We start from the raw sequence: 259,192 nt of genomic DNA on the forward strand, positions 1-259,192 counted from the left end.
GATAATTATATATGTTCTTGTTTATAATTCTCTTTATTAAATGTCCGCGCGATATTGTCTGTTAATCTTGTGCATTAATATACATGCAAAATAAAGTGTGAATAAACTAATTCAATTTAAATTTTCGTATTTCTGAAGCTTAAAGTTGTAGGACGTGCAATTTGTAGGATTTTAGTTAGCGTCCACTTCTCTTATATGATTATTATATTCTTCTGATAATTTAATTTGAGAAAATTTTAAACCATTTATTTTTACCGATATCGTCTGTAATTTTGCAAAATTTTAATTCTTAAAAAATTGCCAAATATCAAGAGAATGCAATCGGATGCAAAAGTAAATTGTTTTTAAAATTTGCAATTCTGAGAGCTTTTAGAATTTGAAATCCAAGGATTCTTGAGTCACGCACGCATAAAAAAATGTAAAAAAATCCTAAAAATTATTTCTAGTAATTGCGTCAAATATATTACTCGTTCTTTAATTAAATTTAATTTACAAAAAGAAAGACGAACATACATAGACACACTGCAAGTACGCCAAAGACTGATGCAGCTTTTTTATGCGTTAAAACTTAAAGTTAAACATTCACGCTGAATTGCATATATATATTTATTTATTTATTTATCCATATATAATATGTATGTATATTTTCTATATAATACGTATAGGCGCGAATCTCTCTTGCACATGTAACAACGACGTTACGCGCTGATCTTCCATTCAACTTGTCTTGTGCGGCCATTTCTAAAACGCTCGTGCGCGCTCGCGAGCTCGTATCCTTATTTATATATATATATATTATAGTTATATATTTATATACACAGGATCTCTCTTTCGTTTTTATATATATAATTCAATAACATGTGTCAACCAATAACTTATGATTCGCTTAAAAGCTACGTGTATGGCTGGTGCCATATCACTTGAGTAACATGCATGCACGCGCGCGTATATTATTCTTATAATAATTAATCACAATCACTTGAAATCGCTCTCGCGCACACAAACGCAAACGTAAAAAAAATTTTTAACGCATCCGAGAAAAGTCTGAAATGTTTTTTAGAACTCAACTCAGACGATACTCGAGAGGTTTCGAAGACGTCTTAGGAGGATGTTGGAAAAGCCGAGTAACTTTCTTCTCTCTCGAAACCCTCGAGGGAATTTCTTCCTCTCGCGTTAACATTCTTCAGACGTCCTGAAAACTTTGATGATATCCGGAGAGCAAAGTTTTAAATCATTTCAGACACACATTCCTTAAGTGTCTCTTAAATTATCGCATTCTCTCTCGCATCCATACGTACGCAAGCGTCATATACGTCGTTCGCGCATCGTTTCATATATATATAGCGTATAATAACACGAAAACGTAGTCTCACTCGATTAAACGGCTCTCGAAGACTAAAGACTCCCAAAGCGGATCACAGTCTATCTCTGCACACGTCGAGGTTCCGCCAAACTTCAAGCAAAGATTCGAATCAACAAAGTCATCATCTTTCTCGCATTCCCGATAAGACGAGATCGTGTTTCTCTACAAGACCCTAAACATGTGCGAAAAATTTCGAAGGGTGATTCCTTGAGTAATTTCTTGAAAAAAAAATTATACACCAATGTCCTAAATACATATAATTTTCGAGTTACAGAGTATTTAGTTAAGAAAATAAGATGTATAATTTTGAAAAATCTATATCTTGATAAAAACAAAATTAAACAAAGTTATAGGAATTGTTGGAAATAATCATCTTTATATAATACATGAATCTACATCTCTTCTGATCAATTAATAAATTCAAAAATACTGGATATATTATATAGATTGTTTCCCATGAAACATAAAAACATCCTGTATATCATCCTTTCGCACATGTCACCGTTCTTGAGAATATCCCACAATCGAATAAAACTCGATGGTTTTCTTTCAAAACTCTTTAGTTATATACATGAATTTATATACGTTAAAATTAAATCTCTTATAAAATCGATAATGATAAATTGAACTCTTTCAATCAATCTGAAATACATATGTTAAATTAGAAACATCGCTCACTCTTGTTTTCTTTCTCGGTTAATTCGCACTTTTTTTTTAAACGTATTCGTTTTTAAGTGCAAAGAAAGTACATATTTTTTCGGGAAAAATGTTATCGCAGCTAAGATATCAGAGTCGAAGAGATTACAGACTATTATATGAATAATTATTACATTCGGAAAAGAAGCTTTCCGAAATAATCATTAAACGTGAGATATTTTTATTATTGATTTATACACACGAATGAATTTCATCTCTCGATTAAAAAATAAAAAAATAAAAAAAAATAAAATCTCGATTGGACGCAATATCGTAGCATGCTTGTTGAACGAATGCGATCGTGTCGATCTACATAACTGGTACACGTTATGCCTTATTCCTTTGTCTTTTTTTTTCTAAATTCAGCGATAATGATTAACTTTATACGAGGAAAGCGACGATATCAGGAAGATTGTCTAGAGAACGAAGAACGGAGTAATTCGATTCGTTTTTACGTTTGTCGCGCACGCAAACATTTTTTTGCATATTGTGTACATTTGTAGTACAAACGACATTTTAAACGCTTTAGTTCGTTTTAGCGAACGAGAAATATCTTTTTCGGATTTCGAGATTTCGTACAGTTTACAAATACGAATTACATTTCATTTGGATTCACGCATTGTAATTTGTTCGACGATATACAGCATAATTTTCGTAAATCGATGCTATTAAATATGTCAGATATATATAGATTTTAATAAATTGGTTCGAAAAAGGCAATCTTTTCTTCGGCGATTACCCGACAATTTCAGGAAATATAACGGTGACTCTAAAGAGATGGGATACGTTATTCGATTTTTAAAATCGCACAAATGTTTTACAGCAAAACCCTTATCTCACAGCTGAATTATATATTTTTATTAAATAATCTATATAGATCCCCTCTCTCATATATCGCGAGAATTTATAATATCAATAAATATTATAAGGTTCTGGCCGCCACTGTATATATTATGTTTGAAATATAATTATGGCAATTAGCATTGATACAGCAGGCAATATTCAGTCAAACGTTACACTTATGTTCGAGAGATTACGTTTTTTTGGTCGCTTTATAAGTGCTTATATGGTTTTCTTAATAGCTCTTTTCTCTTTCTTCGATATTATATTACCCTTCAATCGATATGATATGCCGGTGGGATAATTATTGACTGCCGGAATGAATAATGTATCGAACAAACGTATCGCTGTATATTGAAAATTCTTCGCGTTGCGTTATATTTCGTGCTGCGGAAATCGTTATCAAAAACGTGGCGGCGATCGCTCAGGTAAAAAAGGCAACAATGATAACGGTCATAATAGAAATAGAAAAATCCTCGGCAACTTTCCTCGCGATCGATATTTCTTCTAATGGCAGTTGTTTATCACGCATCTCGCTATAAATCGGTTATATACGCGGAGACTAAATCTATAGCCTTTGACGAATCTTTTCGTGATTCTAAGCTAATCTAATAAATAGTGGAAGAAATAAGTATCCCTAGGCTATAGCGTTGTCGTTTTCACGACGGTACGTCGTCGTTTCTCGATAGGCCCGACCGAGAAAAGCATCATCAAAGCCCCGGATCAATATTTCTACCTACCGTCGTCAGCATCTAGCGCTAAATGCAGCTTTTCGAAACAAAAAATTTGCAGATGCTTTTCTGATATCCTTACGATACGTCTCTCAGACCCTGTCTGCTGTCAGATCTTGTCTGGGTCTGATGTGCGAGGGGATCGACCGCATTTAACATTAGAAGCACGACGTGTATTTAAATGTAATGTTTTCTTTTCGCCACAACCTGATACTAAACGTCAGTCTACATATTTTAATCTCTCAAGGAATACTGCTAATATATAATTACAGGGAGCGCTTTATCGCAATGAACAAGACGGAGCGGTGGGTGGTATGGGGATTAAAATTATACAATATAATATGTATATATGTATATATATATATATATATATGTATATGTATATTAGAATTATGCGTATTCTTTGATAAAATAGATAATACCGCTGTGTGCGTATCTCGAGTTTATGGCACTTTATAATTATGGAACGTGCGGCGCGCCCGACGAAGATTCGACTTAGGTACCAGGTTGAAGGGAAACTATCTTATAATTTCCGCGAGAGATTTATCTAACCATTCTAACTAGCTTGTGATTGTATCACCGGAGCACCTCTGTGTAACATCGAAGCGGGTCGGGACTTTCGTCCGCCGGTCGTAGATGACGGCAGTGTTGCGGGCGGTTGCTGATGCTGTTGCTGATGCTGTTGAGCAGCAAATTGTTGAACGGTCATCGTCGAGTCTCGTCTCGGTATTTCCGGAGGCGATTGAAGCACCTCCATGTATTCCCGAATCAGATTCGCTATCTGATGAGCCTGGAGAACGATCGAAGTTAAATGACAGTTAGATACAAATGTGTGATTTAAAATTTACAATAATGTTTGACAAACAATATTTAATTTTCGTACCTGCGACGTGGTGAGAATGACCTTGCTCTGCTTCTTATCCGTACCGGTAATAATCATCAGACAATTAACGGCGGGCGTATAACTTAGAATACTGCTATATTCATAGGTACATAGTGCGTTTCTGGAACGATGCTCCAGGAGATGAAGACCCTGCTGATCAACCGCCAGCCACAGCACGCGAGGCCAATTCGAAGTAAACGATTGCATCACGTCGAAGATCGTCGCTCGATGCAACGGCCACGATTGGATCAGATTCAGGAAAGCCTTCTTTGCCTCGGGTGGCGTCATTCCGCGCAAGGATTGATGGTGCTGGCGCACACCGTCCACGCACAAGCACGGCACCAATCTTGATGGTAGGCAGTGGCTCGATATCGTTCGGTAATCTTGCTCCGATATGGTATCTAGGCAATCGCCCAATTCCAGTTGTGCTTGCAAAGCCGTCAGCATCATCTGTGAGCGATATTAATTTCGTGATACAAGTAGAAACAGCATACTAACAACACTTTATTAAGCTTAAAATTAAATTTTTTTCCAATTAATAAAAGGACAAAAGAAAAAATATAAACAAGGTAATTAATATAATCATAAGATAATTATAAAAAATATTAACTAAACTAATTGAAATAAAGTAAAGTGAGAGAGAGAGAAGATAAATAACGTAAAAATGTAATAAAAAAGAAAAGAGAAAGAAATTATGAAAAGAATATAGAGATGTTGTATTCCTAAAGCGATGACTCACAGCTTCTTTCTCAGTGATGGGAAACCGATCGGCGCGCAAATCATGTAGCACTTGATGATATAATAGTTCTTTCTCCACCGGATCATCTAGATTCATGTATTGATCTAGGAATAAGTGTTTCTTGAATAGGAAGAAATGATGCACGTGCTTCCGTTGTGAATTCTGTTGATTTTGAGATGTCCTGTATCGTTCCCATTTGGACATTACGTCGGCTATCTTCTCCTCAGGGATCAGTGATCGCTCAGTAGGTCCCAACACCTCGTAAATCGCGTAACCTGATATAAAGAATAAATGTAATAAATATCAGTCGAATAAATTTAGCACAAAACTGTGAATTAAAAGAAATAAAATTGAAAAATGTTGCAATATTTCTAATATTTAAATATATTCCAGTATTGACAAAATATAAAACGATATACCCATAGCAGTTTCTTCGAGTCCTATCTTAATCTTGATGATTTCCATGACGTCTCTGGCAGTTGCAGATGGATGAAACTCGACGGCGTGATATTGGCCATCCATAAAGTGGAATCGCGCGTAAATCGGTCGGCGATTGATGGTGCACATGATCTCCTCGCGACTCGGCGGCCATTGCCGTCTTCGGGTGCCCTGAGTCTTATAAAGGCACTTTTCCGCGAATCTCGCGTACTTGCCCTCCTCGGTGACGTAATCGCTGGCGCATCGCTTCAAATGTGCGAGCAAATATTTACGTATAACCTTTTGAGGCGGAAGGATGACGGAACATGCAAGCGAGAGCAATGCCCAGTGTCGCAGATTAACGCGATTGTTCGGATCTGGATGATCGGTCGTTTGCTTGATCAATTGTAGATACAATTCGCCCAACAGATTTTCTTTTCGTATGCAACGTTCCATGACGGTCTGTATGAGATTTACATGCTCATCTTCGACTCTGCGGACTGTATCGCCGTTTTGGCCGAGTCCCGCGTAAGTCAAAATCAACTGGAAGATACTTAAAGAGATCTGCTCGTCGGGATCTGGCAGTTTCGACAGACTCTGTGGTATCTGCTGCCTACTAAACGCCCAATAAGCGTATGGGAAGCCTTTATAGGTCTCGCCGTGATCGGCGCTTCCATGCTCTTGTCTGAGTTTCTCTATTCGATGCTTAGATAATCTGCGAAGCGTGTTCCTGAGAAAACCGCCGCCGGAATCCTGCGGTTTCCTCAGGATTTCCGAATCAACTAGCGTTCGTCGGCAGTTAACCAAATTGTGATAAAGCCTGATACGATCTTCGTTGGTGATACATTTGAGCTTCTTCGTGGGCACCTCATTTTCCGTAATCCAACCCGCCAGCGCCGAACAATAGCTGACTATCAAACTGCCAATCTCGTTTTTCTGCGGGGTTTCGAATACGAAACATTTGTGCGAACTATCAGGATTATGTCGCAATAGTGAAATTGTGATAAATGAGTCGCTCGGGTCCAGCATGATGCTCTCGACATCTTGATAACGATATTCGGACAGAACGAACTTATCGTCTGGCTTGATTAGCATGAGACCGTCGCAATTGATACCAAGAATCAATTGGTTGCCGTAAGACCAATATCCTCGGTAAGTAACGTTGAACATTGTCGTGCCGTAAAGAGGATATTGCATCACGCAGGATAAATATAGAACTTTAGCCGCTAGTTCCTTGCGCCCGGCGCCGTATTGTCGGTGTGCTTGCGCTATAATCGGTACCCAAACGTCGTCGCCGCGAGCGCGGCTAATTCTATAAGGTAGAAAACTGTCCACCTCGCTGTAATAATCCAGCCTATCGTTGTCCTTCGGATCTCCGAGGGATACTTGCGCCTGCAATCCTGCCAATTGCAGTGCCACTTTTTCGGATACCGGAAAATCGTCGCACTGGAAGAAAGATAAACGATAAGAAAATATAAAAGCTTCTTAGCAGACATTATACAGGGTGTTTCAGACCACCCGTACCACCCATTTAAAAACTAGAGAAGTAGTTATTTCAAAAAAGTAAAAACATTTTCTTTATAAATTGGGTGCGCTCTATCGAATGGTGATATTTTCAACTTCTGGTTCCGGCCGGAAATAGGCGATTCAGACTGGAAGTGCATTTTTTTTAATGGAACCCCCTATTTTTCATTGCATATTCTTGTAGCTTACCTCGAGAGCTTTCCAAAACACTATAATAAATTATTTTTCCATGAAGTACTTTTCGAATTATGAGGCTTGAAATCATTTCTTAATTTTACATAAACTATAAAATATCTTGTAAAATATTCATTTTTCGATTATCTTATCTTAATATTTTTATGTATAAAATAATGAGAGGAATCAATTGGTGTAAAGAAAACATACAGTTGTTTTTAAGAAAAAATATGGAATTGTTAATTGCAAATCACATATTTTTTCTTAGAAACAATTATGTGTTTTCTTTACACCAATTGATTCCTCTCATTATTTTGTACATTAAAGTATTAAAGTAAGATAATCGAAAAATGAATATTTTACAAGATATTTTATAGTTTATGTAAAATTAAGAAATGATTTCAAGCTTCATAACTCGAAAAGTACTTCATGGATAAATAATTTATTATAGTGTTATGGAAAGCTTTCGAGGTAAGCTACAAGAATATGCAATGAAAAATAGGGGGTTCCATTTAAAAAAATGCACTTTCGGTCTGAATCGCCTATTTCCGGCTGGAACCAGAAGTTGAAAATATCACCATTCGATAGAGCGCACCCGATTTATAAAGAAAATGTTTTTACTTTTTTGAAATAACCACTTCTCTAGTTTTTAAATGGGTGATCTGAAACACCCTGTATATAGCTTAGAAACTTCATCTATACCTTTACGACGTTGTACACCGCTTGCGCGTACAGCATATTGACTTCCACGGGATCCTGTGAGATCTCTCTCGGATTACGGAACAATCTTCGTTTGAAAACGAAGCGATTGTCACCGCTGCCCAGAGTAGCGTTATTACCACGTCGCAACGTCGAGAACGTCGATTGTGCCGTATTTAACTTGCATTGTTTCCTAAACAAATGTTTATAATTTATATAAAAAGGTTTCATTTCGAATTACTATCCAAATCATCACACTCACATTTCCCATGCGGCGATCACGTCATACAGATAATCATGAGCCCGCACATGTTCCTCTCCATCTGGTCTGCTCTGATAAATGGCCCAACCTTCTAGTGATCGAAGACCCAATTTCTCTCCAAGCTTGGCGACAGCATCGGCGGCTGTGTCGGTTGGATGTACATCGATCGCTTTTGTTCTTCCGTCCAAAAAGAAGAATCGGCAGACTATGGTGCCCAATCGTCTCATAGCAGCAATCTCCACGGTGGACGGTGGATGTTGTCTGCAAGATACCTTGGTATTCTTACAATTATCCACACACCATTGTACATACTGTCTCAGTTTGCCCTCGAGGGCGAGATTCTTCTTCAGGAAGGAGACGAAATACTTGTAGAGTAGTTTGCTCGGTTGGAAGGCGACGATCGCCAAGCATAACAACAACCACACACGTTCCGCCCATTCAGTGTTGGGATTATTGGTCGCCTGACGCATGCTTTGCACGTAAATTTCGTCTCTCAATTCTTCCCGTTCGATCCCATAAGCGATGATACTTTGGATGGTGGCAATCTCTTGGTCCAGTTTCATTTCGCCGCGTATATACTTGCACAAATCCTGAAAGGAGACAATGAATATGTTATGTAAATATATTTTTTTAATTATATACATTATTTAAATTAATTAAATAATAGTAAATATATATTTACCCTGAATACAGAACATGCAACGTTTACGTTATCGGGATCATACATATGAATATGCGAATTCGGAATACTAGATCCTTTGTAGTACGTGACCATCTCGTATTTCGGGATGTACTCGATGCTCTTGCCACGCGACTTTCTGGTCAACGTGGCTATTATGGTGCCTTCCGGTGAACGTTCATGACTGTTGAAGTAGTTTTGCGCAAACTCGACGATATCGTGATAAGTAGTCTCGTTCTCCTGTTCCTTCTTATCCTCGAGTTCTTGCAATTTTCGTTCCACACGGCACTTGCGTCGCTGCTCACGCTCAACCGGCAACTGCTGTGACGTTTGTGATTGCGACTGCGACTGATCGTGACCGTTTTGTTGCGCCTGAGGTATCATTGTCTGATGATGATGATGATGATGATGATGCGGATGATGATGACCGACAGAACTCGTTGACTCTGGTCTGGATGGCGGGCTACCAGCCATTTCTTTAGTCATTTTGTTGCTCGAGGACAAAGAGCTGCAAGTTTCCCCGTTGACCATTTGACCAGGACTATGACTGCCGTTGTGGGAGATCGGACTGTTGAGATCATTCTCTTCGCGCGGCAGCACAGACTCATAAATCGGTTCGCCGTTGTCATCCGACGAGTCGCCGTTCATCGCTAAAGGTGGCGCCGGGGGAGGTGGCGGTGGGGGTGGTTCCGTGGGTTCCGGAAGACTCGGTTGACCGAGTTTGTTAGTGCTCAAGTTACTCGCAGGTAATCGTTGTTGCGGAGATGTCACTTCCTGTCCATTGACAGGAGAAGTGACTTTCGATGACTCGGCAGCCTTGGAATTTAATTCCATCTCTTGTTGGATGACAGTTTCTAATTCTACGTCCAGATCCTCGACCAGTTCGTCCATCTGCTCGCCAATTTCCTCGATAATCTGATTGCTCTTGGTCGATTGTACGTCGGATAGAAAGGAGAATAGATTGTCGAGGTCTACCGATTGCAAGTCTGACGCGGCAGCCATCTTCGAGTTCATTTGCTCGGCCATCTGCGACAGGGCGGCAATCTCTTCCTGCGCTTTCCTGTAAAATAAATTATATTGTACAATATGATCGATTAATATTCCCAGAGATGCAAGTGCTGCAAGTGTTACGAAAATCAAATAAATTTCGTGTAAGGGTTTATTCATAATTGTGATGCATTTGGTGCAATAATGCGTAAATAAGAAAATATGTAATCTTAAAATAACGAATTTAAAAACTTTAGAATACGATTCAACAATGATACAGATTGAGTAAATATAAAAAGAAAGAAATGAACTATAGATACAAATAATCTAACATAACAGCTATAAGATTTATGTGTAATGATTATTATAATTATGTGATGTTTTTTAAATATTAAAAAAAATTTTAAATATTAAAGTTTTGAACTTTACGCTGCTGTATCTTTCTCGTTCTTGCTTTCTCGATTAAAAATGCCTATTATTTGAATGTGTAACGTTTAATATCACAATCGATGTTTATATTGTTATGCTCCCTCGTCCATGTATTAAACTAGGAAGCGATAACGCTTGCGAACGTTGAACTACACGCAACGATACTTGGCATGCAACGAACGCGTGCCGTTATACGCGCACGTCACACGAGCTTCCGTCATTGACAACTTACCCAGATTCCATCCCGACAATACCATTGTACTGCGTGCTACAAAAGGTACACAAGCCATTAACGCACGCAATCGATCGCACATAATTAATCGATTGCATCGATTTTATACGAAGATTACTATTGTAAGCAAAGTGGGTTGAGAAAAGCGAACAGAATCCCTTTTTCTTTTCGTACCTCTGGCTTTCCTCCAACGCCTTTTTGTCCTCCATCAATCTTCGTTCTTTTTCTAGCCGCTCCCTCTTTCTCATTTCCTCGTCGACTCGTCTCATTTCACGCAGCGCAGCAGCCACCTCTCTTGCGAAGACGCCTCGCAAATGACTCTGAATCACTATAGCAGCTCTACGTTTCCTGATAAACATTATTCGCAGTTTCCAGCCGCGATAAGCGTGTTGAACTTTGAGTGCCGCCTCCCTTATACGCTTGTATTCTGTCAGAAAGAATGTACAACAATTATAATAATTTCCAAATAAATAAAGACAAATAATAATTTTATGTAAAAAAGCAATTCTATATTAAATTGTTTCTAAATAAAAATTAAAAAAGGTTATAATAAAATTATAGTAAAATAAAGATTTATGAAAAGGAAGTGTACCTCGTCGTTTGACATATCCTCGCCAAACTTTCTGTATTACGATGGCATTTCTGGTTACCATCTGATTTCTAGAATCCTCTAGAGGCTCGTGGACGTAACTTCTTAGAAATACTTTCGTCCGGCCAATCTGCCACTCGGTTTGCGGTATACCTTGTTTACTGATCAGATATTCGGCTGCCTCCTTTTCGTCGCAGGAGAGGGATGCTCGACCCTTGTCTAAACAACGATATCTCGCGACAAAGTCGTGGAAGGTCATGTGTATTGGAAAGCCCTCTTTACGTATGCGTATAATATCCAGCATGCCGAGATATTTGAGTTGGTCTAGGACAAGCTTCTCATCGTAGTGATTGGCTATCTTTTCCATGTTCGGTTTGATGCAACGCGCGTACCACGGTGTTGTTGCCTGTAATACGTCTACCAAGGCTTGCAACTGATGTCGAAAGGAGTCACAAAGAGTCGGTTTGCCTTTCGACGTTCCTCGTGACATTGTCGTGGTCGCGCCACCGGTTGCACGTGCAACGGTGTATCCCAACAGATCTTGATAGACGGAAATTTCCTGGACGAATTCGTTGGTGCTCCTAGACATGAAATCGAAGAACACGTCCTGTTGAACGTCTCGATTCTTATCGACGAAACCCTCGACGGTGTACGTCACGCAGCCCGCGTAGTGTTTGACTCCGAATTCCTTTTCCCACTTTCGTCGATCGTCTCCTTTCACGTAGCACGGATGGCTTTCGAATTCCGCATGCAAGTTTGTCAGATAGGCCAAATCCGAACCCTTCGGCATATGGCATTGTTCGGTCAACAATTTAAGAACACATCGTGGAGGCTTTTCGATCAATTCCAGGCACATTGTGTTGTCCGTGAACGTGATGTGAGAATATTGAATCTCCTCTTGGCGGTACTGAAAGCAAATTTATGAGAATAGGAACACTTCTTGTTGTACAATATACGAAATCTCTAAAGAATAGAATAATAGAAGAATAGAATAAACTTACAAGTTCCTGTTCCAACGCGAAGACATAATGATTGAAGAACTTGTGCAGTTTTTCATTCGTATAATTGATACAAAGTTGCTCGAAGCTGTTTATCGCAAAATTCTCAAAGCCAAAGATATCGAGTACTCCGAGAAATCGCGAACTATCCTGGCCTGGATTCGTGCAATTGTTGATGTGATTGATAAGCCATGCGAAAGTGCGCGAATAGAGCGCCTTTGCCATCGCGTGCCTGTTCTCTCGTGCTTCCTGCACCTTCAGCGGAATCTCGGTTATATTACCACGAACATTTATCTGCCGTATCAACACCACCCTGGTGAGATCCTCCACCTGAAGACCCAATAATGGCGCGACCGTCTCGATTATGTTCCTGTCCTCCGTCGACAATTCGCATCTTTCGCCGTCGATGTCTTCGAAGCTTAAATTTCCAAGCCACAAGATGGCCGATAGTACCCGGAAGATGCCTTCGCACATTTCCGGCGCGACCTACGTGATGCGAGAGGGAAGCAATTAATTATTTGATGATAATAATAGGAGTAAATTTCTCCCAACGCGAGAGCAATAGCCATACCTGAAGCACATTGAAAGCGAGCCTGAGAGCGTCGAGTTTCTTAGAGTCAGAAATTCCGTCGATCTTTACGCCTGACTGATTGAGATATTTGTAATGACTGGCCGGTCGTAGTTTATATTGCTCGGCGAATTCCTTGTCTCTCGTGCCAGCCTCAACCAGCTTATAAAATACGTGATAATTGCGCTCCTCCGGGCTCTGAAAAGTTATACGGCTCTGCTCCAGCAGATAATCCTGAATGATGCATCCCTTGATCATCCATTTGTTGTCGAAGCACACCTGCATGAACTTGCCAAAGCGCGAACTGTTGTCGTTTCGCACCGTCTTCGCGTTGCCTATTTTCAACAAATTAAATTTATTTTCTCGTTAATTGACATCAACTCCGTCTGTTTCTAAAATATCGGAGAATCTGAAATTCTCAGCAAGAGATTTTCCAGATTCGTTAATAAGTAAATATTATTCTTAAATATGGAATTCGAACGAAAACGAGGATAAACGCCAAAAATAAATCGGACTTGAAAAATACATCGTTATTCCTTGAAATGAATGAAAGATACCAGACAGACGTGTTTTATTCATAAAACCTCTTTGCCTCGTGACCCATTTCGTTCCCCTTGCTGTTGCATTTAACACCTGAGTTACTGCCACTCGTAGCTAGGACTGATGAATCACGACTTCATTTACTTCCGAATACGATTATAATGTATCCTATTGTGTATCTTTCTACGGATGAAACGCCAATTGTTGTTTAATCGTTTACCGTAAAATTATTTTGGCAAATAAATACTTGACTTATTTTTAGTCCATTCTCTCTTGATATTCTCACAGTTTTACATGTCATTATGTATAAAATGTTCCAAATTATTCTTAAGCGAATTTCTCTAAACAGAAATCTAAGTAGAGGCTAACTCGAAATTAATTTCTTATTAATAAAAATGAATGATTATAATTTATTACAGATATTTAATCTTAATAACACATCTGTATGATGTTAAATTTAAAATTATAATATATATAGAGGCTAACTCGAAATTAATTTCTTATTAATAAAAATGAATGAATATAATTTATTACAAATATTTAATCTTAATAACACATCTGTGTGATGTTAAATTTAAAATTATAATATGCGATGCTAAAAATAGCTTCCAACACATCCTATTTTTCTATTAGTATAAAGACTAATCTCTTAACAAACTTGCTGCAATAATATGCGATGCTAAAAATAGCTTCCAACACATGCTATTTGCCTATTAGTATAAAGACTAATCTCTTAACAAACTTGCAACGTCATATAATGGTCAATTAAGTCCATCATACGGGCCATATCATTCAAGTTTCATCACAATATAATCAAGAAACTGCTATCTCATTTACTTCAATTTTTAATTATTAATTTAATGAGTATTAAAAGACTTGATCGATTACATTTTGATAGTACACAGAAAAAAATAAATACTGTATTCAAGTAAATATTATTTATTTTAAGTATATCATAAGTTTGTATATCAAATAAATCATAAGTTCACCACAAGCATTAAATTTAATTGAATATATTCTGAATTTTAGTAAGTGCAGTATTTTAGTCAAGAATATTAAATTAAAACCAAAATTTGGTTTACTTATTACAAGTTGACGTAAAATAAGTTTGATTTTTCGTAAAATAAATTCTTCTTTTGTGTACATGATAATGAGATTTTCTAATACTTGTGATGAGTATATTTTACTATTATCAAGATTATATTCTTTGTTGAAGAAAACTATTACTTAAAAAAAAAAATGAATAAACTGCCTAATAAATAAATAATCGCTTTTCTTGACAGTAGAATGATATTTTTCTCTATGTATTACTCGAGGCAAAGGTTCTTGAAGCAAATGTTCCTTGGGATCGCGATAAATTCTTGCAGGATTAGAAGGCCCAGGAAGTTCGCGACCACAACTTTTCGCGTCTGAACGAGGATCGCGCGGATGTTATCAATGGATGTTACCGAATGCCTCGAGGATGGTATTGGCCTCCAGGATCTGCTGCTCCACCCACGTGTCGACGTTGCTGGTGACCGAACACAGGTACTGCAGGATGAATTTGGTGGTCTCGGTCTTGCCGGCTCCGCTCTCGCCCGATATCACGCAGGACTGGTTGCTCTGGGTGTCCTGCAGGGACTTGTACGCCGCCTCCGCCAGGGCGAACACATGCGGCTCCAAGGCGCCCATTTTCTGCTCGTGGTATCGATTCACGTACTCCTACGAAAAGACATGCCCTTTTCGTGAAACGAGTTCCGGCTGTTAACGAGGTGCCGTTGCTTTCCTCGACCTCGCAAGAATGGGTGGTTCTAAAAGCTTCGTCCGATTCGAGAATAGCGTTCCCGCTGAAAACGAGAAGCGGATGCAATCTATTCTCCTAAAGTGGAAAAAGCTTTATAGACAGTTTATAGTACGGCAAATGATGTTTAAAAAGGTAGACGTGTTTCATTATAATAATTATTTTTTATATTTTAAATTATAAGGATTTTATTTTATTATTTTATAATTCGATAAAAGTCTATAAAATTTCGCTGTATCAATGTAGGATGAATTTATATGCCAATCCTCTCTGCAGGATTGGCATATAAAATCCTTATAATTTAAAATATAAAAAATAATTATTATAATGAAATAATTATTATATCCTAAAATATAAAAAAAATCATTGTTTAATTTAATTATACAGGATGCTTCTCTCTAAACATGAAAAAGTTTCGATGGGTGATGCCTTGAAGATTTCTCGAAGAAAAGTTTACGCATCTTGATGCTTTAAACGACGTAATTTTCGAGATATAGATGTTAAAGTTTTAAAAATATCAGTGTATCTCCTAATCCTTAGATAGGTCGAACAGGATTTCAACCTTGGTCCCTCCGGCCTCCAGTATCGAATCCCCTGGATTTATTTTTCCGAAGTCATAAATTTTTTAGTTTATACCACTCCGATTGAAAATATCGATTTAAGAAATCGCATGCCATGCACACCATGTGAAAAAATTCACGATATATCTGATATTTTTATATCATTCATATTCGCCAATCATTAAGAAGGAGAATGCATTCGTAGGCGTTTTTAACAATCTTTAATTTTGTTTCATTTTATTTTTGTCAAAATATATTTTCTGAAGTGCCATTTCTAACTTTGAATACCTTTGTAGCTCGAAAAGTATACTTAAGATACTGGTGCATGGGAACTTTTCTTCAGGAAATTACCCTCCGAAATTTTTCACGCTTGTTTAGGAACACCCCCATATGATTCGATTGAGAAATAGAACGTTTCTAAAATTATTTTTCTCGCAAAGATGATAAAATTTCTTTATATACGATATTAACTTCGCATGATTTACGAGATAGCCCCATTTCCCGGCATCAAAATGTAAACGCACGCGGGTGGATTTTTTCGCCTTTCTTTGCTCTCATGTCAGCGAAAGCAGAGAGATTAAATAAATACATATTATCCTCCGTGTGCCGTAATCATCCGCGATAATCCGATAGGAGTCTGGAAATATGTGGCGAGTGTAGCCCATCAGCCCCGGTAACCCGATTAATCGCGACGACATTCGATAGGCGCATGCATCGACGACCGAGTTTCCCATCATGACCCCTGTTCGCCTTCTCCCCCGGGACACGGCGTGGTGCACGCGTACATAAACGAGCTCTCCGCAGTTGGTCTCGCGGTCCAAGTAGTAGTGCAACCCAGTTTCGCGTCGGACCTCCCTCCCCAGCCGGAACGCCAGCCGAATGCGCTCGCGAATGTTCGTTATTACAAGATGCACTCGCCTGGAATTTTCACGGTATGATAACGAGGAGGGTGCGACAAAACAAGCGTCCCTCGGCGGTGGGAAGATTAATCGGCGCGGACGACGCGAGCCTCGGCGAAATCGGAATTAATGAACGAAACGGGAATTAATGAACCGTTTCTCGAGGCAGCGTTTGCAAATGATGTCGCAATTTTCCTACGCCATGGTGTAAAGTCATGCTCACGCTCCATTTCCTTGCGAGAGTCTGACAGTCCGACAGCTCTGAAAATGTTGAATAGTCTGGTCCGAGTGAAATATCGTGCCTTCGATCGGCGCGATAATTCCTACTTTTCTAATATTACTATCTAATCTTATCTTTTATTACGTACTATCAATCTCGATTTATTATATAATATATGTAATAATATAATAAAAATATAATAAAAAATATAATAATAAATATAATATAATATAATATAATATAAGATAATAAAAAATATAATAATAAATATAATATTATAATATAATATAATATAATATAATATAATAAAATATATTTATTATTATATTTTGTATACATATTATTTTATATTATTATATGATTATACTATTTTTTCTATTGCTTATTTATTTTTTTCTAATATTTCTATGAATAAAAAATCAATCGAGTCTATCAAGTTACGTTAAAAAAAATTTTCTTGCTTCTCGAATCTACAATACATTATATCATTTTAATTTTTATTACAATTTTATTATTATAATTTTGTATACAATATATAATTTTAATTTTTAATAAATTTTAAATAATTTTTGCAATATTAGTTTTTGCATTGCTGATATCAGAGCGATATGAAAAGTCTCGAGCACATAGCGAGTCACTTTCAACAGAAATGATCTCGGCATATGATTTGTGGAGATGGCCTGCTCGAGATAAGCCGCGACGCGGTCTGGAGAACCCTTGAGAAAACAAGCGGGGATATAAAAATACGCGTGAAAGGACGCGTTCCAGGTGGCGGCGCTCCGGAAGTTTCGACGCTCCTTCTTGGAAGAGAAGTAAACTGTATATGCATTCGCACATAAATATTCGCCGTGTCATACAACGTTGTTTATAACATCGTATCTTCACGCTTTGCTTAATCTTTTAACGCTGGAAAGTCTAAACTTTGCACAATTTGCCACCAAAATTTCGTTGATCAATGTTTCATATTCAAATTTCATAATATACTCTTTCACGAATAACTCTTCGTATCATGTCATATGATGTTATCATTGTTAAATAAATTGATAAAATCAAATCGATTAGAACAGCATTGAAATGATATAAAAAGAGATATGAGTTTCTGGATGTGTATCGTTTAAACACGTTTGACATTTGACGTTTAAGGATGCGCGATGTTATTTAATCAGCATTGCTTTTTTCAGCCTTAAGTCTCTTGTTGATATATCTGGTGGAAGCGCAAAAAGGGATGTCGATTCCTCGTTCCATTTCGTTAGTGGGTCACGTCCATCGATCAGTATCGTTCGAACGAGGGAATTGAACGCGTGTCAACACGCTCTGATAGAAACTTGTATAAGATTTTTGTTCTCTTTTTTCCACGAAACACAGAACAAACGGCAAACATAGTAATCTGCCGAAATATTTAGGTCGATCGATTAAGGTCGATAACGAATTTGTTTGTCTTAGTAGGGTCGACAAACCCTGTTTCCCTTTACAAAGGAGGGTTCGCGATAGGCACTTTGAAATCGAGTCTGGAAATGAAACACGTCGACCCATTTTCGGTACGTCAACCTCTTTGATTATTGCAGGTGTTGACTATTCATTAAACTATCCAATGTGAGGTTCAATCGATTGACCTAAATCGAATTACACAACTTTAATCGTTCAATTGGTTCTTTAAAATCCGATTTGTTTCCACACGTTGTATTCCTATTCTATTTAATTTGACTTGGGATTTAATTTGCATTTACAAAGAATAAAATAATTGTTGATTTAAATAAAATAAAATGTTGATTTAAATAAAATAAAATGTTGATTTAAATAAAATTAAATAATAATTGTTGATTAAATAAAATAAAAGATAGATGCAGATTTGTATATACAATTTTTATCTGTATAATTTATATTAATAATAATAATTGTTCGTGTAATCAGCTATGCAATCGTTGTCCAATACAGTTAATAAAAGACTCTATAAGAGTCCTCTGAACATTCTGCCCATTAATATCGGTAAATATTTGCGCAACTTTGATTGTGGGTTTACTATGAATAGCAATCATTTACCTCGACAACAATCCAAAGATATTTGCTTACTTATCGATCAATAGAAAGCATCATAATATATATATACCGATATATTCAATACATAACGACATTTATAAAAAGAAAGAAGAAGAATAAAGCATCGAACTTAATTATCCTTAATTCGAAAATCGATAGTAGACTAATAAAAAATACATTTTTTTTCAAAATTAATCGAATTAATTAAGAGCGTCAGCCTTAAAATTTTTACTTTACAAAAAATATATTCGATAGTATAACCGTATAAAAGAGCATCATGAAATGAAAGATTAGTCAAAACAATCCAATCTAATGCATTATTAATATTTCAATTAGTTAATTAGTATTATTAACGTTATATGTATTAATTCGTAACATAGTTATTTAGCAGCGATGAATAATATGAAGAAAACAAATCTATGAAAAAATATATAACGTGAAAAAAATATAAAAAAATATACATTAATATGTGATTAATATATATGAGGAAAAGAAATCTAATCGTTTTCTGCTGTATAATTTTTTATTTTATCTATATTCTGGTGTAATTTTGCAAGTGTAATAAAGAAAAATTGAAAACTCAATTTTGTCAAAATGAAAAGGCTGGGCTTTGAAAGATTGAATTTTGCTGCCGCGAACGCGTTAGATGGAGCATATTTATCGTCATCAAGAGTGGCCTCGAGTCCTGTCAGAGCGTGGTTCGCGCCTAGATCATAGCGATCTCGATGGATCGAGGATTCAGCAAGGGTTCCTCGGGGAGAAATGTGCGAAACTAGCGGCTCCGAGGCGAGTCCACGGTGAGTCCCGAATCCGATCCGCGTGCTTCGGCGCGATCAATAACTCCGGGCGTGCACCACCACGGTGTGCCACCCTTTTCCTTCGAGCCCCGGCAGGGGTCCTCGGTTGGCGGTACCCCCGTTTTGACCTTCGCAATCACGCATGATGCCGTAATTTCCCCGCAAACTTCCACGAGCGCGCAAGACTAACGAGCCGCGTAATAAAATCTCTGCTTGGATACAATCGATTCCTTTCCTCCTCAAATGTTTTTTCACATTCATGTCCTACAATCGTGCATCGGTCACCGGCATTTAAAAATTTTCGAGATACAAAAACACGAAAAATATTGCGAGAGTATGAAAAATGTAATATAACGGAGAAAAAAAGAATACCAGGCTACTTTCCCTCTTTTAATGCGTAACCGAGTTTAAGGGACGTCCCTTTTTTTTAAAAATTCCACCCCCTCCCCCTCCCCCCTCCCCAAACGGACGCACGTTGCGGACAAAGCGCTATAAAATGTATAAGGCATCTCGAGCGAGCTCGTTCCCAAATGCGAGACAAAGTAAATTTTATCGCCGCACTCTGACGATTCCCACCGTCCAATCCAATTTACGCTCGCATGCATCGCTGCACGGTCGCTTCCCGCAACGCAAACGCGCGCGATTGCACAGAATAATATTTGAAGATTTTCCTGATAAAAAAATTGAGAGAGGCCTACCACGAATGTTGGTTTAATATAAAACTTTTTTACGTGGCGAATTATTGCAGTAGAGCTTCCTCCCCCTTATCTTTCATACTCCACCGAATTATAAGGATGTACAAATGTTAAAAATATTAAAAGTGTACAATTATATATTAAAAATACTAAAAATATATTATAATATAAATGGCAGTGATGCCTTCTACTCAAATATCTATAATATCCGATATAACAATTAATAATAATAATATTATATATGTATGTAAAATATAACAATAACAAATGAGTAAAGTTATATATTAAAAATACTAAAAATATATTATAATATAAATGGCAGTGATGCCTTCTCAAATATCTATAATATCCGATATAACAATTAATAATAATATTAAATACAGGGTGTCCCAAAACTCATAATCAATCTTTCAAAGACAGATTCCTGGGATCATTTGGAGACGATTTTTCCTCAGCGAAAATGTCGATGAAGGCCATCATTTTTTGCATGTTCTCCATTTTTGTCATCATATATCTTTGCAATTAAGCCTTAAATTAAAACTCAATTAAAGTAAACTCTATTTAAAATTAATCGAAGAATGTGGTTTTGTTAATATTTTATTTCTGCAAAGCTTAGATTACGAAAAACCCCTTATTTCCAATCACTTATAATTCGAAAATTATTAGTGCCTCGACATTTTCGTTAAGGAAAAATCGTCTTCAGATGATCCCAGGAATCTGTCTTTGAAAGATTGATTATGAGTTTCGGGACACCTTGTACGTATATAAAATAATAATAACAAATGATTTTCTGGTAACATTTTTAGCTGTTTCTTATTTTAAAAAAATATTGCAACTTGTTATATTTCAATCTTATTCGAATATTCTCTCAATTTAAATTCCCTTTGATTTATTTATAACCAGACGATCTCCTTTCCTTTGAACTTGTCTCTCGCGATAAAATATTTTCCCTCCTGCCTTTTGAGTTTTAATCAAAGTGCCTGCCATCAGTCGGCCTCCCAGAAATAATTCGCCCCTGATCGCGAGCGCTCCGAGACATAACTATCGACGATGAGTCTGCGGTATACGAGGGAGCGAAGCCGCAGCATCACGCGCACCCGAAAATAGATGCACCGGGGGAAGGCGGGGAGGGGGGAGGGAGAAGGGAGGTGAGTTGCTCGGTTATCGAAAGCATGCACTTAGCGTGTTCCGCCGGAATAAACGGGGAGAATTTATCGTCGATAACTCCCCGAGGACCCCTCCGAGCTTCGTCGGTTCTTCTCCTCTTCGCGATAAAAGTCGCGTTGCGATTCCGCGCGAGCGAATCGATGAATTCCGCACAAATGAGCGCTTCGATTCAACTAATTGTTAACGTTATCGTTATCGCCACGTGGAGGAACAAGTCGAGCGTGCTATCGCACGGGTTTTCGCTTCGTCAACGTGACCTAGAAAAAACCGCCGTCCAAGACCAGTCGTTCTCGTCGTTTTCGCGAGTTATCTCGGCTCTAAGCAACGTCGCTGCTTCCGTTTCCTGTTTTCAGGCCAATACGATAAAAGCATCCTGCCGCGGTATGCTTTATGCGGGATTCGAAAGTTGTCCATGGAAAAATTCTTTTTTTCTTTGTACCACGAGCATGATAATTTTGCACTGGTGTACGCAAATTGCACGTGATGAAGTACATTGGCAGACAGAATATCTCACGATATAATATAAGTATATATTTATACATATAGTTTTGAATTTTTTGTCATCTTCTTAACAGTCATCATTTTAACAGTCAAATAATAAAATTAAAAACATGAAAAAGAGAAGTATATTATTTTTAATACTTAATCTTTTTGTTTTTATTAATTTAGATTACTTGAAACTTTCTTGCTCTTGACAAAATTAATTTTAAGCGTTTTTACTTTTTTACTATAATTCTCCAAAATTTTCCGATGTATGAAAAATAATATAATTTAATTCAGAAAATTAATCTATAATTAATTTTTTCATAAATATATGTATAAAAAAAAATTAATTTTTCCAAAATATTTAAAGTATGTAATTTTCTATCGATTTTTAATTTTCCACTGAATTTTCCAACTTGATTAATTTGCAACTTGAACGAGCTGCATAATATCCATTTAAGCAGGAATGTTTCGCGAAAAAGTATAAAAGGACTTTGTTAAAAAAGTTAAAATGCTACATTAATGTCACATTATAAAAAATATTTGCAAGTTCACTAAACAGGTCGCAGCTGTCTCTGATTTTCGCAATGCATCGTTACGGTAAGAGCAATGCCGTATGCAATAAGTGCATTCTCGAACAAGAGCGAAAGATTCGAGGCAACAGTTTTAATCTTTCAACGTGATGGCAGGGACGACATCGGTTTATTTTCGCTGGAAGATTGACGCGTGCAGCTCTCTTTTTCAACTTCCATCAGCGGCGGCATCATGCATTGTCTGATATTTACTATTCTTCAGCGGTACTTCCGGTTTTTGTCAATCGCAGGAAGCATCGTACGCACGAACAATCTATCGGGCTCAGCCTATAGATCACATCGATATCATTGTATTGTGACTCTACACGCTTTCTTTCGTTCTGTTTTGTCCAAATCAATGAAGTCGCATCATAAATAAGCAAGTAATTTGTTAAGATGGAAGCAACGTTGATATTATGTCTCTATATCGTCACATCTTGCATAATATAATATAATCTAATAATTCTCATATTTATATTTCATTCTATTATAATTGTTCTATTATAATATTCTATTATAATTCTCGTGGTATTTTCTTGATATTCGATCGTAATAAATATTGTCGATTAATAAATATTATTAATTTTAATTAATATCCAATCTTGATATATATTTTAATTATTTTATATTATTTTTGTAATAATACAAGACGAGCTAGAAAAGAAAGAAAGTAAAAATATCACGTACAAACAAACATTTCGATGATAATGAAAATTTCTCTTCATTTCCACTGGCTCTAAAATTCATTTTGTAATATTATATGACCAACATGCGATTAAAAATAATGTAATCGAATAATTACTCACATTTGTGTAGTAGTCCACCTCCTTGTAAGGATTCACAGCCACCAGAATGGATCCCGTGTACGTCTGTATAAAGTGATAATGTTTGTGCTAAGGAATAAAGACTTAAATAACACTTTGCTAAATATATATCCATTTTACCACAGCCCCTCCATTAAATATTAAAACTATTATATCAATATTAGCACAGAAAGTGGGCGTCATCGATTGAAAATTGCCGTTGACATTTTTCCGCGTTCATGGACATGACATGCTGCCCTTTACGTACAATGCGATACACTTCAATGTAGATTCTCGATTGATGCATACAAAATAGACAACAAAAGCTGCACCAGAAAAACTCGAACCAGGATAAAAACACGTGACCTTTTTAGCTTACCCTAATTACGATCGCTCGTATTCCCTAATGATTCTGTTTTGTAAAGCGTGAACAGAAAGTTGTGCTAATTTATTTTTATTGCTTCGTCCTATATAAAAGGAAAAGAGACATTTTCTCTCTTTCTCTTTTTATTAAAATAAATTTTTATTTAATTTTTATTTAATTTAACAAATTTTATTTTATCTCTAATTTATTCGTTATTCTCACAAATATGATTTAATGAATAAATACTAAATTAGAATTCCAAAATAAAATAAAATAAGATTTGCTTTAAAAATTCGCGAGGAAATATATTTTGATTAAATTTCCTTTCGACTGCCAAATTTATTTTTACTTTCAAAACTGAAAATGTTTAGTGTTTTTATCTGGCAATCCAAAGGCTATAAAATTTAATTTGCAAAATTTAAATAATCAATTTTAATATCCCTTGTGTCGTGATATATAAAATATTGCTGTTAAAATTAGAAAAATAATAATGGATTAAAACGGGCTCCGAATTGTATCGCACGATCGTAAAAATATCATCACAGAAATATCGAAAAAGAGGAAGAGAAAAGACGGAACATTGCTCTATCCCTTGCATAATAATTTGAGGATGACATGTTTCCGTCGACCGGGAGAGAGGGTTCTATAATGACGTCACACTCCAGGGGTTATCCATGGGGGGATGACTCATAACTGGATGCTACACCGTAACAGAAAAAAGGGGAGAGTACACCTATAACCGAATACCCTTCTGTAATATTTGAGACGAGCGAAGAGTCATGATCTATGTTCGGAGATTCAAAATTCATATTTCGACCACCAACAGATTAATCGTTGAATTCTCTTTCGCCTAAATTAATATTAAAAAAATATAATATTAAAATAAATAATATCAAAATAAATATAATATAAAAATATTTAAAAAAATATCCAATATATTAAAATATAAATTAAAGAAATAAATTTATAATTTTCTGAAAATGGAATCTAAAAATAAAATATGGTAAAAAGTATATGTAATAATTTATAATAAAATGAGAATATATATGAAAGAATTAATATAAAAAAAAATTTTATATGATTTGAAAAAGTTATGCATTAGATATTATAATATTTAGTTATTATTACAATCTTATATATAAAAAGATAAATATATATAATGACAAGATAGCGAAAAAAAAGAATATAAACAGATATTTTTCTTCTTTCCATATTAAACTTTCCATATTAAGCTTTTATGAGACATCACACGGTGCGTTTATTTTATATTACATTTTATCCTTAATCTCGAAACAAATGTCTAAATGCATACGACGTTAATACATCGTATCGCATATAGAACCTAGTGACCCGTAAGTGGTTGCGGGGTTCCCAGTTAGAGTCTAGTTCAACCTCTGCAAAAGCCCCGTTATTACCGGCGAGAGAGAGCCCAACAATTTAATTAACTCCGCGGACACGCCTCGTGTAGCCTATTGGTAGCTTCCTGATTTACGTTCTCGGCACAGAGAGACTAAAACCTCAAGCTTAATTGCAAACAGTTTGTCTATTTGCCGAAGAGCCTATTCGAGAGATGAGCAAAGAGCGAAAGATGGACCTCGATCTCCTTTTCTGCAGGAAAGATATCGGTCGGTCGGAACTTTCAATTTCCTTCGCGAGATTGCTAGCACATCTCGAAACTACACTGGATCGTTATAATTAGCTTCGATCGTACTTTAACGAGATTTCAAATCGAAACTACCAATAAACAGAAGGAAGCGAAAGAGAAAGAGAGAAAGGGAGAGAACAATAGTCGATTGGATAATCGCTTTAAACACCAAAAAGCATTTTTACTTTCGGTTTCCTGAATGCTTCGTATGTAAAAAATACGGTATTATTGACTCGGTTATCTTTATCGATTATTCACTATTTTTATGTCCAAGGCTTGGGACTAATATAACTTGGGATGAAATACATTTTCAGTTTATGCTGACACAATTATTACGAAAATAAATGTACGAGTTAAAATACAACAAAAGCGGTTATTACGCTTTTATATTTAAATTACATATTATATATTAATTATTAATTACATATTATATAAATATATTATATATTATTATATATTATATATTATATATTATATATTATATAATATTAATATATTATATATTATTATTAATTACATATTATATATTAATTATTATACATACTTTAAGTATAAAGAAGTGAAAAAAAGACGAGAGAGAAACACGTACAAAAAGAAAGAGAGAAAAAAATAATATAATAAACTTACTAAATTTTCTCTAATTAATTAAGTCACTTGCGAAAAAGATCATTTCACCATTTCTCTCCTTTCAACAATCGCGTCCTAATGTCAGAGGTAATCTCTCTCGCACTACGATTAAAGGACAATAACAGCGATCGTCAACGAAGATGATTATACAGAATCACGATTACATTTTAATTTAGTCGAGCATGCAAAGATCGGAAAGTGGCTCGAGTGGAGCTTCGTCGATGAACCGAATGTCATTCGTCTCTTTACGCGTATTTTTTTTTTCGCATTCATCCCTATTCGTGCAGACACGGATACTCACGCAGGGGTAGCTCGCTCTCTCATTAAGCTCTCTCGCTGGAGGAGCGCTCTTGAGGCCAGCTTGAATTGCACTCGTAGGCGGAGGTGGACGCGAGGGAGGAGAAACGGAGGGAGGCGATCTCTCTATTACCGGGTGCAAGAGAGTAAAAAAAAAAGGCGATACGCGATGAAGAGCGAAAGGGTGAGCGTCTGGGAGGGTCACGCGAGAAAAATCCATCGATGCGAATAAATTAGGCCACTCGCTCTGAAAAGGGTTGCTGGAGACTGATGAGGCCAGACGGTAAGAAAAGCGCTTATTTGTCACGCGCGATGGATGACTGGATGACTTCGGTCTTGTCGGTTCCTTAACCCCTTATCCGAGAGACCTACTTTCGCTGGGTTACCCAGTCTTCCAATACTATCGCGACGGTTTTGAACGTAACAGATTTAAAATCGCGTGTTTCCCGTTTTGTTAAATAATTAATATAAATAAATATTAAATATTATGAATATTTAATATTTATTTATATTGATTATTTAAAAATAATTATAAATATAAATATTAAATAATTAATATATAGAATACAGATAGTTGTTGAATTTCACCCCATTTGCTTCAACGAGACTCACAGCATAAATTGCAGATGCAAGTGGCTCTCGAGATTCTTTTTTATATTTTAAAATAGATGGCCAATTTAGGCAAAAGACTCGCGTGATTTTAATTCACAAGCCGACCCGTAGCTTTTACATTTAACGTAGAGGCGTTTTCAACTTGGCCGGCAGCAAGAGCTGTCTTTACCAGCTGCGAATCCCATTCGCGTCCATGACGGCGGCAAGAAGTGGTCGACGACGGAGATTCGAAAGGGCCGTTTTACGAGCCGTTTAATTTTTCGATTACATCAGGCGACAAAAAAAACACGTGCGTTAGTATAATACTGATCAGGCAAAGAGTTTAACTTCTGAGAAACATCTCCCGTTTCTTGCAGCCTTTTCATTAGAATGAATCACTTTCTAATTAAGAACAGAGAGAATCTGACGAAAAAATTATAGTAAAATTAGAAATCATTTTACTCTTTGTTTATTTTAAATTTTTGTTTAATTTATAGTTATTTATTTATACTTTGTTTAATTTATATTACTTTGTCAAGTTTTGAATATTTTTTACTTGTATAAATAAAAACGTATAATTATATTTGCGAAATATTTCCTCCAACATTGTATAATTGATTTTGTGGATTCATTAAAAAACAGGCTCCGGAAAGATATAATCATGTAATTAATAAAATGCACACGTAATCCGCGGATTTACTGCGATATATCGCGACCTACTTTTACATTCGCTCTCTGGTTTATGCAAATAAGAAACGCTACTAACTATTAGCATAAAACAACAATTTTAATGTAATTTGATGCACAAATATTTCAACGGCATTGTTATTTCGTTCAAAAAATTATGCATTGCAATAAATTCTCAGCAATATAAGACAGTTATCTGCCGGCTTGTATCACTTCAATCTAACATGCAACAAAAGATTAGTCTAAGCACATCATCCCACACGCTACTCATCCGAACGATTATTGTCGCGTACACGAGGAAGCGTCCACTAACGAATGGATTGTCGACCTAAATCGCGTTGTCTTTACCGAATATTTTATTCCTCTTAAATTTTATTCCTCAATACATGCATAATACATTTTACTCCGAGATTCGATAATTATTTTATTCAAAAAATCATCGTTAACTTCATCGATGAGGGAAAAAGGCCTCGCGATTCATCTGCATATTGGCGAACTTGCTTTCGGGGGAATCAAGGGGGATCAAGGGGGACAAAGGGGGTTGACAGTGGGTCGTCGCGGTGTCGGTCGTTGGGTCGTTGGCAAATCCAAGCCTACGAAAGATGAATGGGTCTAGCCCCGGGGTGGTTCGCCAGCTGACTGGAGTTGTCATGGCAACGCGGCAACCCAGGAACGACCCTGCCCACCCCTGCAATATTTATACGCGTCCATTCTTGCTGTCTTTCTCGACCGATTCATTTTTCCCCCCCGACTCGCCGATCTCCTTTTCAGGGCAAGATCGGTTAGTCTCTTGTCGCCCACCTGTCTACCCCTCTGTCTATCCGTCCATTCGAACGAAGAGATAAACGGAATCGCGCAAATATTATGTCGCTATTAAGTGCGTTTTATCTCCATCGGAGCCATATTTGAAACTTATATTTCCTCATTTAGAAAATGCGCTCAATCTTTGAACTTTAGAAACAAAATCGAATTAATTATAATCGTGATAAAATCATTAATATTCCCCGTTATTAATTTTTTTTTTAAATTTTGTGACGTTTCTACTAGATAAAAATTATTGCTGAATAAATTTAGAAATTATTAATTGAGAAGAAAAGATAAGAGAAAGGATACATATATCTGGTCCCTGCTATACCGAACTTGAAGGTTCCGATTAATACCAGTCTCATCGATGTCGCTGATAACTGTCATATCCGGCACGCCGCATTCGGGGCTTGAGCCTGAAAAGTAAGAAAAAAAAGATGTTAAAAATGAATTATAAAAAAAGAATTGTAAAATTTCAAGTGTCATTGATAAAATAACATATTAAAAAGATCTTATCTAGCGCTCTTTCTTATATTTAACGATTATTACTCTCGTATATTATTCGTTTATAATACTTTTTCAGATTCGTCACTTGCTATTCCTTGATTTATATGATTTCTTAATATAATTGAATTTTTGTTGTTGTAATAATTGATATTTAATTTTTTTTTAAACATCATTTCTTTAAATTTTCTCTTAAACATTAAATTTGATATATTAATAGTAAGCACAAAAGATTATAATTGACAAAATCATGAAATTGAATCTATTAGTAATTAACGATAGGTATCGCATCTTTGCTGATTGCACGACACTTTGGGCTAATACTGGACTTTATCTAGATTACATTTCTAGAGCGAATTCTCTCTCACACATCAAAGGAAACCGTGTTTGACCACCTGTTGTTTGGCAAGTGCAAGTGACAATTATGCCACTTTGAGAGCAAACAGTTCGATAATTTCGTCCACTCTTTAACGTTCGAAAATTCTCTCTCATCCAGTTGTGCAAATTATAAAACGTCCTTCTCTCTTTTGTTCATCCTCGATTTTACTTGTACATTAACATATTCTAGATTTTTAAAAATAAATTATATTCTGCATGTATTAAAGTTGATGCGAGCAGTTTACGATATTCTACATTTTTTTCATTACATATATCCGTCAAATAAATATCGTAAACAAGACTGATTTACAGGGGAATGATTTTATTGTCGATCGTTATCCCGTCAGATTTTGTTCTTCCCTGCCTCGAAATCAATTTGCGACAGCGATGGTGTGACATGAAACGTCTCGAAGGAAATCAATCATGTGGTTCTCGTCTCATCTCGACGGTAGTCCACGTGCCGGCAGCGAGTTTCTCGATCCGCAAGGTGCGTCTCGATGTGCACATGCACCTGCGACCGCACCTGCACTGTCCAGCTGCCGCGGTATGAATTTCAAGGTCGTGATTAACGGGAATCTGTTATGGATCCGCCGCTAACTATCGGCAAATTTCGCGATTAACGATTCGAAATGCAGTTATGCAGCTGCGCCTTTTCTAGCATTCTATCGTGGGGTTTTATTTGGGAAAAGTCATAAAATGAAAGTCGAATCTGTTATTTCCGTTATTACCTTAATCTATGAGTAAAATCAAGCAATTAACGTGGCATAATTGGATAGTGACGGCATCGAGTTAAATAATGATAATTCGGAAATTTATCAGCTAGAAAGTGAAAGAAAGAGAAAGAGAAGGTGAGTAATCATTTAGTAACATAAGATTAAACGTATGAACTGCAACAAATATTTAGGAAGTCACATATATCGAATGTATTCAGATATATATTTATAAAAAATTTATTACGCTATTTTATTTATATGTATTTGTAAATTAAATTTCTAAAAAGTTAATTAAATAGTCTGTGCATGTATTAATATTATTTTTTTCTTTAAATTATACTTTTTATTATAATACCATTCATTCTCTTTCTTTTTATACGCTTATCCCTAACTCGCGATAAAACAACTATTTTGGAGAGATTTTTATTTATTCCTGACATCATTTAAATATATTTACCTTGAATATCTTTACATGAAAATTAACTTTATTCTTTCTATCGCATTTGTATACTATGCACTTTTTTAATTTTCCTACAATATATTGTAATTAATTATTAATTAATAAATTATTATTAATTATATTATAGAATATAATTAATTTTTCTATAATCTAATTAATTATATTCTATAATATAATTAATATAATCGTCTAATTTCCTTTCATTTAAATTATAATTGCCGTAATGCATTAGAATTAATTTTTCATTTTGGAAAGTGATGACAAGTTCAAGCTACTAATTTATGTTTCAAGAATTTATCTGATTAGCATAATATCGCAATTACTTGTTATGGCACGGCTCCCTATTGATATTAAAATTCCAAAAACTGCGTTAGTACACTTGAATCAATATGTTAATTTTATTAATTTCATTAATTTACTTTATTGCCAATATCTTCTCGAAGAATGTATCGATAAAACCTAACACTATAAATTATATAGTAGTCATGTTTACAAGTAGAAGACATAAAATATTCCATTAAAAGTCGTCCTTAAACATTTGCATTTTTTAACTAAATCTGAAAGTATCAACAATTACAATTAAAATTCAATTTGCACATCATTCTCAAAGTTGAACTTGACGCAAATAATTCTCCCAACTATTAATTAATCTTTATTAGATACATCTTTTCATTGTTCTCCTTCCGAAATTGCTTCTCGTAGAATTAATCCTTGATTCTCATCACGAAAGAATCATAAATCACGCGTATGAGATTGGAATATATCGCAAGGAAACATTGCGCGGAACAAAGCGTAATCACCAACAATTGCCAACCGAGAAAGGGAATTAAAATGCACAACTGGCATGGGTAACACATGACGCAAAGCCATGGGTAATTACATCGTGTACATGCGGCATAGTAGCTGCGATGGTGGTAGTTCCTGTAGAAAGGAGCACATAATTCTCACGGGAACTTAACCGGGCCAGAGGACACGCGCCCCTTTGGATTCGCGTGACGGAAAGGACGAGATGGCTATCCGTATGTTTGTCGTATCCCGAGGCGACGAAACATTCAGTCACACAGGGTATGTATCAAAAGTCGTTCGATTCAAGTATATTCAATTTTCTCTTTTTTCTTCAATGCAAATTTTCTCGACCAAATCGATTTTTTCGCAGCCAAAATTCAACGTTCTCGATCGAATTCCATTCTATCGGCGAACAAATTCTATCTATCTTCGGATAAACAAATTAATTTACAAATCGCGAATAATAATAGTACACCCAATCGATTCAGCATCCAATTTAATTATCTATTTTGATCGCGAACGTAACTTGATTTAATTTAATTCTTCATTTTAATTGAATGGACTGGCATGAATTGTAATAAATGCCGCTATAAAACGTGTTTGAAATTGATGGAAGAATAAGATTTTATCGTCCTTTTAAAAAGACTAATTTAAAATAATCAGTTTGCCGACTAATTTGAATAACTCTGCATTCTTCATTTTTATAATCGCTTTTTCACTTCTAATTGTAAAGTTCTAGGAATTCAAGATAATTTATAATTGGGTGAAAGTGCGACGTTAACGTCAGTTAGCGATAAAACTAGTTCCGCATGGTCATTTTTTCGAAATTAGAGCGTAGAATGCGATGATTCACTTGACGAGCATACCAGGAACCTGCTCTCTAGAATGTCACCGATGACTCATTGGTCCTGGAAAACGAGATCCTGACGATACGCGAATACATTTCTCCCGGGGAAAGTTTCTTACGTCGAATCAAATTTCCTGCAAAAATTACTACTCTGAGAAATAATATCAACGATCAATGTTCGGACTTTATGTAAATATTTTGTTCTCATCTAAAAAAAAAAGTCCGGCGAGTTATATTCCGTCAAAAAAGAGATAAATCAATTACAATGTATATTAATTAATTTACTTATCATGTGTATGTTACATTTATATTAAATAAAAAAAATTTTTGGGAGCTCGCGCGCGTAATTAAAATAATTGACGACATGATTTATTGAACTTTTCTCGTTTATTTTCTACTGATGACTCTAAATGGAAAGTATAACACGTAATAATAATTACATAATAAATAATGACATTTTATATAATTGTTGAATTTAAATTTAAATTTGAAATTAAAATTTTAATATAATAATAAAATAATAGAAGGGTAAAACCTAGTATAATTTGTTATGTCAAACTGTCGTATCTCGCATTTCACGTATCGATGCGGCGTCTTTTATAAAGTTTCATATTATATATGTATATCTCTGTGTGTATCCTAAGATATACATTGCAAGCACCTTTATCAGCAACAGTGATATGTTCGATAAAGATGTGAATGCCGTCTGTGTGCGTACAATACTCGACTAACATTTCGGCAAGAATTCTTTCGCGATTTTATATACGACTAACGTGGACTTTTCATGAATTCCTTTCTATTTTCTAAACAAGACTGACACTTAATATAATTTTATTTAATTCAAACCCCTGAGTAAGGTGTAAAATAAAATCTCACTGCGATATCTCGTCTTCAATATTAGTGAATATAATTAATATAAGATATATATTGACTGTAAATATTGCACATCAAATTGCAGCGATTGTCACGTAATTACGTTTCTTTTAACGTTAATAGTACACAAAAGCCAAGTATCGCGCTAACGCTGGTCGTTGATCTCGCGAACCTCGCTCGTGGGCTACTCGTGTTGGATTTTTTCCCACCGCTTTCTTACGTTCCCTTGACTTTTGCGTTTAATGGCCGTGTGTATGTACATACGAGCGTGTCAGAGCGAGGACACGCGAGAATTGCGCGAATCGATTGGGCGTCGAACCGGCGAAAGTCGCCCCGCGAACTTGACATCGCGCAGTCAATCAGCTGCCAGACGAAGCTCATACGCCGCCGCTATTATCCTCGTCTTCAATCGACGCGAACTGATCATCCCTCGAGATGATCCCTTGCGCGTAAACAGATATATGTATAAATTAAAAAAAAAGAAATTCCTGATTTTTCCTACATAATAGATACATTATTTTTATTTAAAAAAATAGAAAATAGAAATATATGAATAAAGAATTGCTTTTAATTTTATTATTTTAATATAATAATTATAAGGATTTTATTCACTTTTTTCTTTGATGTAACAAACTTATACCCAATTGTAATTTTTATATTATTAATTTAGAGTACAATAATTTTTGTGTAAAAATTTATTCTTAAAAATCAAATTATTCAATTATTACTCATTTTAATTATGATTGGAACACTAATAATTTTTCTTCATTTTTCTAGTAATTTCTAATAAACAAATAAGATTTAAATTTAATTGAATACTATCAACATCATTTTTAATAAATTTACTTATATTAATTTCAAGTAATAAATTAATTTGTTAAATTTAATTATAAAAAATATAATTTTCCTGAAATTAATTCAACTTCTAAAACTAATGAATAAATTTCCAAAATACTTAATTCACAAGAATATCTTTTAAATAATTTTGCAATTTTTAGAATCTCACTATTTAAATACCTTACTTCAATTAATCTTCATTTTTCTAGTAATTTCTAATAAATAAATAAGATTTAAATTTAATTGAATACTATCAACATCATTTTTAATAAATTTACTTATATTAATTTCAAGTAATAAATTAATTTATTAAATTTAATTATAAACAATATAATTCTCCTAAAATTAATTTAACTTCTAAAACTAATGAATAAATTTCCAAAATACTTAATTCACAAGAATATCTTCTAAATAATTTTGCAATTTTTAGAATCTCGCTATTTAAATAGCTTACTTCAATTAAAAGACGCCCGTTTCATTCACGGTCGCAGTAATTGTAGGAAAAAGACACGAGGAGGGATATGAAAAAGCTCGTGTGAAAATACTCGAGCTTTTTTCCTCTATTTAACGACGAAACCCAAATAATGAATAGCGCTTTTTACCTCGCGATTCTGGATATAGCATGGCCATAGATTCTCGGGACGCGTATTTCTTTCTCTCGCCCGATGAACATCGGAAAAACACTTGTGGTGAGACGAACGTTCGCGGTAAGAGATGTACGCCCATTCGATCAGTATGCCGAAAACGAACGAGAGGGAGGAGCGGAACTGAAGAGAAGTGTCGGTGGTCGTTGCGAGTCGCGACGCACGACAGGCAGAGCGAATCGAATCGATCCTGCATCATTATATTAGTACCTTCGGACTTCGCGCTCCCAAGTCAATTCAATCGGGCTCTTCCAAAAATAATGTACAGGCTCATTTATTTTTCACCCTCCAGAGAGTAATTATTTGAGAGAAATTCCAAATTAATAACACTAAATAATTCTAATTCATAAATATTAGTATCGATATCAAATCGCAACAGCTGACAATGTGAAGTTCGTTTGGAATTACTTCTCATTCCGGAGCGTCACCGATGCGTTTCCTCAAAATTCAGATTGTGCGTTATTTCCAGGAGGGAAGAGAGACGCGAGAAGGGTAGATGAGATAGCGAAGTACACGCAACGAATCTATTATTATGATCGAGCCGTGCACCACCTAACAACCACCTACCCGCCCCCGCGGCAGGGTTTCAACCACCGGGAGAGCGAGGGGAAATTATACGGAACAATTTCGGGGCGGGGGCGGCAGATGGTGGTACGCGCTCCGGGAAAAGTGTCACCAGGAATAAAAGAAGGAGACGACAATGAAAACTGAGAGGAGGACTCACCCTGCGAAGCGAAGTGCTTAGCGACCATGATGATGCGCGCGTGGCTCTCTCGTCACGAATTTCAGAACATTATATCCTCCTCCGCACGACGGGTAACAACCCCTCGGCGCGAGCGGGCGAGAGGGGGGGCAGCCGGAGGGGGCGACGACTCCACGGCGTATCCCGGCGTGTCCGGAGCGACGCGAACTCACCACCGCACGCACGCACACACGCACGCCACGGATGCAACGACAGATGCGCGCGAGGGAAACGTCACCGAGAGAGAGATTATCGCGAAGGGCTGTGTCTCTCTGTCTTTCTCGCTCCACCTGTCAAAATCACATGTTCGCGAGTCCGCTGCCTTCGGAGCGAGAGGAGCGCGCGAGCAGGAGCCAGGAGCGTCACCACCTTTCTCGGTGCACCGCCACCACTCCGTACGTGTACCACCACTGTACCGACACCAGCACAAACACCACCCGCGCACCCAGCCGACCGGACCCAGACGAGCGACACACGTGCCCGGACAGTTGCCACCCGACTGACGCGTCCACCGCGATCCCTCGCCCTCGTCGTCCGCTTCTTTCTTCCGCTCCCCTACCCGATCGTCGCTATCACCCCTACCGTTCTCGCCCGTTTCGGAGAACGAACTGCCTCGAATCGCCCCTTCCGCGGGCCGCGAGAAACGCGAGTCGCGCGCGCCATCTGCGGGGATGCGACGCCAGCATTTCGGTCGGTAAAGAAGAAAACTGTACGTTGGAAAAAAGTTCCCCGATGTCGGAACGACGAAACTCTCTGAAAGATGGCGGGTGATTGACAAATTACACATGCACTCTTTTTTTGTGTGATTTAAATGTTAGAATAATGTTATTGGGATTTTAATATTGATTTGTGTTAATTTTAATTTTCGCTTTTCCGATTTTAATTTTAACTTTACAAAATAAGTATACGATGTTTTATTAGTAATATTAAGACAAAATATTTATATTATTCTTAATTATTTATAGATTTATTTTCAACAATAGTGGTATTTTTAATAAGAGATTTGACTTTATTTGTTGTTCGATAGTTGGTTGAGTATCCTCCAATCTACATTTTTTATTTTATTTTAAATAAAAAATAAATAATACACTTATCTGAATGAATATCCTTCAGAACTGGCCTGAATTTTTTCTTTAAAATAAAAAAATACATAAATACAATTTAATTATTTAATAAAGTGTTTTACATATGTAAAAATTATCTCTGAAATTTTCTTTAAGAAAGAGAAACGAGATTTTTTGGTCGTTGAATAATTTAAAATAACGTCGCGTTCCTCTTATTCGGTAAATATAAATTCTCTTACAGTTTTTGTAGAATTACATCCGAAACTCATCAAGTTCGTGCGTTTTTATTAGGCGACCCGCCTTGTCAAGATTTATCATCCAATTTTTTGCTGCGCGTATCTGCGTTAATTAAACGCGTACGACATTACACGGTCAATGGCAGGATTTTTTTATCGATCATTCATCCTCCGTCACCGTATTTAGATTTCCGGAAGTGTGCTATGCTTATAAATGGATCCACGACGCAAGTGCGATTACGTCAATTCGTGATCGGTTATGAATCACTATGCGCCAACACGTATCGTGTAACTCCTCGGCTCTTCAAGGTTCTCGCAATCTATCATTCGTCTAAGGCGACAGTTCTTTTAAATTATTTAATTATTTTTAATTATTTTATATTATTTAACAAATAATATATTAATTAATATTATTAATTTATATTATTTAATAAATAATATATATTTTTAATTATTTAATAAATAATACTTGACAACATTTCACACTTTCATAATTAATTAATTAATTCGGGTATTATAGTTTTTCGTTCTTCGTTTTAATCTCGCTATTTAAAATAATATGTAATAATATACATGATAATAAAAGGTTTTTAGAAAATTTCATCTTTGCTCGCGCGAATTAAAATTAATTATATACAACAATTAATTTTAATTCGCGCGGAACAATTAATTTTAATTCGCGCGAGCAAAAATCAAATTTTCTAAAAACCTTTTATCATCATGTATATTATTATATTATTTTAAATAGATTAAAACGAAGAATGAAAAGCTATATAATACCCGACTAACGGAATCGACAACAAAACATATAATGACATTTCATAAAGAAAAAAGAATAGTATCTTATAATTCTTTTACTCTTCCAGACGATATTTTATGTACGTATACCTAAAAAGATGATAAAAAACGGTATTTTACAATACAATTAGCTCGAAATAGTCAAGTTTTTATAGCTCTTACAATTGTTATGGTAACCATAAGCAAGTTTCGTATACCTTTGTAGGATCCGCAATCTTTCTTTTCAAAAAAAAACTTTCGCCTCATCATTGGATCTTTTGTTACACGCGATAAACTATAACGAAACGACTTCGCGGAAGCGTGAAACATGCCGTTATGCGGAAGAAAAGGGTATCTTCATGCGTGCTCGGATTTTTTCATTAATCCCGTTCATACGCGCCTACTCGGCCATATTTAGAATTCGCGCGGGAAAACGCGTAGCGATTGGCCCGCTAGAAATCGCTGATAAAAATGCGCACGCATGCGAGATCGGACCAATCACGCGTTGGAATACATTTTCAAATTGCTCAATGACACCTGACACATCTAGTTTATTCATTTCACTCCAAGGCCATCGCCAAGTCGCTATCCTCTTTGCGAAAATGAAGACTTTAATGATCTCTAATGATCGCTCCGTGTAAAGATTTCGATCCTCGCAGCGATTCCTTTGGGATTCAACGACCTGTCAACTATTCTCAAGACGTAACGCGAGCGAAAACGCCAATGTCAAGAGGTTTGTCGATCCGCGATTCGGTCTCTCGTATTTTATTAATTCATTTACTTGGCCGTCCACGTCGTTTTACAGGCACGTGAACGTCTTAGCGGACAGGTGTACCCTGGATAGAGGTACCCAGTCAGGCGTGATCATCACCAGCTGGACAACAAGACGACGCGAATTCTCGCCGCGGCTGCCGTTACGCGTTGAGAAACCGCAAAGCGATTTGGTTTAGCGATCACCGTTCCCGCCTCCCCTTCCGCCTCCTTACCCCTCCTCCCCCCTCCCCGTGTTCCTGGACGCGTGGGCGGCGCGGCCTCCTGCGCTCGCGCGGGCGCGAGCGACCGCTATGACGTCACTGCGCGAAGGAAGCGTAAACCTGTTTGAGAGAAGCGTCCTGGTCCACGTCATGTGCCACTTCTCCGCCCTTATCCCGCTCGATGCCCTCCTTCGCACCGAGCTGCATCCGTCAATAATATCGATATCAAAATATTGACTCGATATCTATCGGGTATCACTTATATTTTGAGGTAATTGTATGTACGAGTTGCTACCGCCGAGGATATAGAAATGAAAAGTTACCGAGATCTTCCTCCTCGGTTTATCTATCTTATCAAATCTGTAACGTCATGTTTCCATAATCTGTACATTTGTATATTTCTGTAGATAATGCTATTTTTGGATTCTATGGTGTGCATGTCACTCTTTCGACGCGCATCCCAGGTAGAGCATGAAACTCGTAATGGCATCATTACGACGTCACGTAAAAGTCATTTTAGAAAAATCATAATGATCTTATTTGATATACTTTTGGCAATGTTTCGGTGACTTATTTTTGATATTAAACAATTCTAGCGAACTCTGTTGGGAAATATATATATATATATATATATATATATATATATATATATATATACACACTGAAAAAAAAGTAATGTTGAATTAACAACATCAGTGTAATTGGAATTTATTTTATTAATTCAATAACATTTTTAATCAAATCAATATACCATGTATTGATTTGATTAATGATATTATTGAATTAATCAAATAAATTCCAATTACACTGATGTTAATTTACATTAGGAAACATTAGGAAACCTTAAGAATCAATCATAATAATATAATTTTTTATATATATTACACAATTACTTGTTTATTTAATTATTCATGTATATTTTAATTATATTTAAGCAACGTAATCTTTTTAAAATTATATATTGCGATTATTGAACTTAAAAATTTATTATTCTTTCTGTCATCTTTATCTCATTTTTTTATCATTTTTGTTTAGGTAACTTTTAAGTGATAAACAAAATCATGATGACGTCAAAATGATGCCATTATGAGTTTTATGTTCTACCTGGGATCTTTCTTTCTCCGAGGTTAGACAGGGAATATTAATTCTGTGCATAATTCCAGGCGACGCAGTGCTTTTGAACGGCCTTCGAGCGGCTAGAATCCGCTCGCGATCGAGGTGCAAGGAAGTTACGCATGCGCGTTCGCCTGGCTCGACACGGCTCGGCTCTTCTCGAGTCGACGCAGCGAGCAGCCAAGAACACGAGCAGTCACTCGCGGTCGTCCGTGAATCACGAGCGTGTGTATGACACGCGGGGACGATGTCGCTGTTGCTGGACGCGCTCGAGCTCGAGGTTCGACGAGGACGCCAGCGTCTTCCGTAGACACGCGACGCCGTAGGGTCGAAGGCGTGCCTTCGTCGTGTCACGTCGCCGCAGAGGACGGTGACAGCGACCGCCTGTTCCGTTGGCCCCATGCGCTCCTCCTCGCGGAACCATGGCTTCTGTGAAGGTGGCCGTGAGAGTTCGACCCTTCAACAAGAGGTGCGTGCGTGACTCGAGGTGACGGAAGAGCTCGTCTCTTCCACCGACTTGTCTAGGTCCTCGTGTTCGCCAAGTGAAGAGATCGCTTGAGCAGTCGCTTAGACTACGTCATGCTCGTCATTGGCGTGCTCTCCGACAGCTCGGTGCTGGAATATCCAAATGATCGTGGCGACGACTCGCCTCGGGTCCGAATTCATCCGATTCGATCGCGAACTCGATTAGAGATGCATGAAATTAATGCAACGTAAATAAACGTCGATGATCAGAGATTTGTAGAATGAACTCTGTAAGCAATATGTTGTTTTACGCTGAATGTATGAGTACGAATATTAGTACGAATTTTTAACGTTAATTCGTGGAAATGAGGTGAATTTAGGATGCGTCAATGCGCTGCATCAGCCGAAATTCGTTGAAAGATATTTTCAATGATTTAGAAAAAAATATTCTAAAGGTTCTTGATTCTTTTAGATCTATTTATGTATTTCACATTGTTTGCATCGCTATAATTGATATCATTACGCAATTAATTTGCGGTCAATAACATCTCGCAGATGACGGCGTATCGATCATTGGATATTATCGATGACAGACTCATTGTCCGATATTACTGACAATAAATATGAAGAATGCACGCGCGCGGTCCAAGTCACCGACAATGGACTCATCATCATTCGAGTTCGACTTGTTTGTTGTTACTTTGCACGCTCAATTTTTTTACAAATAAAAATAAGGTAAAGATTGCAGAAAAAATTAAAGTCGTATATAAAAGACAAATAATTTATTTGCCTTCTGTCAAATTAGATTTTCACTTTTGTCATATTTGTTTTGATTTAAATTATAGTAGAATCACCTTTTCCTCTCCGCTAAGTTTGTTTTGTATACATTATTGTTTGTTATTTTCTAACTCTTTCAAGTATACAAAGCACAGAAAAACAAATTTTAACTGTTCTGCGCTTTAAATCAAGTTTTGATCGAAAGCTTTGAACTAAAAGAGTGTGATTGACAGATATTAAAATATTAATTGAAAATATTTAATTGATCGTTCACAAAGACTTTTATCGTGAAAATATTAAAAGTGTGCAATATTAAGTCTTCTTTCTTGCAAATTGTGAAAATAATATTCAATGTTCTGAAGAGAGGGAATATACACAAAGTGGCAATAAAATATCTGTACACGATAGTATTATTAATGAATGTCACTTGCATTTTCTGAGAAATATGAGTTTCGGAGTAACGTTCTGTTTAAAATCGACAGATTCGATTACTTCCTCACCTATACAAAAAGTTGGAGCGACAGCAACACTCAAAACCAGTCGCTACATCGAACAGATGTTATTGACAGCACATGACACAGTTATGTCATCGTGGTATCGACTGGAGTGCATTACAAACGTCGCGTGTGTCTCGGCGATTTTCGAATTCGTGACTTTTCCAGTTCCGAACAAGACAAAAACGGAATATTGTGTGCCGGATAATATGCGTGTCACAATGTTGTTATTGCTTTACAGGGAGGTGGCGATGAACGAAAAGCTGATTGTGCAGATGGACGGCAAGAGGACACGGATCTTCAATACCAAGGTAGACAATCTCACATGCACGCTATCGTCGCTTCCATCCCTCCTTCTTTCCTATCGAAGTATCAACATGTTTTTTTTTATTTTATTTATTTTATTTTCCAATATTTGCGTGCAACATTTTTTTCAATAATTGAGATATCGTAAATGTTTCATTCCTACGAAACTCGAAAGTTTGCATCGCCGCTTACGTATTCGAAGCGTGACAAAAGCGCAAAAATAAAAAATACAACAATCACTGGAGCCGGTTTCAATCTCGTTTCACGATCGCATGCAATCGTTACGTAGCAAAAGACGGTCGCCTTTAACTGTAAAATCGCAATTTCATAAGATGTATATATCGAATAAAAGAAAGAAGATGTATGAGCGGGAAAAAAGCTGGCAAATTACCAAATTAAATTCTTCTTTTATTCGTCTGAAATTCGGGAAGAATATTTGACCATTTTCCGTATATTTTAATATTTCTCTTGGCAATATTATTTGTCAGTTTCTTAGACATTTTTTAATGATACATTTCATTCGATTTAAAAACAAAATTTTAAATAATGTTTTATTTTAGAGAAAAATATAAAAAAATATATTTTCTTTATTTGATATCTTTTATCGGTATAGCATTTTTTAGATATTAATATTGCTCAGATTTTTTATGGAAAAATGATTCAATTATGCTTAATTTTCAAGTAGATGTTTTAATTTGAGTTATTAAAAAAATTATATGTTGGAATCTATTGTTTACTCTAGTTTCGAATATTAAATACAAAGGATTGATTACAAAGGAGAATTACAAAGGATTTATTAAATACAAAGGATACATGGCTTTGAGTAATAAAAATAGCCGTGTTAGATGTGTAATGCGTAGGCGAATATCAACCTGTTGTACACACCTTGGGCTAAAAATGGTTCTTGTCGCACGTTTTTGCGTTTTGGTTCTGTTTATAAACCGAAGATCCGTCCGCGTGTATGATATAAGCGTGATTACATCATAGAATCACTGTCACATCACTGTCTAAAGTGCTCATATCATAAATTTGCTATATCATATGTGTGATTTTATCGCGATATCAAATTTTATTTCCTATGACAGTATGGATTGCGATATTATAAGCTTGGATCCCACACGATCTAATCATTTATAGTATTTTCAATTTACAATTGTAATCTACCGATTTTTTAATTATCTGATTTAAAGATGCACTGCAAATTATGTCAAAATAGCCAAATTTAATTTCAATAAATACATATGTACGTTGTGTTATATTTGAAATATATAAAAATAGCTTGAAGTACAAAATTTATTATATTATTAGCAATATTGTTAGATGTATAATTTATGTGCAAATGTATGGACGAGCTTATTTCGCGCCGCGAGAACCGAGGAATAATGACCTTAAATGGACTTTCTAAAGGATTTCTAAGCGAATATTTATGACGGGACAATCTTTTATATTTCGCTATAGCCATCTAATGTGTCGCGAGTTCAGTGTCATAATTTCTGCTCGAATGAATTCAACGAATTGCCGAGTCTTAATTATTAAAATGCGCCTTTAATCGAGCCGATCTCTGATAAATATCATTGATCGAAAACGGAAATGGAAAGCTATTACCTAACAAAATTATTTACTAGGAAATATATATTATTTTCAAACAAACCATTCAAAGAAAATATATTACTTTAATTAAAAATATCCCGCAAATAATTGAAAAGAGGAGTGATGTTTTAAAAACAAAATCAGATGATGGTTCGAGTCTGGCTCTCTTTAAAATTGAGACTTTTACAAGGTAAACGATGGAAAAAGAGAGAGTTATGGTATACAATAATTACTTATATTGTTACCTTAGATTTATGGGGGCATAAATTTTCGCGGAGAGTTACTCATGAAAAAAAAAGATGTTTCGACCACATTCGATGCATCTGTCTCGTTACCGACCATCGGAATCCTCTGAAGGATAACGGTATGCGGTGAGGAGAAAGTGCGAAAATCGTTGCTGGACCGCAACAAGCAGCAATCGCATTGCAACGACGCATTGCAATTGCTGCGTCGTGTTCTATAATATTAATTCACGTTTTATCCGCATTCAATTAATCCTTATCCGCGGACAATCTCTCGTTCTAATAAAAAAAGAAGGCCAATCCCGCGTCGGGGAATAATCGCCGTCGACGAAAAAATCGCTAGCAAGTGCGAATTAAAGCGCAACCTTGGCATCAAACCGCATTTGATCGATTTCTGATAAAATTCGAGCTGATCGAATTGACACAATGCATATCGTATATTAAAATTAAAAATTATGATTTCGAGATCGGAATTATATATGTGTATATATATATATATCTATATATATATATATAATATATAAATATAATATAAATAATATATAAAATAATATATATATATATATATATATATCTTATCTTAAAAGATTTATATTATATTTTTAAATTTTCTCTCTCATAAGCGCTGATCAGTCGGGCTTATCGAAATTTATACATAAAATAACCAAATTTCAAGCTTTATTATATAATGAGATTTTGAAATTTGCATATGGAATTATGTAAATTAATAATAGATCGTTCCCCGGCCGTATGATACATGTAAACATAGGAAACACGCTGAATTATAAAAGTGAGATTGAGAGACGTGAGAAAATTTCTGTTACCTTTTAATTATTTTTCTAATACTTTCGCTTTCTTTATAAAATGCAATGCGAAATTCCCAGCAATGTTTCATCAATTATATAGACTGCAGTTGAGGAATGCACATGTTACATCATTGATACTGCAGTCAGGTCTCGCGAATATATATATGCTAGTCGAACGATTTGAATTTATTTTCGTGGAAAGCAGTAATATAATTAAACATAATGAATCTATAGAATGTTTCTCAAATAGTATATATAATCATATAATTTCATGTAAACATATATTCAGATTATATTGATCTATAATCGTTGCTCACCTCCTTGAAATAATTGCTAATATTCTGTTCCATTCGACTCAATGACAATTGAACTTTAACATTAATGTAGCGATAACAAAACACTGCACTACGATGCTACTGAAATAACGACTCATTGTTTACAGACACCGGATAGCTGCAGAGATATCGACCGGAGGAAGTATAAAGATTTCACGTTCGATCACTCCTACTGGTCCTTTGATCCGAACGATGAAAATTATTCATCCCAAGAAAAGGTTCGTGTCATGTTTTTCCCAGGTGAAACAAAAAATAAAAATAATTTATTTTAAAATAATTTATTATAAAAATAATTTTTTTTGAAATTTCGCGATTTAAGATAAAATTGAATCGTGAACATTCAAAATATTCGCGAAAATGTCATCGTATTGATTGGTGGAGATTTATGTTTACACTGTCAGTTTATATAATTATACCGATAATAAATCATACACAATATACGATTAGAAATAATGAAATAACTGCGAGATTAATAGCTGATAGATTATGTACAAAATGCAGCGATCATAGTAAGATCGATGATACATTCGAACAGCTGTTCATTATAATATCGCGAGCTATATTGATAAGTTGTATTTTTTTTAACAAATGTTCGTAACACGTGAATGAAAGAAAATTAAGTGTTCAAGCATAGTGCAAAGCGTAAATAGAATGATATCTCATTATTGTGAGACGACATAATATGCAATTGTTATAATAATCGTTCCAGCCTGTGTGCTGGTACAATCATGAGGGTAGGGTGTGATTTAATTAGATGTCATTATCCAAACGTTCATTATATAATTGTTATGATAATGCATTAATTGCGGTAGGTCGTTGAATGATAACTGATAAGAATCATTAAAGCGAGATTTCATTAAAGAATCGTTCTGATGTTCGTTGAATGATAACTGATAAGAATCATTAAAGTTTCATTAAAGAGAGCCTCTTTTGTATTTTATATCGAGAAGGAAAAGATTCAATTGCCTTCTCTCTATTTAGGTTTTCTACGATCTTGGTACGGATGTAATAGAAAGTGCCTTCGAAGGCTACAATGCCTGCGTTTTTGCCTATGGTCAGACAGGATCCGGGAAGACCTTCACAATGATGGGCACACCGGTAATGTAACCGTTTAATTGATCAAAAAACCATTTTTGTTACAGTCACTTTTAGTACAAATGGAAGAAGCATCAATGTTTTATCAAATAAAATTTTAAAAAAATAAAACAAGAAAGAAAATATAAATAAAATTAAAACAATCACACAAAAATACTACAAATCTGTAAATTTTACAAATAATATTCATATTATATTTTATAATTAACTTTTTCTCCATCTTTTTATGAAGCAAACGCAACGCATTGAGATTTTATCTTCTATGCAATTTTCCTTTAGTATCTTTTTGCAATTTATTATAAATTTATTATTATGTTTATATTATGCATAGGAATCTCAGGGGTTGATACCACGGATCTGCAAGACGCTATTCGCTAGAATGGCAGCCGGAAAGGAGAGCGGAGCGTCGTACAGAACGGAAGTATCGTTCCTAGAAATCTATAATGAGAGAGTGAGAGACTTGCTCAGACTGGACCAAAGCCAATCCCACTCGTTAAGGGTACGGGAACATCCCACGGGAGGGCCTTACGTCCAAGATCTATCGTGTCATCTCGTCTATGATTATTCAGATATTCAGGTAAATCGAATACCCGAATATATTATTATTATTAATGGGATGATTTATTTATTTGCCTCTCTTACTATTTATAAAAAAAATTGCAATATATTGCGAAAGTCATAATTTTGTAATTATTAATTTCTATTCTATGAATTTATAAAATAAATATCTATTAATTTATAAAATAAATGTATAATCATAATTACATATTTTATGTGAAATAATTTTTCAGTATTGCAATTTCAATAAACGAAAGAGAGAGAGAGAGAGAGAATATATAATTTGTAAAATACATTTTACACACTATAAACACACAAGTACATATCTTTGTATTGCAAGATCAATAAACGACAGACTACTCACGTTTCAGGAATGCATGGTGAGAGGTAATACGCACAGGACCACGGCCAGCACAAAGATGAACGACGTGAGTAGCAGGAGTCACGCGATTTTTACGATAACCTTCGTACAAGCCGGCCTCTCGGAAGGCAACATGCCATCGGAGACTGTTTCCAAGGTGCACCTTGTCGACTTGGCCGGAAGGTAGTCTCGAAAAAAAAGCATCAGCAAGTCGAATTATTTTTCAATTTTCGTCCGGGCAAAAATGAGGGAAAATTGAGAAAGAAAAACGAGGCAAAATAATATCGCGCGCTAAGTGCGTTTAAGCGACTGTATTTTAAACATCACTATTCTCTCTTTTTCTCTCTTCATTTAGTGAGCGTGCGAACGCGACCGGAGCGACAGGTCAGCGACTGAAGGAAGGCGCGCACATCAATAAGTCCTTGGTGACTTTAGGCACTGTGATATCCACGCTCTCGGAATTAAGTTCCGCGAGCGGTGACGCATCTGCCTCAAAGCGGAATGCGTTCATTCCTTATCGGGATAGCGTGCTCACATGGCTGCTAAAGGATTCCCTCGGCGGCAATTCTAAGACTATCATGATAGCGACTATCAGTCCAGCGGAATGTAATTACAACGATACTCTCAGCACACTTAGATACGCTAATCGTGCGAAAAATATTATCAACAAACCGACCATCAACGAAGACGCAAACGTAAAACTTATCAGGGAACTCAGGGCGGAGATAGAGAAATTAAAGTCTCTCATTGATAAGAATATGGCAAGTATTCTGAAATTGTGCCAGTGCATATTCCTTCCAAGTTTCGCTAATTTACTATTTAGCGATAAATGTATTTATCAATGCTTTTATTTTTTTTTATAGAGCGTAGAGAGACCGCCGCAAGTATTGTTGGCTCAAATCCAAGAGAAGCAAGAACAAGAGAAGGTATTAACCGAAGAATGGACTGAAAAGTGGCGAGAGACGCAACAAATTCTGCAAGAACAAAAAGCGCTGGGACTACGGAAAAGCGGAGTCGGTGTCGTTCTCGATTCGGAAATGCCGCATCTAGTTGGCATCGACGACGATTTACTCAGTACCGGCGTTACATTGTATCATCTGAAGGAAGGGAAAACGTTAGTTGGCACGGAGGAAGCGTCCGTTGTTCAGGTGACAATATAAATAATTAAATGGATATTTGATACACTTGATGCGTTGATAGTTTTATCAATAAGGCCCGGTTCCACAACTCGAGTTAATCCGAGTTTAATACGTTAAACTGGGTCCTGATTGATCCATTTGCTACTTAAACTCGGATTAACTGGATTGTGGATCCGGGCCTAAAAGTATTAAAGTTAAAGTATAGATGCCTTTTTTTTAATTGTGCTAATTGCTCTAATAATAATTCAAATGAAATCAAAATTTTCATTATCAAAGTCATTAATCGCTAATTGATAACGAAACAATTACAAGTATCGACTATACTGTATTATAATAAATAGGATATTGTGCTGACCGGTGCGGATGTGGAGTCGGAACATTGCATAGTCGAATTGGACAGCGGCGTTGCGACGCTGCATCCGCTCTCACCTCATTGCTGGATCAATACTGCTCAAGTGGACAAACCAACAAGACTGTCGCAAGGCTGCATCATCCTTCTTGGCAGGAATAACATGTTTCGATATAACGATCCGGCCGAGGCGGCGAAGCTCCGGAAGGAGGGCGGCTCGGGTAATGGCAATCTACAATCAACGGTCGTCAATCTATCGAGATTATCGCTCTTGAGCTGGAGTGTCTCCGATCTGCATGCTTCCTGCTCCAGCGATAATCTCGTCAACTCGAGCGAGGACCTCAGGGCTGTCGGGGAATTGGAACAGCAAAAGGCCGCGCTTCTGAAAGAGAAGGAAGATTTCAAGGTTCGTGAGTAAAGTACCTCGATTTTTCACGTCGAACTTTAAATAATTGTATTCCCTCTGCAGAGGGAACAAGAGGAGCGTGAGGAGAGGTGGGCTGCGAGGAGGGAAGCGTTGGAAGGTGCCCAGCGTGAATTGGAACGCGAATGGGGCGCGCAGTGGAAGGAATGGGCAGACGCGATCGCATCTCTGGAGTCGCGTCAGCATGAGCTGCGCGCGCGCCGGCATCTCCTGGAGCAAGAACGACGGGACGAAATGACGCAAGTAAGTGACTCGGACGCGCCTCCGGAGTTGAATGTAATGTCGATCAAGTATCAATTCTATCTCGTCTTTGTCGCTATCGTTGTCCTTATTTGTTTGTCTGGCAACATCATCATCTACTCGCACGTTTGTCCGTTAAACATGTGATATCTCGATAGGGTTCCGTTTTCGTCTCACACGTGTGAGATGCCACGATTCATCCGACAAACATCTGCGAGTGTCTCGACTATGCAATTAATCAATTTTGCGAAATGATATTTTCGATCCAGACCAAAATTCTTGTGATTAAGATACACGGTATTGTGTCTATCGATGTCTACCAGGCCTATCAATATGTTGTACATATCCTTTATAGAAGGCTCTATTTCTTATCGTCGTGTGCGATGAGAGTCGTTTGCGTTCGCCATCTATATGAGAGTGTCTATATGAAATTATTTTTCGATTCTCTCCAGGAATCCTCGGATATATTGCGCCTATTTACAATTAACGTATTATTTACAAACCGTTCATGTGTTAACGAATTGCTTGTGTTTACACGTTACATGTATAAGCCGCCGATTATACAAAAAAAAGTGCTAGTGCTGAAAAGATATTGCCGGACACAAAGATGGCATTCCTTGGAATGTTGTATACACTTAAGTAGAGAATGTGTCATAGAGTGAAACGTATGTACATATCTTTTGGGCTTGTTTGTATAGAAATATGGGTTGATATATGGGATAGTCTATGGGTTTGTTATGCGAGATATAAAGATATAGAGAACTAATTATTGTTATATACTGATATATTGTTGATTAATAAATTTTTCATACAAAAAGTGGCGTTTGATCCTCCACAAAACAACGATTCGCACGCATTCTCATTGTGTTTTCTCTCTCTGTTTCTCACATAACTTTTAAAAGATTTTTATGCACTCGATCGACTTGATATATTCCCGATTAACAAACCCAGTTTCTCATTAACTCGTTGTCGTCGCACCTCGGGAATCCGTCCGCATGTGCACAATTTCGAATACTAATTAATTAAGGTGAGGATAACTTTTATCATTTTCTCGAAATAACACGTATTGTAAAAACTGCACTTGCTATTTCTTTATTTGTTTCACATTTATTTTTTGTTATTTATTTTTTTAATTCATTTTACTCGAATAAGCTTTGTAAAAATATAAACAAGGACAAAATTAATATAAATAAATATAAATATATATATATACACACACTCCTGGACAAAATTAACGCATAATATAAATAATTTTTTTTCACTTTTTCTTTAAAATTTAAATATCAGCTTTTAAAGAAAAAGTGAAAAAAAAAATTATGCGTTAATTTTGCCCAGGAGTGTGTGTATATATATATATATATATATATATATATATATATATATATATATGTATTTTTTACATATTATGCTAAAAGTATCTTATATATCAATCATTCAATCTGATGGAGCAAAAGGTGGTATTTTTGCGCTCGACAAAAAAAAAAAAATAAACTGTGCGTTTTATTTTTATCAATCTTTAGCAGCTACTTCGTATAGCTATAAATGCTTCATTCTCCGCGTCATAGAATTTTAATTTAACTTTTCGTTCCGCTGTAAAGATATATGTTGAAGCGAATCTGTTCATCTTCAATTTTGAATTATCTTTGGTTACTTATCTCTTTTGTTAACGCATCGGTATGTGTTGTGTGTGGTACCAGGTAGAAAATATGTGTAGGGAAGTCGCCTATCTGCGCACATTATTGCAGTCCAAGCATCGACAGCTGCAAGAGCTCGTCAACAGTCATGAACGTGCGCAAACTTATCAGCATCAGTGGGAAAAGGTGAGAACATACATCGCAAAAGGAAAAACAGAGTAACTTCAAATTTGTAACGTGCACGCATATTGCAAATTACGCGATGCATATATGTATATTCGCATTATATATTTTTTCATATAATTTTCTTTTCTAATAATTCATCATCGCGCAAATGACATAACACATATATACATACATTTTTTTTTTCTTGATGGTACACCATTTCTCCTTTTTTATGAGTACGTAATAATAAATAAAATGATGGAAATATTCCGAGTGTGTATTAGATTAAGTAAAAATCCGACATTGTACCTCGACGATTCGTATATAAGTTTGTAGAATGTGAAGCGAAATGTATTTCAGACGGATAACGGTGGCGGTAGCGATGATAGTCTGCCCGAGTCGTGGTCCAGCCTCAATGATGAAAAGTGCATCGATACCGTCAGGGAATTGGTTAATCATCACGTGAGTAAAGATCTAAGCACGTTTCTTCGATTTAGAGTTTCACTTGTTGTTTCCTGAAACATAATTTTTTTGAATAGAAGAAAGAGTTAGCTGCCTTGGAGAATGAGCTGCAAAGCAAGGTCAAGTCTCTGAATGAGCACCAGAGTAAAGTGGACAAGATGGAAGAGGAGCTCATGGAGATCGCGAAGAGGCAAAAGCAGATATTTAAGGCAGAAGTATATGCACATAGAATACGAATTTATGTGCTGCGCAAAAACAATGTGCTTACATTATGGATTTTTATTAGATGGGCGACGAAGGAGTAACAGAGAAGAAATTGCAGCTGGCCAAACGGACTCAGGAACAGCTTCAGGAGATTGTCCGGCGGAAACAGAGCCTGTCGCTGGATCTCAAGTGTGCTCTACCCGCGTCCTCGGACGACGATCGTTCGTTAAACTGTTGCATCGGAACGGCTTCTAGCTGCGATTCGAATCTTTTCCAAGAAACGAACAATAGGAAAATCGTCTCAGGCTTATTGCCGCAGAGTATACCGAGTTCCGATACCGTCGAGACGTTCCATACGGCGGCTGCTGATTCTCCGGAACTTTGTATAGCCTTCGAAGATTCTAACACGTTGCAGATGAGCGATATCGTGAAGAACGAAACTGCAAATTTCGAGGAACGGGAAGAAAGTTGCGAACAAGACGATCACTTAACGCACGATGATACGAATTCATCCGAAGTGGAAAGTAAAAATATAATGAACGTCAGTAATAAAACCATGGAATCGACGAGCGACGAGGAGAAGAAGCCGCTTACGGTATCCGGTATTTCGGAGAACATGCTTCAGGATTCGCTAGAGTCCCCGATACAACAAAATCCAGCGATGAAGAGACTCAACCAAAGAATCGCGCGTCAGCGGATGATGGTGATGAGATGTTTGGACGCCGGCACCTCGTCGAAGGAGGATCTCAATCGGCAGATAATGATACTACAGGATTTGCAGAGGCGGCAGATCGAACTGGAAGTGTCGTTGTTGGAGAACGAACGGAAAAATCACTCCACCAGGCAACTCCAATGCGACGGTGACGATGGCGGCGGCAGCGATAATAGGCTCGTCATCAACGAGGACGATGTACAAAACGAATCAAGTGCTTACTGTAGTGTTGTAGAACCTACAAATAATAGCTCCGCCATTTTATTAACAGTAGCGCAAACCAGATCTCAACTTTTCAGGAATAACAGGCCTAATACTAATACTGATCAAGAGACTTTATCGGAATCGTTAGCCTCTAAAAGATCCTCGGGTCGAGGTTACTCAACCGTTTATTTGACAGTAAGTTATCGTCAGCTTTCTCTCTCTCTTTCTCTCCTTTTACATGATTTCATCTGATTGATCTGTTTCTTGTACAGAGCCAAAATCGCGGTGATCGCTTGAGTAGTCCGTATTCCCTGACAATCACGAGATCTTTGCCATCGTTGATAGCGAACGACGGCGACTGCGTAATTAACATGATTGTCAGTATACCGTCGTACGTGATACGCGGAGCTGGCGCATCCAGCCATTACGAATATGAGGTACGAGTCGTGGCGCAGGACGACAGTTGGACGTTGCTGCGCAGATACAGAAGATTCCGGGAATTATATACATCGATGCGACAAAAGTACGGTAGTAAGGTACGTTATCACTCAATTATATTATACAACGTAATTATAAAAGTGGCGTAAATCACAGAAGCATCGAGTCAATCAGATGAATTTGAGAATGTGGCCTTTGTATATTTATATTTTGAAAATTATTTTTAATTTCAAATAAACTTCGATCATTATACAAAGAGAGAGAAAGAAAGAAAAATTAATAAATGTGAGTAAATTTTGAAAAAAAAAAAGAAAAAAGAAAAAAAAAGGTATCTTAAAATAAGTTATATTCCTTAAAATAAAAGTTATAGTCCTTAAAATAAGTTACAGAGAAATCTAATTAATTCAAAAAAAGAAAGACAACTGTGATTTGGGCTATTTTTATAATATCGTGAGTTATACTCGCAGTATAATTGCTCTTACGAGGATTCTTTGATCATGTAGGTCGCAGCAATACGCTTTCCTCCACGTCAGGTCTTTCCAAAATATGAGGTCGTAGCGAGGCAACGTCGGAAACGCCTCGAAGAATACCTTCGCCGATTAATTCAAGTTTGCTCGGAATTGCCGCACTGCGAGCCCTTGTACAAATATAATGGCAATCTCAGCAACATAGATAAGCAATCCTTGTTAGAGTTCAGTCCGTTTTTCAGACGTGGTATGTTTGAGAGCGGCAAATATGGAACTAGCTAAAAACACTATTGTGAATGAGAACAAATACGACCTTTATAATTCATTGTATTTGTTTTCATTTCTTTTCTATTTATAAAAGTGCAGCCGCTACAGCAAACAAGATATTAGTGCAAAAGCAATTTATACAGAGCAAGTCCTTCATGACATTTGTATATCTGTAATTTGTATTTCTTAAATTACATATCAAGAAATTCACGCAATATTGTTAAGAATAAAAATATTGAAATCTTCTATATGATATTATAAGTTTAATAAGTATTACAGATTACTTATCGAGATAATTGAGATACAAATGTCAGATGACGCGTTCTGCATAATTTTTTAGTTGTTAGAAAAATATATGCTTCCAAAAGCTTAACTAGCTAATCGTAAGACTGGTTTTAGAAAAATGAGCGTTCTTTACCGATACTGTCTCGTGCGCGCGTTGCAAGCTTATCGTGGACAAGCACATAAAGATATTAACGGGAGAGTAACGTCATATATTCTTTGTGAGACAAAGAGAAAGAGAGAGAGAAACTCATCTATGAACGAGATGAAACATATCGCGTCATAGTATGACTTATTTTTTTCTTTACAGATATTTTCCTAATGTCTTTCTCCCAATAGAATTCACAAAGTGTACCTTCCTTCGATATAGTCAAAAATCTTGTAGCTATCTTATATCATTCTGGTTACGTTACAAAGCAGCACAAAGATGTAAATTACATAATAAATTTATCAACAACAGCGATCATAATCGCTTCGCAGTAATCTTTTTTTTGCATTATAAATCGAAAATTTACTTTGTGCATCGAATAACGTTTTATGTGCAAATTCAAAGTAACAAAAAAATCCACTAGCGAAATTGAAAGAGCTTTTCATTAGGATAATAATTTTCAGCTTGTAAAGTTAGCAATGTATTACAAGCATTAACAGAGATATCATATCGCTGTTAAAGTTCTTCCGGTTCCGCGAGGAGAGATATATATATATTATATATATAATATATGTTACATATATATATAAATGTGTATAGTGCAAGGAAATAACAAACTATCGTTAAAGTTGGAACCGTTATGCAGGCATCAGCATTTATTTCAATATTATTAAACCAAAGTTTTTGATAATTATCGATTTTAGGAAAATGTTGCCGCATTGCTGTGAATGACGATTGATTGATCAGATTTAAATTGGTCAAAGCGCGCGATTAAAGTATTAATAAATTTATATATATATATATATATATATATATATATATATATATATATATTTAAAAAAAACAACATGCAAGAAAAATAATGCATAGGACTGCTTCTTCGTTACATAGTCAGAACATTTCTCCTTGTATTCTTCTATATCAGATATATAAAGAAGAGTAACACTTTCAACATTGAAAAGATACTATTATTTAGTATATTAAAATAAAATCTATAAGCGCCACACAATAAATGCTTTTCTGTAGTATGATAAAAAAAAAGTATTTATTCCATGGCTGTGTGTATGTGTAACTGGACTCGTGAAGAAACCCAATGCGAAATCACCCTGGCTAATATAGTTTTAGTAATAGTAAAACTCGGCGCGCTATAGAGCACAAACACCATTGAAAGGTGCATATTGCATATTAATCAAGGCGTATATATAACGAGGCAGTTATTACTTATTCAAACGAAGACATTACCTCACATTCATGTACAATTTATATCGCAATCATCATCCGCTTTTCTCTTTTATTCTTTTTTATACTCGAGAGAGATACTTTACTTATATGTTCTGTAAATGTAACAAACGGAGTACAATAAATTGTTATAATGCAGCGCACATTCTCCCGCTTGTGTATCACATAACTCCCGTGACAAACGTGTGCCATTTAGTTCCACAACGACGCGCGTCTTGTCAACTCGCTTCGCATAGAAAAATACTAAGTAATTACATCCTCTCTATTATTTTCTTTATATTCTATCTTACTTCTATATATTACAAATTTAAATTATTTCTTTTTTTTCTGAGCATATTTTTTCCATATGTATATTTGATATATAGGATTCTTTGAGAAATATTCAATTATTAAAAAAAAAAAAAAAACGTAGATACGTTTTGGTTCAGAGGGGTCAGTCTCTAAAGAAGAGTTTGCATAAACAAGCCATAAAAAAAATTCAAATTAAAAAAATATTGGAATTAAACGTGATACCAAACGGGTGAGTAATGGGCATTGTCCCCTCGCGGAAAATAATTCTACAATAAATTATGCTAAATAATAAGACAATATTTATATCATACCTAAATTTTTAAATGAACACTTGTTCGCTCGCTAAACTATCCGCAAACGGCGCAACAATGACTCTCGTGGCAAAGTAAAATGTCAAACCAAAAGTTATAGAAATTGGCAATGCAGGTAGCGCTTTCTTGAATATGGCTAGCAACAGCAACGTCAAACACAGGCCCTATAGTATGAAGAAAAACATATTTATTGAAAAAATTCTATTAATAATGTAATTCTATCACATTTTGAAATACGTACAATAAGAATAGCAACAAAGCAAGCCAAGGTAGTGTTCCAATCTCCATAACTGGACGCCTTTCCGACAAGTACGCTGTAGAATATAAAGTCGCCAAGACCTAGTTTAACTCCGCGTTCTTCCTCGGTAACTGTCCCTTGCTCCTGCGAGAATCGTACGCGATTTTCCTGTTGTCGCGTTGTGCCTTCTCTCGAGGAATTTTCGCGCACTTCTTGAGCGCGCCTTGCGCTACGTTCACCTTACGTGTGGAAACAGAATTATCAATTTCGTTCTTTACAGATACGTTTCGTAAAAGGCTCGATTTCTCGAATTAAAACGTTGATGAATTAAATATAATTTAACATACAATTACTATGTTTGTAGTCTATATGAAGCTTTATAAATTACTTTGCTTTTATTAATTTTTTCTCGTGAAAATATTTTATTAATAATTAATTCGGCTTTACCGTGAGTCTCTACCCATTCGGGAGTGAAACCGCCTTCTTCCGTATCATTGGATGCGCGATTATTTTGATTATCCACTTGACTACGCGTAGGAGATGCCACGGTGTCCTCAGATGCCATCGTGGCCGCTTGTACATATCCAGCGTAAGTCACGGTAAACGAATATAAGATAGTGGAAGAATATATTAGAGCGGGGAAAATAGATTCATTTCGTTCTTGTGCTGTTTCGACAAGTATTCTTAATGGACCTTTCGGTGTTAAAACCGCGATCAAATCTAAATGCAAGTTAGAAAAATTCGATAAAATTTATGTATTTCTGGAAGAGTAAATTTTCAACGAGAGAAAATCTTACCCCAAATACTTATAACACCGAGTACGACCCATGCTGTCCATTCAGGTAAATACTTGATAAAAACGAGCGCCATTAAGGCAGAAATAAAGATCAAATACGCCTGTTGAAGTTGTAAAGGTCCTTGCCAATGAATACAAATCATTCCTACCACACCAAAATTCCATAAGCCTATGCCTAGTGTGAATAAATCCATCGGAATGTTATAAGCTTTCAATACCTGCCTGAAAATATAAAAATAATGAGTCTTTTTTAAATATCAAAGTTAAAAATAATATTTCATAATAAATTCGCAATAGTATATTGTGTATACACTTACTCGCAATACAGAATTGAAAACATTGAAAGCAACAGTAAAGAGCTTATAATCAGCCAGCCATGTATGACTTTATAAAATCTGTATTTATAAAGAATGATAAGTATCACAGTCATAAATACAATAACGCTCATGAGAATCAGTGAATTGGCAAATGCCTGCCAAACTTTGGTACTTGTATCAGAGCTGTCTTCATGAAACGGAGTGTATACTCTACATAAAAAAAAAGAATTGTGTGTGTTTACTCCGATAACTGTCCAATTATGTCAAGAACAAAATATATTATTACTAAACGGTGCTAAGGTAAAACTTACAAGTACATTCCTTTAGTTGTATAGAAATGTACCGAGCTAATAGTAGCTACTACAACCAGCATACACAGCGATACAGGGACAAAGAGTTTGATCACATGTGCCGCGCCATACTTCAATTCTTCCTCCTCCTCGTCTCTATTATAATGCCTCAGTCTGTTTTGATTATTGCTACCAGACGCACTCCGTCTATTCGACCTAGCGATAGTCGTGCCTGATGCTTCAATATGTACTTCAGGAACCCCATTTTCCACCTATAAAGTATTACTGTTAATAAATGCTATTTGGAAAGAGAGGAACAAAGAGCGAATGAAAAAAATACTTTTATCAACAATTTCAAAATTTGTTCCTTATTTATTGGTAATTATAAAATGAGAGAGAGAAATTCGTGAAAATTACTTCCTCATTGACGTTCCTAGAGCGGGCCTTTCTCAGACGATCATTGCCCAGGATCAGGTCGTCCGTGCGGGACTCCGCGACGTGACCGTCCATCAGACTTGTGTACTCGTTCGCGGAATCGTAATCACTCTCAGACATTCATCAAAGTCTGTATTTCCGGACGAGCGGTTGAAAAAAAGACTCGCTCTTGACAGTTTTCACTAGGTGCTACTTTGGCACTCTCGACACGCCTCGTTTATTCCTCGAGCGCGTCGCGTTTACATCAGAGAGAGAGAGAAAAAGGTATATTTTAAATCGCTTCGAGTCCCTTTTTCGAATCCTCTCTCGCTTATCTGTGAAATCTCGCTACGTGTTGACAACCACTTACAACCTCTCTCTTCGTCTGTCGCGCGAGTGATTCACTGGGCGAGAATCATCTTCGAAAAAAAAATATGAGAGAGTCTGTTCTTTTTATCGCCGTTTTATGCTTCTTGCAGACTAGACGCTACGCTTTATTGGCCACTTCAAATAATGGAGAATTCACATTGCAGCGATATTCATGTACATCGTCCACTAGTTCGCAAATTGACTTCACGCTCTGTCTAGATATTTGTATGTCTATGCCCTTCACAAATGATTTAAAAAGAGACGCGCAAAATCCTCATATTTCAAGAAGGCGTCTAATTCTAATATAAGAATTTGCGGCATCAGAAATAAATTTAATTAAAAATGATGCATTTTATTATTTCTCGAGAGCAATAATAAATCTGACATTCGCGAAAGATATAAATATATTTCGATAAATTAACATATTTCGGCAAAATATATAATATAATGTACGCACACATCAATTCTTTCGAATCCATTCACATTTATGATAAGTAAAATTCTTTACATCTATAATGTAACAAACAAAAATATTTTACAAATATTATTACGTTTATAAACTTCGTAAAATCGTTGTGTTTCGACGAGTTTCAATAATTTTAATTGCCTTATTTTATAAATGATTGTCTTATTTTACAATTGATTTTACTAAGTCTTTTAGCTAAATTAAATTTGACGAAGGAAATATTATTATAAATCATAAATCTCTTTCTCTCTCTCTCTCTCCCCGAAAAAATTATATATTAAAATTTATAAAATTATATAATTTTATATAATTTATATAATTATTAAATTATATATTAAAATATTGAATACTATATTATACGATATCAATTTTTTTATATTTAGCGATAAATTAATATTCGTCGATATTTTTAAGTAATTAGAAAATTAATTGATAATGCATAAAATTTGTTAAATTTATATATAGATCGAAAAATACAGATTTTGCAAAATTTTAAATAGCTCTTTCTTTATATAAAATATAAAAGATTTAAATATTCTAATATAGTAAATATTATTTTTACATTATTTTATTATAGTTTTAACAGCATAAATCGAGGAACAATTATTCTACCAAAAAGTCAATAGGAAAAGTTGATTATTTTTTTACAGATATAGTTTTAAACAATATTCAGCACAATTTCTGGTTTTATTCCGTGCTATGTACACGAAATGCCAGTAGCAACAATGTTAAATTTTTAATATAAACGAATTTTATGGTCCTCTCTCTTTCTCTCTCTCTCTCTGTCTACATATATATACATATATTTATATATATATGTATATATATAAATACATAAATGTTTTGTGTCACGATAAATCTTGTAAAATCATCGATCTTTAATAGTATTTTGTCAGTGAATATGCTTTCGAATGTTCCACTTTATGTAGCAAATTTTTTTATATTGTTTTATTATAATTTTCATAACAGCAAAATATTTAATGCTTGATGCTTTATGTATATATAATACAATGTGCTAAATTATAAAGTGTAACATAATTATAAAGTATTACTATTATTAGTCGACTTAATTGCAAGCTATTCTTAATTATTACGCATGTTTATCAGATGCATCTTCTTCTTCAAATCTTTGCAGTGTTGTGATCTGTCGCATTCCCATGACCATAGGGACTCGTGCTTGTTTTTTCTTATGGTTTTATCATTCTTTTACTCTCTTCCATCTTAAAATATGTAATAATTATTAACCATCTTAAAATATGTAATAATTATTAACTAAGCATTATAATATAATATATTATAATATAATTATTATATTAATAATTAATAATTATTAATATAATAATTATAATTACGGCGTATCTCTCTTAGTCTGACTCTTTCTCTTTGACCTGTCCGGCATGGGTGACCCTACCAGTAATGAAGGCCGGTGTTCACACAGTCTTATATTTAAAATCGTTTTAAGTAAAATTTAGAAAATGTTTATTATTTCATTGAGACTGAACAGAATTTTAAGATACGATTTAAGATTATATATAAGATGATTAAATACAATATAAAAACAAGTTGTAATACCGGCCTATGTTACTGCCGGCATAGCTCTCCGGATCATTAGAATACTCAAACCTCCTCACCCGGCAAATGCCTTCGTTAAGGTGGAGATACCATCGAAGAGGTAAAATTTTTATTATAATTATTTTATCATTACAAAATTATTTTACTTATAAAGTATTGAAAATATATACAATATACACTATTGTATGTATTTAATACAATTAATATATAATTCATATTCAATATAGAATATACAATAATTGATCTATAAAGTATAACATAAATAGTTTATAAAATATTATTACAATATATAATAATATTTACAACATATACAATATATTTATGATAAGAATTTATAATATTTATATAATACAATTACAATATATAATTTATAAATATAATTATAATATTTATAAATCAGTACAAAATATCTTATGATACAAAATTACACGAAAATGTCTGAAATACACAACATTCATTCAAAATTAAATCAAATGATTTTCAAACAGACGATTCAAATTATTCGTGATATTTATTAATTATCGACTTTTTATTACAAAACTTATTAAGGATTGCGTAATATGAATAAGTTGCGATGAAAAAATCGCCAATACATTTACATTATCTATTATATTTCTTCATTAATTATTATATCTTATCATCAATTATATCTTTTAATTACAAAAAGAAAAGTATTTATATTGATACGTTTTAATTTTTTAAGAAAGTTTGACACGTGAAAAAATAAGCGAAATTTTGTATAAGCCAATGATCAAGTAAAAAAATAATAATAGCAATTAAATATAAGATGAAAATATCTCGCGGATAATCTGATGATAACAATTCGAAAAATTAAAATAATTTCGCCCGATTGTCAGTTAATATCCGACAGGTAAAAAAAGAACAATATTAAATGTAGAGAGCGACTATTTTTTAACGTATGTTTTACGTAGAATTCTATCGAGATTGATCCGCAAAGGAAAATTAAACGACTCGTCAAATATCAAGAGTTCCGCTGCAAAATGGAACGACTCTCAGATCTTCCAGACCATTCCCAATAGCAATGATTTTAACATTTCAATGAATTAATGACAATTATCATCACCATCTTTCAGTCACAAGATCGAAATTTACGCGAAAAAATGTTCTTCTATTATTTAGAAATGTCTTTTTATTAATAAATAATGAAACTATTATAATATAACTATTTTTTATGGAACTGTGCATGGTTACAAACGAGTATGTTTAAGAATCATGAAACATTTGCGCATTTATCGCATCTTGTTAAATGTACGAGTACAATAATTTTCGGGTACCAACTGTTCGAGACGAGTCGAACCCAATAATAGCAAGATTTTGACAAACTTCGTATTTAATATTTCGCGACGTAAAATAAAAAATTATTAATTCTTTTATAATATATTTAATAATATTTTAATATGTCGATATCTTACTGATATCAGGGTACCCATTCGACTTGCCTCGAATTTTTTAGTACTTGTACATTTCGTATATTTGTGTGTATTTGTGTATATTATTGATATACTATAATATTAACAAAAGAAAAGTTTTATCAAATGTGTCACATTTTGCGCGTATATTTCCTGCATGTAAAATATCTAACAAATTTTCTATATAAAGTAACAAGCGAAAGTTATACTTAAAAATTAATATTAATGACTTAAAATGACAGGATGTCCAACACCTAGAAATGATCTCTTAAAAGAGATCAAAAGTAAAGTTAATTAAAAATCAATTAATAAAATATATTCGTTCGTAACCATATATTTTGTTAAAAAAAGTACAGAGATGAACAAATAAATTACAATTTAAATTTACCTATTTGGTAAATTAATATTTATCTCTATATAATAGCTATATCCATGTTCAATGCTTTACTACTAACAATAAGTCTTTTCCAAAGTGATAAAAAATTTTTAAACCGATATTAATATTAAGAATAATAATAACAGAAAAAGATTTAATAAAAGAAAAAAAATTCTTTATTCAAAGTATATTATTTAATTATAATTTTGTAATTCGACTTTTAAAAAATCTGTCGTTAACTCATTGTTAAAATTATTGCTTCCAGGAACTATCGAAAAAACCTGGGTTTAATTCCAGCTCTGCAACGAAAACCCCTTTTCAACGAAGAATTCGTTGTGGATTAATTGTTCAAAAACCGACGAGAAATTATATTTCAATAAAGACCATTTCTTCGATAGTACGAACCGCGTTAGTATTTACACGAAAGACAATAAGATAGCAATCGCGCCTCAAACCAAAAAGACGAAAAAAAACGCGATGTTTTTAATATTAATTATACATTTATTTAACAAATATTATTCATTTATTTAACAAATATTTAATTTCAATTCACAAATTCATGAATATATTTAATTGACAAAATCCCGAACTTCTAAATAATTTTGACAAATTGCGAATTTGCATTATCGAAAGAGCAAGTATTACATTTCGCGAGTGAGAAATTAATATTGTATCGTTGGCTTAATATCAAATCACATACATTTAATCATTTTTATGTTACGCATTATAATAATTAAAAAGATAATTGAAACTACGAAATTTAGAAATAAAAATTTTCCGTATTTATTAACTTTCGTATCAAAAACAGACTATTAAATTCTAGAATAATTTTAAAATAAAATGTCTAACAGACAACGAGTATTTATTGGATATATATTAATTTTGTAAACTTTGCGTTATGTATTATGTGCATTTTTCTCAATTTCGTGCAATTAATATAATTTACAATATGTAATTACATATATACATTATATATAAATTATTACAATATATAAATTACAATATATTGATTATATACATAGTATAGATGTAGAATATAGATTACAATGATGCTATCTCTATCAAATAAGTCGATATTAGTTGCAAATTTGCACAAAAATGTTCTAAAATAAGTACGTCTTTTATTGCTTAAATTGAGAAATGACAATATTTTATCAAATCGAATATATATATATATATATATATATATATATGTGTGTGTATATATAAACTGTAAGTTTAAAAAAAAAAAAGAAATTATTTATGTTCTAATATATAATTTAGCTTTATTTAATATCTTAATTATCGGCATTATTAGATAATGATAGCATTTACATTTGAACTTAACATTATAAAATGTTTATAATGACATACAATATTTACTATATTATATTTATTTTTATATATACAAATTATATTATTAATATAATTAATAATATAATTCGTATATAAATATAAAAACGTAATTTACAACACAATCAAATTATTAAACATCCACATTACATGTAACTCACATTATATATGCAATGTGAATATTTATTAAAAAATCAAGAATAATATCAAACATTATACATCAATCTTGATTGTAGAGCTTTTTCAGAGTACAATTAATGTACAATTTTACATAATATAATATAAAATTTTGCGCTCTTAAATTATATCTTATGTTTCAATAAGGAAAAGCTTTATAGTATATTATATAGTAATTATCTTACTATATAAAATACTATAGTCTAACAATTTACAGTCTAATAATCCTAACAATTCTTATCAATCCTAATAGCCCTATCAATCCTGACAGCCCTATCAGTCCTAGTAACCCTATCGATCCTAACAAGCCTATCGATCCTAACAGACCTATCGATCCTAACAGGCCTATCCATCCTAACAGCCCTATCCATCCTAACAGCCCTACATTGATCCTAACAATCCTACAAATCCTAACAACCCTACCGATCTTAACAGTTCTACCGATCCTAACAGCCCTATTTTTCCTAACAACCCTACCGATCTTAAAAACTGTAGTAGTTTTATTTACGATTAGCCAAGAATCCGCGATTACTTAAGATTCAGGAAATGTGCCCTAAACACGATTCGCGAACCAATTTCTTTTTTGTCACCATTTATTTTGCGCGTCTTGATTTATTTTTTAAATGTTAACGTGTATTTTATGTCGGACCCGTTTATTTTACGCGTTTATTTTATTGCATGCTATTGCACGTAGAAATACATATGTATTTTTCGTTTATTTATTTCTGACCAATATTTTGGTCATCCTCTTCATCTCATTTAAAATAATTCGTCGGATCAGTTAAACCTACCTTTCACTGATCACGACCGTATTTAATTTGGCTACTTTTAGCCAAAAAGTTCAGAGATCTCTCTAAGATCAAGGAGAACAAAGGAGAACAACTCCTTTCGTTGCAAGTTATTTATTTTCACATAAGCGTAATTTTACGCTCATTTATAGTCGTAATATGTAACGACCATTGTCATTTTAATATAACTTTGCTTTAACTAATACTACACTTAATACTAAGTCATTCATCAAAATTGATTGATTGAAATTTTTATGTAATACGTATATATATATAAAATATGTTATACGTATATATATATAAAATATTTGTAACAAAATTTATAATAAACTTATAATAAAATAAAATTAATTGAACGTACATTTTTATATTTTTCATTGTATTTTTTCTTTATATTTACTTACTTATTCACTAATTTTTTAAAATATTATATATGATTTACTTAATCAATAACTTAGATTTATAATAGTCAAAGCAAAGTTTCTGATATGCTACACTACATAAATAGATGGACTACGAAAAATTAAATCAAAATCATTCTTTATTGTTATAAAGAAATAAATTATTATATAAAATATTAATAAAATTAATAACATTCTTTATTAAACAAAATAAATAATTGACTGTAATAAAGAATTGATAAAAAATTAAAATTTTTTTTCTATATTTATTTAATTTTAAATTTGCATTCCTAAGATGCTGTGATTACTATATATTGAAAAGAATTATTCAAGTTAATATATATATATATATATATATATATATATATATTAAATGTAATTTATTTAATTTGTTGTACTCCATTTATTTTAAGGTAACGGACCTATAATCTACACCTATAATCTACATTTACAATCTACATCTACAATCTACATCTACAAACTCCACAAAATCCGTTACCTTAAAATTAAATAAAAGTTTTTGACTCACCGACATTGATGCGCAACAGCGGAGTCGATTTCGAAGCTACGTTGTCTGTAACATACAAATATAAAATTCAAATTAGCAGTGTTTAAAATGATTAATATTTTATTATACATATATATATATATATATATATATATATATATATATATTTTATATTCAATTATTATTATACGCAACAAATTTTATATTCGATAGGAGCAATAATAAACAATTATATAAATATGGAATAATTTTATAAATTGTAAAAAAACTATTTTTTAAATAGAAACTTTTTTTATAGGATTTATATAAAATCTTTTTCTTTTAATCTCTCTTGTTGAAATCATTTGAAATCGTTTAAATAAGTGAATCAAACTAATGCAATTCATAATAGGTAATATACAAATAATAATACCATCAGGTTGTTCCGCTGGTGCAGGATGCCTCTCCTAGGCCTCCTCCTCCTCTCAGATCAGTCAGACGCGCGATACTTTTAGCGGCACTCCCGCACTCGCGAGCGATATTTTTATATCGCTATTTTCGTTATTTTACGCGCGATACTGAATGGCACTCCCGCACTATTTCGATGCGATTAAAAATATTTATATTTGATTGCGCGATGTATATATCTTAATATGTATATACCTTTAACGGCACTCTTTAATAAGTATATATCTAACGCGACGCGTTGACGAAGCGCTTGCCGTCCGCGGCACGTTGACGGCACCGACGACGTGAAAGGGTACTTAGCTTCCCATTCAGACACTTTAAGATTTATCATAAATTGAAAAATTTAAGATAAACCTCAAGGCACCGTCCAGGTACTAAGCCTTCCCACCGCGACAAGGTGTACCCCGTGGGAAGGTTATATTATATTATATATAATTTTATATATAATATAATATATAATTAATTTTGTAATATACTATATAAATTTTAATTCGCAAATATAAACGATAAATAAAACTATAAAAGATAAGAGAAAATCTATTATATAAAGCAATGTTCAAAATAATTGTTATAGAAAGAAATTGATAATATATGGAACGTCTCACATCACTACCTCATTGTTCGAAGGCCACTGAGGGAATGATCGTAAGTCAGAAACATTACCGCGGTTATTGTTTATATCGCCAAGGTTGACTATGTAGAGAGAGAATTTGATAATATATGAAACGTCACTACTTTATTGTTCAAGGTTACTGTGCGAATGATCGTAAGTCATAAAATGTCGTTGAAATATTCTATGAATGATTATCGATTAAGAAAATTTAAAGCATTGGTTTAAATTTATTTAATTTGAATAAGTATCGTTAGAGAAATTATTATAATAAGCATCGAATGATCATAATAAAATTGATTTCTTTATCCCCTTTTATGTTCCCTTTTTCAATTTTTATTCTCAGTAATTAATGATTGCGATTCGATAAAGATTTATCGTTGCGATACATTTTCATGTCGTTTATCATAAATTAATTAATTTTTAATTATTAATAATTATATCAAATCATGTTTCGATACTAATCGTAATCGTGATTAGAAAAATATTCGACAATATGCGAAGCAAAATATGTATTATAATATAATTTATAAATTGATGATGCTATCAACATCAAATAAAATAATAATAATTTTAGGATACCAAATGTGCTCGAGACAAATCAAATCTGATAACAGCGAGATTTAAAAAAAAATTCAATTTGAATATTTAGCAACATCAAATGAAAAAGTATCAAGAAATTAATTTTTCTGTTGCATTTAACAGTTAACACATAGCAATAAAATGATAATTTATTTCACTGTAATTTTTATAAGAATAATTATTCCTTTAATTCCGATATTTAAAGATTAAGTGTATTTTATTCGATGTTTTATTGTTCAACTTTTTAACAATCTAAATACAATTCAAATTATTATTAATTTTAATTCTTGTCACACACTTCTATTTTTAAATCAATATGTCAGAAATGAAAATCAAATATAATCAATTAATATTCTTATAGATCTTTTCTTTATAAAAACGCAAATTAATATATTGTATAAAAGATAAAAAAGTACGATTCAATCTACAACAGTCCTAGCGAATTGTATTTCAATACTAATCGCGATCGCGTTGAGGAAAAGAATTCAATAATACGAAGCGTTTTGTATCACTACTTTGTCGTTGGAATGTCGTATGAATAATACAAGGTCGTCTATGTATTTATAATTTTTGCCTTATTTGTTTCAATTTTTATTTGGAATAATAAAGGATCGCGTTTCGATGGATGTATCATCGCCATATAGTTTCCTGTTATTTATTAAGAGTTAATTAATTGTTAATTGTAATAGTCGTAGCGAATTGTATTTCAATGTATTTATTCGATTTATTTATTTTATTAATCGCGATCGCACTGTTAGAAAAAGAATTCAATAATACGAAGTGTTCCGTATCACTACTTTACTACTGTAATGTCGCCGTGCGAATGGTACAAGATCTTCGCCTATGTAAACAATACAGCGCTACGTCATCAAGGCCGAACGTCGTGTTATCGATCTCGCTGCTGAAATATTTTACGCGTACTATGACGTACATATACGAAAATTGAATTTATATACAAGTATATTTTTAAAGTCACACACACACATGTACACACAGATTAATTATTTATTAAATAATTAATATACATCACAAGGCTTTCCATTACGTTAATTATTCGATTTTGCCGATCGTTTTACTGCGCGTTCTCGGACGAATTATATATATTTAAATCATCACATAATTATATGATAAAGCATCGGACGAAATATCCTTAATTATAAATATCAAAAGAAGAATAATTATTGTTCCTAAGGATTGCAACAAAATGATAATTTCTAATTTTGATTCCGGTTACACACATCGATTCTTAATTGCATTCGATTCTTTTTAATTGCTTAATTAAATGAACGCATCACGCAAAATACGTGTTCCGAAATTATATTCTAATTATATTCCAATCGTATAATCGAGTATTTCGAATAATGGAAAGAGCAATGGTCAAATCAACTATTTATTAATAATAAAACTTACGAATGTATTCCGTTTATTCCGTACGTTAACATCACGGCAACAATGAATAAACTTTTAAAATAAATAATCAGTATATCGAAACAGTTTTACCTATTTAATTACTGATATAAAAACCGATCAATTGACTAGTTGGTGAAACTGTTTCAATACTATATATATATATATATAAAAAAAAAATATATATATATATATATGTATATATATATATATAAAATCCCTTTTCTCTATTTGTCTTTCCGCTTCTTCCACCCTTTTTTTCTTTAACTTAATTTATTTTATATTTCTTCTTTCCTTAACGTAATAGTCAACCTGTCAAACTGTCAAACTATCAAACGACACCTGTCATACTGTCAAACTGTCACGACACGAATGAAGCAAGTTGCTCAGCAAATTACTATTGACGACCAATAACCAATCATCATCGCGGAAAAGAAGCAACAATGTCAATAATACGCCTTCTTAGAGAAGGATATTAAATTATATTATTTTAATAAATTATAAATGCATGCAACATATTGTAAATTATAATATAGAATTATACAATTTGAAAATTTAATTATACGATTACAATTTTCCTTAATGTCAATAATATATAGATACATATATTTAAAAAAATGGTTGAATTAAATTTGCATTATAAATATGTTTACCATTAGAATTTATTTTTGCCGACTTTTATAAATAGATGTGTAACAATTACATATCAAAAATGTATTACTACATTTCTAAGTGTAAAACCAGTTAGACTTCTTCAACTTGACCAAGTAACTGTATATTTATCATCAGTTAAAAATCAGTGATTTCTCGGCATTATTTGAGGTTCAAAGTAGTAAATAATTTTGCAATATGTACAAAAATTTTAGAAGAGGTATGTTTCTTCTGCGATTAGTATCATTTATAAAATAATATTGTTTAAAATGTTCCTATGAATAGAACACCCTTACTATGATATTATTATTATCATGAATTTACAATGACATTGTCTTTATATTGCAAACATTCCAAAATATTGTAAAATGTAAAGTAAATACATATCAAATCTAATTCTATTATAATTTACTCGTCTTGCACAGCGTAGCATAGTAGACACTTTCACGATTCTAATATTGATCGATTACTTTGACAGCTAAATAGTAAACTTGTCGCAAATTTTTTTATTTAAATCATTTTTAAAATACTTTTAATTTTTGCGTCCATCATTCATAAAATAAGAGAGAAAAAGATTGTGAGAAAGAGTATTTTATGAATATAATTTCCAGATATTAGATGGAATGTCAGCCGGACATTAAATTCTTTGGCTGCTTACATAGAACCCGAATTGGCAGCGATAGCACAAACTGGTACGTGGATAAACGAACGCATAATTGCTTTATATCAAGGACCAAGGATCACTTTATCAAATGGGAAGAAGGTGCTAAATTTTTGCGGGAGCAATTATCTGGGTCTTGCGGTAAGATAAAATTTTAAACAATAAATTAAAGTCAATGTTAAAGCACACAATGTGGCTTTATATTTTATAAACATTAAAATAAAGCTTAGTATGTGCGTAAGATGAGATCTCTGTAAAATTCCAATATAACAGGATAACAAGGATGTTATTAATGCGGCGAAAATTGCCTTGGATAAATACGGCGCCGGTTCAAGCTCTTCAAGATTATATGTGGAACGCAGGAAATACATGTTGAATTAGAAGAAAAGATTGCTAGATTCCATGGGAAGGAAGATGCGCTACTTTATACATCCTGTTTCGAAGCGAATGCCGGTGTTTTTGATACTCTATTAACTGCTGATGATGCTGTATTAAGTGATGAATTAAATCATGCCTCTATTATTGATGGAGTGCGAGTGTGCAAAGCGAAGAAATACAGGTGATCTGCTGTAAATTTTTTAACTTGTTGCACTCTCACACAAAAAATTATAAAATTTTTTTTTATTTGTTACGTAAAGATACAAGCACAGAGATATGATGGATTTGGAAAGTAAACTTCAAGAAAGCAAATCGGCACGCTTACGCCTTATAGCAACTGATGGAGTATTCTCCATGGATGCTACCGTTGCACCATTGCCGAAAATAATCGAGCTTGCCCAAAAATACAATGCTATTACGTTTGTAGATGATTGTCATGCTACTGGATTCTTTGGCAAAACTGGCAGGTATATTCTAGAAATACTTACATAGTCATTTATTTGTTATCTATAACATCAACTTCTCAATTTAATTTTATCTCAATTCAGAGGTACAGAAGACTATTTTGGCTGTCTGGGAAGTATCGATATCATCAATTCTACATTAGGAAAAGCTCTTGGAGGAGCAATAGGTGGTTATACAACTAGTAAAAAAGAAATTGTCAGTTTGTTAAGACAAAAAAGTAGACCATATATATATTCGGACTCATTATCTCCATTTGCAATTGCAACAGCAAGTAAGGTAAAGTATTATCTTATATGTTTGAATAATTAGTAATCTCATAAATAGTGTATGCTGTAACAAGGAAAAAAAACCTTAACAGAAATATATAATGATATTAAACTGTAGGCGATTTAAATGTTATTAACAGGCAATGGACCTTATAATAGATAGTACAAGATTTTTGGATTGTTTAATAATCAATACAGAACATTTTAGAAATGCAATGATCAAAGCAGGTTTTGTTATCAGCGGTGATAATCATCCTATTTGTCCTATTATATTAGGTGACGCAAAATTAGCAACAACATTTGCAGATAAAATGATAGGTATATATCTTCTTATAAATAACTGAGAATAACTGAGAAAATCTTAAAAAGAAACATATAGAATATATAATATACAACAGAGCTACCATATTCTTTTTAAAAATTTTATATCTTATTTTATCGCATTGAGCAAAAATGTTTCTTACAGAAAAAGGAATTTGGGTTATTAAAGTTAGCTATCCTTTAGTACCAAAAGGCAACGCGAGCATACGTGTTCAAATTAGCGCAACACATTCGATCGAAGATATAAACCATGCTGTGAACGCTTTCATAGAAATTGGAAAAGAACTTGCAGTGATTTAATAAATATGTTTTTGACGATATATAATAAAAATTAAATATAATAAAATAAAAAAAATAAATATAATAAAATATAATAAAAATTGTATGATTTAATATACATATATACTTCATTTCTTATATGAATTTTTTTTGTCATTTATATATATATATATATATATATATATATATATATATGCGCTAAACTAATTTGTATAAATTAAATATTGCAAATACATAGTACGTGCAAATGAATGCAGCATTGAATTTATTAACATATATAATAACAAACATCGAGCAATATAATTAAGATTCAACTTTCTTTATACAAATTTCCAACGCGCGAAATTGCAAGTGTATAAAAACTTCGAATTAAATGTAAAGTGTATATTGTATTATTAATTATTAATTACATAAATGCTAAGGCTTGCATGGTTTAACAAGATTTTCCGAAAATTCCCTGACCTGTTGAGCTCCGCGTACTTCTCTTGTCAATAAAGGAAGCCGTGTGATATGGAAGTCCTCATAAAGATCCAATATCTTAGGAAAAAGAAAATTAACTTATTTTGGGAATTTTATCTTTCTTATATACATATTTGCACATTTGAGTGAAATAAATATAAGATATTGTATTGAAATGTTAAAAAAAATACAAATTGCAATATCATATATATTGCAATTTATATCCTAAATATTTAATTACTCGATCTAGATATTTATCTTGAATTTTATGTCTTGCGAGACAAAGCCGACAAGGAGTATCTCCTTTTTTCAAGAATAACAGTTGGTTCACTATGATATTATGAGTGTCAATACCATATTTTGTTAATTCTTGTACAAGTCGTCCCGTTTCATATAATGACAGAAATTCTGCTATGCAGACACATATAAAAGTTATTGATCAGGATTTCTAGACTGTTCATTAACTTGTCGAATGACAGCATTTCCTCCATCTTATTGAAAAATGTATCTACATTGAACTCTGCCAAGCCCAACAATGAACTTATCTAGAATAAAAACTTTTTTTAATGTAAATCAGAGAATACAACATGAAAAATTCGTTCAGCACTCATGTCCAACAATTTCATATGTATACGATAAAAAAATTATTGATTATCACAAAATATTTCTAAATATCTAATTATAATTATATTTATTTCTAATTATGATTATACTTCTTGTTTCTCTTTTTGTCTTTAATCATTTTAATTTTAAAAAGAATAGATTTTTTTTATATATTTTTTAATATATTTTATATATATTTTTAATATATTTTATATATTTAAAACCATATTTTCGCGTAGTTTTTTCATTCATGAAAATTATTGCGTGATTAAACAAAGTTATATTTCTACCTTTTACATGAAGTAAACAAATTGGGTTCCACAAATATACCAACTTATCTATTTCCCAACCACTCGTTTAACGGTCGAAGAAACAAATAAGAATTTCGAACATTTACGTTTGCTTATGAAAAGAGAAAATAATTAGCATATATAAATTTTTTTCATATATAAATTTTTTATATAAATAATTTTATATAGTTATAATATATAAATCTACTATCGAGAAAATGAAAAAATGATAAGCAATATATCTATTTTGAAAATAATATATATAAATAATAAATAATTTTTATAAATTACTCACCACATATTTCTCTGGCTGCTTCAGGCTCTGTCACTGCTCTCCGGCTGTCCAATACTTTTCCAGATGTCCTTCTCCTTTCTTTTTCATTCTTTGCTGTTTCCTCGTAGCACTGATATTCACTCGCGAACAAACAATTAATTATATTTAACCATGTATAGAAACGATTGCGAGACACTTTGCATAGCACTCTCGATCGCGGAATAATTACGAGAACGGCACTTTAATATATCGTATAAGGGATGGAGAAGTATGATTCGCTTGACGTTTTTATGAAATCAAATTAAATACTAATTCATTACAAATATTGTTTTCATTATTGAAATATACAACGTGTCCCACCTAGAAATGGCCACCCCCTTTTATCTTTTAAACTAAAAGAGATAGACCATAATAAATATATATGAAATTAAATGACTTGAACTGAACTTTATTGTGAGTATAGTGATTGATTACAAAATTTATCTGTATTGAAAAATGGAGAGATATGCATAATTTTTTTATAATAATATAGAATAATATTTTGATATAATAAAAGTTGTAGCGCTGTTTGAAATGAATATATACGATGTATGATTTAATGTAAATATTTTACATATTATACGAGATTTTCCGGCTTGAAATATCGCGGGCGACGTCCATCTTTTCATTTTCGGCCGTGCGATATAGCTAACTTCTTATATTCGTTTCAAACAGCGCTACAACTTTTATTATATCAAAATATCTATATTATTATAAAAAAATTATGCATATCTCTCCGTTTTTCAATACAGATAATTTTGTAATCAATCACTATACTCAGAATAAAGTTCAGTTCAAGTCATTTAATTTCATATTTATTTGTTATGGTGTATCTCTTTTAATTTAAAAGATAAAAGGGGATGGCCACTTCTAGGTGAGACACGCTGTATATGCAGTACCTGTATATTAATACGAATTATAGAATCAAAAGTTTAATATAATTGAAAGTTATGATAAATAATCATTTAATTAATAATTAATTTAAGAATATACGATGTATTTCGCACTACGATTTTTACTGCTCGAGTGTCGCTGATGACAGGCGGACATGAAAATCGGTATTATTTTGGCTTAGTTTTTATCTTCATATCGAGTTTTTATGTTCATAACGAGTTACAATAGATAAGGCCAAGTCGAGGCTCGCTCGAGCTTGCCCTTTAAAAGCAATTAGAGAAAAGGATGCAACGAGGATGCAACAAGGATGCGAGAAGAAACGCGAATAAGACGTGAGATACGACGCGAGTGACAAAATCCGGGTTTTCTATTGGATTTAAGGATCGAGGAACTATGCTTATTGGCTATCGATTGAGTCCGCGCGGATTATTTAGGTCAGGAAAAATTCGGGATGCTACATATATGCAACATCTGACGCGAATATTAATCATTACGCAAACACAAATTAAATGCAAATACATTCAATTTTAATATTTTTATAAATCTATTTTCTAATAAAATTAAGTATCTAAATTAATTGATTGTAAAATTAATTATTACGCGCAATCAATTTTTTTGCCTTTCAAACAGATATTTAATATTGTAAATTATAATTATCAAGCATTATCTTGAATAAACTTTTAATAAAAATTCAGTCTATTTAAAAATATCCAATTCTTATATATAAAGTATATAATAATTACATTAATTGTGAAATATTTTATAAAATATTGAATATCTTGAAATATCAATTAACACGAAAAATATTTTATTATATTATTTGGAATATTTTAAAATAAAAATTGAAATATTTTTTATATATGCTAGATGATAATTAAAAATAAATTCGAAAAGGTGAAATAGGAACAGGCAATATGTCGAAAAGTAACATGAATGATAAATAATTTATAAATGACTTACATTTTATATTTCGTTGCTCCATATGTGTTGTTCGATGTTTTTCTCCCTTTTCTCCTTTTTTCGTTCTTTGCTATTTCTTGGTAGCACTCACATTCACTTCCGAAAATAGGAATAATAATAATTAATTATATATGGAACGATCGCGAGACACTTTGCACGACACTCCCGATCGCGGAATAATTACATGAGAAATGCACTTTTTAACATATCGTAAGAAACAGAAGATATGAGAGAAGTACTATTTTCGTTCGATATCTATATAAAGTTTCAAATTCATGCTCTACTCATTACAAATGCTCCGTTTTATTAATATTATATTAACATGAATTATAAAATCGATAGATTAATCTAATTGAAAATCATGATAATCGTCCAATTAATAATAAATTCGATAATATATGAAGAGTATCGTTTCGCACTATTATCTTGCTCGAGTGTCGCCGTATGAATGATACCAAGACCGCGGAATGTAAACATTATCGCGCTATTGTATACGCCATCAAGGCTAAACATTGTATTATTGTCTGTTCGAAATATTTTACATACTGTAAGCGCCAGCGTTATGTATATAGGTGTATATTATTATTTTATTATAACTTTGATATTTAGAAAGATTGTGACACCGTGTATATAAACACGAAATATACCAAAGAAGGTGACGTAGCACCACTTTTGAACACGAGCTATATAAAAATTTGAAATAAGCCGATAGAGCAGCAGTTAGCGAAGGACCGTCTAACGAGGTGAACGTGTGAGATACGAGTATTATTGTATTTAAATGAAAGACCGAGATCGCGTATAAGTTACCGAACTAGAGACAATTTAATGTACTGTTCTTGTATTAAAGTATAATTATAATTTAATTTGGTTGCATGGTGCATTATCATAATTTCTGCCATCCATTGACGTATATAGTCGGAGCATCATTCTATATTCCTACAGCCCAGCAACATTTTCAGAAGTGGGATTATTTACCGCGAAGTCTACTGTGGAGTGCACCGTGTGATTTTCTGTCTGATTATAAAATAAGGAGGAAGAGACATCAAAAGAAACGGAGGCCAAAGAAGAGTATTCTGGGACTAGTTGTTAATTATTGTAAGTGGAAAATTGCTCTAAATGTCCCGAATATCATTGTAACTGGTTTTTCTTCGACATTCGAGAATATTCGAGATCGCCACGTGTCAATTTCGGAACCGGAGTTAAGTTACAGAGAAGATTCTCGATTCTATCGTGGGGTACATGACTCGGCAATAACCGTTGCCAAAATTTTGAAGCGCTATTTGAATTATCGAAGGAACGGATCGATATCAACCTTCAATATTGTTTTCTTGTTGATTTCAAGAGCGAAGACGATAGATGACAAAGGATTCGTTGGTATACGTCTGTGATCTGTTGTCGGATTTGTTTTGATATCTGTGACCGAATCTTTTAACGAATCAATATGAATAGGGAGACGTTAGAGTCGTTATCGATAAAGGAATTGCGAGTGCATGCATCACGTTTAAGATTGGATTCTAAAGGAACACGAGGAGATATTCTTGACAATATTCTTAATTATTATGAGCGTGAAGGATGGCCTAATCCTATCCAGGGGCATTCCTCGACGGAAAGTACACAGGAACCTGGAAGTGATCCGTCCTCTAACAGTGAGATTCCTTTGGAAGGACGTGAACTGACTGCAGGCCATTTACAGCATGGATCTCAATCCGCATACTCTGTTGCTGGAGCAGGAATGACTAGGCATCTCGCGGGTACAACGCCTAATATTCAACAAATAATTGACGCCGTTGTGCAGGCATTGCAACAGGCGCCGGTACCTTCAGTGACAAACGTACCATCTCCACATATGCAGGATGCACATGTAGCTGACAGAAGTGGCAACCATTCCGCTAATATTTGGCAGCATGTAAAATGTGCTGAAAAACTAATTCCTACTTTTTCAGGAAAGGAAGAAGAGAATGTCGGAAAATGGCTCGAGAGAATTGCAGGTATTGCGAGAATGTATCATTTTACTTCTGATGTCTTGCTTCTTGCTGCCGTGAGTCGATTGAATGACCGTGCCTTAAATTGGTATAATCGCCAGCCGCTTGATACAGTATCTACCTGGGAGGAATTCCGATTGCAGCTGAATCGATATTTTCAAAGAAAAGAATCCTACTCCGCAATTATGGCGCGAATCAATGCTCGCTTTTGGAAGTCGCATACCGAAAAATTTATTGACTACGCCGAAGCAAAGTTAAATCTAATGCAATCGCTATCTCTTTCAGAGCAGGAGAAAATTGAACTTTTGGCGGACGGTGTGAGGGACTTTAACCTTCGAAGGCAGGTATTACATACTTGGCTCACAAACGTTCCTGATTTTATTGAGCATGTACGCAGAATCACGGAGGATAATGTGGTCATACGAAGAGGAGAATCAATTAAATATCCAGTGAGAAAAACTCCAAACGAAAGTAGCCTGGCTACCGGAGACGTCCTTTACAATTAAAAAACCTGGTCATTTATCGAAAAAACTGCCCGAATGCCAAGATGAACGGTTGTTCAGTGTGAGCAAACAGGACTCTTAGCTCCAATTGTCCGCATAAGAGAAGAGGTCACTCTTGCGACGAACCTAAATCACTCTTGAGAGCAGATAATACTCCCTTTTCTTTCGTCAAACGACTGTGGCCATCAATCTACGGGAAGATGTACATCAATTAGGCGCATAATAGCGATGCAAAATTATGTGTTTTCAATTACGTAGAGTAAATAACGATAAAATATCAATTCATGCTTTAATAGATACAGGTAGCAGTTAATCTAATTAAGAAATCGGTTTATGAAAACTTATTGTTTTCATAATGGAGAGCTATATTAAGAGTCAAGAGAGAATATGATCAAAGGAATAAGATAGCTTCTCCATTATAACAATGTACGGTATAAATTCACGATCAGTATATACTCTAAGAAAAATATAAAAGATCTTGGTTGATATTACGTTTTTAGTGGTCGATGNATCAAATATAATCAATTAATATTCTTATAGATCTTTTCTTTATAAAAACGCAAATTAATATATTGTATAAAAGATAAAAAAGTACGATTCAATCTACAACAGTCCTAGCGAATTGTATTTCAATACTAATCGCGATCGCGTTGAGGAAAAGAATTCAATAATACGAAGCGTTTTGTATCACTACTTTGTCGTTGGAATGTCGTATGAATAATACAAGGTCGTCTATGTATTTATAATTTTTGCCTTATTTGTTTCAATTTTTATTTGGAATAATAAAGGATCGCGTTTCGATGGATGTATCATCGCCATATAGTTTCCTGTTATTTATTAAGAGTTAATTAATTGTTAATTGTAATAGTCGTAGCGAATTGTATTTCAATGTATTTATTCGATTTATTTATTTATTAATCGCGATCGCACTGTTAGAAAAAGAATTCAATAATACGAAGTGTTCCGTATCACTACTTTACTACTGTAATGTCGCCGTGCGAATGGTACAAGATCTTCGCCTATGTAAACAATACAGCGCTACGTCATCAAGGCCGAACGTCGTGTTATCGATCTCGCTGCTGAAATATTTTACGCGTACTATGACGTACATATACGAAAATTGAATTTATATACAAGTATATTTTTAAAGTCACACACACACATGTACACACAGATTAATTATTTATTAAATAATTAATATACATCACAAGGCTTTCCATTACGTTAATTATTCGATTTGCCGATCGTTTTACTGCGCGTTCTCGGACGAATTATATATATTTAAATCATCACATAATTATATGATAAAGCATCGGACGAAATATCCTTAATTATAAATATCAAAAGAAGAATAATTATTGTTCCTAAGGATTGCAACAAAATGATAATTTCTAATTTTGATTCCGGTTACACACATCGATTCTTAATTGCATTCGATTCTTTTTAATTGCTTAATTAAATGAACGCATCACGCAAAATACGTGTTCCGAAATTATATTCTAATTATATTCCAATCGTATAATCGAGTATTTCGAATAATGGAAAGAGCAATGGTCAAATCAACTATTTATTAATAATAAAACTTACGAATGTATTCCGTTTATTCCGTACGTTAACATCACGGCAACAATGAATAAACTTTTAAAATAAATAATCAGTATATCGAAACAGTTTTACCTATTTAATTACTGATATAAAAACCGATCAATTGACTAGTTGGTGAAACTGTTTCAATACTATATATATATATATAAAAAAAAAATATATATAATATATGTATATATATATATATAAAATCCCTTTTCTCTATTTGTCTTTCCGCTTCTTCCACCCTTTTTTCTTTAACTTAATTTATTTTATATTTCTTCTTTCCTTAACGTAATAGTCAACCTGTCAAACTGTCAAACTATCAAACGACACCTGTCATACTGTCAAACTGTCACGACACGAATGAAGCAAGTTGCTCAGCAAATTACTATTGACGACCAATAACCAATCATCATCGCGGAAAAGAAGCAACAATGTCAATAATACGCCTTTCTTAGAGAAGGATATTAAATTATATTATTTTAATAAATTATAAATGCATGCAACATATTGTAAATTATAATATAGAATTATACAATTTGAAAATTTAATTATACGATTACAATTTTCCTTAATGTCAATAATATATAGATACATATATTTAAAAAAATGGTTGAATTAAATTTGCATTATAAATATGTTTACCATTAGAATTTATTTTTGCCGACTTTTATAAATAGATGTGTAACAATTACATATCAAAAATGTATTACTACATTTCTAAGTGTAAAACCAGTTAGACTTCTTCAACTTGACCAAGTAACTGTATATTTATCATCAGTTAAAAATCAGTGATTTCTCGGCATTATTTGAGGTTCAAAGTAGTAAATAATTTTGCAATATGTACAAAAATTTTAGAAGAGGTATGTTTCTTCTGCGATTAGTATCATTTATAAAATAATATTGTTTAAAATGTTCCTATGAATAGAACACCCTTACTATGATATTATTATTATCATGAATTTACAATGACATTGTCTTTATATTGCAAACATTCCAAAATATTGTAAAATGTAAAGTAAATACATATCAAATCTAATTCTATTATAATTTACTCGTCTTGCACAGCGTAGCATAGTAGACACTTTCACGATTCTAATATTGATCGATTACTTTGACAGCTAAATAGTAAACTTGTCGCAAATTTTTTTATTTAAATCATTTTTAAAATACTTTTAATTTTTGCGTCCATCATTCATAAAATAAGAGAGAAAAAGATTGTGAGAAAGAGTATTTTATGAATATAATTTCCAGATATTAGATGGAATGTCAGCCGGACATTAAATTCTTTGGCTGCTTACATAGAACCCGAATTGGCAGCGATAGCACAAACTGGTACGTGGATAAACGAACGCATAATTGCTTTATATCAAGGACCAAGGATCACTTTATCAAATGGGAAGAAGGTGCTAAATTTTTGCGGGAGCAATTATCTGGGTCTTGCGGTAAGATAAAATTTTAAACAATAAATTAAAGTCAATGTTAAAGCACACAATGTGGCTTTATATTTTATAAACATTAAAATAAAGCTTAGTATGTGCGTAAGATGAGATCTCTGTAAAATTCCAATATAACAGGATAACAAGGATGTTATTAATGCGGCGAAAATTGCCTTGGATAAATACGGCGCCGGTTCAAGCTCTTCAAGAGTTATATGTGGAACGCAGGAAATACATGTTGAATTAGAAGAAAAGATTGCTAGATTCCATGGGAAGGAAGATGCGCTACTTTATACATCCTGTTTCGAAGCGAATGCCGGTGTTTTTGATACTCTATTAACTGCTGATGATGCTGTATTAAGTGATGAATTAAATCATGCCTCTATTATTGATGGAGTGCGAGTGTGCAAAGCGAAGAAATACAGGTGATCTGCTGTAAATTTTTTAACTTGTTGCACTCTCACACAAAAAATTATAAAATTTTTTTTTATTTGTTACGTAAAGATACAAGCACAGAGATATGATGGATTTGGAAAGTAAACTTCAAGAAAGCAAATCGGCACGCTTACGCCTTATAGCAACTGATGGAGTATTCTCCATGGATGCTACCGTTGCACCATTGCCGAAAATAATCGAGCTTGCCCAAAAATACAATGCTATTACGTTTGTAGATGATTGTCATGCTACTGGATTCTTTGGCAAAACTGGCAGGTATATTCTAGAAATACTTACATAGTCATTTATTTGTTATCTATAACATCAACTTCTCAATTTAATTTTATCTCAATTCAGAGGTACAGAAGACTATTTTGGCTGTCTGGGAAGTATCGATATCATCAATTCTACATTAGGAAAAGCTCTTGGAGGAGCAATAGGTGGTTATACAACTAGTAAAAAAGAAATTGTCAGTTTGTTAAGACAAAAAAGTAGACCATATATATATTCGGACTCATTATCTCCATTTGCAATTGCAACAGCAAGTAAGGTAAAGTATTATCTTATATGTTTGAATAATTAGTAATCTCATAAATAGTGTATGCTGTAACAAGGAAAAAAAACCTTAACAGAAATATATAATGATATTAAACTGTAGGCGATTTAAATGTTATTAACAGGCAATGGACCTTATAATAGATAGTACAAGATTTTTGGATTGTTTAATAATCAATACAGAACATTTTAGAAATGCAATGATCAAAGCAGGTTTTGTTATCAGCGGTGATAATCATCCTATTTGTCCTATTATATTAGGTGACGCAAAATTAGCAACAACATTTGCAGATAAAATGATAGGTATATATCTTCTTATAAATAACTGAGAATAACTGAGAAAATCTTAAAAAGAAACATATAGAATATATAATATACAACAGAGCTACCATATTCTTTTTAAAAATTTTATATCTTATTTTATCGCATTGAGCAAAAATGTTTCTTACAGAAAAAGGAATTTGGGTTATTAAAGTTAGCTATCCTTTAGTACCAAAAGGCAACGCGAGCATACGTGTTCAAATTAGCGCAACACATTCGATCGAAGATATAAACCATGCTGTGAACGCTTTCATAGAAATTGGAAAAGAACTTGCAGTGATTTAATAAATATGTTTTTGACGATATATAATAAAAATTAAATATAATAAAATAAAAAAAAATAAATATAATAAAATATAATAAAAATTGTATGATTTAATATACATATATACTTCATTTCTTATATGAATTTTTTTTGTCATTTATATATATATATATATATATATATATATATATATATGCGCTAAACTAATTTGTATAAATTAAATATTGCAAATACATAGTACGTGCAAATGAATGCAGCGTTGAATTTATTAACATATATAATAACAAACATCGAGCAATATAATTAAGATTCAACTTTCTTTATACAAATTTCCAACGCGCGAAATTGCAAGTGTATAAAAACTTCGAATTAAATGTAAAGTGTATATTGTATTATTAATTATTAATTACATAAATGCTAAGGCTTGCATGGTTTAACAAGATTTTCCGAAAATTCCCTGACCTGTTGAGCTCCGCGTACTTCTCTTGTCAATAAAGGAAGCCGTGTGATATGGAAGTCCTCATAAAGATTCAATATCTTAGGAAAAAGAAATTTAACTTATTTTGGGAATTTTATCTTTCTTATATACATATTTGCACATTTGAGTGAAATAAATATAAGATATTGTATTGAAATGTTAAAAAAAATACAAATTGCAATATCATATATATTGCAATTTATATCCTAAATATTTAATTACTCGATCTAGATATTTATCTTGAATTTTATGTCTTGCGAGACAAAGCCGACAAGGAGTATCTCCTTTTTTCAAGAATAACAGTTGGTTCACTATGATATTATGAGTGTCAATACCATATTTTGTTAATTCTTGTACAAGTCGTTCCGTTTCATATAATGACAGAAATTCTGCTATGCAGACACATATAAAAGTTGTTTGATCAGGATTTCTAAACTTTTCATTAACTAACTTGTCGAATGACAGCAAGCATTTCCTCCATCTTATTGAAAAATGTATCTACATTGAACTCTGCCAAGCCCAACAATGAACTTATCTAGAATAAAAACTTTTTTTAATATAAATCAGAGAATACAACATAAAAAATTCGTTTAGCTTTCATGTCCAACAATTCATATGTATACGATAAAAAAATTATTGACTATCACAAAATATTTCTAAATATCTAATTATAATTATATTTATTTCTAATTATGATTATACTTCTTGTTTCTCTTTTTGTCTTTAATCACTTTAATTTTAAAAAGAACAGATTTTTGAAATATATTTTTTAATATATTTTTTATATATTTTTTATATATTTTTATATATATTTAATACCATATTTTTCGCGTAGTTTTTTCATTCACGAAAATTATTGCGTGATTAAACAAAGTTATATTTTTACCTTTTACATGAAGTAAACAAATTAGGTTCCACAAATATACCAACTTATCTATTTCCCAACCACTCGTTTAACGGTCGAAGAAACAAATAAGAATTTCGAACATTTACGTTTGCTTGTGAAAAGAGAAAATAATTAACATATATAAATTTTTTTCATATATAAATTTTTTATATAAATAATTTTATATAGTTATGATATATATAAACTTTTTCCATCATCTTTGAGAGAGTCTATCACATTTTTTTAAATTTTCTTTTAAATCGGAAATGAAAAATTAATATTCAAATCTATAAATTTAATTCGACTTTTGATGTCTCGGTTAATCTTTATTTATCTAGTTTGGATAATTGCCAATTATATAAATCTACTATCGAGAAAATGAAAAAATGATAAGCAATATATCTATTTTGAAAATAATATATATAAATAATAAATAATTTTTATAAATTACTCACCACATATCTCTCTGGCTGCTTCAGGCTCTGTCACTGCTCTCCGGCTGTCCAATATTTTTCCAGATGTCCTTCTCCTTTCTTTTTCATTCTTTGCTGTTTCCTCGTAGCACTGATATTCATTCGCGAACAAACAATTAATTATATTTAACCATGTATAGAAACGATTGCGAGACACTTTGCATAGCACTCTCGATCGCGGAATAATTACGAGAAGCACTTTAATATATCGCATAAGAGATAGAGAAGTACGATTCGCTTGACGTTTTTATGAGATCAAATTAAATACTAATTCATTACAAATATTGTTTTCATTATTAAAATATACAACGTGTCCCACCTAGAAATGGCCACCCCCTTTTATCTTTTAAACTAAAAGAGATAGACCATAATAAATATATATGAAATTAAATGACTTGAACTGAACTTTATTGTGAGTATAGTGATTGATTACAAAATTTATCTGTATTGAAAAATGGAAAGATATGCATAATTTTTTTATAATAATATAGAATAATATTTCGATATAATAAAAGTTGTAGCGCTGTTTGAAATGAATATATATGATGTATGATTTAATGTAAATATTTTACATATTATACGAGATTTTCTCACTTGAAATATCGCGGGCGACGTCCACCTTTTCATTTTCGGCCGTGCGATATAGCTAACAATATATTTCCGGCAGGGCCGGAATGAAATAGTAGACGTCGCCCGCGATATTTCAAGCCGAAAAATCTCATATAATATGTAAAATATTTACATTAAATCATACATCGTTATATTCGTTTCAAACAGCGCTACAACTTTTATTATATCAAAATATCTATATTATTATAAAAAAATTATGCATATCTCTCCGTTTTTCAATACAGATAAATTTTGTAATCAATCACTATACTCAGAATAAAGTTCAGTTCAAGTCATTTAATTTCATATTTATTTGTTATGGTGTATCTCTTTTAATTTAAAAGATAAAAGGGGATGGCCACTTCTAGGTGAGACACGCTGTATATGCAGTACCTGTATATTAATACGAATTATAGAATCAAAAGTTTAATATAATTGAAAGTTATGATAAATAATCATTTAATTAATAATTAATTTAAGAATATACGACGTATTTCGCACTACGATTTTTACTGCTCGAGTGTCGCCGTGTGAATGATACCAAGACCGTATGTCTAGCGCGCTATTGTTTACATCGTCAAGGCCGAACACCGTGTTATTGTTCGTTCGTCATATCGAAATATATTGTATTATATTATATTTTATAATATAATATAATATAATATAAATATGTTAAAGTACGTAAAATATTTCGATGACAAATAGGCAATAATACCGACCTTGGTGTAAACAATACATATTTATATTATATTATATCATATTATATTTTACATATTTTAATACAGCAAATAATTTTTCGATATTGATCGCGATCGCGTCTAGAAAAGGATTAAGATATGTAATATTAATCTATAATATTTGCGAGGATTTAACGGAGCGTCTTGTATCACTACTTTACTCTTTGAGCGTCGTCGCGCGAATAATAATAGAGCCGAATAAATTAGTCTGAAAGACCGTGTTATTATTATTTTTTTACAGAAACATTTTTCAAGACTATGGCATATAAACATATAAGAATATACGACATATTTTGCACTACGATCTTTATTGCTCGAGTGTCGCCTTGTGAATGATATCAAGACCGTATGGCTAGCGCGCTATTGTTTACATCGTCAAGGCACCGTGTTATTGTTCGTTCGTTATATCGAAATATATTGTATTATATTAAATTATATTTTATATTACAATATAATATAATATAAATATGTTAAAATACGTAAAATATTTCGATGACGAACAGACAATAATACCTTGCGTAAACAATACATATTCATATTATATCATATTATATTATATTATATTTTACATATTTTAATACAGCAAATAATTTTTCGATATTGATTGCGATCGCGTCTAGAAAAGATTAAGATATGTAATATTAATCTATAATATTTGCGAATTTATTTGCGATTAATACACTATTTTATATAAATATCGTGATTGAAAAAATACATATTGAAAATACATACATCTCGCGTATGATTAGTTAAATAAAAGAAAATGAATTTTAAGACTTTACAATTTTAAATATAATTAACATATAATAAAAAAAATCGCGTTGTTTGTCACGTTTAATAAAGAATAACAGAATAGAGAATAACGGAACGAATGATTTTATCAAAATCCCTCTGTAATAATTTAACTATCTAACTATATCTCTAACTATCGATATATTAGTAGAGTTTAATAAGATTTAAACATTATATATAATTTAAACAGTATATATATAATTTAAACAGTCGCGATTTTAATCATTAATGAAATTATCGTCTTTTTAAATAGTAGAAAAAAATATGTGCACTACTAGCGCAGACTATAAAAGAGACAATATTCAAAGACGTGAAAAGATACACAAAGTTTCGATGTAAGTAAGTGATTAAGTTAGATAAATCGTGATTTAAAATTCGCAAGAAAACGCGACGAATCAATAAATTGATAATACACGGAATATTCGATATGTATAATTTTTATAATATAATAATTGCAAAATCCTCAATAGATACGCGCGTAATATAATTATACTGTCACATATAAGTGCGAAGATATATTTCGACAGACATTCGAGGTCTGTAATATTTGCGAATATAAAATTTGCTATCCAATTTATTTGCGATTAACGTGCAATTTTATATGAACGCCGCGATTCAAATAAGATACATGTTTTATCTCGCGTATGATTAGCTAAATAAGATAAAATGGAACATTTTTATAATATGATAATCAAAATCATCAAGATGCGCGCGCGATATATTATTATCGCTTAAATTATCACTCAATTTGTAAATAATCGCGATTAAAACAATCATTAATAAAATTATCGGTCGTCTTTTAAATAGTAGAAAAAATATTCGCATTACTTGCGCGGACTATTAAAAACAATATTCAAAGACGTGGAAAGATAAACACTTCGATGTATAAGTCAGCGATTAAATTATAAGATAAATCACGATTTAAAATTCCCAAGAAAATGCGACAAATAAATAAATCGATAATATTCGGAATATCCGATTGTGCGATATCTATTTTAATTTTTATAATATAATAATCGAAGCGCCATCGATAGATATGCGCGCCAAATAATTATTATCACACAGAGATATACACACAGAGAGAAGACTGAGAGGTGTCATGACCCGCTGTTAAATGATCCCTGAAAGCGATATGCTTTCGATGAACATTAAAAACGTGGACATGAACTACAAAACCAATGTCCACGAATGTTCTTATATAACTTCTTATGTAAGTTCTTATATATTCACATATATGTCCTCTTTTTGATGTCTCCAAAGAGCGTATTATTTTTAAAGATTACCTAAAAGCGGGCCATGATACCTCTCAGTCTTCTCTTTGATAATATAAATAATATAAATATAATAATATAAATAAAAATATAAATACGCGGAATCGCTTATTAACAATTTTATGAGTTTCATTTGTTTACGTTTTATTATCGCTATCTACAATTATTTATTTTATTTATTCAATAATTTATTTCATTTACTTATTTATTTTTCTTACGTGATGGGCACTTTTTTTAATAATTATCAGCGGTTATTGAAATTTTATTTTTGCGTTTGAAAGTTTAATATTATGAATACATATCCATAGTTAAAGGATTAAGAAATGACTCACACATATGGCATATGACACATTATATAAATAATTTATGTAAATTACTTATTATATACATATGTGCGTGCGTGCGTGTCGTGCGTGTGTGTACGTGTGTGTGGATATGTGTGTAGGGAGAAAGAGAGAGAGAAACTTAAAATTAAAATTGATGAAAAAAATTAAAATTATTATTAATTGAAGAAAAATATAAAAATTAAAAATTTATTTATATTCATATACATATATAAGCTTGCTATTCAGCACTGGTGCTACCGGCATTTCGTGCACATAGTACAGAACAAAACCAGAAATTGTGCACATTATATATTATCCTCTGAGAACATTCATTGACTTTATTCCACGTTTTTAATGTCTACAGAGGGAGCATCGTTTTCAGGAATCATCTAAAAGCAGGCCACGCTTCTCACAATCAGTCTTCTCTCTGTTCTAAGGACATCCTCCTATTGGATATTACACTTTTAAGGCATAAATTCATGAGACGTTCGACTCATTTTCAGCGTCAAGACATCACGTGGCCAAAAAAATGACAAATTGCTAGCTTTATTTTTAGTCACGTGGTCTCTTAACGTTGAAAACGAGCGTCAACATGAAAAGGCGTCTTTATTTTTCATTTTCATGTCAACAAAAGTGTAACCTGGCGATAGTCATCGTTGTGTATGTACGTATCTTTCCCACCTCCAACTTTTGATACCGAGCCGCGACGCTTGTGAAACGGGTTTGGTTTCGACGCGGCAACTGTGATAGCTTCCTCGACGAGGGGGAAGATTTGTACGACTAAACCGAGAGATTGTTTGGTAGTAGAATATGCTAATACTGTAAATGTCAAACACGATGAGCTTCTCCAGCGATGAGGTCAATTTTTTGGTCTACCGATACTTGCAAGAATCCGGTATGATTGTGGACTTGAATCATAACCTTGTAATTTACGAATTCGATGAATACAGTTTTCTCTTTCTCGTACAGCAAGATAATTTTGAAGCGACCGGGATTTTTTCGTTATAAGAAAAATTTTTCTTAATTTTTATGCACATGTAGATAATTAGTCTTTCATTTTTTTGAGCGAGTCAGCTTTATCAAAAGCTTACTCTCTTATTCATGAAAAGTTTTTGTCTTGTATTTATTCTCATCTCAGTCTTACATTCTTTCAATAGTTAGTAAGATTTTACATTTCTGAACAAATTTGATTAGAAGAAAAAACGACTATATCTAATAAAATTAAATTTGCAAGCTTTATTTAATATGATTTAATATGATTTTTCATATTTGAAATAAGTCTCATGATAGACTCGCTTTAGCATAATGAATTTGTGTTTTCTCACTTCAATTTTATGTTTTTTAATCCTTCCTCTTGCAGGCTTCCAACATTCTGCATATACGTTTGGTATAGAGTCACATATATCGCAAAGCAATATTAATGGAGCTTTAGTACCACCAGCAGCTCTCTTATCCATACTTCAAAAAGGACTACAATATACAGAAGCAGAAATATCTATAGGTGAAGATGGTACTGAGCAGAGAATGGTGGAATCGTTATCTCTTATCGATGCTGTTATGCCCGATGTTGTTGCGACTCGACAGAATCAAATCAATCAACAAAAACAACAGGTGAAAGTTGAGACTCAAGATACAAATGGAGAAGAAGGTAATCTATTTGTTATATATTTTATAATAATCAGAATATATAATGCAGATTACATATAGTACTAAGCTAAAAATATAAAAATTGAGTTAATTATTGAAAAGATATTATAAAAATAGAATATGAATAAATAGAATATAATGCACACATTGCCTAAAAGCCTGATACACCCTGGTTTGAGAAAATGATAAATTTTTCAGACCTCCTTATAACTCAGGCAGATGAAAATAGGACGGCCATGAATTACGGTCATTTTGTGAGTTGTAATACATATCACTTTTGTCGGATGTGATGCTGAAAAGTATATTTCTTTATAAAGAAATGTATTTTTAATGCTAGAATTCAAGCAAAAGTGATATAATATAACTCAGTATCAATCTGTCCGTCAATTAGTGGCAAACAGCTTTTTAAATTGATTAATGAACACATTGAAATACATTAATGAATAAATTGAAGAGAAATAATATCAAAACAATAACTATAACAATTAAAAATAAATAATAATTATAGCTTGTGATCCATTAATAGCAATTGTCTCTTTATTATTATTTGTATTCTTGAAAAGAAATTAATTTCTCTCTTTTTTTTTTGTGAATACATTGGATAATAAGTGCTTCTTACATTTAGTTATATCATGTTAAGATAGTTTTATGTAAAATATTATAATTGAAAAAATGTTTACAGTTTAATATCATATAAAAACAAATACTCTCTTTCCCTAGTTGTCCCATCTACTGAAGGTGCAAGTAATAATGATCGAGGTGGCGATAGAGGAACGGAAATGGAAGTGGATGAACAAACGACTGGGGCGACGACAGGCTCCAATGCAAGTGCCGTTGAAATTCCTGCTAGTAAGGCCACAAAATTACGCGGCCATGAATCCGAAGTGTTTATTTGTGCTTGGAATCCCACTACTGATCTTTTGGCTTCTGGTTCGGGTGACAGTACTGCGCGCATCTGGGACATGTCGGATAATTCGCTAGCACCCAATCAATTGGTTTTACGTCACTGTATTCAAAAAGGAGGCACGGAAGTGCCGAGTAATAAAGACGTTACATCGTTAGATTGGAAGGTACGATCACAAATATATAGTTTTACTTATTTCTTATTAAATGCGATAATGCATGCATTTTAAATTTTTGCAGTGCGATGGCACATTACTCGCGACAGGAAGTTACGATGGATACGCGCGTATTTGGACGACCGATGGACGATTGGCATCCACATTGGGTCAGCATAAAGGTCCGATCTTCGCATTGAAATGGAACAAACGTGGCAATTATATTTTGAGTGCCGGTGTCGATAAAACGACTATCATTTGGGACGCTGAAAGCGGACAGTGTACGCAACAGTTTAGTTTTCATTGTGCACCTGCCTTGGACGTTGATTGGCAGACGAACACATCATTTGCCAGTTGTTCCACAGATCAGTGCATACATGTGTGTAAACTCAATGTGGATAAGCCTATCAAGAGCTTCCAAGGACATACAGTGCGTATACATATATATCGAAGAAAATTTTCGTTTGCTTTAATCAAGTGCAAGATATGTTATTCTCTTCATTTTCTCTCTTCATTTCCTCTTTTTCTTTGTTTTGCAGAACGAAGTCAATGCAATAAAGTGGGATCCACAAGGAAATTTATTGGCTAGTTGTTCGGACGATATGAGTTTAAAAATATGGTCTATGAAGCAAGATACGTGGGTACATGATTTACAGGCACATAGTAAGGAAATTTATACTATCAAATGGTCTCCGACTGGTCCAGGCACACACAATCCGAATATGAATTTGACCTTGGCTAGCGCATCTTTCGATTCCACCGTTAGATTGTGGGATGTGGAGAGAGGTGTATGTATACATACGCTTACTAAACACACTGAACCAGTCTATAGTGTAGCATTTAGTCCAGATGGGAAGTTTCTCGCTAGCGGTAGCTTCGATAAATGTGTTCATATATGGTCAACTCAAGTGAGTAGCTTGCGATTTTTTATCAATTTGCCACCAATTGGAAGTAGAATTGTTATATTGATATATATTTTTGTCATTTGAACAGAGCGGTCAATTGGTGCACAGTTACAAGGGTACAGGCGGTATTTTCGAAGTTTGCTGGAATAGTCGCGGCGATAAAGTCGGTGCATCGGCATCCGATGGCAGTGTATTTGTTCTTGATCTTCGTAAATTATAATTATGGTATTATAAAAGGAATATTTTTCATCGATTTCGTTAGAATTTGAGATTATATCAGCCGTTCAACTTTATTCTGTCATTTTTCTATTATATAGGGTAATCCAATATCACAAATGTGCAGTTCTCAGAAATTTTTTATGTAATAATGTTTTGTTAAAGATATAATGACAGAAATTTGTGCTATTGCACAAAATTTTTTGACAAAATCTATGGATGAATTTTGTAGCTTAGACATTTTTTAGTACTTTAGTCTATAATCTATATAATTAAGTAATAATTAAGTTTATTCATTCAAGTATTTAATATAGACAAATGCGATATAATAAAGCATGTATTTCGTGCTTTAATTATATTACAATAAAATTTATGGACTTCAGCTATGATAAAAAATAAGATTTAGACATCGTTTAGTACTTGAGTTATATTAAGTATCAAATTAAGTATTCAAATACTTATATAGATAAACGCGAAATATAATAAAGAATTGGTCTCCAAAATATTCGAGAGAATTTTGGATCACCCTATATAATTTATTTAAATTGCATCTTTAATATGCTCGTTTATGATTTATGTTATGTATTTATATATTACTTCAAGAATTTTATTATTAAACTTTATTATTAAAAAAATTATACAAAATAATAGCCGAGCTCGAGAAGCAATTCAAAAACTTCATAATTAAAAATTATATTATAATAAAATATATATATTATATATATATTATATTTTATTATAATATGATAAATATATATATATATTTTTTATTATAATATGATAAATATTTATATATATATATATATATATATATATTAATTTTATATAATAAAAAAATAATAGGCAAATTCGAGGAGCAAATAATGTATGTGCAATATATTGAATAATTAAATCAAAAAATTAAATAATGCACGAGAATTTCAATAAATCAAAGATAAAATTTTTTTTGTCTATGCAGCACTAAAAGAAAAATAAAATTCTTTTTTGTTTACACAGTTTTATAGTTTATACACCATGATTGATTAAATTTTTGATTTTATGCATGGATTCTTCATTGATAATTATTTGATTTCAATTTTATTTACTTATTCTAAATATTCTCTAAGATATATCTAAATTATTATTCTACATTTACTCCTCGAATGTCTATTAGTTTATTTTCATTGAAGTTTTTTTTGTTATTTTAAAGAATTATAAATAATACATGACATGATGTGTGCATGCGATTTTCAATGTAAAACATTTTTTTAAAGATTATTTTCTTAATATTTCTTTAAAAAAAAATACGTTAAGAGAAATATATGTACATTGATAACGTTTTTAATCGTAACATTCTGTACAGTGTAACAGTTCATCAGACGTAATATTCACAAAGAAAATGGATTACCATCTTCATTCCCTAAAAATGACTGGAATATGTTATTCCAAATGTATAACTGTGTAATAATATTATGTAAACATCTCGATAATGAATAAAAAATGAACTTTTTTAAGAAAAATTGTAAGATAAGATAATTATATATGATCGAAAATGATAATATTGTTATATATATACAGCGTGTGTCAAAAGTTCCGGGACGGCTGGATAATTTGAAAAATACGCATCACAGAGGAAAATGACCTAGACAAAAGTTGTAGGATTTTTCCCGGGCAATCCGACGGTGACCTTAGATTTGATCTTGGATAGTCATTTGAAGGTCACATAAAGATTACCTTCAATTTCTTAAATGGAACCCCCTATTTTTCATTGCATATTCTTGTAGCTTATCTCGAGAGCTTTCCAAAACACTATAATTAAGTACCTTTTTATTAAGTACTTTTTGAGTTATAAGGCTTGAAATAATTTCTTAATTTTACATAAACCATAAAATATCTAGTAAACCATTCATTTTTCGATTATCTTACCTTCATACTTTTATGTACAAAATAATGAGAGGAATCAATTGGTGTAAAGAAAACACATAGTTGTTTCTAAGAAAAAATATGTAATTTGCAATTAACAATTCCATATTTTTTCTTAAAAACAACTGTATGTTTTCTTTACACCAATTGATTCCTCTCATTATTTTGTACATAAAAGTATGAAGGTAAGATAATCGAAAAATGAATGGTTTACTAGATATTTTATGGTTTATGTAAAATTAAGAAATTATTTCAAGCCTTATAACTCAAAAAGTACTTAATAAAAAGGTACTTAATTATAGTGTTTTGGAAAGCTCTCGAGATAAGCTACAAGAATATGCAATGAAAAATAGGGGGTTCCATTTAAGAAATTGAAGGTAATCTTTATGTGACCTTCGAATGACTATCCAAGGTCAAATCTAAGGTCACCGTCGGATTGCCCGGGAAAAATCCTACAACTTTTGTCTAGGTCATTTTCCTCTGTGATGCGTATTTTTCAAATTATCCAGCCGTCCCGGAACTTTTGACACACGCTGTATATATGTCCATGTTATATATATATGTCCATTATCCATGATTCTTTTTATAATGTATAGGGACGTATGAAAGGGTATTCACTAGCGTTAAGCAAAATTTATTATTAGTTATGCATATCACACAACTCAATATTTTTATTAACTGTCACTGATTCGAAATTATAATAATAAATTAATAACTGATATTCTAAGAAAATTATATGTTTAATTATTTGATATAAATAAGTAATTATCTATCGCGCTACGAAATCTATGCGCAATATACATATTTCAACATATTTATAAATTATTTCTTGACAAATATATTTTTACATTATATATATTAGTTTTTTTAATGATGAAAAATGTTTTGAAGAAAGAGTATCTCGATGTATTCTAAGTTCTACATATGATATAACATTGAGAGATGGATTGAAAGAGACTTGATAACATTACATTTTTTTGAATATTCTAAGATCGCATTTTAATGAAACAGATTGAAACAATTATAAATTCTTTTTTTTTATATTTTTGTGTGGCACAATCGTATCGTGTCGAATATTAAATAATTATAATAATAATGCATATACACATTTTATTTGCTATATTTTCCGCAACACTTTCAATCCCGTGCATTACTTTAGACACTTTGTTCGATAATCGCTGCTTTTGTACTCTTGTTACGATAAATAACAACTGAATAAATATACAAGAAGAAACAATCGTACAGTTTTCAGTAATTAAAAAAAACAATCATACAATTATCAATAATTAAAATTAAATTAAATTAAGAAAGCAAAAATAAGATACATACTCGTATAAAACTGTTTCTAAATTAGTATGCAGAATACATTTGTTGTACTTTATTGATCTTATCATGTATTATAATAGTCTTCTCTCAACATTAAATAGTATATCTGATTTCTGGATCCTTTTATAAGATTTAGCTAATTCGATTTGTGGACAATTTCTTTGATTAACACACTATGCAGAAAATAGACGTTCAGAGTTGCAAACTGCAGATACATATATGCAGCCGAGTATCTCTTGCATCCAACGATCGACGCTGGTACATATGAGAGGCAATATCGCTCTATCGATATAACAAAGTATTTGTACATTCACATAGAGATTAGCAAAAGTAAAATAATAAGTTTAATCAACTCATGTCGCTCTCTTACATCGCGTTGTCTTCAAGTGCAAGTGCGAATAATAGAGAAATGCTGCGGATACAATTAAATACATACTAACGATAAGAGGAACGGGGGATGTTCTCTGCGAAATAGAAGAGCTTAGACAAGATCACAATGTATAATACTGCTTCGTTACACCTTTCTCCATGTCCGAAGAAGCTAAGATATAGAAAGGAACTAAGTAGCTCTTGGATAAAGTTCTCAGATCTTTGCACGTTTGTTTGAAGAATGTTACGCGCAATGGTCACAAATTTGTCATACATTATTGTACGCATCTTCGAACAATACATTTTTCGCGATTTTTTATTCTTGCCAAGCCAAATGCAGGGTTGTGCCTTAATATATTACGACTAACTCAATAAATAAACGCTAAAATTAATAGAATTACATAGTAGAGAATTATCGAAATTATTATACGCAGAATATTTCGATTTTTCAATCAGGTTTGCTCGCATCTGTTATACACGCTCATTCGTAAAATTTAAATATTTTTTACACTTTGTATCGCCTGTCTCAATTGCCATCATTCGTAATAAGATACTTGTCACGCGAGAAATATGGATAAATAAGAAAAAACAAGGATAAATCGATAAAATAACTTATTATAATGATGATCGATTAAAAGTCGCATATAGCAATAAAGCTAAGATATCGGATCTGGAGTTTTTCTTCGCTGGTCGAGGACGCGGTTACAACAGACGTAGTTCGTTAGCCTGCACCTGAAAGATTAACATTAATATCAATATATGCTCTTGTAATGTTCTAATCTTTCGAATTAATCTTTCTCTATAAAACCAATCATATCGACGATCTGATCTAAGAATTATAAATTGACAAAACAAAGGAGCTTTTTTTAATTATTTTTCAACGCCTCCTGAAATGAATCGAAAACAAGGAATAAATTTGAAGAAAGAGAAATAGGCGATTCGTACTCTAGTCATCTGATCGTCTTGCGATCCGCGAAACAACGGATCTTCCTCTTCGATCCACTCGATTCTGTTAAACTGCAATGGTTGGTTTCGATCGTTCCTCGATTTGTCGGATCTCACGATCTTGCCAGCATCTGATACCGGCACCGATCTCTTGCCAATATTCTCGAGGAAGCGGCGATTTTCTTCAATCTGCCGCTGGTCCCGTTCCTGCTTCCTGCGAGCCAGCTCCAGCATGACTCTGTTTCTCAACACATCCAAGTTGTTGACGATCGACAGGGATCCGATTCTCTTGGTGCGCGTCACGTCCGATCCGAGCTCGTTGCCCAGTATCTCGTTCTACGTGTGACAAATGTAATTACAATCCTTAAAATATTGATACATTAAGCAGAATACAAACACATTTATAATCTATTGTCCATTAAAACAAATAGTCTACTATTAAAATGAATTTTAATTAATCGTGCATAAGAGAGATATAATTTTGTTAATTTATAAATAAATAAGATTTCCTCCGATGTGATTAAAGATTTTTAAATACAGCTATTAATATTTATAATAGTATTAAATATTTGAAATAATAATTCTTTTCATTTTAAATTAAAGCTAATTATATTATATTGTAAATAAACAATTAATTTAATTCAGATTAACAGACTGTGTATTTTATCGAATGTTTTCGCAAAACGATTTTTCTTTAAAACTGGCTCTCTTTCTTTCTTTCTCTTTTTCACTTTTGATCGCACAAAATATTCAATTTACATACAATCTCGTCGTTGCGAGCAATTGCAAATTTTGCGCGATGCATAATGACATCCGAAAATGCGATTCTTCGAGACAAAGCTCGCAAGAGAGCTTTCAACTTACGTTGCATAATGCACTGAATCCGAAGATGCGCAGTTACAGACTTGGTAAAGAGCAAATAATGAATGTTACGTGAAGAATGGGACTCTATCATCATCGTGTCGTAAGTGTATATATATACTTTTACATAATATTGCTTGAAATGCGAATAAAAAATTGCAATTTGCAACTTCTTCAAATTGTTTTTAACAGTACTCGAAAATTTTTCATCTACTCTGTTTTGTCTAATCTCTTTAAATCACTCTTTTGATCAAAGAAAACTACGTGTATATCACATTTGTTCACAAAGAGCTGCTCTTAGACAATTTAATAATTCGATTTTGTGTTCACCACAACAAGAATTTAAGAAACGTAAGAAACGTAAAGGAGATTCGAGATAAAGAATAATATCAACGCGATATCATCATGTACGTAAATATATAATCTTTTATGCTAAAAAACTAATTTTCTTGAAAATCAGTTGCTTCCGGAGAGGAAATATAATAAATTTATTTTTATGCGATGTTGACAAAAGGATACATATTTTATACACGATGCGCATCTTTTCACATTCAATATTAAAATGATAAAGTGCGCTTGGAAGATGCAATAATATAAGTAATATTTCAATTTTTACTCCTTCAGCAAAGTATGTGCAACGAAAGTTACGAGTAAAAGAAGGTACTTTTGATCCTCGAAGCTTTCAAAAGTTATCCGCTCCGAAATAAAGCGAGGAAATCATACAGGATGTCGCAGAAAATAAGAAAGAGCGCAAATCCTACGTAATCCTACATGGCGTGAGGTCTCCCACGTATGTGCATCTTTAAACTAGAGAGAGGGAACATCTCCATTCATGAATCTTTTCCGATTTACTCTTGTTTACGTCATTTTACATCATGCGAATGCGAAATCAAAGCGCTTACTGTGTATCTCCTGCGTATCTTGTAAACGTGTGTGTTATCTATTTGTAGCGCGGATACTGCTAGTCCTGTACATAATTAACAATTCAAAACGTAAAGCGTGCCTATGTAAACTAACCGAACAATCCGATATGTGTCTCATGTCGATATAATAGTCCTTGCATTTGGAATGTTATTGTTGTTTCGCAACAAACGTGATTTCCGCGCGGACATGCTTTAACGCATTAAGGATTTATCAACGGATTATTGATGACATTTCCTCTTATCAGTTCAATTCTTTATCTCAAAATACCACTTGTTTTCTTTTGACTCTTTAAAGAATTCTCTTAAAAAGAATTAAAAATATTGTTTCAATTTTCCTAAAAGATAATTCTTTCAATTCTCTTAATTAAATAATTTTAGAAGATATAATAATACAGAAACAAATTTTGAAAGATAAAGCACAAGAAGTTTAAACGCATGAAATTGTTCCCGATAATTATTGGAGCAAAATGATAGAATTATTCAATACCTCATTCTTTTAAGAATTATTCTTTTTTACTCTGACCTCTGAAAAATCTAAGAGCATTTTTACGCACGCTTTAGACATATCCATCTTCGATTAAAGAGAAAAAACCACGATTTTTACGTCACAATAATGGAAATAAATGTAAGTGGAAATAAATGTCATGTATTATTTAGAAATGTCATGTATTATTTTGCCTGAAAAGAACATACCTCCAGTTCTGGTATCCTTTCATCCATCAACAGGAAAATTTTCGGACGATTATCCGACACATCTCTTCTCTCGTACGATGACAGAGGAGCGGAACTTGTGAGACCGATTATCGTCGTAGACGCCAGAATGCCGAGCAATATCATCGTGCAGGAAGAATGTAAATTAACAACGTTCATCTGAAAGATAAACGAGACATACGATAACCTATGGACAGAATACTTATTGCAGTAAGCCAGATTTTTTGAGTGGAAAATAATTTTATAGATATCGCTTTTTTCCTTATTTTCATAACATTCGTTCATATTAAATTGCATAACAACTTTATATTTGGGCGTATATTTCTTCACGCCGCGATACACTTTTATCTTCAACTTTTGCATCATATTTATGCATGGAGATAGGAGAAGTTCAAAGAAAAAACAATTGCAACAGATCTATAAATTAAGTCTAAATATAAGTGAATAATGATGAAATCAACAACAAATTTATGACGCCAGGTTATCGCGCGTAACTTTTTTTTCTCAAGGCTCTTCCTATCTTCCAAAACCTACACGATCTGAGAGCAAACATCCTTTTATCGGCTTTGTCCTCCGTCATCCATCACAAAATGATTCATGGAGAAGGTGAATTTCAATGCAAAAGAGCACGTGAAAAGAATTAGTTTGCGCGCGAGTTGTTGCCGTGCCAACATCCGATAGATTTAAGCTTTCTATATCCCATAATTCGCGTTAAAGCACGCATCTCTCGACTATGAGAGAGACAGAGAGAGAGAGATAGGGAGAACTTGTTAAATTATTTTAGAAATTTGACAATCGAGCAATAACGTTCTTTGCGAAATGCAGTTTCATAATAATTCGATACTCTGATTTCTTAAAATCTTTTTATTACTTGTAATTACATTATACATATATAAAAAATAATTTTTTATTATATATGTATGTAAAAGAGTTTTTAAAGTTTCAATTTTTATGCATATTTTTCAATTTTTTGCAATCTTTCCATCTCTCTTGTCGAAAAAGATTATTTCAATTTCGTTTCAATTAATTTTTTTTCATCTATACAAATAAGGCCTTTTAGAACTATCAAGTTTGACTTTAATAGTAGATTCTTATATACAAGTTTAAATAAATTTGTTCCAAGAATTCGAAACAATTTTTGAAAATTTATTATTCTTAGTCTACAAAATTCTATAATTATTTCAAATTTTCATCTATAACCATTATTATTATATAAATAAATCCAATAGCAAAAGGATTAATAATATAAATAATAATAATAAATCATCGTCGTCGTCGTGGGCGTCGTTGTTGTCGTCATCGTCCAGGTTCATTAACACCGAAGGTTTAATTTGCCGCTCGTAATTTAAGGTTGCCGTCCTGCTTTTCAATTACCATGTTGCGAGTCGGTCGGCGACTCGATTCCAACAGCTTGATTCCAGCCCTCTCTACCATAATTTTTCCTTTCTAATGTTGCAAAGATACGCGTCATTTTTAATTAACACCCAGGCAGAGATTGGTATCCCAGGGTGGATTAGATATCTTGTCATCAATGTAATTAGCCCTGACGTCCCTTTTTACTTGGACGATTAATAGACAACGCGGACGTATAAAAGAACCAATGGAATCAAATAAACGAAATGTATGGCACATTCTTTACATTTCTGTCACCTTGTTCAAAGTAAACCAAGTTCTCTTTCGAGAAAAAAAATCTTGTCGAGCATTCTTTTTTAAAGACTTGGAGACACACCATAATTTCTCACTTTAAGACGTTAATGCAAACATAAGATATACCATTACGTTGTAGCAACGAAGGTGAAAAAAAAATTGAAAAAATAAGAATTTTATAAAGAACAAACGTATAATTATTCCACGTTATATTACTAGTCTTCCTCTTTCTCGTAAGAAAAACATCATCAAGCATATTGTGACTACTAATGATTGACTGTATTCGTGAAAAAGGCAAATTCTCTTCGTGTTGTGTTTATATTTTAAAGAGAATAAATATTTTCCTCGTGTTATGTCTATATTTTAAAGAGAATAAATATCATCATTTAATCGTAATAATTGTTATTGAAAATTTTAAGGACCGATAATGAAACACACTTGTAATGTAGAACTAAGTGATAATTTAATCAATGTGCTAGCGACGATTGATCGAACCATCAGTCATCGCACGCACGCGAGCGAAATTCCGCATTAATAAATATTGATTGTAATAGTAAAATATTTATCGACTAAATTAAATTTCAATATAAATTTAACAATTATTAATATATATTGTGACACTCTATTAATATATTATTAAGATATTATGCAATATAATGAAGTCAATAATGTTAATTATAAAATTAATTAGAATTATAAAATTAATTAGAAAATAATCAAAAGTAATGACTATTTAATATAAATTATTTATTATTTGTTATTAATTAAAAAATTAATTGAAATTATTTATTATTGATTAATAATTTAATAGAAATTATAAATTTGATTAAGAAATAATAATTATCAATTCACCTTATCACAATTATCTCCCAATCCTTCAATCGTGATCGGTTTCAGTAGAAAAAGCCTTATCAAGTCAGACCAAAAGCCTTGGCAAAGTCTGTATAAAGCAAGATCTTTCGAATTGCCGAATTATTTAGAAAAGCGTCACTACATGATATTTTCCACTTCGTTTTCCGATATGCAAAATAAGGCTCGATGTAAATGCAAAGAAATTAATTTATTCGAACGAACTTAATAATGTTATCGCGATAAATTGATACGCGAATGTAGATTGAATTACCTTCTCGTTTTCTGAATGACGGTGCGTCAACGCGTTAGTTTATGTAAGTGTCCACTAATTGAGTGGCTCGAACGAAATGAATTACGCGTGCAATAGCGTGTCGTTAGGGATTGCCAATTGATGCGCAATCTTTTGGCCACTGATGCAATTCTTTTAGTAGCTTTTATTTATCGCTACTTTCCAACACGTTCGCTTTGAATCTGCGATGAGAGAAATATCCAACAGCCCTGAGCGATAAAAATCTTTGTATATTTTCGAGGAAAATTAAACGAGAATTCCTACAAGTATCTCATTTTTATGATAAATTTTATAGGCAACTAATACCTATGTATAGTTTATAAAACATACGTATAGCTTATTTTTACCCGCTTAAAAAAGATATGAACGAAACGCAATATTTTTGCACGTAAAGTCTAATTTTCATGATTTTTTATTCTTTCCTAGTTCGTTCAACTTCTTTAATTTGGCTACTATGTTTCTCATCATAAACTTACTTCCTACAACCCGCGTACAAAGATTGCGAAAATTTCTCTTCCTCTTTTATTAACTCTTAGTTCGCATCAGCAGGATATATTGGACGTGTGGTTTTGCTCTTATACATTGTGATTCTTAGATAAACAACAAAAACAAATCGATATCTTTTACGGCACATTTGAGAAAAAAATTTTTAACATAAAATTATTTTATAAGAATATTTTGAATTTTATATAAATGACGCAAAGAGAATTGATCTATTCGCATTTTGACGTTTCGAAAGTTCCAAAAAATTTAAATAAACAAATCGATATCTTTTACGGCACATTTGAGAAAAAAATTTTTAACATAAAATTATTTTATAAGAATTTTATATAAATGACGCAATATTTTATTTGAATTTTATATAAATGACGCAAAGAGAATTGATCTATTCGCATTTTGACGTTTCGAGAGTTTCAAAAAATTTATTTAAAGATATATGATTTTTTATAAACTAAAAAATTGACGCATTTCAAAAAATATTGCTACTACGTTAGATTTGCTAATATTTTTTAATTAATCGTTCGGGACATTCTTTATATACATACGTGCAACCGGTTACACCCAGTATCTTTACTAACACGTCTATGTAGACCGACAGTTGGAGTAGATACTAGCATCATCAATCGCAATGCGAATTTCATCATTAGATAAGCTCATCAATTTTGCCTCGTCAGAATTTACACGAGATAAAGATTTGCACGAAGATAAACGTATATATATTCATAGAGAGCGTGAACACCAAATGCATTTGTGTGTGACTCATATTAGATTTATGTCTTTAGAAAAAAATTTACGCAATATCAAACTTTGGAAATTATTGCCTTAATATTTATAGAATTTATTATTAACTAGAATTATTTATCATAAAATTATTAATCAAAATATTTTATTTCATACTGCTAATATTTAGCTGAATATAAATAGCCGCTATAACGTTAATATCGTCCGTTTAATTTAATCTGTTTGACGAAATTTACATCTCTCAAGCTTTCCATAAATATCGTACTAAACGTAGGTATATATCGAACCGCAACTGCTGTCATGCGCTTTTGTATGTAATGTTATCGACGGATTGTCGATAAATACGTTTCGAATAAACAACAGAAACGCACAGACACTATTAAACGTACATAATACAGCTTGTACGAGTCCTAGAAATCTGTACAAATAGTGCAAACGTCCATGCAAAGTCGGCCCGCATTTTGCTTCCATTTGGCTGGCATCGTATTCTGTATTCTCGATTCATTTTGTCAAAAAGTAAATAGCAAGCAAGAAAAAGGTACTCGAAAAAAGCAGCAAAGAAGGACGTCCTTTTTTACTGTGCGAATAAATTTATAATTTATGTATAGCGAGACATTTTCTTGGCAAAAAATACACCGGATAATTTATTATAAAAAAAATTATATATATATATGTGTTCCAATTTTATTTTAAAACCATTTTTTTTTTGAAAACTATTAACTGTAAAACTATTAATTGCGTATTAGTACGTCACATAGTTTGTTTCTCGATTACTCCATCGTTTCGCTGTGCAATGAATTGCAGCAAAACAATGAATTCCGTCCACGCTAGTTTTATACGCAATTGCGACGCAATGTCATATTTCAACTTATGCAATTAACAAACTCGTTTCTTTTTGAGAGATAGAATGTAGATTTAGATAGACGTGTAATTCACATGTTATTTGCTTCAGGTTTTCAATTATTCATTACGAGAAAAACGAATCCAAACATAGTAACAAGTAATTTAAAGTTATATAATAGCAGACAGTTGCAATGCGGAAAATATCCTATATTATATTATATTATTGTCGAACAAATGATTTTTTTTTCGATTTTTCAGAGTATTTTACAAAGGTTCTATATATAAAATTATTATGATATAACGATATTATTCTTCGCTTTTCAATGAACTCTTGCGTGTTAATACGTAGTGTTACGTTAATATTCGATAGAAATATCGCGTATTATGACGTACCATTAATCTATCGAATTTTTTATTTTTATCATTGCGTGTCTTTGTTGAAACGAGCGATATGGCGCGCCATTACCAATCGTAGTTACAAGTAGAACGAGTAAATTTGTAGTCGGACGTCTGAGTATATCTCGGGCTTTAAAATTGTTGCTTCTCTGTAATTATGGTTACGATTCTCCTCTACGCTTTTTCTCAACTAAGAATTTATAAATATAAATTGAAAGGAAGACTTTAAAACATATACAGAGGATCTTACAATCTTCGTACAATATTTTAATAGTGTATTCTACAGATAAAATAAAGTAAAAAATCTTGAGTCGTTTTTGAGCTGATAAAGGATCAAAATTTATCAATCGTAGAATTTTCAGATCTATAATTATACATATGCGCATACCGATCTGTCATCTGTTATTGATTTTTACAAATTAGGTAATATTTAGGATTTTTACTGCAGCTTATTGTTGATTTTATTGTTTGTTATGTCTATAAATATTACATACGATAATTAATATTAACGAATTAAATATTGTATGTAAAGTATTTGATTTTCTCTTCTTAAATAACAATTAAATGATTCATTAATCATATAATGATTAATTTATCATATTTAAATGGAATTATTAATTAATATTTTTACATATTTAAAAAACGTTTATTTTTCTTTTGATTGGAGAAGTATTTGTGGAAATCAATTAATTCATTAACTATCTTGTAAAAATCAATAACAAGTGACAAGTTATATAAGTAATTACGAGCCTAAGCATGAGAATTCTAATGTTGCAATCATTGATAAACTTTGAGCATTTATAAATAAAAAATTATTGTAACCTCGATATCTTCTTGATTTTTTCATTTAACCTCTAGAATACACTATTAAAATATTATACGGAGGTTGGAAGATTCTATATAATTTACTTATTTACTTATAATTTATCTATATTATTTTACTTTAATTATAATTTAATTGCGATATAAATTGTCTCTTAATAAGCAACGAATAGAGTAATTAATCATTTGAGCACGATAACTTTCATTTGTTTTGAATTACTCGAATGCATTTTTTTCGTTAATCTCCATAAACGCGTTATAATATTTACGAATCAATTATAAGTATCATCAACTTTGATAATCTATAATTTCGCGTTATACTCTGGTGCGGCAGCTTGTTTATCAAATGTAAAGAAGTAAAAATTTGCGTCATTTTTTTTTCTCTTTTCGCCGATTCTCGATCTTTCTTAGAGGCTGACATCAGTAAACAATATCGACGATGCGGAATGATTCGTTTACACTGATATTTACCTACACAAATCATCCGTGTTTGTTATATATATATTGAACTAACATAAGTTATAGCTTTTATATGCGACGAAGAAATATAACTACGAGCGCAACATCGTATTTGCTCGAGAAAATACAACAATCTTCAAAATTTATTTTTAACGAATGGATATGATTCATTGATTAATTAATTTTCTAATTATCATATGGATAATTGGAAAATTAATTACTCACATCGAGTATGTTAACAAACTGCAGCAGAATATACTTTTCATGAATATGATAAATTGAAAATTGAGTTGTGCCAAATTTAATCGTTATATCAACAATTGACACGTGTTTAAATATTTACAATTTTCGAGAATCCGAATTTTCATGAGATTGGATATATTATTTATAAAACAGTACTGTTTATCTATATATTTTATGAAATTAAATTTTTTTAAATTAAGATACAGAAAAGCAAGCGATTTTAAGTTGTCGAGATGAGATTTGCAGTAACAAATGTTTGACGGATAATCGGTCGTGTCATGAAATAACGCTCATACAAATAACGAGAAAAACCGATTGTCATGGCTGATTTATTTCGATCTATTTGAATAAAAAAATAAATTTTGATAGAGAAAATTCCGCGTCAAATGTCAAAAATTTCGCACGTGGATATATTTGAAAGGACAATTTAAAAACATCGAATGTATTTTTAAAAGAAATTTATAACAAATTTTTCAGCACGATTTAAAGAATAGCAAAACAATAGCAAATATTATGGTAAAATCAGAATTTTTAAGAGATATATTTTTGGAATAAACAGCAATTGTTTTTCGAATATGAAAGTTTGATCACAAATATATATATATATATATATATATATATATATACACACAATATATATATATATATATATATATATATAATATATATCACAAATATAGATATAGATGATCAAATAAAAACGATACTTTACTTAGAAACTGAATTAAAATTTATTTACAAAAGAGGGCGGATGTTTATTGGAATTTTACTCTTTGTGAACAGCTTTTACCTTTCACAAGGAATTTAGCAAAAATCTTTATATTAAATACATTAGTAAGTCTCTTATTTTACGCACTTAACTTTCTCTATCATTTCGAGAATATTCAAATTTTCAAGAATATTCACAAGAAAAAAAAATCGTTTACGCAATACAATTTTGCATTGTTATTAAAAATTCTTTGGCTTTAAATTTCATTGTTATTTTATAATCCAGTAATGTATACAAAACAAAGCTAAGGATATTTTATGCTATCTAATGTAGGTAAATACATTATCCTGAACGTGACGAAGATATTATACAGACAGAAAAGGTTAAACAATAAGATCATGTAATATTTTAAGAATTTCAGCACCGTGAAATCAGATAATCTTGCGAGATTCTAATGCTGCAACGTGTTACAGCACTTTTATTTGAGTTACATGTATTCTCGTAACTAAAATAAGCAAGAATATTTATGTAACTGTCATTTTAATGCGTAAAAATGTTACTGTAAAAATAAAAAATATTTAAAGTCAATTTTGACATGTATATGTGTTGCTTATTTCGTGAATATTAAAATTATCTTTAGAAAATATATAAGAAAAATATATTATTAGATTAACAAATGTATATTATATTACATTATAGATGAAAAATATATTTTTTTAGCTAAATATATCTCGAAATATTATAAAAAGTGTAACATCAATTATCTCACGATATAGTAAGGAGCATGTCTTTTTCCTTAATTGAAATAAAGGTAAATGGTGCGGACGTTAGTTTAGGCGAGCGAATTAAGATGTAAATCAAGGGAATAAAGATGAGGCGAATCGTTTAATGTGACGTTCAGCGTGATATTCTAAAAAATGGCAGACTTATTCAAATGTCGCCGGCTTGTTGAAGTGTCAACGGAGCATTATTTTAAATAATAGCACGATGACGTGTCATCATTTGCTACCTAATGTACTCGCGCGCAGATGACGTACTTATAAGTATCTGCTTCTTTCATAAAATATGCTTTGCAATATAAAACTTGCTTGTATGGTATCATGTCGTGATACAAAAGCCGTCGTTTTATAAAGATAATTGTAATTTTTTAAATAATTTGATACTTTCACTGAAAAATTTTGCCCTATAGAAATAAAATTTTGCATCTTTTTAATAGGAAAATTATATCTCTTAAGAAAAAAATAAAATTTCCTACAAATAAATAATAATTATATACAGTATCTTAAATATAACAATATTATTTAAAAGTTTATTATTAAAAGTTTAAAACTTGTTAAAGCCTATTATAATTTTACTTTTTAATAATTGTATCACTTTTAATCCTCTTAATAATTATATCATTTTTAATTTAATTCTTTTAATAATTATCTTTTAATAATTTTAATAATTTTTTATTATCATTTTTAATTTCTTTTCTAGAGAAGTAGATCTGTAGAGATTATATCAAAGTTACATGTGTATCAAATGATGCCGACTAAATAAGACTATTCTAAGCTCATCATCTATCACGATACGATTCGCGAATTAAAGATCTATTGAGCGAAGTAGCGCGCTCTTTTACAAAGGTACTTGGTTCATTCATCATTTAACTGGCGACACGCGCGATGCTGCCGCACTTTAATTCCGGAGCATTGTTTTAATGAGAGGCGATGCGGTCGCACGTGACCGAATTTAATTTAGCCAACACCTTCGAGATACCTTTGAGTAATTTTTCATCTACTATGTTCTCTCTTTTCTCGTCTCTTTCTTTTCTTGTCGTACGACGATAGGTACTATGTACCTCCTAGGTATGATTTACACGTACAAAACCCTGATTTGTCTCTCGCCACATCTTATAACTCACTCGTTAAAAAAAAGGTTTTAAACTCGCTCGTATTATCCTGATATTAACCTGTCTGTTTGCAAGATATATTCGTGAAGTACTAAAATTTCAATCGTGCATGATCGAAAAGCTATCAGCGTGTCACATTTATTCCAAAAAATTCTAAGGGATGACACTTCGTATCAGCTGCGAATAGAGCAGTTAATCCAGATTTAGATCGGTTACAAAAAGCGAGGAATCCGCTTAGCGATTATGCTTCAGCGAAGCGTATCATTGCGCGTATTACGTCTTCCCCTTTGCGTTTGATGTAAATGTCGACGGTGGAACTTAGGAAAATTCACTACGCGTGAGAAAGGAACCTTCCACGTCGCGGTTCGCCGAAGAATGAGTTAAGTCGGCCTGACAGATTTCAGCGGCAACTTTTCCCGACGTCTGAAATATCAGTTGAAGTTGGATTAATGAGTTTCTTCATTCCCTCGATTCACCGATCAGACGAGACGTAAAGTCATTGTTGCATCACGTCGCGTCATCATCTGTGTGTTCGAAGATAAATAACAAATGTCAGAAGCATAAAGTTTGCAATTAATTATTAAAAGAAGAAAATCGACTGTTTCGCGAAAGTTAGGCGAGTTTCTGGAGTATCTGTGAATGTTAACAGAGTTTGTTAACAGAACAAAGTGCTGATATATGCATGTCTGAATCAGGGATAAAATATTAGCCCGCATATTGCGTCCGCGGTCTAAAGTATATCCGCTTGGTACTTTGATGAAGCAAAATTCCGTGCGCGCTTGACCGCTCTCAGAAAGATAAACGTCACCGCTTTAACCAGTCGTGAGACAAAGGTACTCAAAGTCAGCTGTAGAGGTGAAACGGGACGGTAATGCGGAGCACGTCACCCCCACGTTTAGCGAAACACAAAAGCTTTATTTTTAGTCGCTGTAATAATGAATATTCTATGTAAATGCGAGAACAAAAAATTTTATTCAAAAATTCGTATTTTCCACAAATGCCATCAAATTCATATATATATATATATATATATATATATATATATATGAATTTATAAATAAATTTATATATAAAATATTTACATTAATATTATATAATTTTCTGTAAGTATTGATATGGTTAAATATTGATAAGATTAAAAATATTAAAAGTGTATTGAAATCAAATAAATAAGACTTAAATTTGTACGATTATAATTAATACAATATTAATATTAATATTAATATTAATATTAATGTCAACATAAACATACATTTTATTCACCATAGCATTGATCACGGATTGAAATGAATGTGTTTATGAGAAAACATATTGATTATTACACAAATTTATTATATATTTACACATATAAGTAGAATACTAAATTAAATTCTTCTTCCTTTTATACTTCAATAGCAGAAATTTAGAATAACACGTGGAGAAATGTTAAAGATTAAATAATAATTTATATTAAATAAAATATTTTACATTTAAATAATGCATATCTCGACTTGCTTGTATCCTATGAAATAATAAATTCAGCAAATTTCTCACAGGAAATGTTCGCTTTTATAATAATCGACATATTGGATTTCAATAAATAAAGTAATGAGAAATTAATCAATGACGTTTCTCTTTTTATTTTCTTTCCTTTGAATGTTAATACGTAAAAAGGATAGTTTCCTTCAGAAAAATGTTCTCAAAAGAGTCGTTTCTTTCTCTTTTTCCCCAAGTTTATTCAATGGTTTATATATATGTGTACATATACAATATCATCTTCATAAAGCTGTGCGATAAGCACGCATTGACGAAAAAGCATATGTTCATCTATGTAATTGAAATCAATTTCTCGTGTGAATATCACGTAATTCGATGCATTTGTTTGGCTGTTATCGAGAAAATTGTCGTTCTAAGAGAACGAATCAATCCACATGGACCATGTATCACGCACACGTGCAATCATATAATGTATTTTCCTACGACTTCGTATATAATAATTTTTCCTCTCTCGATATTTTCTCCTTGCACACGAGAACGAATCAATCAATCGCTCTCGCTCTGGTATTTCAACACAGATTTATCCGTGCTTTTCATCTCGTTCGCTCGTTGTATTCGCCTGCATGATGAAGGAAACCTTAAGAGGCAGTAATTCGATGCGTTCTCCTCTGTTTTGTGAAAAATACGCGAGCCTCCTTTTATAACGATGACGAGATACTCGAAGGGAAAATTGTGAGGCAGAAGGGTGGATTTTGTCGGTCAAAAATACAAGGCAATCAGGATGCAACCTTATGCCATAGGTCGACGATCGTGTAAATATAACCGGACACGACAAGGTAAACGAGCCATGTTTGAAATTATTTTCATCACGGTGTCTCGGATTTCCTAATCTATGGTCTATATCGAAGCATGTTAATTAACTTGTATTAAATAAAAACTACTAAAAATATTTAAGGACTGTCATTAAGGATCAAGTTTCAAGGGAATTGCAAATAAAAAAATTTCGCTCGAGATTTATAACGTTGAGTGGACTTCTTTACTTTAATAAATTTTAACTTTTGCTACTGATTCGTAAAAGTAATTGATGTTATATATTTTAGGAATCAAAGAAACAGGAAAATCCTGACATCCTGATTAAACTTCCTAAAGATTCAACTCTAAATTGGCAAAAAAGAGAGAGACGAAAAGAAAATTAATAGAGTGAAAAAAGAACTTAAAATGTTTTCAACGTTTTTGTCGTGTCTTCTCTACACGCTTTCTCGATTGCACAATCAAGTGAAAAGAGAACAAAAAAATTCTTGACTATTATAATGCAATATTAGAGGGAACATACGATTAATTCGTTAGCTGCACCAATTCAAGCAATCCTGATAAATTATGAAATACACGAATAAAAACCTCCATTTTTTTCTATAGTTTAGTTCTATAGGTTAAAGGAATGCAATATCGTTTTGTCCTTTATATTAAAGGGGATATTAAGTGCGAAATATTAAATATTGGTGTTGAAAAAAAAAGACTTATTTGCCGTAAATTTTGCCCTCGTGCACATCTCAATACGCTTACCTACAACTCAAGTATGGAAGTTGATGCAACGTAATAGCAATCGAGGCTTGCTATAAAATCCTCTCGCTGTGCCTTTAATTCGAAATACGCTCGTCATCATTTCCATATCGATTATCTGTTAACAGCGGCATTACATACAAACATTACATATGTACAGATGCACTTCATTCCCATGACGCCAAACGATTCGCCTCGTAAAATGATGAGTAAGGGCACGGATCATCGCTTTAGCATCGTATGTTCAACGTTACAATTTGATTTGCGATAATATGACAACAATTTTTTACACATTTCCTCGCAACGAGCGATAAATCTTTATCGTTCGCTTTAATACGAACGAAATCTCTTCCCGTGTAAGAGCGTACGCAAAAGAAGAGAAACAACTTTTACAATTTTACTTGTAAAAGATGTAAACACGTAAGCAAAGAAGAAGATAAATTCACGTAATGCATTATATGGTATGAGACAAAATCATATTTAAATAATATTGTGCAAAATATTTCGTTAATTAAATTTTCGTTAGTCAAATTTTTATTTCAAAATTGTTAATCTTGATATTTTTTATCGGCATTTTGCTCTAAATTGAATTACAATATAAAAAGGTTATCTATTAAATTAATAAAAGTAATTTAATAAAACCGTAAAAATATAAAAAAAATTAACATTGTTGAAAAATATTACGATCGTAAAGGATAACAATTTGCGAAAATTTCTCGGCAATAATTTTATCGAAATGTGAAATTAAGGAAGTAAAATTAAGGGTAACGTCGATACTAATTCATCCTCTTTAGTACGTACACTGTTATTAGACTGGTCATTAAGTAGTGTTCAGTGAACGATAAGGTGTTCTCAGATTATTATCCAATTGGAGTAACTAACTCAATCACCTCGCAATAATGATAATTCAATAGAAGAATAAGTGATAATTAGTGCACATTCTTAAAGATAGAAATCTAATTAAAATTGGTGCTGCTGTCTTTCTATTGCGCTGAATAGTAATATCATTAATTAGAAGATACGACATTTTCGAGTGTAATCGGGAAGTGATGGGTCATATAAAAAAATACGTAAAATTATATATATATATATATATATATATATATATATATAATTTTAAAAATTAAAATCTCTATTATTAAATTATTAAATCTCTAATTATTATCTCTAATTATTATATATATAATTTTAGTTCTAAGAAAAATAATTTCTCCCCAAAAACTTAATTTTTATATTTTATAAATTATTTCTTTCTCTCTCTTTCTCTCTTTGACTCCTCTCTTTTCATAATATTATCAAATCAAATTGTCATCTATGGATAACTTCCGGATATCTTTTCGAGAGATTCTTTCTTCAAGAAACGTAAGCATAAATTATTATCGAGAACGTGATGACAGTCGCAAATGATAATTTTAATCCTATACAATCATACCTTGCACGGTGGGGTTTCCTATGCGAGCTGCTATTGAACTTGTCATTATCGCTTGTCGTTCGTCGATGACACTGGGAAAGTTACTCACGGAGAGCGGCCATATCCCGAGCATAAACGTCAAGATAGCGCGATTTCAGCTCTTTGGCGCCGGTTAGGCAGATAAAGCTGCGCCAAGCGCCGGCTTTAGTGCCTAGCAGCAGCAGCCTTCGGTGTGTAATTGCTTCTAATTTTATACACTTTTATCGTTTATCGTCGCCGCCAATTCTTTTTCCGTCCTCGTCCGGAGCTACGCGTCGCCGTCGATCGCCCCCCGGTCCACACCGCGCGTGATTCGTATTCGCGATAAATCTGCGTAATAGTGGCACGTGGTACCCACTGTACACACGGGGTCAGTATTGTCTTAACACATGAATCCATACGCGTAGGAGATCTATTCGAGGCATGATTCGTCTCTAAATATTTGCATGTCATGATTATTAATTATTAATTATATAGAGAAATTTAATTACTAATTATTAGGGAAATTTAATTTTAGATTGATAATTTTGAATTAATAAATTTATATTAATATATTAATAATTTTATATTAATATTACTTTAATATATCGATAATTTTAAATGATAAAATATAATGAGATTTATTCCTATTAATAATTTTACTCTACGCTGGTAGCGTTAATGTTTCTCAAATATCATGACAAATATTTAGAAACGATATACACATGTCGAATATACGTCGATACGTTTAAATTCATATGCAGAGGCATTTCTGACCCGGTGTGTACCACGCTGTTCTAATTACATATCGGTGACGACGAAATCGTCAGTCTCTCGTGCAAAAATCATCCGACCAACGCGACATTCGTCGCGAGATAACAATTGCTAACTGCTAATGCGATACGAAAAGCTTTATTTTCATAAACTGGAACGTGTCCTTTTGCTCTCTTATTTACGCAAAGCATGCGCCTTAAAAAAAATCTCAATAGAAACGCGAGAGCACATGTTTAACATTCAAACAATGTGTTTGTATCTGTAAATAAAAAAAAAATGTCTAAAAAGTATAAAAATATAAACGCTCTGCAAGCAACGCTTTGTAGCGGAAGCAAAGGATTATTCGTACAAAATAGTAAAATGCATATCATTCTTTCACTTGTGAAAATAAAAGATTGTGCTTCTTTACTTTTAACTAGCAACAGCATTGGTTATTTTGTTGCTTCGTTACCAATACGTAACATAAAACCCGTTTGTGTATTGTATTCTACTCGTACAATAGATTACTCGGAAAAAATTCTACAATAAAATGTATCTTTAATAATGCGTTCTACAGTCGACACATTTTCAAAGTTCTACAAAAAAAAAAGTTACATTTCTGTGAAAATATATTAATCATTGTATATTAAAAATAATTTTTCTCCATTTTTTGGAGTTTTATTATATAACACAATGATGTGTGTTCGCCATAAAATTAAAATTCTTTAAAACTTTAGTTATGTTTACAGATGATATAGCTTCGTTAGTGAAAATTAGGTCAATTTGTCCAACAACATATATATATATATATATATATATATATATATATATAGTAATATGCAATTAAATTAAATTAATTAATTATTTAAATATTTTATAAATTATTTTATATCTTTTATGTCATCCAAGTTGTGTGTATGTATGATAATATTTATGTTACGTTATCATTGATAATTTTAATTACACTTGTATGCCTCGATTCGAATTACTTCAATCGAATTTACCATTGATTCATAGTAATGCATTTGGAAAATCAGTTAGCCGATCGCATCGCTGATGATCTGTGTGGTTATTAGGCTTAATAAGCTGCGGCAGTTCGATTATCTGCCCCTTCTGGACGCACGAATTCGGTAGATTCGAATTGTAAAGTGATTAATCCGTATAAATCTTAATGCAATTTTCTGCCTTGTAGCTCAATTTGATGGAGAAAAATTTTCAATATCTTTACATATTCTTCTTCATTCTTCTTGTTTTATTATTTTTTATAATATGTACATTATAATATCCTCTGTAGTAAATTACGTTTTTAAAAACGAAACATTTTGCGCAATTTCTTTTGTATTTTAATATTTTAGATTTAATTGTTAATTAAATTTCTTCAAATTTTTAATGCACTTGTAATTCTTTTCGCATAAAGCGATGGCTAGAAGAGAGAATCCACATTTGCTAGGTATTTTTTTATTATTATATTATTTTTACAATATGATAATAAAATGACATGTAACGTTAGCAATGTCGCCCGACTTTTAAAGATGTACTACGAAGTGGATTTACAATTTCAAAGAAATGTTCCAGGAAAAACTGAAAGTGCGACAACGGGAGAAGAAATCTAAAAGAAAGCTATCGAAATTATAAAATGAATCATCGTACACGTATGTATCGATCAAAAGATATCAAACTAATCTTCGCATTCATGAGATACTCTTGCGGATGATATCGGACCATGAGAGCATTGCACCAACATCCAATCAAACAGAAACTCAAAGCTCGTCTTGAGTTTCGTTACGCGATATACTATCTCTAGTTCAATGTAATATCCGCGAGAACGATGAGAATACAAATTAAAGTTTTATATCCCGACCTGGACGTTAGACAGCCGTCTGTTAGATAATAGAACGATGTGTAATTCTAGCGGCATAATGTTTCATCGCCCATTGAGTTTTACAAGTGTATTGCGAATTGAAGCGGATTTACGTAGTGAATTTAATGTAACGTTCTAAAGAAATGTTCCAGGAAAATATCAACAGAGGTGTATTATTTAGATAACATTGTCGTAATAAGCAAGAATAGACAATCTGATTCGCATAGAAAGTTAATGGACTGATACATTTAACATCAATTCTCGGAGTAACCCCAACAATTCGCAATTATAAATTCGCATTTTTAAAAATATTTTATAATTTATAATTTTTTTATATTTTTTATCACAACATTACGAAAATTTCAAATTTTCTCTATGGTTTCTGTAAATCTATCTGAAAATTTGCAAATATTAAAGAGGATATAATTTCATAAGAGAATCGTTTAATACGACATGGAGAGAGATAAGAGGTTTATTTAAATCTATTAGCTCTTTAACATGTAATTCAACAGTTTTGGATGAATGAAAGATTTACATCAATTTGTATAATTTACGTTAGAAAACTGCTGGAAGTTAAGACAAGAGCGAGAATAATTTTGTTATGTCCGAGCTGTCAGAACCGGGCACATTGTCGACGCGGAACAATCGCCATGTTCCACGCACGATTACTCGAGAGGTTCGCACGGTAGTTATCTACTCGTACATGTCGAATGGGAAATCGATCGTTTAACGTGCTCGAAACTTTCAACGAGAAAGAGAGTTCTGCTGTGGATTGTCGTCCACGTCCATAGGTAGCGGGCAGCCGAAAGAAATTCGATTAACACCGCGATACAGAAACGTTCGTTTCAAAATGTCACTCGCGCCAATGATTACACGAATTGCAGGCAATATTGAAAGTACCACGAGCTGCTGAAGCGACGTGCTAAAATTTCAATGAAAGCTCGATAATCATATCATTTAACTCGATTAATCAACTAGAAAATTCAGAGACTCCCTTTAGAAACTTGACAACTTTTCGTATAAGCGTATAATAATATTATATGTGTCTGTCATCTTCAAAATTATTACAAGTTTGAATAAGAAACATCATAAAAGTCAAGCAATTAATTTAAATAAAAGCATAATGTTGCAAAATGTTGCTTTTATTTTTCACTTTCCGTTGTATTTTTATATAAAAAAATATAAATAAAGATATATTAATACATAATAAATATAACTGATTAATAATTGATATAATTCAATGTAAAATATAATTATGTAAATTTTACAGAAGAAATAATACATAATTAAATATATATTTTATATACACAAAAAATAAATTAAATATATATTTTATATTCACAAAAAATTATTTATCAATTATTATTAATTATAACCAAAAAGTTACAAGTATGAGAATTATTCTGCGAAAATTATCTAATGAACAAGAGAACTCTCTTCATTTAATAAACAAACTAAATCGCTGTATTTTCGTTGTATTAAGAAAAGTTTCTAAACTCATAACATCTAAAAATTTTACGGGAATAAACTTTCTTAATTTATCATTAAACTCAATATCATTAAACTGTCGCAAAGTTATGATCAATAAGATAGATATGATTTTTGTAAATCTTAAATTTTTTTCTTCACGTGGTATTATTGCGGCAAAACTGTATTTTTGTTTTCGTGCAACAAGTGTAATGTTTACACTTTGTAATTAAATTAAATTTATTTACACGTAATTTCATTGTAACACAATATTTCGCGCTTCAACCTACTTGCAAAATATTAATCAACGAACTAAATAGATTGTTATGAAACTTGCGTGTCTCTCGGCATTAGCATATTAATTAAATTCTATGTATCCCTTGTGTCAATTGTGTCGAAAACATCGGTCAAGTGTATTCAATGATCAATGGCCCGTGTGAGATAAACGAAATCGCATAGTGTAAATATATTGAATGCGCGCTGCGATTTATCGCTCACCGAATCACGATTATACGGCGCCGGTTTTGATAGAAAAAAAGTGAACCTTTAGACAAACGAAATTTGTGTAAACGCCTGGGCAGACGTGAAGAGAGTGCCGAACCGTACCGTAAAAGTGGGATCGAAAAGTACGAGCGGGAAATAGCTAATAACGAGGTAGAAGCCGTGAAGCGATGGTGGAACGAAGCGAGACGTATAAATCCCGAAACCCGGGATAAATCGCGACGCAATATCGAAGGATCCAATATACTCGATATATACCCGTCGAAGCCATATAGCCGCAGGTTTGTTTTCCGTTGGCTCTATTCGTTCAAAAAAAAAAGTTTGATGTCGAATGCTTGTTTTATTATCGTGACGTTTATCGTTCCGCGGAATTGTACTGATCCGCGCATTTAATCTCGCTTATCAAACAATTATGGCACGCCCGTAAGAGCGTGATAATGATTCACCCATCAGCTGTTGACCTCCGAATATAATACCCTAATCGTAATTTTATCATATTAACTGGTTGAATTAATTATGATATTAATTCAACCAGTATATATATATATATATATATATATATATATATATATATATGTGTGTGTGTGTGTGTGTGTGTGTGTGTGTACGCATAATGTTAGGTATATATATATATAATTAGATGTGAAATTAAATAATATTTGTAGTTAATAATAATTATTAATAATTGTGTGAAAGAGAAATATATTAATTTCTAATCTATACCACGCGATCACTATATCCCGTGATATATATTATTATTATATCAGATTTAGAAAATTCATTTTTCAAAAATCATTCCATGCAATCGAATAAGCAATGAGATATTTAATAATATCTTATAGCAATTTTACCGTACAAACATCATAATGTTACGCGAGTTTGTTCATTTGTTCAATGTGTTGACGTAATAAAATAATGAAATATTGAAGAAACATTTCTCTTGCCGATATGTACATAAGAAAGTTTTTTCTATAAATAGAAATATAAACATACTCGGAAAATGAATGCAGATCCAGCCTTATTTATACAGGGTTAAATTTGGCAAATAAATGGCGACATTAATTCTCGAGTAAGAAACGTCATCGTAAGTGAATAGATACATATGTAAAAGAATTATAAAGAGGCATAGAAAAATAAACATGGAAATGGCAAATAGGATGAGTAAAACGGAAAGACGAGGAAGACAAGGGATATGGAAGAATTGTGAAAGAGAAAAAGAGAGAAGATGAAAAAAAGTACAAAGAAGGAGGATGTTTTTATGAGATGTAAAAGAATCATATATAAAACGAATTATTTATATTTCTGAAATTAAGTAAGAGGTAAGTTACATACACGTTCCATTTCCTACTAATTCGATATTTAATTCTATTTCATGGATCACTGCGTACAAAGCCCTGCTGCGCTCTTATATAATTGCAATTAAATATGGTATCAATTGATAATACTGTAATATTGATCCACAATATTAATTGGTTGATATTACAGATTCACATGAGCGCACCCTTTGTGTTTGCATATAATATTTATATATAATATATATAATATATTTATATATAATATTCGCTGTGCTTCGTAAAACTATGTGCACAGAAAATTTAATCAAAGTGAATCTGCCCGCGACAGAGCGGAATCTGACGATGCGCGAGACACACAATGATAAATAATAGACCTGTTCTCCGCGGGCAGCGTTTTCAATTTTCGCATAAATCAGAATTAGCGCGCGCATGACGCTAAATTAATATCCATATACTTTTGACTCGCGGCGTTAATATCGATAAAGTGTAAAGGTTGAGTTCGCAATAGACGCTGACGCGGTTTATCGGATTATCACAATCGATCGGTGTAAATAAATTTTATTATTTATGCTACATTCGTGATAACAAAACCGTGCAAATTGGCTGATCGTAAAACAGCATATGTAAACGACATACACAATGTATATGTATGCACAGATTTGTTTTGGCACTATTATTGAATCATAGATCGTTAGCAAAATTCTCAGATAAAGGAGCAATCGCGAATATCCAAACTACTTTCGGAGTCAATTTACATCAATTCTTTAAAGTCATCGTGACTTTTTGATTGTGACACGGTACACTTATCGATAAGAGTTGTAAACGATAAGAGAGCTGTATTGAAATTGACAAGTATGGAAAACAAATTTGTTTTCATACGAATAACTTTTATCCCGCGCGAGATCACTCCTCTTAAATGTATACAATTGTACACAATATTAAATTAAATATTAAATGTAAAATTTATATTAAATATAAAATTGATCAATGCCAAAGAAAAATAATGTGAAATAAGTTTAGCCAATTATTTCCCGAGAAGACGCAATCTTGGATCCTCCTTGAACGCGGTCGGAAGTTCGAAACGCGAAGGGAAGTCACTTACTTGTTGAATTTGCGGAGAATCCGTGGAAGAACCGGCCCGTGGGAGAATCCTGGATTAATACTCTCTCTCTCTCTGCGATTCTTTGCCAAAAATAAAGGAGCGAGTGCAACGCGCGAGGACGAAACTCCTCTTCTCAAGACAAACGTGAAGGTACGCGAAGGGCGACTTTGCCGATGACTTCCGGCCTCGATCGAGTCCTCGATATTGAAATCGTCCGAACTGAGGAGATGAGAGGAATGAAATCGGCGAAGAATAGCGATGGATACCGATGGATAGCGATGAGGGCCGTGAGGGTGACCTGGACAGGCGTCTTTAACAGGTGGCACGGCGGAGTTCCTCACTGTCCAGAGTGCTAACGACGTGTGACGTCGACGCCTCGGTGCGAGAGGGCTTTTATAGCCGGTCGGTGCCGCCGACTCGACTCGACCTCCACTCGGCAGTCTCTGCTCGACTCGGCGCGACCTTCCTGCCTGCTTGGAGACTTTCTTGGCCCTATCAACTGATTTGTCATTACACCCTCCACTCCCGAGTCCGCCACCCTCCTCTTTCTCTCTCGCGGTACCCCTCGCAACCACCATTTGTCGTAGGAGGGAAAGGATCCATAAAGAGAGACGTGCGATTTCGTTTAACGATGCGCGCTCACCCCTAAATACTTTCCGTTCTCACCCCCTCTCCTCGCGATTCTCTCGCAAAAATAATAAAGGATTGAATATCTTCCTTGTTTATGTCTTTTTTAACTCTACCTTGCGCCTCGTCGCGCTTTTATTTTAATATATCTTTTTATGATTTCTTTAAAGCTTATATTGCTGTTGTTTAATAAATGACAGGCAATTGGAACTTTTTTAAATTATTTTATACATATATATAATGTATATACAGCATTTAAAATATTTAATTATTATTACTAAATATTTAATTATTACTAATTATTTATACACTATATATTATTTAAATATTATTACATAGCAGTTTGTGAATTTTCCTTCTCATTCATCTTTTTTATAATAAATAAAATATTAAAAAACGAGTATCAACGTCAACGCGCGAGAAATGATGTAATTATGTAATTCAGGAAACTGGTCTCTGCTCTCGAAAAAAAATAAATTTCTTTCATTCATTTCGACATTATACAAATGAGGTAATTTATAGAGCTCATTAGGGAGAGATTGTTCTTTAAAATATAAATTTTCCATCAAGTTATTTTACGTCTATTCATGAAGATCTGTATTATTTATAATTACAAAATGAGAAACTTCAAGTGTATACAGTTCATTGTATACAGTTCTCAATTAATTTATTCATCATATTAATTAAACAATTAACTTGATTATACCCAAGATATTTTCTTTGTAGATTTTAATTCTTTGTAGGTTTATAAATAAATGAACATCATTTGAAATGGAAACGAAATATTTAATTATTTAATCAATCATGATATTAATTTAATCAACCTATTAATTTTGCTCTTATCGAACCCACATGAAAATATGGAAAATGTATATTGGCGTGGGACGAAATTACCGAACAAATCGTAAGGAATGATACATCTTTCTCCCTCTTCCTTTGATTATTTTTATTTGTCGTTCAGTAACAATACCCGTAAGAAAATAGCTGCGGTATACAATAGCCTATTGTAAGAATATTTCTACTTCAAAGTAAGCAATCACGGGATAAAAGAACGGATTGAAACGTAAATTATCAACAAGAATGAGTAAATGGTGATGTGCGCGAATAAATACGCTGTAAAGTGTTTAATTTTATAGGAGTAATTTTTAGGAGCGCTTTCCCTATAAAAAAAATTGCTAAATACTTATTGCATACGATCCCAATAGATAGATAATATTAGATATAAAAAATATATAATGCAAAAATATGTAATAATATTTACATTAATAATGCTGTTTACACATGCTGTCGAAGTTTATCTATATATGAAGAGCTAGCGGCGCTGATTATGAAAATGCAACATCTGCACAAGCACGATAATCAAGTTAACTGGATTTACGCCAGAATTCGTTCTAGTTACCATTCAATTTCGAATACGGTAATGGAACATTCTACTTGTTGCCGGAGATTTTATTATTTAATATTTTCCACTACATGTATGTAAATATATTCATAAAGAACGTCGAGATGATATTTATAAATAATATAATGGTATTTTCGTGAAATTTTAATGACACACTCTATTATATAATAACGACATTTAAAAAATATTATATACATTGTCACATATTTCCGTAAATCTTTCTTTTACACATAAATCAAAAAAGATAAGTTAAAAAATATTTTAATAATATTTTTACGGCAATAGATAAAAATATGTGAAAAATATTTTCCCCTTTTTTTGAGTACAAAAAAACCGTACAACATCCGTTGATTTTAGTTCATGAGACACAGTGATAACAAATCGTGCAAATATCCAGGTTAGTAAATAATAAAATATGGAAAAAATCGAATCACGTGTGCGCACAGTCTCACAAAGAAATGTGTGTTCAAATCTAGAAACAAGATATTATGTCGTTGTAAAAGTTTATCACGAAAAAAATTTGAACATTGTAAAGTACAGTCAGCGAGGATTAACATTAAGATTAATATTAAGACTCGAATAACAGGAATAACGGATGATTCTTCGTCTAAATGACGCGATTTATATATAAACGCCATGTCATTCATTAATCCAACGGTCGATGATAAGGTCCACTTAATGGTATGGCAACGAATATATCGTCGAAACCGCCACTCGCTGCATCGTGAAATTCCACCCTAAAGTAATTAAGCAGCGCGTCATCGAAGTGCAACTTTATGATTGCGCCCAACGTCGTCTGGCCATCTCTGCTATTAGCACTCTCGTCCGGACTCTGTCCTAGAGCTCTCGATGTCGATATCAGAAATTGATATCAGCAACGATATGGACGAGCACATCGATAGATATAATGTTGCACATTTTTTTTCTAATTATCGATTGTACATATTTGCTCACATTCCTCAGAAGCACTACAATTTTGTTTTGTTTATATTCTGATTATTATACACATATAAATTCAATTTTAAGGGAATTAATCTATCAAAAGAATCAGAAGAATCTCTCTCTCTCTCTATCAATTAAAATATTGTTAACATTATTTGTTGATTGATTTACGTAAATGGTGATCTAAATGATCTATCACTAATTAAGAACCTATATAAGACAATCAATTATTTGAAAAGATGAATAATTGTCCTATTGCAGTGCCTTGAAAATCAACTGGGTTTCGCAGTGGAATAACTAATCGTCTGAACCGGCGTTTGATCGAATCCTATCAAATCCAGAATTATGAAAACAAAATAGGCGCCAGATCTCGTATTCGAAAAAGAGTAACGCAATACAATCTCAATAACTATCTTCAATCAATTTATATAAAGATTTTCAGAATATTTATTAAAGAAATTACTGCATATTTCTTGAAATTAATTATCTATTGAATTAACACACGCAAACATATCACGATACTTTTGAAATCAGCATGAGAATTTCTTTTAGAATCTACAATATTCCAAGACTACGAAATAAATGTTTCGTTTTAGCCAGTATATTGTAAAAAGAAATACAGGATACGCAAAGAGCATAAAAGGAAATAATTTATTAATTTAATTACAATAATCGACAGAAACATATCATACGTGAGATTGCTTTACAAGAGGTGAATATCATACATGACAAAGCATCTAACTAAAATAAAGAAAAAAGCATACTTCCTCGTTCTTCTATAGTGAAAAAATAAAAGATTGTTATAACACTTTAACATAACAGAGAGCTTTGTTTTTAATTAATTATTATCTTACATTCGATAATATAATATAACATAATATAGTATATAATCGATATGATATATAATCGATATGATACTGGCAAAATGACAGACACAATCAAGAATTAATTAAAAATTTACAATATATTGTTTAAGAACAAAATGTAAAAAAACAAAAAAGAATTCACAAAGAAGTTTTTTTTTCGAAATTTTAATGATTCTGCTTTAATCCCTTTCAATCCAAGATTACATGAAATTAGACGGCAAATTCCGATCGGATGCTACATGCACTTAAATACCACGACGTATGTATATGTATAAGTGTGTATGTGTATGTGAGACGAACAAAAGCGTAGAACGCTGCACTCGACTTTTAGCGATCTACGAGGCAGATGTCGGATTAAAAGCAGAATTAATTAACTCACGTGCATATACTTCACCTGCTCGTATGTGTTTGAGTTCGCGTGAGCTATCGATATTTTATTCGCACGTCTATTTTATTGAATCGTAATGAACAAAGGAGATCGATCATCCATTTCATTCGATTTCGCTGCGAGATTATGCACGACTCTTTTTTGTCAGATGAAAAAAGCTTGCCCGTGCGTTAACGAGACGCAACCTACGCGCGGCCAACGATGTCTGTAAAGGCTTTGTAACGCGATGTGTCGCAAACGGATAAAAGATAAATTTCAAGAGATTTTCGATGTTTTATATTCGACTTTGAATTTGGGATTGATTCTACCCTAGTAAATATTTCATTATGAAACAAACTTTTTTATATCTCATAAATTCAAGAGAATAAAATATCATAACTTATTAATTAATTTAATTTATTAATTAAAGAAGAAATTCTGTACAATAATAGAAATTTTATTCAAAGGTTAATTGTTCAAATATTTAATGTTTGGAAAAAGGAAGTTTAATTTCAGTTAAAAAAATATCTACTTGGAATCACTATCTAAAAAAATATACATGTAGAAATAAGTTGGGAAAAATTGAAAAGTAAAATTAACATTCTTTATTTTCCAAAATATATTATTCTAAAAAAATTTTATTCATAAATAAATATAAATCTGAATTTCTTTTAGTTTTGGAAAAGCTTAATATTATTACACATATAGCTTAATATTTATTACACACTTTTCGTAATTTTGAGATACATCTTGACATTGAAAATAATAGGAGAAGAATATAAACTTTGCTTTTATACGTGTAAATTCTTTTGCAAACATAGATTTTGCGTCAGAGAAATAATAGCCTAACGTTAGCATAAATATTATAGCAAATATTGCTATAACATTTACGTGCGAAAGCACTTAACATTTCGAGAGCCACGCACTCGGATATCCGTGGCATTCGACTCGAAGCATCGGGCGAGCCCAGTGAACGCATAATGGAAACGAAGCACAAGTGGATCGATAAACGCAATCAGACCGTCAATGAGAACTACATCGTCCGTGTGTCCGAATTAATTGTTTCGACTACTCTTGTTCCGATGCGACTAGCCTTTTGTCGATTTCTTTGTTAAATATATTGCCATTTCGAAACCGTCACAATGGTAATGTCTGTTATTGTCCGGAGACGAGCAGGGAAATAGCAAGACAAATATATCGTAAGTAAGATCGTGCCTCAAATTTAGGGAGATGTTGAGTTAAATCACATATGCGATTAAATGATGGCATTAGATTTTCGTCAATGACTGTTTTCTCAAGCGTGAAAACTAAATGTTCGCACGCGTCACCGAGATAAAGATAGAAACGCGGCGTGTTTGACGATGTTATATGTGTAATATACATATATTTGACAGAGAAATTGCAAATACCCGGTCGGCGCCCTACAAAAGTATATAAATGCGAATATACATATATACAATATGTACATATGTAGAATACAATGAGAGGGTGTTCTCTGTCTATATAATTACGAATTACGAGCATGTTAATGTTGAAATCTCGTAGGACGAAATGTACTCTTGCAGCGACACCATAAGTCGTAATAATATATATCTCATCCAGCAAAAAAAACTATTATCTCTTTTAACTAATATGAATCTCAAATAAAGAAGAAAAAAAAAGATATATTATTTAATATATATGTATATATGTATAATAATTATTCGATAAAAATTCGACCAAAGAAAAATGTTAAAGGCACAAAAATATTTTAGTTTCTTTTATTTTAATTTTGATAATTATTTCATTGACAGAAATAGAGAGAGAGCTTTATTTAAGTAGATTATCATAAACAAATAATTAATTAATCATTTTAATATATGTTTTAAACGCTCATTTGCATAATTTTCAAATTTTTATTAAAGGTTCAGGTTAAAAATGTTTTATACTTTTCTGGTTTCAAGGTTCTACATCTGATAATTTGTTTAAAGAATAAACATAACTAATTTTACGCAAAACATTCACTGATAATTTCGCATTTTTTTCCTCTTTTCTCTTTTGACATTCTAAAAAATTATAGTTATAAATTAGAATTGCAAATTATATATACAGCCTACTACATTTTATTTAATTGCGATAAGAGACCGAGAGTTGTGTTCACACAAATAATTGGACAAATCTTAAAGTTCTATACGAGATATACGCGTAGTCTGTAATTCACAAGTCAGAAAACTGTATAAGAGAGTCAATGTCAAAGATAAAGATAAAAAAATGTGATTCACGCTGTTATTACGCTGCATAGTAAATGGCGACGTTAATTGCTCGGAGTAAAAGAGCTCGCAATCGGAATTATGAAATGTCTACTTTCTTAGATATTGCAGTTATTCATTTCAGAGGAGTTGGAAAGGAAGCGTGCGACATTTTTCCTATGAAGAAATATCAAATTGAAAGGCCAATCTTAAAAATATATACGTGAACGTATAAATCGTACAATCGATTGATTAGAGCCAATCAATTCTTATTCGCAGTGATGAGTTATACAATAAATTGTATCGATACTAAATATAGAAAAAGTTTCTTTCTCTTTCTCTTCTCCTTTTTCTTCTCATATTCTAAAGTGAAATCATGCTACAATTCTTTTTACTATTGTAAAATAATTTTTTATTCATCCTTACATTTTTTATATATCTCAAGGAGCTTCTCTTCACTAAATAAAATTTATTTATTTATTCTCTCCTTTCGTCAAATAATTATGTGAAAGATTAAATTTAATAGTAGCAGAGTAAATAATAAACTAAGGTAATAAACTAAATTTAAGGAAATTTTACATTGAAAGAGGGGAAGAATGGTGCTCGTGTGCGTACGATAACGGTTTTATCTAAAATATATGTATATATAAGGGTTCTCTGCTCAGTCGACATAACTGTTGTATTACTTGCGATAATCTAATTAAACTTATACCGTAACTTTCTCAATTAGTGCGACTATTGACTTACTCGCTTCGTCAAAATCGCGTTCGATCCACCTTCAGTATCATCGTCTGCCATTCGTTCACATGTAACATCCATAGATCTGCTCTATTCACTTTGTACTTTAATCATAAAAACAAAATCTGCGTTCTTTTTAATTGCATTTCTTTTATATATCTTAATTATGATAACAAACTATATTTTTTCAGTATTTATAACATATTGCATATAATAAACATTAAATAATGTACATTAATATATGTATTTAACGAATTATTAAAAATTCTAATAATTCCAAAATTATTTAGTTATTAGAATATATAATATATAATATATATAATCACAAAATCATTTAGAAACAGATCGTGATTGTATATTTCTAGTATTAACAACTTGTGATAATAACATGCTAATTCCAATTAATTTCAACAAATGACTATATCTTAATCTGTCACAATTTCAATATATAACGTAAGTTACTAGAAAAGAAGCATTTATATATCTATTAAAATGCAAAAAAACTATAGTTTAAAATAAAAAATATAATTTAAAATAGTATAAAAGAAAAAAAATATTTGATAAGCGCTATTTTATTTTCTAAAAGTTATCTTTCTCAAAATTAATAAGATCAATAATGTAATATGGATAATAACGAGAATATTTTCAATTAATGACGTGACATTTTCAATTAATTTTGCATTTAAATAATTAAAATTCAATTAAAAAAGTTTGTTTAAAGATTGAAATTATAGTATATTGCATATATGTTAAAAATATTAGAATGTAATTTGCAAAATACTGTTGAAATATCACATGTTGTGTATTGAGTACTACTTGTTGAAAGATAATTTAAAATTCATTTATGAATATGTGTGTTATTAAGTATTTATAGTTGTTTATATATTTATAATATATATTATTAAGTATTTATTTGTCAGTATATATTTATGTAAAAGCACAATATGTACAGAAGTATAATATTGTGACAATTAATATAATTAAATTTAATTCAATTAGTAAAGTTTACAATTACACATAGTAGGAAAACGTGAACTTTGATTTTATTGTAATAATTTTTATTAAAATTGAAAATCATTTAATAAAATCTCTCACTTACTAAAACCGCTAAAAGAAAAAAACAATGTTTTTTCTACAACGATATCTGCAACGAGAGAATCAGTAGTGATATTCCTCAAATTGTTATTAAACAGTGTATTAATATTCATAGGTGCAATAGCATTTTTTTGCCGAGAAAAGTTTCAAGAATGACGCGTAGCAATTCGTTTACCGGATTATTTAATACCGTATCATTATATCATAAATATTATACTGCCGTAGAATAAACTAGAAATAATACACTTCTTTGGCAGATGTTCTGTTAATATCAAAATTGATCGTCTAATGCACCACATTAATTTGCACGCACAAAAACTGTAAATAAAAATTAATTAAGCAGTTTTAAATAAAAATGATTTATCGAGGGAAGAAAAAATACATTATTTCCCAAAAAATATTATACATATAACAACGAAGTTACATTCTTGTCTCTCATTTTGCCGAAGAAATATCAAATGAAGATTACTTCTTCATTACGAAATTCGATGGTAGTATAAATGAAGGCATCCTTTTCAAAGAATTCGCATACAAATAAGGAAAAAAATAAAATGTAAGTAAGTAAAAATATTCTAAATTATATTTTAAAATACTCATGGAATTTTTTTGTTTATTTGATATTTTAGAATGTATAATAACGGATATAGATTTGCGTTAGTTACATATCTGCTGCCATTTGAACAGAAAACACATCTCTCGACGCATATTTTGCAAAAATAATTTTCTGTTTTTTTTCTTCCACGTGATATTAAAATGGTAAAAAAACAAATTATCTGAAGAGAAGAGAGACATAATTGTCGGACTTCATAAGGCTGGAAAGAGTAATAGTCATTTAAACACAATTTACCTAGGTGGCCAAATACTTTTGAGCGGTAGTATATAATATATAATTTTATGTTAATTTTATGTGAATTATGTATATATTTACTTTGAGTTAAATGTTTATTACTAAATAATTAATGTTTTACTCTATTTTTATATTTGAATATGTCTATATTTGTATTTATTATTTTATTGTAAAAGTCTAAACGTTTCTTAAATATTAAACAAACATAATTACATGTAAAAGAGATATTATAAAGATTATAAAATAAAATTTTACAAAGTTATAATATATGCACATCATTCAAAGAACTTTGCATAATGAGAAAAATGGAAAATTTTTAATATTTTAATTTAGAAAATGAAAAGTTTTTTATACATATTCTAATATTATATAATACAAAATTTAATTGTGCGATTGATTTTGCTCTCTTATAAATTATAAATTATAAATAAAAAGTACACATATATGTACTTTTTATTTAAAATGTAGAAAAGCTTTTTGTTATTATTATATTTTTATTTAAAAAAAGAGAGAGGGATAAATGTCTGCTTTTAAATATCTTTTAAATTAATTGTGAGATTAATAATATGCCAGGATAAATATTAACTCAATTTTTCTATATGTTTAAACTACAAATCAATTTATTTTGTGTTACTTATTAAGAGATATTTTAAATTGTTGACTTATTTTAAGTTTTTTATTAATAGACATTTTTTTATTAGTGCACATATATATCACTTCTTTATAAATGAATAATTATTTTATGAAAAGTGTTTATAATATCTTATTTTGTTACATATGTGTATAAAATTAAATGTTTCTAAACTCTACGTACGGTTATGCAAAAATAGACTGTGGTAGAGAAGTCTTGATTATATTCTCAAAGTAGAAGTAATGAGATCTAGAAATATATATTATATATGACAAAAATTCTATATATTATTTAATCATAAATTATTGAACGAAAATTATATATTACTTGTTATATTTTTCTATATTCTTACAAAATTTGCGGAATATTTATCGCAATGAGAGATTATATGTCATGGTTCTCGAAAACTTATCAAAAAGCTTTTCGTTTCCAGATTCCAAAACTTTAATATTATTAAGATATAATATATCTTTGTTAAAATGTAATATATCTTTATAATAATCTTTATAATAATATATCTTTGTAAAAATGTTACATATTATATATGTAACCTATACATATATGTACATATATATATGTGTATATGCATATATGTGAACATGTAAGTGTAGGAAATTAAATGATTTGATAGAGAGAGAGGGGGGAAGGAGGGGGGGGAGAGAGAGAGAGAGCTGTTTTATGAATATATCTACCTACATTATATTATTGTAAATACATCAATGATATTATGATATGTGCATCTTTTTAAACTCTTTGCTTCATTTTATTTGTTCAATCCTCGCATTCACAATTTTTAATGGTCGATTATTTCGCAATAAATTTTTCATTTCGTAATGACTAAAATCAAAAGGAGATGAAAGATAATAATTAAAAATCAAGAGGTATGAATATTTCTATCTCTTAGATTTGCTGAAAAATAAGTCCAAATAAAAAAAATCAAAATATGCAAATTTATTACATATATTGATACCTAATAATAATCATGAAAAAGTTTATTAAAGTCAATCTGCATTTTTATATTAGTATAGAAGTACTAGCGTAATTTAATATGATTTTATCATTGACATCTAAATATTTAGATGTTAATAACGTATCGAATAGTATCGAAATACAATTTCACAAACATTTTTCGAATAATAATTTGAAATAATCGCAAAGTAAAAAAAAGAATTCTTGTGTATGTGGCACCCTCGGACGAAAATTTTATTTATCATTTGACCAAACATCGATAACTGAAGAAATTAATTTATCGACAATCGGGGCCAAGAATCGAATGTAGATATGTATCAAATTAAAAAATACATATAAAAAAGTAGAAATTTTTAACGTTCATTATATCGATAAGAATAATCGTGAAATATCACTCGACAGGAGCAACAAAAAAAAATAAATGCGACGAATTTACGTCCGATTTTCTGTCGCATCTTATTCGCCATGTTAGTCATGAATCCACAGTTTCATCTCGTGATATCTCGACACGATAAACAAGATCGTTCATTCATAAATAATACCGGAATCGCTTTTATTAGACGATGTTTCATTATTGTGAATAATTGACATTATTTCGAGTTATCGAAACATGGCAGAGCACAACGTCGACAATAGCAACATCGACAGATCAGAATTCGAGATGAGGCAGAGAACAATTGACAGGGCACCTTTTCGAAACTTGAAGATTGATGACTCCAGGATATTAAATACGCTCGAGGGTAGAAGAAAGTGCGAACTCTGTTGTAAGTCGCGCAAGTTCTTCTGTTACACCTGTTGCGTGCCTGTCATCGACAATTCGTATTTTCCACGTGTAAAGGTAGGTCGATATGCACGACTAACTTTGCTTAATTCACAACAAAGTTTGACATGTGGTTTGTGCCTTTTAGCTGCCAATTAAAATCGACATTATTAAGCATGCTCATGAGATAGATGGCAAGAGTACTGCTATTCATGCTGCGATACTTGCGCCAGAGGACGTGAAAATCTACATATATCCTGATTTTCCAGATATATCGAGTAAAGAGGAAGTAAGAGGAAGAGTAACAATCTATTCTCAAGTCTTGCGATTCTTACGAGTAATTATTAACTTGAGGAGCTGTCATCTCTTAGACCGTTTTAATTTTTCCTAGCAAAAGTGCGCAGACTGTAAGTGTGGAGGCTCTCTTTACAAACAGAAAAAGTAGTAGTTTGGCAAATAGAACCGAGGTATTTCCTATAAAGAGAGCAATTTTCATCGACAGCACGTGGCAGCAAACCAAAGCAATATATAAAGACCAAAGATTGAGAGGTATACATTCAAAGGAAAAGAGAATCCATTTTCTATATAATTGAACAAAGAGAGAATTGTTTAAGTTACTGTAAAAATTATAACTTTTACAGAATTACGCTGTGTTATTTTGAAATCAAGGATCTCGCAATTCTGGCGTTACCAGAAGAAGAGTCCAAGATGGTACCTGGCGACAATTGAGGCAATTCATCAATTTTTAGTGGAGCTACACACGTGTGCTTACACGGAAGGCTATCCTGATATACATAGTTCTGTATTGAATGGAAAACAGAGCTCTGTAGTTAACAGCAAGAAAACGGAAGAGTGTGCCGAGATTACTCAAAAGTATCACGGAGAATACGACAACCTTTTATACTTTTTCAAATATATGTACGACAAAATTCACTCTATATACGATCACGATCAATTGCAGGCCTACAAAAGGCCACTCGCGTGAAGCTATTTTCTCTTAAAAACTTTCTTAATAAATTCCCTTGCATAGAAAAAGAATTACAGTCGAACAATGTTTTTATCATCTCTACAGATTACATTTATCCAAACTCAAGATACATCGAGAATATCTCTTATAATTCAATACATCGCGAAACGTCAAGGGTCAAAGAACACAGATTAGACATAATATTGTTATTCTATCTCGAGATACTCGAGGATATTTTTTTTCCAAGTATATACATATGAGCGATAAATTATATTTTTTAGAAAGAAAGAGAGATATCTTCGCGTTTTACTCGCGTGGGATACAAGTCATTTCTACGCGTTCGTATTCCACGCAATGCGTCGTGCGATAAGGTAAACAAAGACATCCTCGCGCCGGCAATCGATGTTTACCTTCGTGCCGGGAGAGGGAAAGAGGAGGGAGGGGGGGACGCGGCTCGGCGCGCGGAATGGCTCCAAACACGAGGGTGGGGGGAGGCGGCACGGCGCGAGCGGCGCCATCTGACGTCAGCTGGCGCGCTCCCCCCCTCCGCCGCCCCACGCGCCCCGACGTCGTCGCGCGCGGCCGTGGCGCTCTCGCGGCCGCCTGCGATGAGTTTAGTTTTGAAAACAAGGGGCCGATCGCCGCTCGCCGCGCTACGTCGTCGCCGTCGTCGTCGTCGTCGCGCGTAGACGATCGCAAGAGACGCGGTCGCGGGTCGTAAACGTTGCCGTCGGGAGTCTCGCGTGCGGTTCTTCTCATCCGGCCCTTCGCGTCCAGCCAGTTTTATTCACCAGACATATATCCGTCCGTCCCGTACCTCTGTCTCTCTCTCTCTCTCTCTTTATCCTCTCCCTCTCCCTCGGCCATCCTTAAACGACTCCTACGCTTCTGGCGTCTCTTTCGTGCCCGTCGTCGGTCGAAACGTAACGTGGTGAAAGAATGGACGCCCTTCGGGAGCAGGTGATGATCAATCAGTTCGTACTGGCCGCGGGCTGCGCCAGGGAACAGGCCAAGCAGTTGCTACAAGCGGCACATTGGCAATTCGAGGTAAGGAAACGGGAGGTGGCGAGGGCAAGGGGGGTTGCGAGAAGATGAAAAACAAAGAGAGAGAAGCAGGGAGTCTCGATGCGAGTGTCTTGTGGGAGCCCTTTCTGATGTAGATGTATGTTAATGTCGCAAAGGCGCGGGGGACGTGAAGAGTATGTTCCCTGTATGTTTCCTGTCTGTGTGTACTACACCGCTACGTAAACAAAGCGACGAAAATGGCCGATGCTCCTCGCGCGACGACGTTTCGGCCGAGGACGATTCGGCGGAGATTCGCCAACCTGGAGATCGATCGGCCTCCTCGAGCACGCGATCGTGTTGTCACATCAATATCTTGGTCATCCTCGCGAGGCGTCAATGAACGCGCGACCTGCTCGCTTCATTCATAAAAATGTTGCGCGATTAACGCCACGCGACCGAATGCGTAAATTTGGAGAAGGAAAAGGTGAAACGAACACGACTTCTCGTCGAAGCCGTCGTAAGATTCGTGTAATTTTTTGCCCCGTGTTTTCCGCGTCCTTATCAGATAACGGCGCTACAGTCGTCGTAAACGTAATATATTATCGAATAACGAATGTAAATAATGCGTCGCGTTTTCATCATCGGTTTAAATACCGGTTTCTCTCCTGCTTCGACGAGTCTCTCGTTCTTCAAAAATATCCGAACCAGAACGGTTAAAATTCACCAGGATGTATACTTCAAAAACCTTGAACACTTGGTATTCTCAGCGACTTTTTATTGTTTTATTTTGAAGGAAATTCTCGTGGAATTTTACTGGGATTCAGGAAACTTTTCTTTTGAATTGATAATTTTGTTTTTATGTTGTTTGATATTTATGTTAATCTATAAACAGCTTTAATTTTATAATTCTGAAAAGATTGTGTATTTATAGTAGCTTATCTAATCTTGTGCAATATTTAAATGTGGAAATCTTATGTGATTTTATTTTTTTCCTTATCTTTTGTATTATTTTAAAAATGTTATATAACTATATATATGTAAATATAACTATTTTAAAAATATTTGTTTTATGTATTTAAATAACATATTGTATATATACAACATTTCTTAGTAGTCTATGTTTTTAAAGTTTAGACAATATTTTGCTGTATGTTGTCCAAATTACTATGTTTCAATATTAAATATTAGAGTTACTTTGTAGAATAAAAAATGTAAATTCTTTATAGAATAATTATTTTAAATTTAATTATTGATAAAAAGTATCCAATCTTTTCAATTTAAAATATATTAAAATATATATTTCATTTATGTTAAAAAATCATAATAAATAAACTTATTTTAAAATTATTTTATCTAAAAATACATCAATTCTACCTGGAATTTTAAAGAAAAATACCTGAAAAATCGAATAAATCATAGAATTTATTATAAATTTGAGTATACATCCTGTTTACTTTCCCTATGTATGTATCTACGAAAATTGATCTCCGCTAATTATATCATTTTCTTTGCGGTAGGACAGTTTGTTTTCTTTCGCTTAGTTACTACGTAATCTCTTGCGTAGCTATAATATCTCGATTTGCGATCGGTCTCGACATTGCGCAATAGGATTATATATCATCTCTCTCTCGTTGCTGATTCATCAGCGATATACTGATACTTCCCTTGTATTTCCTCGATATACGGTATCGCATCCAGTATCGGCCTATGGGTATTGTGCGTCAAACATCGGACAATTTATGACCGCGATTTACAATCTTTCTTTTAAGATAACGCACAAATTTTTTTCCATTCTTTAGGGCTTGTCATTCTCGTGCAAAATAATACACAATCGTGTCCTAATCGCCGGACGAAAGGGATCGATAATTACTATTTACGTTACGAGTCACGCGGTACATTGTGTTTTTTAAGCGGTCGTCGTCGTCGTCTTGTTATAAAATATGTATGTACATTATATGTTTACAATCAGGAGAAAGAGAGAGAAAGAGAGAATTTTGTGGGCGTTAAAAAACCGGAATTGGTGTAATTTTGGCAAATTATTCGAATCTCCAGCGAGCATGACTCATATTTATTCGTGACAGATCACATATATTGAGATAAATGTCAATGTTTCCATATTTACGTTAAAGAATTAAACTCATTTAATTTTTAAATCTGATTAAAAATCAAAACAAGTTTTATTTTCGTAAACTTCTAATTTGATCGACGAATTAACTGCTTATTAGCTTTATTAGTCTATCAAAAAATAACTGTCGTTCTGTCGAAATTATTTTTTTAAAAATCTAAATAATCTTTTTTTTTTTTTGTTTAACACATGGAAAGAGAAAGATGTAAGATTAAGAATATTCAATATATAATTTGAAATTTTGCTATAGCCGTGTTTACTTTAGTTAAATTAATCATAATTCAATTAATCAGTTAATTCAATCGAAATTTTAAATTAGAACGAGGAAAAATCGTTACGTTCTAGTTACTTTGAACGTAATGATTTTTCATTTATTCTGAGAATACGATGATACGAAAGATGAGGAAAAAGCAAGATTAATATGTAATAACAAGCAAATACATAATATTCTTTTTTTCAGCAATAAATCTGGCAAAATGTATGAGATTGATTGTTATTAAAATATTATAACGAAAATATAATTATTACAATTGTTTTACAATATTTACGATTGTTTATTTTCAAGATTATTGAGCCGAACATCACGTGTAAGATTATCGACTCCTTATCTTATGATCTGGTTTCTTTGTAATCTTATTTTTTTAAATTTTAGGTCACATTATGATGTAATCAGAGAGATAACGAGAGCGTGACTTTGCGCTCCGACTTATGCTATACTAATTGCATTATTATTGTTATTATGAATTTTATGAAAGAATAAGAAGAATAGAGACAGAGAAAGAGATAGACGCAGAGAGAAAGATAACATTGCGATACACTAATACATGCTAATGCATCATTGTGATTAAAGTTTAACACGAGGAATCTTTCTGTGTGCTTTGTGACCACAATGTAAACAATGCGGCAACGTATATTTATACACACCGCAAGGAACGCGTCTCCTCTCCTCCTCTCCTCTCCTCTCCTCTCCTCTCCTCTCCTCTCCTCTCCTCTCCTCTCCTCTTCTCTTCTCTCTTCGCCTCGTGTCAACTCAATGTAACGCGACATACAGGGTGTCCACGTTTTATATCTCAAGTACAACATGATAAGAATGTGTAAGATTACTGCTACCGTTTCTCTCAGATATCGATAAATATTTATATTTATATCTCTTGCAATCATAATTTTAAACTTCTTTATTATAATTATAATTTGAGATTCCTTTCTAATGAATGACACGTCGTATATATATCAAATTTATATGCCGTTAAAATTATACCGATTTTAATCCACGGACGGCTGTAAGATATGTAGATAACATGTTACAGCAAATTTTCTCCATTCGAAAACTTTCTCCGCTCGAGCGGAGTGCTGCATTAAAGCGGAACCACACTATATATTTGAACTTGAGGCTATTTTATTCACTTGTTTCTTACTCAGCCGATTAAAGTCCATCATCAGTCAAATAATTCAATCGTAGGAGTAAAAATACAAGTACCTCTGAACTTTGTAATTGCGATGTTTCTGGAAAAACAAAAACTGCTAGCGATTTTAAGAGAGAGTTTGATATATTGAGTATTATATTATACAATTGCGTAATTGCATCGATAATTATTATTCTTTTTGTTTTTACATCGATTAAATTATGCGATAATTTTTTAAAATTTTAATTTGTGATTTGTTTGGACGCATGAATGTTTACTGAAGGAAAATTAAAATCGCTAGTTTTATTCATTCAATTATCTTGTTCTAAATCATTCAACTATTTCCATTTTATTAAATATAAATTATATAATATATCCATTATATTACATGTCAACTATTTGTTGTATATCTTGCACTGCAATTTTTTTCTTTTAATTTCCTCTTTTTATTGTTAGGATCTGAAAGAAGTTACTTTTGTTTCATTTTTTTTGCATACTTTTAAAAATGTCAATAAACACACAGCTGAAAATAACAGATACAATGAACACCCACCTCTATACAGCTTTTACGTATCCCTTTCGCTGCAACAACGTTCTGATCGAAATATGAAACGCGTTTCTTAGCAGACCAGCCTATTACATTCTTATGCTAATGTCTTTAATATATCCGACTATCGAGTATCACCGGTGTTTTAATTAAACACCGGTTGGTTGAATGTCATGGTGTATTGTGTAATGCATTCTGCTTATAACAGGCAACAAACTAGTTAATTCTGGCTTAGTTCATCAACGATATTACTCTGATAAAATTTTATTTTATTTCATTGTTAAAATTATTATGTAACATTGTGTATATGTGTGTATAATTGTCAGACGCATAGAAAACAACAGAACAGTCTGTTTATGGATAATTATCGTTATATTAATAATAATTGATAATTGACGTAGTGCTCTGAGACCATCATGTTACAATATTGTTATCAGCAATTATCGGATGGCTCTTGGACAGAGTGCGATGGTATGGATATCCGATATCGGCTTCGAGCGCAAGGATCGGATATCGATACAATAAAGCATCGGATGATACTGACGAAGCAGCTTACGATTACGAGATATTGCAACTGGCAGTTTAAGTAATGACAGAGGATCACAGATTGTACATATAACAAAGATTTCTCACTCGACCCGATTACATCGTCTCTCTATCTCGCTGTTCCTAATCATAGAGATGACTGCACGATCTCTTGCCTTCGATCAAGAACAACACGCTAAAATTAGAAACGCAAAGATATTCTGTAATCTTTGTGTCAATATTTTTTACTACTCGAGTGTAACGATAGAGAAGTCTAATAATAGAGAGCAGAAGATCGAAGAGATAGAATACTACAAAGAATTCTTTTTTTATAAATCGAGTTTCTAGATATTAGAAATAAATTTTATTTCAAGTCGAATATTATTTTAATAGACGTAATTTAAGTTATTTAAAATTTTCATTCAAATTATTTAAAATCTTCATTCAAAATGAATAAATTTATCATTAATTAAATCTATAAATAGAGAAAAACAAGTTTCGGTTTTTTTTTCCAATTTTTTTTCTCCACATATTTAATATCTTTATATTTTGATTGTTACAAATTGATTCTTTTTATTATTTTTTACTCTTTAGATGATAGATTTAAATTAACCAGTATTATTTTAAATGTAGCTCGCATTCCAGTTGACTATATGTATAGTTATGTAATTACTATTTTTAATTATGTAAATTCTTTAAAGAGAAATTGAAATTAAATTTGAATAAATTATTTTCGAAAATTTAAAATATAAGAAATTTAATTTAAAAAAATATTATATTTAAAAAGACAATGAGAAAAACGTTTTTCTTCCAACTTTTTTTTTATTTAGAAAAAAATGGCTTTTGTACATCTGTATTACACACACGAAGTAGTTACCAATTTCAAGTTCATCATTCAAGGATCAAATTCCGATTAACTTGATCGATAATATCTTCAGTATTTTGTGTCAATATAAATATAATTGAATTGAATATTTCGTCATTCAATGCAAGGAAAGAAAGATTATATAGCTGGAAACTGCTACAGGCAATTCTGTCCGTTAAATTAATTGCCGATTAAATTGATCGGAATTTGATTGATGGCTTTCTAAATCGTACCAGTACTAGTAAAAATGCCTGTTTATTTTAAGACACTACCTTTATCATATGTTATAAATCGATCGTGTCTTTTTTTGTTGCAGACCGCCCTCAGTATTTTTTTCCAAGAGGCGGCGATACCTTCCTGCGCGCAGGGAGCCGGCACCCACTTCGGCCAAGTAAGTCCCCCCGCATCGTTCACTTGTGGCGTGACTGACGAAAAGCATGTAAGACGGTAACCATGTTCTATATCCGTGCACTCTGTGCAATCAATGAGTTCTATTTCCGCGTCGGCGAGTCGCGTCGTCTTCGGTGCCTCGCCTCGCCTCGCTTCCTTTAGAACTGTACATGTATATGTGTATATTCCTCGTACAAGCACAAAACTTGAAATAAGGGGGGCCCTGAGAGAACGGTCTTTTGTACGAAGATTATATTCTTGTAACACGCGAAATTACGCTTTGACGTGATACAAGTCAAAAATATCATTGCATTTTATCCACATGTGGGTCATGAAAGAAGTGTAAACGGATATTTTTATACGCTTTTGTTTTTATCAGCTAGGATTCCTTATCATCGATTCAGATTGCGCGTTAATATTTTGAGTTGATACATATATAAAACGTGATGTAATCTCTGTCAAAATCAATATTATCTATAACAATATTGATTTCGGCAGAGATTACATCACTTTGTCGAGGAAGACCCGTTCTAAATTATCCAAAGGTTTCACCTGCAAAGTTCAGCCATTTATTTTCAGAATCACACTCCATATATATTATTCGTACACATGGAAATATTTATGCTTTTATTTGTCTTTTTGCTTACCAATTTCCTGACGAGATCCAATTGCAACGAATTTGATACATCGCTCTCTCTTTGAGCGTTTTTTTTTCTTTTCCTTCTTTTCGGTAGTTTCACATTAAAAAAAAAAATGTTGCTGATGCAGACAGGTAAATTTTTCGACGTCACAATAAAAATATATCGCTACTTTTTGTTTCTGTTATAACGTTGTTTGCGACAGAATTTATTTGGGTAGAATTTATATCAGCAAACTCTAATAATACTTTCTAATAAATTTAAATTCCATTGGCAAATATTAAACACTACATTGGATAAATACGAGTTTCAAGATGACTAGCTAGAATGATAAATATTTTTTCCTGCGTGTCACAGATAAACTTTACAACAAGTACAATTAGTGTTAATATGGACAGACGTCAGAGTTTGTTTTTTTTTTTTTCTAAATTTCATTACTAATTCAGCTATAAATGTTTCCTCACATTTAGATTAATCAAGTGCAAAACACACATGTCATGCGTCGTATAATATTTGTTAATTATTCACTTACGTCAGTTAATTTTTCACAATTTAAAATTATTGCTGCGAGACGATTTTTTTTTTCGAGTAGCACGTAATCTGACGTAACGTGGTTACGCGTTAAAAAAATATTCGTGGCAGAGCGAGTCGCGTGGGCCGGCTGGGTACGTTCCCATCTTATTGATTATTCAAAAGTAGGTTCACATACAACGAGCGGCGAGAGATCAGGATCGGGGAAAGGGGGGAGAGGGGGAGGCGGGTTCCAAAGTGATAAATACATCGGGTGCGGGCCGATTCACGAAACGTGTTCTTCCTCCTCTCGTCGCGTCATTCTAATGTGCATAAACACAGGAGGAAAATCGATTGTAGCGCGTGTCTGACCTTCACGGGGTGACTGCCGCCCCTTCCGCCAACTATTTATGTCGCTCTCTGATTAATTACCCGTTCTGCCTCTCTCTCTCTCTCTCTCTCGTGAGTATCTTTATTCCGTATAATTTTATACATAGGTATACAAGGTCGCGTCTATAACAGATGATGATGACAGATTGAGATGTACGAGAGGGAAAAGGAAAGAGACTTTGATTATATATTACGTTTTATCTTCGGCCTGTCATCTGCAGCCAAAACAGCAATGGCACAGAGTCTTCTGGGTAGATTCCTACCGCGTGCTCTCTCTGGCTTGCGCGAATGCACGATTTGATATATATTGTAGTTTATTCTGGTAACCTGGCTCTCGAGATTCGCGTGATCTGCCATTTATTCTTGCCTCGTGATCTCTTTTCTTTATAAGGTTCATTGCTCCATACAAAGTGTTCATTAATAAATACGAGTGGAGAAAATTCCTGTAAGAAATTGAAATATCTTCTTGAAATTGAACGTAAATAATAACGTGTATAATTTTCGAGATGCGACTGATCAAAATAAAAATTTCGCGCTTTAAAGAAATATGTAAATCGATAAAATAATAAAAATCGAAGCGACTTGGGAACTGCGTAAGATCATTTGATTGAATTGAAAAAGAATCGTGTTAGCTTCCGAAGAAAATAAATTTTCTGTTCACCAAATGTATCTGTTATCTAACATACTGTATATGTTACTACGGCAAAGTTACTGCATTCTGATATATTTTCTTTCTTTAGCGTTCGAGTAAAGAAATTTATATTCAGACGAAAAGAGCAAAAAGGTGAATCAATAATTTTCGATAATGATAATATACTTCGCTCGTATTTTATATCTTCAAAATATTAATATAGAATAATGTAATAAATTGAATTGGGAAAGTTTTTTAGCTTCTGAATTTTCTAAAAATTATCAACGAGAAAATTATTAAAATGCCGAATAAAAAGAATACCAAGATTAATGATATTAATGAGAAAAGCATATTAATATAATAATATAATATAATATATAATAATGTAATATAATAATAAAAATAATTATCTTCTTCATGAAATTTAATTAATCGTTAATAAAGAAATCAAAGATCTGATAGTCAGGCTGGGAAAACCAAATCTAAAGATAACACACACAGAGATATGAAGATCATTGACTCCTACTTTTAGCTCGTGATAGCAAAACTAAACCGATGATGGTGATACAATCTCGAGACAAGACACAAAGGAGAACCGCTGTCGACGAACGTTAGTGGTAGGTGTAGTTACTATTCTCGGTCGGCACATTCCGATAAGTGTGTGCCAAATCTCGATTCGCAAGACTGGACGGACATACACTGCTTCCAGATGACAATTCTTTTATTTTTTATTAACGCATCTGCCTTCCAATCGGTTCCACATTTTTATCGCAAGCTACTTTTATTCTCAAGTTATTTTAAAATAACAAGAGTATTAGTCATGTAAAAATATATGACTGCATATATGACTTTAAATTGTAACATTTGATTTTGCATTTTTTTCTGCTTCATATATTATTTATAATTTGATAGATGTATCAATCTGAAATTTAGATTTGAAAATATTAAGGAAAAAATCTATATATGTTTATAGAAAACTTTTAAATTTACCTGACAAATAAAAACAACCTACTCTTTGCACAAGTATGATAAAAATATATAATTTAAAAAAGCGAAAGTCACAAATTGCAAGATCTGAGAGATTTTCCATGAATTGAACGAGCGAAGGAACGTATGCATGTATTTAGTCCTTTCACTTTTTATTTTTTTACAATGACAATTGAATTGCACAATAGTAGAAATGCAACAATTATTTTTATTGTTCACAAAAAAGAGGAAAAAAAAGAAAATGTTTTCATAGTGAAATATACATAGAGCACAAAAACGTATCCTATATACATTTCGCATAAATATACAATCTTTCGCAATATTTTATTATCAATTTAAATGTAATCAATGTGAGATTTATCGAAATATACTCGATAAATCGCCTCGTCTAATGAGAGGAACCGCGTTCGATTGATTCTAATTCATTCAATAAAATGTTAAAAATACGAAAGCAACATGATCGACTATGAAAGAGCATGAATAGCATTGCAGCGAGCGTTATTTAATAGCCGCTTATCGGTCATGGGTTATCATCGCGACTGGTGGCCGTTGCCTACATGTGTTGCCCTTGTATTCTTTGATCACCCGTCTACCTGTCTGCCTGACGTCACATGCAGGAGTCGAAAGTTCAACGAACTCATTGTAGCTAATGGTCTTTCAAAGACCCGATAGTTTTTCCTCACTTTGAATCTAATCTCTTCGGTCCAAAGTACACGCAAGATTATTTTGTTTTTATATTGATTTATATATTTTTCTTTTTTCAAGAAATGTTTTTGCACAGCTTGATATATTATTTAATTAAAAAAAAAAACTGTGCGTCACTTATAAGACTTGGGAATAAAGTTTCTTGCTTTTTGAGAAAACTTGTATATATCTTTGTCTATATAAAATAATAAAATAATATAACAAGAGGAAGGAGAGCTTATCTAATTATAAAAGTTTAATGTGGATTTTTTCTCTTTTATTTTTTTTTTATTTTTTTAAATATTAATCGAAAAATTTATTTTTTAAAATCAAAGTGTAGCAAATTTGTCATTTTACATTATAAATTGACTTATATTATTACACTCTAAAAAAATTAAAAATTACTTGTTTAATTCTCAATATATTTCTCTTATAATTAGCAAAAAAATTAGTTCAATTCTGAAGATTGGAAGTTAGTGGCAATTTAGAATAAATTCCTGTAAATTTATTTTAATTCAACTACTTTCGCGAGATTGTAAAGAAGGATCTTACATTTACAGATAACACCATGCAATACGCCAGCCACTCCACCGAATTTCCCGGATGCGCTGCTGGCGTTCTCCAAAATGTCAGCCGGTGAAAAAACTCCGTCAGGTAAGAGTTGATTTTGGCAACTTTATACGTATAGCTTTAATAATTTATAAAAAAAAACAAATAATCTCCCAATTCTGTCACTTTCTTCATTTGCGTATATTTCTAATACCTTGCTTTTTTTAAATATATTTTTTGAATAAAATGTCAAGATAGATTACAGCGTATCATACGATTGAAAAAAGACAAAGCATATAATATAAATTAATTTAATCCGTATCTGTGATATATTGGTTTATTATTTACATATACTTATACCGATATCTGTTACAGGCATGTCTCCGAATCAGAACGGATTGCAGGTGAACTCGGCATCGAGTGTCATGCAGCATCATGCCGTTAGCGGTCGGTGTAGCACATCGGGCAATGCGGCGCAGCAACAGACGCAGCCGCAACAGACGCAATTTGGCCTGGGCGAGCCGCAGAGATAAGAGTGACTGTGCTAGTCGCGAGCGCGAAACGTCACGAAGATGACGCGCGATAAAGTTTCCGGAGCGCGAATGGTGCTCCGAGTATGGGACGAGAGAGATTCGAGAATGATTAGACACAGAGGAAAGAGAAAAATTCATTTTTTTTCGAGAAGAAACGCGTCCTTCCTGGAAGAGGGGGGAAAAAAAGAATGAAACTACAGGGAAAAATATCTTTATTGGATTGGAATCGGATTATATATATGTGCTATTGAATTGCTATGTTATCCGCGTATAATAGCAATGTGTGATGCGGTGATTATGTGTGTATGTATGTGTGTGTATGTATTATACTTGTGTAATGTGAGAGTGAGTTTGCGTCGATTTTCTCAACGACACCCATTCGTGTATCACGGAATGATTGCATCGCGATTGCTTTCCTTTCTGGTTTCTCCGAGAAATTATTTAATTTCAAAGAATGGTGCGTTGAAGAATCTGACACACACATACACATATTTATACATATGCACGAAAAGACGAAGGAGAAGAGGTGAGAATTACATCATAGGATTTTCTCCCCTTTTCTCTATCATACCCAGACTATACCGTAGGTCCGAGACGATCAAAAAGACATTGATAATAATTCTGAAGGATCATATTGTGAAGAATGGCTCTCCCGCTCCGAAACCCAACTTCCTTGTCCCCATATAACTATAGACAGTGGCTGTTTCTTTAGGATTCACCGTATACCACCGTTAGACTAGGCAACGAATTTTTCGCTATCACTTCCACGTCACAGTACAAAAGAACTGCAAGAGTTTCTTCGGTTCTCGTCTTGGAAAATCTTTGCGCACTTTTTCGCGAAAGATGATGAGAAAATCGCGTATTTTCAACCTAGATGAAAGACAACGCTGCACCCGAAGATATTCATTTTTGAATCGTGGAACTCGACTGGTTTATGATCCTTTTACTGTTGTCCTAAAATAGAATAATGCTTGCAATTATTCATGCGAACGGCGCGTATTCCGTTTCCGTAAGCACGCCGATACTTCGGTGGTATAAATAAATATATCAGGCTAAGTATAATAAACGAAGATTTATCGTGTAAAAATTTGTAAAAAGGATGTCTCGAATTGTGTAATTCGTTGATTTTACATATAGTAATTAATTACAAGTAAAAAGTAACTAAAATAAAATCCGAGTGATAGAGTATAATAGCTCGAAAAAATTAACGCGTCAAAAGTAATATATCTAGTAATGTTTCCTTTTTTCAGGCCGTTTTTTGCTGTCATGATAAGTGGTAAAGAATTCTCGAGTCGATTATTGTGCCGACTATACGTGTGAATACATAACTAGAAAATATTTGATTTTTTTTTTATCCAACACTAGACTTCTCACGATGTTTATAAATGCTCTTATATGGCAGCTCTGGCAATACGATTTTACCTGATATCATAGTTGTATATCTATATTCCCCCGGAAAATATCGAATTCTATATCTTTTATTACATTTCTCGTCACATAAATGGACAAGCATCTATATGATAAATATATATTTGTTTTCAGACTCTATTTATTCTTTATAATAGCGAATTTATATAGTTATCTCTCTTTTTATAGCTTTTTAGACATCTCTTTCTAATTAAAATAATAATGGAGAATTCTTTATTCTTTATAGTCGATTTTTATATATATCTGACGGCAAAGTGTCTTTACTAAAGCACAATATAATATCCAATTTTCTTATTTTTAATCGTAATAGTGATGGTGATAAAAATAATGATAAAATCAGAATCTAAACTTAACTAATTTAATAATTTAATTTCCAATAAATGCGGTCGAAATTTGAGTATTCGAGGTGTCGAGAATACAGCTTTATCTCTGTGAATGCGCGTTTATGTAAATAATAGATATTAGTTATAAGAAAAAAGAGAACTTTGTGAGTATGGCGAGATATTTTTTTCAATAAGGTACACGCTTTAATACTTTCCTTATATGTGTAGGCTGTATTTAAGATAAAACACTATTGACAAAAACAAAAATGTTTTATTATGTTAAAATTATAATTATTGTTTATTTGACTATTACAAAGAAATAATGGTCGTGTACATAATTTTGAAAAATTAAATAAAATATTAATATTGGTGCTTTCTTAGCCTCGTGGTCTAGTTTTACTAATACCTTTGTACTTTAAAGTTTGAGAGGGAAAGCAGCCGCTTCTAAAATATATTACAAAAGAATTATTATACAATAAACTAAATTATTATATAATTTAACAATAATACGTAACAATAATGTATATAAATATGAATATGATTGGAAGTTTACTTCTTTACGCGCGATAAATTAGACTTTATGTTACATAGCAATAAGATATATTTAAAACTGGTAACTCTATATCGGTATCACTTATGCTGTCAATACTTCTCGAATATTTTATCACTGTATAAAATGTTACATTAATAGTGAGCGTGTTACATTTTCGCGATATAAATAAAAAGTATATATGTACATCGATTACGTAATTATTGCGTACAAAATTGCGTATCTTATAAATTTCAAATTACATTTATTTCGGTGGTATTACATTTATTCCGGTGGTATTTCGACACTTCTACCTAAACCCGACCATCTGTCCGGTACCGGCAGAAAGTAACGATGCATCGCGGCGATGAACCTAGCACGATATTCCTCTGGTGATATTATCGTTGGTAATTTACCCTGGCCTCCCAGAATACCAGATTTCTTCACCATAGTCTCCAGCTTTTTGTCCCAAGTAAACGTTCTTATGTAATCTATCGATTGGAAGAGATAATAATATATAAGACGGACATGAGAAAAAAAGAGATGACGACAATATAGAGTCGCACTTACCTATTATACCTAACACGAGCTCGTCAGAGCTTGGTTCTAAGCCTACTAATAACGAATAATCCATTACAGAGTTGTCCGCTAAAAACTTGGTGTCCTGTTCAATGGCTCGATTTAATACCGCTTTGGAATGTGATCTGATGTATAAAGGAGAGTCGCAGCTCACTAAAATGCGAAACGTTCATTTAATATTTTGCTTGAAAATTCATCTATTTATAAATAGTCGGGGGGGGGGGGGAGAGGGAGACACGTACTATTCAATAGATTCTCGTCCAGCAAGACCAGTTCACCTTCGCACGTGTCGTCTGGATTCACTAGCCGATTCCGTACAGATCCTTTCAAATCGAATTTATCGGTGATGATTCGATTGTAAAACAGATTCTCCATCACCAACACGCTGGTACGAAGTGCCGCGTTAGTTGTATTGTTCTTAAACGACACCCTGTAGACGCCGACAATCTTGCCCAACAAAGTCGGTTGTTTGGTTTGCTGACACTTTTCCATGTAGGCGAAATAGTTGGGCGCGAAATCGAGAAAGATTTGCATTTCGAGTCGAGACATTTCCTTTATAATAAATCTATCGTCTGCAAAAAGAAGAAATATAAATAAAAGATAATTAAATGTATAATTCAATGGAAAGATATTCTTTCGAAGATGCATATTTATATCATGTAAAAAATGTACGTATATGTGCGAAGATCTAATCAAATACTCGACAAGGTATTAAAGTAGTTAAAGTGATAATCAATCGCACCTCTGCTCTTACAAAAGGCACTGCCACTCTTTCCGCCTCTTGCAGCCCACTGTATACTTCGACTGAGACTCCTTGTAAAGCCATCTTCGCCGCAGGGGAGAACGTTGTCTCTTAAAGCGGCGAATTGCGCGGCAAAGTATATCCTGCAGAAGAAATTGGTCGTAGCGTCGTTGAATTGCAGCTCAATGTAATTCTGTTGCTTTATTGTCTTCTTGTCGTCGTCGACGTCGGTGGGACCGACAACGCTGCCGGAAGATTCCACGTTCAACACGTTCTTGTCAGATTCGACCGGGCTACTGGCCGGATTAGGACTGTTGCCGCGGAAGAAGGACAGCACGGATGGCCGCTTGAATTCAATTCCGCCCGATTGCGCCAGATCGAGCGAGCTCTCCCTACCCTCTGGAAATTTACGTTTGCTCAACGGACTGGGATTGAAGTCTGAGCCTTTTGCCGTGCGCAGTAATTCTTGCAACGCATGCTTGTAATCGTGCGAGTCCAGAGCATACGCAATTATGGATGAAAGCTCGGACTCGTAGACGACTATAGGTACCACCGATCTGCAATACACAGGTACGAATTATTTTAAAGATATAGATTAACTATTGCGACGCAATAAAGATAATAGCGAGATTTAATTAAATTACCCGAGCGGCAATAGATAGTGCTCCAAAGGTCCTAATGGATTTGGTATTGTGTGGTTCACAGAAACAGACGGTAACAACTGGGACAAGATGGTCTTCTTCTTCTTCTTCTTATCGGTCATATCATCAGAAGACAGCGGAAAAACATCGGAATGCGATCTTTGATGCATCTTCGGCGATGCATCTTGAACGGTGATAACTTCGTCAGGATTATTGGTGGATTCCAACATCTCGTTGTCGGAATTTTCAATCAATTCGGCTTGAAAGTCACTTTGCACTGCTGTGATCGCATCGATGGCGTTATAATCGGCCGACATGGGACTCGAATCTTCGATCTGCGACTCTGATGCGGTATCCTCAGTTATGTATCCATCGGTATCGACTATATTATTGCTGCCAGTCGTCATCGATCGTTCGGTAAACCGACGCGGTCGTTCGTCTTTCTTTTTGGCTGACATCTCTGACAATTTATTATTCCAGGTAAACACAGCCTCTGAGATGAGTCGTTTGAGGATCACAATGCCATCCTCGATCCTAAACATCAATGCTTGTACTTGCTTCTCGGATACTTTACCCTCGAGCTTCTTATTCTCCAGGGTTGGCGACGTTAACTTGAGCTGAATCTCCTCGATTTTGTTTTTAAAATACTGTTGATCCTTGATTAATTGTTGTTTGGCGAGATTCAGACTCTCCAAGTCTGTCTGCAAGCCCATTAGTTTTTCTCTGATCGCCGAGAACACCTCATCGCCTTTTAACGCCACACTCTTCATCTCCTCAATCACGTTTGCGTGCTGCTTCGGATCATAGATGATGTTGATCAGCGGCGGTGGCAGAGAGATCTCCCATTGCGAGATCTTGGTAAACTTAAATACGGCCAACATATTTTTGCGGGTAAAATACTGATAATGATCGTAATGTAGGGAATGTTGACACGTATCTGTGCCATCACGTTTCGTATAAACGCCACCATAGAAACGTAACTCGAGATACTTGGCGAATGACAAGCACCACGTGTCGCCCGACATCGGTACTACCGGCGATACGCTCTTACATTTGACACATTTGCTCCACATAAGGATCTGATCGACATTCTCTTGTATAAATGGCTCGGAACTTATCTCGCTGAGACTGATGTGCAAGCAGCCGCCGTCGTGCGCGAATCGTCTGACGTGTTGAGCGATTTGCGCGCGACAAGCCTGCGCCGGGCATTTGTATTCCGTCGTCAAACAATAACGCTCCAAAAAGCGACCAAGCGCGATATCATTCTGGCCGTACATCATCATGTTTACCACCCAGGGATTCACGCAGAACGCCGGAGTATCGTTACCCGTGTGCGAAAAGCTGCAAAACAATACGGAAAGACGCTGATGGCTGCTGGGATCCAGACAATCCGGCCACGAGAGGGTCTGTTGCTCATTATTCTCGGTCGATACCGTTGATGGCTGGTGTCTATCCAACACGTTATACGTCGGATTAAGTCTGCTGCCGCATGCTCGGAAATTCGCCAAGAGACTCTGCACTTCACGGCTATCGACATCCGTAGTCAAGCGCATCTGAACGAACGGATGATACAATTTTAACTTGAGACTGTTCGCCCGTTCGCGATTCTCGGACGCGAGCTGTTCGTTCATGCTGTTTGTTCGGATCTCTTTAACTTTGTCGAGAAATTGCGTCGAGTAGTAGATCTCCCGTGGGAAAAAACTTCTCAGTACGCAATTTCTACCAAGCTCGGTCTCTAGATAAGGTATGGAAAACTTTAGATACGGCGATACGCTCAACACGGTGTCCTCGAGCGCTTTCTTAAATTTATTGAATAACGGAAAATCGGCGACACTCAGACGTTGACCATTCGGACTATTACGATTGAATACGTCTTCGTCATCCTCATTTAAATATTGATGCAACGGATCGCTTCGGTCGCTTATGGATTCTCCGTAAATGCGTTTCTCTTCAGAGGATATTTTATCCTTTGACTTCGCTTTGTCAACAAGTTCTTCCGTCTTTTGTTCGGTGCATTTTGTCTCCTTGTTTGCAGCCATAGAATTGTTATGTTCTTCCGTGTCATCGGAAACAAAGTTTAAAGTATTGTTCTTCGACTTGTCATTGTTACATAAATTTACCATATCATTCTTACGAGGTGCTGGTATCTTCGAATCGGATAAAGATGGTTTTAATTTTGCCTTAAATAATTTTAACGTATCATAAGGATCGGAATCTTCCGACAGCATCGAAGATACTTCCTTCAGAGAATCTGCACTTAAAATATTATCGGAGAAATGGAGATTTTCATGCTTCACAGGTATATTTGAATTGTGCGATTTAATATTTCGAGCACTTTGCTCATCGTTAACTGTGTCTTCATAATCTTGATTCATTTTCGATTTCTTTGTCTCGATTGCATGCGCATATTCATCGACAATATGTTTTTCGAGCTTCTCAGGCTTTTCGTCATTCGAGGGATCTTTTTGCAATGTTTCATCCAGAAACGAATTATTCTTGGGCGATGGCGGTTTAGCAAACTCGTCCATGAGAAATGACTTTTCGAGACGCCACGAGTAAGCAGCAAAAATCATCATCGATGTAACATTTTTCACTTTCTTTAATTCGGTCTGCGAGCCGCCTCGCAATAAAATCGTCGCGCCCAAATGCGGATTTGCGCAGCTTTCAAAATACATCAACGTCTTGACGCCTCCTAAAAGTTAACATTACAAAATTAATAAATGTCTTTCATTCTAGATCTATCAAGTTGATAAAATTTTAAAAACATGTCACATAACGTTTTATAACTTTTAAACTTTTCTTTATATAATGTTTTAAATTTGTCAGCAACCTGATATATCCAGAAAGAATTTTATATCAATTTCATATACATATTTCTTTTACTTACTTTGTTCATCTGGAAAATTTCTTAAATAAAACTTCTTACATGTGCCAAGCATATATCTCGCACTTATGTGCGCGTCTATAGTGTTTACAATACTAGCACCTGTACATCGTGCTACTCTTTTCAGTACGCTAAGTTTTACGTTTAGAACCAATGTCACGCCGCATTCTCTCAGCTTGTCCTGAGCTAATCTAGCTACAGAACGATGCACGAGTACCACGTCTGGACCTAGAGCAGTAATTCTCGCCACCGTGTGTCCCAAATACTCGCTCTCCTAACAAATTTTATGTACAAGAAATTAAAATATCGTAGAAATATCGATATTTTTAAGTAAATAAATATAAATATAAATATATATCCCAATTGAAAAAATATAAAAAATAATAATATAAAATATAATAATATAAATATAATAATATAAAAAATATAAATATATATCCCAATTGATTAATTAAAGATAACAAAAATTTGATTAATTGAAAATAATTAAAAATAATGATGAAAATATGATGAAAATTTATCATTTATCATACCTGCATCATTACAGGCTCCAAACTTATCAATTTGCCCTCCACACGTTGATACATTAAACCACATTGCAATAATAAAATTTTAGGATGCGCAATCATGGCATTCATGCAACGATGAGCGACATTCTTACTGCAAATCACACCAGATACGATATTACAGTCATCTCTGCTACCACCGGGGCATTTTTTGAACTGTATGTATTGTCGAATATCTAAATTATCAGCGTCATGATTCAAATCTGGTCGGACGTGGTCAACTATTTGATGTGCAATGGACAGAATCGTATTTGACCATGTTTGCGACAAGCCTTCTTTACTAAGGAGTTGCTTAATAAGAGAATCTTCGTGCGCTTTATACGCAGCCCTGCGAACAATAAATATTGTTTTTTCTCTTACTTTCCTTTTGTTTTACTTGTATTATACTATTAGAGTATTAATTATTAAAAATTCTAAAAAACTTACGTTAAACACTCATACGCGCTTAATTCGCCAAAGGCTGTTCTCAAATTAGTCGCTCTGTGCCATCCGTTTTTCTCCTTGAATTCGTGCACTTGAAGCGTATCACTCAACAGATCGTCACATATCTTGTGATTACAATCGTGTGATTTAAGATTAATCTCTTTTTGTTCGACTATTCCGTCACTACTGTCCACAGAAATTGCAGTTAAATCTTCCGAAGTTGGTCTTTTTAACGTGACGGTTGATGCTTCGAGATTTAAATCCAAGTAAAAACTTGAACTGGATGACGGTAAACGATAGGTTTGTGACTGCGAGCAGTTTGTAGGTTTCGTCTCACTTTCGGAATCTGTAAGGAGTCAATCGTTAAACAATTGTTTATCTCATCGTAAAAAAATCTCAATTTGTTGCATTACCAGTAGTTGAATCATGCTGAGGAATAGTTTTTACCCATGCTGGTTCTTGCGCATCGCATGCTGTCCGTTTTTCCGTTAATAAGTCTATACTTTGTAAGGAGGACAACTCTACTGGCCTGAATATGCTTGCTGAATCGTTAAATACGTTATCGCCGACAACTGATTCGATGAAACCCGCTTCCAACAATGCTTGGCCTATTGCAGTCGCTTGCACGCTATATAAAAGAAGGCCATATTTATGATGGAAATTTTGTAGCATTTTAGCAGTTTAATATTGTCGAATAGACACGTACCGAGTGGCTGTTTTATTCTGTGCTATCATCCAATTGACCAATTCGCTTGCTAGGAAACAATTGTAATAACTTTTCAATCGAATTCTATGCGTTTGCAATTGAATAGCCTGACTAGATCGAAACAATTCTTCCCAAATCATCCTTAAAGAGGCCGAATTTTGCAACACGAGTGAACGTTCGTGCGATGTTAGATAATTATTACCTGATCTGTAATAAATGAGCAAAACAGAATGAACTCAATGATAAAAAATTAATAATATATTATAATAATATTATAATAATATTTAGTATTCTGGTTAGTTTTTACCGTTTAGTCGCGTAATTTTCCTCCATGTATCCTATGCTTGGTTTCCGACATGTCGATGTTTCATCACCCATTGATTCGCTAGTGTGCTTTCGAGTTAACAGTGGTGAATCGTTTCCATACTTCACTTGAAGATCTTCTTGCAATGCTTTTAAATCCGCCGATAAATCGCTCCTCATGTCCGATGATTGAAGATAAGAAAGAACGACTTTGCAACAATATGTACAAACTCTGAGATCCCCTAGTATGAAAAAAACATAGACATAACAATAAATATATAAATATAAGTATGTAGTATATTGATGTATACATATATTTATATGGATATACTAAAGATATTTGTGTTTTATACCAGTGCATCCCATAATTTTCCCTGGTATTTGATCAGAGCAACACTTGGAGCAGAAAATTTGCCCGCACACGCGACAATGGTGCTTTCTTCGAAACGTGGTGAATCTTTCACCACATTCATAGCACTGCTTACTCACGCTATCTGGCATCCAGTAACTCCTCAACTGAGAATCTTTATATGAACGTAGATTCTATAAAGTAAACAAAATTGTATTGCAAGAAGCTTTACATTATATAATGTAAAAATAAATTGAAAGTATAATAACACTCACGTTACTTTTCAGTGCAACAATATTACTAATACGTTTCAAAATATTTGGTAAACTGCGGCCCTCACTGGCTAATGAAAAATTTATCATACTAGTGCTATCGTCATCAGGGGTTTGTTCCGTACTCTCAGATTGCTTCCACGAATCCGAATCAGAAGAATTATGTTCGTCATTGTTAGGAGATACAACGGAATCATTTGTACTCGGTGAATCTAAACATAAAATATAATATGCAATACATTATATAATAATCAAGGTAGTAATATTAAGTAATATTAATGCAAATTGTTGGACACAATTTTTAGCTCATTTCTTGATTTCTCTAAAAGAACTTAAAATACTACATTTTGTATTATATCTTCATTTGACAATCAATAATTATATCTCCTTATTAAAATGATTAAACATTCAAAATGTAATTAATTATAAGTATAAATATAAAAATGTAAACATTCAAAATGTAATTAATTATAAATATAATTAATATAATTAATAAATATAATTAATTATAAATATAAATATGATCTAATAATTATGTAAGAACGAAGGATTATGATAATATAATATATAATTAGATTCTAACTGGATCTCACTTCTGGTAAAGTTAAAGAATTTGGAGAAGAGCGACGCTACGACAGGTTGGCTCTCTTCGGGACTCAACGGAGCAAACTCCGTGAGTTTTGATGGAGAATTCATGTTCTTATTCATTTTGAGCGATACTATCTTCTTGTATGCATTCTGAAATTCAATGAAGCTCTCTCCCCGACATCTAAGATCACTTAATTACTATTCTCGTTGATTTTACTCTTACTGTTCAATTCCGACATTGATGCAACGTATGTGTACGTCAACGCATGGCAGTTTGACACATTGATAGATGTATAGATGATCCGATCAGATGATCGCGATCGTTGCGGCCTCTGTGATTCGTCCTGGAAATTTTTAGATGCTTTGAAATCTTGATAGATGGCGCCACCGATATTGAAAAAGATTTGCTCATCTCAGTCATCCATTTTGTTTTCTCTCTCCTTCTCTCCTGTTCTCTCCTTCTATGGTTTGAACGTGTTCAAAGAAGAAAAGAGCAAAGTGTGCAATTAAAAATATTATAATATTAGAATTAATTACACACTGAGTTTGAAACTGAAATTTCTTCAAGTGTCAGGTAAAATTCATTTATATTTTTAATTTATATTACAAATATCTCTAATTTATATATCCTAATAATTTATATTAGTTATTTTAACCTGCAATCTTGACGGAATTTTAATATATATTTGGAAACAAGTAGATGTATTATAAGAATGAGATATCAATTCTTATATTCATACATGATATGACACTACAGAATACAAAAAAAAAACAACACTTTGCTAAAGAATATACAAAATATCACCTAGTATAACTTCAAAGGTATGTATCTCTCGATAATCATTGATAAAAATCGACGACACATTTTTATCAGCTAAAAATTGCTTATAAATTTTTAATTTCTGAATAATTATATAATATTATATAATAATATTATATTTATATAATATAATATATAATATAATTATATAATATTATATAATAATATTATATAATATTATATAATAATATTATATAATAATATTATATAATATTATATAATATTATTTAATAATATATAATTATATAATATTATATAATAAGAGTGAAACAATTTAAAAAGCGAATAAATTTAACTGACGAAATAATTGTAATTCGAAGAGACACTATATAAGTCAATGAAAAAAAAAATTATCTCAATACAATATTTATTTGTGAATATAAATGTTCGATTAAAATGATTCCTCATTTGTGACGAATGAAACTTTACTGCTTTTGTTGTTATTAACGCCTGTTATTTACGACTTTGTTGTTATTAATTAATCGCAGGTTCGTCCAACCCGGTATTCATTTCGACACTATCCTCCTTATACCACCCTGCCACCCTTGGGTGCACCAATCCTCGCAGCTGCGCAGGTGTATCGCCCCTAGCACCTTCTTATCAACATCTCCGAAGAGCCAGTCGCGCCAGAAAGAAGGCTTGGCTCCTTCGTACCTCTCCTTGCTTTTCGTTCCACGCGGACGTCGTCTTCAGGGACGAGTTCCCCTGACCGTGTCATCACTTCGCATCCTCCCGAAGGGCGATCGCTGGACAAGACGATGCGATGGGCGAGGGAAAAAGCGACCGTTCCGGTAAAAGGTAACGTGTTTCGCGCTTCTCCGGGCCAGCCGATCGAAGAATACACACGCCGTACTATTTAATTAAATCTGTTTAATATAAATTCACGATAAGAGTCGCTTGCCACTGTTCGCTCATTATTCTTTTTTCCCGCAAAGATTTAAAAGTTCCAAGATGAAGACAACTGTTATGTAGAAAATAGTGTGCATGCACAACTATTTGTCAATATTATTTTTTTATGCAACTGTTCGTTTCTTTTTCCTTTCGTAAATGTTCATTGCGTAAATTGTTTATGCGAGAAACAACTCATAATTGAAATGAATCGTTTTTAAAAATCATATTTTTATGCGAGAAACAACTCATAATTGAAATGAATCGTTTTTAAAAATCATATTTTTATTATTATTTTTTTAAATCTTTCAATTATTTTCCACATAAGAAGAAAACATCAACTGTAAAAAATTGATTTCTTTTTTATTATACTTGCTTATATATTCTTTTCCAATTCAATTTTTTTATATTTTTGATATTTTTTTATTATAAAGATACGGATTATTCAGTTGCTGTAGCTTATTATTTCAATTAGTATAGCAATTTACAATATGTATGATTGCAGATATGTATAATTTTTATTATACAAGATGAAATTTATGTGTTGCTTTATATATATGATATTTTGAAATATAAATTCAAAAGATCAGGCATCTTTTATGTATTCTATATATCATGGAATACCTATTTACGTGATTGCTGCTAAATCGATATTGAATTGAGGGAAATTATTTACGAGTATCGATATTAATTTAATTTCCCATTTAACGCGTGATACTTTCAATAATAATCTTTAATTTGAGATAAGTGGCAAGCGCATTTCTTGCGATCGTGCTTTCAACTAAATGATCATCTCGCCTGAAAAGTCGTTTAATCCCATTTACCCCGATCGTTAGTCACGCCTACCCAATAATGTAACAGCTCTCAAATACGTCGATACCGTTCACCGCATTAATTTGCCAAAGTAATCAGAGATGGTAATCAAATGCAAAAACTGTACATTTAAGTCTTTTCATACCTCATCACGCCACGTGATGATACATATCTTTCACACAGGATAATTCTAATAATTTATAATTAGTAATTGTAGGATTATTCTGATCTCTGTAATATCTAACTTTATCCTTTTTATATGCATACTTTACATACTGTACAAATGTATGTAATTTTCTAAATATTTCTCAGAATGGCCTACGATAAAATAATATAATTATCTCATATGCTATTAAAACAGTATCAAAATACTTTTTATACATGTCATGTTACATTTTTCTATCAATCAAGATCAGAAATAATATATGAAAATATTTTATGAAAAAAGCTATATAATAAGATTTCTGTATCTCTTTTAATAATGAAATAATGTTGTTAAAAAAATAAGAAACTATTAAAAGGCCAATTAAAAAAAAATTAAAATATGCATATGAAGTGGGATATATTATTTTTGAATATTAAGAGATAGATGAGAGAGAAGCATATTAAAATATTTAATTTTCTCTCGATTCACATGTGATTGCGTTTCTAATTAAAGCTCAAGTTGATTCAAAAAATCTCGGACTTTTGATGGCCACGGCCTGGATTCCTTCTGTTAAGGAAGCTCGCGTGCAAGCACCGGCGGCGGCTCTGTAAAATGCGTTTAGATTGAATCACGCACTGAGACCGCAGAACAACTGACCGGTTGGCGATATGTCGTATCACGAGTTCGTCGGTGCGTGCGAATCATGTGGTGCGGACATTAATTTAGCCGCGCATACAAATTTGTCGTGCGGAGAGTGAGAATAATAGGGGTCGCGGTTAAAATCGGGGTCATTGGGTCGAACAAACCTCGACATTATGAATCGACCGAGAATAAATCGGCGGACAAAAGAGATTGGTGCGATTTGTACGAAGAAAGCGCCGAATGAAACGTTATCAAAATTTCTTATATAGCAATAGAGAATAAAATAATAAAATGGAGGAAAAAAAATTGGCAGCGATGGGATTCGAACCCACGCCTCCGAAGAGACTGGTGCCTTAAACCAGCGCCTTAGACCGCTCGGCCACGCTACCATACGTGAGTCTACCCCTCTCACCCTGACATACAAGAGAAATTTTGCTAATTATTCTGATTATTCTGATTACTATAACACTCAACTTTATCTTCTTTTACATGTACACTTTACATAAATATTTTTCAGAATAGCTTGCGATAAAATAATATCATAGTTAATGCTGTTAAATTAAAATTAAAATACTTTCCACATTATATTTTTCTATCAATCAAATACATTTTACATAATAATCTTATCTTTTCTTTTCTCTATTTAATCAATCGATTTTTTTCATTTATTAAGAAATTTATTTTTCTATCATTTTGATCACAATTAAAATAACATTTTTTTGGAGACATCTTATGGATGTCATATTCATTCCCGACGTAATTTCGCGAGGTCTGACGTGCGCACGAGCCATTATGCCAGGATGAGATTTATTTTTCAAGCTGCGCGTTTTGCAGATCGATTCGTCGCATTTGGGAGAGCCATTGTAATGGCATGTACGGCACTTTCGTACCACTCTCTTCCTGTTCCTCGTCCTATCACCGTACCTCCTCGCCGCTTCAGCCGGCCCGCCCTTTTATATCCCTAATTCGCGTCCCTGATACTTCGGCTCTTCGTCATCTTCAGTAAGCTCGAGCCATCCATCCGTATCACATCGCAAACTATCTCATATATTCTGTATGATCGTGGATATATGATAGTTTAAATTAACAAAGTTTAACATGAATAAAAAACTGTTTTTAAATACTTAGCGAAAATATATAATTATTTCCTTCAAAGAGTGGAATAAAATATGGAATAAATATGCAATGAATTAAAAATAAAAAAATAAGACCTAAAAATAAAATAAATTAAATTAAGAAAATGTATGATATGATTTTATAATTAAGATTACGATTAGGCAAAGATCCTCCTCTCGCGGTGTCGGCAAGTCATCCCCGGATTTCGAGATAACGCATGGTAAAGGCAAGGAGAAAAAGGGACGTAAGGGCAAGACTAAGGAGAGATGGCCGTTTCTCGAGGGATTGACGGTCGACGAATTGGCTCGTTATCGGAGAAGACGCGTGCAGGATCGACCGAAGGACAATCTTCAGTCATATCCAGAGTCAGGGGTCCAGCAGGATTCTGCATCTGAATATCGCCGCGCCTTCGGTGTAAATGTTGAGGAACTTTCCAAGGTATTTATACGATATTTATATCAACTAAATGTATATCGAAATAATTTATACATATTAAAAACATATACATGTGTAATAGGAAAATGTCTGGCCAATAGAAGGAGGAAAGTCCGAGGATTATTCGGAGGAAACTCTCGAGGATGCGCAATCTTTGCATCATATGGATTTTCGAGAGCGCAAAACAATCGAGGATCCATCCGCAAAAGAAGAGAATGCCTTTGTTCAATTGGGTCAAGGAAACGGGACGATGGAAACACGAGTGGAAGCTCCGCACTTCGAGATGTCGTTCAGACGACCGTCGCTTATCAGAAGGTAGGTAAGCTATTAATTATCATTGTTATAAATGATAATATAATTAAAATTAATACATATTTAATGCCATTAATATATGTAACCAGCATGTATTTTAATAATATGCGCAATGATATAAATAATAATAATATATAACATTATTATTATTTATATTATTGTTTATATATTTTTTATATATATTATTAAATGTTTGCGTAGAATATTTATCAAATGTTTTATATAAAAAATCTTTTATTCTTTCCACATTTCTTGCTTCTTATTTATACAATTATTACATATAATACGTATTTAATGGCATTTAATGTATATTGTTTTCAATTGTATTTTAATTCATAATATAAAATATCTCATATAAGAAGACATTTTATAATAAAATCATAATTTAAAATTTACAAATTAATAATTATAATAAATTATAATTAAAAATTTACAAATTAAAAGTTAAATATTAATTAAAATAAAAATGTTTTATATAAATATTATAATAATATAATGTTACATATACATATTTTCAGTAAAAAATTTATCAAAAAAGATTAAGAAAATTATATGCACATGCGTGTGTGTGTATGTGCAATAAAATATCATATGTAGCACGTATAGATTGATATCTAATTTTAATTCGGTCATTCGCTTAGCTAGCTTCGCGAAGATTATCAATTCTTTTCTGTCGTGAATCTTTTAGGACATTATATCAAAACTGTCCCGAGACACGCAAATTCGTGTAAATATCGAAGAAACATAAATTTGATTGTCATGCAACTAAATTGGCAATTTAATAGTAGCAACCGACTTTCTATTTTCTTTTTTATTGGATTTCTGTAACATCTAATAAGTCACGAACATATATTTTAAACTGTCGCAGTTTTCAGTAAGTGGTTACTCAATAATGTTCTTATTGATATATCAAACCAAGCAAATTGAATTGTATATAATAATGCAACAAACTTTCTTTTAAAATATCAAAATTCTATAACACATACACATACATATATAATTTTTATATTAAATAATTTTTAATTTTGTGAAGTTTATTAGTGATACATCTAAAAGATATTAAAAAATAAACATAAATAATAGAAGAAGTTGAGCAATATGAAAGATGAAGATCAGTTGAAATGTTATGATTGATGCATTTATCAATTATCTAGTTCCTATTAACTTAAAACTGGCGATTCGTCCATTATCACGAAAAGGGGTACTAGCTTAAAATGCGGCGGGGATTTCTATACTGATACGGAAACGTATTCGGCGTACGTGCCTTATGAGGGGCAGCATCGTGCCGAGCTTGCGCGTCGACCTACGTCCTTGAAGATGGAGGGTGACCTGGACACCATGACAGAGAAATGCGAGAAATTTATCGAATGGCTGAATGTTAGTCGACCGGAACTTATGCGTATACCCACTCACCTGAAGATGGAGGGCGAGTTGGAGACATCGACCGAAAATCAGGACAAGTACGTTCCCTTTGTGGGAGCGCGGAGACCGGAATTGTTGAGACGAGGCACAAATTTGAAGCTCGAAGGAGATACCTACTTTGTACCGGAATACACTGATGTGTTCAGAGATTATCATGTCACAGGTAGTAATATTAAACTTTGAAAAAAATGCGGCAAATAAATGGATGAAAAAATATTTTTAAAACGTTGTAGTAGAAAGTATTTTCACATGACTATGAATTAAAATAATGAAAGTTATAAAACTTTTGTTAATTTAAAATATGCTTAGCGAGATATATAACAGTCTTTTTTATACTTTATACTTTTTATACATGTAGATAGACTGCAGCCGAAAAAGCCGCAAACGCATTTAAAAGTTGAAGGTGATTTTTTCCAAAACACAGAGAGCACTGAAAATTTCGTTCATCCTCGTATCAAGCAGACGCAAGAAATAGACACTAAACAGATCAAAGATGATGATGATGAAGAAGATAAATGGATAGATGATCAAGAAGAGAAGCAAAGAAAAGACGAAGAGATGAGGATATTGGTGTCAAAGTTAGAAGATCTGAATGGTCGGCCGCTCGAAATTCCGGAATATCGAGATGCCTATAAGGTATTTATTCTGTGCTTTTTTTATTAGTTGCATTTAAAACAAATTTTTTAAAGAAAATTACATTTTATATTTATCTTCACTTAAATATTGTAATGTATAGTAACATCTTTTATGTATTAACTATTAACTTATTATTAAATTATTATTGATATCATCAGTAGTTGTATTATTTAATTACATCTGTTTCTAAAAGATTTAAATTTAAGATCTAGATGCAAAAATCCAGAATCTGTTAAAAACAAAATAGGGAAGAAATGTAAGAAATTAGAGAAAGAATATGTCAAAAATCAATATTAAATAAAGATGCATGAAAATATTGAAAAGATAAAACAGACGCTTGTTCTTTTGATTATTTATATGCAAGCTGGAGATGTATGATTACTAATAATTATTATAGGATTTTCCACGCGAACGGCCCAAGTTCGCAAAGCCGGATGACGAAATAGGTCGCGCTGATGGCTCAAAGGTATCTTCGCCATCGCGCTCTAAGTTTTCCATGAAAATCGATCAAGACCCAGAGTACCAGTCTAAGTATATGGATTATCCGCGAGATCGTCCTATCTATCGTAAGCCACCACCGATATTGCGACCGACAAACATCTCTTCCGGTCGCAGTAGCGCGTGTTTCGGCAGACCAGTTCGTCAGGAGTATCGTGCATTCGAGTATGAACCTACAAGTGAAGTGAGATCTCAGTATGTTCCTTACGGATACATACCAAGAGTCGAAACACTGAAAATGCCGGCGAATTTACGTTTGGAAGGTACCTTTGATCTTCAACCTGAGTATAGAAATGCTTATTGCGCGAAATATAATCGTCAGGAATGCACGGAACCTAAAACGATCTATGGTAGAGGCGATCATAGCCCAAACGTTACAAAAAGAAGAGAACATTATTGGTTGAGAGACGACAATAGTGGTCAGTGCGATAAAACGATCGCTGGTCAAGAACAAAATGCTTTTTGTGTATTGGACACGCGAATGCATGAAGATAATGTCACTGGAAAACCACCGCCCGCCAGCAGAAGGTACGTTCAACTCTATCATTTTCTAAGAAAATGATAGGAAAAATTTTCAAGCTGTGTCGTGAGATTATTATCTATCATTAAAAAAATATTTATCTTAGATTGAAGCTTTAAAAAATAAAAATTTTGGAAAACGATATTGAACTTAAAAACCTTTCTATTTTTATAAAAATAAATTTTTTTTTAATTTTAAAATAATCTCAATTTTTTCAGGAGCTCCAGATTGTCTCAAACGATGGTGCCAAGACCGACGCAGCTAGACCTGACGGATCGCGCAGTTACCACAAGAATCTCGCGATCTCCTAGTCCAACATATCGATTACACGTTTGTGACGTTGACAATGAGCCGCGAGGTTTCGGTCGTAGACAATCTCCCGGAAGGGGTGTTCGTAGTCCTTCGGTCGATCGTACGATTCAGGACGACATCAGATCTTATTCGCCTAGCTTTGGCAGGAGCAGACAGGATCGTCGCATCAATGATCAACCATTCGTAGTTTTAAATAACGCATCAAAAAACATGTCGGGTAGAAGCGAAGTTCGCAGAAAGAATCGCATAGACAGAAATGTCGATGTTACGGTACCGATTTCTCGAGGAAGACCCAGAACTCCGACCAGATGGATGCCACCATGGTACGACAATACAAATACGATCTAGAACTCTCGATCAAGCAGAGTATGTTGAAAATATGTGCTACCATTACTGGTAATTTGCTGCCTGAAATTTCTATGTTATACGAAGAATGTAAACCAGCGACAAATGTATGGATACACTGCCTATAACTTTGTATGCAGAATAACTGAAATCAATTGATAAAATCAATCTTTGAATATTTATATATTTAGAAACTATTAATCTTCCTTGCAGAGATTCTTGAAGCAAATGTTACAAAAGTCACATTTTCTGCAATGTATTCGTATATGAACTGATTTACTGTACTTATATCGTGTTTGTTAACGCTAAATGAGATTGTTTTATTCTCAGCACGAGATAAAATGCAATTTCTTTGTATATAAGAGAAATAAAACTCAGAATTAATTACATTCAGGACTAAATGTAGAATATATGAATAGAGAAAAGAAAAGAGAGAGAGAGAGTATTATATTCATGTTATAAATTATTTGTTGATTGTATACGTGTTATATATTCTATATATATTCTACATTTACCTTAACGCACAACAGGAATTTATTTAAATCGTTAATAACGACATACATAAATATTTCTCTCATTGGTTCCAAGAATGTAAAATAATTACAATGGAGGGAATTTTTATCCAAATTTGGGAACTTTGAAAAAATTTTATTTTATACGATTATAAAATTTAATTTTTTAATTGAGATGCTCTCGTTCGATATATGCTGATCATGTAACGTTATTATTATAACTATAGAATTATATAATAGATATAATGAGAAGATATACTCGTATTATATATACTGCCAATATTTGTTAATTAATACGATCAAATATATACGAACAATGTAGCTTTACTTGATCTTTTTTTGATGTCATATCGTAGATTATCATCATATATTGTGTTATTATTTTGTTGCTATATCGTGATAGAATACTGATAATAGAATACTGATAGAACTGATAATATTCGTAATAAATGAATCTGTTTATGATATCAATTAAATAATATTTCATAATTATATAGTTATATAATTATCAATGTTATAATAATATAATTGAAGTATTTACTATAAAATACAATATGTAAGAGTATTAATTGATAATTATATAATTCTTATATAACTTTATATCTTTAATTATAATTACCGATTTTTATTTTATTTATTCAAAATTATTTAATTGATATCATTAATTTTGTCTTAACTTATCGTAACTTTTTGAATAATAATTTTAAATTTGTTTCTAATCTCTCTTCATGATTTTCATACAAATTTCCGCGATAAAAGATGTTAAGCACATTAATTTTCTAATTAAAAACAAAAATGTTGTAAATTAGAATTCTATTTATTTAACACTATGAAAATTTCATATCTTTTGATTAACTAATTTTGCAACGAAAGAGGTAAAGATTTCTTTACTCTGATTCTTTGATCAATTATACGCTTCGAAACTTTTTAGGAATGGAATGTGCTATTAAAACATTTTTTTTTTTTAAACCAAACAAGGTCACGCATTTTAATGTTCGCTTTTAATCTATCTCTTATAATAAATCCTTCTCCCTTGACCCCTTTTTACCGAATCAGCAGCTAATGTTCCGACTATGTATTTTATATATTTATAATGTCATTGAAATTGCGTGGATATCAATACGAAAAGATATTTTAAGAATTCTTCATTTATTTTCTATCAGATTTGTACACATCGAATTGTCAGATACGGTGTGAATATTAGATAATAATAATAGATATATTATATTAATAATAATAGATATATTATATTAATAATAATAAATATATTATATATTTTTTTTCGACAGTGCCATAAAATTCGGGTGCGGGTATTAATGTCAGTCAAACTTTCTTCTTTTGCGCATGCGCAACGTAACGATGACGATTATAGCCACGTGTACGCAGGGATTCTCTGTTTTGGCGGGACGTCACAGAGGACAGCTATAAAATAAATAAATTAATTAATTAATTGGTGCATATCATTTTTTAACTTCATATTAATTCATTTAACTTCAATTAATTCATTTTAATTAATTTTTCAAAAATTTCTAAATTACTTTTAAAGACAATCAAACTAAAATCATACAGGACCTTACTTTTTCCGCAAGATTTAACTACTTCTACCATATTCAATGCGCATGCGCGAAAAAAGGACTCTAACCACTAGCCTGTCCACGTCAGTCATGTCCAAGCCTGTTTAAGTTTATGCGTTCGTGTTCATGGGAACTCGTGTCATAACCTAAGTCTTGGTTTTTACTCGAAATCCGATGATAGTCGATAAATGAAACATTTACGCAGATGACAAGTTATTTGGATATTTCCTAGTGTAAATAAGGTACTTGATAATATCACGTACATGCAAATCGATCAAGATTGTGCAACGCGAAGTGTAATAATATCTTAAATATGGACGAGTAATGTATATTGTTTTTTTTTTCTTTTTGTTGGATAGTGCAGCAAAATGTATTGGACGCTGTGCATATTGATAATCGGATCGTTCGGCTGCAAATACATCCATGCTCAGGCGCAAAGAGTCGCACCGGGTGTACCACCTCAGCATTATCAGCAGGTAAGCCACGCTTTCGAATGTTGGCAAACATATGGTTCAATGTAAAACAATACTCGGTAGCATTGACATTGAAGTTAATCCGAATTATTTTGATACGACTTAATTTCTGATGTATATGCATTGCGTTTTAATATATTATTCGCTTTCTCTGTTTTTTAGCCTGGTCAAGTACCGCAGCAACATATGCACCAAGTTCCACAACAGCAACAAGTAAATTTCTTCAGTTATAACTTAATTATATATCACTCATTTGTATCATTGTCTCTCTCTTTTTTTAGTAGTTTTTTTTAACTTTCAATTTCAATAAATCATTAATTTATCAAAATTTTGTTCAAGTATCAACAAGTACCAATGCAACAACAAGCTCCTGTTCAACATATTCCGATACAACAACAGGCCCCTGTTCAGCAAGTACCAATTCAACAGCAAGCTCAACAAGGACATAGACATGTACATGATCAATCTCATGGACAACCTCAGCTACTTAATACCGCCAATATAATTCATGAAAAAGAGTAAGTATCGAGTAGAGGAATTCATTAAAAAAGAAAAATGATAATTTTGTTTGCTTGTATTAATTATTCACTAAAATATATGCTGATTATTAATTATCTTTAAAACCTAATTTAATAAACTCAAATATCTAAGAATTTTATATACTTTCAAATTTTTTAGAAATTTTTTTAACAATTTTAATTGTTGAGGCATATGTTATAAGAATTCTTATTCTTTCTTTCTTTCTATTAGACATATTGCAGAGCATGCTGATGTTCCAATAGATACCAACAAGATGACAGAGCAGGAGTTGCAGTTTCATTATTTTAAAATGCATGATGCAGATAATAACAATAAATTAGATGGTTGCGAGCTCATCAAATCTCTTATACATTGGCATGGTATACAGCACTTTATCTATCTTTCCTTTTCTTATTACATTCTCTCTAATATAACTTGAATTAATAAAAAAATTTGCGTTATATATATTCATTATATATCTATTGCAGAACAGGGTAATGTGGAAGGTAAACAAAACAAGTTGTTCAAGGATGAGGAATTGGTGCAATTGATAGATCCAATACTTAGCATGGATGATACTAACAACGATGGCTACATTGATTATCCTGAATTTATACAAGCCCAACAGAACGCTGCTGCAGCTGCTACAAATCCATAATTGTGAATCTCTTACAGCTTGGTGTAAACTTTAATTTAAAATAAGGTTTATAAAAGTTGTCTATAGAGAAAAACTTTATTATGAATATTTCTTTAATAACACAATATTTACATTGCGCTGTTTATATGATAAGCTGAGATTTATTACTTGTATGACTAGTTTTTCACAGATCTAATCAGTATATACTAGTATATACAATTTAAGGGAAGAGGAAAGTAGCTTTCTGTATATTGTCGATATTATATACAAAAATGTAATTAAAAAATAATTTGGGAATATGGAGCTTTTTCTTTAATTATTTTTTAATTATGTTTTGAGATTAATTTTATAAAAAATAAAAGTATCTATTACACACATTACTCTTGTAAATGGTTATAATATTCTAATATTATTAAATTGAATTTTTGATACACCAAGACTGTTTCTAAACGAGAATATTTTATAGAAAATCTCGTATTTTGTTAATAAATAAAATGGTCATTTATTAATTTTTATTGTTATTGAATTAAAATACATATAAATTAATAGCGTAAGTTTACAACAATGTTCAATGTAACAATATTATGTTAAAAACATGGATGTTCCATTCCATAGTAAATATCTCTGTATAGCGACACAAGTCCAAAAGTTTTATATGCAATGTATTATATATACATATATTTATATAATAATATGCAACAATTAGAGTTTTTACAATTCTATTGTATTACATTTTAAGAGATTCTAATTTTTACCACAAAAGTTATGTGAATAATAAAATCAACAACTAATTCATATTATAACTTTATTATTATATTTTTATATATATATCAAAATGCTTAGCAGTAATTGGAAACATAAAATGCTAGCAACTTTGTACAATGCAAATGTCATAACAAAATTTCACTTATGTTTAGGATAAGTGATTATTATTTGAAGAAATTTTGTCTAGCAATTTCTTTTGGAGAAATACAATGTGGTATGAAAATATGATAGATATATTTAAGCGACTAGATTGTGACTAGAATTAAGAACAATTCTCCTCTTTGTATATCTGTTTATAAATACATTCCGTTAACCAAATAATCGGCATCATGCGCGTAAGGTCCATGTCCGCATCTGCCACGTCGTTTCACCACTCGTAACCGGCAAACAATTAAAGCAGCCGTGATCGCAGTTGCTATGAGTCCTAGTGATAATGATACCACTGCTCCTTTGGGGCTTAAAACATCGTCCTCGATTATTTGAAGATGTTCCGCAATAATGTCGGTTTTCTCATGTGCTCTCATATGATGATCCTCGATTACAATTATACTTTTATGATCTGCAATAATAATTAAATATTAACCTCACACATTACAATGTCACAATAAGAAGTTAAATTAAATGCACATATTGCAAGTTTAATGTTTTTACCTTTTGATTCTTTTGCATGATTATGTTTGGTAATGTCATTTGCTAATACAGTTGATTTTTCAGTAACTTGTTTGCTCACTTTTGTATGTATTAGATGCGTGTCAGCTTTTTCTTCCTTTTTAACAAATTCTTTATTCTGTGTCAATTCATTTCTATGTTCTTCTGAAGTCTACAATAATGGAATTATTATTATTATTATTATTATTATTCAAATATATTTTTCAGAAATGTATTTTAAGAATATATAAATACAATAATTAAGTTGCTAAGAAATGTGCTTACATCACAGACAGGGGTTGTTGTAATTTTAGCAGAATCTTCTACATCACCAGTTTGCTTATGTTGAGAATTTGGTGCAATGGATGGTAACAATTGTATTGGATTATTTTGCCAAGGTATCTTATTTGGTGATGGAAAATGTGAAGTATATGGATGCTTAGAATCTATGTACACTCCTCTAAACATAAAATATAAACATAAAAGTTAATAATCTAGTATAATCTTCTACATTTTAATACAATGATTATATATATAAACCAATCTTAATATTTTAAATTACCTGTCTGCTTCATTATTTTCTATAACGCTCGAACCTTTGTGATTAAATATATGTGGCTGTTCTAAAAATATACATTTGTTACAACATGTATTCATAAGAGTTCTATAATATATGTATGAGAAAAAAAATTATATTTTACATACGTTCATAAGAATTTATATTTTGTTCACGGAAATTATTTACAGGAACATATGGCTCCTTATTTTGTTCATATAGAGGCTGATAATCCCACTGATACCCTGGGGAACCATAATTCTTATGCATTTGCGGTAACTCCATTGGTTGACCAGGATACAGAATATTTTGTGGCTGTGATATTTGATGGGCTAAATTTGATATCTCCCAAGTTTTAGGATTAATCTCTGGCGCAGCAGGATAAAATGGAGGGAGAAGCTTGCGCTGCTCGACCATTTGCGGATATCGTAGAATATCGGCGGGCGAATGCGGCACTTGTATATTTGGAGAAACAGTCGGTTTTTCCGTGGGACAGACAAGATCAGCCGCTTCGTCAGAACCGTCTGTACATTGTGGAATGCCATCGCAAACGTTGTATATAGCTATACAGTCTCTAGATGAACGACACTCGTATTGATTTCTACTGCAAGCTATTACACCAACCAAGAAATATATATATTAATATCCATATACATATCTCTTCAATGATATAACTAAGAAATTCTTAACATTTGAAACAATACCTGGTTTAACCGACGTGGGTGTAGTTAGTATTACTTTTGGTATTTGGGTGACTATAGATTTGCTAGCAGTCTCTGTAAATCCATAATCCAATGTATTCTCGCTACTTTTCCTAAGATGCAAGAAAATTTTGTTAACCAGAAAATTAGAGGAAGGAGAAATATATTAAAGGAGTAATTAAATACCTAAGTGATTTTAACTCGTGCTCCTGTTGAGATATCCTGACCTCTTCTTCTACTTGTACATTCTGTATTGGATAACTAGTGCGTACAGCACTGGTATAATTAGCATGTCTTGTAAATTTGCACTTGAAATCATGCAGTGGACCACATTGAAAAAGATAGCAACTACCTGGTTTCTACAAACATATTATTTATATATTAATTTACATACATATATAGGGAATAATTTAGAAACACTTGTATAAATTTTGTGTGTGAGTTCTTTATATCTAAATAAAAAAAATATCATATATACATATATATTTAGAAATGTTTGTTTTATAAGTTATAATAAAAAGATTACATTCAATGCTTGGGTTTCAAAATATAATCCATCCATTTTGACAATCAATTGTCCTATTATGATTATCATGGAATGAAAAATTATATTTCAATTAAAAATAAAAATACAAATGTTATATCTCAAACTGACAGAATGCATTTACAATGATACATGATCAATAAATCTTCAGTTGTTTATCTATTCACAATTTACAGCAAATATCCCCCACTTATTTTAAAATATGTATGGATACATCAAATCATAGACTGCTGTATCTTTTTAAAAATCTTAGAAAGATTGTGAAACTCTAACAATGAATGAAATTTTTTGATTATAACTTATAAATCATTTTCAGACATATATGTATGACATTTTTTTTCTTGTTTAGATATGAAGAACTCGCTTCCAAAGTTTGTACAAATTTTTTTAAATTATCTTATACGTATAGCTGCACATATTCCTTATCTCCTTGTATATCCCATATCATTAAATATACCTTCCCATATCATTAAATATACCTTCTCCTCGAAGATAAACACATCGCATCGCTCGGTTTCGCAGCAATACTTCAAACAATCCAATCTAGAGTCCACGTCCAACACACTCAGGTACTTAGCACCCATGTCACGAGAGTCTTGAGTCTTGATAATCTTATCTCTATGAATGTCAAAGCTATCGAGGCACATTTGATAGTTATTCGTACCACCGTGTCTCTTCTCATTTGCTCTGTTCGCCCCGTCATTGCCGAGTGCACAGTGAAAACTCGCGAGGAGAATTAATAGAACGATTCGCCGCTTTTCGCGAAACATCGTTTCCCTTTGTGCATCACACAGGTGTCCGAGATGCGCACATCCGTGTTGCGATCGATAGCTGAATATTTTTCGATGAATATTTATCGTGTCTCGCCTTTCATGTATAATTAAACGACGCAAAACTCATTTCTCTTCCAATATATATGTACGTATATAATAATTATGCATCCTTTTCTCCTTGACACGTAAGGTTTCTTCCGATAATCTGCTTTACGATGTTGATATCGTGGGTGTGTGTGAGTGACATGTGTTTGATGAGCGGGTGGCACCCGATTGACCACGTCGCCAATTGGCCAATTCAAAATAGGACTCTCTGATTGGTTAATCGTTGCTGGTTACCCTAGGCACAGGTCGATATAATTGGCTGTGGTCAATCGCAACGTGGTCAAATGGAACGCTCCCGATGAGACAGTGCACGCACTTTTAGTAACTTACCAAAAAAATTTAGTAACTTATTAACAAATCCTAGTAACTTACTAAAATGCTACTAGTGCTGCTCACTGTCCATGAAATGTCGTATTTACGAATTTACTTCGATGAGATCGATGCGCGTGTGTAGGAAAAAATATTTATATGTGTACATAAAAGTGTAAGGTTAAGAGTATAATATAAAATATAATTTATAAGCATTAAATAACCAACTGACATAAAATATTTAATTCGACATGTCAAGGATTCAAAGACATTAAAGGATTAAAGATTAAAATTGTGCCTGAATTATTGTCTGTCAAATATTGAAACAAGGTTTCACCATGTCTTTGTACGATGATTTTGACAAGCATCGGACCTCGGAAAAGGTTGCTGGATGGTCCTCCGGTATAAAATTGTTGCAATCGCAATTGCAGTTGAAGAAGGCTGCTACAACACAGGTAAATTCCTCATATACAATACATATCAAGCAATTAATTAATTATAATAATTATAATCTTATAATTATAATAATCTAATTGAAAAATACTGTAATAATCTCTGTTTCATAAAAGATTGAAGATTTATTTAAGATGGATTGATTAATGAATTCTTAACTATTTCTCTTATTTCTGGATTTGTAGCCAAAACGTGAGCAATACAGAAAGGCTAGTGCGGTACTAGCGCCAGTGATAGATTTGAAGTCAAAGACTAATCGCGATGTCGACAGAGAGGAACATGATAGCACACACAACAATCCATTATCTGCTGGTAGTGTGAGCAGTATAGGAATAGGTGATGAATTTGACTGGAATGTAGTAAATGAATATGATCCCATGTGGCCCAATGAATACGAGAAAGTTGTGAAGGAATTGCGTGATATCAGAGATAGAGAGCATGAGACAGAGATGCGCAAACGTAGGAGGGATAGTACTCGCTTTGAAGATACTCAGGTAAACATTAAATAAATCTTTGAGTATCTCTGATATATAGTAAATGAAAAGCATATGGAACTGATGTTATATTATTACAATGAATGAATGTAATAATAATATTGAAATACTTTTTTGTATGAGTACAGGCTGCTGGTAGTGGTAATAGCACAATGATACCTCCCGAGAGAGATGAGGAGAGAACGCCGTCTTCAAGAGGTGTTGTTGGAGGTGCTGCAATAGCACCACCACCATCTTTGCAAGAATCTTCAGAATTACCACCTCCACCACCACGACAGACGCCTAATCTAGGCTATGCGACATCATCTGTGGCTGCTAAAATAATGGCAAAGTATGGTTTCAAGGAAGGACAGGGTCTTGGTAAGAAGGAGCAGGGCATGTCAGTGGCATTACAAGTAGAGAAAACGAGTAAACGTGGCGGTAGAATAGTTGGCGAACGGGAACAGTTGATGCCTCCACCACCACCTCTTACTGCTTCTCCACCGCAGAATCAATTATCGCAGCAACCGCCCGCAGAAGAACCTAGCATTACCGAAATAATGAAATGTCCCAGCAAGGTCATTTATAACACATATAATCCTTTTTTTATAATAAAATGTGTTTAATACTTTTATAATAACATTACTTGTAGTACATGCATATGATTATTATCTGTTTAATTTGTATATTTGTTAATAGGTTGTGCTTTTGCGCAACATGGTTGGCCCTGGAGAGGTGGACGATGATCTCGAACCAGAAGTAAAAGATGAATGTAACACCAAATATGGCGATGTTGCGCGTGTAATTATTCATGAAGTGATCGAAGCTGCTCCAGAAGAAGCAGTACGAATTTTTGTCGAATTTAAGAGGATAGAAAGCGCTATCAAAGCTGTAGTGGATTTGAATGGACGTTTCTTTGGTGGCAGACAAGTTAAAGCGGGATTTTATTCGAGTGAAAAACTTGACAACTTACAATTGATGGATTAGTTGTACACATTGTAAAAATTTCAAACATTAATTTAGAATATGCTCACTTCTTCGCAAATTGTATAAATATTTTATATTTCTATATAAGATCTTATTTACATCTTATGCTTAATAAATCTAAATATTTATCTGACTCAATTGTAAAAAAATAAATTTTTTATTACAATATCTTATATCTATTTTTGCAATTTATTGTATTTAATATAATTATATAATTTCTACTTATTTTAACAATTACTATTTCAATAATATATGTAAAATTTGAATGAATTAATTCTTTTAATTATGTGAAATGTAAAATTTCAGTATTGCAGTTTTAAGTACTCCAGTAGGAAGTTGATCAAATATGAATTTAAAAATACTGATAAACAGATAATTTCCAGATTTATATATTCAGATACTTTATGATAAATTAAAGATTTGAATTAGAATAGAAGAAGAGAAAGAAGAAAGTATAATTAAAACACTAGATGACAAAAATTAAATAATAATCATAAACATTTAACAAATATTCATAGATATAATATATATTCATAGTATATAAACATTCTTAATATATCTTTAGTAAAAGTTTATATAATTTACATAGAGCCATATAACAAGTTGTGTTCCCATAGGATTAAACAAATTAAACGTAAAAACTTAAGCTATAATCCATTATAAAATGTAATTCTTAAACGTTATTCAGACAATTAATATAGAACATGACATAAATATGTTCCAAGGAACTGAAAAACAATGTGCTTTCAGTTCTTCTTAATATTTCAATTAAATATCATTTTTATTGAATAATCAATCCAAATATATTTAATACCATGCAAAAGAATTGAGAAGAATCACTTTTTTCTGTATAATATTATTTTGTTTTTTTGGTAATTAAATCATCTATCGCTTTATTCAATTGAACACTAAATGCAACAAAACTGAATGTTTTTAGAAATCTATCTTTACCGGATCTGCCAAAGTCCTCGATACGATCCGGATTTGTGATAAGAAAAGATATTTTTGAAGCAAAGGCCTCGGCAGATAAATCAACCAGAAAACCAGTTTCTCCAGAAACTATCGATTCCATTGGACCACCAGATTTATGAGCAATTACTGGCTTACCTACATACATCGCTTCTAGAGGTACTATCCCAAAGTGCTCGTTTGGCGGGGTGTATATTACAATTTTACAATGATGGAGTATTGAAACTTTGTCAATGTCAGAAGGTGAACGTAAGAATATCACTTTATCTGTTACATATAATTCGTCCGCGAGTCCTATTAATTCCAAGTGGTACTCTACATTCTCCTCAATTCTCTTGTCATACCCGCCAGCTATAATTAAATATACTCTTTTATATATTTCTTTCGTCAACAGTTTTTCTAATTCTGCAAGAGCCTCTATCGCGAGTGACAGCATTTTCTTACGCTCATATCTATTGATTGATAATAATACAATACTGTCATTCGGTAATTTCTTATCAAGTACTCTATCCATAGATACTATTCTTGTCTTATCGAAGAAATCTGTATTTATAGAAGGATATAAAACCTCTGGTTCAATATGCAATCTCTTGAATGTGCTCCGAAACACACTACCTGTATAAATGCTATTTACAAACACCTTATGCGCCATGCCAGTTGTAATTTCTTCCAGATAATTCAATGGCATGCGATACAGCTGTTTGCTATAGCCACCAGGCTGCGAGAGCAGCTGATCCGGATGATGACAGTAAAATACTACATATGGAATGCGTAGTCGAAGAACAGGTATACAGACGGACACCAAGTCGCAGAAGACAACTTCAGGCCGTCGATCGCAAAATATTATATAGCTAGCTGCATATATCTGTAAATAAAAAATAGATATGACAATTTTGTTTCTTTTAATATAATAAAATTATAATATAAAATTATAATATAATATAATAAATTAATATAATAAATTTATTATAATAAATTAATATAATATAATATAATAAAATTGCCAAACATATGTAAGATATTTCTAAATGAAATTTTTTTTAAATCTCGAAACATCTTTCTAATTATTTCTTTTATCATAGATGTAACAGCTGGTTCTCCGCCAACTTCTTTCCCATTTACCATGCGTAAATAGGCACAGAAAGCGTAGAATCTGCCCAGGATGTGTCTAGGTAACCAGGTGCCCACGACGGTGACGGGGATTGTGCCGTCTCTGGTCTCCGAGAAGCAGTGATCCGGATCGTGGTGGGTAGTCACGAAATTCACGTCGTGGCCGTTCTTCTTCAGGGCCAGAGCGGCGTCGACGACCAGCCTCTCGGCGCCGCCGATGCCGAGGTCAGGATGCAGAAACGTAATGCGCGTCATCGTGCTCGCGAGTGACGTTCCGTTAAACGGCCGCCGTCACAGTACATTTATCGGAAAGCGTGAAATTATCGCGAGGCAAATAACTGTATTCGCATTTTACCGGTCACTGCCGGTGGTAGATTTTTTTATCCGGCTGCACGCCGGATGTAGCGCTACCTGTCATTCCTGTTATTATTGCATCCGCGCAAGCAACGTCAAGTAAAATTTATATATAATTTATTTACAAATCGTTCTTAGATTTTTTTCGTGGACATGTAAGTTTCGTTACGTCTGCGATGTGGAAAAAGTATGGACTTATGTTTACTTGTTTCATTAAAACACTTTGTTGATGAGAAAGATTTAGGATCTGTAAATATTTTATTTAATAACTTTTCTATTGCATTTTGCGAGATTAATTCACACGATGCGTTTTTTTCTTCGTATTATGGCGTATTTACATTGTATGTGACGTCTACAGTCTAATATCCAATAGAAAATGTCGATTCCAATAATATTTTGTCTCCATAAAATGACTTCTCCTATTGGAGAATTACTTTTGACGTCATCCAATGTAAAATTCTTTAGTCGTCTAATATAGTGAAAATCCTTAAATACCGATCTGCATTATATGTAATCTATGGTTTGTTGTTTTCTTGTCACTGCCTGTCATTTATGAAAAGAGAGACATACTAATATTTTTATATAATAAATTATTATTAATTAAATTATTTATATTTTTATTTATATTATTTATATTATCAGAGGGACATATATGTTACCCTCTGAGAACATTCGTGGACATTTGTTTTGTAGTTCATATCCTCGTTTTTAATGTCCATAGAGGGAGTATCGCTTTCAGGAATCACCTAAAAGCAGGCTATGACATCTCTCAGTCTTCTCTCTGTAGTAGTTATGTCGAACCTCTCTAGCAGAACGGATGAATTTGTTAAGAAAATAATTCATAGCCGTTTAATCTTTTATTATTAATAAATAATCAAAGACATGGATAATTTATTGGAAGGAAATAACAGTTGCCACTTTTAGAGACAGGTGATTCTGTTTTTCTTTTTAATTTCTATTAAAAAATATATTTATCATTTATTCTATATTAATCATATTAACTATGTAATCTCTTTGATTTTAGGCAACAAGGATATGTAAAGTTTATAATAAAACTTGTAACGACCTTTAATTGGTTTTGCTATCCGAATAATATAACAATAATGAATTTTGGTGTGGATTGGGAAGCTGAGCAGCGACGTGTTTTGCTGGACAGCAACGCAACGTTGCAACGTTCGGCACAGTCTGTTGCGAGATCGCAGGTCATCGCAGCAGAAAACGAGCAAATTGGGACAGAAGTAATTTCTGAATTGGGTGAACAAAGAGAACGTCTTCTGCGAGCAAAGCGTAGATTGTCGCAGACAGATGAAGAATTGAATAAAGCGAGGAAAATTCTAGTTGTTATGCGAGTGAAAGTTTTGACAAATAAAATTGTCCTTATTCTGATCATATTACTAGAATTGGTTATTCTTGGTATAACAATATATTTAAAATTCTTTCATAAATAAATTGTCTACTTTAGTGTTAAATTTGATAAAGATAAAAATATAAAAGTATATATATAATATAATATAATGTATACATATTATCAATTAATGGGGAGAATTATTTTATAATTTTTCTATAATATATTATGTAGAATAAATTGTGCAAAAACAAGATATACATGCCTATAAATATTTAAATGAAATTTTAACAAGAGAATTTTTGCCTGTATGCATTTATTTTTAATTGTCTTATAATCTGTTGTGTGCCACAGCTTTCTATATATATCAAACAATTTCTCAAAATATGCTAATTGTAATACACTATATTGTAATACATTATAATTGAATGTATATATATATATATATATATATATATATATATATATATATATATATATATTAACTTTATTAAAGAGTTGAAAATATCAAAACAATACTTTACATTCATATATTTACTTATTACTTCATATATGTAGGGATATAGATTTCATTTTTTTTTATTAACCTGTTTTCATATAAAGAAAGAAATAATTCTTTGAAATGGCTATTCTTCACGATGAGGAATATTATCGGAGTAGAATACCTGAACCGGATTTAGGAGCATTTCAAAATTTTATACAATTTGTTTGGAATCCAGAGAGAAAACAGATACTCGGCAGAAGTGGAAAAGAATGGGGTAATTCTGTTTAAGTTCAATATTTTTCAACGTATCATAAATTGTTGATAAAATTTTAAATTATTCTCTTGTAAATTAGCCTTACTGGGATTCTTCTACTCGTGCTTCTTCAGCGTATTAGGTTCTCTCTTTGCGTTACAAATGTGGATCAGTATTGATTATGCTTCGAAATTGGATAAGCCATTTTTTCTTTATGCCGGTTTGATACCTAAATCTTATTTTGGCAATAATTTTCCGCTTTTTCGCCAATTAGATTTTGGTAGCCCAGGTATTCCTTTAATCAATTTTTATGTGATACTTTTTTCAATCCTTATTCAATACAATACATTTATGATATACATTATATTCTGTTCTGCACAGGAATTAGTTTTAAACCGAATGTTTTGTTGCCCACGACATCTCCTATTATCTGGGTGAATAATTCGAGTTCAAACGCGCGACCAAAAAGATATATTCAGGCTTTGAGTGATTTTTTAGAAGGTATTGCCGATGAAAAAATTATGCATAATACATATTATAATTAGTATTTATCAACATATATGTAATAATAATTATACAAATTATACAACTATTAAATTGTGTCAATGTATTTTAAATAGCGAAAAAGTATGTGTCATTGTGTATGTATATATATATATATTGCTTATAAAATAAATATTTACTTTTTTTAGTTTCAAATATGATGAAAAATTTGCTAGCAAACTATAGATAAAAAATTTTAAATTAACTGATGAAGCTTTTATTATAAAGGAGATTTATTTCCTCTAATAAAAATAAAGAAAGATCTTTTTTAAGAAATAAGCGTCCTTATTTCAGAATATAATAAAAGCACAGAAAGTTACAAAACGGCTGTAGAATGTAATGATACAGCATCGAATACGTCCGATATAAGACCTTGTTTTTTCAATATTGAGGATCTTGGCGTTTGCGGAAAACCTCCATATGGATATACAAATCCCCTTCAACCGTGTATTCTTATCAAGTTTAATAAGGTGAATAAGAATCTTGTTTTTGCGTATTTATTGAGCAACATATTTTGTGTTTTATTCACGCTCATTATATTTTTATATTTGTAATTAAAATAAAAGTATTTTTAAATTAATTATGTTATAGAGATTCGATTGGATACCAATTTACTATAATAAATCCTCTCATTTGCCGGAAAACATGCCAAGTGTTTTACAAGATGTTGTGCGATCTTCAAACAAGGTTTAATTCAAATTTATATCTCATTTTATATTTCAATATAAATAATTATTATATTATAATAATTATTTATATTGAAATATAAATTTTAATTAATTATTAATTATTATATTATAATAATTATTTATATTGAAATATAAATTTGAATTAATTATTGATTATTATATTATAATAATTATTTATAATTATTGGATAATTTATATTTCAATTTGTGATTGATTATAGCGAATATATAATTAAGTGCAGTGTATAAATGCCTTGACCAATAAAATATATTCGACTTTCTTCGCTACAATCTCATCATGTTATTGTATTATTATATAATGATTTATTTAACAGAATCAAATCTGGTTATGGTGCGATGGAGCCAATAACGTTGATAAAGAGCATGTCGGAAAAATTGATTATTTACCGAGTCCTGGCTTTCCTGTGCAATATTTTCCTTTTATGGGACAACCGGATTATTTGGCTCCAATGGTTGCGCTACAATTTAAAAATATTACACGTAAGCCTATATAATTACTACGATATTTACTTACAATATAAATAACAAATATTACACTTTATTGATACATGTTTTATTTGTTAGCATTCAGACTGGTGACGGTGGAATGCAATTTGTGGGCGCTCAACATAAAGAAAGAAGCGCATAGTGCATTGGATTTCCAGATATTTCTGGGGGAACCGTAGAAGATGGTGAGTCTATGAATATTCGCGTATTACATATATATTTATTAACAAATTTGCAAACGTAATAAGAAGGAAAATAGGTCGTTAATTTATGTAGAGTAAAAAATAAATTTTCTTTGTTCAAAGTTTCTTACAATTAATATGTATATTCGTTTAAAATTACAAATATTCTCTCGCTACCAATGATTCCTTTATTATATACCGTGTTACATTAATAATACATTCAATGTATTTTTCTGATATCATTTCGTATGTAGAACGTAACATTTGAGGTATATCTATAAAAAAATGCGGAGCAGCGATTATATATGACAATGTATTTCTATATTTAAGTGAATCAACACGAGATTTTATGTTTGTCTTACGAATTGTCTCCGAGAGTCTCTAAACCAATTCTGTCGACAGAATAGCAGATCGAAATTAGAGAGAGCTTCGTAGAACTTTATTTATATATGTATTTTTATTATGTGAACGATAAAATGGCATGATGAAGCTTCGTTTATCGACAGACATATTTTACATGTAGAAGAATTGTGTCAAAATTGACTACATTTCTCGGATTGTTTCCTTTACAATTAACAGCATTCACCAGATCAAGGAGGGAGAGATGAAAAAAAGAGGAAAGAGGGAAGGAAAAGAAAAGATTGAAAGAAGACTAAAAAGATGAAAAAGAAGGCGACAAAGAGAAGCAGTAAGATCCAGACAGATAATCGAAGAGACAGAGAGAGAAAGAAAGAGAGGAAAATGGAATTTAAGAGATAGAAAGAAGAGAAAAAGTTAGAGAGAGCGAGAAGAAAAGTACGAAGAGAAACGAAAAGAAAAGGACGAAGTGATTTAGACAGAGATACTGAAGGGACTGTCTTTGGTCCATTTAGATCGAACAATTCGGCAATTATTTCGTCCTCGTCATACTTTTGTCATTGATTAAATTAAATACCAAAAGAGAAAGAGAGATGAGGAATTTTCAAACATAAAGTATTTGTTCTCTTTTGCGGAGAATTGTACGGATCTGACGTTAATACGAGGCTTCATAAATCGAGGAACGTTTCCATCTTGCGACGATAACTTCTTATTCTTCCTCTTCCTCGCCTGTACCGGTCAACATGGCGATTAAACTCGCGGTATCGATGAAACCTTTGTCGTCGATGAACATCTGATCGAATGCGTCATCCACCTCTTTGGACGTAAATTTATCGCCCCACGTCATTAAAGCGTGCCTTAACCTGCGCACACAATAATAAATTTAAAAGTCATATTTTGTTCTATTATAATATTAGATATCGTGTATTTTGCACATACATGGTATGCTCTGACGAGTATTAAAGTGCGGATTTTAAAAGCCAATTCCATTCACATTTGTGAACCAAAATATTTTTGGAGACTTGTCGATCAGACATATTTTTAGCAATTAATATTTAAAATTGAAATGTACAAATACGAGAATTATACATCAAATTACGATATACTTGATACTAAAACTTCAATCATTCAAAGTAGCGCTTCAGTTATCGATATCAGCATGTCGGGTCAGACTTAGACCGTTCACAATAATACATCATAGGCACTAGAGAATAGATTGTACAAATATTTTATATAATATGTGCATAATTGTGACAGTTTGGATGCGAATGGAAAAAACGGCAACATTTATCGTTGTATTACCTTTCGCCATCGATTTTGCCGTCAACGTCGAACGTCTTGAAGGCATTGATCACAACGTCATCGTCATCGGTACCTGGCGGAGAAATTATTAATTTTTTTCAAGAGATCATTCAAAATTCTCAAGATTTTCAATGATAATCGTACGTACCTCCTGATCCTGACATACGGACAGCGAACAAGTTCAACAATTGAGTGAAGTTGATGGGCGCGGAAGCTTCGTTGAGCATCTCATCGAGCTCCTTATCGGATGCAAGTCGGCCGACAGAGTCGAAAGCCGCGCGAAGATCATTTTTGCCGATGATACCATCCTTATCCGCGTCCATTAGCTGGAATGCCTAGAAATAAATACCGCGATCACATTAATGCGCTTTCTATTCTCACAGCAATCTTCTACAATTGTCAATTTCTGATCATCCATTTCGAGATGTGTACACCAAGTTAATATAAAAGTACAATACAACTGCAAGTCTTTAATATTAAAATTAAAATCATCTACTAGGAGATTATCTTCTCCTCGAATTCGCTCCTCGTACCTCCTTAAACTCGGCCACCTGTTTCTGAGAGAACATAGAGAAGACGCTGGAGCCGCTACGCTTAGCCTTGCGGCTGCCACGGCTGCTCGCTCTAGTCGAGCCGGAATCCTTTGGTGTTGCCGGCTTCTCCTCGGCTGGCGCCGGCTCGGGCTCGGGTGCAGGAGCTGCCTCCTCCTTCTTCTTGGTCTTCTTCTTCTTCTCTTTATCCGCCTAAGATGAAGAAAATTTATAATCAGAGATTTATATGTCTTCCATTAAAAAAAAAAATATATAAAATAATCTAATTTTTCATAAAGTATGTGAGAAGCCATGATGACTTCTTGCTTTATCTCTATAGATCTTCTTCAGGAAATACACCGCATTTCTTATGAATAAATTTTTTTTTAATTCAATAATTAATCGGCTTAATTTATTAAATATTTATAATAGATGATCAAAAGAATAAATGATCAAAATAAATGGAGAAAAAGCAATACAAATGATACAATTATGTGTATTTTGAATATAAATAGAATTATTCTGCGATAGGTCATTATAAGCATTTGCTCTATTTTTTTTTTATTTTATGTAAACATTTTTATGAGATTTTATTGTATAGATAGGGGATGAATACATGAACAGAGCATTTCTCAGATATTTAATGTAAAATAACACATGGATATAAATGTTATTTTATATTAAAGATTTGAAAAATGAATTAAATTAAAATATAAAAATTATTTTGCCAATATATAATTATGCCGATTAATTTAAATGATATATTATAAATGAAATCGGAAAGCTAATTATCGAATGAGAAAATTTGCGAGGCGCTGTTGGTCGATGCTAAGAATAGAATCGTTCCCTAAGTTGCGCGAAAAAGCTGCCAGGACGTATATAGAGCGATCATCCAGTTACCGTACTGCCTCTCGAATTACCATTGTTACGTAATTGTTATATTTATATCATTATAATCACAGAAGTAAATGCAGCGTTAAGTCGAACAGTTTATTTTGCCGGTTAAACAAATTTGCATATGACATAAAAAAATTGAATTTTTTTTACTTCTTCTTTTATTGTTTTTAATATAAATCAAATTATTGTAATTTATTATAGAAACATTTATAGAATATCCTCAAGATTGATCTATATAACTTCCTTAATGAAGTGAATTAGAAAAATTGACTATCTTTTTACTATTCTATAATAATTTGAGATACCATGTTAAGGTTTTTAATTTTTAATTTTTCTCAACTTTCAACATTTAATTGCTGTCCGAAATAATTAAAAATAAAATAGTTCAATAATAATATTTGTGATAAAATATAATATTTTGCTAATATACAAAATTTTTTTTATAAATTGATTTGTATTAACCACAAATGATAGCTTATGATAGAACCTATGAGTTCAAACCTATGAGCAAGCCATCAATCGAGGGATTTTGAGCGGCTCACGAGCAAAAAATCTGACAAGGATCACTGCCGCACTCTTTCCATCATTATCACATCCGCAATTGAACATAATATCCTTGTCATCAACTCATCATCACACTTGGCATATATCTCGATGCACTTCATGTATAATCCATCTTCGTGAAATCATCATATTCGCACCATCATATTCGCGATTTGGCAGTGTTCCTGTTTAATAATATCTCACATAGACATGATTTCTCGCGTTTCTTCGTAGATCTATTATGGCAAACTTTGGCGCGAATCCTCGAACGAACGCGGAAAGGCTTCCTCGACGTACAATACTTACCATATCTACGCTTGATTTCTAAGAGATGGATGATACGAGATGGTTACGACGAACCAACTGTCCGAATCATAGAGCTGAACTTGTCTAAGTAACTTTTGTGGATCTCCCCCACCCAGACGGGCCGGAGGTTGTCCGAGCAGGAGTGCCCCGGGTACCCGGGTACAACGCCTATCTGACCATATTTAGTTCGAGTCGCCTCAAAATAGCGACCCTTTCGACGTTTCGACTAAAACAGTTTGCCTGGGAGTTGTAGAATTCAGATGACGACTACGGTGCACCGCGCTCTGTCGAGACCACGGTGTCTTCTCACTAAGATTTCCGATTTCCTGAGTTGTCCGATCGTGAGTTAATGGGGGATGCCCGGAGACAGATTACATTTGGAACGACCTTAATCATCTTTGCTTTGTATCGCATATAGATGTAGAGATGGATAGGAAGAAATAGAGGGTTGTCTCGCGTTCTCATCTTAATCCTCATCTAATTTCTCTCCTTTTTTTCTCTTCTTTGAGACTATAAATTGTGTTAATAAATTATCATTTTATATATAACTTTACTTAAATCGATAAAATAAAATATTATTTTAAAATATTTCTTGTAAATATAATATCAAATATATAAGTCAGTTTCTCTTATTCTGGCTGAGCTTATTAATAATAATTTGTGCCACACAATAATTGAGAAAATAATACTCATTCGTACATAAAATGTAATTGCTGACCAAGGTTTTAGTTTGTAGCACGATATCCGAAGCACGTGGATACTAAAAATAACTGTCCGATATATTCAAGAATGCACACATGTGTGTATTCTTACATATATACAATATCCCATAAGTCTCTATTTTTTAAGAGAAGATTAAGATAATTTTTTTGTCATATATCTAATTATTTATTATCTTTAAAACTGTCTATCAATTTTAATACTATGAATTTTAAAATTATTTTAAAAGTTTTATTATTATACGCTATAAATATCACGATGATTGCATTCGAACAATGTAGTGCGAAATGATGTAATAACTACGCTCAAATATAATGATATCTGTATTATATTACATGCTTGATTAGATGTAATGTGTGCTGGTAACAGCGCAACAGTTCTCTCTCCCTATTATATATCTATTACATATCTACATAAATAATTTTCATAGATATTTTACATCTATAATTATATTATATAATACCTTACTTTTTATGATTTATATTAAATTACAGTATCTTATATTTGTTATTATTAAAGATATTATCATCACAAATATTTCTGGCAATAACGAGACGGACGCGCCACGATAGATGTTGTTGTCTGTAATAAATATTAATGATACACATTATTTCTGTTAGAAAATTATTGTTTTTTAACTTTTCTAATATGTTATTCATTTACTTCATAATAAGAGTCAAATGAATTTACTTTTTTCATTTGGATCGCGTACGCCACATTGCCGGTGTCCTAATGTGCTTTTTCTTTTTGTCGGTATGTAACCAGGAATGTCTAAACTAGGAGCTTCGAGTTTACCAATGGATATAAGCCTGCTAAAGTCTTGCTCCAATTTATTGACAATTGGACCTGAAAAAATAAAATAAAAATCACAAATATATAATTCATTAAATGCCATAGGATGTTCAAACTAAATATCTCTCAATTTTACCTTTAAAATGCAAGAGAAATTGAATACATGCACCGTTATGTAATATCTTGGTTTTTCTACTGTCGATGGATAACATCCATTCAGGAATGCCCATCACTTTTCTTACATCTTCTAGAAATTGTGCTCTATAAAAGACGAAAGGAATTATAAATTAATGAATATATTTATTTTCTAAATCTATGATAAATTTTAGATTTAATTATATAAACTTTAATATTTAATAACATCTTGTAAATATACAGATAGAGCTCTCACGCTACAAATCGCGGTGGTTTCCTAATATTCGCGTATTTGACAATGTTATTATCCGGTACGATATTTGCACAAGCAAATCTATTACTGGCAAAATCCTTGTCATAAATAACAATAGATCTGCCTATTGCGGATACCGAGCCACCCAGGGGAAAATTTTGATCCGTAAATACTTGTCGTTTTTCTCCAATATTAATGGGTCCTAGACGAGCCGATATATCACCGACATAACATCTAAGTGGCAAATCTGGACCGCATTCCTGTCTATAAAGATCATCCTAGGAAGAGATTATTTGATAGAACAATCATTTTAGTGAACAATATATTTTATTCCTACATATATATATCACAAATAATTTTTTAATTTATCAAAATATAATTTTATTATATATAATGTGTCTAATTTTATTATGTATATTATGAATATCAATAATATTTACATTCAGTGGATCGGCTAATTGAGTGAAATAGGGATTCCACATGTATCCACCCGCCACGCATCGAGTATCTTTCACCTTTACTGTAGCATCTACACCTACAGGATTTACGTATATCGCCCAATTATGATTTTTAGTCTAAAATTAAATGTATGAGATTAGCATATGTTCGTTAAATATATACGTCATGAAAATCTCGGATTTATTTTCTTACAATATTGCGATCGTGTTTCCCGGGATGTCGTAAATTCACTTCGATCACCGTCTCACTTTGACTACCGTCTTTATACACAAGCTGTGTCTGCAAACGTCAACTAATATTCCTAAATAATCTTGTATATTTTTTAGTAAAAGTTAAAAAAGATATTTACCATTTTTATGTAACCGTATACGAAGCCTTGTGGATGATGAAACGATGCAATAGCACGTAATTCACTGGCTTCAGTCGGAGAATATCCTCTCTCTATGGTAGAGCATGCCCACCTAAATACAGACACGAAATATGAGAAAGGATAAAGTAAAAATACATACATCGATTTTACCTTAAATTCTTTTCTTTCTTATGAATCACTATGCTACGTCCTAGTATACTTCTTGGGCCAAACAATGGTAACATAGTATCATTATATGTTATTGCATATCTCTTTTTATTGTCCAAGCTGCCATATTTCCCGCTCAAATCACCCATCTCGTATTGATCCAACGTACCTTCCTCCGTTGCTGGTACCTTATTCGTATCGACACCCAATGGATTCCAATGTCCGTAGAGCGATGTTCCCTCGCATGGAAATTCTAAATCGTTTTCTACAGGTGTCTGTAATTATATATAATAATAGTTAATAGTCAATATGAAGAACACTTTAAATTAACAAAGATTGAATTTGCATCGATTATTATGATATAAAAAAAATTATATAAAATTTTCGCTGAGAAATGTACAGTAAATTTCTATGCTCCTTTTTTATAATTGAATTTAAATCATCTAAAATGTATGATGTTAAATTTTTATAATTAATATTTATATAATTTATATATATATAATTAATATTGTACCATGTGTACGTGATATCCGCTCATCTTTCCATTGAGACCTTCAAGAGATACTTCTACGTTAGTCGCATCATATTCGGTCTGCTGCAATAATTCTAATTTTCCCTTCAGAGATATCTGTTCACCATTACCGAACCAATCTTTGACGACTGCTTTACGCCGATAAACTCCACCAATACTAAAAATGTAATTATACATCTATTGCAAAAGATTATATTAATTATATGTTTATTGCACATTTATTACGCATTTACATGGAACAAGCCAAACGCTCTCCTCTTGCGACTGGACCATGATCGTCATAGATGACTAAACTCTTGCCAAACAATGCGTGAGATCCTGATAAAGGTAACATCGTGTCGGTAAAAAGTTTTCGAGTCAATTCTGAAGCATTGGCTTTTCTTCCAGCAATTTCAAGTGTTTCGTGTCTCGTTAAATCACCTAAGCGACATAATAAGGGTTCTGCAATGGAGCAAGAACTATCTGATTTCCATTCCACCTGAAATATCATGGTCCTTAATAAATATATAAAATTATATTCGAGAAGTACCAAAGAAAAGCGCAAAAAGAAATAGTTAAATTTGTTATTTTTCAAAATGTTATATTTTTTATAGCTGTAATTTTTAAGAAAATTATTCTATATAATTTTCCTGTGCTTTGGACGTTTTTAAAGCATAAGCAATTTTTCACAGAGCGAGAGAGAAGAGAGTATTTCATCAATTTATTTTGCAAATTTGTTTCTCAATTTATTTTATAAATTTCGTTTTCATTTTATTTTAAAAAGTTTAATTAATTATGATACCTTGTATGGATTGTAAGGCGAGCCAGCGCTCAAGCATCGAGCTGTCCAATTGTAAAAATCTTTTCCGGGTGGATTGTCATGTATCATCCATCTGATGAAATGGTAGCTGATTATCTGATGATAGTTATTTTTATAGTTCTATTATGCAATATCACTACCTATGGTCCGCAGTATTATTTGCATTGCCGTCCGCATAAACAAGATGTTCTATTATTATAGTAGTGTCCATTTCGGGATCATCTTTGGGTTGTCGAAAGAGTATCCGTCCAACAATTGGATACCTGAATACTACTTCCGCTGTGTACATCGACATTTGCCAATTGGTATGATGCGTGTAAAGCGCAAACGTGCCACACACCCATGGAATTACACCTTTATTATCAGTTTCATTATATCTGATAAGAAAATATACGTGTTTTTAATATGAAAAAACTCTTATATAATATATATGTATTTTACATATATATATATATATATATATATATATATATATATATATTAACCATTATATATTTATATGATCAATTACTTGTAAAGAACTAAAGATCTATGAACGATACTGTGGATCCCGGAAAGTGGTAAATATGTGTCCCAATAAATTCCACTAAGTTTAGCGCTCCCGGGCAAAATGTCATTATGATAATATCCTTCTTTACGACCTTGAAGTTTTCCAGAAAGATCACCGATAGCATATTGATCTTGGGTTCCGAAACCTATTTCGTTTAATCACAAGAAAATTAGAATATTTACACGTTTTCTTAAACTCATTGGTTTAATTTTTTTTAATTAATTGCACTATATATGTAATATATTATAATTATATTATATTTACAATATATGCATATGTAGCTCATTCTTATAGTAATTATCATTACCTGCCGGAGGAGTAGTCTTTTCAACGATATTCAAAGGATTGAATAAGTTTTTAGTAGTTAAACATGTGTCAATAGTAATTCCCACACTTTTCGCCGGTTCCGGGGGCAACTCATGGATTCTATAAGACGCCAATTTAGTAGCGTATCGTAATCTAGTTTCTAAATCATTTATAGTTGTTAAAGAGATATTGATCCATGTTGGATCGAACGGCGTTTCTTGAATCGCTGTAACTTCTCCTTTAATTCCATGTGAATTGATTACAGCCCTATAAATATTTTTTTTACAGAACTTTACTTTTAAGAAATTTTTTTTAAAGACTATATTTTATTACAATTTTGTTTTAGTTTTATATATTAAATAGATATTTTTTAGAGAAAAAGAAATTAATATTATAGGCAATTGGTGCGAAATTAACATTATAATTTAATTTATCAAAGTAAAGTTTTTTTGTTTAATTATACAAATATGATAAGATTGAAGTGCTCTTACTTTGTATGTATCGGTTTACGATGATTAATTTTGGCACAGGCTAAGAACGAATCCTCATGCGTGGGATGAAAAATGACTAGATATAAATGACGATGTGGACCAAGCAGATCCGCTGGTAATAAAGACAATTCTGGATCTCTATAGAATGCTTTATACTGTTCCTGTGTATTGATAGCAATTTTTATTTTGCCTAAACGTACATCGACGTCTCCGATAGATTTTCCAACACCAGATGTATGAGGATCAAATACATTTTGAAGTATGTTACAGTTGTCTTTATCTGTAAAAAATGTGTGCAAGAGAGAGTATTTTAAATATAATGATAGATATTATTAAATGATCAATATTATTATTAATATTATTAATAATATGATTAATAAAATATTATTAATAAAATAGCAATTGAAAAAGAAATTAGTAATTTAATATATTTTTATATATTTTTATATATTTAATATATTTAATATATTTAATATATTTAATATATTTTTAAATTATACAGACATGTGGATACTGACCTTTGCCAGCTTCAAAAATATCCGTAACATATATCTTCCAATTATGTTCAGTGTAATTAAGTGACTGTAATTTTTGTCCACGAATATGATGCAAATTTGCATTGATAATTGTATCGGTAGGCTCATCAACGCCCAACTGACCACCCAACCATCGAAACAAAACTATTCCAGCTACTGGACCGTAAAAACGTGCCTGAGCAAATTTTTCGATATTCTTTTCAAGAACCTGAAGAGAGACAGAAAAAAATATGAAACAATGTTGCATCATATGTTATAATAAAAATAATTATAATTAAAAAAATATTAATTATAATTTAAAAAATAATTATAATTAAAAATTGACAATATTAAGAGTAATTCGTTATTATAATTCGAAAGATCGATAATTTTTAGATTAATTATTTGATTATTCGATTATAATTGTAATTTATAGTTACTTGTAATTATCCCTTATCTTTTGCTTAGGAAGCGAATATTTTCTCTTCGTTCTTTCATTTTTAAATAGATTACAGTTTTAGATTATTTATATTTTAGATCAATTACCGTGATCGAAGCACATATTGTTCTCGACGAATAATTATCTTTCAGCACTAAACCCTTTCCCCATAAACCCATTTCTCCAGTTAAAAACAAATCCGCAACTTCTATCGAACCTGTTTGATTTGTTGGCAATTCGAGAGGTCCGACTTTTTCTGTCAAATCGATGATACTGCATATAAAGTAAAACAAAATAGCAATCGTAAAGAAAAATAAAATATATTCATCTATCTTAAATAAAGATACTTAAACTTGTAATTCTTGAAATATTATAAATTTGTATTCTTGGAAATATAAAATGTAAAATATAAAAAAAATATAAATATAAAATATCAAAAATAAATAAAAAATAAATATGAAATATAATATAATTTATAATATATACATTGTACCTCTCGCCAATATATCGTTTGTCGCATCTGTCGTTGATGATCGTGTAATCGACCGGAAACTGAGTGACCGACCACAGCCATTGCTGATCCGGATATTGCAAGGTCGCTTTCAGGGAATATCGTATTCGTACCGAGGATTCTGTGGCCCTTTCGAAACGAATTTCTCCGTGAAGGCCACCGGAAGATATATATGCAGCGAGTTTAAGAGAACTCGCGATAGTCGCTGAACAAGATATATTTCTTAATTTAATCTCCTCGAATATAACATTTCGTCATTTTCTTTCTTTCTTTAGGATCTTTTAAACTTAAATTAAAAGCCTCGCGAAAGAATCATCTGTGTCAAGAATCAAAAGTGTTTAATTGTTCCGTTTAATGTATGTCATAATCTAAAAAATTTGAAGATTACATCTAAAGCGTAAAGATTATGTTTAAGGCCAAGAAAAAAATTGATACAAAATTTATAAGATTTTCGGGAAAAAATACGCTCTCTCTCTTTTACAAATGATAAAACTGTTATTTTTCACGTTCGTTAAAGTCACGTTAAAATCTTTCGCAATGCAAGATAATTAAGTGATATTTCTTTATTTAAAAAAAAAACGATATCTAACTTTCTCAATCGTAAATAGTGTTGAGATCGAATATTATTTCATAAAATGTAAACGGAAAGCGCGCTTTCACTCACCGTAACAAAGTAATAAAAACCACTGCATCGCAATTGGCGAACATGGAGAAATGTCTTCTTAGGTTCTTTTCTTTTAAAATTCACACAAACTTTGTCAATATGGATAAAGTTGAGAATTGTTACAATTGTACATGCGTCATACGATAAGAAATCATGGTCGAACGACGAAACAACCGACCAAACTGGCTGAAGTAACGGCTTGTACTTTCTTATTTCTTGTGATAGACTTGGTGGGAGTGAAAGAGAACGATGACCTCTGTAAAAATGAAAGTTGCATAGCACAGTTATATCTGATAATTTTAAACAAATTTTTTTGTCAACAAAGAAAATGAAATAAATAAAACATTTGTATTTGTAATTATGCAGATTTTTATAAAAATGATTTTGAACGTAATTTGTAACGTAATTAGGAATTGTAATCACTTGTCAAAGAAATAAACATTTAAATATAATTATCAATAATGTGCATTCAAATTTAATAATTCCATTTATACAGTACATTTTTATTTTAATTGTTATTTTTAATGCATTTGTAATATAAGAGAAAAATTATTATTTTGATATCTATCTGCTCAATAAAAGCAATATTTGTTTGTGTACAAAAAATATATTATACATCATTTGTAAATGCTTTAGAATTTGTTAAATATCTTTTGAAATATTATTATTCTTTACGCATCAAAGAAGATTGCAAAAATAATAATATTTTTAGTCTAATATATTGGAAAAAGTAATAATAATTTTCACGTATCTGATAAAACAATTTCCCAGAGAATCTTTGTGGAAGTCTGAATGGAAATTTTCCAAATCATTCTAAAAGTTTCGATAAATTTCCCTATAAAAAATCCAGTCGAAGAGAACACTGATATTTAAAATTATATCTGTCGCGCTGCTTGCACTCCTTAAAAATTTAAAATGAGATAAATATATATTGAGCATTAAAGAAAGAGAGAAAGAAAACGTTGAGTGTAGAAAGTCGGGAGCGTCTCGTTTGACTACAGCCAATTATATCGATCTGTGTCTAGGGTACCCAGCAACGATTGACCAATCAGAGAGTCCTATTTTGAACTGGCCAATTGACGACGTGGACAATCGGGTGCCACCTAGAAAGTGCAAGTAACGGGTGGCACCCGATTGACCACGTCGCCAATTGGCCAATTCAAAATAGGACTCTCTGATTGGTTAATCGTTGCTGGTTACCCTAGGCACAGGTCGATATAATTGGCTGTAGTCAATCGCAACGTGGTCAAACGGGACGCTCCCACACGAACAGATCTAATAGTAGAACATCTTGTACGTTTCTTGCTATGGTTTCTTGCTAGTAAGCTCTCTTGGTTACATAGTTAATGATCGATTAATGATAATTTATCGAAATAAACGAAATAACCATGGCGGATGCTGCGGCTCGTCAATTACAATACGAATATAAAGCGGTTTGTATCTCTTACATTTGTCATTTACTTGTCATTTTAGTAACGTAATAATTGCCTCTAAAATTTTCTGAATATATACCTATTATTTTACCTGTAAACGTAATTTATAAATTTATACAGTGTGTTGTTTTTAATGTCGCGTTTATGGCATGTGATATTACTTTATATTGCATAATATAATAATTGTTGCTTGCAGAACTCTAATCTTGTTTTACAAGCTGACGTCCGGTTAATAGAGAGACGTAGTCGAGATGAAGCTACTGGTGAAGTTATGTCCCTTGTGGGAAAACTGGATGGTACACGCATGGGTGACAGAGCCCAGCGCACCAAGCCAGGAAAAGCAGAGGAAAGAAAAGTCAAGTATGTTTATCATCAAAATAATATTCAATTCTTGCAATAGAATATTCTGTCAATAGAATAATCTCTATGTACTTTTATAATGTTAGAAAAATTTTTACTACAATTCTCAATAATGTTGAGTTTATAGTTGAAAACTAATATTTAAACTAATATTTAAACTAATATTAAAACTAATTTTTTTATTATATTTTTTTAGACGTCAAAAACGTGATGAAGCACAGTATGACTTTGCACGTATGAAAGGAGCAACATTACTGTCCGAAGGTGTGGATGAAATGGTTGGTATTGTATATCGTCCAAAAACACAAGAGACACGTCAAACTTATGAGGTATTACTCAGTTTTATACAAGAAGCTTTAGGTGATCAACCACGCGATATCCTTTGTGGCGCAGCCGATGAAGTACTGGCTGTGTTAAAGAATGATAGGCTCAAAGAGAAAGAGAAGAAAAAAGAGACAGAACTTTTACTTGGTTTATTAGCAGAAGAAAGATTTGCTCTGCTTGTCAACCTTGGAAAAAAAATCACAGATTTTGGCAATGATGAAAAAAGTACAACAAACGATGAAAATATTGATGAAACATATGGAATTAATGTACAGTTTGAAGAGAGTAGCGAAGAGGATGATGAGGATGTGTATGGAGAAGTCAGAGAAAATGACGACGAAGGAGACGAAGGTGAAGAAGCTAATGACGACAGGGCTATTCATGCAGAAAATGTAAGTATTTGTTTGATTATTACTAATAGTAATTAGCTCGAAATTAAATGTTTGTTTCTAATATAGCTATACTTTTTCAGTTGGGTGGTACAGAAGAAATGAAGAAAGAAAAACCATTACATCCATTAGATATAGATGCATATTGGTTACAAAGAAGATTAAGTAGAATATATGATGATGCTATGGTTTCGCAAGCGAGAGCTGCTGAAGTATTAGCCGTTTTGAAGGATGCTGCAGATGATCGCGAATGCGAAAATCAGCTTGTGTTACTGTTGGGCTATGATTGCTTCGACTTTATCAAACAACTTAAAAAGTATAGGCATACAGGTAAGAATTGCATTATAAAAGTCTATATGATAAGAAGTTTGTATTTGTACAATTCTTAATTTTTTTAATGATTTTAAAAAGAATAAATAAAAATAATTTTATTTGTAAAATTAACAGTTGCATACTGTACAATGTTGGCCTCATCGCAGTCTGAATCAGAAAGACAAAAAATTCGTAACAAGATGAATGATGAGCCAGTGCTGGCGAAAATCTTACGACAATTAGACACAGGTAAAGGTGAAGATGATGCCGACGAGACAATGGAAGCGAGATCGCAGCGCAAGAGACGAGAAGAGAACGAAGACACAGGAGGTCCTGGAGGACAGGTTCAAGGTACAAGAAATTTGATAGATTTGGACGATCTAATATTCGCTCAGGGAAGCCACTTTATGGCGAATAAACGTTGCCAGCTACCTGATGGCAGTTTTCGAAAACAGCGAAAAGGGTAATTATATAAATACTTTCAAGTTCTTATCAAAACATTCATCACCTTTGTTACCTGCATTAATATTCGATTACTCATAAAATATTTGCAGATACGAAGAAGTTCACGTTCCTGCCTTAAAGCCGAAACCGTTTGCGGAAAATGAGAAGTTACATCCGATCGAACAATTGCCTAAATATGTGCAACCTGCTTTCGAAGGTTTCAAGACATTGAATCGCATACAGAGTCGTTTGTATCAAACGGCTTTGGAAAGTGACGAAAATTTGTTATTGTGCGCTCCAACAGGAGCGGGTAAAACTAACGTAGCTCTATTATGCATGATGCGAGAAATCGGAAAGCATATAAATGCCGATGGTACGATTAATGCGGATGAATTCAAAGTCATTTACGTCGCTCCGATGCGTTCATTAGTACAGGAAATGGTTGGCAATTTTCGTAAACGATTGTCAACGTATAATCTGACAGTCTCCGAGTTGACAGGCGATCATCAGTTAACGCGAGAGCAAATCGCTGCCACTCAAGTAATAGTATGTACCCCGGAAAAGTGGGACATCATAACGAGAAAAGGTGGTGAAAAAACTTTTACATCGCTAGTACGGTTGATTATTATCGACGAGATTCACCTGTTGCATGATGAGAGAGGTCCTGTTCTAGAAGCATTAGTTGCGAGAACAATACGAAATATTGAGACTACCCAAGAGGATGTGCGATTAGTTGGTTTATCAGCCACGTTACCCAATTATCAAGACGTAGCGGCATTCTTGCGAATCAAACCGGAATCAGGACTATTCTATTTCGACAACAGCTTCCGGCCTGTGGCTCTGGAACAGCAGTATATCGGCGTCACCGAAAAGAAAGCGCTAAAACGCTTTCAAGTGATGAATGAGATCGTCTATGAAAAAACAATGGAACACGCCGGCAGAAATCAGGTTTTGATATTCGTGCACTCGCGCAAGGAAACCGGAAAAACGGCACGCGCTATTAGAGACATGTGCCTGGAAAAAGACACTCTAGGTCAATTTCTTAGAGAGGGTTCCGCGTCGATGGAAGTTTTGAGAACGGAAGCGGAGCAAGTGAAAAATCAAGAACTCAAGGATTTGTTGCCGTACGGATTCGCGATTCATCACGCTGGTATGACCCGTGTGGATCGCACATTGGTGGAGGATCTCTTCGCCGACAGACATATTCAAGTTCTCGTATCTACTGCGACTTTAGCTTGGGGTGTTAATTTGCCGGCTCATACGGTCATCATTAAGGGAACTCAAGTTTATAATCCGGAAAAAGGCAGATGGGTAGAGCTGGGCGCTCTTGATGTACTGCAAATGTTAGGAAGAGCTGGTCGACCTCAATATGATACCAAGGGCGAAGGTATTCTTATCACAAATCACAGCGAGTTACAGTATTATCTATCGCTTCTAAATCAACAACTACCCATTGAATCGCAATTAATCAGCAAGATGTCTGATATGTTAAATGCGGAGGTAGTGCTAGGTACAATCCAGAATATCAGAGATGCGGTTACCTGGCTCGGTTATACTTATCTTTACATCAGAATGCTTCGTTGCCCAAATCTATATGGGATAAGTCACGACAAATTGAAGCAGGATAGTTTATTAGAGCTGCATAGAGCTGATCTGATTCATTCGGCTGCAGTCGGATTAGATCGCAGCGGTTTAATCAAATACGATCGCAAGTCCGGTAATTTTCAGGCAACCGAATTGGGCAGAATAGCGTCTCATTATTATTGCACTCACGACACGATGTCTACGTACAATCAGTTGCTAAAACGCACATTGAGCGAGATAGAGTTGTTCCGCGTATTTTCGCTGTCGAGCGAATTCAAGAATATAAATGTCAGGGAGGAAGAAAAATTAGAGCTACAGAAATTAATGGAGAGAGTGCCAATACCTGTGAAAGAGAGCATCGAAGAACCAAGCGCGAAGGTAAATGTACTTTTACAGGCATATATCTCACAACTGAAGCTCGAAGGATTCGCTCTCATGTCCGATATGGTATTTGTGACGCAATCCGCCTCACGTCTGATGCGAGCCATTTTTGAAATAGTTCTGTTTCGCGGTTGGGCGCAGTTGGCAGATAAATGTCTCTCTTTATGCAAGATGATCGATCGTAGGATGTGGCAATCGATGTCACCGCTCAGGCAATTCCGCAAGATGCCGGAAGAGATTGTGAAGAAGATCGAGAAGAAGAATTTCCCGTGGGAGAGACTGTACGATCTGGGTCCCAACGAGATCGGAGAATTGATTCGTGTACCGAAATTAGGCAAGACCATTCACAAATACGTTCACCAATTTCCGAAGCTCGGCTTGTCGACACATATCCAGCCTATCACGCGTTCCACCTTGCGAGTCGTGCTAACTATTACACCAGACTTCCAATGGGATGAGAAAATTCACGGTATGTCGGAAGCGTTTTGGATCCTGGTCGAAGATGTCGATTCAGAGGTGATACTGCATCACGAGTACTTTTTATTAAAAGCCAAATACGCGGCTGACGAGCATATCATCAAGTTTTTCGTCCCGGTTTTCGAGCCTCTACCGCCGCAATATTTCTTACGTATGGTATCTGACCGGTGGATCGGCGCAGAGACGCAATTGCCTGTAAGTTTTCGACATTTGATACTACCTGAGAAGAATCTACCACCCACGGAATTATTGGATCTGCAAGCGCTACCAATCACGGCACTGCGAAATACGAAGTTTGAAAACATCTACTCCGAATTCCCGCAATTTAATCCGATTCAAACACAGGTGTTCAACGCGGTTTACAATTCCGATGATAATGTATTTGTCGGAGCGCCCACAGGTTCTGGAAAGACAACCATCGCGGAATTTGCAGTATTGAGATTGCTGACGCAAAACTCAGAAGGCAGATGCGTATATATGGTGAGTAAAGAAGCATTGGCCGAATTGGTCTACGACGACTGGGCGAAGAAATTCGGCCAACAATTAGGAAGGAAAGTCGTCCTTCTGACGGGCGAAACGGGAACAGATCTGAAGCTATTGGCCAAGGGACAGATTATTATCACCACGGCGGATAAATGGGACGTGCTGTCACGCAGATGGAAACAACGGAAGAACGTGCAGAACATCCAGTTATTCATCGTAGATGAGCTACAGTTGATTGGTGGCGAAGAAGGTCCCGTGCTGGAGGTCGCGTGCTCGCGAGCACGTTACATCTCTTCGCAGCTCGACAAACCCACCAGAATAATAGCGTTGTCGGCTTCGTTGGGTGACGCTAAAGACGCCGCGCAGTGGCTGGGTGCACCAGCAGCGGCTACTTTCAATTTTCATCCTTCTGTGCGACCGGTGCCGCTGGAGTTGCATGTCCAAGGTATAAACGTCACTCACAATGCATCAAGATTGGCCGCTATGGCGAAACCAGTATATAATGCAATCCTCCGGCATGCGGCACATAAACCGGTAATCATATTCGTGCCCACTCGTCGACAAGCGAGATTAACGGCTATCGACTTGCTAACGTTCACGGCAGCTGAAGGTCAACCGTCGAAATTCTTCCATGCGGAAGAAGCCGACATCAAACCGTTCCTCGATCGGATGGTGGATAAAACATTGAAGGAGACTCTATCGCAAGGTGTGGCTTATCTTCACGAGGGCTTATCGGCCGATGATCGTCGTTTGGTCGAACGATTGTTCGACAGCGGCGCTATTCAAGTGGCAGTAGCTACGAGGGATCTCTGCTGGGGTTTATCCATCAATTCTCACTTGGTTGTAGTCATGGATACACAGTGTTACAACGGTAAAACACATGCCTATGAAGATTATCCGATCACAGACGTTTTGCAGATGGTGGCGCGAGCTAATCGTCCGCTGGAGGATGAGGATGCCAAGTGCGTGCTCCTGTGTCAGAGCTCGAAGAAAGATTTCTTCAAGAAGTTTCTCAACGAACCATTACCGGTGGAGAGTCATCTGGATCGGCGATTACACGATCACTTCAACGCGGAGATTGTGACAAAGACTATCGAAAACAAACAGGATGCAGTCGATTATCTCACGTGGACCTTCCTATATCGACGACTTACCCAGAATCCCAATTATTACGGCCTGCAGGGCGTTACACATCGGCATCTCTCAGATCATCTATCCGAGCTAGTCGAGAGTACATTGACCGATCTTGAACAAGCTAAATGTGTCGCCGTGGAGGATGAAATGGACACCCTGCCGCTCAATTTAGGAATGATCGCCGCCTACTACTACATCAATTACGCCACTATCGAATTGTTCAGTCTGTCTCTCAACAACAAGACGAAGATTAGAGGCTTGCTAGAGATTATTTCGGCAGCCGCCGAGTACGAGAGCGTTCCAGTGCGACAGAGGGAAGAAAATTTATTGAGAAGTCTAGCCGCGCGTTTACCTCATGCACCACAAGCTACCAGAATGGCTGATCCTCACGTAAAAGCACAATTATTGTTACAGGCTCATTTGTCGAGGATACAATTGGGTCCAGAGTTGCAAAAGGACACCGAGCTGGTGCTGGGCAAAGCCGTAAGGCTGATACAAGCTTGCGTCGACGTGTTGAGCTCCTCCGGATGGTTAGCACCCGCCGTTGCTGCTATGGAATTGGCGCAGATGGTGACGCAGGCAATGTGGTCCAAAGATTCCTACCTGAAGCAGTTGCCGCACTTTACAGCTGAGACCATAAAACGCTGCACCGACAAGGGCGTGGAAACTGTATTCGACGTAATGGAGCTCGAGGATGATGACCGAAATCGGCTGTTGCAGCTGACGGACGCGCAAATGGCGGATGTCGCCAAGTTCTGTAATCGTTATCCCAACATCGAGATGTCGTACGAGGTACAAGACAAGGATAAGCTACGCAGTGGCGGCACGGTAAATGTGATCGTGCAATTGGAACGAGAGGACGAGGTCACCGGGCCAGTGGTGGCGCCATTTTTCCCGCAGAAACGCGAAGAGGGCTGGTGGGTGGTGATCGGCGACCCGAAGAGCAACTCCCTACTATCTATCAAACGGCTAACGTTGCAGCAGAAGGCAAAGATCAAACTGGATTTTGTCGCCCCGGCTCCTGGCCAGCATTCCTACACTTTGTACTTTATGAGTGACGCTTATCTCGGCTGCGATCAAGAATATAAATTTACCATCAGTGTCGGAGAGTATGAATCGGATGCCAGTTCCGGTTCCGATTCCGATTGAATCGTTTCAATCTTTAATATGTACCATAGTATATATTTATCATTTTCTCACATACAGAGTATATTTCTCAAATATTTCAATATCACCATCCAATCAATCCGATTATTATTTTTTTTTTTTTACACAATTTCAATTGGAATAATTATGAAAAAAATACACACGTGCGTAGAATCCGGTAAGAATCTAAAAGTAACAATCATTTAGTATAAACACACTCAGTGTTACGATAATTATTGTTAGATAATTAAGAATAAAGTTTATATTTAAATGGAGGAGTGCTATTGTCCATTACTTTTTAACTATATATTCTTATTTTATAATGAATCAATGATTTTTACATATAAAAAATATATAAGATATTAATCTTAATATTATCAGTATTTATCATCTATATAAATTTTATCATTTTTAGATAATAGTTTAAATGATATAAGGGAGAAATTAATGTATTAAAAAAATAAAATATAGCATATTAAATTAAATATAAGATATTAAAAAATAAAATATTAAATTAATACATAAATTTATGCATAAATATATTTTTAATGTTCAGAATTTCACTAGTATTACTATTGTCATTATCGTAAAGCCTGTATCAGACTATGTGCATCAAGGATTAAAATTAAAGATGAATATTAAAATTTAATCAATGAGGACGAGAAAATTCGAGTTCATTCATCGAAGTTCAATGACATTACCGATGCCTAGGTTAACCAATACGGTTGACCAATGAAAATCCTAATGGAGCGTTCGCATTGCGTTCGATTTTCGACAGGCAGCATCCAATAGGAAAGCTTGTTTTATATAAAACAAGCTCTCGTATTGGATATCGGACAGCGTCGAAAGACGTCGAAAATTGTACGCAATGTGAATAAAGTTCAACTGGCCAATTGGCGACGTAGGCTATCTTGGATCATCGGGTCCCGTCGAAAATTCGCCAGCTGCTTTCCCGTCTACAGTTCGCCGACCGTTGGCTTCTCCTCTATCCGATCCTCTTCGGTTACGCTGACCTCAAGAGTTCTCTTTAAAACGTCCCACGTCGGTCACACCAGGTTCGCGGTAGAAGTTGTTCTACGGTTTATACGTGATTCTAAGTAAGTAACGCGGGGCCCAGGCGTCGGGGATCATCGACGCGGCGAAATTGGCGAGATTCGCGCGCGTTTCGCCGGGTTTTTTCGCGGATATCTTAATGGCTTCGGCCATCATCGTGGTCACGCATCGCGCGCGATCTTAACCTCTGAATCAGCCGTTGGCATTATGTGCGTAATCCGCCGGCCTTGCATGTACGTCATATGGAGCGCGCCCGATGAGAACGGCGCGATTCCTGCCGCCATTTGTCAAAAATCACGCTTAACGGCTTCGAGTATCTGAACGCAACGTGAGCATCTTGCGCGCGCGCTTCCCTTGATTCTTTCACATTTTTCGCAAAATTCCACTCTCAAAGATTGTCAAATATAGCAAATCGTCGTGACAATCGCACGAGATGGAATTCTTGAGCGTTCGTTTGCACCGTCTTTTCTTCGCGAATTTTCTAGCGTTTCGCAATTTTTCGTAATTTACTTTTCCCGGAAAGATATAAATTGGAGTTTAATATAAATAGAAAAAAATGATGGTGTAATTTTATATAATTATATTGATTTTTTTTTTCTTATATATTTTTCAGAAAGGTATTGTATGAGTCAAAAAATAGAAAAACCGATATTATCAGGTCAACGCATAAAGACCAGAAAAAGAGGTATGGATAAATTGTGCTTTTATTATGCGAGATTTTATATTCGCAAGGTATTGAGTAGAAACAAAATTCTCAAATTTGCAGATGAAAGAGAAAAATATGATCCAACTGGGTTTCGGGATGCGGTGTTACTTGGCTTGGAAAAAGCTGGTAACGACTTAGAAGCAATTTCTAAATATCTGGACGCGGCTGGTTCCAAGTTAGACTATCGTCGATATGGGGAAGCACTGTTTGATATCATGATAGCTGGAGGCCTTTTAGTTCCTGGTGGTTCTATTGCTCTAGATGGTGACAAACCGGTCAAGACCAGTGCATGTGTTTTCGAGCAATCAGAGGACATGGAATCCATGCGAAATTTCGAACAGGTAAGAGCTATAAAAATTAAGCATTTAGAAACTATTTTAAAATTCTTATAATCATTATAAGTCGAATAATGAATTTGTTTGAATAAATAGGTCTTTATCAAGCTCATGCGACGTTATAAATATTTGGAAAAAATGTTTGAAGAGGAGATGAAGAAAGTATTGGTCTTTATGAAAGGATTTTCACCTAAAGAAAGGATTAAGCTAGCTAGAATGACAGCACTATGGATCTCAAATGGTTCTGTGCCACCCACAGTTCTCTCGGTTCTGATCAATGAGCATCTTGTTAAAGACAACCTGGCATTAGATTTTCTATTGGAAGTCTTTGTTACTTGGAAACAGGAGAAGGGTTTATCTAGTTTAATGACAGCTCTGAAAAAAGGAGGCATTGAGGGAAAGTAAGATTAAAATATATGTATTATAAAATTTATTATGAAATACACACACACACACACACACATATTGTAAAATTCATTATGAAATATAATTGTATAAATGACCAAGACTTTCATTATTCATGAATTATAATTTTACTTGCTAATACAATTCTTTTACTGATATATTTTAGGTTGATGGAATTTGTACCACCAAATAAACGAACAGAAGAGCATTTCCGATCTGTATTTGAAGCAGTAGGACTGGCAGATATTGTGAAATTACACAAGGCTCAAGCCAGTCAGGAAGCCAAACGAGATTTGCAACAACTTCTTTTGGATGACTTAGCAGAGAATAGGCCAATGAAAGATATAACATTAGATCTCAAAGAAATGGCACAAAGAAGTTGCATTCCCGAACACGAAGTGATTGGATTGGTAATGTCTCTTTCTTTTTTAAATTTGATTAAAATTTTTTGAGAGAGAAAAAAGAAAAATCTTTTAGAAATAATAATCTCTATCTACAGATTTGGGTTGTTGTAATGGGCCAAGCTGAATGGAACAAAAAAGAAGAATTAGTTGCTGAACAAGCACTGAAACATCTAAAAACTTATACTCCATTATTCGGTGCTTTTACCACCACTGCCAGATCTGAACTCGCACTTATTCTCAAGGTCCAGGAGTTCTGTTATGAGAATATGAACTTTATGAAAGTCTTCCAGAAGATTGTTTTACTCTTTTATAAAAGTATGTTAATATACATATTTTATATACAAAATAACCAAAAAATAAACATTCTCTGGGGAATAGTGTATTATACATATATTACATTTAAATATTTTTCTGCATTTATATATATATAAATATATGTGTGTGTGTGTGTGCATTTAATTTATATATATATATATATATATATATATATATATATATATGTGCATTTAATTTAGTATTTTATATATAATTTAATTGATTATTTTTGAATTTCAGCCAATGTTGTATCAGAAGATGTAATATTAAAATGGTATAAAGAGGGTCATTCGGTTAAAGGAAAAATGCTCTTTTTAGACCAAATGAAAAAATTTGTTGAGTGGCTACAGAGTGCTGAAGAGGAATCGGGATCAGGAGAAGAAGAAGATTAAAAATATTGAAGTAAATTGTTTATATAAAACTATGCAAAATATATGCATTTTATGTGACACTGTTTTAAATTATCATCCTTCACAGAAGAACGCATCATTGCCAGTGATGAAAAATGACATAGTCCCAAAATTTCAAAGCAAATCAAGAACAACTCAATATCACGATCGGGAAAGACATGAAATCATGAACTCTATTGAAAATATACAAAATAAAAATAAAACTTAAGTCAATGTTAGGTACACCATGACAGATCAGGTATTCGAAAGAATAGGAAATTTTTAAATTGTCAATAAAAATTCTAATATTAACACATCCAATCAGTGTTAAGGAACTGTAAATTTGCAATGTCTTTGAATTGTATTACTTTAAGAAAAAAATATTTTGTGTTACATTTTTATAAGCTCCACTACAAAATATATACAGAATAACAAAGAAATTATAAGAAAAGAAAAAAAATCTTTATCCCTGTGTACGTACAATTTTCGGATCCCTATCTTTCTTTGTATATAATAATATTGTACTAGTTTATAGAAAATATATACTGACAGGTGGTGTTTAATATTCGATCTCTCTCTCTTTCTCTCTTTTAGTGATTCCTAACTTCCTTTCATTATAGCATAAACAAGTTCTTTAAGAAAATTTTTCTTTATAGAGTTTATTATATGTATATGTGTGTACATATATATCTACGCGTGACTTTATGTAGCTCGACTCCTAATTGGCAGATCCCAAATTTAATCACGAATGTTTTATTTATTTAGAATAAGATTTTGGATATTAAAAATCACTTAAGATTTATTGTCTAGATTTATTATATTTAAGTTTTACTTAGATTTAATTTTTGTTTGTACTTATAAATTCTCATGTCTGCTATAGGTTGCTTCTTAATAAGTGTTTTGCCCTTCATTAGAGGCACCAACTTTTCTGGGACAGTAATGCGATGATGTTTCGTCTGATAAGTCTCGCATAACGCAATTAGCATGCGAGGTATCGCACACGCAGTGCCATTCAATGTATGCATATAAACTGTGTTTCCTTCTTTCGTTTTGTACTTGATGTTGAGACGTCTAGATTGATAATCTGTACAATTACTACAACTAGACAATTCACCATATTGTTTTCTTCCAGGCATCCAGCCTTCTATATCGTATTTTCTAAAAAGAGAAAGAAAAACAACAAAAGTATTGCATTTGTATATGTAAGGCAAAGTAGACTATGCATAATTCAAATATGATTATAGTACCTATAAGCTGATGAACCTAGATCACTTGGAGGCATATCCATTACTTGAAAATGTAAACCTAACGAAGAGAACAATTCTCCTTGTATGTTTTGAAGATCTTGAAACACTTTCTCAGATTGGCATGGTTCGGAACAGACAAACATTTCCACTTTGGTGAATTGATGAACTCTGTTAAAGCGTGGTAAATTAAAAAATATATTTCATAATTTTTGAAAATATATCTATACACATACACACACTTTAATAATAATATGCATTACCTATATATTCCTCTTTCATCTAGTGCACTTGAAGCTTCCGCGCGATAACATCGACTAACAGCGGCTAATTTCAGTGGTAATTTATCATAAGGGAATGTAGTATTTATTAACTTTCTCGCTAGTGACATTTCTGCAGTCCCAGATAGACTATAATCATCTCCACAACAAGGATCTAAATTATATACAAGAGTTCGATCATCTGTTATTAAACCACATCTCTCGATAACTTCAGTTTGAATAATATCAGGAACCGATATTAACTTAAAACCATGCTTCATCAATTCCCTAATAGTGTATTGAATCAATGCCTCTTCCAATTCTGCCAAATCGCCCAAAAATATATAACTTCTCTGTCCAGCAATAGGGCCCAGATTTTGTATTCTCATGGCTTTGAGATCAGTGACAAGTTCAGCAAATTCTTTAGGTTCAAAATCAAATTTTACTTTCTCGCCGCATTGCTTTAAAAGCTTTGGCACATTGCCATAATCGATTACAGCAGGATGCGTAAAATTTGGTAATTTACTCAATTCTTCCAAGAACAATTTTTGCTTCTCAGGCTTGTCTGAAAGTTCGAGGATTTTATCGATATCGCCAATGTTCTTCCTTCTTTTGATATTATTAAATATAGCATCGCGATTTTTAGGATTGCACAAAAATTCTGTATCATAGTCTGGTTCAGACAGACATAATTTCTGACTGGTCACATTTTTTTCTGATGTTTCCGCAGGCTGTTAGAAGCATAATAATTAAAACAGATTATATATAAGAAAGGAAAGCAATTATACAAATAACGATATATAAAGTATTACATACCAATGTTTGTAACCAAGAAGATCGTAACCTACAAAATTGCTTGAGATATCTTTCGAATCTGAATTTCATTTTATATAAAGAAGAATGTATCCATTTATATCACGCTATAAGATATGTTCAATAATAGAAATGTTATTCGATACTTAATATTTTATTGCTTTATAAGTTTATCCGATACTTAATATTTTGTCGCTTTACGTAAACAGCTGTTTACATTTCAGGTCAGGTTAGCTTAGGTTAGGTTAGATTTGCTGTATCTCTGTCCGATTGGCTCGTCATAAAGTCGCAATTAGAATAGGAATTCAGCCGTAATAATAATAATATGATCTGTACATAATATAAAATTGATTATTTTCTCAACATTTTTAATACTACATCTACGAGCAATATTTATTTTTAATTTAAAATAACTTAATATTATATAAGTTAAAATAACTTAAAATTATATAAAATTAATTGTGATGAGAGAAAGATGATTTTTATGATCGTATTGTAATAATATAATTGTGAAATAATTGTGAGATGTATAATATAAGATAATTATAAAGTATTCATCGATTAATTAATAATTAATTCATCACTTTCAATAATACAAATTGCATAAGATACGCGTATAACAAATAAAGTCTACGTCAAACTACGTATTTTGAAGCTTAAAAGATTAAAAATTGAAATTTTAAAACAAAAGGAGCTAAAATAATTTCTTTCTTTTAATTTTCTATTTTCAATCTCAATTTTTAACGCATAGGTTGATGCGAGCTTACGAATTATACAAAATTTGATCTAATTCGATAATAATATCACTTAATTTTTCGCCTCAAGTACTTAAAATATATATGAATTTCAATAAAAATATTTGAGATTTCCTATGTTGAAGATTTATTAAAAGAATATTAAAAATATTTTAAAAATGTTAAAAAAGTTGATAGATTTGAAAACCTGTTTACGATTGGCTTTGCTATAGTTTGACATAAATAGTATTGAAATTTTGTAAATTAAAAAGACAGTAAAGTATTAAATTTAACTCTTATATGTATTATGATTTTTTAAAAGAAATAAAAAAAAGAGCAAGGAGATAATTTCTCAACGCTACGTATAATTTATAAATAAATATAAAGTATATTATGTGTTTATTTGTGCAATAGATTTAATGAGCATTAAATAAAAAATGATAATCATTGAAGAAAGACATAGTTTAGAGATCATTCAGCTTATATTTATTCGACACAACATATCTTCTCATATACACATAAACACACATTAGACACATAGACGTCAGAATAAACATTAAATAGTTTACAACGAGTTTGTTACTGTGTTCTATCGTGAATACTTTCACTATTATTAATTCGTACGATCCACAAATAATATATCTCGGGACCAATTTTATTCTGTTACCATCTTAACACTTATATAGAAGTCGTTTGGTTGTAATAGCGTCACAAGCATCAACAATTCAAATACAACCTTACAGGGAAATTCGATTGGCGATTTTTGGGGCCGGCGTCGGTGTTATTTTAATATGTAAAAATATATAAACAATTATGCGGTCCCCCCCTCTCTTTCCATCCCCCTTTTATTTATTAATCAGCCTTCTTTATTCAAGAAGAAGAGTAGTCATACACAAGTTTCTTTCCTGATTTCAACCGCACAATCATAATACCACTTAAACGTAAGAAATACTCTCTATAAGATGAGACTCATCGTTAAATCTCCTCTTTTTTTTTATCTTGATTATTACACAGGCATGAGAAAATCGGACCCATACACCAGCTTGTTAGATATCTACGATATAACGATACGACGTTAAATATAATAGGTACTTACAGGTACCTTATAGACTGTGACTTTACGATAAACGCGAGAGGCTGCTGCCGAAACTTATAATATAACGATAATACATAGACAAGCGTCGTCCAATACCTTCCTACCAAAGAAATTCGTCGTTATATAATCGAGATTCAAACTGGCGCGAACCTATCGATTTCGTTATTTAACAATGTATCATCATCGTCGATCGATATTCGCCAAATATTCGTCGTTTGCCATTCGACAGAAACAACGATCGATCGGTCCTTCGTATCGAATGCGGGGAAGGTTTTGCACTTTTTCATTGCTTATTGTCTGTTCACAATAGCAGCCGCCAACGAATAGTTCGCTAATTCGCTTTTTTTTTCTTTTAACACACCCAATACGGAAGCATCGTTGTGGACGATGGCAATCGAATAACGCACGACGATACTTGCAGCTTGATTTGACGCACGTGTCCTTACACAATTTTATCCTCTTACATGGCCATTCGTTACGCGCATACTTTGGAAAAAATATGTGAATTAAAAGAAATTGATGAGAATTTATTATATTGAATTCAAACGCTGCAAAATTTTGCATTTTCAAGATTAAAATCAACTTTAAGATGATTAAAATTAAGAATAGAATTTTCCCTTCTCGTTCTTTTCAATACATTAATTATTGTTTCGTACCTCTTTATGCTTCACAAATAGTCAAATATAATTTTTAATTTCTTCTTTCGTAAAATAAATTATTATTATTAAATGTGACGTCAATATTATAAAGTAAAAAAAGTTTATTATAATATATATATATATATGTGTGTGTGTGTGTTTACTTATTATTATACATATAATTATTTAATTAAGAGAAATGTGTAAAGGAAAAATGGTCTATATTCATTCAGTAGAATTGGAAGTTTAAATTGAAGAATACGAAAAATAAATCCAATCAATATTTTTTAATTCGACTATTTTTCGCAAAAACTATTCGCATGGCAGAATTGACACCCATGACTACGAATTTTACCGTACCTTCCGCGATGGCAAAGTAGCGGTCAATTATGGTCACGAGTTATTTGTCAGGTAACAGTTATGTGTGCGACTGGTATCGTATACGTTATTTTGCATTTGCCGGAAACACGTGTTGCGCTACCGACATCGCAGTCGATCCGAGCGACACGTGCTTTACAGATTTCTTTCCTTACGATTTGCTTCGATTAACACAGTCACGTTGATTGCATCTGCAATTCGTACAATAGACCTCGGCCGCCGCCGGCCGAGTCGATATGGACTGAATAGTTACACGAGATTTACATTTAAATAATCGCGGTGTCGCGTATACTTCCTCCAATAAGAAACAACTCCTATACAAAGTCTGCTTTTTCGACGTATAATTCACTCAAGAATGCTGTTTCTTTCTGAATCGGAGGTTCTTTGTGTTATTGAGAGAATAATTTCCTGTTAATCTCTTCCGTTCGAATTAGAAATCTGTTGCAACCAATAATATAACAGCGATAGTATTTTCAACAACAATTCGCCAACTGAAATTATTATCGATAAAATTATTAAACGATTAAATTAAAAGATTCGTCACGTACACGTTTTTTTATTTATTTAGTTATTCTTTAAATTTATAAAATTATTGATTAGTAAAAAATTTATCTTTTTTTGCACTAAATTATTTCTTTGTCGAAAATTATGTCATTTACATAATATTCAATTATTCTATCTTAGATTGGACTCTGGTAAGGTGTATAATTATCTATCAATTCCAACGCAAGAGATTAAAACTAGTACAACCATATAACTGTAATATAAATATAGATATTCTTCCTATGCTCAAGTGAGTGCTTCAAGAGAAATAAAAAGAATTTCCAGTAAAATTCGAGATATTCCGTTTTTAACATTAATTTAAAGTAGAAAACGTTTTAACAATACATGTGAGTACAAATAATTCCTTCCATATCTATAAATTTGATTTAAATATAACGGAAGTATATCTCTCCATACAAATATATAGCTTCATATATACATATATGTGTAGATATTACGTAGGAGAGTAAATCCAAAATGAGGATAAATCCACCGAAGTTATAGGGAATCGGTGTTACAACATCCTTTTTAAGGTATCTCAGCGGCGACAACATTACTTTTACTATATTTACAGTATTTAGAGAAAGATTGAAATATATTGCGATATATATTGTGTTATGCAATATAGTACAATAGTTTAAAATCACGCAAATAACATTGAATCATTGAATAAACGATAGTAAAGTATTATCGATCCTACTGTTATTACTGAAGCAAGAATAATAATAATAGTAATATATGGCGCACAAGGAAATATTTATAATTAAAACGAGAGAATGCAATTAATTAAGAAAAAATTAGATTTAATATTGACACGCGTGCACGGCTCGAAAAATCGTCAGAATTTCGAGATTCGCATACTCTTTTTATCTCTATTTTTCTCAATTTTCTTGCACTCGTCTCCTGCGTTTTGCGCCTTCTCTTTATATAGAATCACATAGACATTTTTAAATATGTATGTATATCGCGACGAAGCGAGCGTTGGCAAAGAATTCGCGAATCGAATTGACTCGCGTTTCGTACCGGGAGTAGGTGGGCAAAAAATTTCTCTTACGCACCTTGTGTAATCGGAATCCGCGGTGGAAAGCTGTAGTGAATTGCCATTAATCACCTATTATCGCTCTTTCCTCTATCGTGCCTTTAGGACCCTGTCGTCTAGTTATACGAGTAAGAATTTTTGACAAGATATATCAACAAAATGCCGGAACATGTCACGACATTTTAATGGAGACTCTATAATTCTCTTCATTACGTCTACATCTTTCTACATTTTTCTATATAATTCTATAATAAAATTTCTGCTCTCGCAGCGTTTTAACACCGTTACAACGCTTTTTAGCATTACGCTCACAATTAGAAATGATTGAATGAATCCAGGTAATAAGCAAACGCGCTATGGTCTAATCACAAATTTATTTACGTGCGACTATCAACAATCGCTGTCTTGAGAGCGCATCTCACGAGTTTAGTAGCTTAGGATCTCAACAAGTATTATATATACTCTATGCTCACCGCCATATATAAGATACTTGATCGTATACACGAATAATGTAGTAATGAGATGCCGATAGGTAATAAATACACGACAATTTTTCAATAACATTTACATGAAGATACACAGATATAGACACGTAGAGATTTTGCATATGTATGGTAGATATAGTACGTTTAATACGGAGATAATACGTTGCTACGCTAGTCTCTATATTGCTTCTACGAACGTTCTATTTTCTCACGGGGTCCAGTCGGCGGGTCTTACCGTCTTTCCAATTGTTAAACAAATAAATCGTCACAACTAGAGTTTCCCGCGGCGAATCCTCATAGAGTTTATCATATAATTCGCAAATTCCGCCAACGCTTCATACTCGGTCTCTATTCTATTCTATTCTACTCCATTCTTTTTCTCTCTCGCTCTCTCGCTCTCTCTCTCTTTCTCTCTCTCTGTCTCTCTTTCTCTCTCTCTCTGCATTCTTTATTTAATTTAAGTACTATTTTCTATCGCGACAAATCCCGCAGAATTCTCTATATATTCTTTCTAGCATGCATTGAAATTCATGGGAGAAACAGAAATTAATCTCGAAGAATTTATCGAGAAGCTCCAGGATTTGCGACAAGCTCTCTCACGGCTTGACCTCCTTTATCTCGGTTATGACGATAGGATCAACGAGTTTCGGTAAATCGTATGCACCAGGGTACACGCTTTGCGCGAAATGTCACATGCTCTTTTTTCCGCGACAAGAATATATTCGATTTCGAAACGTAGCCGCATTGTACGAAGAACACTTTAAAACACCCGACCGTCCTTTTCCGTTGGTTTCCCTGCAGCCATTCAGGGAAACCCAATCGGGCAGTTCTTCTTTGACAAGAGTAAATTTTAATTTTGCAGTGATTCTTGTTACATCTCGAAAAAACGCGCTGGGCAATCGAGATACCGATCACGCGATACCAGTTATCATACCTTTTCTCGTTTCGTTTACATCAATTCGATCAATCGTATTATAACTATTTTACATATCTCTTGATTCTGTAACTTCGCGCATATCATACTTCCAATGTATCTTCTCATGCACTTATTTTTACGACGAGTCTTATGTTGTACGCATATTGAATCTAAGCTTTTACATTTAAGAGTAACTTTTTCATCATGTGTCTGTTCTTTTTTTTATTTTATATATTTTATTTTTTTATTTTATACATACATATATATATATATGTGTGTATAAAATAAAAAAATATATATATTTTGAAACACACATGTTTACTGAACATATCTTTTGCTATCGCACACTACGGCATAACGAATTTTTTAGCTTTTTCGTAATTTTTGCATTATCTTAGGCTTTAGCTCTATCATTATTTGTCTGTTACATATGATATACAATATACTTTTTGTATACTTGACTAGATATCGAGATATCGATGATGCAGAATACACAGAAGTACATTTCACAACAAATTCACTCTTATTACGCCTAATCTCGAATTATGAGAACGCGAAATCTCCCGTGGATTCTCGGACGTTTATAGCGCGATCTGTTTATAGATTGTATATATATATATATATATATATATATATATATATTATTTTTATAAATACCAAGTGTGGTGTTGTGCGACTTTCTCAAATCTATCTTTAAGCGAGATCATTAATCTTTTTCTCCGAAAATGTTGTCCGTCTATTAGGAAAACTTTATCCGATTATAAATAATTTTACAGTATATTTGCCAAATATTATCGAGTGCATGTCAACAATTGCGTTTATTGTCGATGTTTGTAGCTTATTATCATTTATTGGAATAAGTTTAAATATTTCGAACAAGAAATACGATAATAAAAAAGAAGAATAATTATCTCTCAATCATCAATAGTTTTTGGGGAAATATTTAAAAAAAAAATATATATATATAAATTAATAATATATTTAAATATAGATAATACGAAAACAATTTTTCTTTCTTACCATATGTTTGGAAAAGAAGAAGAGAAAACTTACTCATTCCGAAAATAAAATAACTGATCATGTTGAAAACATTTAGAATCACTGTTTTATTGGTCCTCTTCCTCGTTCTGATAGGTGACATATCGCACAGACGATTTTTCGCCAATTATCAACGACTATAATTTGATAGAATTCAAAATTAACGACAAGTTCGATGAAATAATATTTTCTTTATAAAAGCACGTAATATAATATTACCTCTTTTTCTTCTTTGTTTGGCGGCGCCCTTAGGAAATACATAAGGGGCGCGTACATGAAATTTAACATGGCTATACCAAAAAGCATCCACTCGAAACCAATAGTGTTGACCAAAGTTCCACTCAATGCGGGACCTGCAACAAAATAATATTTAATTATTTAGTGACAAATTTTTTTCTTACAAGTCTTTTATGTCTTGTTATCACCATTTTGGAGGACACTATTGATCCTGTTAATCAAATAAGATCTCAAGGATTTACAGAAGCATCGGTGGTTCAGTGGTAGAATGCTCGCCTGCCACGCGGGCGGCCCGGGTTCGATTCCCGGCCGATGCAGTTGTATTTTTGTCAATTTTTGTATAATTAAAGGTATACAAACACATATTTTTTGTAGCATTAATGCTACGCAAGATACAGTTTATATTATATCAATAAAATATCTTATTAGCGTTTGTTTTGCAAATAAATAGAAATGAAATGAAAACGGAAATGGAGTATATATGTACACACCTATAGCAAAGCCTAAACAAAATGCCACGTCTCCAATAGCGTAAACGCTTCCATAAACAGCGGTGTGCCTTATGTCCACCAGATATCCCAGCTGAGGCATCATTGAGCTATCCACCATGCCAATTGCGAATCCCAGACCCGCATTCGGTACGATCAGATGATTGATACTCCTCGCCAACGGAATCTGAAAACAGAAATTAAGTAATCTATGGCAAGAGACCAGGTAACTTTCGATTCAATAAATCATGATTAAAACATAGCTATTATTCGTTATCGAAACTCTGTGATTTATTATTGATTGATATATAATTAATATATGTTTGCAATATTAGCTAATTTGTGATATAATATATATATTATATATTATATAATTTATAATATATATTGTATAATTAATAATTTTGCGATAAATTCTTCATAGTTCCTTAATAAAAAAATAAATAATAAATCACAGCAGTGATACAAGTGAAGGACATTTCATATTTTTTCGGTAAAATAAGTATAGTTTACTTACACACATCAAACAAATACCAATAACAACTAGTCCTATCAGAGAGGCTAACCACCTGTAATAAGCGCATAATGTAAACACTTTAAGTCATCTTACAAAAAGATATCTCGCCCGAACAGGGACTCGAACCCTGGACCCTCAGATTAAAAGTCTGATGCTCTACCGACTGAGCTATCCGGGCGATATATCAACCATATTTAACGATTATTATTATTATTATATATTTTTCGCATTTGAGGAAACAAAAGCTTCTCGTTGATTTTCGCGATTTTTATCAATTCCAACAAACTGACCTGCCCATTTTATGCCCAAGCGGGCCGAAAAGATTCGTTCCGATCAAGTAACTAATGCTCGCTGGTAAAAACGTGGCTCCCTGTTTCCAACGACTCGCGCCCATCGTGTCCATCATCCAGATTGGTAGACTCGGTTCCAACATAGCGATGCCCATATTTGCGAATGTTATTGCGCCTACAACATCGACAATTGTATACTTCTTTGTTCAAGATATCAGTCACTTATATGTATTTTGTATTTGCTGAGAGATTTTTTTTCCTACCAGCTGCCAAAATAATATAAGGATCAGTGACGAGAGACTTTAACGATGGTGGTTTCGTTTCTGTGTACACGACAGATGGTTGAAGCATCAAAAGCTGTAACACTGAAAAGTTGTACAAAAAATTATACAATTTATGAACAATTACACTGTGTTATACAAGCTTTAAATTACTTTTTTAAGTAAACTTTTTAAGTAATGTTCTATCTTGTTGAAAAAATGTTGAATTAGAAAATCTAGTTAAAGTTTAAAAAATAATTTAAATTAATGCAATATACATAATAAGTATTGCAAGCGCAATTAATTATTTACTCACGTCCATCACCAAGGGCTAACGCGGAAAGTACTAAGAATGGGGCAGATTTGCCAACAAATTCGTACATTACTCCGCCAAAGGGGGGGCCGATAAGGACGCCGAGAGCAAGTCCACCCAATGCGATACCCATTGCGTTACCACGTTCTTTATCGTCCTGATACCTCTCCGCTAACATACCCATACCTAAGAGAAAGTTGAGTAGTGTAAAGTGTTACAAGCGTATTACATGTATTCACGTAAATATTACACCGGGTTGTAACAGCATCGGTGGTTCAGTGGTAGAATGCTCGCCTGCCACGCGGGCGGCCCGGGTTCGATTCCCGGCCGATGCAATCTTTTTACAAATTTCATTTCTTTTTGGTAATCAACGTAATATAATTATTGGATATATTCACAGATCTCTATCTCAGGTATCAAAATTTTGCTGAATCTCTTCAAGTATAATGAAGTTTATGTGTTTATTTCGAAAAGATCGAAATAAAAGGATTGTAATGAAAATTTTGGAAAATGATTGGAGACAAAAAAATATATCTCTGCATCGGCCGGGAATCGAACCCGGGCCGCCCGCGTGGCAGGCGAGCATTCTACCACTGAACCACCGATGCTTATACGAAGTTATATGAAATAATTTTAACACACAGAACAAAAGGACATTCTTGTTTTGAAAATATTTTTAGTTTTGACATGGAAATCTTGAAATGAGATTATATTGCGTTAATTAAAGAAAAATATAATTGCTCGAATAATTGCTTACTTGAATGAGCCATTTTATATAGTTCAATCAAGAAAAATATATTTTTATGATTTAAGATTTAATTTTCTTGAATGGAAAAGAAATAATGTTGGATAGAAAATAACATTTTTAAATCAAAGATTATAATTTTCTTAAAGTAGAATTAAATAATTATATATTCTTGAGGTGACAATTACAATATTAAAATAAGACTATAATATTGTTGAAATTTAAAATTATTAAATTCTCCTAAGAAGATTATAAATTGTTGCGTATATACGAAACAATGAACGCGTTAGTTTAAGTATATAAGTTTTGATTTGATACTTATTTTTTTCTGTGCACACACAGCAGTTTTCAACATTATTTAAGGATGTTTTGTACCTATTTTCAAAATATGGAGAATTTAATGAAAATTGTACAGAATGTCTTTACATGTATTTAGAATCTTCAGTATAATTTTTAAATCGATTCACTAAAGCGTTTACAAGGTATAAGGATTTTAATTTGCACCGAATTAACATGTGTTCTTATGGGAAACGTATAACCACGTCGATTCAAATGACAAAAATACATGGAAATAATATTTAGAATTTGTTTAAAATTTGCATAAGTTTAGATACAGAGGAAATATTTGGTCAAATAATATTATACAAGTACTAACTGGTTAAAAAGATATTAAATATAATTTAATGAAGTTAGCCATGTATCTATCACAAGGCGAAATTCTCTGCCAAAAGTTAATCATTTCGATTAACAAAATTTTGAATATTTCAGTAAAAACGCTATAAATATTAAAAAATACATCTCTGCACTGTAGCTAAGATCAAATTGTAATATTCACGCAATTTCTCATACTCAAAATACACCAAAAGTGGATATATTCGTCAATATTGATTTTCAGCTTTTTGCTGCGATTGTATATACAAAACATCCTTAATAATATTGTTATTTCGTAACATTGAGTTTATATGAACGAATAGGAAAATTAATCTTTACCGGAAACGCTGGAACATGACGAACCGATACCCTGAAGAGCTCGCGCTAGAAAAAGTATGCCATAGCTCCGTCCGAAAGCAAAAATCAACGTGGATAGGAACATGATAATAAATCCGGTAAACATAGGTATGCTGTATCCGATTCTGAAAAATAATGAGATTATTAAATATACTTGTAATATATTTTATTTACATTTAATGTAAAGCCCTTTTAATTATGTTAGATTAAAACGAGAGATTTGTCAAATTTTATTTTAAATAAAATTATTAATTTAAATTTATTTATAAAGAGAGAAAAATTAAAAGTTTTGGAAAATTTTTTATTGTGTAGAGAAAATGCTTCAGATGATAATTATTTTAATTTATAAAAATTATTCTTCAAAAAAATTCTTCTAAAAATTATTCTACATACGAATAATTTTATTTCGAAACTTTATTTATAACTTTATTTTTAAATTATTTTTTACCAATCTAAAATATTCCGAGTAAAAATATCACGTAAAGATGCAATGCTTACTTGTGAGTTAATGGCCCGACTATGGGATTAGCTAACAATTGAACAAAAGCTTTAGAAGCGAACATCATTCCCACTGCCACGGTCTCTTCTAGTAATTCTCGATGTCTTTGTTCCTTTTCCTTCATTTCCGGCGATGTAAGATTGGCTACAGCAACTTCTAAGATGAAACAGATTAGTAAAGTATTCATTTTGTGGAGCGCGTCGAAAGATTTTAGGTGAATGGAAATGTCTTCATCTTCCATTATTCCTTTCTCTTTCCTTCTAAAAATGCGATATCATTTTCTATATTTTTCTATTGCATTGAATCAATATATGTAGTCTTAATATAATCAATATGATTCACTTAAAGCATCTGCGATGGAGCAGATTAAAAACAAATTCACAAGAAGTTTATTATTTTGATATAAATATTTTTCTTGATAAAATAAATTTTTTTATTTGAATAATTGAGTCAATAATGCGACTAAGCATATTTTACCCGATATATCCATAGAAGGGGTAGCAACGTGTAGAAATTCCAATTGAGGGAAAGCCGATATATTTGGAGCACAAGGACATTTTGGCGTTGTTGTTTTTATCGTTGTTGTTGTTGTTGTCGGTGACACGGTGGTAGAAGTAGTTTGACGAGAACCGCTTCCTTCCAGATGTTCGCTTAATGTTGCATTGGGATGTTTGATGTCATAGAGAAATTCCGGTATTATTGGAACTGTAAAAATTTATACAGACAAATTAAAATTCGTATAAAGTATCTTTCAATATTATTTATAAAATAAATTATTATTTAGAAAATGAAAAAGTTATAACGGAAAAATTAATAAATTATATAAAAAAATCCTCACTAAGATCAGATATAATTCAATTGTATAAAAGCATATTGTCCTTTTTGTTTTATATAATAAAAAATTTAGTGAGAGAGAGAGAGAAGAACTCGCCACTTCTCTAAAGTGTATTTAAGACGTATCTTGTTAACCGGGGGTGTAACTCAGTGGTAGAGTGTCTGCTTCGCATGCTGAAAGTCCTGGGTTCAAATCCCAGCACCTCCAAGCCTGCTTTTTTTTTCTTTTTTTTTCTGATGACACTTTCCTATAAATTGTGTTTTCGAAATGATAATCAAAATTCTTTAATAATTTTAAAAGAATCGAAAATTATTTATTTATAATACGAATATAAGAAAGCATGTGTGAAGGATAATAAATTTATCAAAATGATACTTGTAAAAATATATGCATTTTATTAATAGAATTTTTATACAATGATTAAAAGTGGATTTCACGATTTGCTCGACGAGCGAGACGACATTCGTGAATATTTGTACGAAACGATCACGATCTATATATGATGTTACATAAATGCATGACCACTTATCCGGATTGGTGGCACGATACATGAAAGTCCATACGTTCCGTCGACATTTCGCGGACTGGTACGATAAACGCGAACGTTTTCTGAATTAAACATAAGATCACGCGACCAAGAAAAGTGGCGTCCGTCGATAGGATTCAAGAGGACTAAAAGCAGCGTTAAAATCGAGTGAAAAAAACCAAGTTAATCATATGATAATGGAAACATTAAATGCATGAACAACAAAATGTTTTTCTGTTTCCTTCTCTTTTTACCACTCGTTATCAATTATTCCGTATATTTACACATCTGCAACTGTAGTATTAAGAATTTTATTCGCTTATATATTAATGATAATTTCAGAATATTTCTCTGATGATTTAATTGTTTCTAAAATTCTAGTCTGTCTTACAATGGACCACGTGATTAAGAGAAAGTGATGAAGTTAATAGGTCTCGGTACTTGACCTACTGGAATTTAAAGCTATGGCCTAAAGAGGCAGCTTCGAAGCCTAACTAAAGAAGAAGCTGCCAGAAAAGGCAATAGAAATCAATTTATAAGTCTGTATTCTTACAATACTCAATCAGTCAAATTAAAGACTAATAAAAAGTTCGTCAATACAGCTGCTGTAGAATCAGCTGATTGTCAAAATAAATATATTATACAAATTTCCTTATCTAAGTTTAAATTCTTACAGATAAAGAAATTGACATAACTGTTTAATTGATCAATAACACTGTATGCTGTACATTAATATCAAAGATACATTGAAGGTTTCATAATTAATTAACGTCGATACGATGTAAACAAAGCCACTCACCTACAGTTGTTAGCAACATATTATCCAAGAGCAGCGCGATGGCGACGATGACGAGAACGAGCTTTCGAGATTGTCGGCATCGTTGCAACCAACTGCTCCATTCTCCACCTCCCATTCTCGAATTTTATCCTCCCGTTGATATTCTGCAACATTAGCAGGAAAATGTAAAATAATATGTGATAGAATTTCGTTAGGGTTCCCTGCATCCCTTACATCGATTCTATTTTCGGTAGAAATCGAAGTGGGTAAATAGAAATTACGGGAAATCAATGAGAGAAAGAGAGAGAAATCCTGAAATTTTCTCTCTCTAGGTGATTCGACGAAACGTCCTTTCACGAAGATGAACAATCGGCTCCCGTATTGCGTTGACACTTTAGCGCGTACATCCCGTGAAGACTTTTTTTCCATTAAGTTTTCGTTAAACTAACTACACTTGTCGATCTCCTTCGAAGAAGCAAAGATCGACAAGTGTATCTTATCAGACATTTCGCAGACACTAATTTCGTATAAATAGTACAGTATCAAAAGAAATGTTTCTTTGGGAAATTACTACGTTTATTGTAGAAAAGATTATTTATTGCTGAAATAATTGCACATACAAAAAAAATCTTTTCTCGCGAAAATGCAACGTTCATCAAGGCGCCAAAAAAGGCACAACATAATATTTTTTTATACTTTGTAACATAATAATTTAAATTTATACGTTGACATCGAAGAAAAGGAACAATACATTCTCCTTATTCAGCGCTATTGCCTAAATCATAAGCAATATTCTCGAATAAAATCAAGTCGCTTTCCATTGGAAGAAGTCTTGAACGAACGGAAATAGGTCTGAATGCCGGAAAAGGCGCATCTGCCTTAACAGAGGATAAAATCGTCTTCGCGCTGAAAACTGTCAATTGTGGAAAGTGGTCAAAATTACGATCTACTCCTTCGCAATTTCCTCTCTCAAATTGCTCGAATCGCATTTCGCTCACCTTTTACATTACATTTGAGACATTATGTTACATATTTTTACATGACTTTTTCGTGCACGTGTGAATAACATTTACTTATTTCATGTATTATTTAATTATTGCCTTGTGAAATGCAATGGACAGATTTCATAAAAATCTTTATATAAAGTTAAAAAAAACACGTGTTATTATTTAATTCATGTAGTATTTAATTATTTCCTTGTGAAATATATATATAACGGATAGATGTCGCAAAAATCTTTATATAAAGTTAAAAAAAAACAATATAAAAAATAACTCCATAGGTATATGTATTATTTAATTATTGCCTTGTGAAATATAATGGACAAATTTCATAAAAATCTTTATATAAAGTTAAAAAAAAACACGTATTATTTAATTCATGTAATATTTACATATTGCCTTGTGAAATATATATATATAACGGATAGATGTCGCAAAAATCTTTATATAAAGTTAAAAAAAAACAATATAAAAAATAACTCCATAGGTATATGTATTATTTAATTATTGCCTTGTGAAATATAATGGACAAATTTCATAAAAATCTTTATATAAAGTTAAAAAAAAACACGTATTATTTAATTCATGTAATATTTACATATTGCCTTGTGAAATATATATATATAACGGATAGATGTCGCAAAAATCTTTATATCTTTATATAAATCTTTATATAAAATATTAAAAAAAAACAATATAAAAAATAACTCCATAGGTATATTCTAAATGAACAATATGTAATTTTAAGAAATTTCTCTTTAACGTAAATTATTTTTCTCTTCATAATGTATAACATTTATACGACGATTGTGAGAACAGCAGTCTTAATTGTCAAAGTTTTTCAGAATGCTCGCTTCCGTTTCGTCTCGCTGGAACGACTCGCTATCGACTCGACGTTCGTTTAGCGCAATACAATTAACCGCATTAATTACAGGCTTTTAATAGTACCTCCACCGCCCTGCCGTTCCGCGCGCGCGATGCCCGCTTCTCTTTTATTCGTAATAACTCGGTTACCCCACGCTTTTAGCCCACCTAATTTTCACGCTCGGCCTTTGAAAAGGCAAGCATCAAAGGCTATTGCAGACTCTCGGCACTGTCTCGCGCGCTCACGCTACTTTACCCTATTTTTATTAAGAAAAGTCGCTGTAAGGCGATTTGAAACGCTATTTTGATGCATTATATCTCTAACAGACACGTCTCTCTTCTGATTTAAAAGTTGAAGATGACTCAACGTATATCTCTCTCTCTCTCGACACGCCTTTATCGATAATCGCATTTCTCAAAGCGAAGAGAATCATCAGGTAATAAGACCGATGAGCGCATCCCCACATGTCCGATTTTTACGAGGTACGCGTACGAAAAGAGATCGGGGCGCTTGGTACCGCGAGATAAGGGGGTGGTTAAGTGCCGATATCACCGTGAAGACGCACGCACGCACGCATACGTATAGAATGGTCACGGGGAGGTCGGGGGAGGGGGGGAAGCTTATACATCTCCGCTGCTGACGAAGTCGAAGATTGATAGAGTGGAAGGCTGGGGGAGGGGGAGAGGAAGGACAGGCAGATGGAGAATTGGTACGGAGGCAAAAAGAGAGCGGGGAGAAGCAATCAGCATTTTCCTGAAAGCCAACTCCCCGAGGACCGCGCATTATTCTCGGAAAAGATCGCTTCCACTCGTGCCACTTATAAGCTCCGCTACCATCCGCCATATCTATCGACTCCCCCTCCGATTCCATCCCCCCAATCTTCGTTCCACGTTCCCTTATTTTCTTGGTAATTACAACGAAGAATGACCGCAGGACTGGTCCTGTTTGTGCGGAGCTTTCCACGACTGATGTTGAGCGTAAACCGGCTATTCCCATCGAGAGAACGTCGATCGATCTACATCATTGCATTTTCCATTCCTAAGGAAATCCCCTTTCTTCATGACCACCCGCCGATTTGTCGTCTGTCTTGCTCCTGTTGCGAGACGCGCGATGGATATGCTTGCTTCTTTAAAGCGCGATACACTTACGCCTTCTTTCTCTTTTTATTTCGTCATCGGGAATTAAGGACTAGGAAGAGAGGATATCTTCATTCTGACAACTTAATAAAAATTAATTTTATATAGCCGTGAGAAAAAAGCACATGATATACGATGTAATAAATCTTTTATTATATTTTTTATCTTTTACCTTTTCTAAAGATATTTAATTTCTAAAGATATTTAATATCCTAAAAATACTTGATTTTTGATATTAATTCAATAATCATATCCGAAATGCGAGGCTTGAATTTTGGAGATTCGATACGAAATACATTCATGTGTAAAGTCAATAGTATAGACACTGGAGACTCGAACGGGTGGGATTCTGGAGAGGCGGTTGACGAGCGATGCGAGTCATTGAAAGGGTTTGACGGGGTGACGGTTTTGCGATTGACAGCTTCTCGGTAACGAAGCTTGATGAAGTGGTCGCGGGGTTCTGCCGACTCATCTCGAGGCTCGTTATGTCAACTCGCGTGTGCGTCATTGATACAACACCTAGGTGTTACCCTGATTACGCTATCGCGTACACGAAATCAGCCGGCCAAAGTTTTCGTCGTTTGAGTTAATAGAAAAATCGTGTCAGCCGTCAGTGCGTGAATTTATTGTAAAACGTGACCACTCTTTACGTGGCCGACGATTTCCGCGCGAACCACGCGACGGGATTTTTCATACAATAAAGGAAATAGAAAGTCCTGTCGTTCTCCGGAGTAACACGCTTCGGAAGTGAACTTATTTCCGCGCGACTGGTTAATCGAAAGAGGAATTTTTTATTATATTCTCATATTTGCGAGATCTTAATGTACATTAGTGAAAATTAACTTTATCGCATACATTGATTGTTAATTAATACTAGTAATTACCGAGAGAGACATACAATATATTAAAAAAATTTCTTATTTAATGTATATACTCGATAATGTATGATCGATAATTTTTTAATGTATATTCGTTAATTAATAATTTAGCAGATTTTTTATATATATTTGTCGACTTTAAAAATATTGTTAAAGACAACCAATATGAATTGTTTGAAATAATCATATAATTATTCGATATTTAATAATTATTCCTATGTGCAATTAATAGAAATTTTTATACGATAATTTATTTAATATATATATAATATAAAAAATTTCTGATTTAAATAATGTATGCTCGCTAATTTTTTAATGTATATTCGTTAATTAATAATTTAGCAGATTTTTTTATATATTATATATATTTGTCGACATTAAAAATATTGTTAAAGACAACCAATATAAAGTGTTTGATATAATCATATAATTATTTGATATTTAATAATTATTTCTATGTGCAATTAACAGAAATATCTATAATTTATTAAATATATATAATATTTTCGTGCACTGGTTTATTCCTTTGTGTAAAGTTGTTGCATTGCATTATATATTTTCATAATTATTATTATATTATTCAATTCTGATAACTAATTGTAGGTATTGAGTTGTGATGCTTATAGGTATAATGACAACTATAGTTAAAGATGAGAACTGGAAGGGAAGCAGCCCTTTAATCAATTTCTCTCGCTATTCCGTAGACAAAGTTACAGTCCGCGTAGGGTTAGTTCCTACTTTAAGAACCAATTAGTTCTGGTTGTTACGGCTCACTATACCGGGTGTATCGTCTCTCTCTTTCAATTTTGCTTTATTAACAGATATTTTGATAATCTTCGATCTTCCTTCACTTACTTATAAGATAATCTTCGATCTTCCTTCACTTAATAAGATACTATTATCTATAAAATATTTTCTATCTCCATATTTTTGATAAGTGATTCTGATTATCTAATATTAACTAATGTTGAATAATATGAAAAATTTTCACCACTTTGTATTTCTATTAAAAATATCACTGTATGTTATATTGAAAAAAAATAATATTATATAATTCCAAACCAGCTCATTCTCTTGAAAGCACACTGAGAAAAAAATTCTGTGTAAACCTGTGAGATGCACTAATAAAGAAAAAATTCCGGGTAAACCTATGAGATGCATTACTAAATGCATCTCACAGGTTTACCCAGAACTTTTTTCAGCAGCATTAAATTAATATTGGTTATATGAAATTTCTACGAAAAAAGAAAATAGCCAAGAATATAATCGATTAATTACGAGAATAAGACAAATTCTCTATCGATACATTTAATAATGCATCTCACAGATTTACCCAGAATTTTTTTTTCAGTGCAGTAATAGAGTAATTTTGGTTCATTATATGATGAAATTTCTACGAGAAAAAGAAAGTAACCAAGATTATAGTCGATTAATTACAAGAATAAGACAAAGGTTCTCTATCGATAAGAGGCTTTGAAAGGGAAAGACAATGGCGAGATGTGAATAGAGAGAGATGCAGATAGCTTAAAGAGCAAACTGTTGCTTTGCCTCTCAACAAGTAGGTCAACGACCGAACTACCGAATGGAGATTTTGATATCTTCAATGTTTCTTATAAGTGCAATGCGAAATGCAATCCTTTCGCATCCAATCGACACATTTTCTTTCTCGGAAAAATAAAATACTTCAATATCATTAAAAGTTATCATATCCACCTTTCATAATCTATCGTTTCAAATAGCATGACGTTTTGATTGTTTCGAATGTAAAATATTATTTTTAGCTCTTACGAAAGTTGACTAAGGTTGCCTCGAGTGCTCGTGTCAAATTTTTTACACGCCACGCGATAATCCCATTATTATGCTCTCTTTGTCGTGTATCACTGACATTTTATCGCAACCCGAAGCAATTATGCCGAAGACGGTGCTGGCTCCTCTCTTTGCCGCGCGATATTGCATGATAAGCGAATTACGTCTCGTCGCGAAATCATGTTACCTCCGTATAAAATCACTGTGTTACGAAGTTTCGCCGTCGCCGTCGGTCCGATCGCACGGCAGTATGGTCCCGATTCAGGAATATATCTCGAACTTCGTGCACAAAATTAACTCGAGTATATTAACGCGGATCTGTCCTCCTGGAACATGACAATATGGACAAACGATTTTACGACGCTCGATATTTCCCCGTCATTCATTATAATGCTTATATTTTGAATTATGATTCACTTACGTCATTATATCGCGGCGAATTGAATTTGTTCCGACATGTTAGGCAGAGTGTATCGAAAATTACATGCACATTTTTTAATAACGTAATTCCACGCACGTCTCGGCAAAATTGTAACAATAACATCATCTGTTATCAATGTCTGTATCAATTAAAGACGGACATGCAAATGAGTTAGGGATTGTTAAGTAAAGACATATGCGATATATTTTATACAGGATGCTTTAGAAAAAAGAAAGTTTTTCTTGCATTATTCATTATACTGTCGAAATGAAAAATGGATCTCAATGTAAATTTTATTTTCAGGTTTTAATAAAATTATAACATTAAGCACTTTAAATGTATCAATGGATAAGAAAATTATATAATATTATTTTAATATTATTTTAAGATTACTTTAACACAGATTAACTAAAATTGATGTGAAAAATTAAGCAATTCTGGATGATGAGAGAGGTGTCAAATTTCTATAAAGGATTATTTAAATTTAAAGAATCAAAAGAAATTTCTAAGACATTCTATGTAATTATTATACTAAATATTGTGCATATTCAATAAGATTAAACGTTTATGTCTTTCGTATCTTAATAATTTATTTTAATTTTAATATTTTGTTGGAATAATTTCCAATCACTGTATTTTATTGCAGCAATAAAAAATCTAAAAAATAACATATGCATTTACACAATAATGTCACTTTATATTTTAGAAATAAAAGCGTTGTTATACATTTGAATTTCATATATACTATTGCATTATTTTGTTAGCGATATCTGAATAATGTAATCGTATTTTACTTGAACATAGAATTTTCATAAAAATTTTAATTTTCCTTCTCTCCTTTAATATAGAAGAAAATTTAATATAAATAAATCTTAATATGAAAATAAGTCGTCAGATAATTTCACATAAATAGATTTTATCATAAAATGCCAAAATTAATCTATTCTGTACTTTAGCTGATTATTGCTGGCAAAACGAAGAATTGCAGATTAAAGCAAAAAAATCGAGCTCATAATCGGCTCAATGAGAGAACCCAATTTATCGTCTACGACTCTACTTATGACGATATATGAGATTTCTTACGTTTCAAATAAAAACCACTTTTACAAATTGGACACGCTTCTCATGCATTTTTAACGCTGCTATTTTTCACATAACTTTTAATAAAGAAACAATCAAACTGTTCAATCTAACCGATTGGAATAAATTGTATTTCTGCCATTCAATGGAATGGTTATTCAGAAAGAATTCAAATACCGACACCATATTTTTTGTAAAGGATATATATCTTTTTGCATTCTAGAGAGCTTGCAGCATTATCATGTATTACTTTTTTAAAAATAATATTCGCGTTAAAATATTCAACAAAAAGAAAAAAAGAAAGTTCTTTTTTTTTTAATTAATCATCAATATCTTGGAAATCTTAATAAAAAACGTGCATAGTGAAAGAAAGGATCTCGCTAGATAAATTTCAATTTAGTTGCTCACAAAATTAAAGGCGATTCGGTAATACGTCATGTATTGCGTTTTTTCCGCTACGTGTCGAAATGCGTCTATGAGGAAGGAATCGGATGTAAATCAAACTCAGATAGCCGTGAAACGAGACTTTAGACGAGACGAGGTCAGAGACGGAATCCTCTGGAAATAAAATTACGTCTTCGATCGTGCGTAAATGAATTTACCGCTATTCCGTCTATCGCTTCTTTCTTGACAAGTCCCTGCCTAATCAGATAAATTGCGAGTAATTCAGTATATGATGCGTTTGCTTTATTGCTATATACTTATTTAAGAATATGAAATATAAAATTTTATATATATATATATATATATATATATATATATATTAGATAGATGTACGTTATAATTTTTAAATATTATTAAAAATATCTTGCAATTTTTTAATTTAATTTTCTCAAAAATGGAAAGTTTCAAATAAAAAGAACTTTTATTTTATCTTTTTCTTCCAAAAGCAAAGTTACATCTTTTTTTGTAATATTTCAAATCTTTATCTTTATAATTTATAAAGATTATATGAATTTTCACGTAACTTAATAACATCTAATCATAACTTATTTAAATTTAATACATCGAGATGCTATATTAAATTAATATAAGATATATTTGATGGTGATTAACTTCCATTCCTCCAGTGGAAACAAAAAAATAGTCGCATTAAAAGTCAATGACTGTATCGACGATGTATTTCCTATTCAATTAACGAATTGTCAAGAGAAAGAATTATTAGAAAAAAAACTGGGAGCAATTAAAAACCAGAAAAAATCTCACAGAGTGTTCCTCGGTTACCGGTCTTGTCGATCCGGTAATCGCATTAGGGACAGTAATTACGACACCGCCCGTAGTAACATGAAACCCGTAGGTCGGGTAAAGTACTGGACAGGGTTATGCAGATTGCTTTATAACCTTGTTACCGATCACTCTATTAACCTTACGAGGTTGCAATCCCAACCCTTCTACTGGCTGTTCCTGTTTCAGCCAGGCGACAACGAGAGACGCGATGAGAGTATCATCTTTTCATCTCTCGAGTTTGCGACGTTCAACCCCTTATGATTCTCCGAGGCCTCCTATTTTATTTGCTTTAAATCATCATCTTCGTAAATTTCACGATTTACGACAAATAGGTAGAATTGTTAGCGCGTTTAACGATGAGAGAAATGGCGATTGCTATCAGGGATTGGATGTTCAATTTCGAACTTGAACGCGTCGAGAAGATATAGAAGATTTTCCGACGAAATGACAGAGTCGGAGAAACAACAGCCTCCGGGAAAATGATTCTTACTCCCGGTAATTTGCGCGAGAATCCGTACCTTTTGCAATTCACCCTTCGCCGACCCTCTCGATTCGACTGCGCTTTGACGCGAACTCACCGAGAAAGATCAGTGCGAGAGACTGCAGATGACACGTGGAAATGAGGGCATTTGTTCTATGGCCGTGGATCACGATCAGGAAATCCGGTATTACGTGACTAAGGGACAGCAGAAGTGCTCCGGACACCTCGGTAACGAGTCTGAAGACTCCGCAAACGAATCTGGCAGGTGAATAATACAGCCTAACACGTTGATGTAGTGGTCATAGATGACCGATGCTATTGACGTGTATCTCATCAATTTACGTATAAATCAGGTGCGATCAATTCTATAATTTTTTATTATTTTTCTTGAAAGTCACGACTTTAAATGGACTTTATTCATCAAAAATCAGCTGACACATAACTAAAAATGAACATACTATATAATTTTATGATATTCTTATATAATGTATCTATTATATTATTCATTTTAATTATATATTCTCATTAATTTGTATATTTTACCAGAAATTCTTCAATATGCATTTTTTCAATATGCATTCTTCTTTTATTTTAAATAAAAAGAGAAATTTAAAGCTTTTGTGGAAATAAATTTGTGAAAAATCAAATTTTATTCATTCAACCTGCGAAAATGATTAATTATATATGTAAATAAATTAGCATGTTATTAATAACTTATGATCGAACTTATGGCACAGTGCCATAGCTATATAAAACATTTATTAATTACAATCGGTCAACAAAATATCTATGTTTTAATTAGTAATTTGTATATTCGCTCATTTAGATATATTATATTTGTTAAGTGATTTAAACACAATTAATTATTAATTAATATTTAATAAAAATTACTCTTACATGGCCATTTAAATCTTTACGGTTTTAAGTAAAATAGATCGTGTAAATGAAGCATAATATTTACAATAGAGGAGCAATTATTATCAATAAAAATCTTTGTAACGCCTCAAAGAGTAGAAAATTCCAAGATTTCGTAACTTTTTTTCCGCGCGAAAATCTTTAATTTTCTTACATCTAGTGTGTTAAAGGATAGTAATTCTTTCGTGCTTGCTAGCGCGTTACGTTAAGTGATAAAGCGACGCGTCGACGGTTATACTGAATCGAGCGAAAGAATACTTCATCCAATAAATCGCGGCATAAACCGTAAATCGCGGCATCGTATATGTCATGATTAAATCTACTCTGGTACAGATGGTCTGCGTCGCGCGAGAGGAAATAAACACGAAGAAAAAAAATATGTCAAACAAATAAATGAAATTATTTTCGAACACCAATCATCCAATCGTTTCCTTGTCAAAAGACAAAAGTCTTTATTTATACTCTTTTGTTATATTTTTTTAGCTTTGTCAATAATTTCAGAGGGGAACACAAATCTGTCTCTGATTTTGCTCGAGAGAAGTAATATAGGGATTCTATATATTATTTTTTTATCGATATATAATCTCGAGTTTGTCAATTCTACGTCAAAAGGACGTGTAAATGTATAGTGTTTGAAGCAACATATTATATAACATTTTGGTCTTTTATCACAAAAGATGTTAAAAGTGACACTCACGAGCGTGCAAATTAATCTTAAATTATTTTTTAATACAAAAGACCAATAATTATTCTCGATCATGCGTTTTCAATTTTAAGTCAAATTATTATACTTGATCTTTTATTATTATTTTTTTGGATTGTAACAACTTTTTGCATCTTACTCCAACGCTTGTGATTATTAGCCTTTTGTATTAAAAAATTATTTATGATTATTATCATTTATATCACATTATATATATATATATATATATATATATATATATATATTATATCACATTATATATATATATATATATATATATATATATAGATATTTTTTTTTTAATTTATTAATCTTAAATTAATTAACCTCTAATCTCGTGTTATCGAAAACCTAATTCTCGATACGTTCGATAATAAACCTCTGGAGGATTTTCCTAACATTTGATAAACATTATTGTGACGGCTGCTTTTCCGAGAAAACACACTGTACATGTTCCGCACATTTATTCTATTTCTACTGTATTTGCTATATACTTGTTTACTCACCGGTGTCGCTCGGTCCTGCCGGTGGAGCGAGCGTTCTCCGATCCTGAATCGCTATCGTTGCTAGCCGTCGAGGTCGCGGCCCGGCTGACGAGGCTGAGGAGTGATGGGGCACCCCGATGGTAATTGTGCGGACGATCGAGAGCGATAAGGGCGCATCTCACCTCGTTCGTGCCGGCTCGGAGCCGTCGCTCTCTCTGCCTACCACCGTCTGCGTCTCCCGTGCTTCTTCGACGTCCTCTTCTTGATCCATGAAAAGATCCAGAAGCCCCCAGCCACCGGCAGGGCGCATGGTCACTGCGTGCTTTTCGCCCCTTCGCGTCCCTTCCTCCCTCTCCCCCTTCCTTTTCCCTCCCACCACTGGCATTTTGTATATACGTCTCTCTTACACACATGCGCGTACAATACAAAGAGCGTGTCACCCGCCCATTCGCACCCACGCGAACACGCATAACGCTCTCTTCTCGGGCTCTCTTTTTTAGGAGAGATCTCCCTGTTTTTTATTCTCCTCTTTGACCAAAATAATAACTGAATTTACGTATATTCATCTTGTGTCCTTGTGGCCGCTGATGTTTTTCATGTTCACTCCCCACTCAGTCAGGGTGAGAGAGATCCTCTCCTTCGCGCGAACATTATTCTGGTCATTCGTCTCCCTCCATCGAGGTGACTGTCGACGCCCCCCGAGCTATTGTCTCTATATCATCCAGTCTCTCTCTCTCCACCTCTTTTTAAATCTGTCAGTTTTCAATGGAATTGACATTACCTATATGCAGCTTTCCATTCTTCCCTCTTTTCGTATCAGTATGGACCATGGATTCGACTTTATAGCCGTTACTTCGTCATCGAAATGATTTACGATGCTGCGTGAAAATAATTTTAAAAATAACTCGCTTTCTCCCCTTGTCAAAGATATAACGAATTGAAATCCCCCGAAAAACGCTTAATAATTTCAGATGTAAACTTATTCTCAAGCTTTGTCGAGTACAATCGTTTCGAAAGCATGTAAAAAAATGGAAACTTATAATTTTAATCTCAATCGAATATGCCAACGTAATTAAGATTCCCCCCTCGACTTTAACCATCTGCGAATGGCGCAAACTACGCGGAATTTACTTCGAGGCTACAAAGGAATGCGAAGATCGCGAAGAATTCTCTATATGAATCCTCAACGCCTCTTCTCAGGCGCTTTATTAAAACGACTATTATCACACATTCCAGAAACAAAGATAGCGCCGATATATCCCCATCGTTATTGCGTCGCGTATATTTTAATTGAATAAAGCCTTCAGCGATCTTAATTATCATAAAACGGAACGAATGTCCTTCCCGAGTGTTGCGAGTGTTGAGGCAGGCAAATAGACGAGTCATTTTCCCTTCGCTAGAAGGGGTTCTCCGGAAAGTCGTTCTCGTTGCCAGTTTGCCACCTGTGGAGTCGAACGAGAAAGCAATATAGAAATTCCAGGCAGGAAGCGGGTTCACTTGTTGATTTTAGGAAACTCCGGGGAAAACACACGAGGTGCAACTTGTTGCTAAAGGAACCGCCGCTAATCGGTTTTGGCCACGCGGTTTACACACGAATAGATGGATAATTAACAGGGAGATGAGGGAATCTAGAGATACCTTCGAGATTATTAAATAAATAGAGAATAACGAGAGCATTCCAAGGGTTAGGTTCCAAGGGATTTGAAATTGCCTAGGGTCAGCTTCGTCAGCAATCTTGGCTAATTATTTTTAATGATTCTAGGTTAACGCGGACAACTTGATTATTTATCGTTAATTATGATCCTTCGATAAATATCTTTTCGATATGACATATTATAATACGACTAATAATAAGTAAAAGCGATAATATTTTTTTAATTCATTTAGATTATTTTTATTGCTTATTTTTACATTTATTTTTTTGATTAGTGAATATATATATATGTGAGAGAAAATGAAACATGCGTTTACATTGTAAAGTACATTATATGATTTTTAATACCAAAAAGAGCTTGTGTACTTGCGAGTTTAAGAAAAAAATTATAGCCCCCCTAGGAGTTTATTCTACTTTGGGGTTTATTGACTTGATAATCTTGAAAAATCGAGACTTGATTTTACTTATTTTAATAGGACTTCATTATTACGATCTACAATTTCACAATTAATGACGAGGAGCAAACGACGATGTTCCTTACTCGTAACTTTTTTTTTCATAACCACATTTTGTCGATGGTAAAAGTTGCGTAACACTGTCAAAAATTTTTTGGAGAGACACGAAATAATAAAACTAGGTAGATCTTTTCGTCGTTGACTCAATCTTGTGACTGAATCTTATAATCGGCTATCATTTTGGTAAAACCTATATAATACAAAGTAAAAAAAGTTAAATTAATCTTATATTATAGTATAATATTAAATTAATTGTATAGAGATTTTAATATAATTATATTAAAATCTTAATATATAATTACATAACATTAAATGTTTAATACAAATATATTAGTATAGGCGGTAAAAGAACTTTTTAAATTAATAAAGTTCGCAAATTAAAAATCTATAAAATTTCGCATATTTTAAATCCATTAAATCCATCAATTTTTACAAAATGCAGGCGTATTAATTATTGATAATTTCCGATAGCTGGCGGGGTAAAATGTACGAGCGTCATCGCGCACAATAGGTGCCAAATAATGCATTGTGCGGAAATTGAGGAGCTGCGAAAGACTTGTCTCCTCGAGATCTACGTATATAGAGGGCGAGAAAACGCGTAATTGAATGATGCGCAACTCGGCTGCTCGATGAATAGAATTCAATGAGTCGACACTACCTGCAAATATACACGGGGACGTCGCGAGTTACGATCCGGACTCGGTGTGTCTCTCACCCCGAAGATCTTCGTCGGGAAGACAGTCGACGCGTCTTGTCGCGAATTTAATTCCCGCGACGAGACAGAGCGAGATTGGTCGGGTGGTTTCGTCCGCTCAAATATATTTCCTTCGTCGTCCATTTTAAAAAATCCCTGTCTCGCTCATCGAGTCCTGTCGTGTATCGTCAGAAGTTGTGTTGAAGAGATACGCCCAAAAGAAAATTGGAAAATGGAAACCTTCTCGTAGGGAACATCGTCGTTGCACTCCTCGAGATGCTCTTACGTAGAAATTATGATTTTATTCGAAGGGGACAGGGGCCCCGCTTAATTCGCTTCGGCCACATTGCGATTTTTTCGAGACAGTTTGCCTAATCGAGCGACGTTGCTCGTGGCAACTGGCGATCGATTTCGAAATACGTGCTATTTCGCGAGAAGCTTTAACCGTTCAATCGCGTCATCCCGCAAAATCATTAACTCTCCATCATGCTCCCTCTTCATTGGACAAGAGAAATTAAACGCGTGCATCAACGCAATTAGACATAAAGCGTAGCGCGTGTGAAATTATACATTTTTAATCCTTTCAGGTCACTTTTTAAAAAAACAAATAATAACATTTACTACAATACTAAATAATAACATTTTCTCAAGGATAATAAATTATTGGATGTTTAAATGTGTACGCTATTTCGTATAATTCTTCGTCATAGATGCTTTGAAAAGTATAATCAACCAAATTACAAATCATTTTAAGTGCTGCATAAATTTTTTTATTACACTGTAGGCTTTTGAAACACGTCACATTGAGAGAATCAACATTTCTTTGGATAATAATTAATTATTTACCGGCAATTATTCGATTTAATCTGAAGGAAAAGAAAAGGATCGAAATTCTTTTAGCAAGAAAGAAATTCGTTTTCGTACTCGATAGAGAGAAAGAGAGAGAGAGAGAGAGACAAGCCGCGGATCGTAAATTTTAATTTTTAATAATTAATTATTTACCGGCAATTATTAGAATTAATCCGAAGGAAAAGAAAAGGCTCGAAGCTCTTTTTTGAGCAAGAAAGAAATTCGTTTTAGTACTCGATAGAGAGAAAGAGAGAGAGAGAGAGAGACAAACCGTGGATCGTAAATTTTAATTTTTAATAATTAATTATTTACCGGCAATTATTCGATTTAATCTGAAGGAAAAGAAAAGGATCGAAACTCTTTTTTGAGCAAGAAAGAAATTCGTTTTAGTACTCGATAGAGAGAAAGAGAGAGAGACAAGCCGCGGATCGTAAATTTTAATTTTTAATAATTAATTATTTACTGGCAATTATTCGATTTAATCCGAAGGAAAAGAAAAGGCTCGAAGCTCTTTTTTGAGCAAGAAAGAAATTCGTTTTGTACTCGATAGAGAGAAAGAGAGAGAGAGAGACAAGCCGCGGATCGTAAATTTTAATTTTTAATAATTAATTATTTACCGGCAATTATTCGATTTAATCCGAAGGAAAAAAAAAAGGCTCGAAGCTCTTTTTTGAGCAAGAAAGAAATTCGTTTTAGTACTCGATAGAGAGAAAGAGAGAGAGAGACAAGCCGTGGATCGTAAATTTTAATTTTTAATAATTAATTATTTACTGGCAATTATTCGATTTAATCCGAAGGAAAAGAAAAGGCTCGAAGCTCTTTTTTGAGCAAGAAAGAAATTCGTTTTGTACTCGATAGAGAGAAAGAGAGAGAGAGAGACAAGCCGCGGATCGTAAATTTTAATTTTTAATAATTAATTATTTACCGGCAATTATTCGATTTAATCCGAAGGAAAAAAAAAAGGCTCGAAGCTCTTTTTTGAGCAAGAAAGAAATTCGTTTTAGTACTCGATAGAGAGAGAGAGAGAGAGACAAGCCGTGGATCGTAAATTTTAATTTTGAGCAAGAAAGAAATTCGTTTTGTATTCGATAGAGAGAAAGAGAGAGAGAGAGACAAGCCGCGGATCGTAAATTTTAATTTTTAATAATTAATTATTTACTGGCAATTATTCGATTTAATCCGAAGGAAAAGAAAAGGCTCGAAGCTCTTTTTTGAGCAAGAAAGAAATTCGTTTTGTACTCGATAGAAAGAAAGAGAGAGAGAGACAAGCCGCGGATCGTAAATTTTAATTTTTCAAGTGATAACAGGATAGCACATCCCACGCGCTGATGTCGATCCTTCGCTGGTTGGCGTCGATGGATTTCATTAACTCGAAGAGACCGCGTTTCGTTCAACATCGAACGAACGATGGTATGCGAAGATGACAACGTGCGCTCTCGCACGGCCGGGTATCGTCCTGGAAATCGTGGAATTTCTTTATTGTGCGCCACCGCATCGAGGGCTCCGGGTCTTCCTTAACCAACCGTTCCTCTCCTTCCTCCTCTTGCCTGAGCTTTTCCCCTTTTCATACCTCTCTCGCCCTCGGTGCCCCATCATCTTGCCCGCCACTTTCTCGTACGAGACGATGCCGTCACCGGCAGATGTTGCTCTCAAGACGCGCCGCTATAATTAATACGGAAGCGAACGTTTTGCTGGAAAACGCAATCGTAAGGTTAATTCAATTCGCGCGAAACGTAAGCGGCCCTTTACAAAAGGGCGCACCGAGGGAAGGGTGCGAAAATACTTTGCCCTTCATCGTTGGAGACGAAATGAAACCTGGATTGCGTTTTAACGCGCTGGAGTAGCCAATCTGGATGACATGCGTCTTCCTTTCTCGATATCTCTCGACGCAAGATCCGCGATCTAAGCGATGATATATCTCGGGATATAAAGTGTGACACGCGCCGCCAGATGAGAATTAAGAAAGCACGTTCTCCAGAACGTATCGCTCCTTTTTTTTCTATCCGATTACATTTATTCCATGCTCTTCATCTTTATTTATAATCCACGTTCGGACAGCGGCACTTTACGAAAAAGAATTGGATGGGATCCGGAATTGACCATCGGTCTTGGGAACACCCTTGCCGTTCTCATGAAAGGCAATGAGTTCGCAGGCGCAAAATTCTATGGCGAATCTACGAGCCTGTCGTTTATCTACCGCATCATTTCGCACAGTTTTTTCCCCTTCGTTTTCTTAACTTCTGCCCGCGCTTATGTTACTTATGTCCCTCAAGAGCCCCGCAATTCCATCTTTCTTCCATCCATCAAATTTTCGTACCGCAGATTCCGACGGCGACTTGGATATTTTAGTCCACATTCTTCTTCTACAACACGTTTAACATCAACTGTCTCCTGTTAACACACAGACTGTATAATATTTATTTATATCTTAAACTTGGCGCATATTTGATAAAAATACGCTAAAAACTGTTTAAACTCTATTTAATTATAAAAATTAAACATCTGTTTATCTTATATTTTTTTACATAAGCATATGTGTCAGTCAAAGTGTTATTGAGGTATACTTATATCGTAAATATAGTTTTGTTCAAAAGGCGCAAGTGTGTCTTGACAAAGCTGCGCTTATTGGCCGAAAAGTAAAGAAGCCACGTTTCTGCGAGAAGTTGCTAGGCTCGCTTGTTAGTGCAGTAATATCGAAGAAATTCTATTGCCCTCGCTATCGACTATCACGTCTTTCTCTTCTTGTCGGTCCATAAATATCGTTTGCTCGGGAGAGACGCTCCTTTTTATAGATGCGTTTAATATATTTCGAGTGGTATATTTGAAACTAAAAGCAACCACAGTAATTGATCCAAGTGTCCTTTAGAGAGATTTGTTTTGAATTTCACGTTTGATTTCGTAATTCGTACACGCACATATGAGATACGCAGACGTTCTTTCGTAGGGTGAACAGCGCTCTGTTAACCGTATTTCTCGTGATGCGGCAGGGTAACTCCCGACACGTACGTGCCGGGGGTGCAACGAAAAGAGAAAATGATCGATGCTCGACTTAAGCCAAGAGTTACATCGAAAGCCTTTCTCTCTCCGACATTTCCTTCGGATTAGTTTCCGCGAAGGTTAACGCCTGCCTCGTTACTTTAAGCAATCGTAACGGAGCTGCGGAGAGAGTGTTTCCGCAGCTAAATCTTCCCACGTTGTCAACACTACGAGCGCCAGTATTCAGAGCTAATCCACGAAAAAGCCTGTCGTATCCAGGATAAGTTCTTCGTCTTTCCACGTTTAATTTTCTCTAATGACGTGCAGCAATCAAGCATCGCGATTATCAGAGTATACAGATATAGTAATTATAACAGATATAGTAATTATAAATGTTATCCATTTTTTTCTTCATAGTTCAATCCATTGTGTACACTGAAGTATTCTTTCGTAAATATCTAGGAGAAGATTGCGATAAAAAGATTGCATTTCTTTGTAATTTTCGTTTACTCGTTCAATTTATGTACAAATCCACGAAAAATCTGGTTGTATCCAGGATGAGGGCTCCATCTTTCGCCACGTTTAATTTTCTCTAATGACATGCAGCAATCAAGCATCGCGATTATTACGATACAGATATAGTAATTATAAATGTTATCAATTTTTTTCTTCACAGTTCAATCCATTGTATACACTGAAGTATTCTTTCGTAAATATCTAGGAGAAGATTGCGATAAAAAGGTTGCATTTAAAAAATTTTTGTTTACTTATTAATTTATGTACAAATGCACGAAAAAACTGGTGTATCCAGGATGAGTTCTCCATCTTTCGCCACGTTTAATTTTCTCTAATGACATGCAGCAATCAAGCATCGCGATTATTACGATACAGATATAGTAATTATAAATGTTATCCATTTTTTTCTTCACAGTTCAATCCATTGTGTACACTGAAGTATTCTTTCGTAAATATCTAGGAAAAAATCGCGATGAAAAGGTTGCATTTTAAAAATTTTTATTTACTTATTCAATTTATGTATAAATGCACGAAAAAACTGGCGTATCCAGGATGAGTTCTCCATCTTTCGCCACGTTTAATTTTCTCTAATGACGTACAGCAATCAAGGCAATTATTAGAGTATATATAATAATAATAAATGTTATTAATTTTTTTTTCTTCGGTTTAATTCACTGTGTACTGAAGTATTCTTTTATAAATATCTAGAAGAAGATCGCGATAAAAAGATTGCTTTTTTTTGTAATTTTTGTTTACTCTAAATAAGTTTAATTTATATACAAATAATATTATAATAATCATATAAATATTAACAATTTCATAGATTCTCTACGCAAAACAGTTCGTTCTCTAATGTTATTGATAAAATAACATCAATTCATGCTGCGTATCATGGTGAAGAAGGATGCTGCGGATGATATCATCTAAAATATGGCGTCTAATTATTTATGAAATGATCATGATTAGTAAATATAAGATACTTTTTGCGAATATAATATAAATATATGTACGTACGGACGCAAAGGTTTGCAAGGATAACGGTACGATATATCCGGCGGTCAACTGCGTTGGTTTCTGAGCTCTCATCGTGATAATATTTATAGATCTTTTCAGCTGGTACGAAAAGCGATACCATGATGTAAAGTACATCGCTCTTGCTACGTCTTGACTCTGAAACATAATTCAGTCGTACTATTATGTAAGTTTCAAGATGAATATAAATAAAAAACTGAGAAAAAAAATAAAACATAAACATTAAAATTAAAAAATATTACGAAAGTGTATTATGTTATGATGCACGTTATAGTGTTTTTTTAATACTTGCGAAAAGAAACATGTATTTTTCATCTTCGGATCATAATAACATATTCATATGATGTGTTTATTTATATTCCTGTAGCTGTTTGTATTTGCTTCTTTAGAAAATACGCCAATGAAAAGGAAGATTTTATTAGACTCTAAAATATTCTCTATATAACTTTTTCAAATTCTTAAAAATTAAAAAAAGAGTTGACGATAAAAATAGAAATATTCTTATGTTATAAATCGATTTTGGACATCGGCACTTGTACTGCATTGTGCTTCTTACTTTTTCAAATTACATTTTTCATTGGAATTATTATAATCTAGTTACATACTTCGGTGAGAAGAACATCCGCCGGCCAGTTACATAAAAACAATTGAATCATGGCAATTGACAATTGTGTTGTGTATTTAAATTTATCAGGATCTTCCTGTAATTAATATTTATCTTAACTAATTTATTTTTTTTTTTCAGATTCCCACAATTGATCAGAATAAAATAATAATGCATAACATCAACAGAATTTCGAAAGATTTTAAAAGCTAATAATACTTTTATATTTTATCTATATTATTTTATGTTGAACGTATCTTTCCTTTGTATGTTATTCAATTAAATTTTAAGATTGCTACATTTTAAGTGTTAATATGAAAAAGATTTATAAAAGTTTTTAAGAATTTTCCAAGTCACTTCAAATATATATAATTTGTTTTAGAACTAGAAATCATGGAAGTTAAGAAAAATTTATTCACGAAAGCAAAATGATTGATAATACGTAAAAAAAAAGATAATTTAAATTCCCTTACCCCTGCTAATTTAAATCCTACAAGAGAAACGTTGTACGTACTACCGACAAGCTGCGTTAAAAAGATGCCGTTGGTGAGTTTCTCAACTTCTTTGCAAAACCTGTTCGAACAACGCCAAACATTTATAGATTAGTCCAATTATTTATAAAAAGGGAAAGCGCTTTCGCGCAAATATAGTTCAAGACACATTAAAAAAATTTAATAGTCAATCAACCCCTTTATTTATCATCTAAATCATCCCTCTTACATACTCGAGTACCATTTGATGATAGTGTACACAGTTTTTGAGATCAGATTTCACACGATTTCTCGATACACCGCGCATTATTTCGAGAGAATCCGATGTCGGACACGAGCTTTTCGAATACGCTCGATCGCTCAGGCTCAAGATTCGCGAATTGAGGACCTTGAAGTGGCCGCAAACGGTCAGGATGAGCACCGGTCCGAGGGTATCCGCAGCGGCGCAGGTGAGACCGACGTTGATCATGCTACTCAATTGCAGAGCGTACATTATCTCGTAATAGGGTGTCCGATGAACCTGGACCGGACAAGCGTACGGCAAAGTCCTCGTCGTTGCGTTCGACGAATCGTCGTGCTGTCCCATAAAGAGACTCGCGACAGCGTAGAAGAAGATGGTGAAGGCGCATCCGAAAAGGTAGTAATAAGTCAGACTTCTCGTCGGTTTCACATAATCGCGCACGCATTTCCTCTCGGTCGCGTTCAACGTCGTCCAGAGTTCCTCGCAGATCGCGAGCAATCGCTGAAACCTGCTACGGGACAGGAGAACGAGCGTGAATCGCGCCTGCCCGCCCACGAGGGAGAGTATCATCGCGAATGACTCCATCCAGGTGTCGAGGTAGACGGTGTGCAACGCGAATTCGTACGTGTATAAGAACGCGTACGCGAACAGGCAACCGTAAGCGATCGCGCTGAGGACGTTTTGCGAATTTGTTCGCCGGATAATTCCGTCCTTGTACGATACCACACCCGAGAATCTCAGCAACATGACATTCGCGCGGATGACACTCGCGAACGGTTCGTTCGATACCATCCCGAATGAAATGCGACGAAGTCTGAATCTCGCAGAGACGTCGAATTGGAAGCGTGTCTTTCTTTTCGCTTGGAAATCGCCACAGTCGACGGAATTCGCGGACATCTATAGGATATCTATATTCGCGAGAAGCCTATAGGATTTGCACCTGCGCGATTCGAGCGAGGAGATCCACGGACAAAGCGCGTACCTTGTGATTATTCTCGAAATAAACTTCCGCGAAGGAAAGAGTTTTCCCGTGATACGTGACAATTTTCTTCCGCAAAAAACACCGATCAAACGAATAATTGAGCTCAATAATGAATAATTTGACATTTGTTTCAAAGTTGTGCGATGTCGTGACGATGCAGCATGCAATTCCATTCGGACACGAATGCAAAGAGCTACACTAAATATGAGTTTTCTACATTTTTGCTCTTCTCGCGTGGAATTAAAGAGAACTCGTGGATATGATCGAATCTGTAAGGTTGTTGCACTATGTGAATTTGATTTTTCTTTTATAATCATCTCTTTTTAATTTTTGTTATTCTCATATTGACAAAATATCAAGCGTTAGTGATAATCGTGTTTGAACTTATTAAAGAAAATTAGTGAGTTGATAAAGTTGATACGATTGATGACAAATCGATGACAAATATTTGATATAAAAAAGAGAAATTCGATATGTTTATTGAATTTATTAAATCTATTACATAATTATAAAATTCAATTAAATTTATTTAATTAAATTTATTTTTTTCTATTATATGTATTTTTTCTATTATATATTATATTATATTTATATTCTATTATATATCACGAGAAAAGACGCAGGAAATGCTAATAAAGCAACACCGATCTCCCTAACAAGTAATTATCTGAAAATAAAAAATTACCGGCAGCGAAATAGAGAGATATATCGATGATAGAACATCGACCTTTCTCTATAAATGGAAATAATATTTCTTATCAGGGAGGAAAATAAATCGATGACAAATTCAGTCGACGAAACCTAAATTATCAGGAAACTGATAAATCTAATCAATAATAGTCAGATAAATCGTAGAAAAATTCAAAACCTTAGTAAGAAACTCGCGACAAATAGACACCTGAACAAATTTTATTAATCTAAAACGTAATTGGGATGGATAAGATAAAGTAAATCGAATCAGGGATATAAAAGGGAAAGCTCGCAAGGAGTATCAATCACTTCAGTTCAGTCAATCAGTCAGTTTTATTGGTCACTTTAGATCAGTCAGTTCAGTTCGTCATTGGTCTTCAATTGTCCATCCTCAGTTTTCGTGATGCGAGTACACACTTTCGGTTATCGAAGCGCCACAAGGACCCCATCATCCTCGGCGCTAAAGATCAGGAACCCATTGAAAATCGCAACGCAATCATCACTAACATTTTTTTATTGCAAAATTGTAAATCAATCTGACCAATGATAAATTATTTTCTTTTCTCTCTTCTTTGTTTATAATTTATATTTATGTTTAATATTTTAAATGGCGTTGACTCTTAATGAAATCCTTGTTCTTTTCCTCCATCTTCTACACACACACAAATACACACACTTGAAATTTTGTTTTTGTGATTCCAACTATGCTAAAATTGTTGTAATATCCAGTCGAATATAAAAATAAAATTAAAGTCAATTCTCTCTCTTCGACTCTCTTCGATCTTCATATTAATGTAACTCGCGAAAAAACACACATACACATACACTTATTATACATGATACGTTGCAAATTAGATTAAATTATATTAAATCGGATTATAAAATTTAATTATATATTATTATTCTTTTACTTATATCTTAATTTAAAGTTTGATTTGATGAATAAATTTTGTAATAAATGTTTTCATTCATTAACTTCCAGGTTCTCATTCCCAGCCATTGAAGATCGCATTTAGACCCGCCCCGTAAAACGAATTTCCTTACCGAAAATGGGTCCAACGGACGAAACAGAGAAATAGCGACTCAAAAAGAGTCGTTTACCTGTTTCTCAGGCCTTAAGGGTCATTCGATTCGCCCCGAGTCCTCTTTTCGCATAACTTCGGAAAGATATTATTGTTACGCCCTCTTCTTTTGACCCATCCTTCCCCGGATCTGGACATAACAACATCTTTAATTGAATTTTATTGTGAACTTGAAATTTGTTTCTAATTTTTTTAAATTTTCGACTGTGTCTTAACTTATTAAATATCTCCTAACTAATTTTATTTTTATTTTATTTTATTAATTTTATTTATTTATTTTTAATCTTTTAATTCGAGAAATGATAATATGTCAATTTATTTAATTAAGAAAGACGAATGATAAGGTATGTAATATTGTAGTGCAATTCAACGTAATTATCGAATGTAGTTTATTTAGATCTCGAACTGTATTATAGTTTAAACTATGGGTGGATAAAAGCTGGTTAAACTGGATTTACTCAGCAATCAGTAACTCAAACTCGAATGCAAAGGTCTCCTATGATAAGTTAACTAACAATGAATAAAGAATCAAATACGCGTTTCGCTAATATTGTAATCTAAAATAGTAATTGAAGATATTCCATTGAATTGTAATTTATTTTATCCACTAATGTTTAAAAAATCACATCCACATTGAAAGATAGCTGTTATTTAGCTGATAATTATAATTATATTTCAAAAAAAAAGACGAAAAATAATGTATTTCATTTATCAATAAATAGAAGCTCAATTATTATTTTTAATAACAATACTAATTTTTAATAACTAATAATTATTAATAAAAATTTCTTAACAATACATATATATATTATAAAAATAAATGTTCAAATGCGATTAAAAGCCTCACTCAAGTAAATGCAAGGCTATGTCGGTATTGAATTTTGACAAATTTTTATGAAAAATATGAAATTGATTTATTTTATCCGAGGGCGACAAAATATCGATTTATTTACTCACCTGGTGATGTGATGGAGATTTCCTAGGTGGCAGCATAGCGATCTAACAAAATGCATTCGCGGCGCGACCGACTACGATTCGAAACCTATCGAATGGCAAAGTCTCTATGATAAGTTAACTAACAATGAATAAAGAATCAAATACGCGTTTCGCTAATATTGTAATCTAAAATAGTAATTGAAGATATTCCATTGAATTGTAATTTATTTTATCCACTAATGTTTAAAAAATCACATCCACATTGAAAGATAGCTGTTATTTAGCTGATAATTATAATTATATTTCAAAAAAAAAGACGAAAAATAATGTATTTCATTTATCAATAAATAGAAGCTCAATTATTATTTTAATAACAATACTAATTTTTAATAACTAATAATTATTAATAAAAATTTCTTAACAATACATATATATATTATAAAAATAAATGTTCAAATGCGATTAAAAGCCTCACTCAAGTAAATGCAAGGCTATGTCGGTATTGAATTTTGACAAATTTTTATGAAAAATATGAAATTGATTTATTTTATCCGAGGGCGACAAAATATCGATTTATTTACTCACCTGGTGATGTGATGGGAGATTTCCTAGGTGGCGGAAGGCTAGGTCGACCAATCACTCTTCGTGATACATCTCGAGAAGTGCAGTCGGTGATGAGCGCGTCGCGGTCAAGTCGCCATCGATTCACTTCGCGATTTCTCGCGCGAATCGCGCGAAATAACGAAGAGAAGACGAACCGGGAGTGTCTCGTGAAGCGGCGAATATTCGCGATGCATTCAACGTCGGAATCGCGACGTCGATGGGCCGGCTCGCTCGGGGATCTCGCGAAAATTCCGCGGCTTCCTCGGAAATCGTAATTTCCCGATTTACGTCATCGCGACGAGCGCGCTCACTCGAGCGCCGGCGGACGCGGCCGAGGGGAACCGAGCGCGGCCGAGGACGGCCGAGTCGGCGGAATCCATCGCGAATCGCGACAACAAGAAACATGGCGGCATTGCGCAGCTCCGTGAAACGTGAGGAGGTTGGAGCCAGGTAAACGCACGTTCTCACGCGTCGTACGATTAATCGCACGAATCGCGACGAATAATCGCGACACCCGCGAGCCGTTTGACAGCATCGGGAGAACGATTCGAACGCCATGAGCGCGCGCCACGTCGTGTGACAGCATGTGCGGTGTTTTGTGACGAAGGGAGTTCGCCCGTCGCGGCCTGAGGAATCTACCTGTTTACCTGGATATCATCGCACGCACGACGACGCGCGATTATCGACAGTATCTCTCCGATTTCCGCAGGTACGTGCCATTGTTTACATTGTCCCATCCTCTGACTTTGCGTATTGTTGCGCGACGAGGTCAACCTCGGTCTCGCTCCTTCTTTTTTCCATTTACATTCCACGTCCTTCGCGCTGCTTTATCGCATCACCTGATATCGAGTTACGTCCGATCGCGTTCGCGAAGTTAGTTTAGTCGGGAAGTTGTTGCCGCGAAATGCGCGTCGCGCGATCGAACTGTCAGAGCCGAATCTCGCTCGGATGCGTGATTCCCCCCGTGTTGTCGTATCGTCCCCGAAAGGGCATTGACTTGTAAAGCGCATTGCCCTCGAAAAAGAAACAAACGGCCCTTATCTCCCGGCGTTAACAACCTGACGCGTTAACCATCTCGTTTGTCGCGGATAAGGTTATGGCAGATATTGAGGTAGGCCTTGCGATATGTCGTCATGAATGTTGCGCAATGGCGATCAGATAACGAGTTGCCCAATTCGCTCGTCATTGCGCTCCAATTATCCCTGTCGATTGTTTTCGCGACGCAATACGTTCGCTGACGTTTCGCGACGCGTCTCAAGTTCAAATCGATTTACTCGCCGAGATATATATATATATATATATATATATATATATATATATATATATATATATACTTTATAGATGCGTAGTAATACTCGAGAATCGATTGAGAAAACATTCTGTGCCTGTAATAAACGCAAAGGTTTGAGAAACGCTCGAGGAATGCGATTTGAAAAGTAGGATAAGGCCCAGTTGCACCAACATTATTTTAGTTTTAAGCGAAACTTAAATATATTTCTGTCTTTATTTATTTAGAAATTTTATTTATTTAGAAATTTATTAATTTTTATTTATTTAGAAAGAAAGATAAAGATAGACATATATTTAAGTCTCGCTTAAAGCGAGCTAAAATAACATTGGTTAGGCAACCGGGCCTAAATCGATAATCTGGGTAAGAAGAGAGGAATTGATTTCGAAAGTGATCCCGCGAAGGAGCCTAATTATCGAGATTCTCGTAGATTGCCGCGGGCTAAAATAGCAGGAGGAAGAGTGGAACGCGTTCACACACACACACACACATACACATACATTGACGCACACGCACACATGGTGCGTAAGCTGGATATATACGTTCACGGTAAATAGGTCAGACACTTCTCAATATCGCGGCCGTTGACCCGGGATTCGTTCCGCCGATAAAGCAGAACGTTAATTGCCCTGCTTCATTATCAATATGCACATCGACGAGATAGAGGTCACTACCTATATCTTTAATTCACGTGTGATTACTTTTTTTCTTTTTTTATTTATTCGTTCATTTGTTCCACCGCTGGACAGGGATTATTGGGATGCTTGGCTTGGCCCAGTCGGTCCGTTGTGTCTCCGAAAATCCCCTTTTTTCATAAATATATATATGCCTTTTTCTCTTTGGAAACTGTGTTATTAATCATGACCTATATTTCTTAAAATATAGAGCAAAAGTGATAAAATAAAAATGAATATGTATATTTATCAGTAATCTTAGTTTCGATAATTGGCATTATTTCTTGTCGACGTAAATATTGCATTTTTTTTTTTAAGAATGTTACTTTCAATGTAAAATCTATCTTCTTCCTACTTTAAAAAATTTAAACTTGATTTATTTATAAATTTTATTTAATAAAAGATTTTTAATGACAAGAATAATATAAATTTGCTACAAAAGAATAAAAAAAACCTTTTATAATCTTTGCATAATTTTACCTAATTTATAATTACGAAAAAGTGATTTTATATCTCTTTATTAACGTCCACATCTTTTTTTTAATGTCACTTTTGTTCAAATGACTTATACAGTTCGCATTTATACGTGAACTGAATTCGTTGGTAGCGTTAAATTTATCAGAATTAGCTAAGCGTGAAGGAAGGGAAAAAGGTCAACGTTTCGATGTATATTTAAACTTCGTTCGATGATCGCGAGAGGACAAAATGTGGCGGCCTTGAACCCAAGAACTATATTGGACATTGCGTCTCACATTGCACTGCAAGATTTATCTTAATATTTTTCGAAATTTTCAAAGATTTATAGTTTTATATAAGAGAGAATTATTATTTTTTATTCAAAAAACATTTATTTTAAAAACAAGAAATGTCGATTAAAATAAAACAGTCACGCGCATAAGAATCAGCATCGAAGCGAGACGTCGATTTTCAAAAATTATTCTAAAACAGTTCTCGAGTATTTTGTATTCATCGAATATATTGAACATTTCCTGACATTTTATAAAAAGTCTATTATATATTTTATTCTATTGTATTTTATTTTATAGACACTTTTTGTAATAATTTAGAATAAACATAAATTTCATTGGAAATTTTAGATTTTATATATATTGGTCGTTCGTTTTGCAAATCAAATTATACGAAATAATAATATAAGCATAGCTTTAATTTCAAAACATTGGATTGCATATAACGCAATTCAGTCGACTGAGTAACTTCCTAAGTAACAAAGTTTAACTCTAGACTCCAATAAAGTTTGAATATAAGCCGAAACGGCATTACTTCGCACCTTAAAGTTATCAAGGACAATGATCATAGCATGCGATACGGATACTATAGCAAAGTCGGGCTGAACAAACAACGCATTCCGCGAGAAAACTGGCAATCCTACAGTAATGCGTTTACATTGTAAAAAAGTCGAATTTGAGATTGGAAGCCGAGATGAAGACATGTTTACGTCGTACAACGTTTCTCCTCGGTTTAATCTTGTACAAGAGCACAATTCTGCGTAGGATAAGAGATGATGATGGAGATTAGAGTCTAAATATATCTTTCTAGCATTGAAAATATGAAAAAATATATAAAATATACATATTACGTATTTTAAATATTTTTAACATGTTTTACGAACAGAATTATAAACAGAATTATAAATAGAATTATAAATAGAATATTTACAAATAGAATAGAGAAACTAATTTTATATTTTCAGAATTTTCTTTCGTTTGATTCTCATTTTCTGAGTTTAATATCATCTTGAAATGATATTAAGATACATAGTTGAGTTGAAAAAGCCATAAATGAGAGATAATTCAGTAAAATGTAAAGAGGAAATTATTACATTTATTACATTTAGAGAAAAATATTATTATATTTATTATATTTATTTTCCGGAATGTAAATTTTATTTTACATATTTTTTTTTAATTCGAGAAAAATATAAACATATTTCGAAAAATACGCTACACCTAGAATTTTGAAAATATTACACGCTGTTATGCATTTAACGAGTTTCTGATGAATCGCGTATTAAAGTTATTCATATTGCGTGATATATAATTCGGCGCAACAAAATGTGATCGTCAATATAGTACAGCTTGTATCTCTTTTTTTACTGCTATGTCGATTCAGCAAATTTTAACCCTACAATTGCGTTTTTGTTGCTATTTTTGCATGTGCCTTGATGGGCTAATTATGATGCCAGATACGAGCGATCCGCTAACCAACCGTCATGATCGTTTAACCAACTACCTTCGAAACGTTGGGTTGCCTTCTTTTAGAGAAATTAACCGACAGGATGGACTTATCAAAAATCTCGAGTACATTCGCTTAAATTTGAACGGCCGGTTTTAGCTTCTATTCCTCGTGTAAACTTAAAATATCGAAAATGAATTGTAGAACTAGATCGATATCAAACGTACCGCTGTTAAAAGAACTGGCTTCCCTATTATACTTAAAAATCCCGTTACATATATGCCTCATAATTAGTATTTATATATTCTCGTCGAATTATATATTCTGTATATATGATCCGTGTAAATTTGATATTAATTTTTCAAAAATTTTAGAATCGTCATTAATTCGAAATTTTTTATAATAAGAATATGTAAAGATATACGTTGTTCGAAATATTATATCGCTTTCTTTGAAAGGAACACACTTTATTTTGTATTTAAAAATTTCTGATATTTATTATTTTTATTTTTTTTATTTTTATTATTTTTATTATTTTTATTATTTTTATTATTTTTTCTAAAACCGTATATTTCATTAAAGAAATATATAAATTTTTTTTTGTTTCTTATCTATAAAAATAATATTCTTTCAACATATATTAAAACTCCTAGATATTTTTGGAAATTATTCGTTTTTCTCTTTCTCTTGGAAGCTATTTATTTTTTTAAATGCATTTAAGTAGCATATTTTAGGATTAGAGATTGTTGTTCTTTTCATCGAGAGCTTAAAAGTAGCACACAATGCGTATACATCCCTCGTTCAAGGATACTAGCGGAATCATAGCGAGACTCTCGTTAAGAATCGCGTGGCTTATCGCGCGCGATAAGCGTCTACATTGTATGTAAGTTTGAAATTGCTCTACGGTAAAATCCGCAGTCATTATCGTACGGTGGAAAATATAGAAAAATATGCAGGCTTAAGCACAGCGAGCCATTACAACAGCGGACAGGTTGCGCCGGGAATAATGCATTCGACGTCTCATAAATTTTGGCGGTGACTAATGACAGGCAGAGCCGTGCGCGACGACAAAAGCGACGTCGTATCATCATCGATCAGCTGTTACAACAGCACCCGCGGCGTAACCACGTACATAGGGATTTAATAACCGTCGTATATGATAACGCTATTCTCCGCGGAAACAATGCTAACCGTTTTCTCGCGTTTGTGCGTATTTTAATCCCCGATTTTTCCCAAATGTTGCCGGTAAATTACGTAAGCGGCATTCATCGTCTTCCTTAATATATCATGCTATATTCAGTCTTGCCGTTATTAATCAATTTGCCGTTGGTTTAAGAAATCATTAATAATTGCGTGCCGATCGTAAATCATCTCCTCTAACTAGTGTCCCGCTCCAAAAGATATTGCCGGCTAAGGTCTCTATTCGAGTTCTATATTTAGCGTTATACTGTTTGATTTTCATTTGGTTGGACCTTTCCGAGTGATAAGTGTTTGCCTAGTGTGGAAATCGATTAAACATCATTGTTTGGATTATATCCAAGTACTTGGATACTGTCAATTTGACAGAATTATTTCAGCTACGTACGCTTTATTAATTCACAATACAGCTTCGTGGGAATTATAAGCTGAAGATTACATTTAATCGTTTATTTTACTCTTTCCTCTCAGAATTTTTAGATTTTTCCAATGCATTTTTCATTACATATAGTAGTAAAAAGTTTCTTAATGGCTAAGTAATGACCGCTATCGCGTGTTAATAGTTTACAGTCTTTTATTTAGTTACGATCAATTTCCTATCGTCATTACGAATAATGATGTGGGATAGAAATTTCCATTAAATGCGTAGTACTATTTCAATGTTCACACAGTGCTAAATATGCGTTTGAAACACGATGTTGTGGAAGCAATTTAATAGTGCAATATATACGTGATCATTTCACGTTTGGGTCGTCGTCAATTGTGTCGTAGGCTTATTATCGGAACAGTAAATTTCACAATACGACCGCTGCAATGTGTGTACACTGAGGGAATAATTTTTTTAAATCAAATAAATTTGTTTTCTTGACCGAACTTTTGATCTAAATGGAAGGAATTGTTTATTTCACTCAAACGAAAGCATTTAATTTTAATTAAATATGCATGTTATATTAAGTACATTATTTTCATTTATATATTTTTTATATTTAAATACTATTTTCGTAAAATATATACTATAATTTATTAAATTAAATATATTATTTTTTTAAATTAAAAAATTTAAAATTTTTGGGAATAAAAAATGCATTCTAATAAATATTTTTAAAATTAAAATATAAAAATATTTAATTAAAAATTATATTTTTTTAAACATATGTAAATAAATACTTAACTTAAGCAAACAGACGTTTTGACTACAAGTAAATACGTGATTAATATCCACCGAATAAATAGCTTTCTTGAGTTAACTAAAATTTTTTTCAAGACAATTTTTCCCTCAGTGTATCAAAACAGAAATACTATTCACAGAAATACTATTCACATCCTGACCTAAATATCCGCTAGTCCCTGCGTTCTATCGTATTTATAGGAAGAATCTCGGACCCGGCCATTTTTTCGGTTCAATCTGATCTGAACGGTTCTATTGTTTTTGAACAAGGATATCGAAAAGGGACACGCTCGAATGACACGCTGCTTGGAATTTCAATAACAATCAATAGCGACCATTAATGCAACTTTGGATACAAGTAATCGGACACTATCGAACTGGTTTGATTGATATCCGAGCTATAGTACTTTAAACAATGTGCGAAATTGACCTAAGTTGTGGTATAGTATTCTCTCGATCACGAAGAGTTATCGAGAGATTTTACACCTTGTTTTCGACATTAATGATTTTTACAAAATTATTTCTTCAATTTAATTTAATTCTTTCTCGATTATACAGCTTTATTATAATTATCGTATTTAATGTTGCGAAAAAAAAGGATAATGCTTGAGATACTGTGGATTTGATAAAAAGTTTACTCTGTTGTGATTTTCGCGATGCAAGCAACTTGGAAACTGCCACAATCCATTACGAGCCAACGAAGAAAAGTAAAACCGCATTCGTCATCTTATACGGAAAATTAAGCGAGAGTTTCTCTCGGGGAAACGTCATGTTTAACAAAGAAAACATGGTAGACTTTTTGCCGGGCGTGTTCTTAATCGGCTTGCCAGGTCGAATCGTGACGTGTCAGATTTGCAGCGCAAAAACAGACCGTGGCGAATCATCGCGAAACGATTGCTGCAACCGTCCTTTGAATTTTTATTTAAGCAATCTATATTAAACCGGTCTATTAAAGCGCGTGCAACAATGTTCGCCGACAATGAATTACCGATGACATCGGTTAATTTCTCGATTTTAACGCAATCCGAAGATCCGTCGCGGAACATGCACATAAATTTCCGCACAAACTATCGCCGCTGAACTTATCTTGATGACAACGTAATACATCATGTTCTAAACACAAGCTTTTCGCGTGCAACAGAGATCTACCGCGTGTTCATTTTCATCCGCGCGAATATCCATTTCTATTATTTTAACTATTTTATTTTTTTATTAACAGTCAATTTTATTTGTAAGATTGATTGAAAAGTACGATAGTTTTCTCTTTCCCTTTTTCTCTAAAATAAGTTCATATTTTCTCATTTAATCTTAACGAATCAGATTGTTTTTAGCATAATCGTTGAGTGCATCGTGACATTTGAAAAAGCCAGATAAAATAGGATAAAAAAATCTTGATTATCTTTAAGTTTTTTTATAAAAATAAATAATAATTACAATGATTATTTCTGATGATGGAAAAATAATTTCCACATTTTTTTATCGTGACATATTTTTCGTGATAATTGATATAATATTTTTCCACATTTATCTTTCTCATTCTTAATTTTCTTTTTCAATTAAGGAATATAATAATATTTAAATATTTTTATTTATTTATTTTATTTATTATTTTACTTATTATGTATGTCTAAGATTTGTATGTGTATATATTTAATCTGAATTTAAGGTGTTTTGCAATAAAAAATAAATGAGATAAAAAGCCGACGTTGAAATGTGCATGCGAATTACGTTGTAAAGATTAGGCAAGCGTATTCCAAACACCCCGTACATCGAATGCATAATTTCATCTCGTTAGATTTGCGCGGTTAGAAGTCTGCGACTTTTATAAATGGGAAACTTCGAACCGGGTAGCAATTCTTCGCGTCAAGTAGGGATAATTAACGATCGCGAATGTTGAATCACAAAGAGCGCAGGGCAGATATTTTAGAATCAGGATTCACGATATCAGCCGTTTCTTGCGATCGTGGATCCGCGTATACGGATTGCGCAACGGGACGCCATTAGTCTTCATTAGAAACGGAATCGCGCAAATCTTGCGGCGTATTTACGGGCTAAACATAAATCTATCCTTTACATTGATCGCGTCGCGTAATAACAAATTTTTCCCAACACATTGTGTCTGTCGCGTCCATCCTTGTCGCAACATTGATTTACGTCTAACGGCATACGCGATTATCTCTCATACTGTCACGCAATATCACCTTGATGATCACTTTCCAAGTATGCGTACAGATATACAATTATAAATGTAATTATATGCAATTAACGTAGTCTAATGGGTAAGCGTAATTCTGTTCGTTGGGAGTCATTGTCTTGTTATAGGAAATTTCGAATCAAGGCAGATCGTAAGTTTATCGATTACAATCGTATGATCCATTAAATCATTCGTTATCGACGCGATTATCGCGATTCACTTTAAGATCGCTCGTTAATCTCGCAGTATCTCTGCAGATCTCATAACGGAACGTTATTCGATAACTATCGAATTTTCCTATTATTATTTAATGTTCACCTTTTTACGAGCTTCCCGCGTCACTTTCTCATGAAGCAGGGATCGTTCATATATTATCAGGTGGCGTCACCAGCGACTTCTAAAGCGGTCGTACATAGTTAATTAGTAGAAGAATGTTCGCTGATTAAACTGGGTCACGCGACTGACGTCCGTCTCCATGCTTGACCGGGTGATGATATTATTTTTACCTCTTCGAGAAGTGCGAGAGAGAGAGAGAGAGAGAGAGAGAGAGAGAGAGAGAGAGAGAGCCGTTCGCAAATTGCAGGGGTGCATTGTTGACATCATCACGCATTCTCGTTGTTCACGTGAATGAACGTTACTAAATCTCGTCAAGAGCGAGAAGTTCAAGGATACCGGTCAAATATTTTAATATTCGGAATAATCGATTAATTGCTTTTAAATTCGCCATCAATGATATAGGCGTGCAGTCTAACTTAAATTATTATTCTTTTCAATCATTTTTCAACAAAAATTATATTATACAATAATTATTAATTATATTATACAATATTTATTATATTTTTTCGATTTAAAGTTCTTTATTCGATTTTCCATCAAATATGTAATAAATATTTATTTGTCATAAATATTTATTTTTAATAAATATTTATTTCTCGCTGCTCTGTTTATCTGACAGGGCTGGTTCAAAGATATCAGATATTTGTATCCCCCTCTACTTAAATCTGCAAAACGACCAGCCCGGATTCTTTTTCGTCTTGCGCAGATACACCTGCCGCAGGTGCAGATCACTAAAATAAAATGTAGTAGGGCAATGGCCGTATAGTGTCGGTTAAAATTATCTTCGTAAATAGACAAACGACGATGATTTATATATTAAAAATAATTTGCAATATATTTGTCGCACAGATATGAATTTGCAACAATTTTAATTATAATATCTTTTTTTCGATATAATTCTTTTCTCAAATGCGATTTTTGAAGTAAATACTAATTAATGTAAATTTTATCATCATTAAATTTAACATTATAAAGAAAAATACACTAACAATTTTTTTAATCGAACAGTTGCAACAGAAATAAAAAACCAAGTATAAAAAGTCAAGTATTTCAAGTGCTATTTGTAATTTTAATGGCTAAGAAAAGATATAAATAGATATAAATAGATTTATTATTCTGTGTTGAGTATTTCATTTATGCACGAATGTTATGCATGCTGTTTTTCAATTCTTTATTCGTATAAGTTGTCATAGATTTTTATTATTAGTATCTACCTTTGCTATTGCAGGCAAGGTTTTTTCATTTGTGAGTAGTAATATGTGCGTGATTGAAAAATTTATCGATGCGCGCAATGTAATCTAAGTAATAATATATAGATTTAAAAATATATCAACGAGAATATATATGCTTGACTATTTTACATGCATGTATATATTTTACATGAAAAATTTATCGATGCGCGCAATTTCAATGTAATCTAAATAATAATGTATAGATTTAAAAATATATCAACGAGAATATATACATATGCTTGACTATTTTACATGCGTGTATATATTTTACATGGCAAACATTATGTTGCAAAAGTGCTAAAAATAACACAAGATAACAAACAAGATCGCATTGCGATTGCTAAAAAAACAAAAGGTAAGAAGAAAACTCGGAATTTGCGTCTCTGAAGGAGTAATATTGCATGAGATGGAGCATTATTGATGTATCGAATTCTGTCGAGAACAATCAACCTAAAATATCTTAACATATATATACATGTATATATATATATATATATATATATATATGTATATTTATATATGTACATATGTATATATGTATGTACATATGAATTTTGTATTTGTCCTTGAAGTAGTAATTCCATAAGACGCAAAAGCAAAGTAGTCTTGAAGTGTAATTATCTCGAAGAACATAATATACATAACATCGACTCATATGTATGCATAAGTTGCATAAACCATAGTATTATCCGCAATTAATTCCCAATTAATCCTGACTTGTGTTATTTTAGGTAATATTTTTTATGTAATTTTTATATAACATATTAGATGACATTTTGTGATTATTATCGCGAATTACTGTTACATACCCGGGGACGTTTGTCCTATCATCTAATACAAGTAAAATAAGTGTCACTTGCAACAGTGTTGCGTCCTCTATGGAAAAGTCGAAGATTTCATGCTTATCGCGTAAAAAATGGGAATGCAACTGCGCAGCGATATCTGTTCGCTATTTCTGTTGCGAGAAAGATAAAAGGAGAAAGATAGTAGATGAGAGAGAGGGAAAGAGAGGATACGAAGTGCAAAGTTATCGTCGATATCGATGCACTCTGCTCACGGATTGCGAAGGTCGGAAGAGCGCGACCGTGTATACGAAGCGACTGCTTTTTCAAACTTCCGATAATCATTATTTACCGGATGACATGGTCAGAGACCCATGCATATTAGTGCCAAACACGCAATTTCAACTATCGTTCGCGAACTATTTATTATTGTTGCAGTCATTAGTGCTAATAATAACCGTCATACGTAATCTTCTGATTACGAAATTTATATATTTTCCATTTTTTTTTAAATTTTTATAATTATCACACAAGTCGCTATACTTATTAATTTTTTTTGTACTTTGCTTAAGTAGGTTAGATATTTTGTTAAAGATTAAGGCTTTCTAAATTCAATGAAACTTTCTTCCGTTACCTTAAAACTCTTAAAAGTTGATAACCTGTCGGAAATTGCCTCTATTCATATTCCACTACTTATCACATTATAAATATATGAGAGCTTTTTAACGGAACATATATATTTTATTATACAAAAAAAAATAAAAATGTCAAAATAAAATTGTTATAAAACGCATGTTTCCAAAATATAAAAATTGTTTATATTTGTTGTTAAATTAAATATAAAATTATGATATTTAATTTAATTATTGTTTGCTAAAAAATATTTCGAATAAAAAGTTAAAAGGTTCAATTTAACGGATTAAAAAAAATTGATATTGATATTTGAGGATATCTTACTAATATTTTTTTTTCTAAATAAAACGGTATTTTTTATACCTAGAATGAGACAAAGTACCGATATTTTGTTCGATAACTTTAATACATGAACTTTTGCTTACCTTTTAGCGCTTCGTTTAATTCGCGAGCATGTGCCAACGGCACGCAGAAAGGATTTGCAAGTATTTAGTCGGCAGGATCGGTCGCATGTATAATGCATGGTCGCCCGCATACGTGTATTTTATTAAAACGTTATTGCTATACCCGGCATATCAATGCATGTCGAGCGAACAAACACACGGGACTATAAAGCAAACAATTCGACACATTTCGAATAGTTATATAAAAACGTGGAAAAAAACAAAAAGATATGACTACACAATATGGTTACTGTAAAGCTCATAATATAGACCTAAAATTTTTAAGTAAATTTTTTTAGATATAGCAAGAGATATTTAAATATTTTCTTTTATTATTATATTTACGTAATTAATTATTGTTAACTTAATTATTGTTGTGAATATGATTCAGATATAATCATGCTTGATAATTAAAATATATACATAATTTATTTCTTGATATTTAATTTTTATAAACAAATTATTTTCTTATTATCAATACTTAAAGCATCTTTTATTAAATCTTATATTAAATCTCATATTAAATCTTTTAATAAATCTGTTATTAAATATTTGTGTAAGTTTTGGAGAATATAAATAATATTTAAAAGAAAGTCGCAATTATAGGTCGCAATTAATATTTTATTTTTCATATAATTTTATGATTTTAAATTAATTAAATCTTGCCTAAAAAATTTAATCAATTTTGTATCAAAGAAAATTTGGTTATTTATATATAAAAAAATATTATATATATATATCTCTTTCTAAAACTTCTAAAATAATTCTATATAATCATAATTCATAATTCTATATAAATGTCCTTATACAAACAAAAAATAGCAGAATAGTATTTTATTTTTGTCTTTCTTCACTAAAAAATAACCAATATATTGGCAAAAGATATACGCACAAAATATGTTTATAGTATTTTTTCGCATCCGAAAAAGATTTCTCGCAGTTACTTTCTCCGCAGTTACAATCTCGATAAATGCGAATGATAATGACATAGGAAAATGGCAAAATGAAGTAATAAGTTGCAATCACATTGTTATCTACAATCTTTCCGCCTGATAAGCATTTGCTGAGAAATAACTACTTGTTCGCAGAGTCCCGGCATGTCCGTCACAACAAAATTAACTCGTGTAATGTGTGTCATGTCATTAATAAATCACTAATATCATTCATATCACAAGCTTACGTCCAATAAGTTCTCGTAACCCAGCCTGATATGAAGATACATGACTTCTGTATACTGTGCTTGACTGTATTAGGTCATCGCATGTTCGGAATATAATGTTATGGATTATTATTGCAGTTATGGATTATTATGTTGTGGATTATTAATGCGACGCGCAATCGATTGATAAAGTAATTGATGATTGTTTGCGAATTGCCTTGGAAATCAACAGCGTTAATTTCTCGTAATGAAAATTGACTTGATTACATTAATGTAACGTAGCGAGGGTGCATTATATATTTTTATTATAATCAGTATCATTTTATACATCAAATTAAATTTTTAATAATCGCGTATGCAATATATAGAAATAATTTATTATTTATTAGAAATAATTGATTAATTTTGTTAAAAATATGTGACTAACTTAATTCTAAATTAAGTCACAAAATTTTATTGTTTTTAGAATTAATTTTAGCATACTTAATTAAATCTTATTTATATTTTAATTGAGGAAAAACTGTTACTCTCTTTTTCCTTTGCGAAAATTTTCACTAAACTAATCAGTTAAAAGTGAATCATATAAAGCAAAAATATGCAAGAGAACATAGAACAATATAATCATTTAATCACGAAGTATTGTTATGTTTAGAAATATAAACATTATTATGATTCATGTATGGAGTCTTTATAGATATTGATCATGAGATTACTTATGTACATCCGATATACTCGTTATCCGTAAGTAGTCGTTGAACTTAACACAGGTTTTAGGAATTGCAGTGCATCTAAGAAGAATCAATATACCTTAAGGCGTAAAGATAATATAAATTGTGTGCATTTAGACATATACACACGCCTACACACGCCTACACATACACACGCCTACAGAACACCACTTTCATCTATTAGAAAATGACAGGTAATTATTCATCATTAATAATATATTCATCTATATATCCTTGTATCCTTAAGAATATCACATTTGTGACATAATTGCGTAATGGAACTTCACTAATAATGTAAACCGAATTAAAAGTTTTTATTGCTAAAACAATAAATTTTAGCTAATATACAGAATTTATCATCATTCATTATTGCAAATGTATAAACTCATGATAAATGTAAAATTATTCTTACATATTTATAAGATCGTATAAAGAATTAAGTTAAAAATTTGTCATTCGAAAATTTACAATTATTCGTAATTATAATTTGAATAAAAATTTCGTATAAGCTCTCTATAAGAATTAATAATTTATAAATAGAATTTTACTATAATGATTAATTTATGATGATATGATATACAATGATTATTCTATCTGCAAGTTGTAAAATTGTAATTGATTTGTTTCAATTTTAATTACTGGAGGCATTTTATGCGTGAAAAATATCTAACGTTACAAAAGATAAAAAGAGGGAGAAAGGAAAAGAGAAAGAGAGAGAATAGAAATTTTAGAAATACATATCACATAGAATATTTTATAATACATCAAGTCACGCGTATATTTTTTGCATCTCTCCTATAAAATTGTCTACGTTTCCGGGGCAAAGGATTTTATTTCCTGTTTTGTCTGAATCTTGCTCTTATATCACGATATTTAAACATGTAAAGTATCTCGAAGATATCTTTAAAGTCCTCTTGAACTCGCGTTTGATTATCTTGAAGAAAGAATTTTCACCAAAGATTAAAAGTAATTTATATGAATCACATTTCCATGTTGTTCACGCAAACATCTTATGATATCAGTGTTGCAAATAATAAGCTATCGAAAAAAATCATATGAAGACTTTGGATAACATAGTTACTTCATAAAGATAGTTGATATCGCGCTTAAACCGAGCAGCTATTTAAATCGTTATCACCATCTTGTTCAAAGTATGTCAGCAATATTCGAAGCTAAGAGTTGGAAATTTCAAGTTAAATAATCATGATAATGCAGCTACTTTTCTCATGATTATGAGAAAGTTATCTTATAGTACCCGTTGTAAAACAATATGAATTCAACACAATATGAAAATTAAATTAATTCAAATTGTTGTAATAATTGGCTTGATGTAAAACTTTGTAGAAATTTAAACCCCTTTGTAGAAATTTAAAGAAATTTATATATTCGGCTTTTTTTTAATGGATTTAAATACCATGATATCACACTGAGAAAAATCGTTTGATTGTAATTACCAACAAGACGTATATGATTGAAGGCATTTTGGTTAAATCAAACGAGAATTTCTAGTTATCATGATAAGACTCGATTTTTTATAACTAGAACGTTTAATAGATTTTACTATAAGGATTTGATTAGTATTTTCTGGTTGGATCTATAAAATTTCTTGTTACATTAATTTCTTTGCTTGCCGTTGGCGGCAAGTTACTCTTAATTTAACTCGTATTCAATTCAATATTTATCATGAAATGTATATAAAGAACTAGTATTAACATTAAATCCAAAGTACTTTTTTTTTTCTTACGAGCAGTAGTGTCAGAAAGAGAACGCTAGCTCTCTGATTGTGTGTGTTTGAGCTGCATCTTCTTCTTGCATCACTGTTTATCAGTTTAATTTCTAACAAACTGAATTGAAAATATTAAACAGATGTTGGAATTCAAAATATTAAACAGATTTTTGAGATTAGATGGAAAAAATTTTAGACGACTTGGTGCTGGGAAGTTTAGTATTATTAACCAGAAAATTTGGTAAATTTAATAGGAAGAAATTAATCAGATTCATTTGGTAATTCCTACAAGAATTCTGGTTCGTTCATTTTCCAACGGACATACTGGTTGAATCTACCAGAATCCTAATTAATGCAACGAGATTTTTTTCTCAGTGCAGCAGTCGAGTTCAAGTGTCAGGGAATAGACGACGAATGGCATCCGGGTGAAAACGTAGGCAATAGGAAGTAGACGAGCGCGGTGGAGCGAAGCCAAATTGGTCCGCGAGCGTCGTTAATCCGCCATCGAATCGAGAGAGAGGAGAGTCGGAAA

General features: G+C 32.9%; 24 protein-coding genes and 6 non-coding genes across 43 annotated transcripts; 16 read left to right on the forward strand and 14 right to left on the reverse strand.

Annotated features, from left to right (window-relative positions):
- Nucleotides 1-456: 456 nt before the first annotated feature.
- LOC105252926 (myosin-I heavy chain) lies at nt 457-35,752 on the reverse strand. 2 transcript variants are annotated; one of them, XM_011260593.3, is made up of 16 exons: nt 35,145-35,752; nt 28,688-28,794; nt 23,367-23,429; nt 14,799-15,051; nt 12,814-13,145; nt 12,246-12,728; nt 11,248-12,151; nt 10,830-11,082; nt 10,656-10,691; nt 9,011-10,067; nt 8,329-8,918; nt 8,070-8,259; nt 5,672-7,115; nt 5,253-5,527; nt 4,514-4,963; nt 457-4,420 (listed from the first exon to the last, which is right to left on the reverse strand). In XM_011260593.3, exons 1-16 carry the CDS (start codon nt 35,170-35,172, stop codon nt 4,187-4,189), a joined length of 6,699 nt encoding a protein of 2,232 aa, XP_011258895.2. In that variant the 5' UTR covers nt 35,173-35,752; the 3' UTR covers nt 457-4,186. The 2 variants fall into 2 exon arrangements, with proteins under 2 accessions (XP_011258895.2, XP_011258896.2); XM_011260594.3 differs by lacking the exon at nt 10,656-10,691.
- Nucleotides 35,753-39,491: 3,739 nt separating this feature from the next.
- Nucleotides 39,492-54,294, forward strand: LOC105252924 (kinesin-like protein Klp98A). 2 transcript variants are annotated; one of them, XM_011260589.3, is made up of 16 exons: nt 39,492-39,795; nt 41,304-41,373; nt 44,449-44,559; nt 45,323-45,439; nt 45,768-46,013; nt 46,366-46,538; nt 46,711-47,116; nt 47,219-47,503; nt 47,836-48,249; nt 48,313-48,510; nt 50,205-50,327; nt 50,667-50,768; nt 50,846-50,983; nt 51,055-52,083; nt 52,161-52,424; nt 52,830-54,294. In XM_011260589.3, exons 1-16 carry the CDS (start codon nt 39,749-39,751, stop codon nt 53,073-53,075), a joined length of 3,969 nt encoding a protein of 1,322 aa, XP_011258891.1. In that variant the 5' UTR covers nt 39,492-39,748; the 3' UTR covers nt 53,076-54,294. The 2 variants fall into 2 exon arrangements, with proteins under 2 accessions (XP_011258891.1, XP_011258892.1); XM_011260590.3 differs by lacking the exon at nt 50,205-50,327.
- LOC105252925 (presenilin-2) lies at nt 50,568-57,803 on the reverse strand. Of its 2 annotated transcripts, XM_011260592.3 has the most exons (8): nt 57,390-57,803; nt 56,994-57,244; nt 56,683-56,892; nt 56,367-56,587; nt 56,017-56,289; nt 55,573-55,808; nt 55,332-55,495; nt 50,568-50,821 (listed from the first exon to the last, which is right to left on the reverse strand). In XM_011260592.3, exons 1-7 carry the CDS (start codon nt 57,525-57,527, stop codon nt 55,340-55,342), a joined length of 1,485 nt encoding a protein of 494 aa, XP_011258894.1. In that variant the 5' UTR covers nt 57,528-57,803; the 3' UTR covers nt 50,568-50,821; nt 55,332-55,339. The 2 variants fall into 2 exon arrangements, with proteins under 2 accessions (XP_011258894.1, XP_011258893.1); XM_011260591.3 differs by lacking the exon at nt 50,568-50,821 and having other exon boundaries at nt 55,331-55,495.
- A 10,803-nt stretch (nt 57,804-68,606) lies between these two features.
- On the forward strand, nt 68,607-70,917 carry LOC105251002 (2-amino-3-ketobutyrate coenzyme A ligase, mitochondrial). Its single transcript, XM_025406316.1, is given in 8 exon segments — nt 68,607-68,722; nt 69,114-69,304; nt 69,437-69,506; nt 69,509-69,722; nt 69,802-70,008; nt 70,090-70,282; nt 70,413-70,590; nt 70,739-70,917. Coding segments are annotated over 8 exon segments (1,230 nt in total). The 5' UTR covers nt 68,607-68,700; the 3' UTR covers nt 70,894-70,917.
- Nucleotides 70,918-79,210: 8,293 nt separating this feature from the next.
- On the forward strand, nt 79,211-81,522 carry LOC112637183 (2-amino-3-ketobutyrate coenzyme A ligase, mitochondrial-like). Its single transcript, XM_025406318.1, has 7 exons — nt 79,211-79,326; nt 79,718-79,908; nt 80,041-80,327; nt 80,407-80,613; nt 80,695-80,887; nt 81,018-81,195; nt 81,344-81,522. The coding sequence occupies exons 1-7, from the start codon at nt 79,305-79,307 to the stop codon at nt 81,496-81,498; spliced, it is 1,233 nt and encodes a 410-aa protein (XP_025262103.1). The 5' UTR covers nt 79,211-79,304; the 3' UTR covers nt 81,499-81,522.
- A 6,167-nt stretch (nt 81,523-87,689) lies between these two features.
- LOC105249006 (F-box-like/WD repeat-containing protein TBL1XR1) lies at nt 87,690-91,132 on the forward strand. The gene is made up of 6 exons (XM_011254130.3): nt 87,690-87,945; nt 88,411-88,698; nt 89,418-89,767; nt 89,841-90,185; nt 90,295-90,663; nt 90,749-91,132. Exons 1-6 carry the CDS (start codon nt 87,876-87,878, stop codon nt 90,878-90,880), a joined length of 1,554 nt encoding a protein of 517 aa, XP_011252432.1. The 5' UTR covers nt 87,690-87,875; the 3' UTR covers nt 90,881-91,132.
- A 2,684-nt stretch (nt 91,133-93,816) lies between these two features.
- On the reverse strand, nt 93,817-119,131 carry LOC105249007 (Diuretic hormone 44). Of its 3 annotated transcripts, none has more exons than XM_011254132.3 (4): nt 118,751-119,131; nt 97,896-98,072; nt 95,419-95,754; nt 93,817-95,205 (listed from the first exon to the last, which is right to left on the reverse strand). In XM_011254132.3, exons 2-4 carry the CDS (start codon nt 98,070-98,072, stop codon nt 95,176-95,178), a joined length of 543 nt encoding a protein of 180 aa, XP_011252434.1. In that variant the 5' UTR covers nt 118,751-119,131; the 3' UTR covers nt 93,817-95,175. The 3 variants fall into 3 exon arrangements, with proteins under 3 accessions (XP_011252434.1, XP_011252435.1, XP_025262118.1); XM_011254133.3 differs by lacking the exon at nt 118,751-119,131 and adding an exon at nt 111,775-111,910; XM_025406333.1 differs by lacking the exon at nt 118,751-119,131 and adding an exon at nt 110,346-110,367.
- Nucleotides 119,132-129,878: 10,747 nt separating this feature from the next.
- On the forward strand, nt 129,879-131,273 carry LOC105249008 (DTW domain-containing protein 1). Of its 2 annotated transcripts, none has more exons than XM_011254135.3 (4): nt 129,879-130,300; nt 130,492-130,511; nt 130,614-130,771; nt 130,864-131,273. In XM_011254135.3, exons 1-4 carry the CDS (start codon nt 130,073-130,075, stop codon nt 131,205-131,207), a joined length of 750 nt encoding a protein of 249 aa, XP_011252437.1. In that variant the 5' UTR covers nt 129,879-130,072; the 3' UTR covers nt 131,208-131,273. The 2 variants fall into 2 exon arrangements, with proteins under 2 accessions (XP_011252437.1, XP_011252436.2); XM_011254134.3 differs by having other exon boundaries at nt 129,881-130,300; nt 130,371-130,511; nt 130,594-130,771.
- Nucleotides 131,274-131,744: 471 nt separating this feature from the next.
- Nucleotides 131,745-144,327, forward strand: LOC105249009 (UBA-like domain-containing protein 2). The gene is made up of 4 exons (XM_011254136.2): nt 131,745-132,236; nt 137,976-138,050; nt 142,450-142,543; nt 142,814-144,327. The coding sequence occupies exons 1-4, from the start codon at nt 132,129-132,131 to the stop codon at nt 142,969-142,971; spliced, it is 435 nt and encodes a 144-aa protein (XP_011252438.1). The 5' UTR covers nt 131,745-132,128; the 3' UTR covers nt 142,972-144,327.
- LOC105249010 (1-phosphatidylinositol 3-phosphate 5-kinase) lies at nt 144,327-153,563 on the reverse strand. Of its 2 annotated transcripts, XM_011254138.2 has the most exons (15): nt 153,310-153,563; nt 152,720-152,928; nt 152,449-152,638; nt 152,100-152,337; nt 151,793-151,999; nt 151,500-151,714; nt 151,090-151,432; nt 150,631-150,991; nt 150,101-150,371; nt 147,217-149,905; nt 146,573-147,129; nt 146,073-146,402; nt 145,822-145,983; nt 145,515-145,742; nt 144,327-145,166 (listed from the first exon to the last, which is right to left on the reverse strand). In XM_011254138.2, exons 1-14 carry the CDS (start codon nt 153,422-153,424, stop codon nt 145,537-145,539), a joined length of 6,093 nt encoding a protein of 2,030 aa, XP_011252440.1. In that variant the 5' UTR covers nt 153,425-153,563; the 3' UTR covers nt 144,327-145,166; nt 145,515-145,536. The 2 variants fall into 2 exon arrangements, with proteins under 2 accessions (XP_011252440.1, XP_025262149.1); XM_025406364.1 differs by lacking the exon at nt 144,327-145,166 and having other exon boundaries at nt 145,202-145,742; nt 153,300-153,460.
- A 519-nt stretch (nt 153,564-154,082) lies between these two features.
- On the forward strand, nt 154,083-164,137 carry LOC105249011. 4 transcript variants are annotated; one of them, XM_025406337.1, is made up of 9 exons: nt 154,083-154,126; nt 154,613-154,922; nt 157,890-158,166; nt 158,246-158,478; nt 159,675-160,060; nt 160,322-160,533; nt 160,931-161,559; nt 161,770-162,186; nt 164,010-164,137. In XM_025406337.1, the coding sequence occupies exons 2-9, from the start codon at nt 154,888-154,890 to the stop codon at nt 164,035-164,037; spliced, it is 2,217 nt and encodes a 738-aa protein (XP_025262122.1). In that variant the 5' UTR covers nt 154,083-154,126; nt 154,613-154,887; the 3' UTR covers nt 164,038-164,137. The 4 variants fall into 4 exon arrangements, with proteins under 4 accessions (XP_025262122.1, XP_025262121.1, XP_025262120.1 ...); XM_025406336.1 differs by having other exon boundaries at nt 154,090-154,126; nt 160,256-160,533; nt 161,770-162,259; XM_025406335.1 differs by having other exon boundaries at nt 154,090-154,126; nt 160,256-160,533.
- Trnal-aag lies at nt 156,920-157,001 on the reverse strand. The gene has a single exon. It is a non-coding gene; the product is annotated as a tRNA-Leu (tRNA).
- A 231-nt stretch (nt 164,138-164,368) lies between the features above and the next one.
- Nucleotides 164,369-166,223, forward strand: LOC105249012 (multiple coagulation factor deficiency protein 2 homolog). The gene is made up of 6 exons (XM_011254142.3): nt 164,369-164,536; nt 164,654-164,770; nt 164,930-164,980; nt 165,107-165,285; nt 165,518-165,666; nt 165,775-166,223. The coding sequence occupies exons 2-6, from the start codon at nt 164,663-164,665 to the stop codon at nt 165,942-165,944; spliced, it is 657 nt and encodes a 218-aa protein (XP_011252444.1). The 5' UTR covers nt 164,369-164,536; nt 164,654-164,662; the 3' UTR covers nt 165,945-166,223.
- A 516-nt stretch (nt 166,224-166,739) lies between these two features.
- LOC105249013 lies at nt 166,740-169,907 on the reverse strand. Its single transcript, XM_011254143.3, has 8 exons — nt 169,617-169,907; nt 168,780-168,952; nt 168,597-168,706; nt 168,042-168,503; nt 167,899-167,959; nt 167,622-167,796; nt 167,340-167,508; nt 166,740-167,247 (listed from the first exon to the last, which is right to left on the reverse strand). The coding sequence occupies exons 1-8, from the start codon at nt 169,905-169,907 to the stop codon at nt 166,982-166,984; spliced, it is 1,707 nt and encodes a 568-aa protein (XP_011252445.2). The 3' UTR covers nt 166,740-166,981.
- LOC105249014 (splicing factor 45) lies at nt 169,894-172,365 on the forward strand. Its single transcript, XM_020026814.2, has 5 exons — nt 169,894-170,055; nt 170,584-170,779; nt 170,963-171,271; nt 171,400-171,828; nt 171,950-172,365. Exons 2-5 carry the CDS (start codon nt 170,663-170,665, stop codon nt 172,235-172,237), a joined length of 1,143 nt encoding a protein of 380 aa, XP_019882373.1. The 5' UTR covers nt 169,894-170,055; nt 170,584-170,662; the 3' UTR covers nt 172,238-172,365.
- Nucleotides 172,366-172,806: 441 nt separating this feature from the next.
- LOC105249015 (alpha-1,3/1,6-mannosyltransferase ALG2) lies at nt 172,807-174,995 on the reverse strand. The gene is made up of 2 exons (XM_011254145.3): nt 174,329-174,995; nt 172,807-174,071 (listed from the first exon to the last, which is right to left on the reverse strand). Exons 1-2 carry the CDS (start codon nt 174,569-174,571, stop codon nt 173,094-173,096), a joined length of 1,221 nt encoding a protein of 406 aa, XP_011252447.1. The 5' UTR covers nt 174,572-174,995; the 3' UTR covers nt 172,807-173,093.
- A 455-nt stretch (nt 174,996-175,450) lies between these two features.
- Nucleotides 175,451-176,133, forward strand: LOC105249016 (vesicle transport through interaction with t-SNAREs homolog 1B). Its single transcript, XM_011254146.2, has 2 exons — nt 175,451-175,600; nt 175,695-176,133. The coding sequence occupies exon 2, from the start codon at nt 175,774-175,776 to the stop codon at nt 176,116-176,118; it is 345 nt and encodes a 114-aa protein (XP_011252448.1). The 5' UTR covers nt 175,451-175,600; nt 175,695-175,773; the 3' UTR covers nt 176,119-176,133.
- Nucleotides 176,134-176,534: 401 nt separating this feature from the next.
- LOC105249018 (sodium/potassium-transporting ATPase subunit beta-1) lies at nt 176,535-178,675 on the forward strand. The gene is made up of 7 exons (XM_011254148.3): nt 176,535-176,773; nt 176,853-177,041; nt 177,134-177,253; nt 177,590-177,765; nt 177,887-177,982; nt 178,319-178,484; nt 178,569-178,675. Exons 1-7 carry the CDS (start codon nt 176,638-176,640, stop codon nt 178,667-178,669), a joined length of 984 nt encoding a protein of 327 aa, XP_011252450.1. The 5' UTR covers nt 176,535-176,637; the 3' UTR covers nt 178,670-178,675.
- A 120-nt stretch (nt 178,676-178,795) lies between these two features.
- LOC105249017 (myosin regulatory light chain 2) lies at nt 178,796-182,792 on the reverse strand. Its single transcript, XM_011254147.3, has 5 exons — nt 182,608-182,792; nt 180,865-181,074; nt 180,480-180,666; nt 180,332-180,404; nt 178,796-179,892 (listed from the first exon to the last, which is right to left on the reverse strand). The coding sequence occupies exons 1-5, from the start codon at nt 182,608-182,610 to the stop codon at nt 179,739-179,741; spliced, it is 627 nt and encodes a 208-aa protein (XP_011252449.1). The 5' UTR covers nt 182,611-182,792; the 3' UTR covers nt 178,796-179,738.
- Nucleotides 182,793-183,660: 868 nt separating this feature from the next.
- Nucleotides 183,661-190,545, reverse strand: LOC105249019. Its single transcript, XM_025406325.1, has 19 exons — nt 190,291-190,545; nt 189,609-189,831; nt 189,223-189,388; nt 188,680-188,905; nt 188,162-188,441; nt 187,672-187,937; nt 187,326-187,509; nt 186,955-187,191; nt 186,797-186,887; nt 186,249-186,493; nt 185,998-186,172; nt 185,487-185,758; nt 185,316-185,427; nt 185,159-185,245; nt 184,948-185,082; nt 184,511-184,785; nt 184,256-184,380; nt 184,018-184,173; nt 183,661-183,909 (listed from the first exon to the last, which is right to left on the reverse strand). The coding sequence occupies exons 1-19, from the start codon at nt 190,316-190,318 to the stop codon at nt 183,806-183,808; spliced, it is 3,387 nt and encodes a 1,128-aa protein (XP_025262110.1). The 5' UTR covers nt 190,319-190,545; the 3' UTR covers nt 183,661-183,805.
- A 1,110-nt stretch (nt 190,546-191,655) lies between these two features.
- Nucleotides 191,656-199,027, forward strand: LOC105249020 (putative U5 small nuclear ribonucleoprotein 200 kDa helicase). Its single transcript, XM_011254150.2, has 6 exons — nt 191,656-191,723; nt 191,920-192,083; nt 192,280-192,799; nt 192,880-193,126; nt 193,244-193,571; nt 193,663-199,027. The coding sequence occupies exons 1-6, from the start codon at nt 191,679-191,681 to the stop codon at nt 198,758-198,760; spliced, it is 6,402 nt and encodes a 2,133-aa protein (XP_011252452.2). The 5' UTR covers nt 191,656-191,678; the 3' UTR covers nt 198,761-199,027.
- Nucleotides 199,028-199,655: 628 nt separating this feature from the next.
- Nucleotides 199,656-202,370, forward strand: LOC105249021 (protein krasavietz). Of its 2 annotated transcripts, none has more exons than XM_011254151.3 (7): nt 199,656-199,854; nt 200,424-200,495; nt 200,577-200,857; nt 200,948-201,252; nt 201,423-201,666; nt 201,756-201,975; nt 202,216-202,370. In XM_011254151.3, exons 2-7 carry the CDS (start codon nt 200,435-200,437, stop codon nt 202,365-202,367), a joined length of 1,263 nt encoding a protein of 420 aa, XP_011252453.1. In that variant the 5' UTR covers nt 199,656-199,854; nt 200,424-200,434; the 3' UTR covers nt 202,368-202,370. The 2 variants fall into 2 exon arrangements, with proteins under 2 accessions (XP_011252453.1, XP_011252454.1); XM_011254152.3 differs by lacking the exon at nt 199,656-199,854 and adding an exon at nt 200,046-200,138.
- A 330-nt stretch (nt 202,371-202,700) lies between these two features.
- On the reverse strand, nt 202,701-204,983 carry LOC105249022 (serine--tRNA ligase, mitochondrial). Its single transcript, XM_011254153.3, has 4 exons — nt 204,685-204,983; nt 203,872-204,599; nt 203,612-203,779; nt 202,701-203,522 (listed from the first exon to the last, which is right to left on the reverse strand). The coding sequence occupies exons 1-4, from the start codon at nt 204,751-204,753 to the stop codon at nt 203,186-203,188; spliced, it is 1,302 nt and encodes a 433-aa protein (XP_011252455.2). The 5' UTR covers nt 204,754-204,983; the 3' UTR covers nt 202,701-203,185.
- Nucleotides 204,984-211,547: 6,564 nt separating this feature from the next.
- Nucleotides 211,548-229,310, reverse strand: LOC105249023 (synaptic vesicular amine transporter). Of its 2 annotated transcripts, none has more exons than XM_011254154.3 (12): nt 229,064-229,309; nt 218,066-218,208; nt 216,383-216,610; nt 215,905-216,061; nt 215,389-215,531; nt 213,657-213,839; nt 213,344-213,445; nt 213,081-213,255; nt 212,791-212,842; nt 212,277-212,460; nt 211,768-211,901; nt 211,548-211,685 (listed from the first exon to the last, which is right to left on the reverse strand). In XM_011254154.3, the coding sequence occupies exons 2-12, from the start codon at nt 218,178-218,180 to the stop codon at nt 211,617-211,619; spliced, it is 1,542 nt and encodes a 513-aa protein (XP_011252456.1). In that variant the 5' UTR covers nt 218,181-218,208; nt 229,064-229,309; the 3' UTR covers nt 211,548-211,616. The 2 variants fall into 2 exon arrangements, with proteins under 2 accessions (XP_011252456.1, XP_011252457.1); XM_011254155.3 differs by having other exon boundaries at nt 211,617-211,685; nt 215,905-216,058; nt 229,064-229,310.
- On the forward strand, nt 212,032-212,102 carry Trnag-gcc. The gene has a single exon. It is a non-coding gene; the product is annotated as a tRNA-Gly (tRNA).
- Trnak-uuu lies at nt 212,896-212,968 on the reverse strand. Its single transcript has one exon. It is a non-coding gene; the product is annotated as a tRNA-Lys (tRNA).
- On the forward strand, nt 213,918-213,988 carry Trnag-gcc. The gene has a single exon. It is a non-coding gene; the product is annotated as a tRNA-Gly (tRNA).
- Trnag-gcc lies at nt 214,191-214,261 on the reverse strand. Its single transcript has one exon. It is a non-coding gene; the product is annotated as a tRNA-Gly (tRNA).
- On the forward strand, nt 216,876-216,947 carry Trnaa-cgc. The gene has a single exon. It is a non-coding gene; the product is annotated as a tRNA-Ala (tRNA).
- A 7,770-nt stretch (nt 229,311-237,080) lies between the features above and the next one.
- On the reverse strand, nt 237,081-239,529 carry LOC105249024 (odorant receptor 9a). Of its 2 annotated transcripts, XM_011254156.3 has the most exons (5): nt 238,607-239,529; nt 238,356-238,455; nt 237,884-237,979; nt 237,261-237,416; nt 237,081-237,169 (listed from the first exon to the last, which is right to left on the reverse strand). In XM_011254156.3, exons 1-5 carry the CDS (start codon nt 239,509-239,511, stop codon nt 237,119-237,121), a joined length of 1,308 nt encoding a protein of 435 aa, XP_011252458.3. In that variant the 5' UTR covers nt 239,512-239,529; the 3' UTR covers nt 237,081-237,118. The 2 variants fall into 2 exon arrangements, with proteins under 2 accessions (XP_011252458.3, XP_025262102.1); XM_025406317.1 differs by lacking the exon at nt 237,884-237,979.
- Between the last annotated feature and the right edge of the window lie 19,663 nt (nt 239,530-259,192).

This window comes from Camponotus floridanus, unplaced genomic scaffold (assembly GCF_003227725.1).
Source record: "Camponotus floridanus strain SB8 unplaced genomic scaffold, Cflo_v7.5 scaffold14, whole genome shotgun sequence".
Lineage (NCBI taxonomy): Eukaryota > Metazoa > Arthropoda > Insecta > Hymenoptera > Formicidae > Camponotus > Camponotus floridanus.

Coding starts and splice junctions, on each gene's coding strand:
- LOC105249022 (XM_011254153.3), bottom strand. CDS start 204,753: ATGAAATTCAGATTCGAAAGATATCTCAAGCAATTTTGTAGGTTACGA. Junction 204,600..204,684: donor CTTCTTGGTTACAAACATTG/GTATGTAATACT, acceptor TGCTTCTAACAG/CCTGCGGAAACATCAGAAAA. Junction 203,523..203,611: donor CTAGGTTCATCAGCTTATAG/GTACTATAATCA, acceptor TTCTCTTTTTAG/AAAATACGATATAGAAGGCT.
- LOC105249017 (XM_011254147.3), bottom strand. Junction 180,667..180,864: donor AGGTGGCCGAGTTTAAGGAG/GTACGAGGAGCG, acceptor ATTTATTTCTAG/GCATTCCAGCTAATGGACGC. Junction 179,893..180,331: donor GGCAAAATCGATGGCGAAAG/GTAATACAACGA, acceptor TTGTGTGCGCAG/GTTAAGGCACGCTTTAATGA.
- LOC105249009 (XM_011254136.2), top strand. CDS start 132,129: ATGGACGCCCTTCGGGAGCAGGTGATGATCAATCAGTTCGTACTGGCC. Junction 132,237..137,975: donor CGGCACATTGGCAATTCGAG/GTAAGGAAACGG, acceptor TTTTTGTTGCAG/ACCGCCCTCAGTATTTTTTT. Junction 138,051..142,449: donor CCGGCACCCACTTCGGCCAA/GTAAGTCCCCCC, acceptor TTACATTTACAG/ATAACACCATGCAATACGCC.
- LOC105249006 (XM_011254130.3), top strand. CDS start 87,876: ATGTCAAACACGATGAGCTTCTCCAGCGATGAGGTCAATTTTTTGGTC. Junction 88,699..89,417: donor AGATACAAATGGAGAAGAAG/GTAATCTATTTG, acceptor CTCTTTCCCTAG/TTGTCCCATCTACTGAAGGT. Junction 90,664..90,748: donor TTCATATATGGTCAACTCAA/GTGAGTAGCTTG, acceptor TCATTTGAACAG/AGCGGTCAATTGGTGCACAG.
- LOC105249019 (XM_025406325.1), bottom strand. CDS start 190,318: ATGCAGTGGTTTTTATTACTTTGTTACG. Junction 189,832..190,290: donor GTTTTTATTACTTTGTTACG/GTGAGTGAAAGC, acceptor TATCTTGTTCAG/CGACTATCGCGAGTTCTCTT. Junction 186,173..186,248: donor GAGCGTTTGGCTTGTTCCAT/GTAAATGCGTAA, acceptor TTACATTTTTAG/TATTGGTGGAGTTTATCGGC.
- LOC105249015 (XM_011254145.3), bottom strand. CDS start 174,571: ATGACGCGCATTACGTTTCTGCATCCTGACCTCGGCATCGGCGGCGCC. Junction 174,072..174,328: donor TCTGTGCCTATTTACGCATG/GTAAATGGGAAA, acceptor TTTTATTTACAG/ATATATGCAGCTAGCTATAT.
- LOC105249021 (XM_011254151.3), top strand. CDS start 200,435: ATGAGTCAAAAAATAGAAAAACCGATATTATCAGGTCAACGCATAAAG. Junction 200,496..200,576: donor CATAAAGACCAGAAAAAGAG/GTATGGATAAAT, acceptor TCAAATTTGCAG/ATGAAAGAGAAAAATATGAT. Junction 201,667..201,755: donor AACACGAAGTGATTGGATTG/GTAATGTCTCTT, acceptor CTCTATCTACAG/ATTTGGGTTGTTGTAATGGG.
- LOC105249008 (XM_011254134.3), top strand. CDS start 130,073: ATGGCAGAGCACAACGTCGACAATAGCAACATCGACAGATCAGAATTC. Junction 130,301..130,370: donor CGTATTTTCCACGTGTAAAG/GTAGGTCGATAT, acceptor TGTGCCTTTTAG/CTGCCAATTAAAATCGACAT. Junction 130,772..130,863: donor TAAAGACCAAAGATTGAGAG/GTATACATTCAA, acceptor TAACTTTTACAG/AATTACGCTGTGTTATTTTG.
- LOC105249020 (XM_011254150.2), top strand. CDS start 191,679: ATGGCGGATGCTGCGGCTCGTCAATTACAATACGAATATAAAGCG. Junction 192,800..192,879: donor GGGCTATTCATGCAGAAAAT/GTAAGTATTTGT, acceptor ATACTTTTTCAG/TTGGGTGGTACAGAAGAAAT. Junction 193,572..193,662: donor TTTCGAAAACAGCGAAAAGG/GTAATTATATAA, acceptor AAATATTTGCAG/ATACGAAGAAGTTCACGTTC.
- LOC105249018 (XM_011254148.3), top strand. CDS start 176,638: ATGGCTATTCTTCACGATGAGGAATATTATCGGAGTAGAATACCTGAA. Junction 177,254..177,589: donor TTTGAGTGATTTTTTAGAAG/GTATTGCCGATG, acceptor TCCTTATTTCAG/AATATAATAAAAGCACAGAA. Junction 177,766..177,886: donor TTCTTATCAAGTTTAATAAG/GTGAATAAGAAT, acceptor ATTATGTTATAG/AGATTCGATTGGATACCAAT.
- LOC105249011 (XM_025406335.1), top strand. CDS start 154,888: ATGGGCGAGGGAAAAAGCGACCGTTCCGGTAAAAG. Junction 160,534..160,930: donor AATATCGAGATGCCTATAAG/GTATTTATTCTG, acceptor TAATTATTATAG/GATTTTCCACGCGAACGGCC. Junction 162,187..164,009: donor ACCAGATGGATGCCACCATG/GTACGACAATAC, acceptor TTTTTTCGACAG/TGCCATAAAATTCGGGTGCG.
- LOC105249024 (XM_011254156.3), bottom strand. CDS start 239,511: ATGTCCGCGAATTCCGTCGACTGTGGCGATTTCCAAGCGAAAAGAAAG. Junction 238,456..238,606: donor TATCATCAAATGGTACTCGA/GTATGTAAGAGG, acceptor TTGTTCGAACAG/GTTTTGCAAAGAAGTTGAGA. Junction 237,980..238,355: donor TAGGATTTAAATTAGCAGGG/GTAAGGGAATTT, acceptor TATTAATTACAG/GAAGATCCTGATAAATTTAA.
- LOC105249007 (XM_011254132.3), bottom strand. CDS start 98,072: ATGAACGTTGTTAATTTACATTCTTCCTGCACGATGATATTGCTCGGC. Junction 95,755..97,895: donor AAAGGATACCAGAACTGGAG/GTATGTTCTTTT, acceptor TGTCACACGTAG/AACGAGATACTGGGCAACGA. Junction 95,206..95,418: donor AAGACGATCAGATGACTAGA/GTACGAATCGCC, acceptor TTAATCTTTCAG/GTGCAGGCTAACGAACTACG.
- LOC105252924 (XM_011260589.3), top strand. CDS start 39,749: ATGGCTTCTGTGAAGGTGGCCGTGAGAGTTCGACCCTTCAACAAGAG. Junction 45,440..45,767: donor TCACAATGATGGGCACACCG/GTAATGTAACCG, acceptor TATTATGCATAG/GAATCTCAGGGGTTGATACC. Junction 50,984..51,054: donor AGCAGATATTTAAGGCAGAA/GTATATGCACAT, acceptor GATTTTTATTAG/ATGGGCGACGAAGGAGTAAC.
- LOC105249010 (XM_011254138.2), bottom strand. CDS start 153,424: ATGAATAAGAACATGAATTCTCCATCAAAACTCACGGAGTTTGCTCCG. Junction 152,338..152,448: donor GAAAATTATGGGATGCACTG/GTATAAAACACA, acceptor TTTTCATACTAG/GGGATCTCAGAGTTTGTACA. Junction 150,992..151,089: donor AGCGCGTATGAGTGTTTAAC/GTAAGTTTTTTA, acceptor TATTGTTCGCAG/GGCTGCGTATAAAGCGCACG.
- LOC105252926 (XM_011260593.3), bottom strand. CDS start 35,172: ATGGTCGCTAAGCACTTCGCTTCGCAGG. Junction 10,692..10,829: donor GCGTTGGAGGAAAGCCAGAG/GTACGAAAAGAA, acceptor TACCTTTTGTAG/CACGCAGTACAATGGTATTG. Junction 7,116..8,069: donor CGGTGTACAACGTCGTAAAG/GTATAGATGAAG, acceptor TCTTTCTTCCAG/TGCGACGATTTTCCGGTATC.
- LOC105249023 (XM_011254154.3), bottom strand. CDS start 218,180: ATGGGAGGTGGAGAATGGAGCAGTTGGTTGCAACGATGCCGACAATCT. Junction 216,062..216,382: donor CCCTTCTATGGATATATCGG/GTAAAATATGCT, acceptor GTTTCATCTTAG/AAGTTGCTGTAGCCAATCTT. Junction 212,843..213,080: donor CTTGGGCATAAAATGGGCAG/GTCAGTTTGTTG, acceptor CGCTTATTACAG/GTGGTTAGCCTCTCTGATAG.
- LOC105249012 (XM_011254142.3), top strand. CDS start 164,663: ATGTATTGGACGCTGTGCATATTGATAATCGGATCGTTCGGCTGCAAA. Junction 165,286..165,517: donor AATATAATTCATGAAAAAGA/GTAAGTATCGAG, acceptor TCTTTCTATTAG/ACATATTGCAGAGCATGCTG. Junction 165,667..165,774: donor ATCTCTTATACATTGGCATG/GTATACAGCACT, acceptor TATCTATTGCAG/AACAGGGTAATGTGGAAGGT.
- LOC105249016 (XM_011254146.2), top strand. CDS start 175,774: ATGAATTTTGGTGTGGATTGGGAAGCTGAGCAGCGACGTGTTTTGCTG.
- LOC105252925 (XM_011260592.3), bottom strand. CDS start 57,527: ATGTCTGAGAGTGATTACGATTCCGCGAACGAGTACACAAGTCTGATG. Junction 56,588..56,682: donor TTTTCAATTCTGTATTGCGA/GTAAGTGTATAC, acceptor TTATATTTTCAG/GCAGGTATTGAAAGCTTATA. Junction 56,290..56,366: donor CGGTGTTATAAGTATTTGGG/GTAAGATTTTCT, acceptor ACTTGCATTTAG/ATTTGATCGCGGTTTTAACA.
- LOC112637183 (XM_025406318.1), top strand. CDS start 79,305: ATGTACAAAAATTTTAGAAGAG. Junction 80,328..80,406: donor TGCAAAGCGAAGAAATACAG/GTGATCTGCTGT, acceptor TGTTACGTAAAG/ATACAAGCACAGAGATATGA. Junction 80,614..80,694: donor TTCTTTGGCAAAACTGGCAG/GTATATTCTAGA, acceptor ATCTCAATTCAG/AGGTACAGAAGACTATTTTG.
- LOC105249014 (XM_020026814.2), top strand. CDS start 170,663: ATGTCTTTGTACGATGATTTTGACAAGCATCGGACCTCGGAAAAGGTT. Junction 170,780..170,962: donor AGAAGGCTGCTACAACACAG/GTAAATTCCTCA, acceptor CTGGATTTGTAG/CCAAAACGTGAGCAATACAG. Junction 171,272..171,399: donor CTCGCTTTGAAGATACTCAG/GTAAACATTAAA, acceptor GTATGAGTACAG/GCTGCTGGTAGTGGTAATAG.
- LOC105249013 (XM_011254143.3), bottom strand. CDS start 169,907: ATGTTTCGCGAAAAGCGGCGAATCGTTCTATTAATTCTCCTCGCGAGT. Junction 168,707..168,779: donor CACGAGTTAAAATCACTTAG/GTATTTAATTAC, acceptor CTTGCATCTTAG/GAAAAGTAGCGAGAATACAT. Junction 167,960..168,041: donor AAATATAAATTCTTATGAAC/GTATGTAAAATA, acceptor GTATATTTTTAG/AACAGCCACATATATTTAAT.